Source organism: Phacochoerus africanus, chromosome 1 (assembly GCF_016906955.1).
Source record: "Phacochoerus africanus isolate WHEZ1 chromosome 1, ROS_Pafr_v1, whole genome shotgun sequence".
NCBI lineage: Eukaryota > Metazoa > Chordata > Mammalia > Artiodactyla > Suidae > Phacochoerus > Phacochoerus africanus.
The window spans coordinates 119,804,050-120,050,813 of NC_062544.1; the positions used below are offsets into that span (position 1 = coordinate 119,804,050).

Here is a 246,764-nt window from a genome sequence, read left to right on the forward strand (position 1 = left end):
TAGCTCCAATTTGACCCCTAGTCCAAAAACTTCCATATGCCTCAGGTGTAGCCCAAAAAAACAAAATAAATAAATAAAGTAGGTAATCAGTGAGGTCCTAATGCATAGAACAGGGAACCATATCTAATCTTAGGATAGACCACGGTGGAAAATAATATATGAAAAGGAATGGATAGATATATATATACACACACACATACATACATATATTTGAGTGGGTCACTTTGATATACAGCAGAAAATGGTACATTGTAAATCAACTATACTTTAATAAAAATGTAAAAAAAAGAAAGAATAGGGAATGTGAAAGTAAATGAAGACTTTTATGAGCCAAAAAAAAAAAAAGATCAAAGACCTAAACATAAGCGCTAAATCTATAAAACTCAGAAGAAAACATAGGAAAAAAGCTTCATGACATTGGATTTGGCAATATTTCTTGGCTATGACAGCAAAAACACAGGCAACAGAAGAAAAAATAGGTCAATTGCACTTTATCAAAATTAACAGTTTTTGTGCATCAAAAGATACCATTGACATAGTGAAAAGGCTTTTCACTACAGAATGGGAAAAATATTTGCAAATCATTAATCTGATAAGGGATTAATATCCAGAATATATAAAGAACTCTTACAATTTAAACAACAATTTAAAAAACCCAGTTCAAAGATGGGAATTTGGGGTTAATAGATGCAAACTCTTGCCTTTGGAATGGATAAGCAATGAGATCCTGCTGTATAGCACTGAGAACTATGTCTAGTCACTTAAGATGGAGCATGATAATGTGAGAAAAAAGAACGTATACATGTATGTATAACTGGGTCACCATGCTGTACAGTAGAAAATTGACAGAACACTGTAAACCAACTATAATGGAAAAAATAAAAATCATTATTTAAAAAAAAAAAAAAAGATGGGCATGGAGTTCCCTGGTGACCTAGTGGTTAAGGATTCAATGTTGTCACCCCTGTGGCTCAGGTTAGATCCCTGGCCCAGGAACTTCTGCTTGCCCTGGCACAGTGGTGGGGGTTGGGGGGAGGTGAAGACTTAAATAGGCATTTCTTCAAAGAAGATATACAGATGGTCACTGAGCCCATGAAAAGAGGCTCAACATTACTAATCAGTAGGGAAATACAAATCAAATCCACAATGAAAAATTGCTTCACATCCATTAGGATGGCTATTATTAAAAACAAACAAACAAACAAAAAACCCAGAAAATAACCTATATTAGTGAGGGTGTCAAGAAATTGGAATCCAGAGTTCCCGTCGTGGCTCAGTGGTTAACGAATCCAACTAGGAACCATGAGGTTGAAGGTTCTATCCCTGGCCTTGCTCAGTGGGTTAAGGATCCGGCGTTGATGTGAGCTGTGGTGTAGGTCGAAGATGTGGCTCAGATCCTGTGTTGCTGTGGCTCTGGCATAGGCCGGCGGCTACAGCTCTTATTAGACCCCTAGCTTGGGAACCTCCATATATGCTGAGGGAGCGGCCCAAGAAATACCAAAAAGACAAAAAATAAAAATAAATAAATAAATAAATTGGAATCCTTGTACATTGCCAGCAGGAGTGCAAGATGATGCAGCCACTATGGAAAAGAGTATAGAAGTTCCTCCAAAAAATTACACATAGAATTATCACATAATAGAACAATCCCATTTTTGAATTCTTTAATTCCCAAAGATTCAAAAGCAGGGCTTCAAATAAATCTTTGTACACCAGTGTTCACAGCAGCATTATTCACACTAAATATACATGAGCACTTAATATTTATGAGGTCCTAATCCTGCCACTCATTGATAATAACTGTTCTGGTCCCTGTGTTCTCTGCCCAAAATGCAAAAACTCATGTCAGTTCAGCAGGATAACTGGAAAACTATAGCTGTTGTCCAGGTATACTTTTCCCTTCATCTTTCTGGTAGGGCAAGTATATATTATTGGCCCAGAGCAACCTTCTGTCTATGGGCACTCTTGCTTGAACCTCAGCTCTGGTCCATCAGCAGAGAAGGCTGACACAGCAGAGAGATGTACTACATACAAACGTTATATAACCCAGAATTTAAATGCTGTTATCCTTCCACCTTTCTTGGAAACTTTCCTAATAGTTTGTTAACTTGCCCTGTCTCTTTCTCCTTGCTTGTGCTATTTGTTTTATTTATTTATTTATTTTGTCTTTTGTCTTTTTAGGGCCACACCCACGGCATATGGAGGTTCCCAGGCTAGGGGTCAAATTGGATCTGTACCTGCCGGCCTACACCACAGCCACAGCAACTCGGGATCTGAGCCGCATCTGCAACCTACACCACAGCTCACAGCAATGCCGGATCCTTAACCCACTGAACGAGGCCAGTGTTTGAACCTGCATCCTCATGGATACTAGTCCGATTCATTAACCACTGAGCCATGACAGGAACTCCAGTGCTATGTGTTTTAAATTGGTTTAATAAACTATGTGATTCAAGCATTCTAATTTGATTTATAAATTTCTATGCAACAGAAATCTTAAAATGGGAAAAACTAAATGTGTTCTAGAGCTGCATTGCCCAGTGCAGTAGTCATTAGCTACATTTGGTTATTTAAATTTAAATTAATTAAAATTAAATAAAATCAAAAATTCATTTGCTCTGTTGCACTAGCCATATTTCAGGTGCTCAATAGCTACAAGTGGTTGGTAGACACCAACAGATGACTGGATGGTGCAGAATAACACTTCCATTATCATAGAAAATTCTGTTGGGCAGTGAGATTTTAGAAATGCAGAGGAGGACAGTGTGAGTGGAAGGTGATACTAAGGAGATGAGTTAGAGGGGAAGTAGTTGTTGACATCATGCAGGGACTTGTGGACCATGGTAAGGTGTTTGGATTTTAGTTCAAGTACAATATACATAATTTGTCTTTTTTCTGTAATAAATCATAACCATGAGCATCATTATATATATTCTGAGTCCTGTTAAGTCTTCCTAGCAAATCATTGAACATGGGAGGTGGTCTTGGAGACCCCTGACAAAGAGGAGGAGATAACAACGAAGGGCAAAAACTATTTAAGAAGAAATTTCAATCATCCATCCAGCTGAGAGATAATAAGGACTTGGACTAGAATGATGGCAATTAAGATGGAAAGAAAGGACATAAATGGAGTTCCCGTCATGGCTCAGTAGTAACAAACCTGACCAGTATCCATGAGGACACAGGTTCGATCTCTGGCCTTGCTCAGTTGGTTAAGAATCCGGTGTTGCCGTGAGCTGTGGTGTAGGTCACAGATGCAGCTCGGATCCTGCGTTGCTGTGGCTCTGACATAGGCCAGCAGCTATAGCTCCAATTTGACCCCTAGCCTTGGAACTTCCATATGCTGCACGTGTGGCCCTAAAAAGAAAAAAATAAATAATATAATATAATATAATATATCTATCATTCATTCCTTCCTCTTCCCAGGTACTTTTGCAGTGGGATTGACTATGAAACTAGCTGTACTGATATGACATTGGTGAAGAGGAACACAGTGACATAAAAAAAAGCATCAGGGAGTTCCCTTGTGGTGCACTGGGTTAAGGATCCGATGACCTAAGTGCAGTGCAGTGGCTTGGATTGCTGCTGTAGTACAGGTTCAGTCCCTGGCTGGGGAACTTCTACATGCCACAGACGAGGCCAAAAAGAGCATCAGACATAGGAAAAATATTCTCTATTATTTTATAAGAAAATACTAAGAAGCAGAGAAATGACATTAAATTATTTGATAGAAACATTTACATTTCATTTGTATGTTAAAACCAATAACCAAGAAGAAAAGAAATTCTAGAGTGCTATTTACACAGTTTTGAAAAAGACAGCATTGCTGGGAAACCTAGACAGCTGCATGCAAAGCAATGAAACTAGAACACACCCTCACACCATGCACAAAAATAAACTCAAAATGGCTGAAAGACTTAAATATACGACAGGACACCATCAAACTCCTAGAAGAAAACATAGGCAAGACACTCTCTGACATCAACATCATGAATATTTTCTCAGGTCAGTCTCCCAAAGCAATAGAAATTAGAGCAAAAAGAAACCCATGGGACCTCATCAAACTGAAGAGCTTTTGCACAGCAAAGGAAACCCAAAAGAAACCAAAAAGACAACTTACAGAATGGGAGAAAATAGTTTCAAATGATGCAACCGACAAGGGCTTAATCTCTAGAATATATAAGCAACTTATGCAACCCAACAGCAAAAAAGCCAATCAATCAATGGGAAAATGGGCAAAAGACCTGAATAGACATTTCTCCAAAGAAGATATACAGATGGCCAACAAACACATGAAAAAATGCTCAACATCGCTGATTATAAGAGAAATGCAAATCAAAACTACCATGAGATATCACCTCACACCAGTCAGAATGGCCATCATTAATAAATCCACAAATAATAAGTGCTGGAGGGGGTGTGGAGAAAAGGGAACCCTCCTGCACTGTTGGTGGGAATGTAAACTGGTACAGCCACTGTGGAGAACAGTTTGGAGATACCTTAGAAAGCTATACATAGAACTTCCATATGACCCCGCAATCCCACTCTTGGGCATCTATCCAGACAAAACTCTACTTAAAAGAGACACATGCACCCGCATGTTCATTGCAGCACTATTCACAATAGCCAGGACGTGGAAACAACCCAAATGTCCATCGACAGATGATTGGATTCGGAAGAAGTGGTATATATACACAATGGAATACTACTCAGCCATAAAAAAGAATGACATAATGCCATTTGCAGCAACATGGATGGAACTAGAGAATCTCATACTGAGTGAAATGAGCCAGAAAGACAAAGACAAATACCATATGATATCACTTATAACTGGAATCTAATATCCAGCACAAATGAACATCTCCTCAGAAAAGAAAATCATGGACTTGGAGAAGAGACTTGTGGCTGCCTGATGGGAGGGGGAGGGAGTGGGAGCTTGGGCTTATCAGACACAACTTAGAATAGATTTACAAGAAGATCCTGCTGAATAGCATTGAGAACTTTGTCTAGATACTCATGTTGCAACAGAAGAAAGGGTGGGGGAAAAATGTAATTGTAATGTATACATGTAAGGATAACTTGATCCCCTTGCTGTACAGTGGGAAAATAAAAAAAATTATAAAAAAAAAGAAGAAAGAAAAAGAGGTATCAGGACAGCATTTGTATGAGATCTCTTGCAAAAATAGGACTTTCTAACAATAGTATCATAACTAAATTACTGTATTTCAAATAACCCAGTGCAGGATTGGATGAGGGAGTGGGGTTAAAACTAGAAAGAGAGGCATTCTCGTTGTGGCTCAGTGGTTAACAAATCCAACTAGGAACCATGAGGTTGTGGGCTTGATCCCTGGCCTTGCTCAGTGGGTTAAGGATCCGGTATTGCTGTGAGCTGTGATGTAGGTCGCAGACGAGGCTCGGATCCCGAGTTGCTGTGGCTGTGGCGTAGGCCAGCAGCTACAGCTCTGACTAGACCCCTAGCCTGGGAACCTCCATATGCCATGGGTGCGGCCCTAGAAAAGAAAGAAAGACAAGACAAAAACCAAAACAAAACAAAACTAGAAAAGGAATTCAGTACCAAAAAACGGGAGCTATTAAAATCAGAATGTGTATTTGTCTCTGCAGCCAGGAGTTCTCTGATGGTTCTTTGATTATTGGTATGTATCAGATATTAGTTAAAAAAGTGGTTATCACTGACCTTCCTCTAAAGAATCAGATTCAGTAAATGCATGTGTTATGGGGAATCTGAACTTAAAAAAATTTTTTTTTATTTTATGGCCATGCCCATGGCATATAGAAATTCCCAGGCCAGGACTGAATCCAAGACACAGCTGAGACCTTCCTGCAACTACAGCAACACCAGATCCTTTAACCCACTGTACCTCAGTAGGAACTCCTGCTTTTTTTTTTTTTTTTTGGCTATGGTTGTGGCATGCAAAAATTCCCACACCAGGGGTCTAAGTTGCACTACAACAGTGACAACACCTTAACCCTCTGGGTCCCCAGGGAACTCCAGCTTTCATTTTTAACACAATCTCCAGGTTATTCAGACACAGGTGATCTGAGGATTGTACTTTGAGAAATACTGAACATTCAGAGCAGTCGCTGTTTCAGATTTTCCTCCCCCACTTTAATTAATTAATTTATTTATTTAGCCACAGCATGCAACATCTTGATAGGGGATCTCAGTTCCCAGACCAGAGATTGAAACCTGGCTGCAGCAGTGAAAGCACCAAATCCTAACCATTAGACTACCTGGAAACACCAGAGATTTTCTATACAGAAGTTAGAGGGTGGAAAGATCTCCAGTTGGGAAAGGGTGGCTAGGGAGGCTTTTCTATAAGTTTTTTAGAAAGAAAACATTCTGTATGTTTATTTGAGGTGATGAGGGACTTCCGAGGGACACCGGTATAGCCATTGGTTAAGATTTGCTTAAGTGGAGTGCTTCTTAAAAATTAGTGTGCACGCAGATCACCAGGGATCTTGTTAAAACACAGATTCTAATTCAGAGGGGCTGGATGGGTCATGAAAATTCTGTATATCTAACAAGCTCCCAGGTGATGTCCAAGCTGCTGGTCCCAGGATCACACTTTGGGTGGCAAGATTTTAACTGAAAGCAGGTTTACATAATGGAGAGAGATATGGTCAGAAATTGCATATGAAGTGGAAAACCAAGACGTAGAGCCAAGGTCTGAAGAAGACTTATTTCAAAGGCTGAGAAAATTCAAATCATAAAAAGGGAATAGCTGACAACTCAAACTGACTAAAAGTGAATCACCAAGGCTCTGGCTCTCCTTTTCCCCCACATGGAACATGGTTGGTGTCTGCATGAAAATAAGGGGTCATAGATAAAGTCACAAGTCAGTTCCTATCACCCAAAAAAGTCCAACAGTTTCTTAAATATACTCCTTCCTCTGATTAACAAACCCACCTCCCACAAACTAGAAAATGAAACTTTGCAGCACAGGATAACTGATTATCACCAGAGAAGTTTCAAAAACCAAGATCTTCTATCTTTTTCTGCTGAAAATCCTGGGTGATTCCACACTGTTAGGGACAAACCCAAACTTCTGAGTCTTGAATTCAATTCCCTCCACATTCATCCCGACATTTCCAACCCTATCTCTTAACCAATATCTAGTTTTCTCACACATTTTTAGTGCAGGTCACACCTATCTGCAAGGTATTTCCTACTTGTAAAGCCTCTGCTCCAGTCATTTCTTTCCTGGAATGCCCTTTTTCTAATGCAGTCTTCAAAGACTAGTATAAACATAATAGTAATGATGATACTTCAACTATCTGTATTCACATTGTCCTTATTGTTTGATAGTCACTACATCATTGGAATGAATCCCCACTCTAGCTCTGAAAGATTATGATGACTATGATTGTTCATTCACTTATTCAGCAAATATTTATTGAGCCCTAATGTGTGCTAGGTACTACTCTAGGCACTAAAAACCTAAACAGATAAGGCCCTTCCTTCAATAGGCTTATATTCCAGTTTTAAGAGGTAAATAATAAATAAATAAATATACTGTATGTCAGTGATAAGTGCTGTGGAGAAAAATGAAGTAGGCTCTGGGGATAATGATAAAAGCAACTGAGCAAATACCTGGTTGCAGATAAGTGTTATCCTGAGGATAGAGACAGAGAAAACAGCTAATGTAAAAGGCATGCTTGACATTTTTTGGCAAGAGGAATGTCACCAAATGATGTCCCATCATGGCTCAGTGGTTAACAATCTGACTAGGAACAATGAGGTTGCGGGTTCAATCCCTGACCTCACTCAGTGGGTTAAGGATCTGGTGTTGCCATGAGCTATGGCATAGGTTGAAGATGTGGCTTGGATCCCATGTTGCTGTGGCTCTGGCATAGGCCAGTGGCTACAGCTCCCATTTAGACCCCTAGCCTAGGAACCTCCGTATGCCATGGGTGTGGCCCTAAAAAGGGACAAAAAGGCAAAGATAAAACAAACAAACAAACAAACTCAAAATGGATTAAAGACCTAGATATAAGACCAGATACTATAAAACTCTGACAGGAAAACATAGGCTAAACACTCTCTGACATAAAGGACAGCAATATCTTCTCAGATCTACCTCTTAGAGATGACGATAAAAACAAAAATAAAGAAATGGGGCTTAATTAAACTTAAGTTTCTGCACAGCAAAGAGAACCCTAAATAAAGTGAAAAGACAACTCACAGAAAGGGAGAAAATCTTTTCAAATGGAAGTGACTGATAAGGGAATATTCTCCCCAATTTATAAACACCTCCTACAGCTTAACACCAAAAAGACAAACAACATCATCAAAAAATTGGCAGAAGATCTAAACAGACAATTCTCCAAAAAAGACATACAGATGGCCAAAAACACATGAAAAGATGTTCAACATCACTCATTAGAGAAATACAAATCAAAATCCACTATGAGGTAACACCTTACACCAGACAGAATGGCCATCATTAAAAAGTCTACAAATAATAAGTGCTGGAGAGGGTGTGGAGAAAAAGGAACCCTAGTACACTGTTGGTGGGAATGTAAGTTAGTGTAACCACTGTGGAAAACAGTATGGAGATTCCTCATAAAACTAAAAATAGAACTCTCATTTGATCCAGCAATCCCACTCCTGGACATCTATCCAGAGAAAACCATGACTCGAAAAGACACATGTACTCCAGTGTTCATTGCAGCACTATCTACAATAGCCAAGGCATGGAAACAACCTAAATATCCATTGACGGAGGAGTGGATCAAGAAGATGTGATACATATACACAATGGAATATTACCCAGCCATTAAAAGGAAAGAAATACTGGCATTTGCAGCAACATGGATGGACCTAGAAATTATCATGCTAGGTGAAGTCAGTCAGACAATGAGACAACGACATCAAATGCTATCACTTGACATGTGCAATCTAAATAAAAAGACACAATGAATTTCTTTGCAGAACAGATACTGACTCACAGACTTTGAAAAACATGGTTTCCAAAGGAGACAGGTTGTGGGGTGGGGAATGCCCTGAAGTTTAGGATGGAAATGCTAAAAAATTTGATTGTGATGACTGTTGCACAACCATAAATGTAATAAAATTCATTAAGTAATTATAAAAAAAGAAAGAAAAAAGAAAGCCCTGTGAGCAACCCAAATGTTCAACAGAGTGGGAATGGTTGATTAAATTACAGTATTTATATAGAGGGTAATACTATGCATCTGTTTAGAAACCTGGGCCAGATCTACACTTATGGATATGGAAAGGTGTCCACAATGTGTTGTGAAATCAAAGGATCAATTTACAGAATGGTATGTAGAATATGATTCCATGTAAGTCACACCATGGGCATGCATATGTAAACACAAATATATGTATGAAGAGATAGTTGGAAGCAAGTTCACAAAATTTTAATAATGCTTATCTGTGGCTGGTGAGGTTTATGTAATTTAGTTTATTTCCTGCTTTTCTGGATTAACTGAATTTTTACAAATGAGTATGTCTCAAGTATGCAATCAAAAGAATCTTTTTCATCTTAGAAAAAAAATCTATTACCCAGGATTTTGCAGTTTTACCTTGAACTACTCTGTAAAATTGTTCTACATAAAGCTAAATTTAAAATATCCATTAGACACCTTGTGCCTTAGAAAATTTTTAAGTCTCTATTTTCATCAGTTAAACATTAAAAAATTAACTACTTTAAGTGGTGTCTCTTGACACCACCAAGCACTCAGCTCCATTTTCTTATTTTTAACATTACTTTCTTTGGTCTTTCTTTCTAACAAAAATTAAGTGGTAATTTTTTAAAAACCACAGTTATTTCCACAAATAAGATGGCCTAAATTCCATGGATATTAATTTCTATTGAGGCAGAAATAATTTTGAAATAACCAAAGGAAAAAGTACTGTTCAAAGTCTGGGATTTAGTATATTTATCACAATGATCTCTCTCTTCAACTTGATTACAAAACTATACAACCTGCAAGTTACTTTTTCTTTAATCTTTGAAAAGCTAATGCTACAGACACTGCATGAATCTATGTGATAGTTCTAAATACATAGCTCTTGGATAAGGAGATCACGTCAAATCAGGTGAACTGGTTGAATTCCAACTCTTGGAGTGTTTGGTACTAGGCCATACTTAGGCATTAGAGATGAAGATCACTGTATTAGTTGAAAAATAATTTCAAAGAATTAGATGGATATTGACAATGAAATCAAGAAAGGTACCATGCCAGTAAGATATTCAAAGAAAAATATCAAGAACTCTGCTACACCTGTTATAAAGTCAATAAAGGGAGAGGTTTCATTTTCTTCTGTTCACAAAAAGCAGGAAGAAGAGAAAGGGGAAAAACGGAGGAAGTAGAAGATTATGAAAATGGTCAAAATGATCTAAACTTACGGGAAAAGATGTGAAGAAAACAGAAGCAAAATTTAATTTAAAAAAATTTAAATCAGTGATATAGAAATGGGGCATAGATCACAAGATGTTATATGTAATGAAAAAAGTAGATCTAAAAAGGAAACTTTTGGGAGTTCCTGTCGTGGCTCAGTGGTTAACGGAGCCAACTAGTATCCGTGAGGATGTGAGTTCAATCCCTGGCCTCACTCAGTGGGTTAAGGATCTGGCGTTGCCATGAGCTGTTGTGTAAATAGTAGACATGGTTTAGCTCAGATCCCTTGTGGCTGTGGCTGTGGCTGTGGTGTAGGCCGGCAGCTGTAGCTCTGATTCAACCCTTAGCCTGGGAACCTCCATATGCCATGGGTGTGGCCCTAAAAAGACAAAGACAAAAAAAAAAGGAAAAAAGAAAAAAGAAACTGTTGAAGAGGAAAATAATAATTTCATAGACTCTTCCCTCTCCTTCAATCTCTCTGTGTCTAATTCATCTCCAGATTCTGCTGTTGGTTGAATCCCCGGCAAAACTGGAAGATACTACAAAATGGCCTTCAAGTTAGCCTCAGTACTTGTACTTGGTTCTAATTTCACTCCTCTAATCCTATCTCAGGTTCTTACTGTAAATCTTATTTCTAAATGGTTTTGCTAATCAATGAAAGATAGATCATTGTCTTTTTATTTCATTTCGCCTGTGGAATTACATTTTAATAAGGGATGCTTGCATGAAAAAGCCTTCAAAACTTGTGTCCATCTTTAGCCTGACTTTGTTCCTTCTTGGGGTCCATGCTAGACCAGTGTTTCTAGTTGCCTACTGTACATTTACCTGGATGTCCTATTCACCCCTCAAACTCACCCTTCAAAATTTGCTTCTCCTCCTGGATCCTTATGTCTTCCCTTTCCCTCATCCCTCACATTCTGAAAATTATGCCACCTAAAAGCCCTCTGACTCCATTCCCCCTCCTTTGTTCATACTGCTAAGGCCTTAATTCAGGCACTAATCATTTTTCATCTGGACTTGCAGTTAATTCTAAATGGTCTTTCTGCCTCCAAACCATCTTCTATTTGGCCATCATTCTAAAATGTATGGTTGGTCATGTCAGTAGTCTGATTACAAATTTTCATATGGCTCCTCAGTGCCTTCAGGATAAAAAACAAATACATGAACATGGCATGTAAAAGGTCCTTTGTGAGCTTGTTCCTGCCTACTCAATCTCTCTCTCCACCTTATTCTTTAAACATACTGCACCCCAGTTGTACTGAACTAACTGCTGTTTTTTCAAACAAGCCATGCCCTCTTACTTCTGCCCCTTTGGCAAGCTATTCCTTCAGCCCAAAATGAGGTCCACAGTCTAAACTTATCCTCAGAATGGTACAAACCTAGGTCTTCTGTAAACTCTACCACCACCAGACGTTCTGTGTCCTACAAAAGTCAAAGTACAACACTATCTGTCATTGGTCTAATTTCTACGGTCTGAGATTTTTCAGTATGTAAATAACACCACAGGTGGGACTCAGCAATCCATACCATGGCCTGCTGGGCCAAGCACTATCCATTTCTTGTTCACTGTCTCTCCTCCAGTACTGGCTGACGAGAATAAGCCTGTGCACTCTCCCAGCATTCCTTTCCATCCCACTTCTATGACCCTTACAAAGAATAATCCGAAGAACAGTCTTCTCAGTTCTGGCAAAGATATGCAGTAATGCATAAGCACAGGATAGTCTAAATCCACACTTAGGGAAAAGTATTTCCTTATAGAAATCATAATGTATTGACACATAAAACTACTGAGAGATATCTTGTTAACAGCCTCAAGCATCTACATTTGCTTTACCTCAATTATTTCAAGCCGTCCCCAAAACCTAGACCTGGGTGAATTGCTTTTCACTTACAGAGCCCAAGAGACCACTTCAAGGTGTTTCCCAGCACTAAAGAAGAGTTAGTACCAAGGGGAAATTGGATTCTTTGCTTTCAGAAGGTCATGTTTCCAGCTGCTTTACTCAAGGTTAAAAAATAAAATCCTGGCTTCAGCTAGCCTAGTTATATCACCTGCTGTAATTACTTTTTTGGAAAGCATGGCTCCTCTTCATTAGAGAGCCCAGAGGTCTGACAGTAAAAATAGGAGCTGAAGGGAATAAGTGGCGCCCGGAGATGGAAAATGATTGTCATGTGGATACAGTGGGCTGCTGTGAAATGAAAAGAGATTTTGGAGCTAGACAAATGTAGGTCCACATTACGGTGGATGCTTCTTTTATGGTGGGGTAACTCAGACCTAACTTCCATGAGCCTCGTAAATGATGTAAAACAATGGTAACAATCTCTACCTCACGGAGTTGAGGATTAAATGAAAAAATATATAAGCAAGCCGTGGCCGGTAGGCTGTGTTCCAGGTATGGCACTAGATGCTAGGAATGAAACATAAAAATGAGTCACTGTCTTCACTGAGATTCCAGTCCAAAAGGAAAGACAGGCATTAAACAAAGAACTATCTGGTTATAATTGCGATGACTGCTATAATGAAGAAGCATAGGGTATCATAAGAGGAGATTTGACCTAATTTAGTCTGTCAGGGAATGTGGCCTGGAGGTAGTGATGTCAGAGGTGAGGGGTCGGGGTTAGGAAGAACATGTCAGATTTCAGTCAGAACAGCTGGAAGGTGCTCAATAAGGAAGCTGCTATAATAATTATTATTATTAATACAATAAATATTTGAGTAGCTACACGTATACTGTGCTACTCTGAATTCTGAAGGTACACTAAATATGTGAATTTAAGCAAATAACTTCTTTGACCCTCATTATGTTCATCTGTAAAATGGGGATATTAATAGTACCTACCTCTTGGAGTGCTCTTGCGGATTGGCAGGTTAAGGATGGGCATTACCGATGCAGTGGCCCAGGCTGCTGCTGTGGCATAAGTTTGATCACTGGCCCAGGAACTTCTACATGCCACAGGTGCAGCCAAAAAAAAAAAGAAGTACCTACCTTTAATCTTTCTTTGAGGATTCAGTGAGATAATATATGTAAAGTGTTTAACATAATGTCTGGCAAAATGTGATAATATATGTTAGTAATATTATTGCTCATTGGTCAGGGCCAGCTACATAATTTGCAGAGTCCAGCGTAAAATGGAAGTACAGGATTTTGCTGGTGGCTCAGTGGGTTAAGGATGTGGTGTTGTCAACTACTGTGGCTCTGGTTATTGCTCTACTGCAAATTCAATTCCTGGCCTGGGAATTTCTGCATGCTACCACAGGTGTGACCAAAAAAAAAAAAAAGGATAAGAATTTCAAGTTGGGGGATGGGGGGATGTGCTTGGGTTGTGGGATGGAAATCCCGTGAAATCAGATTGTTATGATCATTATACAACTACAGATGTGATAAATTCATTTGAGTAATAAAAAATATGAAAAAAGAAAAGAATTTCAAGTCATCAACAGCAGACCATTAAACCAAGTTAAGGCCCTATGTACTGCATAATTAACACAGTCATGAAGATAGCCCTGTCTTTAATTATGTCACATACATGTATTTATATGGCTTAACCATTCAAGAAGTTTGAATTTTTTTAATTCAATCTGTTTGAACTTAGTTTATAAGGATACAATATATGCATATTTAATCTATCAATGTATCAATAGATGATTGGTGATTACTTTTTTCAACATTTTATTATAAAAAATGTTAAAGTGCAAAATTATAAGAATTTTATAATGAATGTATGTATATACATCACTTAGATTCTATAATTATTTTATTATATTTGCTTTATTATATATTTATCCATTTGTCCATTCCTCAAACCATCCATTAATTTATTTTTAGTTTATTTCAAAGTAAATTCCAGACATCAATATCATTTGCTAAAAATCAAATTTGTTTTTTTTTCTTTTGATGTAAAATTGACCTACAGAGGAATGTGCTAATCTTAAGAGTAAATTTACTGAGTTTTGTCAAATACATATACCTCTATAACCTCAATCATTAGGTTTTGTTTTTCGTTTTCTTTTTTTTTGTTTGTTTGTTTTTGTCTTTTTAGGGCTGCATCCATGGCATGTGGAGGTTTCCAGGCTAGGGGTCAAATCAGCTATAGTCACTGGCTTATGCCACAGCCACAGCAATGCCAGATCCGAGTCATGACTGCAACCTACACCGCAGCTCACTGCAATGCCGGATCCTTAACCTACTGAGCGATGCCAGGGATGTAACTTGTGTCCTCATGGTTATTAGTTAGATTCATTTCCACTGAGCCAAGATGGGAACTCCTGTTTTTTGGGGGAGTAGGGGGCCAAACCCAAGGCATATGGAAGTTCCCTGGCCAGGGAATGAATCCGAGCTGCAGCAACCTATACCACAGTTGTGGCAATGCCAGATCCTTAACCCACTATACCTGGCTGGGTGCACCTGAGCAGCAACTTGAGCTGCTGCAGAGACAGCACCTGATCCTTAACCTACTGCACCACAGAGAGAATTCCAATCACCCAAACCTTTAGAACAGTACCCATCAAACCTAAAAATTTCCTTCTCACACTTTCTCAGTTAATCTCCATCCCAGATTCCCCCACAGAAAGCTACTGTTCTGATTTTTTTTTTCCAGGAGCTTAAATTTTTCAAAAGTACTTAATAAGTCCTTAGCTTCAGAGCTTTCTCAAATGGATACATTGAAAATTCTGCAGACTGTAAAACAGGAAATATAATTCTAGAATACTGTGGTGCAATCAATAAATATTTGTTGAGATGAAGAGTAAAACTAGTGAAATCACATGAATGTCTTTTTTTTAATAGTTTCTTTTTTTTGGTTAAAGTGATAATGTATACCCCAGAAAAATGTAAATAAATATGAAAAAAATACAGAGAGGAAATTAAAAATCACCCATTAAGGAAGAATAAATATTTAAAATATTTTGACGAAGTTTCTCTCAGATATCTATACATATCTACAGACAGTGATTTGTAGATGAAATTTGATAAAAATGAGATCATAAACATGTACAATCTGTTTTTTTTTTAATGGCCATGCCCATGGTATATGGAAGTTTCTAGGCTAGGGATTGACTCTGAGTTGCAGCTATGACCTACACTGCAGCTGCAGCAAGGCTGGATCCTTTAATCCACACCTCCTCAGGGACCCAAGCCACTGCAATCAGGTTCTTACCCCAGTGAGTCACAGTGGGAACTCCTATATGATGTTTCTATAACTTAATGAAATGCTGTACAGGGTTACAACATCAACATGTTTTACATTATAATACCAAAATGCCCTCCAAAAATTAGGCATCAAATTATATCCTCTGATTGACTAAGTTTTAAATTCTTAAGAATAGAAAATAAATGTTTGTTTTCTGTTTTTTCCTTTAGGAGGGAAAAAGGAGAATACATGAAGGTCTAATAAATGGCCCTAAAAGTACAGCCAATTGATCCATTTGAACTCAATTCAACAAACAATTATTAAGCACCTACAATATTCAGAGATAAGACTAGCTTTGGGGAACAGAAAGATAAGGATTCATGAACCCAATGTTCAGAATACTCGTACCTTACTAGGACAATTTCCTTGACTACAGTGATTTATACTCACTTGAGCCTACATGATGAGAGGATCATAAGGATCTCCTCCTGAAGCAGCACTGATCCCATATTAAATTTGGTACAAAACTCTAAATATTTAAGTGAAAATCAAATCTCCCTCCTATCTTTCTTCCCTTGATTCCTATCCCCATCCATCATTCCCCTCTCCAGAGTTTACACTGTTACTGATTTTCTGTAACTCTTCCCCCAAAATGCTCTGCATATATGTATACAGGAATATGCTGAACAGGCAGAAACATTATTTCCCACTCGCTTATTCATTCAAGCAATTTTTTTTTTTTTTGGTCTTTTTTAGGGCCATGCCCATGGCATAAAGAAGTTTCCAGGCTAGGGGTTGAATCGGAGCTGTAAGCCACTGCCTATGCCACAGCCACAGCAATGCCTGATCTGAGCCTCATCTGTATCCTACACCACAGCTCATGGCAATGCCAGATCCTTTAACCCACTGAGCAGGGCCAGGGATTGAATCCGAATCCTCATGGATGCTAGTCGGGTTTGTTACTGCTGAGCTATGAAAGGACCTCCCTCAAGCAATTTTTTAATACAATAATTCGATACCCATACATAATTTTGCACATTGCTCTTTAAATTATCCCTTGGAGATTGTTCCATATTTATTCATATAGAGTTGCTTCTTTAATTTGGAGATGATTACACAGACACTTTTAAGGAGCTCTTTCATTCTTTTTACCATCTATACAATATTCCATTGCATGAATTTAACCAATATTTAACCAGTACTCTATTGATGGACCCCTAGGTTGGTTCTAATATCTTGCTAATATGATCTTGCAATGAATACCCTTCTGAATACTGAAATCAAATTGCAGTAAGAGGTAATGGTATCAAAGTAGTTATGTTTGGCTTCAAATCAAGTTAGTAAGTATTTGATAGGGACATTTGTTGGGTTATAGATAAATATTTAAAAGTACAAATTGGGAGTTCCCGTTGTGGCTCAGCAGAAACAAATCTGACTAGCATCCATGAGGACACAGGTTCAATCCCTGGTCTCACTCAGTGGGTTAAGGATCTGGTGTTGCCATGGGCTATGGTGTAGGTTACAGACACAGATTGGGTCTCCTGTTGCTGTGGCTATAGCATAGGCTGGCAGCTACAGCTCTGATTGGACCCCTAGCTTGGGAATTCCCATATGCTGCAGTTGTGGCCCTAAAAAATAAAATAAAATAAAATAAAATAAAAAGCACGAAGCATTAAATATATATGCTGTGTCGAAGTATGTTCCCCCAAACAACTGAAACAAAAGCATAAAAGCCAAGAGGAAATCTCCACCCACTTAGTCAGACTCCTCAGAAGCAGTAAATAGATAGGCCTTATCCAGTGTCTTCCAGGTTCACAGTGGAGCTTTGTTACACTAATAGTGAGAACTCATTGTAGAGTCCATTCCTTGGCACTAAGAACTTCCCCTAGAGAGTCTGGATCTAGCAATAGGGACATACAAATATTCTCTTGTCACACAAATAATTCATCAAAAGGCCTTTGGACCTGCAAGTGGAGGAGCAGATTTCCTTTTGTCCTTCCCATTGACTTTTTTTGGACTTCATTCTGAAATGATTACACTTAGAGAGAAGATTCAAGAATAGCTCAAAGAACTTGTGGAGTTCCCTTGTGTTGCAGCAGGTTAAGAATCCAGTGTTGTCACTGTAGCAGCTTGGGTCACTGCTGTGGTGAGGGTTCAAAGAACTCTTACACACTTTTTGTTATTCAAATTCACTACTTTTTAACATTGGCCACATTCTCCTTCATATATGTATACATATATACATATATATACACACACATATATATATGGTTTTTTCCTGAGTTACTTGAGAGTAGGTTATATATATAATGCCTTTTTACCCCTTAATATCTCAGTATATATTTCCTAAAAACCCAGATAGTCCACTGATTTTGAGGGGAAAGACTGACCTTGATACTTCTATCAGTCTTTTATAGAACCATGGAATTTAAGAGCTAGAAGTAACGTGAAAGTGTCTAGTTCACTTCCTAACTTTAAACACAGGGAAACCCATAATTGGCAAATGAGTCAGACAAGGTCATGTTGCCAGTATCTGGGAGGAGATCCTCTCATCTGGCTCTTTCTACTCTACAAGCCACATGGAGTCTTCTCAACTAAAAAATTCAACAGATTTTATTTATTTATTTATTTATTTGGTCTTTTTAAGACCACACCCATGGCATATGGAAATTCCTGGGCTAGGGGTCGAATCAGAGCAGCAGCTGCTGGCCTACACCACAGCCATAGCAACACCAACACCAGATCCAAGCTGCGTCTGTGACCTACACTGCAGCTCACGGCAATACTGGATTCTTTAACCCACTGAGCCAAGGCAGGGATCAAACCCACATCCTCAGGACACTAGTTGGATTTTTAACCCACCAAGCCACAAAAGGAACTACTCAATGGATTTTATAAATTCAAGAACTGTGGCCCAGAGAGGGTTTATAATTTGTCTAGGGTCACATAAGCAGTTACTTGGGAGTTCCTGTCATGGTGCAGTGGAAACGAATCCGACTAGGAACCATGAGGTTGCAGGTTCAATCCCTGGCCTTGCTCAGTGGGTTAAGGATCCGGTGTTGCCGTGAGCTGTGGTGTAGGTTGCAGATGAGGATTGGATCTGGCATTGCTGTGGTTCTGGCATAGGCCAGCAGCTACAGGGCTGATTAGACCTCTAGCCTAGGAACCTCCACACGCCACAGGTGCAGCCCTAAAAAGACAAGAACAAGACAAAAAAAAAAGAAGAAGTTACTTGACTGGATTCCATGGGTAGCTATACCTCTTTGCTATGGGACTCAAGGAGAAGACTTTTCCTGAATGTCCACTGATTGAGTAAGTTGATAAGTGGACATCTAATGCTTCTGCTTGCCCAGCAATCCCTTCCCTTCCTCCTGGCAACAGCTTTGGGAAACCATCCCTCTTTCATTGGTACAGGGTTGGTGGGACTCTCCTTCAAATTTCCCTGCCCTTCTGGCCATAAAACAGGCATATAACCCAACCTAGGTCAATCAGCTTCTCTGGGGCATTTGAATTTTGAGGAGAGAGACTCAAGGGTTGAAAAAGGGTGAGCCAGAGTTCCCATCATGGCTCAGCAGTTAACCAACCCAACTAGTATCCATGAGGACTCGGTAGGTTGAAGACATGGTTTGGATCTGGCTTTGCCATGGCTGTGGTGTAGGCCGGCCACTATAGCTCATATTCGCCCCCTAGCCTGGAAACCTACATGTGCTGTGCGCGCAGACAAAAAAAAAAAAAAAAAAAAGGAGAGAGAGAGAGAGAAATAGAGAGAAAAGAAAAAGGGTTAGCTAATTCCTAGTGCCTTGAGGAGGCTGTTTATTGGCTTTTGTTGCTCATTAGCTCTGCTTCCCATCCTTTCTGAGATCTGCTTCTTCAGCATTTATTTCCGTTCTGCAAGCTATCCCATATCTGTCCAATACCTTCCATAGGCTTAGATTTGCATAGGCAAACACAGGACTATAAACGATAAGAGGTGACTTGAAGAAAATTTTGCTTTAAGAAACACTTGCTGAAACAGAACTGTGACTATGTAGGTTGCATAGGAAAAAGTTGGACCTGGGTACATCCTTCCTCCAAGCTTAGCATGAAAGTGCTTTTCAAGCTCATTGCTCTGCTATTCATTCTAACTGATGACATTCAACTTTCACACTCCCTGAAGTAACTGTTCCTGGAAAAACAGAGCAAACTTTCTGTTAGTTGTAGCTTTAAGAAATGTCTCTAGCAAGGGGGCACTGTTTAGTTGGTGGTTATTTTAACTCTATTGCCCCCAAATTGTCCCTCTGGGTGGTTAGAGTGGTGAAATGCAATCCGACTTGAGCAAAATAGTCCAGAGTGGGCTCCCTGCCTGATTGATTTTAGGGCTTCCTGCCAGCAGGAAGTGAAGACACTGCTCATTGTCTTTCCTTACAATCTGTTCCCGACCTCCTGAGAGGACTTTTGGAAGGAACTCACACATGTGCAAGAACACACTGGCATCTCGGAATCACATTCAGACAGTGTAGTCTGAATCTGTATCCAGGAGAAAAAATATCTTCGAAGAAGTTCCCAAGCTATTATTGAAAAGAGCCTTTTCTGGGGAGTTCCCATCATGGTGCAGTGGCTAACGAATCTGACCAGGAACCATGAGGTTGCAGGTTCCATCCCTGGCCTCGCTCAGTGGGTTAAGGATCCGGCGTTGCTGTGAGCTGAGGTGTAGGTCGAAGACGCGGCTCGGATTCTGCGTTGCTGTGGTTGCGGTGTAGGCCTTCAGCTACAGCTCCCATTAGACCCCTAGCCTGGGAACCTCCATATGCCGTGGGAGCAGCCCTAGAAAAGGCAAGGAAAAAAAAAAAAAAGAGCCCTTTCTTTCTCAAAAATTAAAAAAATAATAATATAATTATATACTATATCTAATTAATATTAGATATAATTTAGTATTATCTGTTTGTTACTATTATTACATAGAGCAGTTTAGCTTCTCATTAACCACTCAAGAGCCAGATTTTTATGTAGCCAAAGATCCAATCATTCAACAAGTATTTTGGGGTCAACTATGTGCTAGGCTCAAAGCAAAAACAAACTAACAGGGTCCTTACTCCTACAGTGCTCACAGCCAGAAAAACAAATATCTGTGGGAGATTAAGAGTAAACTGGTTTCTTAAAAACAAATAGTTTCTATAATTCCAAGTGACTTTCTTAAAAAGACTAGAGGGCAATCCCTCCCCCTACCCTATGAGTCTGTAAATGGTCTGTAAGTGTACCAGCCCAGCCCTGGTCAAAATAATTATAGAAGATCTAGTCCCCTTTTCAGAGAAAAAGCTAGGAATTCAGCCTTTACTCTTTCACTGTGTTCATTATTGTTTTCAAAGCCAAATAGAAGAAAATCCTTTAGACAACATGTCCTAAAGAATAAAAGGCTACCAACATTTCAGGAGTTTCCTTATGGTGCAGCGGGTGCCTGGGAACTTCCAAATGACAAGGGTGTAGCAAGAAAAAAAAAAAAAGGCATTTCAAAGGCAAATACAAATGGGAAGGATGTATTCATTTTATCATGCTGCTGTAACAAACTACCATAAATGTAGCGGCTTAAAATAACACCAATTTAGGACTTTCCATTGTGGCTCAGCAGTAACAAACCTGACTAGTATTCACAAGGACTCAGATTTGATTCCTGGCCTCACTCAGTGGGTTAAAGGATCTGGTGTTGCCATGAGCTGTGGTGTAGGTCAGCAGCTGCAGCTCCTAGCCTGTGAGCTTCCATATGACATGGGTGCAGTCCTAAAAATACAAAAAAACCAACCAAACAAACCCCCCAAGAAAACACTAATTTATTATCTTAAAATTTTATAGGTCAAAAGTGCCTGATCTCGCTAGGCTAAAGTCAAGGCATTGGCCTTTCTGAAGGCTCTAGAAGAGTATGAGTTTCCTGGCCTTTTTCCAGCTTCAGGAGGCTTTCTTCATTCCTTGATTTGTGGCTTCCCTTCCTGTATCTTCAAAGTCAAGTTGAATCCTCATGTCACATTGTCTCTGATCTACTCACTGCCTCCCTCTTCCACTTTTAAGGACTCCAGTGATTAAAAGTAGATCCACCCAGATAATTCACGGTAATCTCCCCAGCTCAAATTCTGCATCCTTATTCATACCAGCAATGTCTTCTTTGCCTTGTAACAACACACTCAGAGAGGTTCTGAGGATTAGGATATGGACATCTTTGAGCGGCCATTATTCTGCCTACTAAAGAAAGCATGGAAAAAGTTAAGGGTGAAAAAAGTAGTAATGTTTCATTCTGTGTGGACAAGGAGGTAGAAGGTGACGCCATTTTTCCACTCATGATGGTCATCTCTGGCCAATGGAATTATGGGTAGTTTTTTCTTTTTTGGCTGACCCATGGCAGAGTTATGGGTAATGTTTTTGGGTAATGTTTCTTTATGTTTCTCTGTTTTCAAGTTTTCTACATTAAAAATTTAAAAAAATTATATTTTAGGTTTTTAGGATAATGTCTGTATTGCTGGGAAGTTCACATTGAACTATTTCAGAGTAGTGTCATGATGTCTGCAACTTACTGTCAAAAGTTCAGAAAACACACACACAGATACATAGATAGAGAAGGCAAATATGGCCAGATGGTAACTACTCTGACTCACAGAGAGGTACATATGTGCGTTCATTACAACTTTAATTTTCCTGGGTTTTTTTTTTTTTTTTGTCTTTTTGTCTTTTTCCAGGGCTACACTTGTGGCATAGGGAGGTTCCAGGCTAGGGGTCTAATCGGAGCTATAGCCGCCAGCCTATGCCAGAGCCACAGCAACGCAGGATCTGAGCCATGTCTGCAACCTACACCACAGTTCACGGCAATGCCAGATCCCTAACCCACTGAGTGATGCCAGGGATCGAACCTGCAACCTCATGGTTCCTAGTCGGATTCGTTAGCCACCGTGCCATGGTGGGAACTCCTTCACTTTTTTTTTTTTGTCTTTTTGCTATTTCTTGGACCGCTCCTGCAGCATATGGAGGTTCCCAAGCTAGGGGTCGAATCGGAGCTGCAGCCACCGGCCTACACCAGAGCCACAGCAACGCGGGATCCGAGCCGCGTCTGCAACCTACACCACAGCTCACGGCAACGCCAGGTCCCCAACCCACTGAGCAAGGCCAGGGACCGAACCCGCAACCTCATGGTTCCTAGTTGGATTCGTTAACCACTGCGCCACGACGGGAACTCCACATTTTTTTTTTTAACTTTCCTGTACATTCGAATTTGTGTGTGTGTGTGTGTGTGTATGTGTGTGATGGGCCAGGGATGGGACTCATGCCACAAAAGTGACAATTCCAGATCCTTAACTGGCTGAACCACCAGGGAACTCCTGATATTTTTCATAATAAAAAGCAAAACTTTAATGGACAGGGATTCTGTGTTGATTTCATATTATTCTGATTATCATTTTAAGGATAATTTCAGAGTCTAAGCTAGAGAGAGAAGGTAAATCACAAAATCAAGTCAAGTTTTCTCCGGCAACCATCTTTGCAACTGATACCAAGTTATGTAATTAGGTTCCAGGAAACAGGGAGATGGGCCTGACTGATTTCACTTGAAAAGTTCTCGTTTCTATGGGGATGCTTGTTTACTGTCAATAGCCCACTAATTCTCCAATAGCATTTCATGCGTTGTGCTTGTTAAGTGGTGGACTTGTACAGAGGAGACTGAGTTCTCAAAGCAGTATGCTCAGGGTGGGATCAGCTTTAGCAGAGGATGGGCCCATTACAAAGCAAAAATGAGGGAATTTTTGTTTAAGAATTTCAAGTCAACAGGGAGTTCCCATTGTGGCTCAGCGGGTTACAAACCTGACTAGTATCCATAAGGATGTGGTTGGATCATTGGCCTCACTTGGTGGGTTAAGGATCTGGCATTGCTGTGGCTATGGTGTAGGCTGGCAGCTACAGCTCTGATTCGTCCCCTAGCCTGGGAACATGTGCCACAGGTGTGGCCCTAAAAAGGAAAAAAAAAAAAAAAAAAAGGAGAATTTCAGGACAACAGAGTCCTTCCAAGCACTGGTCCCATGTAATGTCACACATTTGTGAAATTGGCCCTACTACACAAAGCCAAGCAGACTCCACAAACTATCTCCTCTCACCAAGCCTTATATGTTGAGAATGCTTGGTGGGCAGGCGAGTGGAGGAAGAGCCTACTCTAGACTCATTTTACTGTGCAGACTCTTCACTCCAATTCAACCAATCATCCCGGAGATGTTTAAGACCAAAAATCCCTGAGAAATCTATCAGTTCTCCAAAGTACAACCATTTGGTGAGATGCTGTTGGCCACTATCTTTGACAATGTTGCACAGCTGTAGGAACAATGCATTTATCTGAAACAAAAGCTCTAATGGAGTTTATTAAAAGAAATACAAATAGGAGTTCCCATAGTGGCACAGTGGAAACAATCCAACTAGGAGCTATGAAGTTGCAGGTTCGATCCCTGGCCTCGCTCAATGGGTTGGAGATCCGGAATTGCTGTGAGCTGTGGTGAAGTTGTGGACGCAGCTCCGATCCTGCATTGTTGTGATTGTGGCGTAGGCTGGCAGCTGTAGCTCCGATTAGACCCCTGCCGCGGGTGCAGCCCTAAAAAGCAAAAAAAAAAAAAAGAAAGAAAGAAAGAAAGAAAGAAAGAAAGAAAGAAAGAAAGAAAGAAAGAAAGAAAGAAAGAAATGCAAATAATTACATTAAAAAAACAATGATTTAAAATGTTGTAGTCTTCCCAGAATAAAGAATTTACTTCAACTATTTTTTCAAAAAAAATCACTGGATTGACAAAACCACCACATATAAACAGTCTCTGATATTTAATTTGGTAACTAAGTTATTTTAAAACAAACCCAGATATACCAATAAAAATTCAGAAAGAAAATGCCTCAAGTGGCTTTCTGACCCATCCCTTTAATTCTTAAGCATTTGCTGCATTCCAACTAACATTCTTAAACTGATCATAAAAAGCAAGAGAACACTTCCAGTAATTAAAAGGGGACTTACACAGGAGTGACCAAAATAAATCCTCTTCTTTCTCCTTCCAGTCCAGGCTTTTTGCTATTGAGAAAAAGTATTCATCACTTTTTTTTGGGGGGGGGTCACAGGTGGGGCATATGGAAGCTCTCAGACTAGGGGTAGCATCAGAGCTTCAGCTGCTGGCCTACACCACAGCCACAGCAAAGAGGAATCTGAGCCACGACTGCGAACTACACCACAGCTCATGGTAACACCAGATCTTTAACCCACTGAGTGAAGCCAGGGGTCAAACGCACATCCTCATGGACACTAGTAGGATTCTTTTTGGCCGTGCCACAATGGGAACTCTGGTATTTATCACTTTTAAGAATAAGGCTTATAGTGTTGATTTACCCATTTCAAATAAATAATAAGGTATTTTTAAAAGGGCATGCCTCATAATACTTAGAAAACATCTGGAAGGATGTAGCTAATAAACTGTTAGTAGTGGCTAGCCCTAGACTAGGCTATTTGATGATGATAGAGAGGGTTTATACTTCCCTTACTTTTGCTTATATGAATACATGCAATGAATATGTATTAATTTTATCAATTAAAAATTTAGTAAGATATATTTTTTGGGCTATGCTTGCAGCATATAAAAATTCCCAGGCCAGGGATGGAACCTACTCATTAGAATCTCCCTGATGAGGAGCAGCAACATGAGCCACTGTGGTGACAATGACAGATCCTTAAACTACTGCACCACAAGGGAACTCCGATAAAGATATTTTTTAAAAAGAAAAAATACCCAGCATGTAGTTTAGATCTAGCATGGCAATTTAGGATCAGTCACTTAATCTCTTTGAGGCTCAGTTTTCCTACCTATAAAACAGAGTTAATACCACACAGAGATGTCATGAGGAAAATGCCTTACCATGTGGTAAATACACATTCAGTAAATGTTCCTTCTCTGAGCCTCAGGTTCCTTGCCTGTAAAATGTGAGGATCTGGACTAGTTGTCTGTGATCCTTCTGAGTCCCTCTTTTTATATTCACAGAAAAAGATTGCTAAATAAAAAATAAATGTCTTTACTTGTCTTCAGGTAATTGTTTTTCTTTTATTTCCTGAAGAACCAGGAAGCCAAAAACTGATGAGCAGTACTTCTGGAATGTCTGGGCAACTCCACCCTGGGCACCTGGGAAATGACAGAGTATTTCCACTCATTAGAATCTCCCTGATGAGGAGAGCTTTCCTTATTGGGGAGAAGATTAAACTGGTTTCAATAAGCCAGTATATGCCATTAAAAATACTGTACACTCTCAATTTTAATCTTTGGCTACTCCGGTCTCCTCTTTAGTTAGTTTGTTTACTTCTATGTATCTGCAATCCAGATACTCTACTTAAGCAGTTATGTAAGTGTTCCATAATTTTTTATATTTTATGTCATTGGTTAAAATCCAATTAGATCATTATCACTTAGGGAGGGGTGCATATTAAGTGAGTTTACAGAGTAAACTCTATAAGTTGAATTGTCTCTTACACAACTGAAATGCTAATAATTGCCTATCTTTCATAGTACTAGGGTAATAATTTTACAATTCTTTGTTTTTCTAAAATTGAACAGTAGCATGGATCATAGCTATAGTAATAATGATCAGTTTATTAAAAAAGTAAAAATAAAAAAGAAACAGCCACCACTTGGGGAAATACTAGCATTACAAATTTCTCAAAACATAACATACTTTTTATTTTAATTAAAATATTATATGGATACAGAATCAGAGGGAGCAACACCCACATGGTTTAGAATTCAAAATATCTCATGTATGAGATATCTTAATTTAAGCCTTTTCTGTGCCTACCAAATACCAGTGGGTGAAGAACGCCTTCAATGCCATTTTAGTATTTTCAGAACCCTGCATAACTTGGTAAGATTCTTTACCCTTCCAGGTTATAGCAGTCCTAGCTTTTCCTTGGAAAAAATTTTTTAAAAACTATATTCTGTTCATTTTAACATTAATTTTAAGACAAAAAAGAGATTGTAGTGGAACTGAGCATAAAGAGACACTTTTTGTTTCCACATTTATGAACAAGTTTCTCCATATATGAATCAGAGATAATAGAACTTGCTCCTTGCTATATTCTTACAGCAGGTATTCTTACTATTAGTAATTATAATAAAAACTGAAGTTCTCTGAGTATCTACTATTTGCCAGGAATCATTATCTTATTAAAACGCTAACATTATTTTATTTAATCCTAATAAGACTCTGTGGGGATACAACCTACTTTTTTTCAAATGAGGAAACTGAAACCTAGAGAAGTTAAATAAATTATAATTTACAGCTCTGTTAAATGGTGATGCAATGTCTGATTCTGAAACTTTGATTTTCATTACTCTACTGTGACCTTCTAGGAGAAAGATGGAAGTATTGTGAAGACCACTTCACGGCCTGCAAGTCCTTTAACAATTGAAATCACTTTCCTGTGCCCTTCCTTCTTTACCACCCCTCCTCATGCTCCAGTAATACAGACTTACCTGCAATTCTCTTAAAGTCCTTTTCTTCCAAGTCTCTGGGACTCTGCTTGTAATATTTCCTTGACCTCAAATTTCATTATCCCACTACTACCAGAAGAGCTGCTTACTCCTACTCATTTTTCATCTCAATTTATACTACTCCACAGGGCTCCCATTACTCTTGATAAACTCATAGCAGCAAGAATTTTGTTGTGTTACCACCTAAATTGTGAGGGAATTTTTTTGTCTTTTTTTTTTTTTCGCAGTCCTACGCCAGAGCCACAGCAACGCGGGATCCGAGCCGCGTCTGCAACCTACACCACAGCTCACGGCAACGCCTGATCCTTCACCCACTGAGCAAGGCCAGGGACCGAACCCGCAACCTCATGGTTCCTAGTCGGATTCGTTAACCAATGCGCCACGACGGGAACTCCCGGAACTTTTTTTTTCTTCCCCTGTTGTTGTAGTTCCAGGGCTTGTCACAGTAGCTGTTTCCCACATTAAGTATTTGTAGAATGAAGGACTGAAAGAATGCATAAGTAAGTTCATGCACAAAACTTATTAGAGATTGTGGAGGGACCTACATTACTTATTCCACATGAGACTAAAAGTTACCACAAATGAAAACTTTTCAACCTCTTATATTAAGACTTTTCAATATATTCTTATTTTTGTCCAAAAATAAAGTAACTGGAACATGGTAGTAATTCCATACACATTTGCTGAAGTAGTGAGAGTGTTAGTTAGAAAGTATACAAGGCCCTTATAATATATATTCTTCTCTTGGAACTCTCTTTGTGCCACTCCTACTGTATCCCGTAATAAAGAGTATGTAATTTTCAATCATGTATCAGATATTTGAGACACTGTAATGTGCCAGGCACGTTGTTCTACCATTTTAAAAGCCTTGTTTTTTTCACTAAACCTTCCTGGAAATTTACGAAACCATTCAGCAAATACCATGTTTATCGTGGTTTTCCTACCATCCTTCTTTCAGTTCAGTTACCTCCCATAGAAGACCCCTTTAGTGGCTAGTGCTTGTTTTCATCTTAGCCCTGATTGCATCAAAGTGAAGTTATCTCTATTTGAAACCCTCCTCTCCCCATCCTTATCTCACAATACCCAGGTATACTCTTAGAGGGCAAGGATTGAGATTTGGTTCATCTATGTGTCTTCAGGACCCAGCACAGAGCTTAGAACAGGGCCAAAACCCTGTATGTAAGAATCGAATAGTATTTACTCTTTCATGAGCAGATAGATTACTCCCTTGAATTCTCACAACAGGTGCGTTAACTATTATCTCCAAGTAATAGATGACAAAACAAGGCTTGTAGAGGTTTAGAAACTTCCCCAAGGTCACAGAGTGGTGGAGCCTGTTGTCAAAGGAATCTGAAGAATGACGCCATCATTGATTCCAAAGGACCTCTCTCTGGAAAAACATGATTTTAAACTTTCAGAAGTTGCACTAATTTCGGGGTAGAGTCAGCGCTAGGGGCCTGGGGAATAAGATAGGCCCAGTGAGAAGAACTGTCATTTGAAATGGAACGCAAGGACTAAGAAAGAGTTTTTCCTCCGGGTAGGATACATAGCGAAGACTTTAAAGAGGGCGGATGAATCTTGTTACAGATGCACAAATCCTGAGACTTGTGGGAATTTAGTTGTTCACACCTAAGGCGGCTGTTGGGGTGGAGGTCGGGGGGCTGTGCTGCCCACAACTAAGATGGATGCTAATAACAGCTCCTTTGGATGGGCTTGGTCTCCTTGGGCGTTGATATTTTCAATGAGGACTCTAGTGAATAAAATTTAGTAAATGCTAGCGCCTTCTTACCAAGATAGCAAAGTAGGAAGTTGGCACGTTATGTTTAGAAAACCTTCAACAGGTCAAATTTTTTCTTGCCCATAACCAAAATGGTGGCAAAGGTGTCCCATGGTTTTGAAGCGTCCAACCCTTAACTAAGATGGCGTGCGGAGGCTTGTTAAAAAGGCTTGCCCTCTTTTCTGCCCTTGACCATCATGGCTTCCGAGGCGTCTGTCACGTGATGCCCCGACTACGGCGCGGGAGAAGGGGTAGGAGGGCCCTTGAAGGGTGCGCGTTCCCGTGGCGGTGCACCGGGTAGGTTTCAGTCAGAGTCACTATGGCGGCCGGAGCTGGCAAGGTAAGCTGAGGCGGCGGCGGCGGTAAGGGAAGCTGGACCCGTCGTGGCGTCCGGGCTCCCAGTCCCCGCGGCCCCTCAGCGGAAAGGTCGGCCGAGTCGTGGCCAGTCGCGGGGGCTGGTTGGGGTGGGCTGAGGGGGTTGAGGGCTGAGGCGGGCGGGCACCGGCGCTGACGGCCGTTTGTTTTGATGTTTTCCCCACCAGGTCGGAAAGTTTCTGTCGTCGGGCAGAGCCTGAGCTTGTCCCACCGGCTGCGAGCGGTGGAGGCTGCGGCGGACCCAACCCGGGGCCTCCAGGCCTCTCCCCCAACCTCCGGGCCAGCCTCCCTCCCCCACCTCCTCGTCCGTCGGGAGCTTCGGCTGCGGTCCCTGAGATGCGACCCTCGCGGGGGAGACTCTGAAAGGAGGTGGCCGGTGTGCTGAGCAGCAGCCAGGAGCCCAGGAGTCCAGGGACCAACTTCCTGCGGGCCGAGACCCCGGATCCTCCCCGGGGTCGCGCCTCGCTCGGTCAGCACCCGCTTGCTGAGCCGGATCCCCGCCCTGGTCGCGGGGACGCCCGCCAGGTGCCCGGAGTCCCGCCTTGGCCGCTGCCCTAGCTCCCGCCGGTCCCCGTTCCTCGTGCCAGGGACTCCAGCCACCGCCACCTCGTCTCGTGCGGGGCCGGGGACCCTGTGCCACCTCCCGGCCGGCCTTCGCGGGAGGGGCAATGCAGACTGTCCGGCTGGCCGTCTAGACCCCTGCGCTGGCCCCATCGCCTCTCGTCCCTCCAGTCCGGAGGCCCTCGAGGACGGGCGGTGGCTGCCCAGAGGTGCTCAGCTACACCTTTCTTCCGCCTGAAAGGACCTTTCTGGCCGCAACGAACCGACCCTTCCTTCATGCTGCAGTGCTGCAACATTTCCGCCACCGAGGGGGGAAAGCGGCCGCGATCCCAAACAAAACACAAGAATTGGCGTGTGACTCATCTGCTTGGATACCTCCAGTCCCCAAACTGTCTTCCAGGAGTTTTCTTGGCCGAAGCTGTCCAATGTTTGAGCCTTTTCTTCCCAGGGAAGAAGATGGACTGAAAGCTACCAGTTGGGGACTTGGTGTGATCAGGGCACTGCTGGGTTTTAAAGGAGGTGATGGGGCTTGCGCTGATTCGTCTTCCCACCCAAGTGAAGAGTTGTTGATGTTCACTGGTTATGCTTGGACAATGTGCAGTTTGTTTTAATTTAAAATTTGGTGGGGGATAGGGGTAGAGGCTTGTGAAGGGCAGTCCGGATCCGGTGGACCTCCTCTTTGTCCCTAGTAGGAGAGACACCCCCAAGTCTGTCCTCGATGCCGTCAGCCTTGGCCATCTTCACTTGCCGCCCGAACTCACACCCTTTTCAAGAGCGTCATGTCTACCTGGACGAGCCCATTAAAATCGGCCGCTCGGTGGCCCGTTGTCGACCAGCACAGAATAATGCTACCTTTGATTGCAAAGTGCTGTCAAGGAACCATGCTCTCGTCTGGTTTGATCACAAGACGGGCAAGGTAATGTCACTACGTTGTCTAACAATCTTTGTTTTTCGTTTCTCTTTGCCCTTTCTGCATAAATGTATGCAGGATCCTAGGGCTTGCACCCAGAGGACACTTTCAGCAAGGCCATGGAGAACCAACTTTTTGTGTGACTGGTTCTAGTGGAAATTTGTTTGAGGTGCTTGAATGGAAAACAGAGAAGGTATTGTAATTTAACACCCTGAGAGGGCGATGACATCTTGATAATATGGTCATTCCCAGTGAAATCCCAAACCCTAATTTGTTTTAGAAAACTAGATAGTGAAACTTGGCTTCTCGCTTTTAGTCTTTTAAGAAAGGTGAATTTGCACTTCAGTACTTGATGAAGCAAGTAGCAGTTCCCAAAGCAATGCAGGGAATCCATGGCCGGTATTACACAGGGGCTCAAGTGTCTCAATGGTGAAATGCAGTTAACACAGTGTCTTTGAGTTGAGTTCAGAGCAGGGTCTTTCTAGCAAGGACATTGTTGTGTAAATTTACATTTTTGAAAGATTTGATACATATTTACCTACAAGGGAATAATTTGCAAAGCCAATTTAATTAAGTATGAACAATTGTAACTTTATAGTTTCAGAATTTTGTTTGTAAGTTAGGTGAACATATACCAATTGCTTTTGAGGGTCACTTTTTGATGTTCCCTGCAGCATTTATTAAAAACACCTAATGCATACTTATAGAGGTGATATTTAAAAGTCAGTGTTAAAATTTATTTTTTGAAATTATATCCAGTTCTGTTGATTTTTGCATTACCTAGATGTGATAGGATAAATTTAGTGTTCTTCATTATAAGTGTGACCATTTTAGCATTTTTATGTTGGCACCCTGATTAACTATACATGGGGTGCTTATATTTTAAGGATACAAGAAAAAAGTTAACTAAGACCCTTTTGATTTTTTAAACCTATCTGTGTGTGTGGAGAGTGTACTAAAGAGCTCATCTTTGTCCTAAAACCTAACTTTAGTTAAGCTACTGAATCAGTTCCAGCTTAGAGTAAGTTATGTAAGACTAATAAGAATATCTCGGGTTTCACCTCCTGAGTTTTTGGTCCCTCTTTCTGAGTTGAATGATTAAATCCTTTTTAAGAGAAGAATTTAAGTGTTCTTTTAGAAGAGTAGTATTTTGAAATAAAACAAACAAACAAACAAAAACAACCCTGAACCTCACAGGGAAGAGAGAAAGCAATACTTCTGTTGCTACTGAATTAAGGAATTGTTATATAAATCATTTTTTTCAAAGAAAGGAGGAAAAGATTGCTCAAGTGCCATGTGCCTGTGTAATAGCTATGTCTTACTCTGTACATATGATGAGAACTGAAAAGTATGTTAAAGTATAACACGATTTGCTCATTTATCTGTGGAACATACCCCTTTTTCCTCATAGATTACCTGTAGTAATTTAAATAATTCATCTTTACATCAAATTCAAACATTAGTTAACTGCTAGTGCCTTAACTAGCTTTCATATTTTTTCATTTTATGTCCCTGGGCAAGAGTTAAGGGCCAACCTAATCAGATACTAATCAGATACTAATTTTGCTTGAAGTACATAGCAAAATACACCTTCTTGCCTTTGGTTTAATACTTAAAGGAAGCTCAGATTTTTTTCTTTTACTTATTTGAAAAATAGCGGCTACATACAGTGCTTTTCATTGTTATACTAAAACTCTCACATTTGGTTATTTTTACAGTAACTAAGAATAGATTAATAATGAGTGTTTATTGGGAATTCCAGTTGTGGCTCCGTGCCTTACTGAACCCTACTAGTATCCATGAGGATATGGGTTCCATCCCCATGCTCACTCAGTGAGTTAAGGATCTGGTATTGCTGTGAGCTGTGGTTTAGGTTGCAGATGCGGCTTAGGTCTGGAATGGCTGTGGGCTGTGGCTGTGGCGTAGGCCAGCAGCTGCAGCTCTGATTCACCTTCAAGCCTGGGTACTTCCATATGCTGCAGGTGCGGCCCTAAAAAAAAAAAAAAAAGAGTGGTTTTATTGTATAATTGAGATGACAAGTTTTGAATTGAATTTGTTGTTAGCAAACTTGATCTTTAAAAGATACACAGCTTATTTCTACCATTTGAACTTTCCCCCCTCTTGCTTTATTAGTAAAATACATTTAGGATGTAGGGGCCTTTACTTGAGGTATAGATATAATTATTGATTATTAAACCACCTAATCTACTTAAAACAAATAATCTGTCAGGTCTAGCCATGGGATTAAATTGTTTTAGGAATTAACTGTTTAAACTTTAGATTTGAACAGATGCTAGGTTTTAATTGAGCATCTGTTATGTGTCAGATAATGGTGAGGTACACAGTTACAAAGAAAATTGATAGTTTGACCAAATATCATTTATTGTTTTCTCTGTGTAAAATTTCCAGTATGAGAATTTGTTATAACAAAAGTCCCTAGGAACTAATGTATATTCATAGCAAATTCCTTTGTACAATACTAGAATCTCCTCCTATAAGCATTGCCTTAGGCAGGTTTTTGTTTTTTTTCCCCTAGACATCTTTAAACCTCAATTTTCTGGGGATGAAAATAGTATCTTTTATTGTTTCCAGGATTGAGATAATCATGTAAATCACTTAGCACCCTGTTCCCGGCCCTTATTAAGGGGTCAGTCCTTGGAGAAGAGGGTGTTTGGGGTGGGGGGAAGAGGAAACTATCTAGGGAGCTCTTTGCAGTTTTTTGTAGTGCTATGGGATGTAAGGAGGGTAATGAGACATTATTATTTTTCATGTGATGATATATGTGGAAGTTATTTTTTAAATTTAAACATGTGAAGTTGAGAACCTTGTCCACATTGGCACCTTACCTGGGAGGTGGAAAATTATGGTAATATGCCCTTTTGTTTGACCTTCAGTTTGTGAATGTTGCATTCTGCTATTAAGGGAGGACCATTAGAAGCTGGAAGAAATCACACTTAAAATTTTCTGATTATTCGTGTAATACATGTATATTATAGGAAATTTGCAAAGTGTAGGCAGGGGGAAATCGAGGTAACACTTTTTTTTTTTTTTGTCTTTTTGCCACTTCTTGGGCCGCTCCCGCGGCATATGGAGGTTCCCAGGCTAGGGGTCGAATCGGAGCTGTAGCCACCGGCCTACACCAGAGCCACAGCAACGCGGGATCCGAGCCGCATCTGCAGCCTACACCACAGCTCACGGCAACGCCAGATCCTTAACCCACTGAGCCAGGGCAGGGACCGAACGTGCAACCTCATGGTTCCTAGTCGGATTCGTTAACCACTGCGCCACAACGGGAACTCCGAGGTAATACTTTTAATGTATACTTTTTAATGAGTTCATAGTACTTAAAAATTGCATGCTGGATGTTAACAGGTTTGTTACAAAGTGGAATTTCATAAGCTTTCCCCAAATCATCCTTCACTCCTTTTTGGAGGTCAGGCTCTTCAAATCAAATGGCAGATAATAGTATGGTTATTAATCTTTCTGTTGACTCAGGGTACTACTGAACAAGCAAATCTACTCCTATGTTGGTTACATAGAAGAGATAGTAGTGGACTACCTCCTTCTGATTTGGATGGCCCTATTTGATTTGAGGCTTTGTGGAATAGTGATAGTCTAGTAGTTGACACAGTAGTCCATTTCTAGTCTCGTTGTAGTTTACTCAGTTAAGTACTAGTTGTAGTTGTCTGCTTCGACTTTTGTTTTTTTACTTAAATTCAACAGTTTTAATTTTTAGTCTTTTTTTTTTTTTTTTTTTAAGGGCTGTACCCACGATATATGAAAGTTCCCAGGCTAGGGGGTGAATCAGAGCTGTAGCTGCTGGCCTGCACCACAGCCACAGCAACGCCAGATCCGAGCCTCATCTGCATCCTATACCACAGCTCATGGCAACGCTGGATCCTTAACCCACTGAGCGAGGTCAGGGATCGAACTTGAGTCCTCATGGATGCTAGTCGGATTTGTTTCTGCAGAGCTACGATGGGAACTCCCTCAACACATGTTTTTGAGCACCTGTTCTATCATCATCTACATCAGTGGAGGGCATGGTGGTAGGTGGGAGTGGGGAAGAGAAAATGACAAGAATTGGTAAGAAATTATTACTCCTTCCTTCTAGGGGTGTGTGTGTGTGTGTGTGTGTATGTGTGTGTATGTATTTATATTTATTTTATTTTCTTTTTTGGCTGCACCTGCAGCATGCAGAAGTTCCCAGGCCAGAGATTGAACCTGTGTCACAGCAGGGACTGAGCTGCAGCTGTGACACAGCCACAAGGGAACTTCCAAGGGGCTTATATTTTGCTATTTTTTTTTCTTCTTAGGGCCTCACCTATGGCATATGAAACTTCCCAGGCTAGCTGTCGAATCAGAGCTGCAGCTGCTGGTCTATGCCCTAGCCATGCATAATCCAATCCATGTCTGCAGCCTGCACCACAGCTCGTGGCAATGCCAGATCTTTAACCCACTGAGCGAGGCCAGGGATCAACCCACATCCTCATGGATTCTAGTTGGGTTCATTACCACTGAGCCACAAGGGGGAACTCCTGGGGCTTACATTTTGGATAGAAAAAGTGACTGCACACCTTAAGAACAGTTGATTGTGATAAGATAGTATTATATAAATTCAAATGGCAAGAGTGTGATGGTGTTTGAATTAGACTTTAATATAGGAGTGGATAGGAGTGGCTAGGTATAGGTTAAGAAAAGGTGCTTTTTTGGGGGGATGTGTTTGTATATGAAGGGATGAGGGTGGAGTAAGACAAAGAAAAGCAGGTAATTTTGAATGATTTTGGCATCTTCCAAACACTGAGGAAACTAATTTTGTTGGGCCAAAGGGTGCTTTTGGAAAGTAGCTATGGGCGAACATTCATTGTGTTGGATATTGTCATGTTTGTGCCTTGCAGGAGAGGGTCTCTGCTTTTTGTGTCTATTTCCTGCTATTTCATAGATGTAGATGTTGAGTAAGTGAAGCTGAGTAGATGTTATGGTGCCACACTAAGCAAACTAAGGACGTGGATCCATGGGGTATTGAAGGCCTGAGAGAGTTCTGTGCAGAGCATTGACATACCAAAGCAATTATTTAGGAGTGATAAAACAACAATATGTGAGACCTAGAACAAGAAAAAAAATGGGTAATTGTTAGTGTAACTAAACTTACTGTAAGTTTAGTTAAGCTATTGTTCATAGCGTTACTTGAATTTAAACCAGCTCTAGATTGGAAAGGATCTAAGTCTCCTGATCTACTTCTACATTTGGGTAGCACATCCCATATTTTAGAACATAGGGGTGCCTGGCTTAAATAAAAATAGCATTTAATGTATAATCGTGTGGGAGGTTTATGGATAAGCTGTATTTCTGTCACATTGTGGCAGTATCTTCTGCTTTAATATTAAACAGCTTGTTATGTAAACATTGGAACAGAATGGCTGGCTTCAAAATGTAGTCATGTACTAATTTTATGTACACAAAAACCCCCCTAAAACTTATTGTGTACTTTGTACCATGCTCTGTTCTAAATGCTTTACATGTTAACTTAATACTTAAATGTCTATCTAGGATAGGTGGTTATTTCCTCCATATTAACATATGAGGAAATTAAGGTACACAAAGATTAGATTAGCTAATTTGCCAAAGTTCTCATAGCTAATAAATGGTAGAGCTGGGATTTGAACTGAGGTATTCTGATTCTTGAATCTAGACTCTTAACCACTCTGCTATTGCAAAGCTTTGTAACAGTTTACATTTAATGCCATTTTGTAGGAGCATGGACCAGGTTCGCAGTAGGAATAAAAATGACTAGATGCCAGAAAATGAAAAAAGACAAGTATGTTAACTTGTTTTTTGGGACTTCAGCAAAGAGAGAAGTTGTGTATGGACTGGAGATTTTATGAAAGGTTTCATGGATGAGACACAATTTGTACTAGACCTTAGGACTTCTTCCCAACCTACCACCCCTTAGAACTTTTTGAATAGGGCTGAATGTTGATAGATGGAGTCAGTCAGAAAGGAGTGAGTGGGAAAAATTGCTCAAGTAAAGGCATAGAAGCAGGAATGATGTGGCATGTTTCAAGGACATTGCAAGAAAGTCTTGGCAAAGGAGGAATCCACAGAATTTTACAACCAAGGTTGTTTCTTCCTTCTTCCTTCCATGACTGCAAAGATCCTGGCCTCAACTTTTGGGAGAGTGGCAGATCATACGTTGATTTTGTTTGTTTGTTTGTGTATTGTTTCAACAGATACCTAATTTTTTTTTGACAGAGGTTAAAAAGGTCATTAAGAGTTAGTTATTGTGAGAAAGACATATTTGTTATATTTAATGTAAACATGTTCAAAAAGCCAGATTATATATCCAAAGCATATAATCATTTCCTTGTTATGTTAGTCTTCACCATTATGGAAAATTAATGAAATATTTTAAGTGTTTATTCAAGTTGTTAAAAATATGGACCTTAAACATTTTTGTTCTATTTAATTATTTGACTTTACTCCTTGGGTTAAATTTACTCTTTACTTTCTCAAGCTCCTGTTTAGTTTTCTTAAGTGGTATTTATGTCAGAGCTTAGTATCTATTCTCTTTTGTAAATGGGGAGGAGGGTGTCTGTCATCTAGAGTTTTAAGTTAAAAGATTCTGAGATTGGTTCTTAATATATGTCAGTTACTTAAATCAAGAAAAATGATGACATTTGTTAGCTACAGTTGTAAGGACTCTTTCCTGCCCATGCTTTTCTCATTGCCACTACCACTGGATGAACAGTTTATTATCCCTTGCTCAAAATCTAGGTTTTGCCCCATTAATTTTTAAAATGACATACAAATCCTTTATTTTTAAAATTTTTTATTAATGATTTTTATTTTTATTTATTATTATTATTATTTTTGGCTTTTTGCCTTTCCTAGGGCCGCTCCTGTGGCACATGGAGGTTCCTAGGCTAGGGGTCTAATCGGAGCTGTAGCCACCGGCCTACGCCAGAGCCACAGCAATGCGGGATCTGAGCCATGTCTATGACCTACACCATAGCTCACGGCAACACCAGACCCTTAACCCGCTGAGCAAGGCCAGGGATCGAACCTACAACCTCATGGTTCCTAGTTGGATTCATTAACCACTGAGCCACAATGGGAACTCCAGATGATTTTTATTTTTTTCATCATAGTTAGTTTACAGTGTTCTGTTAATTTTCTACTGTATACCAAAGTGACCCAGTCACACGTACATATATATACATTCTTTTTCTCACATTATCCTCCACCATGCTCCATCACAAGTGATTAGATTACAGTTCCCAGTGCTGTACAGCAGGATCTCATTGCTTATCCATTTCAAAGGTAATAGTTTGCATCTGTTAACCCCAGATTCCCAGTCCATCTCATTCTCTCCCTCTCCCCCTTGGCAACCACAATTCTCTTCTCCAAGTCCATGAGTTTCTTTTCTGTGGAAAGGTTCATTTGTTCTGTATATTAGATTCCAGATATGAGGGATATCATATGGTATTTGTCTTTCTGACCTACTTCACTTAGTACGAGAGTCTCCAGTTCCATCAATGTTGCTGTAAATGGCATTATTTTGTTCTTTTTAAAAAATCTGTCTCTCATTTCCTTTTTTTCCGGCTCTTTCCTATGACTCTTTTTTTCCTTTGCTCTAAACTCTGTGCAGTAGTTACATTACACTGCCCACTGTTCCTAGAAAATGTGCCTTTTTGCTGTTTGTCTTCTAGAATGACTTTTTCCCTTCATCCCTTGAGGCCTAGTCCCAATATGAAACCTTCCCTGACTGTCACTGAGGAATTAATTGCTTCTTCCTCTATATTCCCATAGAACTTTGTATGTAATTTCATTATGAGACACAGACAACAAAATAACTATGATGCAAATGTATTATTGCCCCGCCAGACGTGAGCTCTTGAGAACGGGAATAGGCACTTACATAAATGTTTGAATGAGTGAAATGTGAACAATGAAACAGTCTGTTTCTGCAAACCCTGAGGAAGGTCAAAGGGGAGAAGGTCATTTGAGTTAATTCTCAATTTGAGATCATGGACTCAATTTCCAGTAGGTTGTCTTTGAGAAGTTACTTCTTGAGAAGTTGCAATGTTCGGGACACTCTGCTAAGTGTTTTGGGATCATAATCATGTGGTTGGTGATATTAATTTTGAGTTATTACATATATATCCATATATATCCAGCAAAATAATACTTTAAGAGTTTAATAATATTTAGAATGGTTTCTTATTTCACTTGATCTCTATAGGAGGTAGGTACAGCAACTACAGACTGGCTCCTACTTTTATGAAAAAAAGAGTTTGCCGTTCATAGGTTAGTTGTACAAGGTCTTCTCTTAGTAACTATGGAAAGTTGCAACCAGCATCTAGAGTATTTCCCTCTGAGATAAAAGCCAATTGCTAGACATTTATTCTGAACTATCTTATTATGGAATGAACAATTATTGTAATGAAAATCTGTCTTTTGCTCTCTTGAAAGGTAATCTAAGCTGTTATTTTCTGGATATATAACTAAAAAGCTTGTCATATGACAGATTTTTAAAGACTAAGAGAATCTGAGCTAATTATTTCTCTGAGTCAGCTAGCATTTTTTAAACATACCTCTACTACTCCTAGCAATAAATATATTTTTTCTTAAGTTTGCATTCAGGCAACTGATTTGGATTTGAGTGTTTTTGCAGATGAATGAAGCAGCCTTGGAAAAACTTGTTTGCCATGTAAATTTTTTATGCTTTAAAGAGAATAACTGGCAGGTGTAAAGAAAAAAGTTAGTTTATTTATTTATTTAGGGCGCTCCTGCAGCATATGGAGATTCCCAGGCTAGAGGTCTCATTGGAGCTATAGCTGCCAAACTATACTATAGCCACACCAGATGCGAGCCGAGTCTGTGACCTACACCACAGCTCACAGCAATACTGAGCGAGGCCAGGGATCGAACCTGAAACCTCATGGTTCCTAGTCAGATTTGTTTCCACTATGCCACGATGGGAACTCCTCTTTTTTTTTTTTTTTTTTTAAGGAAAAATGTTTATTTTTTTTGTCTTTTTAGGGCTGCGTATGGAGGTTCCCAGGCTAAGGGTCGAATCGGAGTTGCATCTTCTGGCCCACACCACAGCCATAGCAACTCCAGATCCAAGCTGTGTCTGTGACCTACACCATAGCTCGCAGCAATGCTGAATCCTTAACCCACTGAGTGAGATCAGGGATCCAGCCAGGTTGCTAGTCAGATTGGTTTCTGCTGAGCCATGACAGAAACTCCCAAGAAAAAGTTTATACAGGCACTTGAAAACATGGAAGCTTTTGGTGATTTTACTATATCCTTTGTCAGATATGCAATTTTAGTTAGATTTTAATTTAAAGACATAAGAAACTTTTTTTTCTATTTATCTGTATTAAGGTTTTATCAATACATTCAAGCTTATGGTTTTATCTACATTTATAGTTACTGACTCATTCTAACTGAGCCAAGTGGAAATGAATTTCCAGTATGGACTTTAAAGCTATTATTTCTTTTCTTGTTTTTTACTTAGAGAAATAACAGGAACACATTATCATAAAAGTTGAAGCAGTAGGGAAATATATGGAGTATACATATGTCTTCCTTTGCATGGGTACCTCTTATCCTCCTCCCTTCTTCTAGAAGTAACTGTTGTTATTAGTTTGGTGTGTAATTTTCAGAACTTTTTTTGTGCATTTGTCTGCTTGGGTATGTAGATAAACAGTTTTTTGTTGTTACTTTTTTCATAAATGATTGGATCATACTTTTTTTTTTGGATCATAATTTTAAATGTACTTTTTAGTTGATAATATCAAGTGAATTGTGATAAGATTATCTGAAATATATTAATATGCTCTAAGTTATGACCAGCATCCAGACTGCTGTAAAATTAATATTTTATTGAGCACTAACCAAGTGGTATGCTGAGTTTTATAGGCATTATCTCATTTAATTCTCACAACAGACTTTTGAAGTAGGTAGTATTATTGACCTTGGGGATGAGAAAGCTGAGGTTCAGAGAGGTGAAGGATTATTGTTCAGGGTAATAAAACAGGTAGTGGTGAAGTCAGGAGTCAGGATTCTGAGCCCCAGTCGTCTGATTGCAGAATGCATGCTCTCAATCACTCTATTGCTTGCTGCTTCAGTACTTAAGCACAATTAGTCATTGTTAATCTCATCACCAACCTCTTAGTGAACAGTAGATTAAGAGAAAAAAAATAACTGAAAAACCTTGTCTGTTAACTCGCATTTTTTGGTAGCAAATCAGTTTAATCAAAATTCACTTCCTCAAATAATATATATATTTTGATGGTTATTGTTTTATTTTTTTAATTACTCAGTAAGTTTTATTACATTTACAGTTGTACAGTGATCATCATGACTTGATTTTATAGCATTTCCATCCCAAACCCTCAGCCCATTTACCCACCCCTCCCAACCTGTCTCCTTTGGAACCCATAAGTTTTTCACTTCCTCAGATATTTATTAGTCACTTAAGATTTTACAATTTGATGAAAATAACTTTGCATGTAAAGATAGTGGCATATCCACTCTATCCACTCTGTGAATATCTATCCACACTGTTCAAATACTCTGATATACTAAAGAAGATACTCTTTTTTATTAGATAATTTTAAATTTATTTTTATTTAATTAAATTGAGGTATTGTTGATTTACATTATATGTTTCAGGTATACAACACAGTGGTTCACGGTTTTTTTTTTTTTGTCTTTTTGTCTTTTTGTTGCTATTTCTTGGGCCACTCCCGCGGCATATGGAGGTTCCCAGGCTAGGGGTTGAATCGGAGCTGTAGCCACCGGCCTACGCCAGAGCCACAGCAACTCGGGATCCGAGCCGCGTCTGCAACCTACACCACAGCTCACGGCAACGCCGGATCCTTAACCCACTGAGCAAGGGCAGGGACCGAACGTGCAACCTCATGGTTCCTAGTCGGATTCGTTAACCACTGCGCCACGACGGGAACTCCGGTTCACGGTTTTTAAAGATTATATTCCATTTAAAGTTCTTATAAAATATTGGCAATATTCCCTCTGCTGTACAGTATATCCTTGTAGCTTATTTATTTTATATGCAGTATTTGAACCTTTTAATCATCTACCTCTCTCTTTTCTCTCTCTCCACTGGTAACCACTAGTTCTCTATATCTGTGAGTCTGTTTCTGTTTTGTTATATTCATTAGTTGTATTTTTTTTAGTTGCCATGTATAAGTTATAACAAATGTTTGTCTCTGACTTACCTCACTAAGTATAATAGCCTATAGGTTCATCCATGTTGTTGTAAGTGGAAAAATTTAATTCATCTTTATGGCTGGGTAATATTCTGTATTACATATATGCCACATCTTCTTTATCCATTCATCTGTTGATGGACACTAAGGTTGTTTCCATTACTTGGCTGTTGTAAATAATGCTGCTATGAACATTAGGGTGTATGTATCTTTTCAGATTAGTGTTTTTGGTTTTTTTTTGGCTGTATACCCAGAAGTGGAATTGCTGGACTATATGATAGTTTTTTATTCTTTAATTATTGTTATTTTTTGGCTGTACCTGCAGCATGTGAAAGTTCCCAGGCCAGGGATTGAACCTGTGACACAGCAGCAGCCCAAGCCACTTAAATGAACACTGGATCCTTAACCCACTGAGCCACATGAGAACTCCCTGATTTTAGTTTTTTGAAGACGTTTCATACTGTTTTCTACAATGGCTACATCAATTTATAGTCCTACCAACAGGTAAGAGTTCCCTTTTCTCCATATCCTTCACTGGATAATTTCTAAGTTTAGTATGTTTGGAAATTGTATTTTAAATTAAATATATAAACCTCCCCTGTAAGTAAACCTAATCTAGAAAAAAAAGAATTTGTGTTTTAATTGCCTAGATATAAAAATATTAAATATATTATTAGACACTCTAGTTTCCCTTCACTTTTAAAAGTTCAGGGATAGAAAATAAGATCTTGTTGTATGTTACCAGTATAGCTATGATAGCTATGCTTGTAGAATAAACAAAATTTATAGTTTTGAATTTTGGGAGGAAAGTTTGCATAGTAAAAAGGAATGTTATATAGTTACCATATAAGCCAGCAGTTTTACTTCTACATATATACCCAAGAGAAGTCAAAACATATGTCCACACAAAAACTTTTGCAATATTCATAGTCAAAAAAAGTAGAAACAACTCAATGTCTATCAACTAATGAATGGATATATAAAATGTGGTATACTATATATAAAGAAATATTGTTTGGCAGTACAAAGGAATGAAGTATTGATAGATGCTACGATGCTACAACATGGATGAACCTTGAAAACAGTATGCTGAGTGAAAGAAGCCAGACACAAAAGGCCATGTAATGTTTAATTCTGTTTATATGAAGTACTGTAGTTTAGGCAGATCCATAAAGAGAAAATAGATTAGTTTTGCCAGGGGCAGGAAGTAACAGGGAGTTGATAGTTATTTTTTTTATTTTTTATTTTTATTTTTTGCTTTTTAGCGCTGTACCTGTGGCATGTGGAAATTCCCAGGCTAGGGGTCAGATCAGAGTTGCAGCTATTGGCCTATGCCACAACCACAGCAATGCCAGATCCATGCTGCGTCTGCAACCTACATCACAGCTCACAGCTACACTGGATCCTTATCCCAACTGATTGAGGCTAGGGATCAAACCCGCATCCTCATGGATACTTAGTCGGGTTTGTAACCCACTGAGCCACAACAGGAACTCCCTATAGTTTTTATATGTCAACTTGGTGAGGCCATATTGTCCAGTTTTTGGTCAGATACCAGTCTAGATGTTGCTGTGAAGGTATTTTAAAAATGTGATTAACATCCAGTAGGCTTTGAATAAAGCAGATTACCCTCCAGAATGTGAGTGAGCCTTATCCAATTAGTTGAAGGCCTTAGAGAAAAGACCGAGATTCCACCAAAGAAGGAATTCCTTCCTCAGGCAGACATTGTAATTAAGGCTGCAACAGCAGCACTTCTGTTCTCTAGCCCACTGGCCTGCCCTGCAGGTTTCAGACTTGATGGCCCCGATGATGTCACGTGAGCGAATTCCTTAAAATAAATCTCTCTCTGTATATATACACATCCTGTTGGCTCTGTTTCTCTGGAGAACCCTGACTAATACATGAAGTGGCTGTTAAATGGGTACGAGTTTCTTTTTGGGATGATCAACATGTTATAAAATTGATTGTGGTAATGGTTGCACAGCTCTGAATTGTACACTTTATTTTTTTTTATTTTTATTTTTTTCTTTTTGCCTCTTTCTAGGGCTGCACTTGTGGCATATGGAGGTTCCCAGGCTAGGGGTCTGATAAGAGCTGTAGCCGCTGGCCTATGCTAGAGCCACAGCAACATGGGATCTGAGCTGCATCTGCGACCTATACCACAGCTCACCGCAACGCTGGATCCTTGACCCACTGAGCAAGGCCAGGGATCGAACCTGTAACATCTTGGTTCCTAGTCGGATTCGTTAGTCACTGAGCCATGATGGGAACTCCTGAATTGTACACTTTAAATCGGTGAATTGTGTGGTATGTGATTGTATCTCTCTTATTTTAAAAAAAGGAATATTAGATGGAGTAATAGTTTAGAGCAGATTTGCGTGTAGGAAGTAGAAGAGTGTAGAGTTCAGTGTGGGTAGGATTACCAGAATAACTTTTAAAGTACCATGTGGCTTAATTTTTGTTATTAGTTTCTTAATGTGAATGTTTTGCTCTTGGTTAGACTTTTATTAAATTTAGTAGATGGAGAGTGAGTTTCTAAATTTAATTAAATTTGTTGAAACAGAAGTCTAACCGAGAATAATACATTCACACTAAGAAAGTAATCACAAAATTTTGGTATTATTGAGAAGTTAGTGTGCCAAAGTCTTCATGTGGGAGTTGAAAAATGGTTGGAAAGATACAATGTATAAGTCCAAATCTGAACCTGAGAAGCTTTTATGATATTAATTTTACTCACCAGTGAATCTTGCATATGCAGGCCCATAAAACATGATAAAATGTTAGAATGAATGATGCTATCTTGACTAGAAGGAACTATTCATTTGTTATAGTTGAACTTAAACTGGAACCATTACTAGTCTTTAATGGGTATGAGTGTCTCATGCATGCAGTGCAGTGTAGTGCCAGTAGGTAGTATTGAATCAAATAAGTCTAACAAAAGAGGTACTATATATCATTGTTTCCAACAAGCTAAGGGAATGATGTATTCCTTCCAGCAGGGTTGGGGGCAGAAAATATGGAAGGAATGAAGAGGGCTTCACAGAGGAAGTTGTTTTTAAGCTACTCTTTGCAGAGTGAGGGCTTTATTCTCTGGATAAGAAAGAGCAGGGCCCCCAGGCAACAGTATATGTTTAAGACAGAAAAGCCTTTATTGTGGGAGATGCAAACCCAGAAGTTAGTAGAACTGAGGAGGGGAAAAGAGAGCTGCTGTCAGATCTTTGGGGGTAGTTAAGCCCTGCTGGTAGAAGTTCTAGGGGAGGCAGTGTGTCCAAAAGCTGAAGGTTCTGAAGTTGGACTACCTGAGTTGGAATCCAGGCCCCACTGCTTCTCAGATATGTGACCTTGGGGAATCTCTGTGCCTTAGTTTTCCTCATCTGTAAAAGGAGGCTAATAGTGGGATTTACCTCTTAGGATTGTTGAAGAGATGATGAGAAGTCATGTAAAGCAGTTAGCAGAATGGTTTGGCACAGAATAAGCACAAATATTTCCTGACTTAACAATAGTTTGTTTTAGGATTTTTCAGCTCCGTGGTGGTATGAAAGTGATAGGCCTTTTTTTTTTTTTTTTTTGAGTAGAAATTGTACTTCAGATTTTTTTTTTTCTTTTTGTCTTTTTGCGTTTTCTGGGGCCGCTCCCACAGCATATGGAGGTTCCCAGGCTAGGGGTCTAATCAGAACTGTAGCCACCAGCCTATGCCACAGCCACAGCAACGCGGGATCCAAGCCTCATCTGCGACCCACACCACAGCTCACGGCAATGCCAGATCCTTAACCCACTGAGCAAGGCCAGGGATCGAACCCTCAACCCTTGGTTCCTAGTCGGATTTGTTAACCACTGCACCACGATGGGAATTCCGAAACTGTACTTCGGATTTTGAATTTTGATCTTTTCCTGCAGTATGTAGTGTGATACTCCTTTTGTGATGCTGGGCAGCAACAGTAAGCCATGGCTCCCAGTCAGCTATGCCATCACAAGAGTATACTTAGAACTGTCTCTGTCCGTACAACCATTCTGTTTTTCTTTTTTAGTATAATACTCAAAAAATTACATGAGATATTCAACACAGGCTTTGTATAAGTTGATTTTTCCCAACTGTAGGCTAAGTTGAGTACATTTAAGGTAGCTAGACTAAGCTGTGATGTTTGGTAGTTTAGGTTTATGAAATACATTTGCAATTTACTTACAATGAGTTTATTGGAGCATAAACACCTTTGTAAGACTAGGAACATCTGTACTCTTGTGGCTCTTTTAACTTTCCTTTATTACTTTTGTTGGTATGTTTGCACAGTTAGATTTGTATGCTTTTCCATAAATGGGATTTTCCTTGATAAAAGGGTTTTCTCCTTTGAATATCTGTCTTTAGAGTCTCCTAAACTAGGAGTTCCCATTGTGGCTCAGTGGTAACAAACCCAACTAGTATACATGAAATGCTTTGATCCCTAGCTTCGCTCAGTGGGTTTAGAATCCGGTCTGGTTTTGCCATAAGCTGTGGTATAGGTTGGCAGCTACAGCTCCAATTTGACCCCTAGCCTGGGAACTTCCATATGCCGTGGGTGCCACCCTAAAGAGACAAAACCAAAACAGCAGAGTCCCCTAAACTAACTAAATTTGATAGCTTTAAACTTTTTTGAATGTATTAAATAAATAATATGATATAATAAAAATATTTAATCTTTGTCCCAGGGTCCTGGCACAAAACTCCTAAAATTCTTGGAATTTCCAGAGTGTCAAGTGTCTTTTGTATGCTAATAAGATGACTTGTGGCTGGGGGCTGGTCACCTCAAAGACCAAAATGATTAGAGGGTTGGAACTTTGAGGCCTATTTACCAATCTCTGGGAAGAGGAGGGATAGCAGGATGAAGATTGAGTTCTATAAAAACTCTTCAACAGTGAGATTCAGGGAGCTTTTGTTTGGTGACCATGAGGTGCTAGAAGGGTGGTTCACCAGAGAAGACATGGAAGTTCCTAGCTCTTTCCCCCATACTTTGCCCTTTGCAACTCTTTCATTTAAGCATTCCTAAATTGTATCCTTGTTGGAAGTATCAGTGACTTTTGACTGGTATTGGAAATGGGAGCAGTCTTGTGGGATGGAGCTCTTCATTGTGTGATCTGGCATTAGCACCAGGTAGATGGTGCCAGAATTGAACTGAATAGAATTGTAGGACACTCAGCTTGTATTAGAGGGTTGGAGAAGCAGTGTTGGAAAAGACAGCCAACGCATTTGATATCAGAAATGTTGTGAATAAAAGCAGTTCAAATAGTCTTCTTGTTCATATCCATTATCTAGTACTACCAAGTTTATGTGATTTCCCTCTTAAAAGGAATAAAAATCATTAGCCTACTTGGCCATCCTTACTTAAAGAAATGGAATGAAAGGAGTTGAGTAAGGTATATGATGGGAATCTAGTTAATCAGGAAACATGTGAAAGTGTATATGCTGTGTTAGGCAACATGGGGCATAATGAAAAGATTAAGATGTAGCTTGTCTTTGAGAAACTTATAGTTTAATTGGGAAGCCAAAGCTAACCCCCATAAACTTCTAGGGAAGAAGTAAGTTCTAAATGGAATTAAGAGCTCTGTGTGGTTAAAGTAGAGAAGGCTTGAATTGGACCTTGAAGATTTAGAGTAGAAAATAACAGGTGTTCTTGGTGTATAAAGGTGTACACGAAAAGGCATAAGGCCAGCGGAGTAGCCCGGAGGAATTTGTGTGTTAAGGAGCCTTACTTCTACAGCAGCCAGGTAGTTTAGGTTAAATGACAAAGGTGAACTTGTTAGGTTCCATTTCAGGAGGGCTTTGGAGGTAGAAGGGTTGATGGGGTGGTAGGCAGGAACCTTTAGGGAACCAAGACCCAAACCCTGGGATTAAAAATCTTGGATTTCTAGTTTAGAGGGAAGCCATTGCTACCCTTAATCTAGCCGAATAACTCTAATAACTAAACTAGTGTGTTCTATAGTGGGTTATGAAACACTCGTGTGCCTTAGTATACTAACTTCATCATAAAGTGATTTGAAAATGGGGAGAATTTGATTCATAGTGAGTAGACAAAATTTGAGGGTTCCAGTGTGATTTATTTTCAAGATTTTTCTCTTTTTTTTAAAAAAGTGATTTTTTTTTTCCATTATAGCTGGTTTACAGTGTTCTGTCAATTTTCTACTGTACAGCAGGGTGACCTAGTCACACATACACATTTACATTTTTTTCTCATATCATGCTTCATTATAAGTGACTAGATATAATTTCCAGTGCTGTGTAGCAGAATCTCATTGCTTATTCATTTCAAAGGCAATAGTTTGCATCTATTAACCCCAAATTCCCAGTCCATCCCACTCTTTCCCCCACCCCCTTGGCAACCACAAGTCTATTTTCCATTCCATGATTTTCTTTTCTGTGGAAAGGTTCATTTGTGCCATATATTAGATTCCAGATATAAGTGATATCATTTGGTATTTGTCTTTCTCTTTCTGACTTCCTTCGCTTAGTATGAGAGTCTCTAGTTCCATCCATGTTGCTGCAAATGGCATTATTTTGATCTTTTTTATGGCTGAGTAGTATTCCACTGTGTATATATACCACATCTTCTTAATCCATTCATCTGTTGATGGCTATCTGGGTTGTTTCCATGTCTTGGCTGTTGTGAATAGTGCTTCAATGAACATGCGGGTGCATGTGTCTTTTTCAAGAAACGTTTTGTCTGGATATATGCTGGTTCATATGGCAGTTCTATATTTAGTTTTCTGAGTTACCTCCATACTGTTTTCCGTGGTGGTTGTACCAGTTTACATTCCCACCATTAGTGCAGAGTGTTCCCTTTTCTCCACACCCTCTCCAGCAGTTGTTATTTGTGGCCTTATTAATGATGGCCATTCTGAGTGGTGTGAGGTGGTATCTTGTGGTAGTTTTGATTTGCATTTCTCTAATAATCAGTGATGTTGAGCATTTTTTCATGTGCTTGTTGGCCATCTGTATATGTTCTTTGGAGAAATGTCTATTCAGGTCTTTTGCCCATTTTTCCATTGGGTTGTTGGCTTTTTTGCTGTTGAGTTGTGTAAGTTGTTTGTATATTCTAGAGATTAAGCCCTTGTCAGTTGAATCGTTTGAAATGATTTTCTCCTATTCTGTAAGTTGTCTTTTTGGTTTTTTTTATGGCTTCCCAAGGTTGTTTCTCTCTTGGCATACTAAAAGATTACACTTGTGTGCCTCATTTTAGGTGTTTTGTTTTGTTTTTGGTCAGTCACTTTAAATTCTGGAATATATTGTTTATATACCATTCTGATATTGTCAGAAATAATAGATTTAATATTTTGAGTGAAAATGAAAGGAGTTATAAGAATAATGAAGAGAATATTGTATGTGATGTCAAAGTCAGAGGGAGATGTTAAGTGACAGAACCTACTTCAGAATTTCAGTAGATATAGATTTGAAAGCATAAAATTTATGTTAGTAGTGCTACTCTTGCCATTTTGTTTATTTTTATTTATATTTTTATTTTTTCTGTCTTCTGTTTTATGGATTTCTGTTCTTTTTATTTTTTATTTTTATTTTTTGCTTGTTCAGGCTGCATCCGAGATATATGGAAGTTCCCAGGCCTAGGGGGTTGAATCAGAGCTACAGCTGCTGGCCTACATCACAGCCACAGCAATACCAGATCCGAGCCATGTCTGCATCCTACACCACAACTCACAGCAACGCTGGATCCTTAGCCCTCTGAGCGAGGCCAGGAATCGAACCCGTATCCTCATGGATACTAGTTGGTTTCGTTACCCCTGAGCCACAATGGGAACTCCCTATGGATTTCTGTTCTTATCTTTATTATATCCATTTTTCCACCTTCCTCAGGTTTAATTTCTTCCATTTTCTAGTTTCTTAAATTGGAAGCTTAAATCATTATTTTAAAACCTTTTCCTTTCTAATTAAAGCATGTAATGCTATAATATAACCATTTCAATAAACAATTTAACATTATCATAATGTTAAACTTGTGTATAGCTATAGTTCTTCACCTAGGTTTATACTCTAGAAAAAATTTTTTTTCTAAATTTGTGTCAGGAGACATGTTCAAGACGTTTGTAGTAGTGTTTTTCTTAATAGCAAAAATTGGACATAATCCAGATGTCCATTGACAGAAATATGTAAACATTTCTTTTAATTTACACCATGGAATACTGTGTAGGAATGAACATGAATGAATAACAGCTGTATATATCAATATAGATGAATCTCAGAAATGTTGAATGAAAAGAGCAAGTTGCGAAGGAATACTTAGACTGTGGTGCCAGTCAGTATAAAATTTTTAAATCGCAATTATTCATACATCCATTTTGCTGCACATGATAATAGAGTAATATACATATTTCCTTGTGAGAATGACAGAGAATGAATATAAAAATAGCTAAATTTTACATAATATATGCCGGAAAGTGTTTTAATACTTTACAAATATATACTAATTTAATTCTCATAATTAAATGAGTACCCGCTATGAAGCAGGCATTATTATTATTCTCATTTATAAATAAAGGAGCCTATAAATAATAGTGCAGAAAGCCTTAACTTCCCCAAATCATACAGCTAATAACTGGTAAACCTTATAATCAAACCCAGGCAATCTGGTCTACAGTTTGAACTATTAAACTCTTCAGCATACTACCTGTCCCATGGGAGGGACAAGGAGTAGGTTCTCAAGATGGGTATGGGTACATGGATATTTCTTTTATTATTCTTTCGTTCTTATTCATATGTTTATGCTTCTTAAAATATATGAACTATTTTAGAAGGAATATTACAAAGGTCAAGCTATGTGAAATAGAATGTAAAACACATATGCCCCCAAATTGTTTCCCAAATGGAAGTTTAGGAATTCAAGACTTTTAATTTTCTCTAAAATATTTCTTCTAGATCATGAAATCATCTAGATGACAGGTTATTAATATTTTACTTCCTGACTTAGGTGATACTTGCAAGAATGTTGGCAAGTGGTGATTCATTAAGCTGTACACTTCTGATTTGTTCACTTCTTTGTAGGTATTCCATACATTAATAAGTTCTTTATAATAAAAATATCATACAATTTTTATAATTCCAAAGATTTCTTACTATAGCTATATTACATATATTTTTGTTGTGATGATTACAAGGGGATTATAAGATGAGTCATAAAATAAAGAGGCTGACTTTTTGAGAGTCTGCTTCATTGTAAAGTTTATAAAAAGAATGAGGAAGCTGTGTACCTAATGATATGGAGGATTCTCTAAGATATATATTGTCAGGTAACAAAACAACATGACAAACAAGGCACAGGACAGCATATATAATAATCTACCTTTTGTGCAAAGGAGGGAAAATGAGAATCTATATTTGTTGCTTATTTTCTTACTTATAAAGAGATACAAGGATACAAGGGAATTAGTAACTGGGATTACCTGAGAGTGGGGTAAAGGTGAAGACTGAGTTGACCTAAGACAAGGTGGCAGGAAGACTTTTCCATATGTATACCTTGTCATCATCCACCTATTCTAAATAAATCAGTAGTAGTTTATTAATTTAAAAGGAAAATATGTTTAGCATGGCTCTTTTAGGTAGATTCAGATTTATGTGTGTGTGTGTTGAGACACATTTATTTATTTGTTGGCTGTAGGATATTTGTATTTCCAGGAGATTTGGTTTTATAATCTCTTGAAATAGAGAATTTTTTGGGATACTTTAGCATTATTTAATAAGGGCTTTTGTTGAAATTGGACTTTTTCGGTTAGATTTTCAATCTTTCCAGAATCTCCCCTGTTCCAGTGTTATTTTATTTCTTCCTTGATTACCTTCTGCTGCTTTTGAATATTGTATATTATAGGCAGAACTTTTCTTTTAATGAGGAGCCTTTTAAAAAGTAACACCACCTTATGCTGAAACAGTTTTATAATTTATAAACTGCTTTGGTACTATGACTGAGCATTCTGATATCATTTAACTTAAAAAACAGGAAAAATTAGTGTTTAGATGGGCGAAGTCTTCCTCTTTTTCTTTTTGAAACGTGTCTTTTTGGGGGGGTATTCTTTCTGATTTTTAATTTTTTTTTGTCTTTTTGCTATTTCTAGAGCTGCTTCTGTGGCATATGGAGGTTCCCAGGCTAGGGGTCTAATCAGAGCTATAGCCGCCGGCCTACGCCAGAGCCACAGCAAGGGGGGATCCGAGCTGCGTCTGCAACCTACACCACAGCTCACGGCAACGCCAGATCCTTAACCCACTGAGCAAGGCCAGGAATTGAACCTGCAACCTCATCGTTCCTAGTCGGATTTGTTAACCACTGAGCCACGACGGGAACTCCATGAAACGTGTCTTTTTAAGACACATTTAAAAAAAAAATTTGTTTTATTTTTTGATTTTTAGAGCCGCACCTGCGGCATATGGAGGTTCCCAGGCCAGGGGTTGAATCAGAGCTACAGCTGCTGGCCTGTGCCACAGCCATAGGAACGTAGGATCCAAGCCACATCCATGACCTGTATACCACAGCACATGGCAATGCCAGATCCTTAACCCACTGATCGAAGCCAGGGATCAAACCCACAATCTCATGGTTCCCAGTTGGATTCATTTTCGTTGCACCACAACAGGAATTCCAAGACACATTTTATAAGCATTATAAAAATTACTATTTATATCAAAATCACCAGAAGTTCAAATGGAGATTAATAATATAAATCTATATATCTCTATATATATTTTGGTCTTTTTTTTTTTTTTTTTTTTTTAAGGGTTGTACCCGCAGCATATGGAAGTTCCCAGGCTTAGGGTCGAATTGGAGCTGTAGCCGCCGGCCTACGCCACAGCCACAGCACGCCAGATCCAAGCATCGTCTGTGACCTATACCACAGCTCACTGGAATGCCATATCCTTAACCCACTGAGCAAGGCCATGGATTGAACCTGCGTCCTCACGGATATTAGTTAGATTCATTTCTGCTGAGCCATGATGGGAACTCCTAAGTCTATATTATTTTAAGGAAATATTTAAAGCTGCTCTCTTAAAAACTGTTCCAGAATTAAATTGAAAGAAAAAGTTATTCTTTTGTAGGGCCATTGAAAGAAATATAGTATACAACCTCTTCTGCATATTAGAATCATCTGGGAGTTCCCGTTGTGGCGCAGTGGTTAAGAATCCGACTAGGAACCATGAGGTTGTGGGTTCGGTCCCTGCCCTTGCTCAGTGGGTTAAGGATCTGGCGTTGCCGTGAGCTGTGGTGTAGGTTGCAGATGCGGCTCGGATCCCGCGTTGCTGTGGCTCTGGCGTAGGCTGGTGGCTACGGCTCCGATTCGACCCCTAGCCTGGGAATCTCCATATGCCGTGGGAGCGGCCTAAGATATAGCAAAAAGACAAAAAAAAAAAAAAAAGAAAAGAAAAGAATCATCTGGAACTTTTCAAACACATTGCTGTCTAGGCCCAATCCCCCAGAGATTATAATTTAATAATTATAAGTTATTCATATTTAAAAGTATCTGTACATTGCTAATATCTACAAAGATTATGACTATTTTGATGGAATACTGAGGGTTAAAATATATTAATCTAACCATACATTTCTGTAGTATGTGGAATAAGGTAACAATTTTTGTTGCAGGCTTTTATTTTCCTATTTATTTACTTCAAAAAAAAATTTTTTTTTTTCTTTTTTGGCTACCCCACAGCATATGGAGCTCCTAGGCCAGGATTCATATCTAAGCTGGAGTTGTGATCTCTTCTGCTGGATCCTTAATCCATTGTGCCAGGCCAGGGATTAAATTTGTGTCCCAGTACTGCAGAGACGCTTTAATCCTCTTGTGCCACAGGGGGAACTCCTTAAATTTTAAAAACATTTTTATTAAAATATAGTTGATTACAATGTTGTGTTTTTCTATTTAGACTGCTGATATCAGCTAAAAAAAACAAAAACCAAATCCTACCCTAAAAAAAAAAAAAATACAAGGGGAGTTCCTGCTGTGACACAACAGGATCGGTGGCATCTTGGAGCGCTGGGATGCAAGTTCAATCCCCAACCTGGCACAGTGAGTTAAGGATCTGGCATTGCCGCAGATGTGGCTTAGGTTGCAGCTGTGGCTCGGATCTCATCCCTGGCCTGAGAAATTCGTATGTTGTAGGGCGGCCAAAAAAGAAAAAAAAAATACAAGGGGGAAAAACCCCCACAAATAAAGGGAGTTCCCTGGTGGCATAGGGAGTTAAGGATCTAGCATTGTTACTGCTGTGGTACTGGTTCAGTTCCTGGCCCAGAAACTTCCATGTTCTGTAGGCACAGACCAACTACCCTCCAAAAAAAAAAAAAAACCCCAAAAAACAGAAAAAACAACCCAAAAAACCCACAGAAAATATCTTGTGTGGTTTTTTTTGGTTAGTAATGTTTGTAAACTACCCATACAAATGTTAAAGTGAAGTTTACCCATAAAGTGAATATGTAATTCATTTTGAAGTGCTGGTATAGTTCTAGGTGCTTTGGAATAAAAATAGTACCAGTGCTTAAAATCAGAAAGATTGAGACTGGTTGAGTTTTTTTTGTTTGTTTTAAATTTTTTTTCAGCCGCCTGGTGGCATATACCTGGGTATTATGTGTCACAGAGGAAAAACAACTAATTCAGGGTGTTGATTAGTTTATGCTAGTTATACTGCCGTAATAACCCCAAGACCTCAGCGCCTTATGACAGTAAAGACTTATATGTTGCTCATGTTAAATGTTTAGGTAGATGGCAGTTCCATCCACAGTCCTCCTTTCTGGAATTTAGGCTAAAGGATGTCCTCCTATCTGGGACATCCATGTTCTGGTAGTAGGAGAAGAGCTGTGCAGAGCCAAGGGATTACAGTTAAAGTTGCTGCTCAGAGTGATGCATTTCACTTTTTCTTACATTTCTTTGGCCAAATCAAGTCACATGGCCAAACATGACACAGTTGGGCAGAGAAATATAGGAAAATATTCATATTCATATAGGAAAAATCAGTGGAATAATAGAGTGCAGTCATACGTTCTGCTATACCCTGCTTCCCAACTCAGAGTGAAAATCATGTAGCTTTGGGAGCTGTCAAAGGAATGTATTTTTTTTTTCTTTCTTTTTTGTCTTTTTTGCCTTTTCTAGGGCCACTCCTGCGGCATATGGAGGTTCCCAGGCTGGGGTCTAATTGGAGCTCTAGCTGCCAAGCCTACGCCAGAGCCACAGCAATTCAGGATCTGAGCCGTGTCTGCAACCTACACCACAGCTCACGACAACGGTGGATCCTTAACCCATTGAGCAAGGATAAGGATCGAACCTTCAACCTCATGGTTCTTAGTTGGATTCTTAACCACTGCGCCACGACGGGAACTCCAAAGGAATGTATTTTACCAAAAATAATGTTTTCCGGTTGCTTATGAGTATTCTAATATCCATAAGATAAATGGTTTGTATCTCTCTCAGAGATGAGAAAGTTAAGGCATAAAGAAATTATAATTTGAAGTAGTATTCTTTTTATGAGGGATAGAATGCTATATCAGTGATACAGTACTTAGTAGCTTTTGTGAATAACTCTTTAATTGAGTTTTAGGGTTTAGTCATAAGTAAGAATTTCTTTACAAATCTATTTGGTCAACTTAATCTTGCCTATTCATCTGCCATGTCATGGGCTGAATCTCTATCAATCCTAAAATTAAACTCTGAGATGTATTAGCTCATAGAGTCAAACATTAGAATATTTGTTTATTAATTATTGAGATATAGTTGATTTACAGTATCAAAAAATACTCAAAATTCACCTTACAAGGGCTGAAAGTAGTCCTTGGATTTGGCAGATAGGGATCTTCATCAGTGGCTTCATTCATTGGCGTGGTGGGTATGGAAGTTCAATGGCAATGTGTTAAGATGGCTGCAGTTAGTGAGTGTGACAGCTTTCAAATTGTTTGAATAGATGCAGAGGGTAATTAGGGCAATCCAGTTCCTTATGAGTATTCTAATATCCATAAGATAAATGGTTTATATGAAACCATTGAAAGATATATATGTGTACACTTATGTGATAATAATTTTTTTTCCTTCCAGTTTTAATTTTTGGTACTTCCAAGGGAGGCTGTGGTGGTTTCCTGCGTACTTTGGGAGAAAAGGTGAAATGAGAAAATCCATATAGGTCAGGCATTCTATATTCAGATTAATTTTTCAGTAGATTTAAATGTAAGTTGAAATCTTACTGAGTTAAATTTAATTTGTACAAATGGGACATGAATCACAGATGTCAAAAGTGCATGGAAACGTTTAAACTTTGTAATTCACACAGATTAGAAATTAAGTATGGTGGGGGTGGTTAAATCAGTGGTGTTAAAATTCACAGAAACACATTTCTGAAATGAAAGGGAGGACAATGTACTTATATTGTAAAATGGTTTACAATAAAGTTTGACAGTTTAAAAAAAAAAGAAATTAAGTAGCCATAGATGATATTCCCTACTACTATTTTGATATTCTGAGTTTTAAAAGCTAGGAATTTATCTTTGATTTCTGTTGGTAGAAAAAAAGTACTTCTGTGCAAAGTTTGTGTATATATGTGTGTAAGTGGGTGTGGGTGTGTAGCTGGATAGCTCTTACTATGTCCATAGTATATGAATGAGAGACTGTCTGAGAACTGCTGAATATGGGGATGATTTAGAGTTATTTTACAGTTAGCCAAAATTAAATTTTTAGCATAAATTTTATAATCAACAAAAGCTTAAATGTTTTAGTATTCATCTTGACAAACATATACATGTTAAAAATTGTTATAGGAACTTATAGACCAAGGTTAAAAAAATTATATATCATGGTAAAATATGAATTTCTTGTTTTAGAGATTTGTGAATTATCTAATTCTATTAATTTTTATGTTACTTTGGTAACTTATTTTCTACTTATATAATTTTATAACTTTAAAACTAGAAAAGTTTTATATTTTATTTTTCTGGTAAATGTTGAATATGTGGCTGTTATTAAAATTCAGCATTAAGTAAAAATAAAGATAGCAAGCAATTATTAAACATGTATGACTAATCATTCTGAATTTATACTCTATAAAATGAAGTCATAGGTAGAACTGTTTTATAAACTATATCATTAGAAATTGAGTGGTTAATTTTAAATATAGAAGAAATATTTAAAATTCATTTTAAATTTAATGGAAAAACATAATTAAGTTGTTTTGGAGCAAAGGAGTCAAATGAAATATTTTCAGTTTCAGAGTGTTATGTCTGTTAATGTAAAGATAATAAAGATGTCCTGAAATGTATATTTTAAATACACTTTATGAGTCCTAGAATGGACATGTTATTTTGATCAGGAGGTAGAGAAAGAAGATGATTTTGGAGGAATGGGTTTTTAGGAATTTTGGCCCATTTTAAGTATATAGCAGCAGTCTTTGAAAAAATGTACTGTTTTATTTAGCATGTATTGCAGTTCTGAACCTTAGTACTTCTTAACTTGCACAATGTTTTCTATTGTAAAGCATGTATGTCAAAACCCAGAATCTGCACTGTCACTTCCTTAGTGTAAATCCGGCTTGGCTACCAATATGCCTGAAACAGTGTAAATCTCTCAGTCTTGAAAAACAATATGAGAACGAAAAAAAGTTAAGGTATGATTAATTTTCTAATTTATGACTCTTTAAAAGTTATTTTCAATAATTCTTTATAATTAAAAAAAAACTTAACAGGTGAGCTCATATCAGCAGAAAATGTCCAAAATTGCTTTTTTTGGCATAGCATTAAGTTTGCTCAAATTAAATACTCAAAAATTATGTTTTAGTGAGAAATATAAATCTCTCATACTTGAACCAACTTATGTTCTTTGTTAAACTTTAGAGTTTTAACTGATGCATGTAAAGACATGCCTATTTATTAATGGAAACGCAAAGCAACATTTCCTCTCAAAATTTGCTTGATGCTTTGAATTTTAGATTCAAATAAAGTTCTTAGTAGAGGTAAATCTGAAACAGTGTTCCAGTGTGAGAAATATAACAGGATGTTTTAGTGGGCTATCTTTTTAGTGTGTTCAAAGGAAATTGTGAACTTGAACTACAGCTTTAATTACATGTTTATTGCCTCCAAGTTTCTTTTGTAAAAAGAAAGGTGAGGAGTTCCTGCTGTGGTACAGTAGGTTAAGGATCTGGTGTTGCTGCAGCTGTGGTGTAGGTCACAGCTCTGGCTCGGATTCGATCCCTGGCTCCCCCTGGCCCAGGAACATACATATGCTGTGAGGGCAGTCAAAAAAGAAAAAAAAAGAAAAGAACTAGTGACATTTGTGATATTTGACCTCATTTGACATTTGTCTTCATTTTAACAATAGAGTACTTTGATGTAAAGGACAAAATTTTGCAATAATTGTGTTGATTAAATATTTGAATGCAACCTTCTTAGTGATATTTTTATATGAAAACAATTTTATTTTGTTTGTATTGATTTTACTATGTATGTGACAGATATAGAAAATTTTCGTACGTGTAGTAATGCTTTTAAAATAAGATGTCCTTTTTGGAGTTCCTGTTGTGGTGCAGTGAAAATGAATCTGACTAGTATCCATGAGGACACAGATTTGATCCCTGGCCTCGCTCAGTGGGTTAAGGATCTGGCGTTGCTGGAAGTTCTGGTGTAATTTGCAGATGTGACTTGGATCTGGTGTTGCTGTGGTGTAGGCCAATATGGTTGTGGTGTAGGCAAGTGGCTACAGCTCTGATTCGACCCTAACCTGGGAACCTCCATACGCTGCAGGTGAGGCCCTAAAAAGACTAAAATAAAATAAGATGTCTTTTTTACAGAGTTCCCGTCATGGCTCAGCGGTAATGAACCTGACTAGGATCCATGAGGACGCGGATTTGACCCTTGACCTCACTCAGTGGGTTAAGGATCTGGCGTTGCTGTGAGCAGTGGTGTAGGTCGAAGACACGGGTTGCTTGGATCCCATGTTGCTGTGGCTGTGGCATAGGCTGGCATCTATAGCTCTGATTTGACCCCTAGCCTGGGAACCTCCATATACCACAGGTGCGGCCCTGAAAAGACAAAAATAAAATAAAATAAAAAAAGTTGTCTTTTAAAAAATTGAGATAATTGGTTTATAACATGTATTTCATGTGCACAACATTAAACTTCAACTTGATGTATACACTGTGGTGTACTTACCACCAAAAATTTAGTTTCGTCCTGTCACGGTATAGTTGACCCCCTTACCAATTCCCCCTCCCAACACACGCACACCTTCCTCTCTGACGATAACTACTGTCTTCTGTATCTACATGTTTGTTTTGTCCATAGCATGTGGAAGTTCTTGGGCCAGTGATGGAACCTGCCCCACAGCAGTGACCTGAGCTGCTGCATTGACAATGCTGGATCCTTAACTCACTGTGTCACAGGGGAACTCCTCTGTGTGTTTGTTTTTGTTTGGTTTGTTCATTTATTTTGTTTTTTATATTCCATATGAGTAAAATCATACAGTAAGTATCTTTGTATCTTTATCCATCTGAAGATGTGTCTTTTTTTTTTTTTTGCTTTTTACAGCCGCATTTGTGGCATATAGAGGTTGCCAGGCTATGCCACAGCCACTCGGGATCCAAGCCGTGTCTGCTGCTTACACCAAAGCTCATGGCAATCACAGATCTTTAAGCCACTACCACTGAGTGAGGCCAGGGATCGAACCTGCTTCCTCATGGATACCGGTTGGCTTCGTAACCCACTGAGTCACAATGGGAACTCCCCAAGATGTGTCTTTTTTTGAGTCTCCATGTAAATCTATTAGTAAATTAGCTGAATCAGACATTTTTAGAAATTGTCCTTAATCTTTTTTTTTTTTTTTTTTTAATGGCCGCAATGAGCCACATGGAAGTTCCCAGACTAGGGGTTGAATCAGAGCTACAGCTGCTAGCCTCTGCCACAGCCACAGCAACTTGGGATCCGAGCCGCATCTGCAACCTGCATCACAGCTCACAGCAATACCAGATCTTTAACCCACTGAGCAAGGCCAGGGATTGAACCCACGTCCTCATGGATCCTAGTTGGATTGTTAACTGCTGAGCCATGAAGAGAACTCCAGAAATTGTCCTTAATCTTTGTTGTGATATTTATCACTGTCTAATACTAGGTTTTTTCTTATCTGTTATCCTGAATTAAATTCCTTTAAGCTGGGGTATTTTGTCTTACTTCTGTGTTCATTGTTCAAAGTTTAGTTAATATTGAATAGGTTTGTTTTTTTGTTGTTGTTGTTCATCATAACTTATTTTTTTAATGTACAGGTGTAATACTGAGGGTTAGAATTTATTTTTATTTCAATAGCATACATACATAACTCAAGTGGCAGCAAATACTTTTAATTTGTTAGAAAAGACAAAAAAAAAAAAAGAGTTCCCATTGAGGCTCAGTGGTTAACTAATCCGACTAGGAACCATGATGTTGTGGTTTGATCACTGGCCTCACTTGGTTAAGGATCTGGCGTTGCCGTGAGCTGTGGTGTAGGTCACAGACATGGCTAGGATCCTGCATTGCTGTGGCTCTGGCGTAGGCTGGCAGCTACAGCTCTGATTAGATGCCTAGCCTGGGAACCTCCACAAACCATGGGTGTGGCCCTAGAAAAGACAGAAAAAAAAAATTGTTTATTGAAGTATAGTTGTTTTACAATGTTGTGTTAATTTCTGCTGTACAGTACAGTGATTCAATTATACATATGTACGTTCTTTTTTTTTTTTTTTTTTTGGCCATGCCTGCAGCCTGGGGAAGTTCCCAGGCCAGGGATCAAACCCATGCCACAGCAGCAACCTGAGCCATGGCAATGACAATGCTGGGTCCTTAACCTGCTAGGCCACCAGGGAACTCCCACATACATTCTTTTTTTTTTTTTTGGTCTTTTTGTCTTTTCTACGGCCGCACCCTCAGCATGTGGAGGTTCCCAGGCTAGAGGTCTAATCGGAGCTGTAGCCGCCAGCCTACACCACAGCCATAGCAATGCAGGATCCGAGCCATGTCTGCGACCTACACCACAGTTCACTGCAACGCCAGATCCTTGACTCACTGAGCGAGGCCAGGGATTGAATCTGCAACCTCATGGTTCCTAGTCGGATTCATTAACCTCTGGGCCATGACAGAAACTCCTACATTCTTTTTCATGTTCTTTCTCATAATGGTTTATCACAGGATAGTTCCCTGTGCTATACAGTAAGACTTTGTTGTTTATCCTTTCTATCTGTGATTATTTGCATATGCTAATCCCCAAATGCCAGTCCACTTCCCTACCCCTCTACCTCATCAACCACAGGTCTATTTTGTAGATAGGTTCATTTGTGCCATATTTTAGCTTCCTCATGTAAGTGATATCATATGGTATTTGTCTTTATCTTTCTGAATTATTTCACTTGGTATGATAATCTCTTGGTCCATCCATGTTGCTGCAAATGGCATTATTTCATTCTTTTTTATGGCTGTGTGGTATTCTATTTTTTTTTTTGTTCAATGGACAAATGTGTTTTTGTTTTTAGTTAATGATTTTTTTTATATAATGATTTTTATTCTTTTCTATTACAGCTGGTTTACAGTATTCTGTCAATTTTCTACTGTACAGCATGGTGACCCATACATGTATAATTTCTTTTTTCTCACATTATCATGCTCCATCATAAGTGACTAGACATAGTTCCCAGTGCTACTCTATTTTATATACACACACACACACACACACACACACATTACATCTTCTTTATCTGTAGTATTGAGTAAGTTTTAACAGCTAGGTTTTATATTTTTTCCTTAGCTTTCTTAGATCCCAGTTTTGTCTATATTTCACTTAAATTGTATCTTTGCCTTTAGGGGATTTTATCTTCTGTATTGTGCGTTCCTATAACTTGTCCATGATGGATTCTAAGTGTATTTAGTTATTTATTTCCATTTAAAAAGTTAGCTCTTTTTTTTTTTTTTTTACTGCATCCTCAGCATGTGGAAGTTACTGGGCCAGACATTGAACCCATGCCATAGTTACAGCCTGTGCAACAGTTGTGGCAATGCTAATCCTTAACCCACTGCGCCATGAGAGAACTTTCTAAAAAATTAACTCTTTAGAAGTGTTGGGACTCACTTATACTTTTCATTATACTGGTAATATAAAAAATAAAGGAAATTTATGATTATGTTTATGCATTGAACAATTTGAGCAAATTACGTAGGACTCTAGTCAGTGCGGTATCTTGACGAAAATTCTTTTGTTCCCTGAAACCTAGTTTTAGAGCTCCATTATCTCTGGCTCTTTATTAAAATTCCATTTCTAGGAGTTCCCATATGGCTCAGCAGGTTAAGGATCTGACATCACTGCAGGGGCTTGGGTTGCTGCTGTGGTGAGGGTTGGATCCTTGGCCTGGGATCTCCTGCATGCCACAAGCATAGTCAAAAGAAACAAATGGGAAGTTCCCACTGTGGCTCAGCGATACCAAACCTGACGATTGTCCACAAGGATGCAGGTTCCATCCCTGGCCTTGCTCAGTGGATTAAGGGTCCAGTGTTGCCGTGGGCTGTGTTGTAAGTCGCACACGTGACTTGGATCCCGTGTTGCTGTGGCTGTGGTGTAGGCCAACAGCTACACCTCCCATTCCACCCCTAACCTGGCACCTTCCATATGTCATGGGTGTGGCCCTAAAAAGACAAAACAGACAAGCAAACAAATAAAAAACAAATAAAATTCCATTTCTAGTTGTGAAGAATGCCCTAATCTAGATGTGAATTCCTAAAACATATACAGAGTATTCTGTGGACTTCAAAGAGTTGTTGATTCATTTAGTCAGTATTATTGAGCACTTCCTATGTGCCAAGCACTGTTCTAGTTAAACAAAACACCCTGCCCCCGTGAAGCTGACATTCTAGTGCAATGTGCGGTCATCTATCTTTAATCATGTTTTTAAGGACAAAAGAGAGTGCTTCTTGTTTATAGACAAGGAGTCCAATATAGTTCAGTTCATCTTGTCCTATAAAATTGCTGTGTAAAAGCAATACTATCAGTATGTATTGAGTATTCTAGTTTCAGTTTTGCCCTCAATGACTAGTGCTGTGCATTTGGTGAAATCTTCAATTTTATAAATTTATGTCGTATAAGTATTTTCTTATCTTGTTCTTTACTAAGAATGTTTTTGATTTTTTTGATTTTTACTTTTTATTTTTAAATTTTATTGGAGTATGGTTGAAGTGTTGTATAGTTTCAGGTATACAGCAAAGTGAATTAGTTATACATATATCCATTCTTTTTTCCCATATAGGTTATTACAGAATGTTGAGTAAATTTCCTTGTGCTATATAGTAGGTTCTTCTTAGTTATCTATTTTAGATTCAGTAGCATGTACATGTTATTCCCATACCCCTAATTTATCCCTCCCCCCACAGTTTCCCCTATGGTAATTATAGGTTTGATTTTGAAATCTGTGCATTTGTTTCTGCTTTATAAATAAGTTCTTTTGTATCTTTTTCTTAGGTTTCTCATCTGAGTGATGTCATATGTTATTTGTCTTTCTCTGACTTCACTTAGTATAACCTTTCGGTTCATCCATGTTGTTGCAGATGGCATTATTTCATTCTTTTTATGGCCGAGTAATATTCCATTGTACATGTTTACCACATCTTCTTTATCCATTCCACTGTTGATGGACATTTAGGTTGCTTCTTTGTCTTGGCCCCTGCAAATAGTGCTGCAGTGAATATTGGGGCTCATGTATCTTTTTGAATTATGGTTTTCTCTGGTTAGATGCCCAGGAGTAGGATTGCTGGATCATATATGGTGGTTCTGTATTTAGTTTTTTAAGGAACCTCTATACTCTTCTCCATAGTGGTCACACCAATTTACATTCCCTTTTCTCCACATTCTCTCCAATGTTTATTGTTTGTAGACTTTTTAAAAAGTTTTTTTTTGCTTTTGCTTTTTAAGCTGCACCTGCAGCATATTGAAGTTCCCAGGCTAGGGGTCAAATTGGAGCTGAAGCTGCCAGCCTACACCACAGACACAGCAACTAGGAGCTCTGAGCTGTGTCTGAGACCTACACCACAGCTCACGGTAATGCTGGAACCTTAACTCACTGAGTGAGGCCAGGGATTGAACCTGCATCCTCATAGAACTTAGTCGGCTTTGTTAGCACTGATCCATGACGGGAACTCCCTGTTTGTAGACTTTCTGATGATGGCCATTCTAACTGATGGTACTTCGTAGTAGTTTTGATGTAGCATGTCTCTAGTAATTAGTGATGTTGAGCATCTTTTCATTTGCTTTTTGGCTGTCTGTCTTCTTTGGAGAAATATCTATTTAGATCTTCTGCCCATTTTTTGATCGAGTTGTTTGTTTTGATATAAAGCTGCATTAGATGTTTGTGTAATTTGGAGATTAATCCCCTTGTCAGTTGCTTCATTCGTAAAGGTTTTTCCCATTCTGTGGGTTGTCTTTCAGTTTTTTTGTTTTGTTTTGTTTTGTTTTTTTAATGATTTACTTTGCTATGCAAAAGCTTTTAAGTTTGATTAGGTCCCATTTGTTTATTTTTGTTTTTATTTTCAATATTCTAGGAGGTGGATCAGAAAAGATAATGCTGTAATTTGTATCAAAGTTTTCTGCCTATGTTTTCCTCTAGGAGTTTTATAGTATCTGGCTTCACATTTAGGTCTTTAATCTGTTTTGAGTTTATTTTTGTGTATGGTGTTAGTGAATGTTCTAATTTCATTCTTTTACTTGTAGCTATTCAGTAAAACTTATTGAAGAGACTATCTTTTCTCCATTGTATGGTCTTGCCTCCTTTGCCATAGATTAGTTGACCATAGGTACGTGGATTTATTTCTGGGCTTTCTATCCTGTTCCACTGATCTATATTTCTGTTTTCTAGCCAGTACTATACTGTTTGATGATTGTAGCTTTGTAGTGTAGGCTAAAGTCAGGGATCCTGATTCCTCTAGTTCCATTTTTCTTTTTCAAGATTGCTGTGGCTATTAGAGCCTTTTTGTTTCCATACAGATTTAATTTAATTTTTTTGGCCATACCTAAGTTGGATTATGACTTAATTTCCTCTCCTTTCCTACATTTAGCTAAGAAAACCATGTGAAACAATAGAATTTTTTAAAAAAGGAAAATGTTTAAGTACAGTTTTTGGTTTTTTAATTTTTTAATTTTTTTTTTTTTTTTTGGCTGTGCCCATCCATGGCATGTAGAATTTCCCGGGCCAGGGATCAAACCCATTTGCAGCAGCAACCTGGGCCACTTCAGTGACAATACTGGATCCTTAACCTGCTGTGCCACAAGAGAATTCCTGTGTATTAATTTTGTATCCTGAAAAATTAATTAATTAATTTGGGCCACTCCTGTGGCATGGGAAGGTTCCTGGGCCAGGGATTGAAAACCTTAACCTGCTGAGCCATCAGGAAACTCCTTTAGGATTTTCTATGTATAGTATCATGTCATCTGCAAACAGTGACAGTTTTACTTCTTTTCCAATTTGGATTCATTTTATTTCTTTTTCTTCTCTGATTATCGTGGTTAGGATTTCCAAAATTATTTTGAACAAGAGTGGTGAGAGTGGACATCCTTGTCTTGTTCCTGATCTTGGCCGAAATGCTTTCAGCTTTTCACCATTGAGAATGATGTTAGCTGTTGGTTTATCATATATATTTTGAGGTAGCTTCCCTCTTCGCTCACTTTCTGGGGAGTTTTTATCATAAATAACTGTTAAACTTTTTCAGAAGCTTTTTCTACATTTATTGAGGTGATCTTATGGTTTTTATTCTGTTGTTAATGTGGCATATCACATTAATTTGTGGATATTGAAGAAACCATTATTGTTTTTAAAGTCATCAGGGAACCTTTTTAGATGAGCAACTGAATGATTTTGTTTTGATGGTTATTTTTGTTTTTTCTCTACTATGAAACTAACTTTTTCATTTTCTTCAGTGTAAATTTTAATAGACCTTTTCAAACTTATGTTTGCATGACCCTGTACTTCCCTAGTTCTTAATTCTTTTTTTTTTTTTTGGTTAATTCTTTATTTGGCCTAGTTCTTAATTCTTTGACAGTTTTGACATTTCTTTGTTTCCATTTTTTTATGGTTTCCATAAAGACTTTATTGTTTAGATTCTGCATTCAAAATTCACATATGTAACGGTCTTAAATTACCACTTCTAATAATTTTGAGCATCTTTTCATGTAGTTTTTGGCCATTTGTACATTTTTCTGGAAAATGTTCAGATCCTTTCCTCATTTAAAAAATTGGATTATTTATCTTTTTATTGTTGATTTGTATATTTTGTTTTTTTAATTAATGAATTTTATTATATTTATAGGTGTACAACAATCGTCACAACCAAATTTTGCAGTATTTCCATCCCAAATCCTCAGTGCATCCTACCACCCCACAACCTGTCTCATTTGGAAGCCATAAGTTTTTCAAAGTCTGTGAGTCAGTGTCTGTCCTGCAAAGAAATTCATTGTGTCTTTTTTTTTTTTAGATTCCACATGTAAGTGATAGCATTTGATGTTGGTGTCTCATTGTCTGACTGACTTTACCTAGCATGATAATTTCTAGGTCCATCCATATTGCTGCAAATGCCTTTATTTCTTTCCTTTAATGGCCAAGTAATATTCCATTGTGTATATGTACCACATTGTCTTGATCCGCTCCTCTGTTGATGGACATTTAGGTTGATTCCGTGTCTTGGCTGTTGTAAATAGTGCTGCAATGAACACTGGAGTACGTGTGTCTTTTCGAGTCATGGTTTTCTCTAGATCAATGCCCAGGAGTGGGCTTGCTGGATTAAATGGTAGTTCTGTTTTTAGTTTTATGAGGAATCTCCATACTGTTTTCCACAGTGGTTACACTAACTTACATTCCCACCAACAGTGTAATAGGGTTCCTTTTTCTTCACACCCTCTCCAGCACTTATTGTTTGTAGACTTTTTGATGATGGCCATTCTGGCTGGTGTAAGGTGGTACCTCATAGTGGTTTTGATTTGTATTTCTGTAATAATGAGTGATGATGAACATCTTTTCATGTGTTTTTTGGCCATCTGTATGTCTTCCTTGGAGAATTGTCTGTTTAGATCTTCTGCCCATTTTTTGATGGGGTTGTTTGTTTTTTTGGTATTGAGCTGTAGAAGGTGTTTATAAATTTGGGAGATTAATCCCTTGTCAGTCAATTCATTTGCAAATCCATTCTGTGGATTGTCTTTTCATTTTGTTTAGGGTTTCCTTTGCTGTGCAGAAACTTCTAAGTTTAATTAAGTCCCATTTGTTTATTTTAGTTTTTATTGTCATTACTCTAAGAGGTGGATCTGAGAAGATGTTGCTGTCGTTGATCTGTATATTTTGGATACAATTCCTTCATCAGATGAATGATTTGCAAATATTCTACTCCATTTTGTAGATTGCCTTAGTGGTGCTTTTAATAAAATTATCAAAATACACATAAAATTTACCATTTTTACATTTTAAGTATACAAGTCAGTGGTTTTAAATACATACACAAAATTGTGCACCCATCACCTTCAGCCATTTTCAGAACTTTTCTATCATCCCAAATAGAAATGTACGTATTAACCAATGACTCCCCTCTTCTCCCCCAGCCTCTTAAAACTACTTTTTCTATTTCATGACTCCGAATTTGCCTACTCTAGGTGCCTCATATCAGTGGAAGCATATAATACTTGTTATCTTATGGTGTCTTTTATAACATAAGAATTTTTAGTTTTGAAGTTCAATTTATCCTTTATTTAAAAAATAAATTTGGGGGGGGGGCGGCTGTTGCACTTGTGGCACAAGGAAGTTCCCAGGCTAGGCATCTAACCTGTGCCACACAGTAACCTGAGCTGCAGCAGTGATAACACTGGATCCTTAACTCACTGAGTCACCAGGGATCTCCAAAAAATTATTTTATCTTATTTTTTTATGGCTGCATCTGTAGAAGATGGAAATTCCTAGGCAAGGGATTGATTCCGAGCCACAGCTACAATCTTCACAAAGCTGTGGCAATACTGGATCCTTTAACCCGCTGTACTGGGCCAGGAATCAAGCCCACACCTCCTCAGTGACTTGAGCTGCTGCAGTCAGATTCTTTTTTTTTTTTTTTTTTTTTTTTTTTTAGGGCCATACCTGTGGTATATAGAAGTTCCCAGGCTAGGGGTCTTATCCGAGCTTCAGCAACCTGCCTATGCCTCAGCCACAGCAACTCAGGATCTGAGCTGAGTCTGTGACCTACACCACAACTTACAGCAACACTAGATCCTTAACCCACTGAGCAAGGCCAGGGATGGAACCTGCATCCTTGTGGATAATCGTCAGGTTTGTTACTGCTGAGCCATAACCAGGAACTCCTTTTGGTTAGGTTTTTAATCCACTGTGCCACAGTGGGAACTCCCTAAAAAGACTTTTTAATGATCCTAAAATTTTCAGTTTATATTGTCACTTATTCTTTTATTGTCATATCTAAGAAACCATCGCCTGATCCCAGGTCATGAAGATTTATTTTAACCATTTTTGAGTGTTCTCTTACTTGGCCCTCCCATTTGTATTTGAAACATCAACCAATATAAATATCAATGGTTTTATGATAAGGGTTTATTAAGTGTTCTACTGTTTAAAATTTTTTAGATCAGGGTAGTAAGTTTCAAACTTTAAAATCTCCACAGATGCTTCCTGAAACAGGTTCCTCAGATGATTTTTGTACATTTGCAGAAAACTTCTAGAAGACCTGACATCATGTGGTTGAAAAAGTGTGGAATTAAAATAATGGAGCATAATGGAAGTCCCCACTGTAGCTCAGTGGGTTAATAATGTGGTGTTATCTCTGAGGTAGCATGGGTTCCATCCAGCCTGGTTCACTGGGTTAATGATCTGGTTTTGCTGCAGCTGTGCCGTAGGTCACAGCTGTGGCTCAGATTCAATCCCATATGCCACCAGTGTGGCAGAAAAAGAAAAGAAAAAAGAAAAAGAACATGGATCCTGGATTCTGACTAGTTGGGTATGAATCCTGACTAATTATGCCATATGATCTTAGGTCTGAGTATTCATTTCCTCTCTCTTGGATTGCTGCAAGGATTAAATAAGCTAATGTTGTGAAGCAATTAGAATATTTTGGCCATAGTAAGCACCACATATGTATTATATATTATTATACCCTTTAATTCAGTAATGTTATTTCTAGAGACTTAATCTAAGAATAATATCAGAGATGGTACATAAAGATTTATTTATAACAGTTCCATCACAGAGATTAATTGCAAGAAATCTCCCATATATAGTCAGTAGATCTGTAGTTAAATAAGTTAATGAAATTTATGAAATGTCATTTAGCCATTTCATTATATTCAAAAATAGTTAATGCTTTGGGAAAATAATGATTTAAGTGAAAAGTCATATAAATATACAATCATATAAAATAGGTCTCTAAACTTTTTTAAAAATGTGGGACAGGAAAAAAAAATGTGGGACAGGAAAGTGAACTCTTGGTCTTGCAATGCATATAAATGAATATGTTAAACTGTTGACAGTGCTTATCTTTGGAAGCTGGAAAGAGTAATTTTAATTTTCTTCTATACTTTATTGTACTTTCCTGACTTCAGTGATAAAATGATACTCAGAAAGACAAATTATTTTTTTAAAAAAACCAGAAGGGGGAGTTCCCGTCGTGGCTCAGTAGTTAATGAATGCGACTAGGAACCATGAGGTTTCAGGTTTGATTGTGCTCAGTAGGTTACGGATCTGGTGTTGCGGTGAGCTGTGGTGTAGGTTGCAGATGTGGCTCCGATCCTGCGTTGCTGTGGCTCTGGTGTAGGCTGTGGCTACAGCTCCGATTAGACCCCTAGCCTAGGAACTCCATATTCCAAAGGAGCGGCCCTAGAAAAGACAAAAAAAAAGACAAAAAAAAAGGGGGGGGGAATGCAGTGTGGAATAGGAAAAACGATAGGAAAATAGGAGGAGCCCAGTGTGAAATAGAAAGCCATGATGTGGAGTTCCCGTCGTGGCGCAGTGGTTAACAAACCCGACTAGGAACCATGAGGTTACGGGTTCGGTCCCTGCCCTTGCTCAGTGGGTTAACGAACCGGCGTTGCTGTGAGCTGTGGTGTAGGTTGCAGACGTGGCTCGGATCCTGTGTTGCTGTGGCTCTGGCGTAGGCTGGCAGCTACAGCTCCGATTGGACCCCTAGCCTGGGAACCTCCACATGCCACGGGAGCGGCCCAAAGAAATAGCAAAAAGACAAAAAAAAAAAAAAAGAAAGAAAGCCATGATGTGAATAGGAAACCTGTGTCTCAATACTAGTACTATTATTAAATGCTTTTGAACCTTGAATGAATTTTCTCTCTTCCTCAGAGGTTCAGTTTCCTTATCTGCAAAATGAGGAATTGAACTAAAATTTAAAAGGTAGTATTGTAGAGTGGTTAAGATCTGGGAGGTCAGAAATGGAGAGTTAGGGACTACAGCTGAAAAGATCCTGGTATACGTTCATATCCTACTTCTTCTTATTTACTTGGTGACTTGGTAATTTGCCAGAAACTGAGCCTCAGTTTCTTGTCTTTAACTTGGGGATAATAACAATACCTCCCAGGGGAATTGTGAGAATTAAATGAGTTAAATATATGTAAAGCACTTTTATAGAGTCTGACAGGCTATAAGAATTCAGTAAATGCTAAGTGTTTTTTACTGATATGTGGATCCTCTCTAGTGTGGTTATTTATTGCCAATAAATATTTTTGTTATCTTTAGCAAGTGAGTGGTTCTTAAATTTGTCTATCATTTGAAAGTTTAGCCACTTTTCTATTTAGATATTTTTGAGATTGTGGAGGCTATTGATTTGTGAAAGAGAGTATTTTGAAGGCCCTGCCCTCACCCCCAGCTTGCCTTATTCATTTGTGTTCTTTTGCAGTCTCCTCCTTTGGGATCCTAAATTATCTTAGCCATGAGGGTGTTTTATTGTCCTTTTTAGCAGTAAAAATCTCTTGATTTTTTAGTTTTTTCTGACTCTTTTTGTTCTGAAGCTAATGTGTCCCGCTCAGTCTATCTGTAATTAAATTGCATAGGCTGTTAGGTTGTATCTTTTCTTTTTTAACTGATGTATCATTTTAAACTTAGGAAATGACATAAAGCCCATGGGAATGTTATGGACTAGACTATTCTAGGAAAAGCTAACATTATATTGTAAAATCAGCTCGAAGTTGGTAGAGCATTACCTCTAGTATAACTCGATTGATCCATAGATGTTATTTAATCTCAGAAGAAAAGAATGTATCCAAATGCTTTGAGGTAAATCTGATTATGTGAAAATCACTTTCAGAGTCAGCAACCATATTGAAATTTCATTTTTGGAACCCTGAACAAAGACTACAAAAATAGATGACTTTTATAATATTATATCATTTTCTTTCACTGACTATATGAGATAATTAAGTCTTCAGTGAATAGTGACTCAGCTCTTCCATTGCTTGGAAATTTTTGTCTGTGAACAAGTCACTCTGTGATACTTCAGTTTATAATGGTAGTTGAATTGAAGATGAAATTTGTATTTTAATACATTTATTCCTATATCTTCAGAAGCTCGGCTCTTCTGCATGGGTAACAGCAGTAGGCAGCCCACTAAGCGAGGCCAGGGATCGAATCTGCATCCTCATGGATACTAGTCGGATTTGTTTCCGCTGCACCACAACAGGAACTCATATTTGTATTTTTTATTACTTCTTTAGGCTGAATTCTCAGAAATGAATCAAAGGCGAAGTTTTTTCAAAGTTCTCTTGCCAAGCTACTTTCCATACAAGTTGTGCCAATTTATACTCTCATGATCAGCTTGTGAAAATCTTTCTCTACGTCACTCTTAGAAGTACTGAATATTTTATTATTTAAAATGTTTCTGCTACTTTCATCACTAACAAATTGAATCCTTTAAATTGTTATATTTTAAAGTTATTTCATGTGTGTGTGTATGCATATTTTCATCCTTCTGTTCATTGGCTTTTCAAAAACAGCTTTATTGAAGTATAATTTACATTCCATAAAATTCACCCATTATTACACTCGAGTTGAGTTTACTTGAAGTTAATGGGTTTTTAGTGAATCTGTAGTTCTGTAGTCATCACCATAATCTAGCCAGTAAAACGTTTTCATCACCCCCAAAATTATCTTGTGCCCATTTGCACTCAGTCCTCAATCCCACATGCAGCTTTGACAACCACTGATCTACTTTCTGGCTCTGTAGATTTGCATATAACAGAAATTTCAAATAAACAAAGTCATACTATATGCAATCATTTGTGTCTAGCTTCTTTCATTTAGCATTATGTTTTTGAGGTTCTATTTTATCAAGTCTATTAATAGTTCATTTTATTGCTGATATATCTTATTTAGTGATTGATGGACATTTAGATTGCTTTCAACCTTTGGTTATTATGAACAATGCTGCTAGGGACATTTGTATACAATTCTTTGTGTCTTTTATTTCTCTTGGTTAGATACCTATGTGTAGAATTGCTTGGAACTCATTATATTTTATATCATTACTTAGCCACAAAAAAGTGTTTCTTTTAAAGAGTATATAATAGCACTATACTTGAGAAGAAACACAATTAAATGATCTAAAACAATTAAGCTGGAATGATTGGAGCATGGAGGTGAAAACTTCTAGGATATGCTGTATGACTGTGTAATAATGGAAACCCCTTCAGGATTTATCGGTACATGCGCAACTACTAGAGCCTAAAATCAAGTGAAGGCAAAAATAATTAATGAATATTTAAATAAATATTGAAAACTTTGGTTCCATAAAAAATGAGAAAAGTTGAAATGGAACATCATTTGTATATATAATATACAAAATGGCCTTTCCAATATAAAAAAGTTGACAAGATTATTGTAGATAAATTGGCCATAGAACCATGTAATCAGTTCATTCAAGATGAATATATGTAGTACAAAGACGTTCATCCTTGCCTGTAACAACAGAAATAAATATCTTACAAAATGATGTTATATTAAATTTGCGAAATCAAAATATCTAGTGCTAGAAATGTTGTGATAGTGATATTAGCCTTGTATGTTGGTCTAGTCCATGTGCAAAACAGTGTGGTGAAAGTTGTTAAAATCCTTTGAGTAGCAAGATTCTGAGGTACGCATTTTAGCTTCTTTGAATGTAATTAAAATGTTCTAATAGTAAATTAATAATAGAGAAAAAAAACTGAAGATAACAGCTACAGATTTTTTCCCATGTGCTAAAGTCCAGCCTGGTTGTGCTTTCTTTTCTGTTCTTGTCTCCATGACTCACCCAAACTTTTGAGGCACTAACCCAACTCAGTTTTTTTTCTTTCTGGCCTAGAGAGCTGCATATGAGCTGAATCCTGCTTTTCCAGCTTTGGCTAAATCCTAGATCCACTTGTTCTTTAGTCATATGATTCACACTTTGGGAGTTGCCCCCACCTGACTCCAAGAAAATGCTTTTAACTTTCTCATTGTGAGTACATAATTCTGTCACATCTTTTCTATGCTTTACTGATTTTGTATTAGGTGCTCCACTGAAAATATTCTTCCAGTTGATTTTTTTTTAAAGTTCTTTGCAGAGTTCTTCTGCATGGGTGGGGCCAAACACTTATGAGTCACTCCCAGTTAGTACAGTACAGTATAGCCATCCAAGAGTAAGTAATTTTTTAGTTGACAATTGACATATTGTCTGCCAAAAAGTGATAAAGTAGAGCTAGAATCAAGAAATGGAAATTGATCCTTGCTCTATTTATTTCCCCCTATATCTTTTAAGCTGTCTTTTTTCTTCCAATGTAAAAAATTATTTCCATTTCTGATAAATTTTTATTGTACTGATAATATTTTTCCCTGAGTACTAGCATTATAGATTTCTACATCATCCATGCTTATATACTTTTCCTTGTTATATTAGCTGTAAAATTTTTATATTGTTAGTTGAGTTTATATAAAGTCATAGCTGAAGTATTATGTAACAATCAAGAAATCAGGCATGATAAAAAATAAAATTTTCCTATTCATTTTATTATACTTGATAACAATTTTTGGCTTATTAAGAAATACATTACCAACTGTCTTTGTATATAGAGAGAAACTGTATATACTCTTTTACTAAAACTGTAATCTGCTATAGGCAGTGGTATAATTGTATTTAGTTCCTTTAGTCTTTTCCACTCAGATTGTCTTGACTACCTAGGGACCTCAGGGAGAAATGACCCATAGATTCTAGTAAATTGTGAAAAATTACTGCAGCAGAATTGAAAAGTCCAGCCTTTCAGTGATTTGACTTTTCTTGATCTCCTCTGATCTCTGCCAGCATATTCAGGTCACTACAGCGTCTCTTTTTATATTGGTAGAGGTATTAGTCCTTGGATATTTCCCCGGCCTCTTAGTTATTTCTTTTTCTGATTTTTTTTTTTTGTAATTACCTTTCTGACTGTTCTCCTTCAAGTATTTTCTCTACTAATTCTCCATACAGTGTTAGTATTCCTAAAAGTTCAAATCGTTGTTTTTCTTGTAAATGTTATTTTTGGACCATCTCTTGTATTTTAATTACATGTAAACACTGATGCTTCTTAGATATCTTTCTTGAGCCCTGAGGTCTGAATTTTCTACCCACTGAATGCTTACGTTTATTCACTTGGGTGCCCTGTAGAGACTCTAAAAACAATATACCCCAAACTGAAATGAATCTTTCATCACCTCCTATCCAGTATTTCCAAACACAGATAATGGCATTATCATCAGCCCAGTAACTCACACTAGAAACTGTTATTTTCAACACTGAGCACATAGGATCTGTCACTAAGACCCTTTCACTACTTCTAACAATGTCCAGTTTAGGACCTTATTATTTCTTTATTTCAGTAATCTCCTAAATAGCCTCCCTGCCTTCAGCCCTCAAGCCATTCCCTCTGAGTGAAATGTCAGTTTGATATTAGTATTTCCTTTCTTAAACCTCACAGTGGCAAGTCGCACATGATAAAGGTTGTACTACTTCATATATCTTAAAAGTCTTGGTGACTGGTTACCTCTGCAGCCTGACTTATTGTAGTCTCCGTCTTTTTTTTTTTTTTTTAATGGCCACGCCCACAGCAGGCATATGGAAGTTCCCTGAATCCAAGCTGAAGCTGTGGCAATGCTGGATCCTTTAACTCACTGCTCCAGGCCAGGTACCAAACCTACGCCTCTGCAGCAACCAGAGCTGCTGTAGTCAGACTCTTAACCCACTGTGCCACACCAGAAACTCCCTGTCATTCTTAGTCTTGTGTTTCACATGCCAGCCCTCTTTCCTACCCACCACCCCTGCCCCACACACTATGTTGTTTCTCACCTCTGTTTGTTCATGTTCTTTCAGCCTCCTCCTCTCTTATACTCATTCACTCTTACTCAGCCTTCATGACTCAGCATGGAACAGTTCCTTCAGGAAGGCTTTTCTGAACCCTCAGGATTGGGTCAGGTACCTCTCCTCTTTATTGGATTATTCTTATTAATATATGAAACAGATTTTTCTCTTATTAAACTCTTATCTTGCTCATTTCTTTGCTTCCCTTTAGAGTAAAATGTTTTAAAAGATTTGTCTGTGTGGTTTCTCATTCCTCTCCATCCATTTTTTTTGAATCGTTCTGGTGAGGCTTTCATTCTCTACCACACCCACATAGTTCTTGTCAGGGTCATCACTGGTTTTCAGGTTGCTGTTTTCATTGGTCGTTTCTTGTTCCTAATCTTCCCTGATTTTTCAGCATCATTTCACATAGGTGATCTCTTCAATACTCTTGGAAAACATCATTCACAGTGGTTTTCAGGACACACCACTTTCCCACTGTTCTCCGTTATACCTCACTGGCCATCTTTTAAGTTTTCTTTGCTTGGTCTTCATCTCTCTCACCTGTATACTTTGGACTGCTCTGTGGATCCGTCTTTGGTCATTTTGTTTATCTGTACTTGCTTTCTTAGTGATTTCATCCTCTCTCTTGCCTTTAAATTCTTTTTTTCTTTCCTTTTTCTTTTTAGGGCCGCACTCATGGTATATGGAAGTTCCCAGTTAGGGGTCGAATCAGAGCTACAGCTGCCAGCCACAGCCACAGCAACACTGGATCTGAGCCGTGTCTGCGACCTACACCACAGCTCATGGCAACACCAGATCCTTAACCCACTGAGCAAGGCCAGGGATTGAACCCGAGTCCTCATGGATACTAGTTGGGTTCGTTAACCACTGGGCCATGACAGGAACTCCTAAATTCTTTGTATATGCTGATGACAACCAAACTTTTATCTCAAGCCCAGACAGTTTCCCTGGACTCCAGGCTCAGGTACAACTGCCCTTTTTACATTTCCACCTGATTTATAACATATACCATAAATTTAATATGTCCAAAGCTGAACTCCCAATACCTCCTCAACCTCCAAGAAAAAAACCTTGCTACTTTCAGCCCTCCTGGTTCTAATAGAGACAACCACAGTTGATCCTTAAACAACATGGGTTTGAACTGCATGGGTCCACTTATATGCAAATTTTCTTTGATAGTAATTTCTAAAGTGCTACATGATCCACAGTTGGATGAATTCCTGAATATGGAACTGAGGATACAAAAGATCTGTGTATACTTAGGGCTGTGTATACTTAAGGCTGTGTATACTTAGGTTAAAAGTTATATGTGGAAGGTTGGTGCCCTTAACCCCAGTGTTGTTCAAGGGTCACCTGTACATTCTTCTGAGTTGCTCGGGTCAAAAACTTTCGTATCCTTCTTAACTCCTTTCTTCATATTTTACATCCATTCCATCAGGAAATCTTGTAATATACAATATTATCATTTTGTTTGTGTGTGTTGTGTAAAAAGTTTAATATTACGCTTTTCCAGTTTTATAGCATTGTTTTATTTTAAGGGCAGGGATCCTGAAGACCATAGTTATATCAGATCAGTTATATCAAAATAATTCATTTTTTTTGTTTTGTATTTTTTATAAAGTTTTCAATCTGTGCTGTGCAGAAGAGGCTTAGCTGCTTCTGCGCACAGGTTGTGGTTATTTATGGTAATACTCACGTGTAAGGAGGCAATGACATGCTATTTTTAACATCTGTATGTGTTAAGAGTTCAGCTGTTACTGATCTATTTATGTCTCTATCAGCTGTTTATTGTTTAAGTAATTAATTGGCAAATTATTTTTAAGAAACTTAAGAAAGGTTATAAGGAAAAGGCATAATAGAAAGTCTTGCATCAGTTCCCTAACTGAAGAAAACCAAAGTCATTACATGTTTATGCATATTCTGTGAATTTAGTAGTAATAGCTACCATTTGTTTAGCAGTTACTATGTACAAATACTGTGCTAAATGTCTTACATGCTTAACATCATTTAACCTTTACAACAAACACTCTGAGGTACATAGTGATATCATCCTCAATTTACAGATAAGTGTTTATAAATAACCTTTATAGCTAAAAGGATGCTCAGAGAGGTTAAATAATATGCTCACGGTCACAGAGTAAGTTGGAAGGTGGTAGAGCTGGAATTCAAACCTTCAATGTTTGAAATGCTGTGTTTCATAGAGCATACTATGATTTGGATGTAATACACCTTGGCCTATCCAATGGTAAATCAAAACTTTATAGCTTTCATTCTGGAGTATTTCATTTATTCATACTATATTTTAAAAAATCATTTGTTACCTATTGACAGGGCACAATGTTGTAAATTAGAAAAGAGGGCATGATAGTGCTGTTCAGAGTATGATTTGGACATAGAAGTTTGGGAGTTAGCACCTTAACTTGGAATAAAGCTTAAGTCTCTGATTTAGGTGTTTATTTAGTTAGAAATGTTATCTCAGAGAGGAACTGTATTTGTTAAGATGTTTAAACTGGGCTTCAGAAAGAAAAGGGGGGCTCTTAGGAAGTAAAGAGTGTAGATGAGTGGAAGCAAGGGCTTTTTGGGTCCAAGAATGGCATACGCAAACATCAGACCTGGGGCTGGTGTAGGGAATTGCTAGTAGGTAAGCAAGGATGGAAGAGTGGAAAATCTAGTTTGATAGGATGCTTGGGGTCATTGTGAAAGATTTTGAAAGTTGTCACAGTTTTCACATTTAAATTTGAAGGCAGCAGAGGGTCAACAGCCATTTTTTAAAGGGAAACAAAATGATCAGGTTTGTATTTTAGGAACTAAATCTAGCATCGGTTTGGAGGGTGGAGAGTGGTGAATCATAACCATCATTTTTGCAACTGTTGTGCACCCGGATTAGAGGAACGGTAATGGGAGTGAAAGGCTGTGCATAATTCAGAGATTATTCTGATTCAGAATTTGTAGGAATTGGTGACATATTGATTGCCCTATGATAGTATTTGTTATTATTACTGTTTTGCATTTGGTCTAAGTGGCTTTTGAAAATCACATTCACTCTATTATTAGTGGCTGATGGCTGAATTCCTGTGCGGAGGTGTTCAGGAAATGGTGGGTAAATGATGGAATGATTCTGGGCTATAAATATCACACTCCTGACTTATTTATTTAAAATACTTGTTCGAGGAGTTCCTGTGGTGGCTCAGTGGTTAACGAATCCAACTAGAAACCATGAGGTTGTGGGTTGGATCCCTGCCTGGCCTTGCTTGGTGGGTTAAGGATCCAGCATTGCCGTGAACTGTGGTGTAGGTTGCAGACGCGGCTTGGATCCCGTGTTGCTCTGGCTCTGGCGTAGGCCAGTGGCCGTAGCTCCGATTTGACCCCTAGCCTGGGAACCTCCATATGCCGAGGCAGCGGCCCAAGAAATGGCAAAAAGAAAAAAAGACCAAAAAAAAAAAAAAAAAAGCTTGTTTGAGGAAGCTCCCCTGTGGCACGGTGGGTTAAGGATCCAGCATTGCTGCAGCTATGGCACAGGTGGCAGCTGCAGTGCAGTTTCAATCCCTAGCCTGGGAATGTCCACAGGACCTGGGTGCAGCCAAAAAAATAAATAACATACTTTTTCAATGCCTAGGCATTCAGCAGGCATTTTGTTAAGGGCTGGGGATAACATTGAGACAAAGGGACATCACTTACCTTGATCTTCAAGGGATTTGTCATAGTCGTGAGGTGTTTAATAGACCTTATTTGCCTTTCTTACTTTCTGTTTAAACTTTGGGCATATGATTTAACTCCTTAGCTTGTCTGTTCATGTGGGCTACTACTTTTTCATAGTATTCTCAAGTTTTTTCTGAAGGTCATGTATGTAAAGTGACTAGCATTATCTCTGGCATAAGCAAATGCTTGTTGCCTTTTAATCTGCCATGGGTATGGAAGATGGGAAACTCAAATTTATTAGGATTTTGTGTCAAGTAGGTGACAGAAGGTAGTGAATACATTTCTGAAATAAATTTTTAAAAGTTTACCTTTCCTGATTATTTGGCATCATACGGCCTGACTGCTGTTTTATTATTTTACTGTGACTGTAGATAGGTTACTTGACTTGTGTGTCAGCCTCAATTTGCTGATTTGGAAAATGATCAAAATTGTTCCTATTTCACATGATGGTTGGACATCAAATGACCAGACAGACAAGAATAGCATAGCAGAATGGTTGAGATTAAAAACTTTAAAATGTACATCCTTCCCCATTATTAGCTTGGGAGGAAACCCTTTGGCACATTGCTTAACCTGTTTTAGTCTTATTATCTGTAGTATAGGGATAATAAAACATCTACTCAGGAATTCCCTGGTGGCTCAGTAGGTTAAGGATCTCCTGTTGTCACTGCTGCAGCTCAGGTCACTGCTGTGGGGGAGATTTGATCCCTGGTCTGAGAACTGATGCCTCAAGCATGGCCAAAAAAAAAAAAAAAAATCTACCTCATAGGATTGTTTTAAAGGGTAAGTGAAAAAAATGCAGGGCAATTAGGTTATCCAAGCATATGGTAAACACTCAAAAACTTTGATTATTATAAATTATGTGGTATCCTTTTGATACTACTAAACAATTAACTCTTCTTTGTATGGCTTTGCTTAGTGGTTAAATTTTCTGTATACATAGGTGAGTTCTTTATATAAGTGCTGTTGCCTTTCATGGCAGTGAAAGAAATCAACGATACTTTTAAAAGAAAACTTCACAACAGCTTCAACTGTGGCTCTTAGAGCCTTGGAAAAATGCTTAAGGCCTTTGTGTGTAAGCCATAAGTGGAGGAGGAATTTGAAAGTGATACTTTTTTGTATTATTAAATTTCAGCTCAAAATTTAAAAAAGAATTAGTGACAGAGTTCCCGTCGTGGCTCAGCGGAAACAAATCTGACTGGGAACCATGAGGTTACCGGTTCGATCCCTGACCTCGCTCAGTGGTTTCAGGACCCTGCGTTGCTGTGAGCTGTGGTGTAGTTTGCAGACCTGGCTTGGATCTGTCGTTGCTGTGGCTCCGATGTAGGCTGGTGGCTATAGCTCTGATTAGACCCCTAGCCTGGGAACCTCCATATGCCCGCGCTGGGTGGCGGGGGGGTGGGGGTGGGGGTGGGGTGGTGGTGGGGGTGGACGTAAGTGCGGCCCTAAAAGAACAAAAGACAAAAAAAAAATTAGTGACTCTTAATTGGAGGCATTACCTATTCATCCTGAGAAACACTGGATGTCCTGAAAGATGTTGGTAATAGACTATATTTGAACATCTGAATCATGTGGGGGCAGAAAAATGGGAGCCATCTGCACTATACTCAACTCTCTAAGGGGTTTATTTTCTTTGGTCCCAAGAGTAATTTCCCATCTCAGTCAAAATGATTATTTCATAAATTGCATCATTGTTATTTCTGTATATTCATGTATAGCCATCAGTGATTTTTATTATTTTGTTTTCTCCTTCAAAGTAGAACTGTTACACTTTTTAAAGAACTCAGCTTTGAATGTGTGAATGTGAAAGACTTGAGATAAATCTCTTGAAGAATTAACTGTTACTGAAAATGGGAGACATGGAGTAAAGAACAGTTTTAAACATTAACATTTTTGCCAACCCGAGTAGTTGTACTTAAAGAGTGAAAAAGGCCATCATAATTATTTTCTTTATTAAACATTTTAAAAAGCTATGAATGTTCTGTCCCCCCCCCCCCAGGTGCTATTTTGCATCTTTTAACATTTCCATTGAGTTTGTTTGCCAAATGAATTGTTCATTGTATTGGGGTTTTTTTTTTTTTTTCCTCCAAAAAATAAGATCTAGATTCCTATTTTGCCAGTGTTCAATGGAAAAAAAATCTTTTTAGTTTCTCCCTCTCCCCTACCTCTTAGTGACGGTATAAATCAATATCATCTGTCCATAGATCAAGCATATTGTGTGTATTATTAAATAGTGTATAGGGCTATAACCTTTAAACATAATGACTTGTTCTGTATTTCCCACAAGTGTGATCACAATGATTTCCTTTTGTGGCAAACAAGAATATTATTCTATGTGTTCTGTTTGTGAGGTTTTTTAGCAGAGATAAAGAGCAGTGGTGCAATTATTTTGTTATTGTTTTAGCTAACCTCAGAGTGGTTTAAGCTAACATTTTGTGAGGAAAATAATGACCTATAAAGTATTGTCAGAGTATTGTGTATTTAAAATATCAAAATATCCCTTTACCTTTAATATGCTGAAATATGTGGCATTTTAATAAATAAATATTTAGTTTAGATATTGAAATTAAAAATTTGTTGTGAGCCACACGGTAAGTCCAAGATATTGAAATTAAAAATTTAACATTGTTTGAGGCAGAGACCTCTTGGGGTCTAAAAGATTGAGTTTGGGATCAGTATCTGTTCTTTAATTATACCTAAGTAGGAGTTTCAGAAACAAAGTTGCATGCATCTTGCTGTGATTACATACCATGAGTGGAGAAAATAATCAGGATTTGCCTGTCAACCCATCAGTTTTGGGATGTAAGAAATAGGTTAATCTCCTTCAGATTGGATTTTGGTAGAGGGTTTGAGAATCCTCACCTCTCAGAACTGTAGCATTCTGATGGTATGTTTATGCTGTATCTTGCTGAAATTCAGTAATCTATTTTACTTCTCTTAAATTTTCGAGAAATTTTGAAGAATTTGTCTTCAAATTGTGAAGAATTTGTCTTCAATTGTGAAGAATTGTCACAATTTGCATGCATGTTTTAGAAGGGTGTAGTCATTCTAGCTGTGTTTTTTATATTTTGTAATGTTCTCATTGAATAAGAAAAGATTTCTCCCTCTCACCTCTCTACTTCTGTTCTTCATAATCTTATCTATTCCTATGTGGAGAGAGAGAAATACTTTTGCTTTCTCTTTCTCTTACGGGCCAGCTCCACAAAAAATAATTACTTTACATAAATGTGGAATGTCACGTGGAGAAGGAAAAAGTCCTGACAATTTCAGTAACTTTTTTTTTTTTTTTTTGGTCTTTTTGCCATTTCTTGGGCCGCTCCTGCAGCATGTGGAGATTCCCAGGCTAGGGGTCTAATTGGAGCCGTAGCCGCTGGCCTACACCAGAGCCACAGCGACACGGGATCCGAGCCGCGTCTGCAACCTACACCACAGTTCGCAGCAACGCCAGATCCTTAACCCACTGAGCAAGGCCAGGGATCGAACCCACAACCTCATGGTTCCTAGTCAGATTCGTTAACCAGTAAGCCACGACGGGAACTCCTCATAACATTTTTAAGACCTTTGAGTGTATATCGACAAGTTCATTCTAGTTTACATGTGAGATTTCATTTGGATGTGGACACATTACCACTTTTCTATGTGTTTCCGTATAGTATATCAGTAAAACTTTATATTTCCCCCTTTGGTGGCACAACTTAAAAATTCCACCCTCTGAAAAATGTGGCGTTCTGCTAGTCTGGAAACCAGAAAGCTTATATAAACAAATTCATATTGAACATGCATGTAAACCTCATTTGTGTACTCTAAGAAATAATTAAATTATTGGTGGCAAAAACATACAAGTTATGGATCTCCCTATTTCTAGTGACTCCCACTGTAGTTCATCCTACACACAGCTGCTAAATTATCAGAGCTGTTAGAATAATCTCCCTTAAACAGTATTTTCATCAAATTCTTTAGTAGGGCTTCTCTCTTAAGAAGTGGATTGCCCAGTGCCCTCATTTTGTGGCTTCACTCTGTTTTACATTTCCCCACTTCTTCCTTTGTTTGGTTTTTGTTATCTTCTTGGGTCAGGCCTTAACTATATATAAATGTACTATAATACCTGTTCCTCCTCCTTCTCCTTGCTTTTCATTCAAATCACTTCCCTTCACTCCTAAATGCCTCATTAGCAACTCACTGTGCCTAACTATATTTCTCATGAGTCTCTCAGGATTCTGGTACTTTATTCATACCAAATCTATTGTCAGTGTAGAGGTACCCTGCATTTGATTTTATGGATGTGCAATCTCTCCAGACAGGTGCTTTCCCTCCCTCCCTTCCTTCTCTTTTCACTGAGGTATACGGAACCTACACCACAGCTCATGGCAGCGCCAGATCCTGAGCCCAGTGAGTGAGGCCAGGGATCAAACCCACATCTTCATGGATTCTAGATGCGTTTGTAACGCACCAAGCCACAACAGAAACTCTCCAAAGCCTGTGTTTCTTAATCTATAAAATAGAGATAATAATAGCTACTTGGTAGGATTGTTGTAAGGATCAGATTGCAGACACTCAATAAATGGTAGCTATTATAGGAACTTGTTTGGTTTGGCCCCAGCAAAGATTTGTAGGTTGAAATATGGGTAATGGGAGTGACATCATAAGAAATGACAGAGGAGAAGCTCCAAAAATTGGTTTCTTCACCTAGATCCCTGCAAAGTTAGCATGAACTGTTTGAAACAATTATTTTGGAACTCTTGAGTCTAACACTTGCAGCATCCAGGGGAGTGCCTGATGAAGAAAGAGGCTGGTAAATTTCTGAAAATTTTACTGTTTTGCATAGTGGCTATCATTTTCCATCCATTAGCTCTGTGGCGATTAACTGTGGGTATGGTGGCCCATGATTTCTGTTGTGACTTGGCTTGTCTTTTAAAAATTGGGGTTGTGTGTTTTCATCACTGCTTTTGATTGCTGATGGCCTAGCACAGAGACTGGCAGTTGGTTGCTACCCCTCAGGCCAAAGTGGCTTCTCTGGCATCTGCCAAGGGAATTTAAAGAGGCAAAACACACTCCTTCCTCCCTCCTTTTCTTATTGGATCCTGACATTTAAGGAAATCCCTGTCAGATCATAGGATGACCATGGAGATAATAGAACAGAGACTATGTTGATAACATATGACAAGGAATATGGTCTTTGCAAAAAATAGTTTGGAAAAGTCACTAATAAACTGATGACTTCAGCTTTCATCAAGTAATAACAGCAGTCCCTAGGGTAAGGAGATTATAGTTACCACATGAGGAGATTATAGTTACCACATTACAATATTCAAAATGTCCACTTCTCAACAAAAAATTACAAAGCATATAAAGAAACAGGAAATTATGGCTCATTCACAGGGAAAAAAGAAATTGACAGACATCATCCCTGAGTCCAGACATTGGACTTATTAGACAAAGACTCTGAATTAACTGTTTTTAATATATTCAAAATGCTGAAGGAAACCATAGACAAAGAGTTTAAAGAAAATCAGGTGAACAATGTGTGAACAAGTGAGGAAAACCAGTAGAGAGATAGAAATTGTTAAAAGTACAATAGCTGAAGTAAGAATTCAAAGGAAAGTTGAGTGACAGATTTAAGCTGTCAGAAGAAGGAATAAAAAACTTAAAGATAGGGCAATTAAAATTATCCTGTCTGAGTACTAGAAGGAAAAAATGATGAAGAAAAATGATAGTACTTAAGAGACCTATGAGACACCATTAAGTGTACTTACATGCATTATGGAAATTCCAGAAGAAAGGGGCAGAAAAAAATTAATCGAAGAAATAATGACTGAGAAGAACTTTATGGGTTTTTTTAGCTCTTATATTTAGGTCTTCAGTCCATTTTGAGTCAGTTTTTTATATGGGTTGAGGTAGGGGTTCAACTTCATTCTTTTGCAAGTGGTTATCCACATGTCTCAGCATCAGTTGTTGAAGAAACCATTCTTTTCTTATTGCATGGATTTGGCATTTTTGTCAAAATTCGGTTGACGATAAATATACAGGTTTATTTCTGAATTTTTAATTCTTTTTTATTTATGTTTGTCTATCCTTATGCCAGTACCACACTGTTCTGATTACTGTAGTTTTGTATTAAGTTTTGAACTTAGAAAATAAGCTTCCTCCAACCTTTTTTTTTTTTTTTGGAGCTTGTTTTGCTTATTTAGGGTCCCTCACAATTCTGTATGAATTTGAGGATTGACTTTTCCATTTCTGCAAAAAAGAAAAAAAAAAAAAAGAGGTCATTGGAATTCTGGTAAGGATTCCATTGAATCTGTAGATCACTTCGGATAACACTTGACACCTAAGCAATAATTAAGTCTTTCAGCCCAAGATAATAGAATGTTCTTCTATTTTACAAGCATACCTCAGACTACTGCAGTAAAACAGTTATCACAAAAAACCAATCACACAAATTTTTTAGTTTCCCAGTGCATGTAAAAATTATGTTTATACAATATTGTTGTCTATTAAGTATGCAATAATAGCATTATATCTTAGAAAACAGTGTACATATCTTAATTAAAAAACATTGTTCTTGGAAAAAATGGTGCCAATAGACTTGTTTGACCCAGGGTTACCACAGACCTTCAGTTTGTATGAACAGAATATCAGCAAAGCACAGTAAAGCTAATAAGTTCAGTAGAATGACGAATGCCTGTATTTGTCTTTATTTTCTTTCAGCAATATTTTGTAGTTTTCAGTGTATAAGTTTTTTACTTCTTCGGTTAAATTTATTTCTTAGTGTTTTACTTAGATGCTATTGTAAACTGAATTGCTTTCTTAACTTCCTTTTTGGATTGTTCATTGCTTATGTCCACACACAACTGATTTTTTGTGTTTCTTTTGTAAATTGCAATGTTGCTGAATTTATTAGCATGTGTGTTCTGTGGGATTTTTCCATATATAGAATCTTATCATCTGTGAATAGTCATAGTTTACTTCTTCCTTTCTAATTTGGATGCTTTTTATTTCTTTTTCTTGGGTCTGGCTAGAACTTTAGTACAGTATTGTGGCAAAAGCAAGTTTCCTTGCCATGTTCCTGGTCTTAGGAAGAAACTTTCAGTCTTTCACTATTGAGTATTGATGTTGGATCTTGTCAAATGCCTTTTCTGCATCAATTAGAATGATTTTGTGGTTTCATTTCCCCCCCTCCTTTCTATTAATGTGGTATATTATATTGATTGACTTTCTTATGGTGAACCACTCTGGATAAATCCCACTTTTTGGATAAATCCCACTTTTTCAGCAAGCCAAGCCACTGCTTTTCCAATGTGGGTGATTTCTGTGTTAGGACTCACTTCAGTCCTTCATGTGGCCCCCAAATATGTTAGAATAGATAGAATATTTATTAGATATTAGTAGAATTTTTTTTTTTGTCTTTTTAGGGCTGCGCCCACAGCATACAGAAGTTCCCAAGCTAAGGGTCAAATCGGAGCTATAGCTGCTGGCCTAAGTCACAGCCACAGCCACGCCAGATCTGAGCCATGTCTGCGACCTACACCACAGCTCACCATAATGCCAGATCCTTAACCCACTAAGTGAGGCCAGGGATCAAACCCACATCCTCATGGATACTAGGCAGATTTGTTTCCACTGAGCCACAACAGGAACTCCCAAGTTAGAGTAATTTTCAATTTAGGTCTGCCCTGTTCTCTCTAGAACCAAGTAGCAAATTCCAGCATTTCTGGGAATGCGGGCTGAAGTCCTCAAGACTAATGTTTTCCAGGGGGGTGGGGTGGGACAAGGCTAAGGAATGCCAGAAAGATTTCCCACGAATTTTATTTTTCTTCCTTTTTTTGGCCACCCTGCAGCATATGGAGTTCCTGGGCCAGGGATCAGATCAAAACCATAGTTGGGAGCCAAGGTGCAGCTGGGGCAATGCTGGGATCCTCAACCTACTGTGCCAGGCTGGGGATCAAACCTGTGTCCTTGCGCTACCATGATGCTGCCGATCCTGTTGCACCACAGCAGGAACTCCTGATTTCCTGTGATTTTTAAGTTGCCTTTTTCTTCACTCTTCATGTCCTTGCTATAAAACTTTAACTATTTACAGAGTTCTAATAAAGTTGGTTCTGATAGTTTGTTTTTCAATGTTTATATGCGGATGGGAGCTTGGAGCTACCTACTCTGCTGTTTTGCTGATTTCACTTTCTTCATTTCTTTTTGATTCAAAAAAAACTTCCTCCTTTTTATTTAATTCTTTTAATGAATCATTTTGTTTAGTTATTCACATTCCTAGTTTTGTGTTCAGTTCTGAAATGATTTCCCTTTTCTTTCTTTTTTTTTTTTTTTGAGGTCTTTCACCTTTCCTAGAGTTTTGTGATTATAATTTATATTTCTCTTTTGTGCCTTGAATTATTTTCTTAGTATCTGTTAGCTTTTCTGGAATCGTATAATTTTGATCTATTCCCAAGGTCTGTCTGTTGCTATGTTCAGGGATGTTATTTTTCTCTTTTTTATTAAAATGACTGTATGGGATAGGACCTTGATATTTTTCTCTTGTTCATTTTTATGTGAAATTTGTTTTCCTGAACTAACAGAAGGGGTCATGATTCAGGATAACTTTTCTAATGTCACAGAGCTCCCTCTTCTGTTGTTTTTGTAAAATGTTAAAAAAAATTACGGCTTTCTTTCATTTTTCTTCTTTTATCTGGATTTTCTTCCTTGGCTCTATTTCCCCTGCCTCTCTCAATTTTGATTCCATACTCAGCAACTTTCTTGCAGTGTAAAGCCCTATCCTGGAAGGCAGCTTTAGTTGGTGTTGTGCCTGTGTCTTTGAAGGTAATTGTAATCAGTTGGTAGGTTGGTTTTAAGAATTTATGACTCAGGAGTTCCTGTCATGGTGCAGAGGAAACAAATCTGACTAGTATCTATGAGGACCCAGGTTTGATCTCTAGCCTCACTCAGTGGGTTAAGGATAAGGTGTTGCCGTGAGCTCTGTGGTGTAGGTTGCAGACACAGCTAGGATGTGGCGTGGCTGTGGCTGTGGCGTTGGCCAGCAGCTATAGCTCCGATTAGACTAGCCAGGGAACTTCCATATGCCACCAGTGTGGCCCTAAAAAAAATGGGGGGGGGAGAATTTATGACTCAGACTGTACCAGCTTTTTTTCAGAACTTATCCTACACACTCACTTATTACTGTATTGGGCTAAACCTTTCCCATTTTCAGTGTCTCTTCTCAAATTGGCTATCATATTGTCCAGTGAATATCTAGTGACTATTTTGATGTTCCTAAGTCCCTCAAATGCCCCATTGCCTCTGTATGCATCCTCCTGCACAGATGCTGATTTCATGCAGCTCTATGACTGTTGATAGTTTTCCTCACTTGTATTTTGAGGTTCATGTGGATACTTTATCACCTATTTTTGTTGTAGATGTTGTTCATGGGTTTTTGATTTTGCTGTCTTAGTCACTCTTTTTTATTTTACCTGCTGATTCAAGTAAATTAAAAATCTTTGATATAGTATCTGCCACCTAGAATCCAGAATCCATTCTGCATTCACATTTTAAAAACTCCTCTTCATGGACTTAGAATTTCTGGCCACATGTTGACTGTGTTTGTGCTTTGTTCTGAAGCTTTAGTTCAAATGTTTTTAATCTATTGTTGGTTGGATATGGCAAACAAAACCTGTGTATGTAGAAAAGGCTGGAAAGAAGTAGTTTATCATTATGGTGGAAATAAAAGCTTTTGCAGATTGTAGTAAAGTTGAAAGTCATGAAAGTATTTGTTTGTGGGATGAAACTTCGTGAAGACCAAAGAGTAAATTAAACAACCTGTGAAGTGCTGTGCCTGTGTCTTTGAACATAATTGTAATCAGCCAGAAACAAGGACAAATGACTGATGGGTCAAAGAGAGCCTTTCAGTTCAAGGATCACCATCAATGCCTGATTTTGGGGAGCTTAACATTCATTCAGGGGAAGACAAGGGGTTAATGAAGATAAAGCCTGGAAACAATGAAAGTTGAACTTTGGCCGCAAGCTACAGATGGTTTTATAAATTCAGGGCTCCTTCCACATCTGCTCAACATCAAAGTGAGTGCCCAGTGGCTAATGCAAACACTGGGGATGCTTGGGCATTCCTTAGGCTTCTAGGAAATACCGATAGTTAAAACTTCAACAAGATTATTTATTTATTTATTTATTTATTTTTGTCTTTTCTGTCCTTTCAGGGCCGCACCTGCGGCATATGGAGGTTGCCAGGCTAGGGGTCTAATTGGAGCTGTTGCCTCCGGCCTATGCCACAGCCACAACAATGCCAGATCCGAGCCGTGTCTGCAACCTACGCCACAGCTCACAGCAATGCTGGATCATTAACCCACTGAGCAAGGCCAGGGATTGAACCTGCAACCTCACGGTTCCTAGTCGGATTCGTTTCTGCTGCACCACGACAGAAACTCCTTTATTTTTTTAGAGTAGTCAAAAGTGATTTAAGTGGGAGAGGGGAAAGTTTGATAGAAAAAGATTTGTCAGCATAGAGAAGAAAGATATTTCTGGTTTGAAAGTGATAAAGGACTAACTAACATACCTACTATGGGAAATGTTTTCAGGGCCTGTAAGCACAGTCAATTCCCAGTCCCTTGCAAACAAGTTGACTTCTTTATACCTACCTTACCTAATAGTAAAGGTAGATTGAATAGTGGCAGATTGTTTCATAGGAGATGCAGAAACATTATTTTTTATATCAGTTTTTCAAAACACTGAGGGGAGGGAGAAGGTTAAATCAATGAAAATATTTCTGCAGGGAAGTAAACTCTTAAAGTCTAGCTATCCCCACGTACAGAGGCTCAGGGGCACAAGTGGAGGTCATTGTGGCTCAGAGGGATGAAGGAGGAAGATAGTGGGAGATGATGAGTTCAGAGAGTGAACCAGGAGCCAGATGATGTTGGGCTTTGTAGACTAAAATGGTCAGAACTTTGGATTTTATTCCAGGGTGTTTGGAAACCATTAGCAGGTTGAGAGCAGAGGAACAACGAGCAACTAACGTGAACAGTATGTTCAAGCTAAATGGACAAAGGTACCATAATGTGCTTTGGACAATAATATAGACATGTTAGAATGAAAAGAAACTGGGTTAATATTGATTTAAAATTTTTTTAATTTGAAAATTTATGGTTTTAGAGTTGAGATACAAATATGTGTATGTGCGTGTATACAACACACAAAAACATACATTTTTGTTTTTCAAACACAGTTTGAACCTTATTTCATGCATTCTTCTGTTCTCTTTGATTTTAAAAACAAACAAACAAAAACCACTAGGCACAGCCCCAGTAACCCACTAATGGATTAGAATTTGAAGTTTGAAAATCATTGTAAATCTAGTATAATCCCCTTTTTTGGCTTGCCAAGGCACATATAACTGAAAATGACCAAACTAGAATTTAGATATTACCACATTTTCTAAGAATGTATCTATTAAAAAACAAAAAACAAACTTCTTTATGCAATGTAATGGTAGATTCCAGTGTAGAAAAAATTGTGAGGATAAGTGTTCTTACTTGAACATATTGACTGTGCTTATCTCCTTGGTGTGAAATGTTAAGGCTTATAAATTTCAATGGAGTTGTAAAATATCAACATAATTTTCTTTATTAATGGTTTATAGACCATTTAATTACAGTTAAATATACAAACTGCTAGCCAAAATGGCAGTTGGTCCCCCCCACTTCTTTTTTTTTTCCTCAGTTGATCTCTTTCAAGTTATAAACAGAGAATAAGTCTTTTATAAACAGCCTGATGGCCTTTAAATTGTCACCTAGGAATTTTATGAAAAGAAATGTCATTTTCATATTTTCTGCAAATGGCTTTTTCTTTTGTTGTGTTTCATTTTGGAAGAGAGTTTGTGGGAGGAGTGAAGGATAAATGAAACATAAAGGTCAGTGTGAAGTAATGGGGAAAAAAATATCCCTTTTCTTATATTTTCTTATATTGCTTCTGTATTCCATAGCTTTGTGACCTTTGGAAAGAAACTTGCCCATGCCCCACTGTTCTCATTTATAAATGGAAATAATATCTGTATCATAGTTTTGATGTTAAGGTTCTATGAGGGCCAGGTGTTGCAACATATATTTTAATAAATATTAGTTTTCTTCTTTCCTTTCTTCCTTAGGAAGGAATTCATTGAAAATGTGTTGCTAGAATAAGCAGGGCTGGAGAGTGTAGAAAAATGCAAAAAGAAAGGTACATCTTTTTTTTTTATTGGCTGTTCTCTTCCTAGTAAGTCTGTCGTTTGTGATACCAGTTGTTCTTGATTTCTCTTTGGATAGGTAGGTGATAAATAGGTAGGCTTCCTGTGCCTCCTGCTATCCCTTTTGTTTTTAAATAGGGAAGATGAGGACTTCCTTGGGTGGCTCAGCAGGTTAAGGATCTGGCGTTGTCACTGCTATGGCTCTGGTCATTGCAGTGGCCTGAGTTCAATCCCTGGCCCCAGAACTTCCATATGCCACTCATCAAGTGATGATAGGTACATTTGGAAGGCCAGGAAGTGGTACTTTATTGTTTGATTCCAGTATTTGAGTTTTTAGTGTCTCCAATCTGTTTTTTTTTTTCCTTTTCTTCTTCTTTTTAGGGCCTCACCCATGGCATATGAAAGCTCCCAGGCTAGGAGTCAGATCAGAGCTGTAGCTGCTGGCCTATGCCACAGCCACAGCAACACCAGATCCAAGCTTCATCTGCAACTTACACCACAGCTCGCGGCAATGCCAGATCCTTAACCCACTGAGCGAGGCCAGGGATTGAACCCATGTCCTCATGGATACTAGTCAGGTTTGTTATCACTGAGCCACAACAGGAACTCCTCCAGTCTGTTTGTCACAAAGAATTTATTGAAAATGTGTAGGTCCAGATACTAAGTATGTTAGTTAACTGATAGCTGTTAATTATAGGTGTTGCTTCATACCAGTTGTCCTTGCCTGTAGAATAAACAACACTTCCTTTGATTTTACCCAGACATCCCAGAAGCAAAATTGCAAAGTGAGATGGAAAGAATAAAATTAGAATTTTGTGTAGCTGGCTTTAAAAAAAAAAAAAATCGCTTCTCAGCCTTTTGGCTAAGATCAAGTGTAAAAAAAAAAAAAAAGCTTTATTGAGATACAATTCATGTACCATGAAAAATTCAGTCTTTTAAAATAATTCAGTGGTTTATAGTATATTCATAGTTATGCAGCCATCACCGCTATTTAACTTTAGAACATTTTAATCACTCCCCAAAGAAACCTTAGCAGTTATTCGCCCCACCCCACTCCAACCTCTGTGCTGATACCTCAGCCCCTTGGCAACTACTAATATGCTTTTTGTCTCTATGGGTTTGCTTATTCTGGAGATTTCATATAAATAAAATTACATAATATATGTCTTTTGTGACTGTTTTTACTTAACCTAATGTATAAAAGTTCATTCAGGGAGTTCCCATCATGGTGCAGCGGAAACGAATCCGACTGGGAACCATGAGGTTTCAGGTTCCATCCCTGGCCTTGCTCAGTGGGTTAAGGATCTGGTGGCGAGCTGTGCTATAGGTCGCAGACATGGCTTGGATCCTGTGTTGTGGCTGTGGCATAGGCTGATAGCTGTAGCTTCAATTCAACCCCTGGCCTGAGAACCTCCATATGCTGTGGGCACGGCCCTAAAAAAACAAAAAAGAAAAAAAAGAAAAAAAATTCACCCATGTTATAGCATGAATCAGTATTTCATTCCTTTTTATTGCCAAATAATGTAATTCTTATGGATGAACTACATTTTGTTTCCCCATTCATCAATTGATAGGCATTTGGGTTGTATCCACCTTTTGGCCATAATGAATAATGCTGCCATGAACATTTGTGTACAAATTTTTGTGAGGACCTATGTTTTCAGTTCTCTTCAGTGTATACCTCATAGTAGAATTGCAGGGTCATATGCCAACTTTATGTTTATCATTTTGAGGACCTTATAAATTTTTTTCCAAAGTGGTACACAATTTTGTCTAGCTGGATTTTAAATCACCCTGTTTTAGAGTTCTTATTTCATATACAATAAAGGAGAACCTTAGCTGAAATAAGTGGTTGGAATTAATAGGGGGAAAAGATCCACCTGCTGTTAGTTGGCAAAGTTGGAAGTACTTTTTTAAAAAGTGGGTTTGGGATTATTACTATTAATCTTTGGCTCTTTTTTAAAATTTTATTTTTGCAGTTTTATCTCCAAGACACTAAAAGTAGTAATGGTACCTTTATAAATAGCCAGAGATTGAGTCGAGGCTCTGAAGAAAGTCCACCATGTGAAATTCTTTCCGGTGACATTATCCAGTTTGGGGTAGATGTGACGGAGAACACACGGAAAGGTACGGGTATGGATCAATTTTTCCTATTATTTGTCTTTTTAAGTTTGATTTTTTTTTATTCTGTTGTTGAATGTTACAAAACATTTCATGCTTGTAAAATCAACTTAAATACTGCATTTTAGGCAGTGAAAAGTTGAGTCTCTCACTTTCCCTATTGTTTTTCTAAAATTTTAAATTCTGAAATGTTAAATAATTTATAATCTTTATCATAGTATGAAAACGTAGGGCACTGTTGTGTCAATTTGGAAATAAATGACAGCAGTGACACTCTGCCTAACCATCAAAGAGCTTAACCATTAAAGATATTTGTTGTTAACTTATTAACAGGAAGCCTGGAGGCAGGTAGGTCTAGACTTTGTTCATATGGCTCAGTGAGGTTATCAGGAATCCGGGCCTTACTGTCTTCCCATTCTGTTATCCTTTACATGTTGGTTTCTTAAGCTTTTGCCTGTTGCTGTATGGTATGAGTAATGGCTGTGATCCCAGGCATTGTTCCTCACACCAGTGTCCTAGGCAAAAAAATGAGGTAGGGGCAAAATGCCTTCTTTTTATGTTTGAAAGAACAGTCTTTCATAAATGCTTTCTAGCATTTTCCTTCTTTTCTCATTGGCTGTATAGGTAGGCCACATCCAAAGCTTTAACTGTAGCTACAAGGTACCTGAAAAGGGAATTACCTAGCAAAGGAGAGCAGGAGATCCATGATTGGCATAGATCAGTTATGATTTATTCCTTTCAGTTATGCATTCATTATTGCCCCAAACAAAATCAGAATTGTGTAGATAGTTAATAGTACCTAGCACAGATAGAAAATTTCATGTCTCAGTTTTTGAAACTAGAAGTTCTCTAGCTAAATAAATTTAGATTATCTTTTTACAATTCTGAAGCTTCCTGACTCGGCCTAGTTTACTGTTCACTTTATGACCATGTAATTATGTGGCTTAATCATAAAATTAAATAAACAGGAACCAAAAGTAGGCAGTCTCACCATCTTATAATAATATGGACATTGGAACCAATTGACAAGTTTCTCCTTTCATTTCTCTGAGCACTCTCTGATCTGGTGATACCCTACCTAAGCCATTAGTCTCTGACATTTTACACAGTAGACATGGGGATCCAGAGGTGGTGGTAGTGGTGTGTGTGTGTACATGTGCATATGTATTTACATACTGCACCTGCAGTATTATTTTTACTGGGTTTTGTTGGCCTCCTCAAGATGTTAAGTTTTGTTATTTTAATTTTTGTGGGGCCAGTGTCTTAGGAATTTTCATCTACAATTGTAAAATAGAAAAGAAAGTTTGTATTTTGATGCAAAATATTGAGTGCTGCTTGCTAAGAGAACTCAACCTATGTGTAAACATACTGAGAACAGCTGCAGTGGACACTAATATCTACTGTGGCCACATCACACCTCCTCTGCTAACAAGTCATTCAGCAAACATCTACTGAGCTCCAGCTGTCAGTAACCCACAGAGAAGGCAGAGAATCTGATCATACTGTCTTTCTCTCTAAGAGGTGTCTGTTTTCTTGACTTACATTTCTCAAAGAGAATTAATAGGTATTTAACTGATAGATGAATGAAGGTAATCAAATATATTTAGGACATGCAAATATAACCAAAGGTCGGCAGGAATTCTCAGAGCTTTTAATGTGCTAACATATTTGCAGATCTCCAAGAGGGTGACTTTAGAATGTAGGGTAGGTAGCTCTTTCGAAACTCCTGCCCACTCTTCTTCCCTATCTAGCTGTGGGGACACTTTAGAAAATGCTTTAGAAAGCAAAGAAGACAACTCTGAGATTCCGGGTTACTATTAATATAATGTTTTGCAAACCTAGATTCTGGCAGACTTCTTTTAAAATTTAACTATCCTTTATGCCAACTTTAAGAAACTAGAGAAAAATTTCTTCATCATATAAAATGTTTCTTGGAGTTCCCATTGTGGCTCAGTGGTTAACGAATCCGTCTATGAACCATGAGGTTGCAGGTTCGATCCCTGGCCTCGCTCAGTGGCTTAAGGATCCAGCGTTGCCGTTAGCTGTGGTGTAGGTCGCAGACGCAGCTTGGATCTGGCGTGGTTGTGGCTGTGGCTGTGGCTGTGGCCGTGGCTGGCGGCAACAGCTCCGATTAGAACCCTAGCCTGGGAACCTCTATATGCCATGGGCGCGGCCCTAGAAAAGACCAAAAAAAAAAAAGTTTCTTTTGGTGTTTATTGGCCTCAAAAAGTTGACTTATGTTAGGCATGGACTCTGGGATACAGCCACAGTTGAGTACTACTATTTGAGTATATGCTTAAAAAAAAGAAAGACTTTGGGGAGTTCCTATTGTGTTGCAGCGGAAAGGAATATGACTAGAATCCTTGAGGATGAGGGTTCAGTCCCTGGACTTGCTCAGTGGGCTGGGGATGGGGATCCAGCATTGCCCTGAACTGTGGTGTAGGTCACTTGGATTCCATGGTGCTGTGGCTGTGGCTGTGGCTGCAGCTGCAGCTCTAATTCTGCCCCTAGCCTGGGAAGTTCCATATGCCTCAGGTGCTGCCCTAAAAAAAAAAAAAAAGACTTTGTTTATGCTAGCATATATTGTGGTAAGCTTTTTATCACTTGGAAAATCCTATTGAAATTATATAATACTACTGGTAACCTGTGAATCAAAGAAGAAAACAAAAGGGGAATTTCAAACTATGTGTAAAGGAAAGGAAACTTTCATATGAAAATACAGTAAATCCTTTACTCAGATAAAAGTTTATTTCCTTAAATTTTTTCAGTATTAAAAAAGAAAGACAATGAAGGAACTTGGCACTTCGAAGAAATTAGGGAAAAAAAAAACAAGAAAAAAAAAGCTGGGAAGAAGAAATAAAAAGGAGAAATTTATGAAATAAAACTCTAGAAGAGATAAACCCAAATGCTGGTTCTTTGAAAAAAATAAAATAAAATAGGTACTTCATAAGCCTTGATTTCTTTCTTAGGTTAAAAAATACTAGCAAAAATATATAAGATAAGGCATGACAAGGCCACATAAACACAGATAAGGGACATGGTAAAAAAGTTCTTAGAGACTCTTACATGCCATCCTATGGCAAAGGGGGAAAAAAAAAACTAAAGTAAATTAATGTTTTCTTAGCAAAATTACCCCAGGATGTAGAAAACTTTCAAGGTGATTTCCCTAAAAGAGACAGAAAAAGTTATTAAAGATTAATTCAGAAACAAGCATTTCACAGATGAAGTTGATGTTACTCTTAAATAACAGAAAATTCCAATGTTGTTTAAATAATCCAGCATAGGTAGAGGAGAAAACTGTAACTCATTTGTTAAAATAGATGAAAAATTCTCATTAAGATACTAGTAAACTAAATTCAGAAACGAAGCTAGAGTAAATAGTAAAGTAGGATTTACTCTAGGAATGCAGAGATGATTCAATTTGGGGGAAGTATGTCAGTATCATCCACAAACTAAAGCTGGAAAATATGTGCTGTATAACCAATAGAAGTTGAAAAGGCACTTGAGGAAGTTCCCTGGTGACCTAGTGGTTAGCACTCAGCACTTTCACTGCCGCGGCCCAGGTTTAATCCCAGGTCTGGGAACTGAGTTCCTACATTAAGCTGGTGCATGATGTATGCCAGACCCCGCCCCCCCCACCCCACCCCCCCCGCCCAGAAAAAAAAAAGGATCTTAATTTTTTTTAAAGGCATTTAATCAAACTCAAACTCAGGAGTTTGTTAGTTCGTTTGTTTGTTGCTTTTTAGTGCTGCACCTGCGGCAAATGGAAGTTCCCAGCCTAAGGGTTGGATCAGAGCTACAGCTGCTGGCCTACACTACAGCCACATCAACTCTGGATCCTACCTGCATCTGCATACTACATCACAGCTCATGGCAGCTCCAGATCCTTAACCCACTAGGGGAGGCCAGGGATTGAACCCGCAACCTCATGGTTCCTAATCAGATTTGTTTCTGCTGCGCCACAACGGGAACGCCTAAATTTTTTAAAAAAAATATTTTACAGCCTCACCTCAGCATATGGAAGATTCCAGGCCATGGCATTGCTGTGGCTGTGGCATAGGCTGGAGGCTACAGCTCCAATTCGACCCCTAGCCTGGGAACCTCCATATGCTGCAGGTGTAGTGCTAGAAAAGACAAAAAAAAAAATTAGATACTTGAAATGATAGAAACTAGTTTGTAGGGATCTATGAAATGATTTTTTTTAAAAATCAGTGTGCATAGTACAAAAAACAATGGAAAAATAATTTTTTTTTTTTTTGGTCTTTTTAGGGCTGCACATGCAGCATCTGGAAGTTCCCAGGCTAGGGGTTGAATCAGAGTTATAGCTGCTGGCCTACACTACAACCACAGCAATGCTGGATCCGAGCTGAGTCTGCGTTCTACACCACAGCTCACAGCAACATCAGATCCTTAACCTGCTGAATAAGGCCAGGGATTGAACCTGAGTCCTTATGGATACTAGTCGGATTTGTTTCCAGTGTGCCACAATGGGAACTCCATGAGGAATAATTTTTAAGTTGCCCTCATGCAGCTCTTAGAAAGAATACGTTAGGAGTATATGAATTGCAGGAATTCTATAACACGTATTAAGTGGGTAAAGAATTACTTTTAAGAAGTTCCTATTGTGGCTCGGCAGAAGCGAATCCAGCTGGTATCCATGAGGACACAAGTTTAATCCCTCAGTGGGTTAAGGATCCTGTGTTGCTGTGAGCTATGGTGTAGGTCACAGATACGGCTTGGATCCTGCCTTGCTGTCATTGTGGTGTAGGCCAGTGGCTACAGCTCCGAGTTGACCCCTAGACTGGAAACCTCCCTATGTCACAGGTGTGGCCCTAAAAAGACAAAAACAAAACAAAGAATTGCTTTTATTAATTTCATTGTTTTTAAAAAGTCACATCCCTCTAAATGTGCGTGTGTGTGTGTGTGTATCTTTGTGTGTGATTATATGACCGTGGTGGATAAACATGGAAGAATGCATAAATACTAGTCATTAATTTGAGTCATCCTGGAGTGTGGTTGGAGAGGAGGAATAAAGAAGTAGGAGGAGTTCCTGTTGTGGCTCAACAGTAACAAATCCGACTAGTATCCATGAGGATGTGGGTTCAATCCCTGGCTTCACTCAGTAGGTTAAGGATCTTGTGTTGCTGTGAGCTGTGATGTAGGTCACAGACATAGCTTGGATCCCACATTGCTGTGGCTGTGAAGTAGGCTGACAGCTGCAGCTCCGATTCGACCCCTAACCTAGGAACCGCCATTGCGGCCCTAAAAAGCAAAAAAAAAAAAAAAAGAGAGAGAGAGAGAGAGAAATGGGAGCCAAATTAAAAAGGATGAACCTAAGGAAACTGCAATAAATCCCCTCCAGAATATATGACATACATGTATTTGTAAAATAATTATGTTTTGAAAGGATATTTCAAAAAACAAATATATAACATAAATTTGTCGGGAGTTCCCGTCGTGGCGCAGTGGTTAACGAATCCGACTAGGAACCATGAGGTTGCGGGTTCGGTCCCTGCCCTTGCTCAGTGGGTTAACGATCCGGCATTGCCGTGAGCTGTGGTGTAGGTTGCAGACGAGGCTCGGATCCTGCGTTGCTGTGGCTCTGGCTTAGGCCGGTGGCTACAGCTCCAATTCGACCCCTAGCCTGGGAACCTCCATATGCTGCGGGAGCGGCCCAAGAAATAGCAACAACAACAAAAAAGACAAAAGCCAAAAAAAAAAATTTGTGTTTGTGTGTATATATATAAAATCAGGATTTTTTTTTTTTTTTGGCTTTTTGTTTGTATTTTCTAGGGCTGCACCTGCAGTATATGGAGGTTCCCAAGCTAGGGGTCTAATCAGAGCTACAGCTGCCGGCCCACGCCACAGCCACAGCAACGCGTGATCCAAGCAGTGTCTGTGACCTACACCACAGCTCACCGTAATGCCAAATCCCCAACCCACTGAGCGAGACCAGGGATCGAACCCACAACCTCATGATTCCTAGTCGGATTTGTTAACCACTGAACCATGACAAGAACTCCTAAAATCAGGATTTTTGTTTAAAATGTAATATGAATCTAAGCAGCTGAACATAATCAGTTTATATTAGGCTTTCTTCTATTGCAAGCTCTCCAAAACAAGCTGATTTTGATGTTTGGCTTTCCACCTAGTGTGACTCCAGGGAAAAGACTAAGTGATTGGCACCTAGTAATACCTTGCCCTATAGATATAAAATGTTATTGCAAACAAATAGGATGACTTTCTAATAGATAAGGGGAAAAATAAAGGAAGGGAGAAAGAGAGAAAGCCAACCTTTCAGATCCTCGTGGAATGAGAACCTTATCAACCAGACTGCTGGTTCTGGCTCTGTTCCCAAACCCTCAGACTGCTCAGATGGCATGAGTTTTCTGGGTAATACATTACAGTAATCCTCAGTTGCAAATCTTTTTTTTTTTTTTTTTCCTCCTTAGGGCTGCACCTGCAGCATATGGAAGTTCCCAGGTTAAGGGTCAAATCGGAATTGCAGATGCCAGCCTGCACCACAGCTGCAGCAACACCAGATCTGAGCTGCATCTCCATCCTACGCCACAGCTTGCAGCAATGCTGGATCCTTAACACACTGACTGGGGCCAGCTATTGAACACTCCTCCTCCGGATTCTGGTTGGGTTCTCAACCTGCTGAGCCATGATGGGAACTCCTCCCTTGCAAATCTTCAAACCATTTAGTTTAATAAACTTCATATTATAACTCCAAATAGCTCATCAGTCCAGATCCCACTTCACCAGAATCTGGTCCTTGGTTAAGCCCCTATGAACAAAGGGCTTATCACGAATAAGGTCAATGGTATCTTCCTTTTGCTTTTTGCTATAGATGCACTGAATTACTTTTACTCCCCACAACAGACCTTCCCTTTTCTGGCTTTCAAGCCCCTGCACGTAATTTTTCCTTTACCTCAGAACCTTTCTAGGCTCGACAAGATAACTGTCCATGCCCCTGTCACGCACTGTTCTCATCTCCTTTATGTGTTTGCCTCCCTCGCTAACCTGTAAACTGTGTGAAAGCAGGCAATATGTCTGTTTTCATTGTAGAACCTCCACACTTATCCTGGCACATACTGGTTGAATAAATTTTAAAATGTCTCATGAATCTTTACTATTTTACAAAAGTTCTTTTCTACCAATTTCGTCTAAGATTTTGACAGTCTTCTTCCTAATCTGGAGACTTATATGAAGATTAGGTACCAGCAACCTTCCTATTACCCACTGCCTTTTTTAATCTGCCGTGTCTCGGTTGCCTTTCCTTAACCTGTCTCAGCTCTAATTTCCTCCTCTTATGAAATGGGACTCATGATACTACTACCTCAAGATTTGTGTTACTGTATTCAAAGCTCACATTGTGACACAATGTTCAGTGTGAATATTGAAAGAGTGAATATAAAGTACTTAGCTCAGTCAGGTGCCTTTATTATTCCTTTAACCCTTGTCGGTCTTTTTTTTTTTTTTTTGGCCATGTCTGCAGCATGCAGAAGTTCTGGGGCCAGGGATTGAACCCGTGCCACAGCAGTGACAACACCATATCCTTTATCACTAGGCCACTGGGGAACTTGCCCCAGCCATTTTTAGTCTTTTTTTGTTAGCAAGTTTGTCCCTCTTTCTCAGTAGCTTCAGCCCCAGGCTTCTTTCCCTGTCTGTCCTTTGGAACCCATCATCGATCATTTCCAAGGTACTGTCACCAACTCCTAGACTACTCCTTGACTTTTGGCTATGCTGTTTTGCTCGTTTCTTTTGTCTTCTCTTTTCTTTCTTTCTTCCTTCCTTCCTTTTCTTCCTTTCTCCCTTTCTTCCTTTCCTTTCCTTTCTTTTCCTTTCCTTTCCTTCCTTCCTTCCTTTTTCTTTTTAGGCCCACCCATAGCATATGGAAGTTACCAGACCAGGGATTGAACCCTTGCCACAGCAGTGACCTAAGCTGCTGCAGTGACAACAATGAATCTTTAACCTGCTGCCCCACAAGGGAATTTCTGTTTTGCTTCTTTCTAGCTCTTGGGAACTTTCACCATTAGCTTTACATACTTCCACTTTCTAGCTACTGGGGGAGAGCACAGGGCTGATTCAGCACAGACGGTACCAAATTTGCCAGATTGACTGAGAGAATCTTTCTGATGGCATGGCAGTCTTCTTTTTTCATTAAAAAAATGGATACTCAACCCAGGATGTACACCAGAATTACCTGCAGAGCTTTGTAAAACTACAGTTGTGTGGATTCAGCTCTAAGAAGGAGACTTGTTAGGTGTGGGGCGTAGACATATTTTTAAAAAGGCTTTGGTTTTTCTTTTGGGCAACTAGGTGTAAGAACTCTGTTCTTGGGAGTTCCCATTGTGGCTCAGTAGAAACAAATCCAGTTAGTATCCATGAGGATGAGGGTTCGATCCCTGGCTTTGGCCAGTGGGTTGGGGATCCAGCGTTGCTGTGAGCTATGGTTTAGGTCGAAGATGGCGTTTGGATCCTGCATTGCTGTGGCTGTGGTGTAGGCCACTAGCTGTGGCTCTGATTCAGCTCCTAGCCTGGGAACTTCCATAGCCCCTCGGACAGCCCTAAAAGAAGCAAAAACAAAAACAAAAAAACCCTGCTCTTGGGAAGTTCCCTGGTGGTCTAGTGGTTAGGGCTTGGCATTTTCACTACTGTGGCCTGTGTTCAATCTCTGATCTGGGAACTGAGATTGCACATCAAGGCATTGCCTGCCATAGTCAAATAAATTAATTTAATTAAATAAATTGTTTACAAAAAAGAACTCTGCTCTTTTAAGTTTCTGACAACAGTTTTATATGCTTTCCCTTATTTTCAAGTCCCAAATTTCCATTCTCATGTTATCTCTTGTGAATCCATACTTGCTGGCTCTATACCTGTATTTTCAGTTGCTTGTTTGGTTGTTTCCCATTCACTGCCATTCCAAATTCCTGTGGTGTTTTGCAGCATTTGTGAATTTTTCCCCCTTTCTTGTCATGTTAGGTATTTCAAGTTCTCTCTGCAAACTAAATTGAAATCTCAATGACAGAGACCTGATTATAGTCCTCCTGATTTTTCCCATCATTCCCAGCATACTCTTTTGTAGCCAGCAAGTTCTCAAGTGAATTTTGAGCCAACAGGTAAAGCCAAAGAACCACCAAGTCCAAAGATAAGCCAGAAAGCCACTTAAGTCTGAGTATGCTAGAGAAATGAAGTAGCAAATAATCCACGTACATAGAAAAAAGATTCCTCTCATCAAATAAGTAGTTTGAAACAGGATTCCTAGGAGAAATAGCTGACTCTGAGTCTAGAACAGGAAATGTACAAATTGGATTTATAAGATGTTGTCATACCAGAAAGCAGTGAAACTATCTAAGACCGCTGAGGTTCTGTTAGAAGGACTTTGGAATTAACGTGGAGTTCTGACTGCTCCACAATTGAACAATTTGAGCATCAAACAATAATAATGGCAGTTTAGGGATTTATGTGTAAAGCCATAAACTTATAAAATAGCTTTAAAAAAAAGATTTGATCACCTTTGTAAGAACTTAGGAAAACCATTTCTCATTCTGAAAACAGATAGAAAGAAAAAATAAAACATTTATGTTCCCTTTCCTGTAAGAATTAGACCTGAAATAAACAAGTGGTTGAAGAGTTTTTTGTTTTTTTTTTTTTTAATGGTTTTTAGAGCCACACCTGCAGCATATAGAGGTTCATAGATTAGGGGTCGAATTGGGCCTACAGCTGCCAGCCTACACCACAGCCATAGCAGTATCGGTGACTTACACCACAGCTCACAGCAACACTGGATCCCCGATCCACTGAGCAAGGCCAGGGATAGAACCTGCATTCTCATGGATACTAGTTGGATTCATTTCCACTGCACCACGATGGGAACTCCCCTCCCCCCCAAATTTTTTTAAAACAGTCTCTTCAGCAAGTGATGTTGGGAAAGCTGGACAGTGTCATGGAAGCCAATGAAGTTAGAACACTTCTACACACCATACACAAAAATGAACTCAAAATGTCTTAAATACTTAAATATAAGACATGACACTGTAAAACTGGACGAGAATACAAGCAAGACATTTTCTGACAAAATCATAGCAGTGTTTTCTTAGGTAAGTTTTCTAAGGCAATAGAAATAAAATGAAAAATATATCAATGGTACCTAATCAAACTTCATTCTGCACAGCAAAGGAAACCATAAACAAAACAAAAAGGAGTTCCTTTTGTGGCTCAGGGGGGTTAAGAACCCCACAGTGTCTGTGAGGATGTGGGTTCCATCTCTGGCCTCGCTCAGTGGGTAGAGGATCCGCCATTGTCGCAAGCTGTGGCATAGGTCGCAGATGCAGCTCAAATTCAGTGTTGCCACAGCTGTGGCATAGGCCTGCAGCTATGGCTCCAATTTGACCCCTAGCCCAGAAGCTACTACATGCCACAGGTATGGCCATAAAAAGGAAAAAATTAATCTTAAAAATAAAAATTAAAAAGTCTTAGAATCAGAAGCATAATATAGTAAAAAATACAAGAATGAAAGTTTGGTAACTTTCTTCTTAGATTATAGTCAAAAGACAATTAAATGAATAATTTCCCAGCCTGGAAATGTTAACATCTCTCACTTGTCTTTTTTTTTTTTTTTTTAATGTTTCTTGGACTTTTACTTAGTTTATTGCCAGTCATTTCAAGAGGTGCTTCAGACTACTCATGTATAGTATTAACCTTCCTACTCAGTGCAGGAGAAGATACAGAACCAGACTGCAACATACCCCAGTAGTTTTAGTCTCCCAGTCTAGGGCCTTAAATAGTTTTTAATCTTATCAAAAGTGAACATTGGTCCTTTAATTGCTGTTTGTGTGAAAAGGTCATAGAAAAGACTGACTGCATATCATAAAGTGCATATATTAACTCAAAAGCAAAATAAATAAACTATATAAGATATAGAGAAAAAACTCATGCAAGTAAGTGGTGTGTGTAATCTTAATGCTAGTTTTTAATAAAGTCATGGCTACAGCAAGTAATTGCAGATTTTTCTCTGCAGATATCTTGTTTCCTCAACACATATGTCTTTCATATTTTTAACATTTCTGAAATGTGCATGTAGGTTACAAGTGTGGCAGTGTTCCTACAGCCTCCTTACCCCAGCTCAAAATTTTTTAAATTGTGTTTTACAATTAATTTTGTCTTTGAATCTTGGCAATATGTTACTAATAATGTTTCCAGGTGAATTTTGAGAGCAAAATTTGTTTTAAAAGTGCTTCACAGAATACTCTAGAGCAGTGTTTTCCAAAGTATTTTCTTCATAATCCCATGTATATTATATATGTTATACCATAAAGTCTGTTCCAATGTTCCTAAAAGTAGGGGTGGAGATGCTCAATGGTCAAATAAATTTGGGAAATATGTCTTACTTTTAGAGACTCATTAAGGACAAAAACCCATTAAGCTCTGAGAAAGCCTGTGGTTTAAAAAAAAAAAACAAAAACAACCTGGAGTCCCCATCATGGCGCAGTGGAAACTAATCCGACTGGCATGCATGAGGGTGCAGGTTCGATCCCTGGCCTCGCTCATTGGGTCGGGGATCTGGCATTGCCATGAGCTGTGGTGTAGGCTGACAGCTATGGCTCCGATTCTACCTCTAGCCTGGGAACCTCCATATGCTGCAGGTGTGGCCTCCAAAAGCAAATAAAATAAAATAAAGTAAAACCTCTTTCTTTCTCTTTTAATCAAATATTTTTGTAACCTCTTCTGACCCCAAAATCCTTTTTTAAAATACCTGCTAGCACTTCATTTTGGGAAGTGATGCTATGTAGAATTGATTAATAAATATATTAGAACATGGGGAGTTCCCGGCATGGCTCAGTGGTTAACGAATCCGACTAGGAACCATGAGGTTGTGGGTTCGGTCCCTGCCCTTGCTCAGTGGGTTAACGATCCGGCGTTGCCGTGAGCTGTGGTGTAGGTTGCAGACGTGGCTCAAATCCTGCATTGCTGTGGCTCTGGCGTAGGCTGGAGACTACAGCTCCAATTTGACCCCTAGCCTGGGAACCTCCATATGTCGCGGGAGCGGCCCAAGAAATAGCAAAAAGACAAAAAATAAATAAATAAATATATTAGAACAAAACAGTTTTTTCATGTTACTTTAAATATTGCCTGTTGCAAATCAAGAAGATAACTTTTTTTTTATTTTTTTTTATTTTTTAGGGGCACACCCACTAGCAATTGAATTGGAGCTATAGCTATTGGCCTACACCACAGCCACGGCAATGCCAGATCCTTAGCCCACTGAGCAAGGCCAGGGATCAAACCCTCAACCTCATGGTTCCCAGTCAGATTTGTTTCTGCTGTGCCATGATGGCATCTCCTGATAACTAACATTTCTATGCAACCATGTATCTAGTTGTCACAAGAACCTTTCCAAGGGCAGAGTTGGCTAAATTCAGTTGTCATCTTAGTCAGATGTGATGTTTAACTGTCTTCAAAAGTGCAACAACTTTGTGGTGCCCAACTAGGATGAGCTCTTTGTTCATCTCACAAAGTTATATATTGGTCCAGTTGCCGGGCTTCAGGGGGATACATCTGAGCAAAAGAAATCCTTAGATAACGTATCAAAGATTGTTGACTCTGGCACTATAGTTGTATTCTGTAACTCACTGCACCTTTTAAAAAACAAAAACAATTTTATTACCGATTTAAATATTTTGGTAAATTATCACTATTGCTGGGTCATCTTGTATTGTACTCCTATATTTATTGAAGGCTCTTTATAGTAAATCTCTGTGGGAGCCATAGAGCTGGATGAAATCCACTGCTTCCCTATCTTCTGCCAGGGAAAGGAGGCAGTTAGGTGGTTCTGGCAAGTGGAGATGAACACTACTGTTCAGAAATTAAGAGATATCGTTCCCCCTGAGTAGTGGAAACTATAAAATATTAGCCAGACATGTTCTCTGGTATATTCAATAACCATTTATTAAAAGCCTTATTTGTACCAGATAATTCTACTAAGTACCAGGTTTAAAAGAAGCAACAATGATTGCTGCCCTCAAAGAGTTAACTCTAATTGGTGAAAACAGCACTTGTATAAATAATATTCACAATGCAGTGTGTTTAGTGTTATAGGTAGATACAGGAGGCTCTGGGGACACCTAACTCAGGTACTGAACTTTGGTAAAGGAGGTAAAGAGACTGAGCCTTAGAGGATAAGTAGCGTATGGCTATGCAGGCAAGAGGATAAAGGACCATCACTGACAGAAAAGACAGCTTCTGTCAAAGGCGTGGGGTTGTGAAAAGAAATCTGGAGATACAGGTGGCTTGGTTTTGTATTGAGTATCTATGGTAGTAAGATGGGGGGACAAGATCCAAAAAGAAGGTCAGTGGTTCATGGCCCTAATTGCTATGTTAGGCAGAGAGTTTAGAAGATTGCCACATGAATGATTCTTGATCTGTGCCAGTACTTTTCATATAATTAGTTAATAAAATTAATACTGAGTAAACCATTTCTAAATTTCTAGATGACGGAGTAATTGTAATACTTAGGTTAATATGCCATCTTGATGACTCATGGGCCTGATCACTTAGTAAGTTATTCTCATATAAAAAAGCATTAGCTTTATGTTTTAAAATCAGTTTTATTGAGATGTGATTTACTTACAACTTACTAACTCTACATGTGTGATTCACTTAGTTTTAACAAACATATATAGTCAAATAATCACCACTTCTCTATCATAATATAGTATAATTTCATCACCATACATTAGCTTTTTTTTGTAATTTATTTAGTTTTAGTCACCGTGTGCAGTGGCTTAATTTGACATCTCAGTTCCCAGACCAGAGATTGAACTCCAGCCACAGCAATGAAAGTGCCCAGTTTTAACCACTAGACCACCAGAGAACTCGCTACATTAGCTATTAATTAAAGTTTGGTGAACTAAGTAATTAACTCTTTGAGCCCTGAAAGACATAATATCTGAAGAATAGAGAAATTAAAAACCATCAACTTTTTATTATCAACTTTTTATTATTTTTTAACTTTTTGACCACCCTACGGTATATGGAGTTACTGGGCCAGGGATCAGATCCAGGCTGGAGTTGTGACCTACACCTCTGCTGTGGCAATGCTGGATCCTTAACCCACTGTGCAGGGCCAGGGTTCAAACCTGCATTCCAGTGCTCCAGAGATACCACTGATCCTGTTGCACCACATGGGAACTCTAAAACCATCACCTTTTAAACTAGAAAAAAAAATTTTTTTTTCTGTAAAATAAAGAGAGGCTGTGTACAGATTCTGCTTTTGAGAGCGCGTCTCTTGAAATCTTCAGGAGAAGGAGAAAGTAAGAAGCAATGATAAGAAGCTGTCTACAAAGTGACTGATGTAATGTTACATAAAGATGTTTAGAGGTGAAGAAAGAAATAACCACTAAGAAAATAATACCAAAAATTTAAATACTGAACTAGAAACCTCAGACTTGAGTTCTAGCCAGCAGCCCTGATACTTAATAGCCGAGAGTTGTAGAAGCAATTTCATTTGTCTGAGGTCTTGGTTTTCTCACTCATAAAATGAGGCATGAATGACCTATTCTAAGCTGTTATTGTGCTGAACTTTAGTAGAGTTTTGTGAAGTATGGGTAGGAGTTATATGTTGAGGACAGGAGATTAAGACTAAGGAATAAATTTTAAAGGGCATATAGTTGTAGTTAGGTTTTGATGCTGGCAGATAGGGAAGAAAGTGCATCTTCCCCACTGTCCACCCCCAGCTGTACATGGAAACGTACTCAACTGACCTTTTTTGGATTGTTGATATAGCATTGGAGGTTAGGACACTTTTGAAACAATTTTATCCATGATTCCACCTTGCAACTGTGATTCATTATGCATAAGGATGAGTTTCTCCAGGGAGATGAATATTGTCATTAAACTACCAAAATGATATTCTTTCCCAGAAGTTTTTACATTTAAGAATAAAATGTATTTTTAGATATGAGAAGTATGCAGGTTTATGTTTTTAAACAATTGTTTTATCCGTCTTATTTGTTTGTTTTAACCAGTTACCCATGGGTGTATTGTTTCCACAATAAAACTTTTTCTACCAGATGGTATGGAAGCCCGGCTCCGCTCAGAGTAAGTATAATTTAGTGCTATGAAGCTTTTGTATTAATTACCTTGGTTAATATTATTCTGGATGATAGTGTACTATTAATACTTTGGGATTATTCTTATGTTAGAAAATTGATATAGCACTTTTGGGATATTATTTACTTTAGTTGCTTTTCACATTAGTTACAGTTCTAGTAAGTGATAATTTATAAGGTGGTACAGCTATTTTGTTTCCAAGATTAACTTTACAACTTATCTTTTGATAGATAGTTTTTTTCAAAATATTTGGAGTATGTAGGCTATTGATGGGTAATACTTCTATTCATCTTGATGTGCATTTCATATAGGACTTCTTAGACTGTGATTGCCTCTGAAGTTAATGGTAGTGTCACAATCTTATAGAACTGTAAAGATGTTGATACTGTTAGTGGTCTGTTTTGGTGAGAGTTTTGGAAGGATTTTCCAATGATGAATTTTTTTTAATTGACATATAATTGATTTACAATGTTGTGTTAAGTAGTTTTTCTTTTAAATGAAGCAGTGGAAAGGTCACTTAGAGGACAAATTTAAGAGGGAAAAATTACACATAAAATGTAAACGTAAGTACATTTTGATCTTGTACTTTTCACAGAGCATTATTATGAAGTGTTAGGGGGAGGTAAGCAATCTTTAAACCTTAGCATATTTTTATTTTGGGGAAACCTTGTGTATATAAGAGGCTTGTTTCTATACCCAACATAATATTTTCTGTCCTACAAAAGCAGAGACAAATATCTGAGGCTGGAAGGTTAAGAGCAACTGTAAGCTGATGGTGAAGTAAAGTAGTGAGTATGAAAGGAAGAGGGGGAAAAAAAGCAGAGAGAGGTCTTCCTATTATTGTGAGAGTGCTTTCATTGGAATTATTATATGTTATGCTTTAGTTAGAGAATACCAGTTTTCTTTTTTAGCTTTAAGGATATCCATAGAAAGCTGAAATTTTATTTTATTTTTTTAGAAATAGAAATGGTGGAGTTCCCATTGTGGCGCAGTGGTTAACAAATCCAACTAGGAACCATGAGGTTTCAGATTTGATCCCTGGCCTTGCTCAGTGGGTTGGGGATCCAGCATTGCCGTGAGCTGTGGTGTAGGTCATATACGTGGCTTGGATCCCACGTTGCTGTGGCTGTGGTGTAGGCTGGTGGCTACAGCTCCTATTAGACCCCCTAGCCTGGGAACCTCCATATGCCTCAGGAAGTGTCCCTAGAAAAGACAGAAAAAAACAAAAAAACAAAAGAAAGAAATAGAAATGGCATTTTAATTGGATTTTACAGGTAAACAAATACACAAATGCATTCTTGCCATAATATATTTAGTGATAAGCAGAATCAGTGTAGTTTCATCATACCGTCAACTTAACAAAATTTAAATATATCCACTAATTTTTTAAAAATTTAGATCAGTAATACTTTTCATTATAATGCTATTCAGTGTACTAGGCTTATGTGTAATTTTTTTCCCTTAATTTCAGGTTTTTTTGGTCAACCCACAGAATATGGAGTTTCCAGGCTAGGTTCAGTCTCCACTCTGGCACAGTTGCAGTAGTACTGAATCCTTAACCCACTATACCAGGGCGGGGATTGAACCTGCATCCCGGCACTCCAGAGATGTGCTAGTCCCACTGTGCCACAGTGGGAACTCCATGTGTTTTTTTACAGGCTAAAGAAAGCACAATATTCTTTATAAGCCATTCAATTTCAAAATATTCAGAATATGGTAAAATTTAAAGTATAGTCAAAATTTTCACTTTCTTACTATATAATAAAAGTAAGTTTTTTTTAATCGTTGAATAGAAAATATCAGGTAGCAAAACATCAAGTCCTGCTTATGATACATAGTTCACACTCAGATCATTAGTTGTACATTTTGCATTACTACTAGCACCTACTCCTAAGGACCCCTCTACATTGCAGAGAAGCCAGAAACTGTATTTCCTGGAATACCATTCTGTGTATGTTCCCAAATTAGAGTGTAACCAAAGGGGAACTCACAGAGATCTGAAAGAAATTAATGACTCTCATGAGGTCATGATCACCATTCAGTGGGGCTTTTCAGTCTTCTCCCTAATCTTGTCCTTCTCTGTTGAAGGCTGATAAAGTTCATAAAATCTTTTCCAGAATTAAAAAGCAGAAATTTTAAAACATTTTAAATGTGAAACATTAATCTGTTTTCTATTCTAAATTATAGTTTAATTAAAAATACAATTAGGAGTTCCTGTAGTGGCTCAGTGGTTAGCGAACCGGACTAGCATCCACAAGGATTCGGGTTTGATCCCTGGCCTCGCTCAGTGAGTTAAGAATTTGGCCTTGCTGTGGCTCTGGTGTAGGCCGGCAGCTGCAGCTCCAACTGGACCCCTAGCCTGAGAACCTCCATATGCCGTTGCTGCAGCCCTAAAAGACAAAAAGAACCAAAACAAAACCAAAAAAATACAATTAACTTTGGGGACACTAATGTGACTTAGCTTTTAATGTGATTTAGTCAAGAGTTAAGGTCCTTAAAAAAAGAATAACTATTAATCAACAAAGGGCAAATAGCTTCTTAAAGACTTTTATGTTTCTTTTTGATAATGAAAATTTTCTTTCATGTAGTCAAAAGCTTTGAGCAGTTTCATTAAAGGGGCATTTCTGTTCTCAGGTTCTATCCAATAAGGCATGTGATTTTTTTTCAAAGTCTACGTCAGTGAATTGTGTTCCTAATCCCTCTTGTTTCCCTAGTGCTTTTCATCTTTGTCCCTGTTTCCTTCTTTTTGTTTGGTTTTTCTTATGTGGTTAAATATTAGTTAGCATCATTTAAAATTTTGCAGCCAGTTTCATTGTACATAATCTGGCTGACTTTCTAGAGAAGGTGAATTTTGAGCAGGCAGTTCTTCAGTGGTGGATAGTCTGCCTCAAAGTCCTTTCCCACCTGTTCTGTGACTTGATAAGGCCTCCCTTTTCTCATTTGAAAATGCAGTTAATAATAATACCTATTGAGCAGAAATTTTATTAGTAGGATTAAGCAAGATTATAATTTATAGTTTAGTATAGTACCTGACATATAATAAGCACACATGGATGTTATTTCTGTTAGTGTGATACAATATTTCTTAGCAATTAGAGGCTTTTAAGTATGCCAGAATGCTTAGAGTAGAAGGTACATTGTATACATAGCATTTAGTATTTTAAGGTCTTCAGTGGGTATATTTATTTCTCTCAAAAGGCTGATTCTTTTTTTCTTCCTTGATTTTTATTCTATTGCACAGATAATTTTCAAATAATAAGAAACAGAAAACCCCTAGCTTAGGAACTTCCATATGCTATAGGTGCAGCCCTAAAAAGATAAAAGACACAAAATAAAAAATAAAAAAAGAAGAAAGAAGGAAAGAAAGAGAAATTGCTATATTGCTGTATTGCTATATTGCTATATTGCTGTAATCCCACAATTTTCCTTTTCTCCAATTCTTTGTTGTATATAAACTTCTTCCGTTATTCAAACAAAATACACTTATATCCTTGATAGTTTTTATAAAACACAAATATATATATATATATATCTTCTGGAATGTTTTGCTAAATTTTCAGCCTTTTGTCTATTAACCAGATTTTCATGAGGACAGAAAATTTTGTACTTGGGTCACTAAAAAAACCGAATTTAAAAACCTCCAGGGAGTTCCCATTATGGCTTAGCAGTAATGGGCCCAACTAGTATCTATGGGAATTCAGGTTCGATCCCTAGCCTTGCTCAGTGGGTGAAAGGATCCGCATTGTCATGAGATGTGTAGGTCACACGTTGTTGTGGCTGAGGTGTAGGCCGGCAGCTGCAGCTCCGATTTGACCCTTAGCTGGGGAACTTCTGTATGCTGCAAGTGCATCCCTAAAAAGAAAAAAAAAAAAAAAGAATCTGACTATAGCAGCTTGGGTCACTGCAGAGGTCAGGTTTGATCCCTAGCACCTCACAGTGAGTCAAAGGATCCAGCAGTTGCCACAGCTCTGGCATAGGCATCAGCTATGGCTCAGAATTAATCCCTGGCCAGGAAACTTCCGTATGCTGCAAGTGCATCCATAAAAGACAATGACAAGACCTCCATTAATCTATCTAGACTTTCTTAAGTTCTTTTCTCTGATGTGCATATCTACTGAGAAAAGGGTATATACCTAAAATGGTTATCTCTGGGTGCTGACATTGAGTAATTTTTATTTATTTTCTCATGCTTTACCTCACACATTTTCCGTAATCAATATGTATTCCTTGTATAATCAAGAAAAAGAGGAGTTCCCGTCGTGGCGCAGTGGTTAACAAATCCGACTAAGGACCATGAGGTTGCGGGTTGGATCCCTGCCCTTGCTCAGTGGGTTAAGGAGCCAGCGTTGCCATGAGCTGTGGTGTACGTCACAGAGGTGGCTCAGATCCCGCATTGCTGTGGCTCTGGTGTAGGCCGGTGGCTACAGCTCCGATTAGACCCCTAGCCTGGGAACCTCCATATGCCGCAGGAGCGGTCCAAGAAATGGCAAAAGGACAAAAAAAAGAAAAAAAGAAAGAAAAAGAAACTTGTCTATTCCATTTTTATGGGGCAGAGAAGAAAAACTAAAATTGTATGTAAATTTTTAAATCTTCATTAGGCACCAGCTTCGTTAGGGCTTTGTGTAGGTTCTGGGGAGGCAGATGTGCATTGTTCACAGTACTTTAGAATACAGACATGAAATCACAGGAGTGGAGCAGAGGGTCAATGGGAGTCTATACAAAATGTCATGGGTGCTCAGAAGAGAGGTGGATACTGGTACTTAAAATTGCATTTTATTTAGCATTTTAATGTACTTGTGACTGATTGAATTGAAACATTTTTAGGATGTTTGCGGTTACTATAATGAGATCAGAATTGTTATTCCAGAGTTCCTGTCATGGCTCAGTGGTTAAGGAAGCTGACTAGCCTCCATGAGGACACAGGTTCAATCCCTAGCCTCGCTCAGTGGATTAGAAATCTGGCATTGTTGTGAACTGTGATGTAGGTTACAGACGTGACTCAAATCCCGTGTTACTGTAGCTGCTCCATTGGCTGGCAGCTACAGCTCCGATTCTACCCTTTGCCTGGGAACCTCCAAATGCCTTGGGTGCGGCCCTTAAAAGACCCCCCCCCCCAAAAAAAAGCATTGTCATTCTAATTTTTAGGTCCTACAAGATCAGTTTCTCAGCATCTTATACGTTATTATCTAGTTGAATCTAGGAACTTTACCAGTCAACCATCAAGCTGACCATCACCAGAGTGGCCTCTAGGATTATGGAGTGGGGAGCATCTAGTAGGGAACATGGGCGGCAGCCTTGGTCTGTGTTCCCTCCGCTCCCCACCTCAACCCACATGCAGTATATTACAGGGCATGATATGATAGAGACCCTGGTTTCCTTAGCTGCTGTGTTCTTAGGGGTGTGGTGGTAGTGACTACATGCTACTACATCCTAGGTACTGTTTTAAACTCTTGATTTATATTAACACATGTAATATTCACAATAACTTAATGGGGTTAGTTTTATGATTATCCTTATTTTATGAAAGAGAAAGCTGAGACCTACATTGGTTAGGTAACTTGCCCAAGATTATTCAGCTGGTAAGTAGAGCCAGAATTTGGACCCAATCAGTATAGCTTATGAGCCTGCATGCTTAACTGCTAGCTATACTATACTTTTCTTATAGGACGTATGTAAGATACTTTATAAAGCCGAAAAGTCAGTTAGTACCAATTAAACTGTGTTTACAGTTTAGTTTTAAAGTAATATACTGGAGTTTAGTTTCATACATACATGTAAGCTTTCAGTGTTAGTGTGTGAATTGGCTGAATAGAAAAGAGTTGTACTGTTGTTTTGATTAACTTGTTTCCCATTAGAATATGTTTCCAAATTATAGCCTTCTTTACAGTAAAACTTTGCTTTTAAGACTTTCTGTATAGGAATATTTATTTAAAAAGAACTTGCTTTACACATTCCAGAATTTAAATGGATGATTTAAAGAGTGTTTCTTCTCTGTCTAGAAGTTCTTATAACCAAGCCCTCATTAATAGTTGATCTGGCAAGGACCTACATTTTAATACATTTAATATATTTTGGATTTTGAATTTTTGTTTTAGAAATACATTAATGTGTAAAAGGTTTGTATATTTATTAAAACCTTGTTTTCTAACAATTTTATACATTTATGAAGGATTAAAAAATAATTCACATGTTAATTTCATATAATTAAATATGAAAGCAAGTTATCAGCCTTGGGGTTTAAGATATTCTAGTACTGTCATACTGTTTCCTCTATTGTCAGGAAATTAGATAAAATTCTAAATTTTACTTTTCAGTGTCATCCATGCTCCATTACCAAGTCCTGTTGACAAAGTAAGTTGCTAAGGATTATTTTTTCCAAACTGAGATATATTGCCTTCAAAAATATTTGTTTTTAATATGCTTTACTTAGAAAGTTATTTCTCTTTTGTAACAAAATATGAGAGTGCATAAAGCTGTATAGTTATTCTAGTCTGATCTTCAATAGCTGGAGAATTAAGGATGGATGTTTCTTAGGAAGAAGCTTTTATTATTTCAAGTAAATGGCTAACTCTGTAGAATAGAAGTATTTGTTTTGTGCCTAGTCATAGTGTTAATTACTACTTTTTATTCTGGAATACATTTCTGTTTAGAAATATGTATTAAAGCTCTGTGTCCAGATAGTTCACTTAAAATATATGGAATACACATGGAAATAACACAGAAACATGAGCCTTTAGATCTTGCTCTTTTATTGTCCTTGAAGATAAATTTTAACTGATTTGGACAGAAACTTTGCAGTAATTGTAGAAAATATTTTTTTTTCTTTTGTTCAGAAATAATGGCATATTAAACTGTAGATAAATACATCTTTTGTATCTTTTGACATTGAAGTAGATGTTGAGTTTTCTTAATGTAAGTAACAGTTTAGTTTAATTGGGAAAAACATTTTACTTGCTTTTGGATAAAGAATAAACACCTACTTGAAACTGAAGTTCTCTGTTAGATTCCTTTTTTAGAAGTAAAGTGGTTAATCATCAACTTTAGCAATACCAAGAATCATCTCAGAAGTAAATAATGGCCTTGCTGAGTTAAGACTAACTTTGAAAAAAAATCGCTGTTTCTCTTCTTTCTAGTTAGCATATTAATAAAAAATACTTTCTGAGCTTAATAAGGAATGATGCTATTGACATTGTTCATTAATAAATGAACAATGCAAGGGTTGGGTAGTGTTGAGACTGTAATTGTTACAGCAATCTGTTAGTGCCTTTTTTTTTTTTTTAATTAATGCTATGGTTCTGTATTCTGCACCTTGGAGAAACCCTTTATAGAAATATCTTCCAATACTCTTGAATTCTAAGCACTTTGACTGTGACTTGTAATGTTTAAACACCATTATTTCTCATCTTGTTCTTGAAACCTACCTATAGTTTAAAGGGAAAAAAGAAAAAACAAACTTTTTATTATTGCTTCTGGCCACTGGACAAAGTCTTGTATTTCATGTCTTGCTTTTCCCTACACCCTCACATACAAATACTATCTGGCTACTTCTAAGTGAACTGTGACTTTTTGACATATTGAAGAACTAATTAACAATGAATTTTAAAGGGGGAAAATGTAGATCTACTAATTTAGGAGGTATTATTTCTGGATAAAGAAAAGGTTATGTTGTTTTGTGCTGCAATTTGATTTATCAAGTTTGTGACTTGGTTTGTCAAGGAATATTTGCCTGAGTAGCACTTGTTGTACTACCCTGCTTATAAATCTCAGACTAATCAGCATAATACAATACTATTTATAAATTGTAGACCTGGAATAGAAATATTCTGAAAACTAAAGGAAATGGTTAATTTGAAAAATAATTTTTATTTTGCATATTTCCATAAATAGGCATTTCAAGAACTCAGTTTAACTGTCATTTCAAGGACATCAGTATTTTGTGTGACTCTTGATGGTGTGTCATTTTGTTTCTAGGTTGCTGCTAACACTCCAAGTATGTACTCTCAGGAACTATTCCAGCTTTCTCAGTATCTTCAGGTAAAAGTAAATCTTGAGTATTCTTAGTCTTTAAGAGCAGAATGTAGATTTGATTTTGTTAGTTCACAAATATAGGCTAAGGAAATATTGGCTGGATACACATACAAAAGAAATATCTTTTCAAAGTAAAGAATTTAAAAATAGGTCTTATGAAAAAAGGATTAAAAAATCAGGATTGTTTAGAGAAGATAAGGTTCTATTCAAGAGAAATTTTTTTCTTCAAATATGAGGAAATTCAAAAATTGTTCTTTATCCAAAGATGACTTTAATAGAATTAAGCCTGGAGAGATGTTGGTTGCTATTAATAGCTAATAATAGCAAATAATATGAACTATTAAAATATTAAGTATTAACAGCAAATAATTGTATAGTACTTACTATATGACAGACTCTAGCACTTCACCTATATTAATTCATTTAATCCTAACAAAAATCCTGTAAGGTACGTATTTTATTCTCGTTTTTACAGATGGAGAACTGAGGTACAGGAAGTTTAAGTAATTTGCACAGTATCACATACCCCATATATGCCTGAGCTGGGATTTGAACCCAAACAAGTCACCTCAGAGTCTCTCCTCTTAACCACTGTCTGTGGTTATTTATAGGGCAATGCAAATCTCTCTAAAGACAACAAGTGGTTGTTATTTTTTTTTCCCCTGGATTTGCTAGATTTAGACTGGACTATGGTTCTTATTATTATGGTGAGGAAATTAAGGAAAACCCTGGATCAGAAATTTAGAGATTGAGTTTTTTATCCTGGCTCTGATACTCAATCAGTTCTCTGACCTTGGGTGAGTTATTTTACATATATAGATCTTGGGTTGCCTTTTGTTTAAAATGATGGGACCAAAGCAGTGATCCTTGGTCCCTACATTCCTTTACAGAAATCAGTCACTGAGGGCATTTCTACCTCAGGAATATACACATCTGTGAAAAATATCAGTGTATTACTCAGATCTTATCTTCCACTGAGCATAATGTAACAGTGGATTGAATAGCAGTTTTACACACTTGAAGTTTAGTAGAATATTTACAAACATAGACTCTAGCCAGAGTTCCCAGATTTGATCTGAAGCTTTAAATTCTGACCTCTTGGGAAAGTTGTTTAACTCTTTTATTCCTCATTTTCCTCATCTCTGAAGTGTATAATAATAGCACTTAACTCACAGAGTTGTAAAGAATACATGAATACATATAAAGCACTTACAACAGTGCCTGGCACATGAAATGTATGCCATAAAGGTTAGTAGTTGTTTACTGTTCAATAAGAAGTCACATTAATTGATCTAGATCCCTCTCTTATTTTTAGAGGTAGAAGAAAACTTTATTAAACTAAGATTCATTTTTCATGTGAGAAATATGGGCTCATATAGGTAAAATGGTTTCTGAAATAGATACATTTCATGTCTTAGAATTAAAAGCGCATTCCTGGAAGTGTTAGATTTCTCTTAGAATGTGGTTTGTGGAGTTATAAAACTCTAAATGGAATTGAGTAAAAAGGGTGAAATTACACCATCTAGTGGAACTAGTGGGTGTTTGGTGGTTTTGTTTTTAAGTAAAACTTTTTACAGCATTAGTGTGATTTTTAATTTCCTGGATATTAGGAATGTTTTAGAAGCTTAAGATAAACTTGGCACCTAGCCCCTTTTAAGTGTGTAAGCTGTGTTTTAATGTGGGTTCTGAGGCGATATGACTTTTATTAGATTCCTTAATCTAAAAATCAGTGCCTCTAATTAACCAGATGAAATTTTCCCTAATCGTTATTATCAAGGATATGGAGAGGAGTAAATGTATGCTTTAAACCTCAAGTACTGTGTTCGAAGCATATACTTCTCAGTTGAGGTAACTTAGAGGGAGTAGAGTAGTAAATATTCTTTGGATAATGACAGGAATAGGAGAAAGTGAAATTTAAAGATGTGCCACAACCATAGCTGAGTGCTGTGTGAGCATTTTCACCTTGACTTCCAGTGAGGGAGACCCTCTTAAAACTGCTATCAAATGTTAACAAGTGACCTAGAGATAAGGTTCTGCTTGTCAATGTCTTTTTTCAGTAAAAATACTCCTTTGGAGCCACCAAATAGTTATCCTTGACCCTATAATCACACTGAACTAGTGCTTGGTAGACTCTTAGTTATTTTTTGGCGTATTTGATTATGGCAAATTGTTAAACAGTCACAGAGAGAATCAGAACACCTGAAAATGCAGTAGACTTTATATATGTACATATATATATATATGTATGTATTTTTTCCTTTTAAAAAGGAAAATTAAGAGGTATTTTTATGTCACACTTGTGTGGCTAAGCCATTTTGAAATATCTTTGCTACTCACAAGATTAGGTTTAGTTTGGAATGAGTTTATTCTGAGTGCACTCTCTTTCTCTCCATATATATATTTATACATGTACATGTTTTTTAAATGAATGTATATGAAATTCAAGGTTAAAAAATTAGTTGGACTCTTCTACTCAAGATTTTAGTTTTTAACTCCCTATTATGAATTACAAGTAAAAAACAAAAGCAAACCAGATGGCTTATTTTCTGTTATACTGGAAGTTGTAGCTAGAGCACCCCAACAACTATACTTACAGCTTAACAAATGAGGCTAAAATGATGCGACCTAAATATATTTTACAAAGTTGACTTAACATATTTAAAAGTAAGATACACAGTAGGATGTAATATGAGAATATTTTCAGAATGTGCTAAAAAATTGATTACTCTTCAGAGGAATCTTGCTGAGTTTATTAGAATTTCTTTTGTGATTTATAATATTAGGAGGCCTTACATCGGGAACAGATGTTGGAACAGAAGTTAGCCACGCTTCAGCGGCTACTAGCCATCACCCAAGAGGCTTCAGATACCAGCTGGCAGGTATTCCAGTTACCTTTATATTCAAGAAACATTTAAGCATCGATTAATATCCTTTAAATTTTTTTTTCTGGCCTGGCCTTTAGATACTGATTAAACTAAACTAAAATTTTATATCAAACAAAGGCAAAGTTGTTTCCTAATGAACAAATATTGAAAACTTTGCATTTTAAAGTGGATGTTGGTAATCTTTATGATTTTTATGTCTTGTTTGGCAGTAGCACCTTTTTTTTTTTTTTGTCTTTTGTTGTTGTTGTTGTTGTTGTTGTTGTTGTTGCTATTTCTTGGGCCGCTCCCGCAGCATATGGAGGTTCCCAGGCTAGGGGTCCAATCGGAGCTGCAGCCACTGGCCTACACCAGAGCCACAGCAAGCGGGATCCGAGCCGCGTCTGCAACCTACACCACAGCTCACGGCAACGCCGGATCGTTAACCCACTGAGCAAGGGCAGGGACCGAACCCGCAACCTCATGGTTCCTAGTCGGATTCGTTAACCACTGCGGCACGACGGGAACTCCATTAGCACCTTTTTTGATATATGTTATTTCTTAATTACCCTGGGATTTTATTTATATTTGATTTTTCTTCAACAGGCTTTAATAGATGAAGATAGACTCTTATCACGGTTAGAAGTTATGGGAAACCAATTACAGGCATGCTCCAAAGTAAGTATTAATCTCAAGTACATAAAGAAAAATGCATTGTTTTTTACATAGCTTCATTTCTTTGTCATTTTGAATACATGCAAAAACATTATACATCTTCACCACTCTTTTTAAATCTTCTATCATTATGGGAAATTTCAAGCATACATGTAAATGTTAAACATTCTTCTAGCTCTCCCTCCCATGCAATAAATTCAGAGTTTGATCTAGAGATTTAGGTCACTTCTGATTTACGTACAATCTTTTTTTTTTTTTTTCCTCGTCAAACCTTCATGGATAGTGTTGTATACTTTCATCAGGAGGCACCATAATGAGGAGTTCCCATTATGACTCAATGGGTTAAGAACCCGACATAGTGTCCATGAGGATGTGGGCCCCGGCTACAGCTCTGATTCAACCCCTAGCCCTATGGGAACTTGAATATGCCGCAGGTGCAGTTGTTAAAAAAAAGGCACCATAAAATCTCATCTTTTTGAGATATTAGCGATCTTTGATTATCCTTTCCTAGATCCCTTCTTTTATTAAGGGTTGCAGAAATGGTGATATTGTAATTCTACCTTTCCTTCATTTATTAGCTAAATTACTTCTTTAAAGAGAAACTTCCCCTCATAAACCCTTTTGTTATCCTGAGGTAAACTTTTTTTAGGAAAAGCCAGGATAGTGATATTTTCCCTTTATTTACTGGATTTCAAAATAATGGTTTGGTTCCTTCTCATCAACCAAAGAATGACCAATGACGTATTCCCCGCCCCCAACTTAGATTTAAATATATCTCATGTGTTTAAACCTCTTCCATTGTTTTTCTTACTGAGTCCCAATGATCCCATCTTTCATCTATGGGTACTTCTTCAGGTTGGCACATGATTCCTTTTGGTAGCAGACTTTGATAGCTTCCTGCTGTCATATCAGACAAGATATTCCAGACTCATCTTGTGCATGTCCTGCCTCAGACTTGGAATCAGCTTTTTCCTCAGGATGCTCTTATTTCTTTGGGTTTAATTATTGTTTTAAAATGCCCCTTTAGAGATAAGAGGTTTTTTTTTTGTTTTTTGCCCATAAAAGTTAATAGTGTGGCTTTCAGAGAATATGGCAAATAGAAGAGTTAATTCATATTGTATGCTTGAGAGAAATTCTCAATTTATGTTGACTTTTTTTTTTCCTGTTGGAAGTATGAATTAATATGTTTGTGAAGGTAAAATTTACTAATGCAGCTTTTAAATACAGCTTCAATTTATACAGAGCCAACATAATTTGTGTTTGGAGGGACCTTGATATAGAAGTCAAAGAGAATAACAATGTTTATTTTTTCAAATTATAAGTTATTAAAACTTGGTTATAATTATAAATATTTTTTAATCCTAGAATCAAACAGAAGATAGTTTACGGAAGGAACTTATAGCATTACAGGAGGATAAACACAACTATGAGACAACAGCCAAAGAGTCCCTGAGGCGAGTTCTTCAGGAGAAAATTGACGTGGTTAGAAAACTTTCAGAAGTTGAGGTATTTAAATTTTACAAATATTCAATAGTAGTATAATTTTAAAATTTTAGCCTCAAGTTGCTAGCATTTCAGGACATTTCAAACTTGGGTATTAGCATATAGCTAGGAAATTTTTCCTGTCTATCTGGGAGGAAGGAGCAATATGCTGTTTTCATTTTCAGGAATTCTTAAGATAACCATGTAAGTTCTGGTGCTTATGGTCCCTAGTCAATAATTGAGGAAATAAAAGCCTAACCTGGGAATTTTACTGTTTACACTTAGGTTAGGACTCAACCTCTACACCATGGACCATGATGCATGCCAGGGAATTGATCTTCTTTCACGTAGTTTTGTTTCTCTTCCAGTTGAGGCTAGTCAGTGTAAGGCAGAGAGCTACTCCGCTATTCTTACTTTACCTATCCTCCAGAGAGGAAAACCACCATTTGGAGGTTTACAGGGGCAGTTATCTCTAAGACCCCTTCTAGGTCTTTTAGGAATAATCAAAATATGTTTCACATTGTTTTAAAACAAGCTAATTGATAATATGGATTATTATTCCTTTGAACTACTGGAAAATTGCCACAAAAGTTGTTATTGGACTTAAAATGTCACTGTAAACTAAGTAATAAACATATCTTAGTATAAGTCTAATTTCTATAATAGCCCTATCCCAAAGTGACTGACTCATTGTCATGTCATTAATATGACATGTGAAGAAAGAAAATTGCTATTTGTCTTCTAATTTTTATTAAATTGATTATGTGCATATTATTAAACTTGCTTTCAAGAATTGATAGGCTTAAAATATTTTCAAGGCTAAAACTTGTACCCTTGTATCATCCTCTCCTCACTCCCAATATTGTTTTTTTTTTCCAAATTCTTTGTATTTTCTGTTTTAGCATGTGCCTAACATTGAAATTATTATGTTATTTAACTCAGCCTTATATAAAGTCCAGGGCAGATAGTGATTTAGAACAGCCCATAGAGTTACACTTTTTATAAACTGAATTTAGGATGTGCATTTATTCTAAATCAGTTGCCTGTAAACTTGAATTACAGCGAAGTCTAAGTAATACTGAAGATGAATGTACCCACCTGAAAGAAATGAATGAACGGACTCAGGAAGAATTAAGAGAATTAGCCAATAAATATAATGGAGCAGTTAATGAGATTAAGGATTTATCTGATAAATTAAAGGTATGTATTTACTCAACCTAAAAGTATGTAAATTAATCATCCCTAACACAGTGGATATCTTAAGCATTTAGGTATGGCCGAATAGTTGCTGATGTAAAATTTGGTAATGGTTTTAGATATATAGTAAAAATCAGGGAGTTCCCATCTTGGCTCAGAGGGTTAAGAACCTGACATAGTGTCCATGAGGATGTGGGTTTGATCCCTGGCCTCGATGAGTGGTTAAGGATCTGGCATTGCCAGAAACTGCAGCATAGGCTGCAGATGCACCTAAGATCCAGCGGTATTGCTGTGGCTATGGTGAAGGCCTGCAGCTGCAGCTCCGATTTGACTCTTGGCCCCGGAACTTCCATAAGTGGCAAGTGTAGCCATAAAAAGAAAAAGAAAAAATCAGGTGCCATTTAGCCTAAACCCCATTACTGCAGATAATTGAAAATTTGTAAAAGTTCACGTATTTCCTTTGGATGGAAATAAACAGTCAGTACTTCATAATAGGCATTAAAAAACATAAGGCAGGATGGAGTTCCCATTGTGGTGCAGTGGAAACAAATCTGACTAGTAACCATGACATTGCAGGTTCAATCCCCAACCTTACTCAGGTTGAGGATTCGGTGTTGCCGTGGGCTGTGGTGTAGGTCGGCAGCTGTAGCTCCAATTTGACCCCTAGCCTGGGAACCTCCATATGCCGCAGGTGTGGCCCTAAAAAGCAAAAAAAAAAAAAGAAAAGAAAAAAAGAAAAAAAAATATATATATATGTAGCAGGAAATAGATGAGAAGCAGCAAAACTCAGGATATTCAGACTTTAAAAAAAAACCTGTGATCTTCTTATCTTTAGGGTGTCCCCAAAGCAGAGCCCATTTGTGTTAGTGCTGGAACAAGCCCTCAGAAAACCCTGGCATGATCCCCTCCAGGGATGCAATTGTTTCTGCTTCAGCGCCAGCTCCCTGTAGCTATCAGACATTTAGCATAAGAACACACCAGACCATAAGTAATACCAAGTTGGTCCTGTAAAATGTTGGAGCTGAGTTTATGGAGTTGCCGTTGTGACTCAGTGGAAATGAGTTTGACTAGTAACCATGAGGACACCAGTTCAATCCCTGGCCTTGATTAGTGGGTTAAGGATCGGGCATTGTCATGAGCTGTGCTGTAGGTCGCAGATATGGCTTGGATCTGGCGTTGCTGTGGCATAGGCCAGCAGCTACAGCTCCAATTCGACCCTTAGCCTGGGAACCTCCATATGCCCTAAAGAGACTAAAAAACAACTGAGTTTGTGAAGATCTCTATGTAATTCAAACCATGAATTGAGTGGCTAGAAGATACACATTTGTTAGAGTAACCCAGAGTATACCTCTCCTTTGTATAATTTCTTAACCTGTTATAGCTTTAAATATTGGTCTTGTTAAAAGAAGGTCTTGTTTAAAAAAGTGCTTGTAATCTTCATTCCTTTAGCTAAATGTAATTTTGTTTAAAATTTCAGAGTAAGTTACATTTTAGAATTTACAAATTAATTAAAACAATAGTAATTTCAGGGACAACCATATTTCCCTCTTATATAATGTTTTTCATTTTGACCCCTATAATCTCTGTGTGTATTGAGTCTGCTTGCTTGCTACATATTTTTCTCTCCCAGGTGATATGGAGACAGGCCACAGTGCATATTACTTTTAATATCAGTTTGTCATTTATAAATATTTTCTATAATATTGAGTATTTTCCTTAAAATTTTTTGTGACTAAAAGTAGTCCTGCTTTCAGCCTCTGAAAACAAAGTCAGATTGTATTAAATGAATTTTCTTTCTCTTTCTCCACAGGTAGCAGAGGGAAAACAAGAGGAAATCCAACAGAAGGGACAAGCTGAGAAGAAAGAATTACAGCATAAAATAGATGAAATGGAAGAAAAAGAACAGGAGCTCCAGGCAAAAATAGAAGCTTTGCAAGCTGATAATGACTTCACAAATGAAAGGCTAACAGCTTTACAAGGTAAATTAGCTAATCCAGAAACTGATTTGATTTGATTTTTTTTCTTTCTTTTTCTCTGTGAAATATCTTTTTCTTGGGCTTTTATTTACAGTACGGTTAGAACATCTTCAAGAGAAAACTCTTAAAGAATGCAGCAGTTTAGGTAGGTGTCACCAAATTTCTTATTTAAAGCTGAATTTTATTATTAAACTTTTGGTGTTTACTGTCTCACCTTGGGTACTTATTTTCTTTGAGAAGGATGCTTACATGTTAGATATAGAGTATGTGTACTCTTTTAGAAAATTTCCCTTAAAATTATGCTTGATTGCCACCAGTGGGCACCATTGTTTAGCCCTTGAGTGAGTGAGATATCTACATCTGATACGGTCTGTTTAGAGATATTTAAATAGAAAAACACATGGACAGCAGGATCCTTTCTTTTTTGAGGTTCATTGAAAATTTACTAAGCAGTTGTAGCTTTTTATCTGAGATGATAGAAAATGGCAAGTTGCACCCTTCTTGTAAAAATAAAGTATTCTATCAGTCTTAATGTAAGTAGGTATACAAAATGCCATGGTTACACTTGAGACCAGTTTTAAAGTAATACTTTCTTTGATCAGGCAATGATACACTGTCTTAATCCTAGGGATACAAGTTGATGACTTCTTACCTAAAATAAATGGGAGCACAGAAAAAGGTAGTGTAAAAAACTTAAATATTTTTCTGTAATGATATCCTTTTACTATTTAAGCAGGATAGAAAGGCCAGGGTTTATAGATTTTAAGTATTTGGACTAAAAAGCATGCTGTTCAGAGACCATTAAATCCTGTCTTTTAAAAATCAAGCTTGGAGTTCCCATCATGGCTCAGCAGAAACGAGTCTGACTAGTATCTATGAGGACACAGGTTTAATCCCTGGCCTTGTGCATGGGTTAAGGATCTGGTGTTGCCATGAGCTGTGTCACAGACATGGCTCGGATCTAGCGTTGTTGTGGCTGTGGTATCGGCCAATGGCTACAGCTCCAATTTGACCCCTAGCCTGGGAACCTTCATATGCTGTGGGTGCGGCCCTAAAAATAAAATAAATAAATAAATAAAAACAAAAATAAAATCCAAGCTTCCCTTGATTTTGTAATTCTTAATGCTTATGATCTGTTGTTTGATATCCCTTGTTATACGGAAATTTCAGTTATTCAGGTTAGATGAAATGATAATGTTAAATTTTAGCATTGGCTTTTATAGTATAATACACCTCCCCCCACACACACTGAATTTTCAAAGACCATACTACCATTTTCTTCTATCAAGTGCTGCTTCCTGGGGATAATTGGCCCCCATTTTTAAATGTTTCTGCCCTGCCCCCTCCTGGCCAAGAGTTTACTTTACAGCCCATTGAACCCTTGAACATAACATAGAAACTGCTTTCCTTATCCTTCTGTTTCATCAGTCAGAGAAAGCAGGGTCAGGCATTTCTGCCATCTAAAAAATTATTTGTTCTTGGTACATGATCCTTCTTTCTAGATAGCTTACGTTGTCTCTGGCCAAAAATGTATAGCCACTATTGGTTTTCCTAACTGTAACATGGGGTGCTTTTTAATCACCGGCTTCTGTAGTCTTTTAGTCATGAAGATCCCTGCTCCCCTCCCCATTCATCCAACAGTAATTGAGTACCAGCTATGTTCCAGATCCTGCATTAGATGCTTGGGGTAAAAAAATGAATAAGACAGTTTTCTGTGTTTACAAATCTATATGCCTCTCATCTCAGTTTTTGTACAAAAGTTGGTGGGAGATATCAAGGTCAATACTCAGATCTTCTTACTAGATATTATTTCCATGTATCAGGGGATATCTTTATAGTTCTTGGGCAGCAACCAAACTCTGATAAAGTTAGGAGATGCTCTCTTGGTTTGTTCTGGTTTTGTTTGGTTGGTTTGTTTTTAATCAAGAACTGGCATGATAGGCTTAGATAATCATGTGCGTGCATGTGTGTGTGTGTGTATGTATATATATAAGCTGCAGGTCAAGAGCAAATATTATATAGAATGAATCTTGAAACTAAATTTTAAAAAATTCATTAATCATTATTTGACTATTTTATATATTTTTTGTAAAATACATTGACATTTTAAAATTTCACTCTGAATTTCAGTTTGAGAATTTTTAAAGGTGTAGTTTATATTCATTGTACCAATATTACTAATTTCTGTTTATTAAGTATATTTAGCAAACATATGTAAAATGACTTAATCCTCATCTTCTAAAAGCTTCTCATCCTTAAGTGAATTTATATTTTTTGTTGTCATTATTTTTCCTTTTCTTTTTTCCTATTTCTGGTATGTACACTTCTTATTCAAATCCATCACTCTTTGACTTGAGTTTATCCTCATTGTTAATGTGAGTGTCAACTCAAGCTGGGAACATTCTCTTCTTTTAGTTAAGAGAACTTTTTATATACACTTAGCCATCTTTATACTATTTAGGGTTGTCAAATTACTGCTTTAAATTTTTTGCCAATTCCAGTTGACTTAAATGAGAATAGATATAGACAAGTCCTTGATTTAACACTGAGTAATAGAGTTTTCTTGTGGTACAATGAGTTAAGGATCTGGTGTTTTCACTGTAGTGGCTCAAGTTGCTCCCATGGCGCAGGTTTGATCCCTGGCGCAGGAACTTACACATGCCACGGCTGTGGCCAAAAAAACCCCAAAACCAAAAAAAACCCCAAAAAACAACAAAAAAAAACTGCATAAGATTTCTTTTGGATACTTTAAGGTAGTCCTTGCCATGAGTATTTTGCTTTTGCTGGTATTTGTTTTTTTAGTAGTGATAAATTGAGTAGTGTAAGAGTGACTAATAAAATATCTTTAAAGAAACTGAGTCATAAGTATCTGAATGTACACAAAAGCTTCATATACCAGATTTAGTAGTGGATTTTAGAATAAGATAGGTCTATTCTGAATCATTTATGATATAGTAAGAAACCAATGATCAAGTATTCAAATATTACCAAAGTCCATGGTTGTAATATCCTATCAGATATGATTTTAACTAAAATTACTCTTTAAATAGTAGAGATAACCAAGAATAATTGTAAGAGAATATTTCAGAAATGTCTGGAGAAGTTAAGATTAATAATACTTCTCCAGTAAACCCCATTTTTGAGATTAACAGTTTTGTACTATAACTTTTTTTTTTAATTATTTTTATTTTATTTTTTTGTCTTTTTGCCATTTCTTGGGCCGCTCCTGCAGCATATGGAGGTTCCCAGGCTAGGGGTCTAATCAGAGCTGTAGCCACCAGCCTATGCCAGAGCCATAGCAACGCGGGATCCGAGCCAAGTCTGCGACCTACACCACAGCTCATGGCAACGCCGGATCGTTAACCCACTGAGCAAGGGCAGGGACCAAACCCGCAACCTCATACCTAGTCGGATTCGTTAACCACTGTGCCACTACGGGAACTCCTGTACTATAACTTTTAAAGTCTTATCTAATAAGTGTGATTTGAATGTATCTTAGAGGGTATAGAACTATTATAAGAGCCACATACATAATTGAATATTTTTTAGAAGCCACATTAAAAATTTTTTAAAAAATGTAAATTTTAAAGGTAAATTTTTAATGATACATTTAATAATATATATACTTTAAACCACTATATCCAAAATATTATTTTAATCTATAATTAATGTTAAAAGATTATAAGTGAAGTATTTCATATTCTATTTTCCTTAACAAGTTGTGGGGTTTTTTGCTTTTTTAGCGCCACACCCTCAGCGTATGCAAGTGCCCAGGCTAGGAGTCAAATCGGAGCTACAGCTGCCGGCCTACACCACAATCTCAGCAACGCCAGATCCGAGCCATGTCTACAATCTACACCACAGCTCATGGCAATGCTGGATCCTTAACCCACTGAGCAAGGCCAGGGGTCAGACCCACGTCCTCATGGATACGAGTTGGGTTCCTAACCCACTGAGCCACAATGGAATGCCCGCTTATGTATAAATAAAATTCATTTTAAATATCTTGATTCTCTATTATGTTTCTGTATCTGTCTTTTTCTTTACATTCCTACAGCCCTGCTTAGTATCACAGGACACTTCCCCCCTTAAGTATCTGATTCTCAATTCTTGGTTTGTATTATCAGTGACATCTATAGTTTTGGCAAAGTGAATTCTCAAAGGCCTGAATTCAAGTAATAGAGTATTATATGTGTCATGATCCAAATCCTTTACATGTACTACCTGAAAGGATTTTCTTTCATGTGTCTTAGGAAATAACCTTTGCAGAAGTCATGTATGTTTATCTTTTTGTATTAATCTTCCATTTTATCTAAATTAGCATGGTAGATACTTTAATGTAGAGTCCAGATATTAAAATTGAAGTATATAAAAGTTTTGATTTCTGGCTTGGTGAGTGATGGAATATCCTGCATTAATAAATTTCACCTAAAGAGTTATAATGCTAGTCTAAAATATGTTTTATAAAATCCTTTAGTTAGGCTAAAATTTAGTTTCAGTGGGTTTTCATATTTAACAGTGATATTGTATAGTTTGAGTTCTAAAAATATTAAAATTTACATAGGATTTATGTAAAAACAGCTTTTTATGTTGGTAATTACTATTCAAACTGAGCGTTCTTGTTTTGGATTTTTTGGTTCCTTTTGGCAAATGCTCTTTATTAGGGTTTTGTTTTTTTTGGTTTTTGGGTTTTTTTAGTTTTGAATTTCTCATGCAGTTAGTCTTTTTTTTTTTCCCCCTTTTGAGGTTATACTGTAGCTCTATATAGTGTAATTTTATGTGGTTATACATAACCACATAATTTTATATAACTATATATATGTATGTACGTAGGAAGATATATCTGCACACCATGTTGCTACATGAAGGATAGTGAGAAATTTGAGTATGAAGGTAAAGAAGAAGGCTCTTGGTAAGGATGTCAAGAGAGGTTGACTAGCCATCAGAGTAGGAGATGCCAGCCTCTCAAGCAAAGTTGAGATGATGAGGGGTGAGCTGGTAGAGTTGGAGGAAAAAAGAAACTTCTACAGAGTAGTATTAACTCATCCTCTTTGACAGGTTTTTGTGCTATTTACACCTTCTAGATAGTCATCATGTTCAAATATATTTTTAACAGTTGAACTTACAATGTCTGTTTGGTAGTTTTGAAAGATACAAATATATAATTGAAGAATGTTATTGGGATTTTGAAGTTAACTCTGAATCATCATCATAAAATCAAATAAAGAGTTTAAGAAAAGAGCTGAAACTTTTATTAAACTACTTGGTTAGGTTTTTATTCTCTTTGCTTATTTAAAAAAAAAATAGTTTGACTTGAGCAAAACCATTTACCAAGCTCTTATTTTAAAATGTGCAGGCCTTGACTTTAATTATTTAGGCAGAAATAAACAATGTAATATTTCAGTAGTGTACGAAATCAGATGAAATGACTCAAGGGGGAAGACCACTTGAGAAATGAAAGTGTAAAATTAAAATATTATGTCATTTTCTTAAAAATTTTAAGGCATTATTTTATGGTATTCTTAAAATATTTATTTTTTGCCTCTTAAATAAGATGAATAGCTTTGAAGAGGGACTGTTAGAGAACAGTTATTTGAAAGTTAATTCAATAAGAACAAATATAAAATATTTTAATTATTTAAGGGTATTTGTTAAGCTCTTGTGGAAAAAGAAGTATTTTAAAAGTGGGAGAAGCGTTTTAAAGCAATATATTTCTATGTTTTCTTGAGATATTTGGATAGAAACTGCACCTTTAAAACCTAACTGTTTGGGGTTAATGATTATAGAGTTATAATTTTCAGTTCTTTAACTTTATTTAACTCCAAAATATGTCTGCTGTTAGTATTAAAATGTATTAAACTTTTGTTAATCTTATTCAGAGTTACCCATGTCAATACATTTTGCTTTTCCTACCTTTGCTGTTGGTTTTCAAAAACAGCAACAAAAACTATATCCTTAAAGGTGTTTCTTTCTTTATTAGAGCACTTGCTTTCAAAGAGTGGCGGGGACTGCACTTTTATTCATCAATTCATAGAATGCCAGAGTGAGTACAGAGTATTTTTCACATTGATTTTAATGAAGTCAGGGTCTAAATTGAAAAATGAGATGAAAAATAAAGATCTCAATGTGTTTGTTGTCGTAAAAGCACATAAAGACCATCTTCAGACAGCAGTGATTCTTTTTATACTGTTTCTGTTTCTCTCTTTTGAGAAAAATATTTCTGTTGTATTTGCCTTCACAGATGGAGGTGAGCATTTCATACTGCCCATAAAAAAGAGAAACTTCCAAGCTTTTTAATTAAAAATCATTATTGAGTAGTAAATAAAATTAGAATGTCAAGCACCTGGAGTTCCCGTCGTGGCTCAGTGGAAATGAATCTGACTAGTATTCAGAGGATGCAGGTTCAATCCCTGGCCTTAATCAGTTGTTAAGGGTTAAGGATCAATGTTGCTGTGAGCTGTGGTATAGATCAAAGATGCGGCTCAGATCGCTACGTTGCTGTGGCTGTGGTGTAGGCTGGCAGCTACAGCTCCGATTTGACCCCTAGCCTGGGAACTTACATATGCTGCTGGTGTGGCCCTAAAAAGACAAACAAACAAAAAAAAACGAATGTCAAGCACCTAAACCTAAACCTTCTGTCTGGATACTTAAGAGGTAGTAATAATATGTTAATCTGCTTCACTGAAGTTCTGGTTCTTAGGTTTCTTAAATAATTAAATGAAGCCACAAAAGTAATAATTTCAAGAGTTCCCTGGTGGCCTAGTGGTTAAGGATCCAGCATTGTCACTGCTCTGGCTCAGGTTACTGCTATGTCATGGGTTTGATCCCTGTCCCAGGAATTTCTGTGTGCTATGAGCATGATAAGAAAAAATAATAATTTCATTTGGACACTCAGATCTGAAGATAGCCTTTAGAGTAACAAGAACTTTCTAGAGAAGAAATAGTAATAAATTGTCCTGCTATGACATCAACTGCCTACCCCTGGGAAGTTGTACAAGGCTAATTTTAATAATATTTTAAAGATAGATTGGCTTTTGAGGTGGTTTAGATCTCTGCTGAATTCTAAACAGAAGAATTCTGACTTACCTCTTACTTGAAAAATCACATGACTACTTAAATCTGTAAAAATCACAAGGTTGTATTATTCTCTTAGTCTTAGTAACAACTCTGTAGTAGAGATTTATGGATGATATCTGTACTTTTCCTATCAGACATACTTTGTCAAGCGTTTTTTTCTTCCTGTTTACTCTCTTTTTTTAATGACTGGTTTTCCAAGTTTCTACGTTCATGAATTCATTTTTGTGGGTATACACACATCTGTGGTTGCCTTCCCACACTCTGCTTCCACACTCCTCAATCTAACAAGCATTTATGGATTGTAAGGGTTATTCCTGGAAATTATAGCAGGCACAAACTCAATAGATCAGATGTTACACTCTTTAGAGATGCTTTAAGGAAACCTGGAATTTCATTTAATAGTTTTAGAAGAGCTTCTGGTTTTGTCCATTTTAGAGACTATAGTGTTGAATGTAAGTTTAACATTACTTTGAGCTAAATTGTTTACTAAATATTGCACATTTCTTTGTTTTTTAATTTTTTCATAAAGCAAAGATTAGTGCATTTTTTTGTTACCTTCTGATTACTAAATCTCACTTTTACCAGAAATTGACATAGTGAATGGGGCAAAATAATTTGTACCCACTGAAATCAACTAAAAGTAGAATATATAATCTGAAATATAAATCTTCAGGAGAAAGATTTTATACTTAGTTTTATTACATGTGACCATTTTTAAGTTATTTTTATTTTGAACTTTTGGGGTTTCTATTTTGAGCCTAAAGAAATACGAACAGAAAACAATCAAAAGGATGTTGTACTGAGTTACAGTTTGCAAAAGTCATATTATTATTTTAAAATATTATTATAAAATTTATCCCTAGTTTTAACACAGAGCAGTGTTTGTTGTAAATAAAGAAAAAGATGTTTGGAGATTTTTTATTTGGTTGTAGTTATGGGGGAAAATGGACCAAATAAACATTCAGAGATTGAGTAGAAGTTATATAAATTATAGCAAATCCCCTTGGTGGGAATATTAGCCAATAAAATGATGTTTACAAGGACTTTATAGTGGCATGGTAAAATGCTAAATGCAATACATAGAGGGAAAAATGAGAATATAAAATCCTGTTTTTGTGGACAAAGAGTGAACCAAAGAACAGAAAAAATAAAATACAGGCATTCCTAGCCATCGGAATCTATTGGGTCCTTAAGTGTTAAGTTTGCATTGAAAGTTCACATAGCTAGGGATGTGGGCCATTATCTGAATCTGTTTGGTTCCTGAGTTTTGGTGGCAAGTAGTAGGAGTTTGGTTGAGGATAGCAGTTGTATCTCAAATTTGCCAAATCATTTGCCTCCTTAAGTTTGAATAGTCAGATCTGATTAGTAAGGGTTACCCCCTGTTTGAATTTACTGTCATTTTCATTATTTTATGACATTTTTATTATTTGATAACAAGTGCCACTATCAAAATTGTTGTGCTTAATAATAAGTATTATAGCAAGCCAGGCAAATTCAGCAAAAATCTTATTCAAGTGAACTTTTCAAACAGTTTTGGATTATTTTTTGACAAACACACATAAATTTTTTGCTATTGTTTTTGTTGATAGACATCTTGAAGTAATTTATGATCTTGATCATGAAGTGTATATTCTGTGAGCAATAATACTTCATATTCTTGTTTCCAGGCTTTTAAAAAGCAAATATTAAGTACTTAGCTTTCAAAAAAAAAAAACAAAAACAAAAACCCAAACCTGGCTTTCATTATTTACTGTGCTTGTATAGTATAAATTCACTTGGTGTTTTAAAAATTAGAAAGTACATAGTTCACTTCCAAAGGAGTCGTCATGCCTATTTTAAATATATTGACAGATTTTTTTTTTTTTTTCAGTTTATGTCTATGAATCCTTAGGACAGTTTGGCTATTGGCTCTCCCCATTTATAAGGTGATTTTGAGGAAGTTGAGTTGCAACACATTTCAATTTATTTTCCTTTTATGGTAAAACATACTATGTTTCTTTTAATTCCTTTAGGAGGAAAGTTTTACTCTCAGGCAAAGTGATTATATTTTTGAACAGATTTAAAGATAAACCTTTTGCGTAATCCCAAAATTGTGAAATAAATTTTCTGTATGAAAATATGAGGTCTATGGAAGGTGTTAATGAAGTATTCTTTATTCTGGAAAGAAGACCACTGAACACCAGCTTTGAAAACAATCCAAGCTGGCCTCTACCTTGATCTTTATCTGTGGCCCTATTTTTTACTCCCCAAACTATAAAACTACCTCCCAAACTCTCCTAAGGGGGGCACAGTCTTTGAGAGATTAACCTGCAGTGACCCTCCTTTGCCTGGCAAAGCAATAAAGCTATTTTTTCTCCTTCACCCCCCCCCCAAAAAAAATGAGGTCTAGAATTAACAAGTAACTTTAGTAAAACTGGCTAAAAAGTTAAAAGTTCTAGCAAATTTTCTTCCTCAGGGATTTAGGCATAAAGTTTGGTTTAAGTAGAACTCCACATTCCATGTTTCCTGCAAATCTCAGTCAGTCACAGGTACCACATAAACTTTAATGAATACTTTGAATACATAGATTTTTGTATGCTCCTAAAGGTGCTTTCTGAGTTAAAAGTTATGCATCTATCTCCCAATCTGTTTCATATATATTCTTTGAACTCTGCCACTTGATTAACTTGTATGCTGAGTGAAAGGATGAAGGGTAAAAGGTGGAGAAGCTAAGGATGTGAAGACCTATCATCACTTGATGGATATGGAGTGAAAAACAGCCCTCTCTAAACTGCTGCCTGCCCCTTTGATTTCTCTTGCAGCCATTGGTCATGGTGGCTTAGTCTGGTCTGCTTTATAGACACAAACTGCCCCCTTCCTCCAAGGGTATCTCCCTTTGGATGATGGAATTAAGAATGCCATGAAATAAACTTACGTTTTTGTATTCTAAATCCATACTTAGTATGTGACTTACTGGTTTTCTCTTAATACTTCATGTCTTGTTTTTTTTTCCTGATTAAAAATTTTTTTTCTCCCTGCCTCCCACCCCATTTTGAAATTACAGTCACTGTCTGTGTATGCTTCTCTCATTCCATCCTGCTTTCTCTTAGGGCTTTGCTCTCATATAGAAATGGCCTTATTTGGAAGTAATGCATTGAATCACTGTTGCTCGTGTGACTGTTTATTTTTCATCACTCTATGAAATCAGCCTCTCTAAACAATTTCAGGCTTATTCAGTTTACATATTGTACTTGAAACAGAGTTTTAAATTTTCATCTTTGAAACTTTTTTTTCTCTAAACCAAAGCAGTTTGTTTATAACAAAGAATAGAAAACACTTGGTGTGGTTCCCTGCTCTTAATAGTTAGTATCCCTGTTACAGGAAAACTCCTGAGTTTCAGTTAGATGTTGCTTATTTTTTTAATTTTGTTGTTGTTAGATTAATTGTCCAGTCTAAGATATATTGGAGGGTTTTTGTTGTTTATACTAGCAATTTCCCCAGTCAGCTGGCTTTACAGTATTTCTGTCAAAATATTCTCCCAGTATAACTGCACAGAAAATAGTCTTAAGTCCATGCCAATAGTGTTTTGGTAAATAAATTGTTCCTTTAAAAAAAAAAGTCTATTTCTGTATTCTTGAAATTGATGCATTTTATTTTACTTTAAATCTAACTCTTATTTTTAGAGGTAGAAGAGTGCTAATTTTTTTCCCTCTTTTATTCTCCCTTGATCTTATGTTTTAAGACATAACTTCTGGAACTGTTTTTATGGAAAGACAATCTTCTATAATAAGAATTACTTTGAGTAATTTTATTTTGCTGCGAAAACAAATAATGTTGTGAAAGTCGGTATTAAAATAAGCATCCTTTCAATCAGAGTCTCCTTTCTGAACATGGTCTTCTCACTTCCTGTGCAGTTTGAAAGCTCTCTTTCCTACTATTTGAGTTACTGTTCTCTGAAGGGATATAAATTATTGGCTTGATGTTGATGTTGATTGTTAATTTTCTTTCTTCTTTGGTCTTTTTAGAGTCACACTTGCGGCGTATGGAGGTTCCCAGGCTAGGGGTCAAATCAGAGCTCTACGAGCTGAGTCTGCAACCTGCATCACAGCTCACAGGAAGGCCAGATCCTTAACCCACTGAGTTAGGCCAAGGATCAAACCTCTGTCCTCATGGATGCTAATCAGATTTGTTTCTGGCTGAGCCATGACGGACACTCCCTGATTGTTAATTTTCACTTTGATTGTGTCTTGATGTTGATTTTAATCTCACTTTCTTAGCTATATTTCCCTTTAATGATTTTCTATGTAACTTTAGCTCATTTTCATTTGTGGTGTTTAGGATTGGATCAGAGAAACCTTGATGTGAATTCTGATTAGGTCCCTCATTGGCAGATTCTGTAGTTCTTTTTTATTCTTTTACTCATCTAAGATCTCTAGGGAATTGAAATCAGTGTATGATAGTCAGTGCTGTTTGAATTTATCTTCTGCTTTCAGTCGCTTGTATCTGTCATGTGAGGAAAGTGGCTTTTTAAGAATCTATTCTTGGAATTCCTGTCATGGTGCAGCAGAAATGAATCCGACTAGGAACCATGAGGTTGCAGGTTCAATCCCTGGCCTCGCTCAGTGGGTTAACAGTCCATCATAGACACAGCTCAGATCTGGCGTTGCTGTGGCTGTGGCATAGGCTGGCAGCTGTAACTCCGATTAGACCCCTAGCCTGGGAATCTCCATATGCCTCAGGAGCAGCCCTTAAAAAAAAAAACTATTCTAGTCTAGGCATAGCTGTGCTCTCTTTGAGCTTCTTTTGTTTGCGTTGCTCTCATTTATTTTGTGCCACATAGTAATATAGATAGTACATAATATATTTTTATCAACCAAAAGTAAAATTGGTTCTGTTCTATTCAGTCTTTGACGATATTTGACAGTTTTTGCAGTTCCACATACGTTGTCTGACTAAACAAAGTGCTCTGGTGGTGGTTCTCAAATGTTGTCAAACTTATCATACCCATCAGTTCTACTCCTTGGTAGCTTACCAAGCCTATTAAGCATCTACAGTGTACATACCAGGCATTATTTTAGTTTTGGGGGACATAGAAATGAATAAGACAAAGATACCTTTGACTTCATGGAACTTACATTCTCTTGAGGAGACAAAAACTAATAAACTGCCAGGTACTGATAAGTCTGCTGAAGAAAAATGGAAGACTCTAAGGCAGTAGGTAGTGACAAAAGTATTCTATAGGATTTGAACAGATTTGGGACTAAGCTGATTGTGTGAATTGTACATGTGTCTGGGGAAAGAACGTGTGAGATGGAGAGAATCCAAGGCAGGTATGAAATTGGAGTTTTAGAACAATAAAAATGCCTTTTAACAAAATAAATAGGGAGTTCTCATTGTGACTCAGCAGAAACAAATCTGACTAGCATCCATGTGGATGCAGGTTCGATCCCTGGCCTCCCTCAGTAGGTTAAGGATCTGGCGTTTTCGTGAGCTGTGGTGTTGCAGACGTGGCTTGGATCTGGTGTGGCTGTGTCTGCAGTGTAGGCCGACAACTACAGCTCTGATTCAACCCCTAGCCTGGGAACCTCCATATGCCGTAGGTGCGGCCCTAAAAAGACAATAAATAAATAAATACCCAGATAGTAAATATTTTAGGCCTTTCAGGTTATAAGGTCTCTGTTGTAACTACCAGACTCTGCCATTGTGGTAATAAGCAGCCATGGATGGTATGTAAATGAGTGGACCTAGCTGTGTTCCTATAAAACTTTACCTAGCAAATAGCAGGCTGGATTTGGCCCTGTGGGGATACAGTCGGCTTATAGACTGTGTAGGTCAGGGTAAGGACTTCAGATTTTGTTCTCAGGGTAAGAGGTTTTGAGTAATAAATTAATCCTAATGTGTGTTTATAATTTTCTAAAGAAGGTGATACTTTGGGGAGTTGCCATTGTGGCGTAGCAGAAACAAATCTGACTAGGAACCGTGAAGTTGCGGGTTTGATCCCTGGCCTTGCTCAGTGGGTTAAGGATCTGGTATTGCCATGAGCTGTGATGTAGGTCGCAGATGTGTCTTGAATCCTGTGTTGCTATGGCTGTGGTGTAGGCTGGCAGCTGTAGTTCTGATTAGACCCCTAGCCTGGGAACCTCCATATGCCGAGGGTGCAGCCCTAAAAACCAAAAAAAAAAAGGAAAAAGGTCATACCTTGATCTTCAACATCCCAGAAAAAGATTGGAATGGCTTTCAGAACCTGTGGTATAACATTTCATTATTTGCTCTGTTCATATAACAAGCATTTGTGGAACCTATATTAGGCGTCAGGTGTCAAGAATTAAATTATTAATTAATAAGCTACCTCCCTGCTTTCACTAGACTCTAAATTCCTAGGTTTATCATAATTGTCTTGGTAATACCATGTAAGTAAGTATTTGAAAGAATGAGTATATTCTTCAAAGAGTTTGTAGTATGTTGGGAAAGCTAAACATACGGTATAGTTAAATAAAGATACAAATGAAGAGCTGTGGAAGAGGATAGAAGAGATAGCAAATCCATCTTGGAAAAAGGAATATATAAGAGAGCTAGACAAGACATCACTACTTAGAAATGATTAAAATGTAGCAGGTAGTTAATGCTATTTTTTTTTGTCTTTTTTTTTTAGGGCCACGCCCACAGCATATGGAAGTTCCCAGGCTAGGAGTCTAATCAGAGCTGTAGCCACCGACGTATGCCACAGCCACAGCAATGCCAGATCCAAGCCACGTCTGCAACCTGCACCACAGCTCATGGCAATACCCAATCCCCAAGCCACTCAGCAAGGCCAGGGATCGAACCTGCATCCTCATGTATCCTAGTCAGGTTCGTTAACCACTGAGCCATGAAGGGAACTGCCAGTTAATGCTACTTTAAAAAAAATAATAATTTTAGGAGTTTACACTATAGCTCAGTGGGTTAAGGACCCGACGTAGTCTCCATGAGAATGCAGGTTCAATCTCTGGCCATAAAAAGAAAAAAAAATTATAAATATATGTACATTTTTAAAGAATTTTTGAGTTGTTCCCCAGTAGCACAGTGGATTAAAGATCCAGCATTGTCAGTACTGTGACTCAGGTCACTGCTATGAACAGGTTCAATCCCTGGCCCTCAATCTAACATGTGTTGTGAATGCAGCCAAAAAAAAAAAAAAAAAAAGAATCTTTGAGGTCTTAAAGAATAATGTTTTTTTTTTTTTCCTTGCTTGGTATAATTATAAAAATTTGTTTTCTACTTTCCCTCAGTACAAACAGTGCTGCATTGGAAGTATTTGTTCAAGCCTCTCTTTCCAGTGTGATATGCAGGAGGGGTTGTGGGGTCAAAGGGCATGTGCTTTTAACATTTGGAGAGCTCCTGCCAAGTTGCTCTCTAAAAAAAAAAGTGATACCAATTTATACTTCTACCAAAAGGGCTCCAGGTTACTCATTAACCCACCCCTCTCAGTGCTGAATGTTTGCCAACCTGATGGCCAAACAATGCTATGGCACTGTGTTGTGGGTAGACCATAAATTTCTCATGTTTACTGGACATTTGCATTTCTTTGCCTGTGAATTGTATGTTCCTATTCTTTGCCCTTTTTCTTCTTGTGTTTGACTTTTCTTACTCGTTTTTGGAAGGTCTCATATCTTTGTTTGCCTTCTCCCCAGCCTTTTTCCCATTCCTTGTTTTATTTTTTCTCTGCCACTCGATATACTATTTGTTTATTTTTTTATGACCTGTCCCACCCCCTACCATTAGAATGTAAGAACCAGGAGGGTATGGATTTTTGTCATTTGTTCATTCTAATGTTTCTAGCATCTAGGACAGTGTTTGGGCACATAATAGGGCCCCCTAATTAATTATTCCATAACAACTTTTTATTATGTGAATAATAATCTTTTATCTGTTATTTGTTTTTCGCATATTTTTACCATGTTCGAACTTACTCTTTAGCTTTGTTTATGGTGAATTGGATGATACAGAATTTTTAATTTATTTTGGGGGCAGTGGTTTTAGGGCCACACCTGCAGCATATGGAAGTTCCCAGCCTAAGGGTTGAATCAGAGCTACTCCTGCTGGCCAAGCAACTTGGGATCCAAGCTGCATCTGCAACGTACACCACAGCTCATGGCAACGTCAGATCCTTAACCCACTGAGCGAGGCCAGGGATCAAACCTGCCTCCTCATGGATAGTAGGCAGATTCGTTTCTGTTGCGCCACAACAGGAACTCCCAGAATGTTTTAATTTAGATGAGGTCAAATCTCTCAGTTCTTTTACACATGGTTTTTATGTTCTACATTTTGCCTATCCCCCTCTCCTTTTTTAAACCTTCTCTTCCCTTCATCCACTTCTCCCACCTCCCACTTCTCACCTCTGGCAACCACCAGTCTGCTCTTTGTATCTGTGAGCTTTTTTTGTGTGTGTATTTGTTTGTTTTAAAGATTCCACATATAAAAGAGATCATAGGTACTTATCTTACTCTGACTTAATTCGCTTAGCACAGTGCTCATAAAGTCTATCCATGTTGTCACAGATGGCAAGATTTCATTCTCTTTTATGGCTATGTAATATTCCATTGTATATACACAGCAGTTTCTTTATCCATTCATCCATCTGTGAACATTTAGGTTTTTTTTCCCCTCTCTTGGCTTTTGTAAACAATGCTTCAGTGAACATAAGTGTACATATGTCTTTCCGAGTTGGGTTTTTATTTTCTTCAGATAAATACCCAGGAATAAAATTGCTGGATCATATAATTATATTTTTAACTTTTTGAGGAACCTCCATACTGTTTTCCCTAGTGGCTGCATCAATTTATATTCCTATCAGCAATATACAAGGGTTCCCTTTTCTCCACATTCTTGTTATTTCTTGTCTCTCTCTCTCTCTCTTTTTTTTTTTTTTTGTCATAAGGAGATTCGCAGGCCAGGGGTCCAGTTGGAGCTACAGCTGCTGGGATCTGAGCCACGTCTGCACCCTACACCATAGCTCATGGCAACGCCAGATCCTTAACCCACTGAGCGGGGCCAGGGATCGAACCTGCAACCTCATGGATCCTAGTTGGATTTGTTTCCACTGTGCCACAATGGGAACTCCTCTTGTCTTTTTTATAATAGCCATTCTAACAGGTATGAAGTGATATCTCATTATGGTTTTGGTTTGCATTTCCCTGATGATTAGTGATGTTAAGCATCTTTTCATGTGCTTGTTGGCCATCCATGTCTTCTTTGGAAAAATACCTAATCAGATCTTCTGCCCATTTTCTAATAAGTTTTTTTTTTTCTGCTATTGAATTGTACACACATTTAAATCACAATCAGAAGAAGGGAAAGCCAGTGAAAGACCGAGAAGGAAGGAATGAATAAGCACAAGTAAAAGAAGTAGACATGAGTAGTATCCTAGAAGTCAAAGAAAAGGGGTTTTAAAAGGGAGGCAGTAAGCCTTTGATTAAATATGGTGAATGGATCCATTCATAGTAAAAGATTATGAAAGATATAAGACCATAAAGACAAAGAGAATGAGGGTGGAAACTAATTTTAGAAATATAAAACAGGAGTTCCCGTTGTGGCGCAGTGGTTAACGAATCCGACTAGGAACCATGAGGTTGCGGGTTGGGTCCCTGGCCTTGCTCAGTGGGTTAACGATCCGGCGTTGCCGTGAGCTGTGGTGTAGGTTGCAGACGCGGCTCGGATCCTGCGTTGCTGTGGCTCTGGCGTAGGCCGGTGGCTACAGCTCCGATTCAACCCCTAGCCTGGGAACCTCCATATGCCACGGGAGCGGCCCAAGAAATAGCAAAAAGACAAAAAAAAAAAAGAAGAAGAAATATAAAACAGACATTTGATAAGAGATTTTGGAGGATGGGAGTTTTCTTTTGGGATGATGAAAATGATGGAACTAGATGGAGTTATGCAGTTGGTGGCTGCATAATATTTTGAGTATACTAAATGCTACTGAATTGTTCACTTTTACACCAGTATATATGTGAATTTAACCTCAAAAAAGATAGCCATATGCTAACTGTATAAAATTTAAGAACACCAGGGATAAAGAGAAGATTCTGAAAATTGCTAGACAGAAACAAAGAATCTCATACTGTATTAATCATAATAAACTAAATTACTATATAGCAATAAACCCTGAAATTTTAATGACTTAATTCAATGAACATTGAGTTTTTTCATTTGTGCTACATGTCCATGGTGAGGGAGAACACCCTGGCTCCATATTAGCCAGATTAGAGTCTAGGCTAATCTGAACACATGGTTTCCAGAATTTGGTTAGAAAGAAGTGTAGAAAAAGTCCTGCTGTCTTTTAAATGCTTTGACCCTGGTTAGAATTAGGCATATGGACCTTCCTTAGTGCCAGGGACAGTTTTCTGAAGTGCCCAGAAAGGACAGGTATATTCTCTCCTGTGCATATTGAAGAACAAGAGTCAGACTGGCATTAGACTTACCTTCCAGTTTGAAGCTACAAGACAGTAGAAAAATGTTTTAAAAATTCTGAAAGAAAAGTGTATCCTGTAGAATTATGTATCTGTCAGACATGAAGGTAGAACATTGCCATTTTCAGAAGGCAGAACACTTCTTCTGTCTACCCCTTATCAGGAAATTATCAGAGAATATGTTACACTAAAATAAGGGAATAAAACAGAAAGAGGAAGATTTGGAATGTGGGGGCAAGGAATTTTGTATAGGATACAGCTCAGACTGAAGCAGGAAGATTAAAGGGCTGGGAAAAGGAGACAGGGATGAATAATGTGATAGATTTCCTGGTATGTTTGAGCATTTTATGGTTTTATAAGAACTTGGACTGTGTTTCAGATAAATTTTTTAAAATTAGCAAAGCAAATGGAAACATTATAAGTTCAAAAAACACTGAATGATGTACGAGAAGAGAATTACATATTATATTACTCAGATATAAATAATAATCATAATATAAATACCAATTACAGATGGACAAAATATAACACTTATGAGGATGATAGTAGGATATGAGAGCTTACTCATCTATGAGAGATTGTCAGTAAATAATGTCTAAAATGGAAAAATTAAGAAATAGCAATATAGGAATTCCCGTGATGGCTCAGTGATGATGAAGCTGACTAGTATCCATGAAGGTGCAGGCTCAATCTCTGGCCTCTCTGAGTGGGTTAAAAGATGTGTAGGAGTTCCTGTCATGGCTCAGTGGTTAACAAACCCAACTAGTATCCATGAGGACTCAGGTTCGATCCCTGGCCTCGCTCAGTGGGCTAAGGATCTGGTGTTGCTGTGAGCTGTGGTGTAGGTTGCAGATGCAGCTCGGATCCTACATTGCTGTGGCCGTGGCTGTGGTGTAGGCCAGCAGGTACAGCTCTGATTCGACCCCTAGCTTGGGAACCTCCAAATGCCACCAGTGTGGCCCTAAAATATATATATATTTTAAAAAGCAATATATTATTTAGAAATGTAAATGTAAAGAGCCAAAGAAATGGCTAGAGATTAAAAAGTTGTTGCTTGTAGGAAGTGATTTTCAGGAATGGAATGGAGTAGGGCAGGTTACATTATATATCTTGAAGGACTAAGGCCCTTTAAAATTATCTGAATCTATTACTTTAACTTTTTTTTTTCAAAAAGGTTTAGGCAAACGGTGCCATATCCTGCAAAAACCCTAAATGAAATGAAAATCATGAAAAGGAGCTGTGGGTATTGGCAGATAGGAGGTTATAGTGATCTTGGAGTGGTTTCAGTGGTTGAATGATGGGTATAGACCAAGTTGAAGTGGATCAAAGAGTAGAAGAACAGGGAAATTATTTCACATGCTGTAAAAGTGTAAACTGAAAGAAACCAACCGACATAGAGGATCAATTAAGTGAAATAGATATATTATCCTCCTGAGTGAAAGGCAGAATATAAAAATCCAACTTTAAATAAACTATAAAGAAGCTGCATTATACATTTGCAAAGGATCCCCCATAAAATTTTGTTTTAATTTTAGTTTCTTTAAATAATTAGCTCTTCTGAACGGATTCATTTTACTTAAACATGTCATACAGGCATCCCTCCTAAATTGTATCAAAAGAGAAAAATAAACTGTTGGTATAACATTATTTCCTTTTTTTTTTCTTTTTGTCTCTTTAGGGCCTCACCCATGGCATATGGAAGTTCTCAGGCTAGGGGTCGAATTGAAGCTATAACTGTCAGCCTCCACCACAGCTACAGCGACTTGGAATCCAAGCCACACCTGTGACCTACATCACAGCTCACTGAAACGCCAGATCCTTAATCCACTGAGCGACGCCATGGGTCAAACCTGCATCCTCATGGATGCTAGTCAGCTTCGTTACCACTGAGCCACAATGGAAACTCCTATATTATTTCTTTATCTAAATTAAATACCTTCTCAGAATTCATTTGTTTCAACTAAATATCTTGATTTAAAGGGGATTGCTTTGTTTGTTCTGAGTTCTTTTTTAAAAGTTCTAGACTTTTAAAATAAGATGAAAAATAATGAAAACTGAAGGCAAATTTTCCCTTATCCTCAGATTTCTGCATTGACCTGATTATTCTATCATAGCTCAAGTTCTCTTAGTTCCCCTTCTAGGTTTAAGTTTTTGTTCACGCCTAGTCATGGGAGTAATGTTATCATCTTTAAATTTGGTCATGGAATGTGTTGTACTGCCCCGCTCGGGGAAATGCTTGCTTCTCAGTTTGGGCTTGGATAGTAACGTTTATTTTCTTTGGCAGAGAAGCTGATCGTCGAGGGGCATCTAACCAAAGTGGTAGAAGAAACAAAGCTTTCAAAAGGTTCGTTTTCTGTGGGATTTTTTGGTGGGTTTGACAACTTTTTTGGATAATGAAGGTTAGTGTACAAGGTCATGTATTTTAACATGAATTTATTTCTTATAGCTTACAAAATGGCAATCCAATAACAGTATCAGATAATAATATAAAACAGAAATCTCTTTTAAGAAGGATGTATTCATCAGAAAGTTTCTTTTTAAATGGGAGTGAGTGTGTGTGTGTGTGTGTGTGTGTGTGTGTGTATTGTAATGCTTGGAATAGGTTTCTTTGAGTATTAAAGATTTGTTGTGATCTCTGTCTTACTTCCAGCATTATTTTCAGCTTTTATCTCAAATTTTTAATCAAATTCAATCTAAGTTTTTTTTGAAACAGGTGGAAAATGCTTGCAGTTCTATTTTTGTGGTTATTCTGCTTTAATATTCCTAATGACACTTTTTAATGTTATCTTAATTGTTAACATCTCAATTTTTTATTTAAACAAAAGTGATTATGTAAACCTTCTTATATTTTATAACGAATAGTCCTGTAATTGTCTGAAGTGATTTATTTTGTTAATTCTTTTCTGTTATAACTGTCAGAGAAGAAAAGTGAGTTTTAAAGCAACATATTGTCAAGTCACTTTTATGTACGGGGAAATCAGGCAAATAAATTTAGTAATGTATGTTCATTATCATTCTAAGACTTTCATCAGAAGAACATACCAGTTTGAAATTTAAAACTAAATTCACATTTTGGTTAGTTAAAACAATGAGTGATAAAAGTTCACAATACTTGTCTTCATTACATTCTGTTTTATGAAGGTAACTGGATCCATTTGGCTTTTAAAAACATTTAAAAGGATAGTGTTATTTCAACTATCTGGTGGCTTCCATTTGGAGTTTTGTGCACGGCAGATGCCATATTTGGAGAAAGAATGCACAAAATATGCATCACTAATATTGTTCTGGCAAACAGGCATTGAATTTCAGAACAGTGAACTATTTTTAGGACATACGGCAATTTATTTCATCTTATTAAAGTGAGATGAGAACAGATTTTAAAATAGCTTTTACTTCACCACCTAAATACCTATTAAGATTAGTTGGTTTAGTAATAGCCAACACTTTGATGTGCAAATAGAGTCTTAGAAAAAAACCAGTGCTTCTTTTAGTTAAAGAAAAGTGTCTTGCTACCTTAGAGCTTCTATTTAACTCATTCTGAATTAGAATATATTTCCTTGAAATCATTATTAAAAAAGAAAATTTTATGATTTCCTTTTGAAATCTGGCTGTAAAGTAAATACTGAAAGGTTTAAGTACATGCTTTTTGACCTAGCAATTTCACTTCTGAGTTGTTATCTTAAGGAACAAATTGGACAAATGTACAAGGGCATTTGTTTCAGTGGTTTTTTTAAAAAGAAAACAAGCATCCAATAATAAGGGTATTTATTTAATAAATTATAGCAAGTAAGTCCATGAAAGTGAATAGAATACATCCCTTATTCATGAAAACACAGATATGTTTTACATACCCAAAGATTTGTCTATCAGCAGTTAGTTAACATTTTACTGGTATTTCTCACAGTTAGCATGCAGAGGTACACTAATCCTTGTAACAAATTAGATAGCCAAAATAAGTTATATTTTAAATACTTTTGATCTGGCTATAAAGTATTTTCTTTTGGGCTTTACTGGATTTTTTTTTTTTTTTTTTGCTTTTGTTGGAGATTTTGTAATGGGATTTTCTTTTTCTTTTCTTTTCTTTTTTTTCTTTTTTTTTTTTTTGTCATTTTGCCATTTCTTGGGCTGCTCCCGCAGCATATGGAGGTTCCCAGGCTAGGGGTCGAATTGGAGCTGTAGCCGCCAGCCTGCGCCAGAGCCACAGCAACACAGGATCTGAGCCGAGTCTGCAACCTACACCACAGCTCACGGCAATACCTGATCCTTAACCCACTGAGCAAGGCCAGGGATTGAACCCACAACCTCACGGTTCCTAGTCAGATTCGCTAACCACTACTCCACGACGGGAACTCCTGCAATGGGATTTTCTACCTTGAAAATACCAGTTGTTAGAAATTGCCAATTACCAACTAGTATGAATTTTAGTAGTATTTCCTCCAGATATTTTAGCTAATGTAAAATGTAATCATAAGTTGCATAAGCTTTTTCTTCAAGCCCTAATGACTTGCAGTCATTATATGTTTACAATAGATTCAGGGATGGAAGTAGAAAGAATATGGAGTAGGTCAATAGCAGCTTACAATTCCAGGTTCTACCAGTAGCTAGCTTTGTGCCCTCAGACAATTTACTTAGCTCTTTAAACCTCAGTTTCCTCATTTGTAGAATGGGATTGACAGTATTTAACTTACAGGATGTTGTAGGAATTTAATGAAATACTACTTACAATGCAGGAAACACTATTCTGTTGTCCAAGAATTGTTAGTTCTCCCCCCACCTCCAACTGATCCTTAACATTGCTTTCTTTGCAAGTAATGGTTCCAGGGTTGTAGGAAGTAATCTAAGGCCAGATGTTTGTTTTTTCCATCCAGCATTATGTCTGCTTGAAGATATGGTGAAGATCATCACTTTATTGTAGACTTCTCAGTTTGGGAATAGTTTTGGTATTGATGTTAGTAGCTATTCTTCCATTTATTTATTTATACTGTTGGTATATATATTTATTGATTAAGTACTGCAGAAAAAAATCAACTAGTAATGACTTTTTTAAGACTGGAGAGTTGGGTGCTGCTTCAAAGCTGAAGAGTAAATATCTTGAAAAGTAGACTCTAGCACTCATTTGTTGTGTCCTTTGTTTTCATCTTGAGTAGATTTGGTTTGCCTCCATAAGGCAGAGTATTAGGACACAATGATGGACATGACATGACTTGCTAAAAATTTGCCTTCTTACTCAAAGTAGAACTGTCTTTACTAATCCTCTTTTTGGAGCACCTACTGTATATATGAAATGCAGGTATAGCAGTTAACAAAATAGACAAAAATTACTGCCCTTATGGAACGTATATTCTTCTAAGATCTTAATGAAGGATTTGGTCCCACCTTAAGACAATTTTACCTTCTTGGCTACTACTCTAAATGTGATCAAAGTTCCTTCTAAGCCTGAGAATACTTTTGAAAATACATTCCTCTTGGTTTACCTCAATATTTTTATCATAAAATTGCCAAGGATATTAAAATTAGAAACGAGTCATTTTTGTCTTTTCCTTTTTGTTCCCACAGAGCAGTTTCTGTTCTATCTACATATAGATAAGATGCATTAATCTGCCTTATTTGAGACTGTAACTTGGTGATCAAAACTAGTACATTCAGAACTGTCAGACTGTAACACACTATGAGTGCACCAGAGGTCACAAATTAGATTCCCATGGGTCTCAGTGGTCAGTGACTTCAGTTCTAATCTAAGCTCCCTGTCTCTCAGCAGTTGGCCTTAGACTAGAAATGGCAGTGAGAAAAGAAGCAAAAGGCTTCTTGTGTTCATCACTCATTTCACAAGTTAAGCCACAAATTCTAGGGTATTCTTATATGGAATAACAGTAATAAGTTATATTTTAATGTTGTATTAAATGTTTTGACAGTGATGATTTACACATGTTTCTGATTACTTTCAAAATGGCAAATATCTCTTGATTTAGTTGATTATGAAAACAGTGTATGTTCACTCTAATTTTTCAATGTTTAACTCTGTGAAGTTAGAAAATAAATGTGTACCCCTACTTCCAGAAATGGTAATTGGCATATCTATTGTAGGATCCTTCTAGACTTGAATAAAGGTATACAGTAAAAAATTCATAGCTAGGAGTTCCCATTGTAGCTCAGCAGTAATGAACCTGACTAGCATCCATGAGAACGCAGGTTCAATCCTTAGCCTCACTCAGTGGGTTAAGGATCTGGAATTGCCGTGAGCTGTGGTGTAGGTCACAGATGCAGCTTGGATCTGGCGTTGTTGTGGCTCTGGCCAGCAGTTGCAGCTCCCATTCGATCCCTAGCCTAGGAACTTTCACATGCCGCAGGTCAGCCCTTAAAAAAAAAAATCATAGCGAGATGTGTAGCTATTTTCAATCTAAATGGAAGTCATACAGTTTAACAGACTTTATTTTTACTTAATAGTAGTAAATATATCTTGACCATCCTTATGTATATATGCTATACTATATATTGCCTTATTATTTCCTTAGGAAAAATACAAGAAGTGGATATGCACATTTAATTTTTGATATGGATTACCACAAACAGCATAGTCAGGTTCATAACATTATAAAAATAATCATATGCTTAGTGCATTTATAATCTCACTAAGGAAACTAGATATATGTACACACAGAGAATGATATAAAATAAAACATGATTAATTGCAAAAAAAAAAGTCCCAAGAAGATATAATAAGGAGCAAAATGCTGGAGAAATGAAGACTTCCTTAGAGGTAATAGGACTTAGACAGTATCTTACAGAATGAATAGGCTAAGTAGAGAGAATGTCCTTGAATTCAGGGAAATAGTAACTCAAGCAAAGAGTTGCAGGCCATGATGAGCTGGAATGCCTCAGAGCTGTAAAGAGGCTGACGAGATTGAAGCAGAGCTCATGAGAGAAGTAATGCAGGGCCAGGTTATGGCTAAACTCCGAGGTGTAAAGCTTGGCTGAGGCCTTGTGATGGCCAAGGTCTTAAGGAGAATGGGGAGATGCTGGAGGACAATGGCCAGAGGAGTGACCATCTCTTTAAGTGCTGTCTTAATGCATGGCATAGTATATACAGATGTGCCATTGCAGATGAGGATCTATGGCCTGACTCTAATTAACTGCCAGTCATCTTTAATTAATTGTTAGCCTTGTATTTAGGATTTTTGAGAGCAGTTCATTGAAAGTCAGGCTTAGGATATCTTCATCGGATCAGGCGGCACACCATTTACAAATAAATAACTTCAAAACTTTATTTTGAGGTTTTCTCTTGTGGTTCAGGTACAGTTGTATTTTCTTTAGATATAAATGGCTGTAATTTTCTTGTTTTAAATGTTACTTTGATAGAAAATAATGGTGAATTTTGAAAGAGTTTTTATTATGAATGTGAATATTACTAAGGCAACCTAACTGGTGTTTTTATATAATAGAATCATTTCCTTTCATTGTTTTCATACAATGCCCACATTGTCCTGGCCATTTTACAGTATCTGTTGCAGTTCTCTGAGTACTTTAGCATAGCTTGCTTCATTTTTGTTCCCAATTGGCCAGTGGACAGTCTTGAACAAAAGCCCCACCCCTCTGCACAGGAGTCATGATCCACATTATAATTTTATGTGAGCTTCATGTAACAACCATCATTCCATTTTGGACTGGAATGGTAAAGAAGTAAGAGATTCAGTGACCTCAGTTAATTTTAAAAGTATTTTGCATAGCAGTAGATTTAGAGCACACACAGCCTAAAGCACTTTTATTGATATAAGCGATTTCAATTGTAATGAGATTCTGCTTTTATCTTTTTCCTAATTAGAAAACCAGGCAAGAGCAAAGGAATCTGATTTATCAGATACTTTGAGTCCAAGCAAGGAGAAAAGTAGTGACGACACTACGGGTGAGTTTTAACCAGATGTTTATAAATTTGCAGATATTTTTGTTACCTACAAAGCAGTTTAAATACGAAGGTTAGTGTGGGTGGAGATGTCGGTTTGTGTTTGGAGTAGAAAGGAAATCACTTCCTTGAATCTTGGATAAATTTTTAAAGTACTTTCAATGTTCCAAATTATAGCTGTATAAATTTCAGTTTTTTATTTTGATAGTGAAAACTCGTTGATACAGAGCTTACTGTTCATAATTATCTTTTCTCCCCTCCTTATAGACGCCCAAATGGATGAGCAAGATCTAAATGAACCCCTTGCTAAAGTGTCCCTATTAAAAGGTACTTTATTAACATGTTTTTATGACACTTTAAATCAGGGCATCAGATTCACTCTTTGCCACAAAATCAATTCCATGTATTATATGAAGTTTTAATCTTTAGTTAAAAGATTAAGATAGGTTCTCTAAAGTGGCAGAAACTAAAATTTAGAATGTTAATGTTGGTGCCAGTGCTTTAAAGAAAAACATTTAAATTGTAAAATAATCTGTATCAATCAAAGTTATATGAAGGGCAAAGCAATAACTGATAGAATATGAAATGCAGCTGTGTTTTTTTTTTCTGTTTACCTTGATGTCTCTGATAGAAACTTATTACCACTTTTAGTGTAAATTAGAAAGAGATAAAAATATTAACTTTCCTGAAAGAACCACCTGTTCTTTGCTCTGTTATTATACGGTAGCAGTTGTAAATTTCTTCATTTTCTGGTGCGCCTCATCCTCCAATAATATCTCCAAATTCTTAGGTCTCTTCTGGAAATTTTGACTGAGATTAAGATGAGCATATAATAAACTCTTTCACTTGTCTAATTTCTCACTAAGAAGTACATTTATTTCTTGATATTTACTTGTTTAGAATGAAAAGGGTAGGAACTAAATTAGCATTAATGCCTTGACATGGCTTATTGATGAACTTGTGATTATCAGCATTTGGTCTCTTTTATAATTACCTTATTGTACACAAGAAAAGTTTACATATAAATTCAGCTAAGTAGTTTAAGCATTTTGGTAACAGTGGACCAGTACCAGGCAACTCTCTGAAATCAGCAGTAAAAGCAGCCTTTGGAGGTTTCTTTGTATAGAAATGCCTTTACTTTTAGCTGGGCTATTCAGGGATCTCCCAACCCAGACTCTAAGTTTTGGATTACATAGGGAAGCCGTAGTTTCACGCTGCATGGCCTTGCTGCTGTCCTAGTTATATAATGATTGAGATTGGAGGTGGTTAACAAAAGATTACACAGATTCTTTTAGAGTTCCTTTGTCTGGGCATCATGGCGTTCTCTTTTCTTCCCCCTGCCTTCTGAAGCTCACATGGCTCTTTGAGCCACCTTTGATTGGATTTCCTTACCAAGGGAAACCCTGCACATTACTGGCCCAGGCAACCAATTGCCAACCTATTTTTTTTTTAATATATTTTTTTTCCTTTTTAGGGCCGCACCTGTGGCATATGGCAGTTCCCAGGCTAGGGGTTGAATTGGAGCTGCAGCTGGGGCCTATGCCACAGCCGTGGCAATGCCAGATCCCAACCACATCTGTGGCTTATGCTGTAGCTTGCAGCAATGCGGAATCCTTAACCCACTGAGCAGCGCCAGGGATCGAACCCACATCCTCACAGACTCTATGTCGGGTTCTTAACCCACTGAGCCACAATGTGAACTCCTTGCCAACCTATTTTAAGTATGACCGTAGTTTGTACCCAGTACTCTTACTGATCTGCACTCTTCTCAGGTGGACTTTGGTGTGGATGAGACATGCTTTTTTTCTAGTGTTTTAATAATAAAGATAAGTTAATGTTTGTACAGTCCAGAAATTTCATCTTGGAGCATTTCTGATTCTTCTCAGAAATGTAATACTATTAATATATAAAATGCTGTTAATGATAAAAATTTCAGAACCTTGGGCCTTTATGAAAACATAGAGAAACAAGAGGGAAGATTAATGAGTAATGAACATCTGTAATTTAAAAAGTAGCTGCTCTTACGGCTTTTTCCTATAGAAATCGCCACAAAATCTTTTTTTTTTTTTTTTTTTAAGATAGCACCCAGGACATAATGGAAGTTCCCAGGCTAGGGTTTGAATTGGAGCTGCAGCTTCCGTCTTACACCACAGCCACAGCAACGCAGGATCCAAACCACATGTGCGACCTACACCACATCCTAACCCCCTGAGCAAGGCCAGGGATTCAACGATCATCCTCGTGGATACTAGTTGGGTTTGTTACCACTGAGCCACAACGGAACTCCTTCACGAAATCTTTTCAGCAGCCAAATCCAGATTGATTTATAAGTAGTGTTTATGATTGTGTTAATTATATTCAACTATTAGAGTGCTTTTGTCATTTTCTTATGTGTCAGTCTGCTTTAGATTTTATTTTTATCCTTGCCTACCACGATGCCAGATGTTTGGTAAAACTCAGATATTAGTTGAATAACTTAATAATAGACCTCTTACATCAAATTTATAAAATCATAAGAGCATTAGGAAAGTGACACACTTTAGCCAAGAAGCTAAGAGTGAAAGAGCTCTGGGTTCAATCCCAGATCTGCCTTTTATTTGTAATAAATTCCTTGGGCAAGTTGCTTAACCCCTCTGTGCTTCTGGGTTTGTTATTGTTGTTGTTAGTTTGAGGAAAAGAGACTTCATAGGATTATTGTGAGGATTAAATGAATCAGTGCAAATAGATCACTTACTATTGTGTTGGGAACATAACATGTTAAACCCCATAATGAAGATACTAGTAATAATGATGGTGATGGTGATTGACAAAAGCAGATATCCATTAAAGGTTAACTTTTCATTAATTGAATAAGATTGTGGGATTAAAAAAAAAATTTCCTACTTTATCTTTTAAGGAAAAGCTGTTGTTGGTTGTGGATCTTTTCCAGTTAATAATGTATTTATTTGTTTGTTTGCCAGATGTCAAGACAAATTTTTTTTTTAATCCTTGAGTACAACCAGGAGAGCCTAACTTATATCTGTAAAAGTGCCCATGATGTAGGCTGGGGAATCAGACTCAAAGAAAAGGTTACAAAAGGGGAAGTTGTGGGAGAGAAAGAGATCAGAAAACACAAAGTGTGTGTGGAGGAAGGGTGGGTATACAAATGCTACTAGTAATTGCTTGGGGTGCTCTTGGTGAAAATGGGTTAGTTTCTCTAACCTTGCTTTTAGTTAACGTGACAAAAACAGAACCCCAAAACTTTGCTTACATTTCTATATGATTGCCAACTTTTGTTTGTTTGTTTTTATGTCTGTACCTGCAGCATATGGAAGTTCCCAGGCCAATGACTGAACCCTAGCTGGAGCTGCAACCTACACTGGATCTTTTTTAACCCACTGTACCAGGCCCAGGATTAAACCTGTCCCTCCTCAGCAACCTGAGCCGCTACAGTTGGATTAATCTTAACCCACTGAGCCATGGCGGAAGTTTCCTTTTTAAAAAAAAAAAAAATTAGTCTTTATTTAGAAGTATGATGTGCTACCCTTCATGTTAGTCATCTAGGATTAGGAAAATAATCTAAAGTAGATTGAACATTTACCATGATGAAATGATGTTAGCAGTAGTAATTTTTCCTGAAATATCAATTATTTTCAACCAATGTATGGCACTTTTTTTTTTTTTTTTGGCTGTGCCTATGGCACACAAAAATTCCCAGGCCAGGGATCAAACCCCTGCGCCATAGCAGTGACAACACAACACTGGGTCTTTAACAACTAGGCCACCAAGGAACTCCTGTGCCACTTTGCAAGGGAAATAAAGCTGTGGTTTGATCCACAAGTTTATTTTATATGCTTGAAATCATTTCTTAAAAAAAAAGAAAACTGGAATTCAGTCTAAGAAATATCTAAATGCAAGTTTGCTCTATTTAGGGAACTGTGCCAGAGACGCCAGTGGTTTCAAAGTCTGATAAGACTGTCCTTGGGGTGTGAGGAGTTTCTAATCAAATTGGTGATAGAAGAAACATGATAAGCTATTTTTTGGTGGTTGTTGCCATTAGGAGTTCAAGAAAAAGAATGTCCACATTTTATATTTGTTTCTTTTTGTTTATCTTAGAAGATGGGGAAGGAAGGCACTTCATGGAAGAAGTATCATTTGAGATGACCCTGGAAATGTGTATACCACATATGACTTAATCTCTGACCAGGAACTGAATCTGGTCGAGATTCTCGATCCAACTGCCAACTTACAGAATGTATAAAGAACTAGAGACATAGTCTAAATGATGTAGTAGAAAAACAATTTGATGTTTTTTGTTTTCAGGGTTTTTCCTTTTTTCTTTTTTTGGGGGGGGGGGCGGGGGGCTGTGCTTACGGCATATGGAAGTTCCCCAGCCAAGGATTGAACCTGTGCCACAGCAGCAACCTGAGCCACAGCAAGTGACAGCACCGGATCCTCAACCCACTAGGCCACCAGGGAACTCTACAATGTGATGTTTTTAGTTTGGCACTTGCTGAACAGGAAGGTTTCCGGTAGGTTCTGATTTGCCTGAAACCATTGTATTAAACCCACTGTCTCCAAATAGCTATTAGAAGTTTTTTGTTTCATGTGCAAAGGTGTCCTAGTTTTGTATTGTCACCTAAGGAACTAGCAACGCAGTTGTAAGTGTAAGACAGAAACTAGGACTAGAAAGTCATTTTCATTTGTGACATTTATTGACCCAAGAGTTGCAAAGATAAGACCCATGAGGAAGCTACATTCTTAAGGAGGAAGGAGACATGTTGCTAGTGTGTGTAATAAGTATAAATGGGTCTGATGGAAACTTTGGAGAGCACAGCTGTTTTTCTGGCCAGGGGCAGGGATGGAGTGGAGCATTAGTTAGGATGGGCTTCCCAAATAAGCTGGTTAAAGATCAGCTAGAGAACACCAAGAGGAAAAGGGGAGCCATACATTTCTTTTCTTTTTTTTTTTTTTTTTGTCTTTTTGGGCCACACCTGCGGCATATGGAGGTTCCCAGGCTAGGGGTCTAATTGGAGCTGTAGCCGCCAGCCTACGCCAGAGCCACAGCAACGCGGGATCCGAGCTGCGTCTGCAACCTACACCACAGCTCACAGCAACGCCAGATCCTTAACCCACTGAGTGAGGCCAGGGATCAAACCCGCAACCTCATGGTTCCTAGTTGGATTCGTTTCCACTGTGCCATGACAGGAACGCCCATACATTTCTTTAAAATCATACCGACGTTTACAAATAGGAATACTGTTTAAAGTTGAAATAACAGGAAGTTCCCTTGTGACACAGCGGATTAAGGATCCCACGTTGCCATAGCTGTGGCGCAGGTCACAATGCTGGTGCGGGTTTATTCTCTGGCCTAAAAATTTCCATGTGCCATGGGTGCAGCCAAAAAAAGTAGGAATAACATCTCTCAGCTGAAAAGTGTAGTGCAGCACAGTCTGTGTGGGGCAGATGTGGAGAAAGATAAGACTTGGTCAGAAAGAGGGTAATAACTAGGAATTCTCTGCAAAGGAATAGACTGTGATAGCAGGAGGTGTTGATAGAGAAAGAGAACAGTGGAAAGAACAAAGGCGCCAACTCAAGATCCAGTTGTCAAGAAGGAACCCAGCTGGTCAGATGTAATGGCAAAGGGCTGAGAATTGACAGTAAGAGGCTACTGCCAAAGTTAAATTCATAGGCTGCCACCTAGGACTATGTCATGTGACTGCACATACAACAAGAAAGTGGTTTTCCTCCATTGTGAAGGTTCTCATCAACCAAGCCTGCAACTAAACTACCAAACTTTACAAAGGAGGGGGTAGTAGTAGAGAGAGAATGGCACCCATCTGGCCAGCTGCCTCTGCCAGATCACTTCTGTCACTTGATGACATAACAGATTTTATGACTACACCAGCCTTCAACAGACATGCATGTGCAAAATAGAATTTAGGAAGAAATATTTTGATTTGGCCCTATACCAAGTAGTTTAGAGTATCTCACTCCCATTTGGTCAGAATTTAAGTTAAATCTCCAGACATACGTCTGAAGAAATGGTAGCACGAAATTGTATTTAGGGTATCATGTATTCTGTGTGCTGGGGCTGGCTCTTCAGTGAGTCTTGTGTGGTAAAGCCATCTTTATAGAAGTTAGCCTTCCTCTGAGAAAAGCTGGTCCCTGGCCTAGACTATACATGAGGCACTTCTAAAGACACCATTTGTGTGAAAGGGAAAACAGGTTCTATTAATTTTTTCACCTCATCGTAGTTCCTAAAAAACATTTATTTCCTTTTGACTTGCACACTTAAATAAAATGGGTGTTTATTTATTTAGCTCAGTAAGGCTTTCATTTACCTTCATCTAAACCCTTTCCACCAATACTCATCATGAGACTCTTCCCAAGCGTCTGAAGTAGATTGATACAAAAAGTCCCTTTTTGATTTCCTGCTCCAATCGTCCCATGTTTGAACAGTGGGAGCCGTGTATGTCTTTTTTTGTTTGTTTTGTTTTGTTTTTTTGTTTGTTTTTTCTTCCCATTTATTTATTTATTTATTTTGTCTTTTTGCCACTTCTTGGGCCGCTCCCATGGCATATGGAGGTTCCCAGGCTAGGGGTCTAATTGGAGCTGTAGCCGCCAGCCTACACCAGAGCCACAGCAACGCGGGATCCGAGCTGCATCTGCAACCTACACCACGGCTTGCGGCAACACCGGATCGTTAACCACTGAGCGAGGCCAGGGACCGAACCCGCAACCTCATCGTTCCTAGTCGGATTCGTTAACCACTGTGCCACAACGGGAACTCCCCTGTATGTCTTTTTGACATGACCCAGTCATTCTTTGAGCCCTTTCTTACTTTGTGACACAAAAGGATGTTCTACATTCATCTTGTACTCTCCTGGCTTTAGCCATGAAATCAGCCATTTCTCCACAGAGTTCTAGTTTTTTAAATGGAGAATGATATTTAGAAACCAAGATCTAAGTATATGGTGTGCTTATTGATTTTATACCCACTTAGTGAACGAAGTTAAGAAAGAAATGTATGGAGTTCCCATCGTGGCACAGCGGAAATGAATCCAACTAGGAACCATGAGGTTGGGGTTTGATCCCTGGCCTCACTCAGTGCGTTAAGGATCTGACGTTGCGTTGCCGTGAGCTGTGGTGTAAGTCGCAGATGCAGCTCGGATCTGGTGTTGCTGTGGCTGTGGTATAGGCCAGCAGCTATAGCTCCGATTAAACCCCTAGCCTGGGAACCTCCATATGCCGCAGGTGAGGCCCTAAAAAGACAAAAAAAGACCAAAAGAAAAAGTTAAAGAAATGTAAAAAAAAAAAAAGAAAGAAAGAAAGAAATGTATGTATACATGTATGTACATACCCAGCCTCACGTATCTATATTTATTTCTGTATCTATATTTTTTATACATTCAAATCTATTAGAGTTCATCCTCTAATATATACCTTATACCACAGAATTAATTCTGGCTTCCCTATTTCCATATCTATAATTCTCTTCTCTAGTAGTGAACTGGCTCCCTTTATCCACAATATATTTATTTTTTAAATCATTTTTAGAATATACAGAAAGTAGTTACATAATTACTAGCCAATGCTTCTGTGGAAAAGAAGCCTATGTAGAGATTTGTTTTCTCTTGTTTATCAGATTATTAACATGGAACAATAGTTCTCACCGTGGGGCAGTTTTACATAATATAACAGCATTTTTGGTTGTTAAAACTGAGTAACTACTATCGGCATCTAGCGAGTAGAAACCTGTGAACCTACTAAACACACCACAATCCACAGGTCAGTCCCAAATACTTAGCCCAAATTGTTACAAATGCTAAGGTTAAAACCAACCTAACATATAAGTAGGGAAATATCTACTGAAAGATTTTATGTAGATTTTTTTGCCAAGCAACTTGGAAAATAAGATAAAGGCATCATAGTACTTCCTGCTTTAATACTTTAAAAAATTAAGGACATTGTCCTACATAAAGACAAATCCAGAGCTCAGCCCATTGCAGACTGCAGTGTGTGGTGTTGAAAGAAAAGTTTTGTGCTTACTGTGACAGTACTTCTGTCGCTGGAAAATATGTGTGTGTGTGTGTGTCTGTCTGTCTGTCTCTCTCTCTGTCTCTTTCCATGCTTCACCCTTACTAAGACTGTTTCAAGGAACAATTGATAGATTGACTAAAACAGATGAACCCAGAGTCAGAATTCTTTGACAGGGAACATGAGATATAAGAATGAAAACATGTTTATAACATCTAAGACCTACTGTGATTGCATTGTGAAATGTTATTCTTAGCTCTTTTTTGATGGATTGCAGTTTTTATACCTGAGCTGTCTGTAAACCAAAGTAATAGTCAAGTAGAATGGACTAGAAGAGCATGGCCTACCTGATGATATATTTATTTTAACAATGTTAAGTAGCAGAAAGTTTTAATATAATGAAAGATGAGTAGAGTGACTAGAGAGAAAAGAGATTAGGGGAGAGGTCATATTTGAGATGTAATGCTGGCTTGGTTTTATTTTGATTAAATCACTTAGGTTAGATAATTTAATAATTTAGCAAATATTTATTTGTTATTCATGTAATGTTGAGGAAACAGTGATGACAGAGTGAGCACAGTGGAGCTTTTGGTTAGTTTTTATTTTATATTCTACAACTAGGGAAATCATGCTAAAATTTTTTTTTGAAGAAAAATTTCTGTTTTTCCATTTCCAGTTAAGCTCCAAGTGAAAATTTTCTGACTTGTTATCAAAAAATTTCAAAATTGATAAAGAAGTATAACATTAGGCCCATATAAGAGTTCCCGCTGTGACACGGTGGGTTAAGAATCTGACTGCAGCAGTTCAGATCACTCTTGAGGCGTGGGTTCAATCCCCAGCCTGGCATAGTGGGTTAAGGATCCAGCTTTGTCACAGCTGCAGCTCAGATTCAATCCCTCACTGGGGAACTTCCATATGCCACAGGTGTGGCCATCAAAATAAAACAAAACAGGAGTTCCTATTGTGGCACAGTGGTTAACAAATCCGACTAGGAACAATAAGGTTGCGGGTTCGGTCCCTGCCCTTGCTCAGTAGGTTAAGGATCTGGCGTTGCCGTGAGCTGTGGTGTGGGTCGCAATGCGGCTTGGATCCTGCGTTGCTGTGACTCTGGTGTAGGCCAGTGGCTACAGCTCCGATTGGACCCATATGCCGCGGGAACAGCCCTAGAAAAGGCAAAAAGACAAAAAAAACAAAACAAAATATTATGCCTTAAATTTCAGGCCTTGCATATTAGTCTTATATAAGTGAAAACATATAATTTAATATGTATTAATATATATTTTATAGTGCCACTGACATGAATTACTAATAATGTATTTAACTGTATTTTTTCTCTGGGGAAAAATGACTAAAATGCTTAATATAATTTACTTCTAAATTGTATTAAACTTAGTTGTGCTCTGTTGTTAACTATGCATGTCTAAACATGAAAGAGATTGCTAATCTTTGGTTGTAGAGATTTTAGTGTGATACTAACTCTTGCTTTTAAAATAAACATATTTTTGTCAGATGACTTGCAGGGTGCTCAGTCAGAAATTGAGGCAAAACAAGAAATTCAGCATCTTCGCAAGGAATTGATTGAAGCCCAGGAACTAGCTAGAGCAAGTAAACAAAAATGCTTTGAACTTCAAGGTGAGATCAAGATTACTTTGATTCTTAAGGGAATGTGGAAGCAACAAGATATAACTGAATGGCCCCAAACATGAAGTCCAGAGGCATGGTCTCTTGATCCAAATCCACAACTTTATTAGATATGTGATCTTGGGACATTACTTAACCTCTCTGAGGTTAACCTTATGCTTCAGATCAGTAAAGTGGGGAGAGTTACAGTTGCTCTACTCCTTTGTGAAGATCATGAAAGACTCATGCCAGTGAAAAGATCTTAATGGTTAATTATATATTAAGGACAACAAAAGGAAAGAAAATAATATATATAAACTTCTAAGTTTTAGTTATATCTGATATTAACTACTCAATATAAGACAAGGGAGATTTATATTCCCTGTGATTTTATAGTGTATACTTCAGTAAGTAGGAAGAACCAGGCAAGGTTAAGGTATAGAATCTTCTGATGTCCCAACCACTTTCTTTTGTAGAGGCTCGCTTATTTATAGTGCCATAGGCCAGTTAGACGCTGTGCTATTCCCTAGAGCTTACATTTCTGTATTGTTCACAGTAACTGCCTAGTTGCAGTCAATTAGTAGCTTACAAAGTCTTAGAATGAGGAGAAAGTTAATGGTGCAAGGAGTCCTCGGGTTCTCTAAAAAGGCTTTTCTGACCAGGAGGAAGATTCACATCCCATGGGGATCTGTGAGCTTCCTGGCAGTAAGTACTTACTATGTGCTTGGCAGTGAACATGAGAATTTAGGTCTGTTTTTCAAATGTAAGCTCAAAATGCTGATTAACAACTGTCAAAAATGCTTCTCAAGCAGAGAATAGCACATATTATCTTGGTGATACAAGGTCTAGAAAACTCTGCTACTCAGTTGAATACATTTATGACTTACTAGTGTTTTATGCTCCTAAAATCTTTAAACTATCCAACTGCTAATACTGATAATACTTACTGCCTAACCTTTGTTTCTTTCAATGAGCTTTAGAAGAGAATTGCTTAGAAATTTCCAGCTGCTCAATTCTGAATACTTTAATTAAATCACAAAATTAGATATACTGTGCTTTATTTTTAGCTCTTTTGGAAGAAGAAAGAAAAGCCTACCGAAATCAAGTTGAGGAATCCAATAAACAAATACAGGTTCTTCAAGGTATGGAACATTCTGAGGCTATTTGGGATTATTATTGTTTGTTTGTTTGTAATGATTCAAAAGGAATGGAAATAAAGAATGCAAAGTGTTCCCATTTTTTCTTGGCTTTGAATCTTCCCTAGAATCTGAGACTATAACTGGGTTCTTGGTGGGCTTTTTTTTTTTTTTTTTTTTAAAGGGAAGATTCCCTAGTATTCCCAGTAGTGGACGCTTGGGTGGAAAGAACAGGGGTGAAGGTACAGATTTGGTAAGAGTGTCATTTTTGGGTTATATAGTGACTTACTATAGAGGAGGCCTTCAGACAGGCAGTCAGTTTGAATAGCTCTGTGCATCTGCACTTAGCCCGTTGGTAGCATTATTTCTAATGCTCATAAACACACTTGCATTGCAACAAAAATTAATTTATCACATGGAACAGAACAATGGTCCCTGACTGCCTTCATTGGTAAAGGCTGCTCTTCATAACCACCATTTTGCTGTCTCTTTGTATGGGCTGTCATAGGGTAATTACAGAAATGACCTGAAAGACCCCTCCCTACATGTCAAGGGTTTTCTTCAAACTGGAGTTCCTCATACTTTGAGGCTCTAATTGTGAGATACTCTGGGAGAGGTCTTTCCCATGATGTTGTAAAATTCGTAAAGTAAAATTAATTTGCCTTCATGGTCACAGAAGAAACCAATGTAATTTAAAATTTTTAGTTTGAGAGGTAGGATAAGAAGAAATTAAGTAGATAGATAATCTCCGTTAAGAAAAAATGGGAAGTCATTATGTGAGGCCTATGATATTTACCCTAAAACATCCCATAGAAAAAAGTCTTTCTTTTCTTATTTTTGAGCAGGCCATTTAAGTTATTTAATTGTTTTTAATTGTATTCTGGTCAAACAAGAATTTCTGAGATAGGAAAGCTCTTTACCCTCTTATTATAGTTTAATGCCATTATCCATTATTTTATATAAATCTAGTTCGAATCTATGTTTCCATCATCTACTGTGTATGGGCAGTTATCTCTAAAGGTTCTATGACATTGTGCTTCCCCTTTGTCTTAAAGCTGTCTTACGTAGGCATCAGTGAGTGCCCCCTAGTGCCAGCATCTATATTTCAGAGTTTTATCCACAGTCATGTTATCCCTGGGCCATTGTGTCTTTTCAGATTTTTAACCAGTAAGCTCTTAATGCTTCCTACAAACTTAAAAGGTCTAATATTTTCCTTAATGTTTATGAGGCAACCCCCTCCTCTTCTAGTCTTAAATCCCCCTAATTAATTTTCTGCCTATAATTTTCTTGATTAGGCAGTATTCATTAATGTTATTAATTCATTAACTCAACGAATAGTTATTGATGATTTACTCTTCTAGTATTGAGGATAGCATGCATGAGATGCACAATCTAGTGGAAAAGGAAAAGGAAATAAATATACAATGTGACGTTCAGTAAGGACAGAATAAAGAGTTAGAAAATGACGGGGCTATTTCTAGATAAGCTATCAGAAAAGGCTTCTTGACATTTGAATAGAAAATGGAATCAAGACCATCAAAGGTTTTTCTAATGCGTACCATCTGACCAAGCAATTCCATGTCTAGGAATTCACCCTGAGGAAAAAAAAAATCACAGTTGCATTATAAGGAGTATTGTCTGTAGAAATTTAAAACAGAACAGTTTAAAATGTTTAAAATAAAGAATTAGTCAAAAAAGTTAGAGTATAACTATTTTTTGGTTACCAAAAAGTATTTATCACAAACAGGAATTAGAACACTATGTATACATTACAGTCCTTCCTTATTTTTGTTTTTATCTGTGTATAAATGCATAGAAAAAAATCTAGGAGAGTAAGTACCAAATGTTAGAAGCAATATTCTCTGTGTGAGAAAAATAAAGATCATTTTGTGTGTTTTTTTTCCTTCTCTTTGTATTTCTGTATTTTGACATTTTCTGCATTAAACATGAATTGTTTATATACAGTTTAATCAAAAGCAACAAACAGCTCTGATAGCCTGGGCTGTGCAATAACTACAATCCCATATGGGCTGTTCTTTTATTCCTAATTGCTATGGACTAAGAAAATGACAGGGAAATATACTTTTATAGCCCAACTGCAGAGGTTACACATCAATATTGAGAATCTCCGGGAGGAGAAGGACAGTGAAATTACAAGCACTCGAGATGAGTTGCTTAGTGCCCGAGATGAGATTTTACTCCTTCACCAAGCAGCAAAAAAGGCTGCCTCTGAGCGGGACACTGACATTGCTTCTTTACAAGAAGAGCTTAAGAAGGTGCGAACCGAGCTTGAGCGGTGGCGGAAAGCAGCATCTGAATATGAGAAAGAGATCACCAGTCTGCAGAATAGTTTTCAGCTTCGATGTCAACAATGTGAGGACCAACAGAGAGAAGAAGCAACTAGGCTACGAGGTGAGAAATGTATTTTACCTAAAACTCTTAACTCTTGACAATGATAACTTTATATCTTATACAAAATAACCATTCAGGCTAATTTTCTCTTTGATAACAATTGGTTGTATAAAGCAGTGTTTTTGTATTGGGGCTAGAAACATTCCTCAGGTGTATGAGCTCTACAATAAATTGAAATTTTTTCTAATTATGCCTTTTACTTAAATACTATCAAAAATTATTTGTCTTATAAAAGTGAAGTGGGTGGATGGACCTAGAGATAATCATACTAAGTGAAGAAAGAGAAAGGCAGATATCATATAGATATCGTTTATATGTGGAATCTAATAAAAAATGATACAAAAGAACTTTTTTACAAAATAAAAACAGACTCACAGATTTCAAAATCAAACTTACGGTTACCAAAGAGGAAACATGACAAGGAGGGATAAATTAGGAGTTTGAGATTAATATATATACACTACTATGTATAGAATAGATAACTAACAAGGACCTACTAGTACAGAAGAAGAAAATATACTCAATATTCTGTAATAACCTATATGAGAAAAGAATCTGAGAAAGTATAGATATATGTATTAACTGACTGACTTTGCTGTACACTGAAACTGACACAACATTGTAAGTCAACTATACTCCAATAAAAATTTTTTTTACAAAGTGAAGTGGGGGAAAAAATATTACTGAGGTTCAAGGTGTTGGGAATTTCTCTGAGGTATAACTGCAAAGTAACAGGAATTGAAAAATGGTCATATAAAATATACGTTAAGGGGGAAAAAAGTAGTTATGTTCCTGTATTAACAGATGTGTTTTGGGACTACTTTAGGTGAACTAGAGAAGTTGAGAAAGGAATGGAATGTATTGGAAACCGAATGCCGTTCTCTAAGAAAGGAAAATGTTTTGCTATCATCAGAACTACAGCGGCAAGAAAAAGAATTGCACAAGTATGCAAGAACTCTTTTTTAGTTTCAGAATATTTCTTTATCTTAAATTTTCATCTAAATTAAATTTAATTTTGATACTTAAATAGGTTTTGGAACAAAATATTTAGCCAGGCTATTTTTGGCTATTTGGCAGATTAACTATGTTAAATGACTACCTCAGCATTTTTTTCTGCCACCACCATCATCCTACATCCTTTCCTTTTGGTGTACTCATGGAATACAGATTCATTAAATGCCCCTTCTTCCACCCTAAAGCCCTAAACAGACAAACAGCAAAGATCTATATTTAGTGACTGAACTTGCCCTTTAAACTAAATAGTAATAAATTGCAAAAACTAAGTTTGTCTTTCTTTCTTGCGAATGATCCCTTCTGTTTATGAGGGTGATCAGAAGATAGCTGTAATAGGAGTTTCTGTCATGGTGCAATGGAAATGTATCCAACTAGGAACCATGAGGTTGCGGGTTCGATCCCTGGCCTTGCTTAGTGGGTTAAGGATCCAGTGTTGCCGTGAACTGTGGTGTAGGTCGCAGATGAGGCTCAGATCTGGGATCTGGCATTTCTGTGGCTGTGGTGTAGGTCGGCAGCTATAGCTCCGATTAGACCTCTACCTAGCCTGGGAACCTCCATATGCCACGGGTATTGCTCTAAAAAGACAAAAAAGAAGAAGAAGATAGCTGTGATAAAGAATTGATACTATCGAAAGATAAAATTCAGCCTTGGAATTTTTTGTTTGTTTTGGTTTTGGGGTGGTTTTTTTTTTTGGAATTTCAAACAGTTATATAAAGAGTGATAATGTATAAGATCAAAAATTCTTGAAAACCAGTTAAATATTTCCAATATCCAGTACCTTAAGGCAAACCAATGAATGCAGTAGATTTATTGCACCAAATTCAATAGAGTCCTATTTTTCATCAGCATTTGTTGTATAGTTTAAAATTTATTTCTTCCTTAAAAATTTGATCCATTACATGTTTTTTAATTTAAGCTCTATTTACATTCTAATCCAGAATATGAAAGTAGTACATGTTTATTATTGAAGCTATTTTTTTTATTCTTTTTTTTTTCATTTTTTCTTTTTTTGCTTTGCTTCTTAGAGCCGCACCCACAGCATATGGAGGTTCCCAGGCTAGGGATCTAAATGGAGCTAGTACTGCCAGCCTACAACATAGCCACAGCAACGCTGGATCTGAGCCGTGTCTGCGACCTACACTACAGCTCATGGCAACCCTGGATCCTTAACCCACTGAGTGAGGCCAGGGCTTGAACCCGCAACCTCATGGTTCCTAGTCGGATTTGTTTCTGCTGCACCACTACGGGAACTCCAATTATTGAAGCTATTCTTGATTAATTCATCTCCCCTCCCACAGTACACCAAAAATGGGGTCATTGCTCTCTTGTTAGCTTTGTGTTTATACTCCTGAAGAGCATTAAGGTTAGCAAAAACTCAGTGATCAAGGTCAGTTCCCATAGAAAACAAGCTTTAGGGAAAAAAAGGACTAGACTTATCAACATGAGTTATCAGAAAATAGTAATCTCATTATCTCATAAAAACAGGGACAACTGTAATATTAGTTATATATTTAAAAAATCAAGAACCTGGAGTTCCTGTCGTGGCGCAGTGGTTAACAAATCCGACTAAGGAACCATGAGGTTGTGGGTTTGGTCCCTGCCCTTGCTCAGTGGGTTAACGAACCAGCGTTGCTGTGAGCTGCAGTGTAGATCGCAGATGCGGCTCGGATCCCGCGTTGCTGTGGCTCTGGCATAGGCTAGTGGCTACAGCTCCGATTCGACCCCTAGCCTGGGAACCTCCATATGCCACGGGAGCGGCCCAAAGAAGTAGCAAAAAGACCAAAAAAAAAAAAAAAAAATCAAGAACCAGTTGAAGAAACAAGATGTGATGACTTATTCTCTAAAACTCCTTATTATTCCATATGTGCTCAATATCAGTATTTTTCAGGCATTTTTTTCTCTTCCAATGTCCTGTCTTTCCATAGTCTGTTCTATGTGCATTACTTTTGAATGTTTAGAGATAATTAATAATAGAGAGTAAGACAAATGCATGTTTAAAGCAATTTCAGAATATGAATAGGACAAAATAAAGACCTGAAACATAAATAAATAAGTAAATAAATAAATGTGCTCACACAGGCATACACATACACATGTATGTTCTCAAGTTCTTCATATTTGGAATTCATTTGGATCCATTTAGTTTTGTATCCTATCAAGCCAGAGATACTGATATTTGATTACTAGTATTATCTTACTTTTTTTTTTTTTTTTGTGACCACATCTACGGCATGTAGAAGTTCCCAGGCTACAGATCAAACCCAAGCCACAGTAGTGACAACATCAGGTCCTTAACCCACTCTGCCACCAGGGGACTCCTCTTAAATTATTCTTTTTTGAAATTTTTGATATTTTAGGGGTTCAGACTTCATCCCTTATTTTTGAGATATGATTAATTGGAATCTGGCGATTGTTAAATGTTATTTTTTTAATTCAAGTTTTGTTTAGTTTGTAAAATACTCCTTATGAATTTAAATCATATGGTTTAAAAATATTAGGCACCAGAAAGGTGAAATATACAGAACATTGATCAAGTTATCTATCTAAATTCACATGACTATTTAAGACATATTAATTCTGTTTTTTAAACTTTTCTGGCTTAAAAGTTCTCTAAATTTATTTGTGGAGCACCCCCAGAATATAAGTAGTATTAAGAAGCTAGTCTTCCTTTACAGGGGTCTTACATGCCATTTAGTGCCTAGCCATACTGTCCTGACATTACACTCACACCCTAGGATCTGCCTAGCATCCAGTCAACATGGGAGTTATACGCTATAGTACTTTGGTTACAATACTGAGACTGAGTCTTATGATCCATCCTAAGAGTGTAAAACTGCCATCTAGATGGGAGCCAAATTCTTCAATGTAGCTACACTATACAGGTCTTTTGTTCTTTATTGTCTATGATTTAGAAGGAAGTGAACAAAGAATTTCTGTTCATACCTCTCAAGCTGTTTTCCTAGAGTGTAAATCACATTTTTTTTTTTTTTTACATCAAGTTGTGAAAGTAATCATAGAGTTTAAGCTGGAAAAAGGAGTTCCTTTGTGGTACAGTGGGTTAAGAATCAGTGTTGTCACTGCTGTGGTTCGACTTTGATCCCTGGTCAAGAAACTTCCACATGCCGAGGGCGTGGCCAAAACAACAACAAGGAGGGAAAAAAAAAAAAAAAAAAAAGGAGTCCCCGTCACGGCTCAGTGTTTAATGAATCTGACAAGGAACCATGAGGTTGCGGGTTCGATCACTGCCCTTGCTCAGTGGGTTAACGATCCGGCGTTGCCATGAGCTGTGGTGTAGGTTGCAGACGTGGCTCGGATCTCGCTTTGCTGTGGCTCTGGCGTAGGCTGATGGCTACAGCTCCAATTAGACCCCTAGCCTGGGAACCTCCATATGCCACAGGAGTGGCCCAAGAAAATGGCAAAAAGACAAAAAAAGAAAAAAAACCATGGAAAACAGCTTGGGTTCAAACTTATTGTTTGACAGTGGAGATTACTAAGACTCTCCTTGTGTTATTTGTGCCTGCAAAATGGTATCTAGGACAGATCTAAGACCTCAGGAAATGCTTACTCAGAGAATGAAATGTGACCAGTTAGGCGACTTGCTCAACATCTCACAACTAAATAATGGCAGAGCTAGGGTCTAGAACCCAGCCTCCTGGTTCTTTGTCCCGCACTGTCCCCCCGGTTTGATGTCTTCTCACTTGAGTAGGTTTATCTTTATTAAAGTTGGAAGTGGCTCTTGAGCTTTAAGTTTCTATCCCTCATCCTATTTGTCAAATATTTAAAGAAAATAGTTGGAATATGTGCCTTCTTTTCATTTAGAAGGCTTACACTGAATCTTTTATGATACAGTTAATATACTGTAAGATAAAATATGTAATTAATCACCTTCTGCTTCTATTTTCACCTTTGTATGTATTTGATTATCCGAAATAGGATGCAGTTTTAAACTTGTATCGTTTTAGTGTTTCAGTGCTTTTTACTTATTGAAAATATCATTCACAGTTCCCTGGTGGCCTAGTGGTTAAGGATCCAGTGTTGTCACTGATGTGGCGCAGGTTTGATCCCTGGCCTGGGAACTCCCACATGTCGCAGGCATGGTCAGAAAGAAGAAAATATCATTCCTTTTTACACTTTTCTTTTGTCCTCTGAAATCCACCCTATCCCTTCTAGTGAAATGTATGAGAAATTGGACTTCCTGCTATGTCTAGTTTCTACACAAATAACTCTCAATATTTATGTTGCAGTTCTCAGAAACAGAGTTTAGAGCTTACCAGTGATCTCAGCATCCTGCAGATGACTAGGAAAGAGCTTGAGAATCAAGTGGGATCCTTGAAAGAACAGCATCTTCGGGATTCAGCTGATTTAAAAACTCTTCTCAGTAAGGCTGAAAACCAAGCAAAGGATGTACAGAAAGAGGTAAAGCGAAAAGACGTTATGAGCCCAATTATGGTTGGACTTAAAGCCAAAAGCAAATCAAATATTCATGCGAGTTAGAAATAAAGGGAAAGTCACAAAGTTGATACTGGGAACATCTCTTCCTGATTTCTAACTATGTATCATGGTCCAAATATAGAGAACTCATCAGTAAGGTTTGGTCTCAAAAATACAAATATACAAAATTACATTAAAATTTTTTCTCTGCCAACTAGTTCACCTGTATGAGAAGTCCTTTATACCAGATCACTCAGTTCATTATTTATCTTTCAAAGTCAGTATCATATTTAATTTAGAGTACTTTTGGAACGCAAGCTGGAGCCACATCATAGCGCTATCTAAACCCCTCAGTTGAAACTGGCCTAAAAAGTTGCTTATGAGAAAATTCACCTCGTACCCAGCCAGCCAAACACATTTTTTACTTTCTTTCCCCTGTCCCTTTTCCTCTTCTTCACAAATAGGCATGCTCACTTCTCATGTCATTTTGCTTATTAAAACCTTGACTTTAATGGCTTTAAAAAAATTATGTTAAAAATTGTAAGGGTTGACTTTGAAGCAGAGACCCACCCAGCCTTTTCCTAAGCAAAGCCTTGAATTTGATAATGGGGCAGTAAGAGCTTCAATCCATCCTACTAACCTTATACTCCTCCCTGCATTGACTTCTGGCCAGCTTAGGGTATGGAGAAGGCTAATGATTTTGATCTCCCCTGCAGGGTTCACCCCAGTTGTAGACCCTCTTAAATGAAAGATTCCTTAAAAACCGAAAGAAGTTGAAGACAGTTCTTTGTCTTTAGTGACAAAATTTCCCAAAATTGTTTTTAGAAGATCTGTTTAATCATTGCAGTTTTCCTTTGAACTTTTCTTTCCTTGTAGTGCCCTGAACTTGGAAATGATTATTGTTCTTCTGTCTTCATGTTTGTTCCTAAAGAAAAAAAAAACTGTAACGTTTTTTATTTACATGTGCATATTGATTTTGTAATATGTTTGTTTTTATCTTCTTGCTAAAAGATATGTGTTTGGGGAGAAATCTCATTTTATTTGGTTGGAACACAAATTTTGTGCCAAAGTAAATATCCTAGTATTTAATACTGTAAGCACTTTGTGTCCTTCCAGTCCACAGGCCATAATTCTTTCAAAATCTGGGAAGAATGCTGTGGTTGGAAGATAATTCTGTTGTATGTTACTCCGAATGCATTAGCCGTTTTGTTGCATTATTTGTTTGCCTGTTTTTGGTCACTGAGCAATCAGTGCAAAATGCTTTAACTGTTTCCACAAATGGCAGTGGCATGTTGTCACATCATCTAAATTGTTGATAGCCTTTGGTTTGCATTAAATGCAGCATATTTAAAAATATGTCTGATCTTGTCAATATGTTTCTTTTCTATTTTCTTGTTCAGTGTTTTCCATTGTGAAATGATGTGTAGTCATCATGCTCCTTTGTAATGTAAAATTGCTTCTCTTTCCGTTTGTCCTGATGTCAGCTACTGATACTAGTCTGTAACTAAAATGTTCTTAATGAGATTCTTAGTATCTGTGTAATCCACTATAAATGAATTACCACCTTTTAGTAATGCACATATATTTCCTTTCAACATTTTCCCCTTTTCTCCTTTCTCTCATGTAATCATACTTAATGTGCACAGTATCATGATTATGTATCTTCAGCACTGTCACAGGTTAAAATATTACGAACTAAGCAAGCCCCGATATGATTATTTTTATGAAGAAGAACCAAAGGTGTTGGGTAATATTGTGTGGTACTTCCCCACTCATCAAAACTGAGCTCATTTCTCACCTCTGTGTTAGAAAGCAAGATGGAGCAGAATGATATCCAAGGGAGGTGTGAAACTAAGGCTGTGAAGGTGACCTTTGTTCAGACAATTAAATTTTATATATGTGGCAGCTTTTATTTGAGCATTTAACAAAGAAAAAGAGCATGAGAAAAGTAAAGTTTAATCCTCACTATTAAGAGAAAAATAATGGTATACCCTCTTTATATTTGACTTTAGAAAGCATCTATATATTTGATTTAGTCAGAATGTCTGTAATTTAAGAATTCACAAAACATAGAGCACACAACTCCACCCTGCAAAGATTGACTTCGGGGAAAGTTGTTTGGCTTCACCATCTTGCCCTGGGGCCAGAGTCCTTCCCACCCTACTCACTAGCTGAAGGTAAACAGCAGGATCTTCTTGACTGAGCTGCCTTCCTGTCATTCTGCTCTACAACTCCTGGAACAGAGAAATGATTAAGTGCTTTGGTGTAAAGGGCAGACTGGATGTAAGAAGGGTGGTAAAGGAAAGTAAGGGAAAAATATGGTCAGAAAAGTACTTTTCACTTATTCTTTATTAGTCACTGTTAAGAATCAGATCATTGAGAATTGATTATGTTCTCAGAGACTTAGTGCAGACACTAGTCTAGGTACACTGAATTTGCTTTGGCAGCCTGCCGGTAACCTTCTGCCTTCTGGAAGGAAGTCCACAGACCCCACAAAAAAAGCTGTCAAGAAGTCCATGAATCTTACTCCTTAGTTCATTCTCTGGCATAATACCCAGACTTGTTCTGGGAACGTTGTTAGGTAGCAGGGAGTTCCTTTCATATTTTTACCTCCCTCTCTGTACTCGTGTCTTTCCTCTCACTTTCTGGTAAACTCACTGCTGACCCTAAACCTCTGCCCCCATCACTTCTGACTGACACTTTTATACATTTGCATCCTTAATATTTGTCTCTAGAATGCATAATGATGAGTGCCTGATTAATTACTCAGAGGTGTTTGCATTGTTCAAAAGCACCATGTAAATTGTGTCCTTTATTGAGAAATTTCTAGGATATAGGCAGAAAAGAACTGGGGACTTTCTAGCATAGATGGCTATATTTAGAGAAGAGGAGAAATCTTTCTGATATGCCAGACCTGTGGTATTATTATTATTATTATTATTATTATTATTATTATTATTATTATACTCATCCCTTGTCTTTCCTTCTAAAACCTTCAGATATGGCAGAGTGAGGCAATAGAGGCCAAGACAAAGGCACAGCCAGCAGCAGAACAGTCTTTGCTCTTTGAGAGCCCAGCTTGTTTGTATATGAAATATCTGGAAATGGAACCAATCTAAAATTTCTAGTTTCTGGGGCATTTAAAGTAGGGGCAAACCATACTGCATTTCATATTGCTCTCACCTGTGTTCAAGGGATAGTCTGTCTGAAAGTCAAATTAGATTCAGTGAACTGTTTTCCAGAGCAGGAAATGTCATGTTTCGCTATTGGAAAATGTCCATTGGAAACAGATTTTTTAAATTAATTTTTAATTGATGCTTATATATTTTAAGTAAAGAGAAATGTCCTTATTCCTAGTGATTGGTACCTTCAATATCTTTCTTTGCTTCCTTTTCCTAGAAATTCCTTATCTAGGACACTTTAATACCCAGTGATGCTGGGTAAAGGAAAGCTTAATGAGAGCTAACACTTTTTACTTCGAGACTCAAATAGCTTGTCTGAACATGACTTGCCAGGCTATAAACTCAGACGTCCTAAAACCTTGCCATTTAATTGGGCTATGGAATTTTTCTTCACTTGATTTTCTGTTGCTCATGTTAGAATTTTACTTTTCTCCTCTAACTCACTTAGTGGAAAAAGTGACGCCTTACATTAGAAACAGATGACACAGCAGTGACTTCTCTTATTTTTTTAACACCAGAGCCAGAAAATTCTTACATAGAATCAACTTAACATTAAAGACTTATTAGTGCAAATGATTCTTATTCTCCTTATAAAAGAAAGGCTTGACTATGGTGTTGCAGGTGACTAAATAGGGTCTGGTATATAAGCCTGACTAGAAGCATAACTTCATACCCATTTTAAGTTGAGTCTGCACACTCTTTTTTCTTTGCCTTTAGTATGAAAAGACACAGACTGTACTCTCAGAACTGAAGTTGAAGTTTGAAATGACTGAGCAGGAAAAACAATCAATCACAGATGAGCTCAAACAATGTAAAGACAACCTGAAGCTGCTCCGAGAGAAAGGAAATAATGTAAGTCTTTGCAAACTTGGCTTAGCTTTGATTGAGAGGCAGGTGAGAGCCCTGAAATTGATTTTTTTTTTCCAGAGGACTTTATTACTGATTTGACAACTAAGACCTGTAGTCTACATGAACTAGGCCTTTTATCACAAAATTCCATGATGGAATCAGTGTGCTGACAAATTTTTGAGTAAGAATTTGCGCCTTTAACCTGTACCCCTAGAAGAACCTAAGGAATACTTGGAGGAAGAGCCTTGTTTGCAAGAAAATAGTTTACCTAAGAACTGTCAGCTTCTCCCAGATGAACCTAAAGTTCTATCTCTAGGCCATCATCTAGCTTTTGTTTTTCCCCCTGCTGGGAAAAGAAGCTCTATCCCACTGGGGACCCACTGAAGAAGGAGTAATATATGTCGACTCCTTAGCATTTGGCTGTATCAAAAAATAGAAACTTAATTATGATATTCATTTTATACTACTAGTGTTCTCACTAAGACATATTCCTAAAAAGCTTATAGTGTCTTCTGGGCTTCCTGTACATATTAGGAAATATTTGATGAGTTCCTGTACAGGTTTGTGTGTGTGTATGAGAGAGAGAGGGGTGGAGGGAGAGAAAGAAATTGGAACATTTTTGTATAAATTGAGTTTAATATTCATTTGTATTTCATTTTCTAGACAGGCAGATGGTCTTTTAAAAGATGTTATACTAAGTAAATGTTGTGTTATACGTTTTAGTGATCATTGCCTTTGTGGGCCCTAACTGGTGGATGTTCAGTGTGGTTGATTGTGCTGTGACTTATTTCAAACCCTTGTCATGGCTTGGACACTGCAGTGGGCCTGAGCCACACACTTCCCATGGAGGAAGGCACTCTGCTTAACTTACAGCACAAGTACCAAAGAGAGATGTTGCATGGCCATCCAGTTACAGTCTCACTCTGAATGCTCATGCGTTGTGTCCAACTGTCCTTTGCTAAAGAAAGTCTTAGTTTAAAAAAAAGACTTGTGGCTTAGTTAGAAGCCTTTTAGAAATTGATGAATTGGGTGTGGAGACTTTATGATAAGCAAAAATGGATTGCATTTATTTTAAAAACATCAGTCACAGAACTCTTCTGAAATCAGATCATAATGGTTTGGTCACTCTCTCTTTTGTGTTAATTTATCTCTCTCTGATTTTGGAATTTCAGTCCACCTTCTATTAAATTAACCTGTGAAGACATCTAGCATAACCAGAATGGATCCCCCTGTATGATTTAGAACTTTTTTGAAAGTAACCTTGGGATTTCCCGTCATGGCGCAGCAGAAACGAATCCGACTAGGAACCATGAGGTTGTGGGTTTGATCCCTGGCCTCACTCAGTGGGTTAAGGATCCAGCATTGCTGTGAGCTGTGGTGTAGGTTGCAGATGCAGCTCGGATCTGGTGTTGCTGTGGCTCTGGTCCAGGCCGTCAGCAACAGCTCTGGTTGGACCCCTAGCCTGGGAACCTCCGTATACCTCGGGTGCGGCCCTAAAAAGACAAAGAGACAAAAAAAGAAAAGAAAAGAAAGTAACCTGCTCTTATTACTTATAGTTATACAAATAATTTACTTTGGGGTGAATTTCCTATTTTTATAATAATAGTAATAAAATATTACTCTGTAATAACAGTCATTGTAGTAATTCCCTTCCAGTTTAAAAAATTACTTATAGGAGTTCCCCTTGTGGCTAAGCAGTAATGAACCTGACTAGAATCCATGAGGACATGGGTTCAATCCCTGGCCTTGCTCAGTGGGTTAAGGATTCAGCGTTGCTGTGAACTGTGGTGTAGGTTGCAGACGCAGCTCAGAACTGGTATTGCTCTGGGTGTGATATGGGCCAGCAGCTACAGCTCCAGTTCCACCCTAGCCTGGGAACTTCTATATGCCTCAGGTGTGACCCTAAAAAAAGACCAAAAAAAATTATTTACATTCTGGTAACATAACAAAGCCCTGAGACTCAGCTGCCTATCTTTATATTACTAAATGTTTATCATACATTGTGTCAGATCTCTTCCTTGATTTAGGAGGCATGCATCACCAGACATTTATTTTTTAAGCTTGCATACAGTACTGTCTCAAGCAAAACAGTTTCGGTTTAAAAAAAAAAAGAAAAGGTTTTGATAGAGGGATAAAATAACCTTAGCCATTTCCAAAGGAGTCCATTGTCAAAGAATGGATTCCAAACGTGGAACAAAAATAATATACCATCAAGCAGAGCATCAGTTGGTGAAGTTTTAAACTGATAGTTTGCCAGCTTACACACCACAATCCATCATTCTGGATTTTATTAGATGTCTTTAAAATGTCTTTCTACCCTTCCTTCTACCCCCCTGGATTCTAAATCATCTTATCTGAATTTTTTATGGCATAAAATGATTTTAATATCCCTTCCCTTCTTTAGCCTTCCATATTACAACCCGTCCCAGCCGTATTCATCGGCCTATTCCTGGCTTTCCTGTTTTGGTGTTTCGGTCCATTGTGGTAGAGAAAGGTACAAGCACTACTGTTGAGTCCTTGTCTGTTCGTCCCCGTCACCTGTTTGTGCCATATTTGTAATATAGTGCATGGCAAAACCACACAGGTATTTTGTTACCTGAAGCAAACCCTTCATCTAGTATGCCATGTATTGTGTCATACAAATGAACTGAACAGTAGTCAACTAATCACATAACACTTTGTCTTGTTTCCTCTGTAGTAATGCTAACCATGAATTAATTCCAACCTAACCAGATGTTAATATGCTGACATTAACTGAGTCTTTGTCTTTAGCAAACTGGAGTAAACTGTGAATTGCTGCAATTTAGTATCCCCTTCCCAATTGTGTGTTTAATCAGATTTGAATGAGAAATGAAGAGTTTGCCTCTGAAGTTTTCAGCAAGCTTTCTTCCCCCTCCTGCCTTCTCTCTTCTTTTCTGTAGTGTAGAGTTTCATTGTTTCAACTTTTTGCCTATATTTATGCTGTGGCTATGAAGATGATGAAGGATGAGTGGCATAATTGGCTCACAATCTCAACCCCAACATACATTTACTTGTGAGAGTATAAACCTATCCCATACCTTTCCGAGCCCTGATCTGCAACCTCACATTTCCTTAAAAACCAGCTTTTTCAATACAACTCAGAACACTAGTGAAAATATCAAACAAAAGAAATTGGTATTATAAAGCCCTCTGATAGCAAAGAATAGCCCCATCCATGCTTGCCTCCAACAAGGATGCATGTTAGTAGAGCATATGAGACAGTTACATGACATTATTACACTGAACATGGTCTTTACCAAGTCATCAGACAAGCAGGGTCCCTAATAGCACTTTCCCATCTTGAGCCTCTTCTCATTTTGCTTAGAGGATCAAAGCTTAGACCATTTTCTTTCTATCACCTTATCCACCAGCTCCTTGTATAAAACTATGCCAACATATGAGTCTTGTTTTTATCAAGGAGTAAACATTTTAGGCAGAAACATACTCCAGGCATTTATGTACATCAGTTAGTTGTAATGTATGGATACCAGAGTAAATAAAACAGGCTGAGCCCAAAGGATTTCTTACAGAAGATACTACTTGGTTTCAAACAAAATTGAAAACTGCGCAAGACTTTTCTGAAATGTATTAGGCTTCCATACAACGGTCCTCTAAGAGTTCTGCTGTTATGGCTCTCTTCACACCTGTACTCTCACTTTTTTTTCTTTTTAAAATTTATTCTTGTGCAAAGATAAGGTTTTTCTAATATTTGTTAAGTATTCAGGACTCCCTGGAACCAAGGGGTTAATAGGTATGAAAAAAGAGGGGAGAATGTGATATTGACTCTTGGTTTCTTTCCACACAGAAACCCTGGCCCTGGATGCCCATGTTGGCTGCCCTGGTTGCAGTGACAGCCATCGTGCTGTACGTGCCAGGTCTAGCCAGAGCTTCTCCATGAGAGCGTTTCTTGAGTCTGTACACCGTCCTCCCTCTAGAAGCTGGCACCACACTCGTGCTGGGGACAAACAGAACCATTTCTTCCTTTTTACCTCTTAAAACAGCAGAAGTGCAAGAATACAGCTGTAGGGTCATTGCTTTAAATTATATAAAATGTACCTGTCTATAAAGAGGATATAAAATTGTGACTTTATTCTACTGTAAGCAATAATTTGCTTGCAATTTTTCATGTAATTTTTAACTTAGTATGTTGAAATTCTGAATATTATGGTGGCCTAAAGTAGGCTTCTTGGTACACCAAATTATTTATAACATTAAATTTATGGGTATTTTACTCTGAACTCTAATGGCCAGATAATTCATTTTTCTGATTCGATACCTACCCAAACCAAACAACTGATACATACATGGGAAGAGAGGCCCTGTGTGCTCAGTGCCTATGAGTTTGAAATATATACACATATATATATTTTTTACATATTTACGCCATTTTTACTTGTTATAAAACCACTGAGCTATTGGGAACAAGACTTAGAGACAACTATTTGCGTGGATTTTTTTTTTTTTTTAAGGAGAAATACACTTGGAAAATATTCTGTTCTAGTGATAATTTGGGGAATATGTGCACGCTTGTTCAGCCTTAATATGACTTGACGATGTGGAGGACATCAACTTTGAAAAACTTTCCATGAGAGTGTGTATTTTCTTGAGCAAACTGAAGTATTTCTGGGAGCAAAAACATAGTAATTATACAATTTCAGTGCAGTAAACCAAACTGTTGAGTCAATTGGAATGTAATTTATTAAACCTCATGTATTTAAAGAGATATTTTCTTTAAAAGCCAAGTTACTTTCTCATATACAGCATTTTAGGAAGCATGATTTTTTTTTCTATCATCTCTTCCTCCAAGCATGTTTAATTAAAGAAAGAATTAATATCTCTTTAGATAAGCTTTTACTGACTTAATTTGGTTATGATATTTCAAAGCTAATTCATGTTTGAGGTGAGCTGTTGACACCTACCAACAGATTTCCTGGTTGGGTATGCAAATGGTTATTTTCTTTTTATTGTCGTTAATTGGGATGTTCTGTTAATGAGAAGTGCTATTCCCAAGATTAATAGTGTTCCATGCACAGTGAAGCACCTAAACACTGCTTGATGTTACAAATTTAAAACACGGAAGTGAAAGTTTAGCTATGGTTTTGTGCGGCACCACAGTTATGTCAATAAAGTTTATTTAGGTCATAGACTATCCTAAAGTATCACATAGTTAAATTTTTCAGTCAATGAAGACTGGGAGGGAATGTCAGTGAATTGGCTTGAATGTTCTGTAGCAATCCACAGGCCTAGCCAAATATTGAAAGAGAAGTTTAGGATATAATTTGCCTTGTGATGTTTGGAAGTCATTGTTTATACTTTAAAGGTTACATTTTAAGCTATTGGGGGTTTGCTTTCGGGAGGATCACTAGATTTATGGAGGAATTAGTCACAAATGACTTGTAGAAATTACTGTCATGTAGTTCATTTCATCATTTTCTGTTGCAGGAAGCCACTCCACCACAGAATGCTAATATGCCAGTGGTACCCAGTACCTCTTGTATATAGGTTATTGCAAATATTGTTCTGAAATGCTTACCTTCAGAATTACATTTTTTAAAGTAAATAATTGTTTTAAATCTATTTTGTAAAGATATAAAGTACAATAGAATTTCTGGAGTACAAATTAAACTATTTGCACTAACACACATGATGTGCATGATTTAATAAAATAACTTTACTCTCCCTATGCATTTTTGAGTTGAATATCATTGAAATTCTTAGTCCTGCCTCTACTATTGTATTGTTAATAGTCTTTTCTTGAAATGACTCTTTATGCAACATAACATATGTTTGGTGTTCTTTGGGGCTCTAAAGAAAACCCTGAGCTGCTTTCTCCATGTTATTAGCTGTTTATATGACTTACTGCTCTAATTTTTTTTCCTTTTACTACTCTAGTTATTATTAAAACGTGACTCACCAGGCAAGTCTCTTTAAAATGTAAAGCCTAGTATCAATATTTACTTTATTCAAATTGAATAAATGGGTTTTTGTAGTTACTGACAGTTTTTCTTAAGAATATAAATGAGCCTATTCATAAGTAGTTTACTTTCAAGTTAAATAAAGAGTAGGATTATTCACTGGTAGTGATAGAATCATTAAGAAAATTTAATCCTAGCAGTTAAGAATTGAACAGCCCTATAATACATTTAAAAATTATGCTAAAGTGCTACATGACTAGGTCAGAAAATGAAAAGAACATGGTGTTTAAAGCTAAACAGATCTGTATTGGCATCCTGGCTCTGCCTTTTATCAGCGGTGTTACCTTGAGCAAATCATTTTTCTCCGAATCTCTACTTTCTCATTTATAAAATGGGAAGAATAACATCTATATTTTAATAATATGAAATCTTAAAAGATTACATATGTGAAGTGTCATTTAAGTGGTAAGTAAGAGTTTATTAGAATGTCATACTAGGAAAAATACTGCAGATGCTTGTTTTAGGTGAACCAGTACAGCTATTTAAAGTGAACTTATTGGAGTTCCCGTTGTGGCTCAGTGGTTAACGAATTCCACTAGAAACCATGAGGTTTTGGGTTCAATCCCTGGCCTTGCTCAAGTGGGTTAAGGATCCAGCGTTGCCGTGAGCTGTTGTGTAGGTCACAGACACAGCTCGGATCTGGAGTTGGCTGTGGCTGTGGCTTAGGCTGGCGGCTACAGCTCCGATTAGACCCCTAGCTCAGGAACCTCCATAGGCCGTGGAATCAGCCCTAGAAAAGGCAAAAAGACAAAATAAATAAATAAAATAAAGTGAGCTTATTGACTCAACTATTGAAATTTTATGTGTGGATGAGATACAACGGCAATGTAATGAGTCTTAAGAAAGCATCCACCTCAGATCATCCCTTTCACATGTCTTTAGGAAGTAGTGTGCTTGGTTTGAAAATGAGCCAATTGCCTACAACAGTTTGGAATTCCTGTTGTGACTGCCTTCAGGTAGCAATTTTGAGTCACATATGAAACCAGTCACATTACTGAGTAATCAAAGGCTTTCAACCAAAAATAGTGTTGCCTCTCTAACTTTAATCACCAGGCTTGACCCCCAGTGCTTTTGGCTACTTCCAGTGATTATATCTACTACCAGAAGGATCAACCGTATTAAAAATGCAGCCTTGCTCCCCCCACCCAAATTCATGTCTAGAAGTTTTTACTGAGGGTCTAATTGTGTGTTCAGAATTTTAACTATGAGGACATTAGTATATTTTTCTGTAACAGTGATGGGTAAACAACCTAAATACCCAACAGTGGTTCATTGGTTAAATAAATTAGTATTGCAACCCTACAGATTATTTGCTTGCAAAGTATATGAGAAAATATTCATTACTGTTTTAAGTAAGAAAAAGGTTACCAGTATAGAGTAATGTTGACTTTATAAAGAAAAAAAAAATGGCATACAGGATAAGTTTATAGCAGGAGAATCCAGGCTACTCTAGTGCTTCTATCTGTATGATTGAGGGTCAATTATTTTCCCTTTTTATGATTTCTGATTTATTTTTAATAGTAAGTATATGTTGCTTTTGTAAGTTTTTAAAAAGCTCTTTGGTTTTGCTTTTAGTTTAAAGCAAAAAAGAATTCTACAAAATTTTAAGTTGCTTTTGATAGTTGAATAAGTCACTTGTCAAAATATCAATGTTTAAACAGATTAATATTCATTTACACTTATGAATTCTGGTGTGTTCATTTAAAAATCAGTCTTATAACTTTAAACATGCTTTGTATATATGTACATAGAATTAAAATACTGGAACAGGGAATTCCCATCAGCAGCTAAATCTGACTGGCATCCATAAGGACACAGGTTTGATTCCTGACCTTGCTCAGTGGGTTAAGGATCCGGCGTTGCTGTGAGCTGTGGTGTAGGTCGAAGGTGCGGCTTGGATTTGGTGTGGCTGTGGCTGTGGCTGTGGCTAGCGGCTAGAGCTCTGATTCAACCCTTATCCTGGGAACCTCCATATTCCGCAGGTACGGCCCTAAAAAGCAAAAAAAAAAAAAAAAAAATACTGGAAGAGATCTTTGCAATCCATTCTCGCCTTTTTGCCTATCAGGGGGAAAATCCAGAGAATTTTTGATGCACAGTCAGAATTATAGTTATAATGTTGAGAATGAAGATGATGATTTACTTTTTTGCTACTCCGCATTGTGTCTCCAGGCTCTGATGATTTGACATTCATTCACTTAGCAAATACTTTGTGAGTGTGTATGTATGGAAGTACCCAGGTTAGGGGTTGAATCACAGCTGTAGCTGCCGGCCTACACCACAGCACAGCAATTCGGGATCTGAGCTGCATTTGTGACCTACACAGCTGATAGCAGGGCCAGATCCTGAGCAAGGCCAGGGATCTAACCCATGTTCTCATGGATATTAGTTGGGTTCATTACCACTGAGCCATGACAGGAACTCCTATGCAAATACCTTTTTTTGAGTGTGTGATGTGAGGCATTGTGCCAGGTTCTGGCAATACTCAGTTCCTATTACAGAGGGGAAATAAAGGCAAGAAATAGCTTGTGGCATAGAGGGGAAATAAAGGCAAGAAAGCTGGCAATTACAATATAGTATGCTAGCAGAAGACATAGGAGCCTGTGGAACCATAGAAGAGGTGTGCATTGCCTCTCACCTTCAACCACCCAGCCCTCCACTGCAGAGCTCTCTGATTCCAGAGCCAAAGGTGAGTTTCCCTTCTAGATAGTCTTCTAGATAATCTGGGAGATATGACTGGTTTCTCTCAAAGTACTTGGATTTATAATCAATCTGAGATTGATTTTATTAGAAAGCATATCAAAGGATTTATGAACTGTCCTGGAGTTTTGCCCAGCTAAATGGTTTGTACTGTACCTTGCAACTAGTGAAGGATTTTATATATGCATTATCATATATATGTCTTCTATATATATATAAACATTTCAGATACACAGTATTATAATTTAACATCGGTATACACTACAAAGTGATCACTACAAGTATGTTACCATCCTTGACCATGCAGTTGGACCTCTTTCACCCATTTTTGCCTATCCCCCAATACACTTACCCTCTGGTAAGAACAGATCTATTCTCTGTATCTATGAATTTGTTTTGTTTATTCATTTGTTTTTTTTTTTTTAAGATTCCACATATGAGTGAAATCATACTTTCTATGTCTGACTTATTTCACTTAAGCATAATACCTTCAAGATCCATCCATGGATTTTGTAGCATCCATGCCCTCCACATTGTTGCATTATTTCTTATGGCTGAATATTATTCCATTGCATATATACACCACATCTTCTTTATCCATTCACCCATTGATGGACACTTTGTTCCTATATCTTGGGTATTAAGATATGTGCATGTGTGTTCTTGAATTACTGTTTTGTGTTTTTCGGATAGATACAAAGAAATGGAAAGCTGGGTCATATGGTAGTTCTACTCAATTATTTGAAGAATCTTCATACCATTTTTTATAGTGGCTGCACCAATTTACAGTACCACCAACAATGTACAAAGGGGTCCCTTTTACCCCCATTCTCTCCAGCATTTGTTCTTTCTTCTTTTTGATAATTAGCCATTCTAACAGGAATGAGGTGGTATTTCATTGTGCTTTTGCTTTGCATAAGCCAGGGAAAAGTGCCTTAGCCAGGCGGGTTCTTTGAAAGCACTCTCCCATTAATGGGCTGGGGAATGGCTTGAATGAAGCCAGTGCTCACATGAAGGCAAATGTTCATCCTATCTTTTTGTATGTGTTTACAGTGCTGCTCATTCGGCAGATTAAGCAGCTATATATTTCTTCCTAAAGATTTCAGCCCAGATCTTGTGTGGCGTGTTACCTTGTCATGCAAGGACACTAAGATAAGGCCTGTGAAAAAGACCTGAGACTACAAGCAAAAGAGACTGGGGGTTGAGGGTTGGAGGAGTAAAGGAACTTCTGGTTATGCTCCCACTGTCCACAGTTGCTGTTCATTTCTTCTTTTCATTTTGACCTCTTGAATTAGCCAGAGTACATCTAGGTAGCCAGACTTCATTTAGCAAAGCTTCAAACTTCTATGAAATTATACCCTAAAGGGTTTTTTTCAATCCTAAATTTGTATGTATTTATATGTCCAGTTATCTTGTTCCACATAGAATTTGAGGCAGACATGTCTACTTGGACAGCATTTTTTTTCCCTTCTTAAACGGCAGGGATCCATTCCTGCCGCACCGAGAACCCTTCTTCATAGTGGACTCTTTAAGTAGATAAGGAGCACCAAAGGCACTTTAAAAGCCTCGACAATTTCCACTTCTTAAATCACAGGTTTCTGCTATAAATTACTTCGCTATTCATAAGATATTTCCATAGTTATGCCGTTCTGGTTTTGGTTGAAAACAGGCTCTGAGAAAATTAGCCCATGCTTAATAAACTTACCCCATATCTTTCACCCATATTATAGTCCATAATTTTCAAAGAGTTAAGGTGATTTGGATATTCTGAACAAAATTTTTATTTCTTCAGTGTATGTAGAACCGATCACATTTTTGTCTATAAACTAAATTTGATTTGTTACAGTTTTAAAGTTGGAGATTCTAATTTGTACTTTGTGTAGCTAATAAAATCAAACACATGTGCAAATGCCCATGAGAAGAGTTTATTTAAAAAAAAAAAAAAGCTTTGTATTTTAAATACTTAAGCCAAAAATTAGGTGGTGAATTATATATGTTCTGTGTTTACGTAAAGCTCTTTTTATGAGTATGAGGATGAGTAAGTACCGTGATAGTACCTGGAATAAATGGAACTTTTAACCTGCTCAGGTCATCTGTATTTGGATACTTAAAATATGTTTATTTTTTCTGGTCTCATTTTATAGCAAAGTCTTCAAAACTTCTTTTAGTTATCCATTTATATATAACAAATTACCCCCAGATTTATCAGCTTAAAATAGCAAATATTTATTATCTCGCACAGTTTCTGAAGATCCAGGAGCAGCTTACCTGAGTGGTTCTAGAGCAGGATCTCTCTTGAAATTGCAGTCAAGCTGTTGGTTGGGGCTAGAGGATGCAGCTCCTTCAGATGGCTATTAGCCAAAGGCTTTATTCAGTTCCTCACCAAGGCAGCCTCTCCATGGGGCTTCTCCCACAGAACAGCTGCTGCCTTCTCCCAGAGCAAATGATGCAAGAGAGAGAAGAGCCTTTGAATCTCTGAAGCGATCACTCTGCCACATCTATTGGTCACACAGATTAACCAAGGTACAATTTGGGAGGGCAAACCAAGGGCATGGATACCAAGAGGCAGCATAGATTTGGGGGAGCCAGTTTGGAGACTGGTTTCTCTCGTAACTTTCCACTGGGAAACTTCTGAGTTGTTGACAGACTTGATTTTATGAAATGTGTCAAAATGAACAAACTAAAGAGACATCTGTAAGAATTAAATTCTTTCCTTGTATAATTGAAGTTATAACAAACGAGTTATACAAGTCCAAAACAATAGAGTACTTAAGAAATGCATTTCTTTTTTTTTTTTTTTTGCTTTTTAGGGCCACACCTGAGGCATATGGGGTTCCATCGGAGCCACAGCTGCCAGCCACAGCCACAATAAAGTGGGATCCGAGCCATATTTGCAACCTACACCACAGGTCAGAGCAGCGCCAGATCCTTAACCCACTGAGCAAGGCCAGGGATTAACCCACAATCTCACGGTTCCTAATCAGATTCGTTCTGCTGCGCCATGACAAGAACTCCCAGGAAATGCGTTTATTTACATGACAAATTATCAAGCTTGTGCTTCATCAAGATAACTGTCATACCTACAATTTAAATTTAGGAGTTTTTTTTTTAATCAAGCTTCTATCGAAATAGGTTGTTCTTTTGAAACACTGTCCTTTGTCTTCCACCATTGTATGAAAAGCTAATGGACAGTTTTTGTTGGACACTCTGGACTATGCACCTCTCCTCACAGCTTACCCCTCCTTCCCTGGGCAATAATTTATAATCATCGATTCCTTCTCTGTTTTCCCCACTACTATAAGCTCCCTGGGAGCTGCAGTTGGGGCTTTACTCACCTTGGTACATCTAGAGCCTAGTACAGTACCTAGCATATATTGATACTCAATAAAAATTTGTTGGGTAAAAGAAGTCAAATCCAAGTCTTAAGATGGACTTGAATCACAGCTTTCTGGTTGGTTGTGGTAGCCACTGAGAGATGGTACAATGGTGCACCTGCTAGTCAGCAATAAAGCCAGTGAATGGCAGTGAACATTCATTTACCATGAGTGTAAGTTTGTGGGGGGGGGGGGGGGGGCTTGTTTTTTACAGAGTTCAAGCCTTATTTAAGAAACACACTTAGGAGTTCCTGCTAAGGCACAACTGGACTGGCAGCGTTGTGGGAACACTGGGATGCAGTTTCAATCCCCAGTGGGTTGAGGGTGTAACCTTGCCACAGCTGTGGCTTGGGCCACAACTATGGCTCAGATCTGATCCCTGGCCTAGTAACTTCATATGCCATGGGGTGGCCAAAAAAGCAAAAAAGAAACATGCTTAAATGAGAGTTCTCTTGCTGCGCAATGGGTTAAGAATTAGGCATTGTTACTGCAGTACTTAGATTGTTACTGTGGCATGGGTTTGATCCCTGGCCTAGGAACTTACACATGCCTTGGGTTCAGATAAATAGATAAATAGAAAAGTAAAAGATAACACAGTGAAAAGAGCTGCACCTAGTCTTTACCAATTACCAAGTAGAAAGGCACCAAATAAGCATTTATTTATGCCCTTCTCCATTTCAGTAAGGCTTTATAGTGGTCTACACAGATACTGAGAGTGTGTAATGGCATGGTTAAAATGAGCAAGGGAGGGAAGAAAGAAGAAAGTAAAACAACAGTGAGTGTACATATATATATATCTGAATCACTTTGCTATACACCTGAAACTAGCACAATGCTGTAAAGCAACTATACTTCAATTTTTTTTAAAAAAATTGTTTATGAGTTTCCTGGTGGCCTAGTGGTTAAGGTCACAGTATTGTCACTGCTGTGGCGCAGGTTGGATCCCTGGCCTAGGAACATCCACATGCTGTAGGCATAGCCCAAAAAATTGTTTAAAAAATAAAATATGGAGTTACCTGGTGGCCTAGTGGCTAAGGATCTGGCATTGTCACTGCTGTGGCTAGGGTCACTGCCATATCATGAGTTTGATTACCTGGCCTGGGAACTTTCACATGCCACAAGCATGGCCAGAAATAAAAAGAGGAGTTCCTGTTGTGGCTCAACAGAAATGAACCCGACTAGTATCCATGAGGATGCAGGTTCAATCCCTGTCCCTGCTCAGTGGGTTAAGGATCTGGCATTGCCGTGATCTGTGGTGTAGTTTGCAGACATAGTTCTGATCTGGTGTTGCTGTGGTGTAGGCTGGCAGCTGTAGCTCCGATTTGACCCCTAGCCTGGGAACTTCCATATACTGCCCCTGTGCCCCTAAAAATAAATAAAATCACTATTTCAAAAAAAATTATAGCTTTTATATTTAGATATAGATCAATGTTGTTATTTTTTTTTCTTTTTTGTCTTTTTAGGCCCACACCCACCACATATTGAGGTTCCCAGGCTAGGGGTCCAATCGGAACTGTAGCCAACACCCTGCACCAGAGCCACGGCAATGCCAGATCCGAGCCCAGTCTGTGACCTACACCACAGTTCATGGCAATGCTGGATCCTTAACCCACTGATCAAACCGCAGGCCAGGGATCAAACCGCATCCTAATGGATGCTAGTCAGATTCATTTCTGCTGAGCCAGATAACTTCTGGGATACTCCCACCTCAAAAAAAATTTTTTTTCCAGCAAGGATATAAAATTGAGCTAAGACTGAGAGGGAAAAAAATTACTCTGCCATCTGCACATAGGGCTCTGAGCTTTCTAAGGACAAAACCAAAAATCCTGGTCAGTATCCATAACATCAATAATAATGAGTGATTGAGAAGTGTGAAGACTAAAAAGGAATTCCTCTCAAGGCTTTTTAAAAATGTGTGCTGTGTTCCACTCAGTTTTGCTGTGAACCCAAAATTAGTCTAAAAATAGGTGTTGTTTTTTTCCTTATTGAATGTTGTTTGATATAGGGGGTCCTGAGTGTCTTCTTTTCAGAAATATTCCAAGTAGATGAAAAAGGTTAACATTATTTGTCAAAACTGGGAAGGATAAATGGGAATTCACTATACTATTTGATCTACTTTTATGTATGTTTGATATTTCCCACAGTAGTTTATTTAAATGTGTTTTTAAATGTATAGCAATCATCATACTTAATAGGGTAACATTAGAAGCATTTTATTAATGTCAGGAACTGGACATAACACCTGTTCTTGCCCCAAATCCTCAACATTATTGTACTAGCAAATGCTGTATGACATAAGAAATGTGATACAGGGATTGGGAGGGAATACAATTCATCATTTTCAGATCTTGTAATCTATATAGAAAACCCAAGAACATCTGTGAACTATTAGGACTCATAGGAGTTGAAAAAAAAAATTTGCTCAGGATAAGATCAACATGCAAACATTAATAGTGTTTCTAATTACCAGTGACAACTGATTTAAAAGTATAACAGAAATAAAAAGAGCTGATTATGATGGCAGCAGAAAGTATGACATAACTGAAATAAAGTTTCTAATTAAGAGAGAAATAGACTAGGGTTCCCAAGAAGATGAACCCAAACAGATCCACACTAAGACATAATAAAAATGGCAAAAGTTGGGAGTTCCCACCGTGTGCAGAGGAAACGAATCCGACTAGGAACCATGAGGCTGTGGGTTCAATCCCTGGCCTTGCTCAGTGGGTTAAGTATCCAGCGTTACCGTGAGCTGTAGTGTAGGTCATAGACCCAGCTCGGATCTGGCATTACTGTGGCTGTGGCATAGGCCGGCAGCTACAGCTCTGATTGGACCCCTAGCCTGGGAACCTCCATATGCTGTGGGTGCGTCCCTAAAAAGACCAAAAAAAAAAAAAAAAAAAGCAAAAGTTAAAGATAAGGAGAGGATTCTAAAGGCAGCAAGAGGAAAACAAGGAGTAAATTACAAGGGAACCCCATAAGGCTACTGGCCAATTTCTCTACAGAAACACTATAGGCCAGAAAGGAGTGGCAAGTTATATTCAAATTTCTAAAGGAAAAATCTGCAACCTAGAATACTCAACCCAGCGAGATTATCACATAAAATAGGAGGAGAGTTCTGTTGTGGCTCAGTGGGTTAAGAACCTGAGTAGTATCCATGAGGATGTGGGTTCAACCCCTGACCTTGCTCAGTGGGTTAAGGATCTGGCATCACCATGAACTGTGGTGCAGGCCACAGACTTGGCTTGGATGTGGCGTTGCTGTAGCTGTGGTGTAGTCTGGCAGCTGCAGCTCCAATTTGACCCCTAGCCTGGGAACTTCCATGTGCTGTGGGTGTGGCCCTAAAAAAAGACAAAAAAAAAATTTTTTTAAATAAAGAAAAAATAGAACTAATTTCTCAGACAAGCAAAAATTAAAGGAATATAGTAATACTAAACCTGTCCTAAAAGAAAGATTAAAAGTTCTCCTCTGAAGAGGAAAGAAGTAAGAAGACAGAAGATGGAGGAAATCTAAATTGGAAAGCAAACACTTAAGCCAATAAACAGATCAAAAGGAAAAAAAAAAGCAAAAAAAACCCCACCTATTTGTGAAAGCAATGACAAACACAAGAAACAGGAAAAGCATAAACATGAAGATGTATAAAAGAATACCAAAATCATAAAATGTGGGAAAGACAGTAAGGAAAACTAGACTTTGTTTATTTATTTATTCTATATTTCTGTCTTTAGGGCCACACCTGCAGCACATGGAAGTTCCCAGGCTAGGGATCTAATAGGAGCTGTTGCTGCCAGCCTATGCCAGAGTCACAGCAATGCCAGATCCAAGCTGTGTCTGTGACCTATACCACAGCTCACAGCAACACCAGATCCTTAACCCACTGAGCAAGGCCAGGGATCGAACCCACAACCTCATGGTTCCTAGTTGGATTCATTTCCACTGAACCATGATGGGAACTCCCTTATTTATTTATTTATTTATTTATTTATTTATTATTTATTTATTTATTTATTTTTAAGGCCTGCACCCACAGCATATGGAGGTCAAATCAAAGCTGTAGCTGCTGGTCCAAGCTACAGCCACAGCAGTGCCAGATCCAAGCAGCATCTGGGATCTACACTACAGCTCATGGTAATGCCAGATCCTTAACCCACTGAGTCAGGCCAGGGTTCGAACCTGCGTCCTCCTGGATACTAGTCACATTAGTTTCTGCTGGGCCATGACAGGAACTCCAGGCTTTTTTTTTTTTTAGAATGTGTTTGAGCCTATATGAATATCAGTCTAAATCAAACAGATATTGGAAGGGGTTAGTTAACATACTTGAAAAATGGGGCAATGACAAATCAAAAATAGTAGATTTACCAAAACCAAAAATAAAAGAACACAAGAATAAATAAAGGGAAATCATCCAATCATAAAAAAGAAAAAGAAAGGAACAAAGGAGAAACATAGAATCAACTGGAAAACAAGGTTTAAAATGGCAATAAATACATATCAATCAATAATTACCTTAAATGTCAATGAACTAAATGCTCCAATCAAAAGACAGAGTGGGAGTTCCCATCGTGGTGTAGCAGAAACAAATCCGACTAGGAACCAAGAGGTTGCAGGTTCAAGCCCTGGCCTCACTCAGTGGGTTAAGGATCCAGTGTTGCCATGAGCTGTGGTGTAGGTGGCAGACATGGCTCGGATCTGGCATTGCTGTGGCTGTGGCATAGGCTGGCAGCTGTAGCTCCATTTGGACCCCTAGCCTGGGAACCTCCATATGCCACAGGTGCAGCCCTAAAAAGCATTAAAAAAAAAAAAAAAAGAGTGAAGACTGGACCAAAAAACAAGAATCTACAATATGCTGCCTACAGGAAACTCATCTCTTAGGGCAAAGGACACATATAATTGAAAGTGACGTGATGGAAAAAGATTTTTTATGTGAAAGGAAATCACAAGAAAGTGGGAGAGAATGCTGAGAACTATAAAACATTAAGGAAATCAAAGAGGATTCAAAGAAATGGGAAGATATCCAGAAATGCTCCTGGATTGGAAGAATTAATATTGTTAAAATGGCCATACTACCAAAAGCAATCTACAGATTTAATATGACCCCTATCAAATTACCCATGACATTTTTCACAGAACTAGAACAAATAATTCAAAGATTTACACAGAATCATAAAAGACCCATAATTGCCAAAGCAGTCCTAAGGGAAAAAATAAAGCAGGAGGCATAATTCTCCAAGACTTAAGACAACATCACAATGCTACGATGATCAAAACAGTGTGGAACTGGTACAAATACAGACATATAGGTCAATGGAACAGAATAGAGAGCCCAGAAATAAACCCAGACACTTATGGTCAATTAATCTTCGACAAAGGAGTTAAGAATATAAAATGGAAAAAATATCCCAAGGCAACAAAAATAAAAACAAAAACAAATGGGACCTAATCAAATTTATAAGCTTTTGCACAGGAAAGGAACCATAAAAAAAAAAAAAAAAAGACAACCCACGGAATGGGACAAATTAGTTTCAAATGATGCAACTGACAAGGGCTTAATCTCTAAAATGTATAAACAACTTATACAACTCAACAGCAAAAAAAAAAAAAAAATTGAAAAATGGGCAGAAGACCTGAATAGATATTTCTCCATGGAAGATATACAGATGGCCAACAGGCACATGAAAAAATGCTCCACATCACTAATTATTAGAGAAATGCAAATCAAAACTGCAATGAAGTACCACCTCACACCAGTCAGAATGGCCATCATTAACAAGTCAACAAATAACAAACGCCGGAGAGAGTATAGAGAAAAGGGTACCCTCCTACACCATTGATGGGAATGTAACTTGGTACAACCACTATGGAAAACACTATACCTCAGAAAACTACAGAACTACCATATGACCCAGCAATCCCACTCCTGGGCATGTATCTGGACTGCACTGAAAAATATATATGCACCCCTATGTTCATAGCCGCACTATTCACAATAGCCAAGATTTGGAAACAACCTAAATCAACATGGATGGGATGTAGACTCTCAGACTAAATGAAGTAAGAAAGAGAAAGGCAAATACCGTATAATATCACTTATATCTGGAATCTGGTAACAGCACAGATGAACCTATCTACAGAAAAGAAATGAACTTGTGGACTTGGAGAACAGACTTGTGGTTTCCAACGGGGAGGGGGAGAGAGTGGGGCGGACTAGGAATTTAGGGTTAGTAGATGCAAACTATTGCATTTGGAGTAGATAAGCAATGAGATCCTGCTGTTTATCACAGGGAACTATATCTAGTCACTTATGATGGAACATGATGGAGGATAATGTGAGAAAAAGAATGTGTGTGTGTATATATGTATATATATATATACATATTCATGTATGTATGAATGACTGGGTCACTTTGCTGTACAGCAGAAATTGACATAACATTATAAATCAACTATAATAGAAAAAATTAAAATCTTATGAAAAAATAAAATGGGAAAAAGTCTCTTGAGCAAATGGTGCTGGGAAAACTGGACAGCTGCATGTAAATCAGTGAAACTAGAACAAACCCTCACACCATGCACAAAAATAAACTCAAAATGGCTTCAAGACTTAAACATAAGACATGACACCATGAAACTGCTAGAAGAGAACAGGCAGAATATACTCTGACATAAACCATACAAATGTTTTATTAGGTCAGTCTCCCAAGGCAATAGAAATAAAAGCAAAAATAGGGAGTTCCCATTGCAGTGCAACAGAAACGAATCTGACTGGGAACCATGAGATTTCGGGTTTGATCCCTGGCCTTGCTCACCGGTTAAGGATCCAGTGTTGGGTGAGCTGTGGTGTAGGTCACAGATGTGGCTTGGATCTGGTGTTGCTGTGGTTGTGGTGTAGGCCAGCTGCTACGGCTCGTTCAACCTCTAGCCTGGGAACCTCCATATGCCACAGATGCGGCCCTAAAAAGACACAAAAAATAAATAAACAAATAGGACCTAATCAAATTTATAAGCTTTTGCACAGCAAAGAAAACCATTTAAAAAAAAAAAAAAAAAGGAGTTCCCACTGTAGTGCAGTAGGTTAAGAAACTGACTGCAGAAGCTTGGGTCTCTGCCAAGGCATGGGTTCGATCCCTCACCTGGTGCAGTGAGTTGCCGCTGCAGCTCAGGTTCAGTCCCTGTTCCGGGAACTTCTGTATGCCTTGGGTGCGGCCATTAAAAAACAAACAACAGGAGTTCGCATCGTGTCGCAGTGGTTAACGAATCCGACTAGGAACCATGAGGTTGCGGGTTCAGTCCCTGCCCTTGCTCAGCGGGTTAACGATCCGGCGTTGCCGTGAGCTGTGGTGTAGGGTGCAGACGCGGCTCGGATCCCACGTTGCTGTGGCTCTGGCGTAGGCCAGTGGCTACAGCTCCGATTCGACCCCTAGCCTGGGAACCTCCATATGCCACGGGAGCGGCCCAAAGAAATAGCAAAAAGACAAAAAAAAAAACAAAAATGAAAAGCCTACAGAATGGAAGAAAATAGTTGCAAATGATGCAACCAACAAGGGCTTAAATCTCCAAAATATACAAGCAACTCATACAACTCAACAACAGAAGAACAACCCAATCCAAAGAAGACATACAAATGGCCAATGGACACATGAAAAAATGCTCAACATCACTAATTATTAGAGAAATGCAAATCAAAACTACAATGAGGTACCACCTCATACTGGTAGGAATGGCCGTCATTAGTAAGTCTACAAATAAATGTTGGAGAGGGTGTGGAGAAAAGGAACCCTCTTACACTATTGGCGGGAATGTAAATTGGTACAGTCACTGTGGCATACAGTATGGAGGTTTCTCAGGAAACTAAATATAAAACTACCATATGATCTAGCAATCCCACTCCTGGGCATATATCCAGGCAGAATTATAATTCAAAAACATATATGCACCCCTATGTTCATGGCAGCACTATTCACAATAGCCAAGACATAGAAGCAATCTAAACGTCCATCAATGGATGAATGGATTGAGAAGATTTGGTACATATATACAATGGAGTATTGCTTGGCCCTAAAAACAAATGAAATAATGCCATTTGCAACAACATGGATGTAACTAGTGATTCTCATACTAAGTGAAGTAAGTCAGAAGGACAAATACCATAAGATAGCACTTATATGTGGAATCTAAAATTGGTACAAATGAACCTATCTACAAAACAGAAACAGATTTACAGGCATGGAAAACAGGCTTACAGTTGCTGAGGGGGAGGGGAGTGGGAGTGGGATAGACTAGGAGTTTGGGGTTAATAGATATAAACCATTACATTCAGAATAGATGGACAATACTACTGTATAGCACAGGGAACTATATCCAGTCTCCTAAGACAGACCATGATGGAAAATAATATTTTAAAAATTAATGTCAATATTTTAAAAAATGTATTCACATGTATGATTGGGTTACTTTGCTGTATGGCAGAAATTGGCACAACATTAAATATCAACTATACTTTAATTAAAAAATAGAGAAATAGGAGTTCCCGTCGTGGCTCAGTGGTTAACGAACCCGACTGGTATCCATGAGGATGTGGGTTCAAGCCCTGGCATCGCTCATTGGGTTAAGGATCTGGCGTTGCCATGAGCTGTGGTGTAGGTTGCAGATGCGGCTTGAATCCCACGTTGCTGTGGCTATGGTGTAGGCCGGCAGCTACAACTACTATTCAACCCCTAGCCCAGGAACCTCCATATGTGGCAGGTGCATCCCTAAAAAGACAAAAGACTGAAAAAAAAAAAAGAAAGAAAGAAATAGAGAAATAGTGTTCATGAAGGAGATGGCTTAGTGTCATGAAGATGCCAGTTCTTTCAAAATTAATCTGTAAATTCAATTCGTATCAAAATTCCAAATATATTTTTATATTATAAAATAAATACATATTTGGAAAATATATTTTTCCCAAATATATATATATATATATATATAATCGATACAGTTTTGAAGAAATTTAGTCTTATGATAATGCTAAAATGAGAGTTCCTACTGTGGCACAACAGGATCAACAGCATCTCTGGAGCATAGGGACTCAGGTTCAATTCCCAGCCTAGTATAGTGGGTTAAGGATCCAGCATTGCCTCAACTGTGGTATAGGTCGAAACTGTGGCTGGCATCTGATCTCTGGCCCAGGAACTCCATATGCTGCAGGGCAGCCAAAAAAGAAAAAAAAGTTAAAGCAATTTAGAATATAGTATTAGGGTAGTGCTAGACACGTACATCATTGAAACCAAAGAGTTCAGAAATCAATCCAAGCATGTATGGAATCTTGGTACATTATAGTGGAGGTCATATTACATTATATTGTGATGTATTAAATTATATCATATTACATTATAAATCATGTAGAAATAATTTGGTAAACAGTTTGAAGAAAGTAGTTTTCCATATGGAAAAAATTAAAGCCACTTTATACTTTACACAAAAATAAATGCCAAGTGAATTAAAGACATGAAACTACTAGAAAAAAAAGGGGGAGGGACAAATAAACTTTATGATCTTGATGCTGGGTCAAAATAATGAAGGTAAAAATAAATTCAACTATATTCAAGTTAAAAACTTTTGCACAATGGAAAATAATAAGTTATAAGAGAGACAGGGAGGTGGTATTTGCAACATACATAACAAAGGATCAGTATCCCAAATGTATAAGTAACTACAATCTGATAAGGAAAATCCAATAGAAAAAATAATCAAAAGATAAGAACTAGCAAATCTCCAAAAAAAAGAATCCACATGGCCAATAAAATATTTTTAAAAATCAAACCAAAATCAAAACCACTGTGAGGTACCACTTTACACCAGCCAGAATGGCCATCATCAAAAAGTCTACAAACCATAAGTGATGGAGAGGGTATGGAGAAAAAGGAACCCTAGCACACTGTTGCTGGGATTGTAAATTGGTGCAACCACTGTGGAAAGCAGTATGGAGATTCCTCAGAAAACTAAACAGAACTACCATTTGATACAGCAATCCCATTCCTGGGCATCTATCCAGAGAAAACCACGACTCACAAAGACACATGTACTCCAATGTTCATTGCAGCACTATTTACAATAGCCAAAACATGGAAACAACCTAAATGTCCATCGACAGAGGAGTGGATCAAGAAGATGTGGTACATATATACAATGGAATATTACTCAGCCATTAAAAAGAACGAAATACCAGCATTTTTAGCAACATGGGTGGACCTAGAAACTATCATGCTAAGTGAAATCAGCCATACAATGAGACACCAACATCAAATGCTTTCACTGACATGTGGAATCTGAAAACAGAACAGATTGACGGAGTTCCCGTCGTGGCGCAGTGGTTAACGAATCCGACTAGGAACCATGAGGTTGCGGGTTCGGTCCCTGCCCTTGCTCAGTGGGTTAACAATCCGGCATTGCCGTGAGCTGTGGTGTAGGTTGCAGACGCGGCTTGGATCTCGCGTTGCTGTGGCTCTGGCATAGGCCGGAGACTACAGCTCCAATTGGACCCCTAGCCTGGGAACCTCCATATGCCGTGGGAGCGGCCCAAGAAATAGCAAAAAGACAAAAATAAATAAATAAATAAATAAATAAAATAAATTTAAAAAAAAAAAAAAAAGGACAGATTGAACTTCTTTGCAGAACAGATGCTGACTCATAGACATTGAAAAACTTATGGTCTCTGGAGGAGACAGTTTGGGGGGTGGGGGGATGTGCTTGGGCTGTGGGATGGAAAACCTGTGAAATCAGATTGTTATGATCATTATATAACTACAGATGGGATAAATTCATTTGAGTAATAAAAATCAGAGAAATGCAAACTAAAACATGAACGAAATTCAAAAGTCACCATCTTTATGTTACTTTTTTGTGACTTATTTTAGATTATTTTAACTGCATCTTTTTTTTTTTTTTGTCTTTTTAGGGACGCACCCGCAGCATATGGAGGTTCCAAGGCTAGGGGTCTAATCGGAGCTGTTGCTGCTGGCCTACACCAGAGCCACAGCAACACCAGATAAGAGCCGAGTCTGCAGTCTACACCACAGCTCACGGCAACACTGGACCCTTAACCCACTAAGCGAGTCCAGGGATCGAACTCACAACCTCATGGTTCCTAGTCGGATTAATTTTCACTGTGCCACAGTGGGAACTCCTATTTTAACTGTATCTTCATAATGAAAAAATTGAAGTCTAACAATGCTAAATTTTAAAAAAAGTGTAGAAAAGCAGGGATTATTAATTGAAAGTGCTATTTGTAACGATATGGCTACATGGGAGAGCAATTAAACAATGTATAAGACTTTGACCAACAACCCTCTTCTAATTATATATATTAGAAAAGCTCAGATGTACATGCACAGGCAATATATACAAGGGTCCTTGTTCATGGACACATTCTATTCAACAGCAAAAACTTAGAAACAACCTAAATGTCCCTTGATAAAGATAGAGGTGAATTGTGACTGCGATGAACTATACAATAGTTACAATTAATGAAGTGGATTTATATGTAACAGTTCTGCTAGAGATCAATGTTGAATGAAAAACACTGTTTTCTATGTAGAAAAAGTGTAATTAATGACAGTAGAAATATTAACTTTGTACTGTATTTTCTTTAGGGATGATAATGGAAGGAAAATGAGATTTAGAGAAGTGAAGGAGAAACAGAAGGGACAGCAGCTTTAACTGACATGAATTCTTTCTTTGTTTTTTTTGTTTTTTGTTTTTGTTTAATGGTCACACCTGCAACATATGGAAGTTCCCAGGCCAGGGATTAAATCTGAGCTGCAACTGTGACCCCACGACAGCTGTGGCAACACCAGATCCTTAAGCCACTGTGGCAGAATTTAACACTTGTTCATTTAGGACGATGTGTACATGGGTGTTTCCTATATTGCCTCCCATGCTTTGTATTTGAAGAAAAGTGTTCTGATTAAATAGACCATCTCAGAATTCCTGTTGTGGCTCAGTGGGTTAAGAATCTGACTGGTATCCATGAAGATGCGGCTTTGATCCCTGGCCTTGTTCAGTGGGTTAAAGGATCTGGTGTTGCCGTGAGCTGCAATGTAGGTCATGGATGCGGCTCAGATCCCACACTGCTGTAACTGTGGTGTAGGCCGGAGGCTATAGCCCTGATTCGACCCCTAGTCCCCTGGGAACTTCCATATATCGTGAGTACAGCCCTAAAAAGCAAAAAATAAAATAATAAAATAAATAAATAAATAGACCATCTCTAGGAGTTCCCATTGTTGCTCTCAGGTAACGAACCCAACTAGTATCCATGAAGATGCAGGTTCGATCCCTGCCCATGCTCAGTGGGTTAAGGATCTGGCATTGCTCTGAGCTATGGTGTAGGCCAGCAGCTGCAGCTCCGATTCAACCCCTAGTCTGGGAACTTCTATGTGCTGCACATGTGGCCCTAAAATGTAAAAATAAAAACTAAAAAAATGAAAAAATAGACCATTTCTGTAAGAGTGTCATATTTTACCTATACAAGTTCCACTATGATCAAAGTGTTGGCTCAGGTTTAATAAGTGTCAGCTGAGTAACCAGAAATCACTATCTTTATTTTGATTTGTATTGTGCCTTTTTTTTTGTCTCTTTTTTTGTTTGTTTTGTTTTGTTGTTGTTGTTGTTGTTGTTGTTGCTATTTCTTGGGCCGCTCCCGCGGCATATGGAGGTTCCCAGGCTAGGGGTTGAATCGGAGCTGTAGTCACCGGCCTATGCCAGAGCCACAGCAACGCGGGATCCGAGCCGCGTCTGCAACCTACACCACAGCTCATGGCAACGCCGGATCGTTAACCCACTGAGCAAGGGCAGGGACCGAACCCGCAACCTCATGGTTCCTAGTAGGATTCGTTAACCACGGCGCCACGACGGGAACTCCTATTGTGCCTTTTTTAAAAAGAGATATTTTAAATTCATTATACCGTCTTTTGAAATGTTGTCATTCTTGTGGTCAAAGGACCATAGTACACACAGGCTTTTAGCAGCTGGGCCTTAGGCAGGCTGACAATATTCCTGATAATTCCAGCTTTGGCAGGAGTTGCTGTGAAAGTGAGAGGAAATTCCTAATCAAGCAAGTTCTTTTGTGTCATCAGCTAAGGCACTCACTGAGTCGAGCAAGTTGCTCTTGGCCTCCTAGCCTCCTAGAACCCTCTATTCCAGGCCTTCCCTAAAGCAGCAGCCTCCTGATTTTGTGGAGGTGTTGGCTAGGGCAGTTCCTATATGTAGCTGGTCTTAATGCAGGAAAAGCCGTTTCTTCCTTCTGACCAGTGACAGTGAAGCAAACTAGGTGTTCAGTATGCAGAGAAGAGTTGGCTGGAAAGCAGAGGAGGCCACCTGCCTCCTGGCTCCAAGTGATTGTATGCTATGCAAGACTACTGTCAACATCTGAATTTTCAAGAGAAACTGGACTTGATGTTCACGTTCCAGTTTAAAGAGGAGGGGAGAATGCACTGTGTGAAGCAAACAGTGTACCTCTACAGGCTGTTTGGCCAGTGGGACTACTAGCTGGCAACCTCTGTTCTAATCAAGCCTAGATTTGTAAAGTACCAGAAGGGCTTTATGCCAGGATTGGATTTAGAACAATAAAATATTCCAGAAATTTTGAATCTAGACAAGGATCCCAACTTTTTTTTTGCCAAGCAATAATATTTTAAATTTTTATTAAAAACAAAACAAACCACAACTAGTATTTACTTTCGCCCTAAAAAATAGGATGCACCTAATAGGGGTCCATAGTTCCTTATGAAACCCTGGAAACCAGATCTGTTTTGGAACTGAAAGTTTTTACATTTTGAAAGGTAATATCCATATATTTCATAATAACATGTAAAATTTCTGCAGTGAGCCATATGAATATTCAACTAAGTGGAATAAGTGAAAGCTATAAATAACCATATGTCAGTTCAGGACAGGATTATCTGCCAAATGAGTTTTGGTGCCAAACCAAAGACTTGGTTTTCAGAGCTTTTCAGATTCTGGACTTGTATCAAAAAAGGAGCAGTCCTTTAAATGGGCTAGCTTTATGAAGCCCTCAGCAGGCTGCCCTTATTTTTCCAGGTCACCCTAGACCACTGGAGACTGCCCTGAGGGTTAGACATTTGGGAGCTTCTAATGTGGGCCAAGACAAATCTTTATATGCTTCCCCACTTTCACTTGGCTCCCTCTAGCAACAGGGAGCACACAACCGCATGAGGCAGCATTTCATAACAGAAAGTGTTCCTGGCCATTGGAGTCCCAAGTCCTTGTATCTCCTAACTGCACTGCTCTTAGTGCGAATCTCTTTGCCACCCAGAACTCAACTCCTCCTGTCATGACTATTCTTCAGCTAGAGAATGCACCTGCGCAAACCGACCTACAGCTCAATGAGCTGGCTCCTTCAGCTGCCCCTGTCATGTGACAGGGCTGCCCTCCATGCTGAGTACCTTCTGGAGCAGCAGCAGTGCTTTGTCAGGATTTTCAAAGTGACCTGCAAAGAGTGTGGTGGGATTGGTCAGTTCAAAATAACTTCCCATCCAAGCATCCTAAGGAAGTTTAAAGGTTTGAACCCATAAGTCATATGCACGCCTCTCCTTTCAGGGTCAACTGACTTCTCTGGGGAACATCTTGAGAAATAGGTTAAAGGGCAAGACTGCAGATAGGCCTTGAAGGGCAGGAAAGATTTGAGGTTATTGGGCATGTAAAAGGAAGGCATTGCAAGGAGAAAGTAGGGAAGTGTCAGATGCGTGAGTGGTTTCATGCACACTGGAGCTAGGCCTGGAGCAAGAGCTGGGTTTAGGAGGACACAGGAAGGGGGGATTTCAGGTGGAAGAAATGGTTGGGACAGAGGGACCTGGGTGTACAAAGGCTGCCCCACTGCAGGGATTCACGCTGTGGGTTGTGCAGAGCCAGAAGGCAGGCTTCATCAGAAAGGGAATTTATCATGAGGCTACATGATATGCAGGGCACGTCTCCTCTGTCTCTCCCTATATCTCCTTCAAAAATACCCCAGGCAGCCTTCCTGCCCTCAGCCGCTTGAGGACTTTTTCTGTGACCCTCTTCCTCCCCTGAGCACTTCCCACCCCAAAGGTCCCCTGTGTGTAGCTTTGGCTGCCTATTAAACTGTGAGCTCCTAATGGCGGGGTTGTGTCCCATTCATCCTTTCCGCCTGCCAGTGCCCCCACACTCCACCCTGTGAGTTTTCAGATTTTCTCCAAGCTGACCCTGCCTTGGCCTCCCCATTGGGAGGCACCAAGTTTCCCCTTCCATCTCCTGTAGTCCCTTCCAAAGATTCCGATCTCAGGCTCTGGGCATTTATTGCATTTTTATGATCAAAGCTCTTGTCCAAGCAGGATGTTTTCCATACCAGGAAGCTTACGAGGGTCCAGAGTGACTGATGAGAAGAGGAATGAGATGATTACAGTTTTCTCCAGTTCCTGAGTAAGTTTAGCACAGGAAAAGGGATTAGACCCTTAGTTCAGCTTCTCTGAACACTCAGCTGAGCACACGAATACTTCCTTTTCTTTTTAACTTTTTATTCTGATGTGATTTCAAGCTCAGAGAAACATGGCAAGAGTAGCCCAAGGAACTCACATTTACCGTTCACCCAGATTCACTGTTTACACTTAGCCCTATTTGCTTTATCACTCTCTATGTATGTGTACACACATACACACTTTTTTTTTTCCCCTGAACTGCTTGAGAATATCAGTGCTTCCCTTGTCTTCCTTCTCTTTGGTGTGTATTTCCTAAGAATGGGACATGCTCTTGGATGTTCACTTTTTACTGAAAGCACTGGTTTCTTGACCCTAGAGTAGTGACAATTGGAGGATTTAGCCACAGAGTTGTCACAGCATCCCTCTCCTCCTGACTAGACCCTATAGGGACAGAAATCCACACCCAAGTGTGGAGCTGGGTTATCTTCTTCGAAATGTTGACCTGTTGGTTCTGGGTGAAAATGCAAACCTGTCACAGTTTCAAAGGCAAGCACAATTTGGGGAAGGTGGCACAGATTAAGCTGGTATCAAACCTGGGAGCATTTTATCTGTCCATGTGCTGCCAGAATCCAAAAAGGAAAAGAAGTCACGTGGTTGCACTTGTAGAGGAAGGTTTCTCTTCCCTCTTACCCCTGCTGCTTCTGGAAATAGTTGCAATCCTCACAATAGACCTGAAGGTTGTCTTGCTGTTACCATCATCTATGCAGTGGTCCCAAGACCCTCCTGCTCTTTTTTTTTTTTTTTCTGTCTTTTTAGGGCCTCACCTGTGGCATATGGAGGTTCCCAGGCTAGGGGTTGAATCAGAGCTGAAACCGTTCACCTACACCACAGCCACAGCAGCATCAGATCAGAGCTGCGTCTGCAACCTACACCACAGCTCATGGCAACGCAGGATCCTTAACCCACTGAGAGAGGCCAGAGATTGAACCTTTGTCCTCATGGATGCTAGTCAGATTCATTTCCACTGAGCGATGACAGGCACTCCTAGCCTCCTGCTCTTAACCAGGTTCCCAGAGATTCTGGAATGCAGAGGTTCCCAGAAGAGCCATGGGCAAGCTTCCTCTTTAGGGTCCCCACCTTTGTGGTTAAGCCTAATGGATAGATGGACAACAGGTCAACCTTTTTCTTTCTCTGATTATAAAATTAATACTTGCTTACTGGGAAAAGATCATAAATTTAGAAAAATATTTAGGTGTTCCCTTGAGGCTCAGCAGATTAAGGATCCAGTGTTGTCACTGCTGCGATACTGGTTGCTGCTGTGACAGTTTCAATCCCTGGTCTGGAAATTTTTGTATGCCGTGGGCATGGCCGAAAATAAAAATAAAAATAAAATACAAAAATATAATGAAGGGACACAGATCACCTGTAAACCTACTATAGTTCTTGTGTTTATCTTTTCAGGCTCTTGGTGCATCAGGAATGAGTGTCATGTAGCTGGGAATAAACACTCTGGGGTCATCAGCACTAGACATAGTTCTGGCTTTGCCATTACTATGTGAGTAAAGAAACCAATCTTTGAAATACAGTTTTCTCATCTACAAAATGAGATAATAATAGGTCCTTGGTTAAATGAACTAATGCATGTCAAGGGCTTAGTCCAATGCCTGACATAAAGCGTTTGCCAACAAATGTCAGTTCTAGGCAACCAAAAAGGACTCATGCTATACCATTGTACGGAAGCCTGCTGTTTTCTCCTAACAGTGGGTTATTCATTTCAACAAACACTTCTTGAATGCCCATCGCATGCTGGGCATAGTGCTGAGCACTGGCACGTTAACCAAACAAAATTCTTATCTTCATAGAACTTTGATTCTAGTGGAGAGAGAGAGATAATAAACATATATATGATAAAATGTGTCATGCTCTCATAAACGATCTGCAGGAAAATTCAGCATGATATGGCAGATAGGAACACCATTGGCAGGTTGCTATTCAATGTGGTCAAAGAAGGCCTCTTGGAAGGCATTTGAGAAATCTGAAGGAAATCAGGGTGCTGTGAGAACATCTGAGGGAAAGAATATAATTTGGCAGCGGGAACTGCTTGTGCAGGAGCCCTGAGGCACGAGCATGCTTGCCATGCTGAGGGCATATGAGCAGGCCAGTGCCACGTGGGCACAGGGAGTGAGGAGGAGAGTGATGAGAGGGGAGCAACCAGAGTGGCTGTGGGACCCAAGCCCTGTAGGCCACTGAAAGGATTGCAGCTCTTCCTCTGAATGTGATGAGGACCCAGGGGAGGGTTGAGGAAGAGGAGTGGTGTCTCTGGCCCTCATTAGATCACAGTATTTGTCATTTTTTTTTTTTTTCATTTTAGTAAAAAACTGCACATTTTAGTGAAAAGCTGGACTGTTGTCAACCAATGCTTCCAACCCTGTGACCTTACCCACCTTGCCTCTCCTGGAGCATCCCTTAGTCCACAGCCCACCTCACATGCTGCTCCTCACCAGATACCACCCGCCCCCTACCGCCACATCTGGGCATGATTTGCATCCCAGAGACCTACCCAGAAGCTTCCAGGCTAGACCATACCCCTAGCCTTACAGTCAACCTCTCACTAACAGGAACAGCCAGTGACCAGCAAGCATTGATTGAGGTCTTACTATAAAGCCAGACCCCTCCCCCAGGAGCGTGTTCATTCCTCACAGCCACCCTGCCAGGCAGCCACTTCAATTCACCCTCTCGCAGCTGGCTTCACACAGCTGGCTTCACGACCCTTTAACTCCCACAAGGTCTTGAAGCCAGCAGGCATAAAACCCAGGACCCCAGCTCAGCCTGCCCAACTCCCAAAGATGGGGACAGTGATGGACTAAGCAGTGTACCCACAGTGCCTGGCGCACCACGGCCACCCAGACAGCAAGAGAAGGCTGAAGGCATCGATGATCTTTGTCCCTCCCTGAGCTCTTGCTCTGTTGAGAAAAGGCCTAAGCAAGCATTTTGCAAGTTTGTGTAAAGCGTTACACAAATATAAGTGCAATTATGAAGATGATTCGAGTCTAAAAGCCCAGGTTCTAGTTAGGCTCCTGATTTTTCTGAGAGCTGCCTCCTCCTGGGCACTGGCATCTTAACCCCAAACACCTGAACTCCCCCAAATCTCAGCATATTCCCCAGCTTCTCCTTTGCTTTGCTTGAAACAAAGCAGGTCTTTTATAAAGTGAGGTGGGGGTGGGGGTGTGGGGGCCTTGCTTTGGGGAACACGCTTTCACCTCCTTCCAGTTCATTGTTTTCATACAAAATTCCAGACGCACAGGGCAGGCAAACAGAAGTCTCATTCATGGCCAGTGGGCCCCGGGCTGATGTGTTCCTCTGCCTCCTTCCCTTTGCCTCTCATTTCAGTCTTCTGTTGAAGTCATGATCCACAGAAGGCCATGGAGGGAGATAGGGGGCAGAGCAGATTTTGTACGCAGCTGATAGCGGAGGCTGTGTGGCATGGTGGGACTGGATAGGATTCCGGTACGGTTCTGCTCATCACTAGTGAAATAACCTTAGACAAGTCACTTTCCCCTACACCTTTGAAAAATGTGGTTCCCAGAATTTTCACAGTCCAGCTCTCCTGACAACCACTACCTGTTCATAGAGTCGACACAGGCTCATTATGAAACTGTGTGCCTCCTTCTTCCAAATTTGGTTAAATGGGCACAGAGCTGAGCTTGAGGGCTCCTGGTGGTTCTGAAAAGTCATATGATGGGTTAAAAAGCCTGTCCTTGCCTACAACATGCATTTCTGATTTCCTATCACTTTCTTTCCAGAACAGGCCCCACACCTCTCTGTTTTTGTCACTCGCAACTGGTAAAACTACAAACTGCACTGCACATACATTTCTTAAAAGGCTTAAGTCATTGACTCCTCAGTCCCACACCTTCTGGTTGGCACAGGGCATTGAGCCTCAGATTCTGGGCAGCAGGGGAGGTGCCAGCCCCATAGGATGGGTGTGGGGAAGGTGTCTGATCACAAAATCCAAATATGTAACATGTTGCCCTCTTTAGGAGAGCATTAATTTGGCTCTGGTACATGGAGGAGGTGTGCATGACTGGTCTGTGGAGATTTGCTGGGCAATTAAAGAGAACAAAAATAGACCTTTCATACAAAGTGGACTGTCTTCAGGATGGCAGTGGTCTCTGAGGAAAGGAATCTGGGGAACCTTTATTATGTATGCTTCTGTGTGTCTAAACCTTATGCAATGAGCATGTATCAATTTTAGACCATATTTCATAAATCTAAGATGCCATTGCTTGAAAGACAATTATTTTATATGCTATCGTGAAGAAAAACTGCTACCAAACTACATGTCACCAGTTAGTAAGCTATCTCTGAGTTTTGAGATGTTAAAATCTGGAAGTGGGGTGCGGTGGGGAGGGAATGTGCATCTTAGAATTATGGAATGCAGTAATTTTTTTAAATTAAAAGATTTTTGCCATTTTTGGAAAAAATTGCTAAAGTTGCTTTTCCCTCCCACCCTCCTCGCTCAGAGTGATTGCTTGAGCAAAAAGCCAAGGGAGTTGTGTTTAAGGATGACTTAATTTTCTTCTTAGCATTGATGTGCCCTTTTTATGTCAGGCCCTGTGCTAGGTGCTTCCCTAGACCTGAGTCCACCAAAGCTTCCTGGGAACTAGTGGGAAAGGTGGTAATTTTCCAAATAAGAAAGTTGATGGTCAGATTCTTATTCCCCGATCATGCAGTGCATAAATGAAGGAGATGTCATTCAAACCCATCACCTGCCTCAGCCTGAAGGTGTCCTGAGACAGGAGACAGGCCTTGATCGGCCCCGGGAGGAAAGAGGAAGCACCCCGCTCCCAGGCCCACCCTGATTACCCTGCTTGTTTCTGGTTCAGGGGAGCTGGCTTCCTCTTTGCACTCTCTTCTCTGCCAGTTGCAGTGAGTCAGCCTCCAAATGATTTCACTGTCCTCAGTGGGCTGTTTGGCCGTCTGCTTTGTGTCACGGAGCACCGGCCCCCCCAGCACCTCCGGCATGGAGGTATTCTCTGCCCTGCTCCTCTGAAGTGGCTATGATTGGAAATCACTTCTCCCCCAGCTCTCCACCTTTCAGCTTTCTGTGGCCAGGCTGGCTCCACGCTCCAGCTGCTGACAAAGTCCAAGACCGAGCGGGCTGTTTTCCTGCTGCCACCATCTGGGTGGACAGTCATCCTTGGGGGAGACGGGGGTTCAGCCTGGACTCTCCCAGTACCTGGACAGAGGACTGGGCAATGGAGGCATGTTGCTTAGCAGACCGTGGGCAGAGGGAACTGAAGTCGTAGTTCCGGGTGTATGCCATGGCAAAGTGTAATTGTCAAAAAAACTATGTAGTGCATATAAGCATGTCGTGACCACATGTCAGAGACTTATTTAACTCATCAGCTGGGGAAGCCACCAAACGACAGGGCTGGTTGAAGAGCTTTGAGAAGGTGACTGTACTGGTTTGCTGGAGTTGCCATGACAAATCATCACTGGCTGGCGGGTTTAAAACAATAGAAGTTTATTCTCTCACAGTTCACAGGACCAAAAGTCTGAAATCCAGGTGTAGGCAGGGTTGATTCCTTCGGGCAGTTTTGAGGGAGGATCTGCTCCATGCCTCTCCCAGCTGCTGGTAGGTGCTGCCAGATCTTGGTATTCCTTGGTTTGTAGACACACCCCTCTGGTCGCTGCCTCTGTTCATACATGGCCTCCTCCTTGCATGTATGTGTATCTTGGGTTTCCACATCTCCCTCTCCTTATAAGGACACCAGTCATTGGATTTAGAGCCATTCTAATCCAGTATGACCTCGTTGTAACTTGATTACATGTGCAGAGGATGTATTTCCAAATAAGGTCACATTCATAGGTATCCGGCATTGCCATGAGCTGTGTAGATCACAGACGCGGCTCGGAACCCACGTCGCTGTGGCTCTGGCATAGGCCAGCGGCTACCGCTCCAATTAGACCCCTAGCCTGGGAACCTCCATATGCCTCAAGAAGCGGCCTTAGAAAAAAGGCAAAAAGACAAAGAAAAGAAAAAAAAAGTTCGCTGTTGTAGAATCCCTGTTGTGGCACAGTGGAAACAAATCCAACTAGTATCCATGAGGATGCCAGTTCAATCCCAGGCCTCGCTCGGTGGATTAAGGATCCGGCATTGTCATGAGCTGTGGTGTAGTTTGCAGATGCTGCTTGGATGCCTTATTGCTGTGGCTTTGGCTGTGTCTGTCTGGCAGCTGTAGCTCCAATTCGACCCCAGCCCTGGGACCCTCCATATGCTGTGGGTGCAACCCTAAAAAGCCAAAAAAAAAAAAAAAGAAAAGAAAAAAGTTCACTGTTGTTATTATTCTAGTCACTCCCACATCGTAGACTCACAGCTTTGCTCCTTTCGGAGTGGGAAAGGCTGTCCTCCTGAATACACTAGAAAGTTCCCCTTCCCTCCTAGGCCTGGTCATTGCAGAAAAAAAGAAATTTATAGTCTGTCTCCAGGCAGGTTCCTCATTAGGATGAAGGCAGTCTGAGTTCCACCTCCCAGGTGATTTGTGGGCAAAGGCCCAGCCCCCAGCCTTGCTCCCAAACTTGCCCTGCACTTGTGAGTGTGCTCTTCTCTGGCTGGTTGCTCTGGTTCTTGTTTGGAAGGTGCTTTTAAGTTCGTGCAGCTGGCAATTTCCTTTTCAGACGCTGGTAACCCGCGGTGAGTTTGGCAGGGCAATTTGGTTTGGGGCTCAGGGGCAAAGGTTGGAAACAAGAACCTCTCCGCCTAGAACTAGAACTGACCAGGCCTGAGAGAACAGTGAGAGGCCTCAGCTGACACCAGGCCTGGCCTCTGCTGTCCAAGCTGGATCTGCACTTAGTGAACAACCCACACCCCCTGGTCCCTGGGAAGTGAGGAACTCCTGCCTGCTGCCCCCATCCTGTCTCCTCAGGTGGTCCTAGGCCTAGCCAGCACATAGCCAGGCCAGGCCCTGAGTAGTAGCCATGGCTGCTGCCACTTTGATTATTGACAGTGAAATGAAGGTTCTTATTTAATGTCGTAGAGGTTGAGCTTCACTGCAGCAGAAGCAGAACGGAGTGTACATTGTGATTTGCTGGGTTTATGTATACCTTGAAGCTAAGTGTATATATGAGTAGTTTACCACGAGATAACACAGTGTAAACAGAGCAGGACCGCAAAAGGCCCCTCCCAACCCAGGCCTCTCTGACCCCATGTTCACCTGGGAGTTCTCTCTCTGAGTTGAAACAGAAGAGGTGAGGCCCTGCACTCTTTGGGCTGCCCTGCACATGTACTTCTTTGCCTGCAGAGTGTTCCCTCTTTCAGGCCTGGGAAAGAGCAGGGTTGTTCCTGAGCTTCTAACCTTTTTTTTTTTTTTTTAAAGAGGGTGGAGATTTCTAAAAAAGCCACTGTAGATAACAGAGACAGAAAGCAGACCAGTAATTACCTGTGGCTGGGAATGGAATTGATGGCAGATGAGCAAATAGGGTAATAGAAGTGTTTGAAAACTGGTTTGTGTTGGCCTTAGAACTGCTGTGTATATTCACTCATCAAACAGTATACTTCTTGTGGGTAAATTATATGGCATATAAATGACTCTTAATAAAGCTGTTTAAAATGTATATATGTATAAAATGAATGCCAGTTGGTGAGGGATTACCCTCTTCTAGGTAACTCTGTAGAATATCCTCAGTCAATGGCTATGAACTTGAAAACGAGGAGGGGGGCAGAATTGGAAGCCACAGTCTTTATGTGACTAGGACACAGGTCCACATTCTGTCCAGGCCTCACTCTCCCCCTCTGTGACTTCCTGCTGGAGGAGGTAAGTGGTGCCGGCTGACAGAGCCTCTGCTCTGACTCCCTTGCCCAGCTCTCTGGGTGCTACGGACCCTCCAATCATACCAGGCATCACTGTGAGCTTTGCCTTTGCCACAGAGCACTTCTGCCTTCCTGTCTTTGTGCAGAGAATTTCCTCCCTCCAGCTCTGAGGAGCAAACACACAGCCAGGAACAATTGGAAAATCTGGGTTGGCCTGGCCTCGTTTCCCCCCAAGCCTGGCCCCTTTCCCTTGACCTGAACAAGAGAAGCAACCTAGAGAAAACCCCCTCACAGACTGAATGGCTTAAACACCTACTGGGCAATAAAACACTGCAGGCTTTCCTCTCACGTGTCAGTCCTGACATATAGCCTCATAGGAGATCAGAGATAGAGAGACACTTGTCTAAGATCACACAGCTGCTAAGTGCTGAGTTTCCTGCTCTTTCCACTAGAAGACACCCCCTGGAAAGAGTCCAGGCTGCCTACTCAAGTAGAAGCTGAGTGAATTGGCATTGTCAGCTTCTATACTAATCACCTGCCTCCCTCCTCTGCCTCCTTATCCTTCTTGTCAGAATGCCAGGATGCCTAAACGCCACCTCCTCCAGGAAGCCTTCCCTCAAGCCTCTACCCGCTTGCCCCAAAAGTCATGATACCCACGTCCTCTGGGTGCTGGCAGCAAAGACCCAGAGCATGAGAAGTTCCTTTCGGGAACTGTGAGTAGCTCCACCTGGAGCATGGCAGGAATGAGGCCTGGGGAGTCAGAAGAAAACCTGGCCTCTCCCCAAAGGGCAGTGCAGAGCTCCAGCAGGGTTCAGAGCTGGGGTGGGACAAGAAGATATGCCTTAAAAGAGGGTAGTTCCAGCTGCTGAGTGGATGATAACTGATTAGAGTGGGAGTGGGTGGGAGGCTGGGGGCCACTGTGGAGGCTACAGCGTGATTCCCTCCCTGGGAGTGCTCCAACTGGGGAGTGTGGCCCCGCCCCTCCTTTGCCTTTTTCCTCTTTCTTCTCCCTGTTCTTATTCCCTGTCCTACTCCTTGTGCCCCAGAAGAGTCTGCTTATCTGATATACTCCCCAGAGCACTCCACTGCAAGGCCTGCTGCTCCTACCAGAGAATTTTTAGCTGCCTCCTTCTGGCAATGATGCCAGAGGGCTGATGGGGGTGGGGGGAAACCTGCGGGGCAGGGGACTGCAGAGGAGAGGGTGAAGCCAGAAGCCCTGAGCTCCCAGGTTGGGCTGGGAACAGGCCTGAGGCCAAGGGAGAGTCATGAAGCAGCTACTCCTGGCTGACTCAGGCCCTCCTGCCCCCTCTTATCAGTCCTGAGGAGCGATAAGGGGCCAGTTCCTGGACTATGGGTTCTAGGCCTTTGTTTGGGGCAGCCAGGAAGTGACTTGTAGGTTTTGCTGTGCCTTAAGGAGTGGGGCTGACTCACCGGGTGGGAGTCAGGGTGTGTCGGGTCCATTGGGGCACGGGGTGGGGCGGGTGGGGGGAGGTGAGGGGTGCTGCACCGCCAGCTACCAACTGGCCTGGGAAGGGAGGTCCTGGGTGGGAGTGGGCCCGGGCTCCACACCCACCTCCTGACAGCTGACCATAGACAGGAGGAGCCCTTGCCCTGCTAGCTTTGGATGGGAACGGTGGCCCAGGGCGTCTCCTTTATTTTTCAAACAGAAAATATTTCCAGAATATTATTATTCCCCCAAAGTGTTGACTATTTGCTAAGTGCCAGACACTAGACCGAGGGCTTTGCCTGGACTGTTTCCTTTCATCTTTACTCCAGTAACAACCCTGGGAGGTTGGTGTTATCACTTTGCAGATGAGAAAACTGAGGCTCAGAGAGAGGAAGTGAATTGCTCAGATTTATGCAGCTGGGAAGCAGTAGATTTAGGATTTGAGCCCAGTCCAAAACTCATAGACTATGCTCTTAAAAAAGCAAAATAGGCAAGGCAGGGAGTTCCCATTGTGGCTCAGTGGAAACGAACCCAACTAGTATCCATGAGAATGTGGGTTCGATCCCTGGCCTCACTCAGTGGTCTAAGGATCCAGTGCTGCCATGAGCTGTGATGTAGTTTGCAGAAATGGCTTGGATCCCGCACTGCTGTGGCTGGGGTATAGGCTGGTAGCTGCAGCTCCAATTTGACCCCTAGCCTGGGAAATTCCATATGTTGTGGGTGCGGCCCTAGAAAGAAAAAACAAAAAAGCCCAAAATAGGCAGAGCAGGGGTTGGGCAGCAGGCGTTTTGTGAACCCAGGAGCCATCCATATCTTACATCCTGTCCTCAACAGGGCCACAAAGACCACTGCCCCAGGGGATCCTAGCATGGTAGATAAGGGTTCTTTGCCAACCCAGTCTTCTCATTTGTGTGCTGGGCTGAGACTGGCTCAGGTGTTCTCCACAGGCTAGACAGGAGGTGAGCAACCAACCGCAGGCTGTGAAGGAGCAGCTGGGTGACTGTGCTGTGGGCAGGCTCCTCCTCCAGGCTCTTAGGAGGGGGAGGAGGTGGGGTGCTTGCAGATGAGATAAAAAACAGGAAATTCCCAACCCAGTGGGAGAGACTAGGCCCTATTAGTCAAGACAGAAAAGCAGTTCCAAAAAAGGGAATGTTCTGATGGGCGTCACTGAACCATCTATTTGTCATCAGGCCTCTGCCCCCTCGGCATTTCTGTCAGATCTGACTTTGATCTCTACTTGCCTCTAGATGCCCCAGGCTCCTGTCCTGCCAGCTTGCAGGCCCTATGGAAGGACAGTTTCTGGCAGAAAAGTCCCAGAGCAAATTCTGACTGGCTTATCTTGAGTCATAAGCCTCCCTGAATAAATCCCCTGTGGTCTGGGGAAGGGGTTTACTGATTGGCCGAGTCTTGTCTCACACGCCCACCCTTGCCCTGGATCTTGTTGTGGGGCCAGGACAGCAGCAGAACCACATGGAATAGGTGGGGAGTAGAAGGGGAAGAGATGGAGGCAGGCAAAGCCTCGGGACCCCAGGGGCTAGCTCCCCACCCGTGTAGCCTTTCCACACCTCAGCTCTGCTGGGCCGTGCCTGGCCAGCCATGGGGGCTAGAGGATTTTCCCAAGAGAGAGGTCACACATTGCCTTAGTTTCATCAGAGGTGTTCAACCTCAGCACTGTTGTTGACCTTGGGGGCAAGACAATTCTTTGTTGTTGGGGACAGCTCTGTGTGTTGCTGGATGTTCACCAGCATCTCTGGCCTCTACCTTCTAGAAGCCAGTAGCATCTTTCCCCTCTGCCATTTACACAATCAGAAATGTCTCCTGACCTTGCTGAATGTCCCTGGGGGCAAAACCGCCCCTGATTGAAAACTGCTGGTTTAGAAGATCCCAGAAGGAGATCTTGAGGGGAGGATCTCAGGTAGCAGGAATGTGGACAGGAAGGAAAAGACACTGATACTGAATGTAATGAGAAGATTATCACTGTAGGCAATGGGCACAGGAACTCTGTTTTAGGGGCCTGGGTTTTAGGTCACAGCTGCAGCTTGGATTCGATCCCTGGCCTGGGGAACTTCCATATGCAGCCATAAAGTTTAAAAAAGAAAAGTGGGAGTTCCCGTCGTGGCATAGCAGAAACGAATCCAACTAGGAACCATGAGGTTGCAGGTTCGATCCCTGGCCTCGCTCAGTGGGTTAAGGATCTGGCTTTGCTGTGAGCTGTGGTGTAGGTGGCAGACATGGCTCAGATCCTGTGTTGCTGTTGTAGTGGTATAGGCCAACAGCTGTAGCTCCAATTGGACCCCTAGCCTGGGACCCTCTATATGCCGTGGGAGTGGCCCTAAAAAAAAAAAAAAAGAAAAGGGAAAAGTGATGGTAGGAGTTTGCTTGTGGCACAGCAGGTTAAGAATCCAGTGTTGTCACTTGGGTCACTGCTGGAACTTCCACATGCCACAATGCAGCCAAAAAGAAAAAGAAAGAGTAATGCTAGCTTAAACAATAGTTCAGTGGTAAAACAGAGTCCTAGGAGTTCCCCTTGTGGCTCAGTGGAAACGAATCTGACTAGCATCCATGAGGATGCAGGTTTGATCCCTGGCCTTGCTCAGTGGGTTAAGGATCTGGCAATGCCATGAGCTGTAGTGTAGGTCGCAGATGCACCTCGGATCTGATGTTGCTGTGGCTGTGGCGTAGGCCAGTGGTTACAGTTCCAATTCAACCCCTAGCCTGGAACCTCCATATGCCATGGGTGTGGCCCTAAAAAAGAAAAAAAAAGAGTCCTAGTTCCTCCTCAAGGGATGTGCATAACAATCTAATATGAATCTGAGCTGTTCTACAGAAAGTAATATCCCTCCCACCCCTGACCCAGGTGGAGGATGGCCACTATAGCTGAGCACAAGCACTAGACCCCAGACTGGTTGGATCCAGAAGCTTGATGATTGAGATCACCCTGTTATCCTGTTACCCTGAAACATCACCCGGTTACCTCACCACCAACCAATCAGAATTAAGTCCATGAGTTGATAACACACCAGTGATAACTTCACCCCAATGATGCCTTTAAAAAAATCTCCTTGGGAGAGTTTCCACTGTGATACAGTGGGTTAAGAATCCAAATGCAGCAGTTTGGATCACTGCAGAGCTGTGGGTTTGATCCCTGGCCTGGTGCAGTGGGTTAAGGGATCTTGTGTTGCTGCAGCTGTGGCATGACTTGCAGGTGTGGCTCAGATTCAATCCCTGGCCCTTCAGTCCCTCCCTGTCCTGGGGAACTTCCCTATGCCATGGGTGTGGCCATAAAATTAAAAAAAAAAAAAGCAAACAAAAAAACCCTCCCTGAGCATTCTTTTGTGGTGCAGTGGATCCAGCGTTGTTACTGCAGCAGCTTAGGTTGCTGCTGTGGCTTGGGTTCGATCCCTGGCCTTGGAATTTTTGGGTGTCATGGGCATAGCCAAAAAATAAAATATAAAACACTTTCCTGGAGTTCCCTGGTGGCCTAGTAGTTAAGGATTCGGTGTTGTCACTGCTGTGGCTCAGGTTTGATCCCTGGCCCGGGAACTTCCGCATGTATCTGCAAGTTCAGGTTTTTTGAGTTTGAGCTGCCTGTTCTCCTTGCTTAGCCCTGCAGTTAACACTATACTTTCCTTCACCACAACCTGGTGTCAGTAAATCAGCTTTTCATGTCAGGTGAGCAGACCTGAATTTGTTTTGGTAACAGTCCCACAGGGGAATCCTGGGAAATGGTATGGAACAGATGGACTTGGGAACAGGATGCTGAAATATTTATGTGCCATCTCCCGACAGTCCCCCTAAGGGCACTGGGACAGAGGGGTGTTAATTCCAGGGCACATCAGGGCCTGATGTGTGGCACAGGGTAGGCCCTAGTAACTCTGAGAAAGCAGGTGCTGGCAGCTGAAAGTTGGGCAGTGGTTAGGGACAAGTGGACAGGGGAGCACACTCAATAACCCCCAGTAGAGTTTCCTGTTCCTTCTTCCCCTGTTTTTTCCCCCTCTTGCTGATGTAATTGTGCCAGGATCTGCTTCTGAGAAAGGTCTGGGGCTGGCCATGCCTTCAGACCTTTCTGAGGGCTTCTTTACTCCCAGGTCTCCATGTTTAGTATCATCTTTCCTACGACTCCAGCCCCATCAGTCCTGTAGGATCCTGACCCTGCTATGTGCAAGTTGTGTGACTTCAGGCAGATTCCCTAACCTTTCTGGGTTTGGATTTCTCCCATAGAAAAGGGAGCTAATACAATTTTTTTAAAAAAAACTTAATACGGGAATTCCCATCGTGGCTCAGTGGTTAACAAATCCGACTAGGAACCATGAGGTTGCGGGTTCGATCCCTGGCCTCGCTCAGTGGGTTAAGGATCCGGCGTTGCCATGAGCTGTGGTGTAGGTCACAGATGCAGCTCGGATCTGGCATTGCTGTGGCCGTGGTGTAGGCCGGCAGCAGCAGCTCTGATTAGACCCCTAGCCTGGGAACCTCCATATGCTGTGGGTGCAGCCCTAAAAAGACCAAAAAAAAAAACCAAAAAAAAACAAAAAACAAAAAACTTAATACATGCTTTCAGGATTATGAGGCTGAAAAGAAATGATGTGGTAGACACACAACTAGCTTTACCATCCCTCCTCCCATTAGATATCTGGGGGTTGGAGTTCCCACTGTGGCTTGCAGGTTACTAATCTGACTATTGTCCATGAGGATGTGGGTTCGATCCCTGGCCTCACTCAGTGGATTAAGGATCTGTTGTTGCCATGAGCTTCGATGTAGGTGGCAGAGGCAGCTTGGATCCTGTGTTGCTATGGCTGTGGCATAGGCTGGCAGCTGCAGCTCCAATTTGACCCCAGCCTGGGAACTTGCATATGCTGCGAGTTCAGCCCTAAAAAGAAAAAAAAAAAAGAAAGAAATCTGGGGACAGTATTCCCCCTAGGTACTCTGGGTGAGGTGGCCATACAGAGGAAGCCTGAGTCAGCAGATATGCTAGACAGGGAGTCAGGAGTCCTGCTGTTGGCTGATGATAGCACCTGAGGCAACACCCACTGATTCTTCATCAGAGCCTCAGGAAGGAGCTGGTGGTACAGCCTGAGGGCTGTCAGCACCTTCCCACTGTATGACTTGGGGCAAATCCTCTACCTCTCTGTGCTTCTTCATTTCTGAAAAATGCCAGAGCTCAACAAGATCATCACAAAATCTGACATTTCTTTTTTTTTTTTTTGTCTTTTTGCCATTTCTTGGGCCGCTCCCGCGGCATATGGAGGTTCCCAGGCTAGGGGTCGAATCGGAGCTATAGCCGCTGGCCCACGCCAGAGCCACAGCAATGCAGGATCCGAGCCACGTCTGCAACCTACACCACAGCTCCCGGCAACGCCGGATCGTCAACCCACTGAGCAAGGGCAGGGACCGAACCTGCAACCTCACGGTTCCTAGTCGGATTCGTTAACCACTGCACCACTACGGGAACTCCTGACGTTTCTTAAGTACCTGCTGTATGCATGTTTATGTTACTGAATCCTGAATCTCTTATCCCCATTCTACAGAGGCCTCAACTGAGGCTCAGAGAACGGAAACTGTCCAGCTCCCCCCAGACACCTTAGAGTCAAATCCCTGGCCCCTGAGGCATCTCCCACCCTGCCCAGCACCAGAGCAGTGCCTGGTCCCATCTGCCAGCTCCTATTCCCAGGTGCTCATGAGCTGTCAGGTGCAGTGCTGAGCATGAGGCTCACAGGCCTTGTCTCTGAATCCTCCCAGAAATATTGCAGAGTCAGTACTGTTAACTTCTATTCTAGAAAAGAGGAAACCAACACTCTGCAGAGTGAGCCAACATCATGCTTGTAAATGACAGATTTGGGCCTTGAACTCAGTGCTACACAAGTAATCAGGAAACATGAACAGACAAGTCCTAGATCCAGATTAGACAAGGAGGAGCCAGTGGCCTCAGCATAAAGAAGCCGTCCTCTCTCAGGATCTGAGACTTGGTGCCTGTCCCTGCCCAGATAGTACACAGCGGCTGGGCTGGGTGTCTGCACCCCAGGAGGTGTGTTCTCCGAACTTACAGCCTGCAGGGTTCAGGAGAGGGGCCAGGGCCAAGGTCTGGGCTAAAGTGCCAGCTGGAACTGCCAGGAAGGGGCAAAGGAAATTGCGGGCAAGGGCATAACCTCCCTGAAAAATCTACTTCCTGTTGTCTCAGGAAGGCAGCTGAACTGTTAGATCCTGGTTGAAGCCCTGGAAGTGGTTTATGGGTTTAAGTTACCACCCCCATGAAGCCCTACTGGATTGCCCCACGGGCTTAGCCCCTCCATTCTGCGCCTACTCTAGCTTGCACTGAAGTCATCTATGGCCATTATGTGGATTTTTAAGTTAGTATAGTGGGAGAAAGTTCTGCACACCTGGAAAGGCCTGGGGGGTTTTCATTGGGATTCTCCATGGCCCCCAGCACAGGGCTCGCTCAGCACACAGTAAGTGCTCAGTAGACATTGGTGGACTGAAATATCACCCCACCAGGTGTTTAAAATGGACATGATAACCAGTGCTGCTCTTTGGTCACGGAGTGGGAGGCAGGATGGGCCAGTGGTTAGTACTTGTGTGAAATTGTTGCTGATCAGGTCTTGTCTCTTGTTTCTCACAAGGCTGGGTGACCTTGAGGAAGTTACTTAATTTTTTCTGTCCTTCAGTCTCCCCATTGGTGAAATGGAAATAATAATAATATCTAGGGAGTAACTAACTATCTAGATTATTAGGTAGTACCTGTAAAGCCTGGAAAGAGCCTGGTGCTGGTTAGCTGTTCTCATTTTTGGTAGCCAGAGGCTCATAACATAATTGTTTTTATTATGACTCCAAGATGTTATGTATCATAAGAACATGCCATTAGTTCATGTGTCACTAAGAAAGAACCAACTCTGCCAATTAAACGGAAAGCTATTTTATCACTTAGGGTATTTGTGGGTTTTGTTTGTTTGTTTGCTTGCTTTTTAGGGCCCCACCCACAGCATATGGACGTTCCCTGGCTAGGGGTCTAATCGGAGTTGCAGCTGCTGGCCTACCCTACAACCACAGCAATGTGGGATCCGAGCTGCATCTGCGACCTACACCACAGCTCACAGCAATGCTGGATCCCCAACCCACTGAGTGAGGCCAGGGATCAAATCCACATCCTCATGGATACTAGTCAGATTTGTTTCTGCTGAGCCACAATGGAAACTCCTATTTGTGGGTTTTTAGCATTGGAAAATTTCCTTTATCATATAATGTATTTTAAAAGAAAAATGGAGTTGAAAGAGTAAATCAAGTTTTTTGGGTTTTGTTTTGTTGTTGTGGGTTTTTTTTTTTTTTTGTCTTCTTAGGGCCACACCTGTGGCATTGGAAGTTCCCAGGCTAGGGGTCCAACTGTAGCTGTAACCACTGCCTATGCCACAGCCACAGCAACATGGGATCAAAGCCACGTCTGTGACCTACACCACAGCTCACAGCAATGCCAGATCCCTGACCCACTTAGAGAGGCCAAGGATAGAACCCACATCCACATGGATACTAGTTGGATTGGTTTCCGCTGTGCCCCTCAAGATATTTTTTAAGCAATGGCAACTTTATCATGACTGCTACCCTGCAGCAGCAATTGTGAGATTTATTGAGTCAATTTACCACAGAGGCAGTAAGATATGGAAAATATGCTTCTTATATTTGAAGTGTAAAATACAGTAATATAAGAGAAAAAGGCAGAATAATGTGAGAAAAGGCTATACCTTTTCCTTCTTTTGTTCATTCACTCATCTATTTGACAGATACTTACTGAGCACACACTCTGTACCAAGAATCGCCCTGGAGGAGACCTAGGAGTGAGGTGGGAGGGGTGTGTCAGTCCAGAACATGGGGCCCTGTTTCCTTGACCCCACACCAATGTATCTCCCAGTCATTGATACCTCTTAGATGCTGGAGAGAAAAAAGATGCTCTAGGTAAGACCTGGATGGGTCCCATCCCCTCAGCCCAAAGTTCTCCATTATTCTTAGAGGCTGGAAAGTCTAATGCCTACTCGTGTCTTTCTGGCTCTTAAGCCCAGCTCCCAGCTCCAGGGAGGCAGCAGAGTCCATGGAGTATGTAAATGTTTAGCCTCAGACACATGGGAGCTCAAGTCTCAGCTCTGCCTGTTTCCAGTTACCTGACCGTAAGCAAGTGATGCCTCCTCCCTGCATGCCTCAGTTTTCCCATTTGAGAAATGGGGATAATAAGCATATGTAGGTATGGTTGTGAGGATACAACCTAAAGGAGACAACCCAGTAAAAAGCTGGGAACACAGTAAATGCCTACTACACGTGAGCCCTCATTATATTTCTACCCCTGGGTCTCACCAACTTCCACTCTCTACCCCTAATCTTTTCTGCCTCCAGTGCATCCATGGTCCTCTGGCTGATTTAAGGTGATGTTCAGGGTCTGTTTGGGCCTGCTTCAGTTCCCAGGGTGTTGGGGAAGGCACTGTTCTCTCCCAAAAGGAGACAGAGCTGGATGGTTTTCAGGCTCCCCTCAAAGCCCTGGGCAGACTGGACACGATGAACCCCTCGTGTGAAATCCACTGTTTGGGCTGCAGTTAGATGCAGCTCTTTTTAGGGCCGCACCTGCAGCGTACAGAGGTTCCCAGGGTAAGGGTTGAATCAGAGCTACAGCTGTTGGCCTACACCACAGCCACAGCAACGCAGGATCTGAGCCGTGTCTGCAACCTATGCCACAGCTCATGGCAATGCCGGATCCTTAACCCACTGAGCAAGGCCAGGGATTGACCCTGCATCCTTGTGGTTCGTTACCATTGAGCCACAGCAGGAAGTCCAGATGTAGCTTCTTGCTCATAGTAGATGCTGAGGCTGTACCTTCAACCCACCTGTTTCCTGGGTGCAGGGAACTAAGCTGGGCCTTGGAAAAGGAAAGCGTATGGACCATCTGACGCAGCCACTCAGTCAGAGGACTACCACCTGCTCACTTATAGCCTCCAAGTCTTCAGGTAAATGGGTAGCTCTTGGTCACACAGGCATGGGTTTAGGGCCTATCTCCTCCACTGATTAGCCTTGGAACCTTAGGCCTTAGTTCTTCATCTGTAAAGAGATGATTAAAATGGTAATAATGTGGCAAAGACTCGAGGTGTTCCTCATATCCATATTCTCTTCTTCTTTGTGGGCACCAGTCAGAATGCATTTCCCAGACCCCCCAGCTGTGTAAAGTGACCTGTGACTCACATGGCCAGCTTTCCGCAAAGGTCAGAAGTGCCGCTTCCAGGCCTGGCCCTGATAAGCCTCCCATACAGGAAACATGCCATCTTCCCTCTCCTGCTGACTCAGCTGAGAGGATCTATGAGGGGAGCCACAAGGTGGAAGGGGCCCCGGGCCCCTTAATGACTCCGTGGGCAGATCCCTGGCCCAGCCTCTGTGACCAGCACCAGACCCTGATGTGAGCCTGATGTAAACTTTTATGATGATAAGTCATGGAGATTTGGGGCTGTTATCCTTAGTAATACAAGTAGTGAGAATTATACTTAACTGAACTTTGCCTATATGCCCGGCCCTGTGTCACATGGTGTAGAAGTAACTTACTCAGTTCTCATGGCAGGCCTTTTTCTGCAGACGAGGAAACTCGAGCACAGAGAGGCATCTATGGCACAGGTTTACGATGAGGATTCAGTGAGATAAGACAGGCGAGGCCCCAGCATAAGTCAAACCCCACAGAAAGTGCTTCATACATGTTTGCAGCTAGTGCAAGTGATTACTATGGTTAAAGTGACCCCAATGAGACCAGTCACATTTGGGTTTGAGCTCCCCTCCACTCTCTAGATGTGGGACTTTAGACAAGCATCCTTTCTTGTCTGTGCCTCAGCTCCCTTCTGTGAAAATTTCATGTGCTCCAGCTCACCTACCTTTAGATGTACGGATATATAGAATTCTCTGGCATTCTGGTATGTTGAGCAGAGGCACATTTGCTGAGTTTTGGGTGTTTTACTGGTTGTAGATGGAAGGGGAGAAACATAGGAAGCATCTCATTTGCCATGATGCTGATGCCACTCACCAAAAGGGGTTCATAATGGTACCTACCTCACAGGGGTGTGGTGAGGATTAAAAGAGTGAATACATGTAAAGCAGGTATGTATATAGGACACAGAAGAACTCACTATGATGTATTGTTACTCTATCCTTATTGCTGTTATTACTGTACTCTCATTACATTATTACTCTTATTACTTTTGTTAGTACTGTCATTACTTGCTGCTGTTAGACTTGGGGCAACTCAGTTGACTTCTCTGACCTCATGCTCCTCATCTGTAAAACTGGGTATGGGGGAGTGGAGAGGTTAGCAGTAGTAGCAACGTGGTACCAGGCACATGGTAGACACTTGCTAAGTCCCACTGGTCTCCTGTGGGCAAAGTCATCCTTCAGCTTGTCTTCCAGACCTAAGCCCAGCAGGTCAGGAAGGAGTTAACCAGAATTCTGAACATGGGTCCTGTGCTGCATTCCGCATGGCCTCCCTGCTGGTAACAAAAATCTCTTGGGTGGGTGAGAGACTAAAATGGCTTAGGGAGGAAGGAAGGGGGTTAAGTTGGCCTCTAGATTAATTGTGCTCATCCAGAGGAATCTGGAAGAGCAATCCCCCACACTTCCTGTGGCTGCCCAGTTCCAATTTTCTGGAACTCTTCTGATTTCAAATAGTTTCTTTTTTTACCCACATAAATCTTGGAAATGCTCCAGAAATTCCAGCACTTTCATATCCAGAAGTAGGTGTTCTGATTACCTTTTTCACCCAGATGTGGCACCCAACACACTCCTGAAACCTTACTTTGGATACTTAGATTGGGAAACATGGCAGCCATCAGGGAGACCTCTCCTTGGTTCCTGATAAGAATGGAACCAAGGGTGTGAGAAGTGGTAGTTACAGGTGAGGGGAGGAGGTGCTTTCAGGGCCAGGAGGGCAAAGGACCAGCCAGGTACTGGAGATCCATCCAGGACATGTCTACTTGGCCTCACCCCTGCCACATACACACACACACTCTCACACTGTTCACTTTGACAGATACCATCACTCAGTTCAGGACATTAAGGAAATAACTTTATGAAACTTACAGCTGTGGTACTCTAAGAGGAAACCACTCTTAATTGTGATGGCAAAAGTGTCCCTGAGTCTTCATTTAGGGAAAAAGCAAATTTAAATTTAGCCTTTGCTGTCTAAGAATTCATTTCCTGAAGTTCTCTTGTGGCAGCAGGTTAAGGATCTGGCATTGTCACTGCAGCAGCCTGGGTCACTTCTGTGGTACAGGTTTGATCCCTCATTGGGAACACCCATGCACTGTGGGCACAGCCAAAAAAAAAAAAAAAAAAAGAAAAGCTCAGAGCCAAACTGGTGACCTATCTCTAGTATAGTAAGTAAGGGGATCTCATAGGTTGTTCTATATTCAGACTCACTCCTGGCCTCTTCTAACTCTTACTTTTGTGTCATCTCTTTCAGCCTTTTTAAAAATTTATTTATTTATTTATTTATTTATTTATTTATTTATTTATTTATTTATCTTTTTAAGGCTGCACCCGTGACATATGGAAGTTCCCGGGCTAGGGGTAGAATTAGAACTGCAGCTGCCAGCCTATACTACAGTCACAGCAACACCAGATCCAAGCTGCATCTGTGACGTAGGCCACAGCTTGGGCAACATTGAATCCTTAACCCACATCCTCATGGATACTAGTCAGGTTCTTAACCCCCTGAGCCACAACAGGAACTCCTATCCTATTTATTTTTAATTTATTTTATCTTGTCATTCTGCATTCATATATCTTTTCAAATTATCCTATGTTATTCATAAATTCATTGACTAGACAAAGATTTATCAAGCCATCTAACATATGCCAGGCACTGTTCTAGGCTTAGAGAATACATCAGTGACAATACAAAGATTACCGCCTTTGTAGAGTTTCTAGTCTAATGAGGGCAGACAGAAGATAAGCAATAATCATAATAAAGAAGTTACACAGTACAGCAGAAAGTAAAAGAGCAGGGTATGATTGTGATTGCAAGGGTATGATTGTAATTTTTAAATCCTCTAAGGAGGGTATTATTTGAATCAGTTCATTGTATTAGGTATGATAATAGAATTGAGTTTACTTGTTAAGATGTTCACATTTTTAAAGAGATGAATACTGACGTAGGAGTGAAATGGCATAATGGCTGGGATTTCTTTTAAAATACTTAAAATAAAATAAAATACTTAAAAAAAAAAGAAAGAAAGGAAAAAGAAAACAAGGATAGGAGTTCCTGTTGTGGCTCAGTGGTAATGAACCCAACTAGAATCCATGAGGACACAGGTTTGATCCTTGGCCCTGCTCAGTGGGTTAAGGATCAGGCATTGCTGTGAGTTCTGACATAAGCTGATAGCTGTAGCTCTGATTTGACCCCTAGCTTGGGAACTTCCACATGTTGCAGGTGTAGCACTAAAGAGACAAAAAAGAAAAAAAGAAAAGAAAACAAGGATAGATGAAGCAAGTATGGCAGAAATCTTGATGCTTGAATCTAGGCATCTGAAAATTCATTGAACACTTTTTTGGTTATTGTATAAATTTACAAATATTCATAATACATTTTTCTTTTTTGTCTTTTTAAAAATTGTAGTAAAATACACATAACAAAATTTACCAATTTGACCCTTTCTGAGTATAGTTCAGTGTCTTTAAGTACATTCACATTGTCTTGTAACCATTACCACTATCCATCTCTAGAGGTTTTCTGGTCTTTTTCAATGACAAAACCAATCAAACAAAGTTGTGTCTAGAACAGTGTCCAGCTCGGATGATTTCGGGCATGGACAGAAGTGAGCAGAATAGCCATGTAAATCTAGAAAACCCCCTAAACTGGGGAGAGAGGAAGCCCTAAGCTTTGATGGGATGCTCCCCCACTCCATGGCTACAGCCACCCTCCAATCTCTGTTGGGTCTTAGGCCATTAATATGTCCAGGACTGGAGGGGATGATCCCTTGAAGTCATCTCATCCAGCCCAGTGACTCCAGGCAGGACAACACCTGTGCATGTCCAGGCTGACTCACCCTAAGCTATTCGCTGGAAAGTTAAGCTGCTCCCTCCTCATCCTGCCTTCCAGGAAAACCAGGCTTGAACCTGAGTTCAAGTCCCCTCTTTGCCACATTCTCCTGTGTGACCCTGAGCAAGTTATCTAAGCTATCTGCGCTCAGCTGCCACCTATGAAATGGAGATAACGGGAGTTCCCATCATGGCTCAGCAGAAACGAATCCAATTAGTACCATGAGGATGTGGGTTCAATCCCTGGCCTCGTTTAGTGGGTCAGGGATCCAGCATTGCCCTGAGATGTGGTGTAGGTCACAGACACAGCTTGGATCTATGCTGTGGCTGTGGCTGTGGTGGGCAGCAGTAGCTCTGATTTGGCCCCAGGCACAGTGCAAAAAGCAAAAAGAAAAAGAGAGAGAAATGGAGATGACAATTACACCAAACTCCTAGGGTTGCTTTGAAGATTAAGTGAGATACCTTAATCTTTTGCATAGTTCCTGGGGCATTCTTTTTGCTCAGTAAATATTAGCTACCTGGAAAGCTAAAGTATTTAAAGACAAGGGGCCTTTTCCTTAGGCAGTGGGGGGATCCCAGGCCAGGTCAGAAGAGGCTGGTGGTGGCCCAGTCCATGCTCTGGGGACAGAGGGCAGGGTGGTGTTGGCTGAGGGTGGAGCTGGTGGCTGAGGGTACAGGCTTTGTCACCTGACTGGATTCAAATTCCACCTCCACCTGTTACTAACTGTAATGGTGAGCAAACCACTTAACAACATTCTGTGGGTCTCAGTTTCCCCCTCTGTAAAATGGGAGAAGTAATAATACTGGCTTCATAGGTTATCCTAAGAATTAAATGACTCCTACCTAAAGCACTTAGAACACTGCCTGAAACATGTTTAGTCTGTCTGGCTATTATTGTATTATTTAAGTCTTTTTCAGAGTCCTCCTCATTCATCTTATAATAATATCAACAATAATAACATCAATAGCTGCAGTTAGCTGCCCTCTCACTTAGACATTCTCTCAACAAATCCATGACATTCTCCTTATCATATAAGGGGGGAAACTGAGGCTCAGGAAGGCTGGATAAGCTGCCCAAGATCACACTAGAAGAGACAGGATTTGAACTCAGGTCTCTGACTCCAGAGTTCCCACACCTGGCCATTTACTAAGCTTCACTTTTCTGGGGACTGCATGGAAGGTGGACACCAATACGTAAACCCTGGTAAGATAAACAGACCTTGAGACAGTGGCCCTGCAAGCAGACTGTACCATAGCCAGCTGCTGTGAGTGTTCAGAGAGAGGATGTGGATGGAGCCTGAGAAGCTGGAAGGGCCTTATGGAGGACGAGGTGGCTCGCCTTTGGCCCTGGGACTAGGTAGAGTTTGAGCTGGAGCAATGAGAGAGCTGTGGCTTCAGGTGGGGGCAAAGGTGTGGAGGAGGGGCTGGGCTGGGCCCAGGTGCGGCCACAGTGAGAGGCATGGCTTGGCATAAAGTCAGGCACAGGGAGCGGGGGCTGGCCAGCCTCCAAGTGGAATTCAGGCACAAAGCAAAAGGCTGAAGCTCAGGGCAGGACTGCACTCCCTTCTTTTCCTGTTCACCACCTTTCTCGACCTTGGGGACCCATGGCACCTGAGCCACAACTAAAAACTACTGTCCCTGCCCCTCAAAAATCCTAGAATCAGAGACCCAGGACCATAACAGATCACCTGATTGGACCCAGCCGAGAACAGGGATCAGGGAGAGTGGCTGGGGCCCCTGAGCTCAGCTTTATTGTTCTATTCTTTCAGGGTACACACACCCTTCATGGCAGCTGGCATCCAGGGTACACCGCCTCCCGCCCTTCCTCATGGGCAGGAGGCAGAGTGGGACCTAGTCCTGACACAGACCCACTTGGCTTCCAAAACCAAATCCAACCGACCATCAACAATGAAAATTTTATTTGTGTTTTTTGTGAGAAATTTAAAGGGCAGTTTTCCTAGGAGAGCAAGACTTCCTGAAAATCCTACAGCCCATTCCAACTCTTCCTCTAGAAGCAGTTTCCTGAGGCCACAGCTTCAGGCCTTCTTACCAACTCTAGCCACTGCTCTCCTTGCCCTCAAGATCCTAGGCAGCCTGCAGCCCTCAAACACAGACACTTGGAGCACCATTAGCAGGAAAGGCTACATAGTTTGCAGGGCTTTTACTTTTTAAAATAAAAATGTAGGGGCCCTGTTTCAAAGAGTGTGGAGGACTTCAGGATGGTGACAACAGAGCATTAAATGAAGTGCAGAGCCCTTCCAGGCACAGAGCCCTGTCACCTGCACAGCAGCATGTCCTGGCTCTTAGTGCACACCCTGCATGGACTAAGAACACCGAGTTTTCATGAATTTTAAAGCTAAAATCTGAGATCCCCTCTCCCCACTTGCCAAAAAGTGTATTTTGAAGGTGGGTTCCCTGGGCTATACCCATCCCCGCCCTCAATTCCAACTGCCCACTTTCCATGCTGCCCTTAGTCCCACAATAGAAAAAGCTTAAGGTCTCATATTGGAACTAATTATACCTTTTTTTTTCTCTCTCTTTTTAGAGCTATACCTGCCACATATGGAAGTTCCTGGGCTAAGGGTGGAATTGGAGTTGCAACTGCTGGCCTACGCCACAGCCACAGCAACACCAGATCCGAGCCAAGTCTGCAACCTACACCACAGCTCACTGCAACACCGCAACCTTAACCCACTGAGCAAGGCCAGGGATTGAACCCGCATCCTCACGGACACTATGTTGAGTTCTTAACCCACGGAACCACAATGGGAACTCCTGATCATACCTTTTGCAAAGTGCTTTTACATATTCTTTACAAGAGAGAAGTTATACCGTTTTATAGCTAAACAAGCTGAGATTCAGAAACTCCCCACCTGAGCTGGCACATTGCTGGCTGGTAGCATATGTGGCACCCAAAGTCTGGCTTCCAGACCCCTCTGCTTGAAGCCATTTCCACCAAAGAAGACACCTGGATGCCATCTAAAGTGAATGAACAAATGCAAATCTCAAACTGGGGGAATTCATTTTATTCACATTGTAACAGCAATTTCTCATGTGGAGACAGCCTCACCCAATCCCAGACAAACAGCAGACCTGAATCAGATGTCCATCGGCAGAACTGCTGATGGAAATGCGGGAACTGTCCCCATCCTTCCCCAGCTCATCTCACCCGGTGCTCCTGCGACTGCAGACCAAAGAAGAAACAAGGGGACCCAAACCTCTACTCCAAAAGGTTCATAGTAGGGCTAGTTGTTTTCTCTTATTCCTCATTAAAACTTGGGAAACCCTTATTTTTTTGAAGTGAAATTTTTACTTTGGAATCATTTTAGATTTACAGAAAGGGTGTAAGGATAATAGAGTTCCCTTATCTAGTCTCCCCCCTTTTTTTCTTTTTATGGCCACACCCTTTGCATAGTTCCCAGGCTAGGGGTTGAATTGGAGATACAGCTGTCGGCCTACAGCACAGCCACAGCAACACCAGATCCTCAACCCACTGAGCGAGCTCAGGGATCAAACCCGCATCCTCATGGATCCTAGTCGGGTTCCTTAACCGCTGAGCCACAAAGGGAACTCCTTCCCCCATTATTAACTTTTCTATTACCATAGTGTATTATTTGTCACAGTCAAGAAACTGGCACTGAAACATGGCTATTAACTAAACTCCAGGCTTGGTTTGGGTTTCACCTGGGTTTTTCCAGTAATGTCTTGGTGTTCCATGACTCAATCCAGGGAAGCACATGACATTTACTTGACACATGTTCCCCCCTTGTCTGTGACTGTTTCTCCTTGTTTTTCAAGACTTGGACAATCTTGAGGAGGACTGGCAGTTATCCTATAGGGCACCTACCTATCTGCATGCTTTTGTCCCCCTTAGACCGGAGTTATTGGATTTTAGAGAGAACACCACAGGGGTGAAGTGCCCTTCGCATCACATGCTATCAGGCATCTGTGGCACCTGATAGCACCTGGGGATTCACCTTGAACTTGTCATTAAGGTAGTATCTGTTAGACTTTTCCACTGTGAAGTTACTGTTTTTCACTTTCCAAACTCTACTCTTGGAAGTGAATGCCTAAGTCTAAGCCACCCTCAAGTGGAAGAGGGTAGGAAACCTTGATTTTTTAAATGTTAGTTTAGGAGTTCCTGTCATGGCGCAGTGGAAACGAATCTGACTAGGAACCATGAGGTTGCAGGTTTGATCCCTGGCCTTGCTCAGTGGGTTAAGGATCTGGCGTTGCTGTGAGCTGTGGTGTAGGTCGAAGACGTGGCTCGGATCCTGTGTTGCTGTGGCTGTCTTGTGGGCCGGCAGCTGTAGCTCCAATTTGACCCCTAGCCTGGGAACCTCCATATGCCGCAGGTGCAGCCCTAAAAAGCAAAATAAATAAATAAATGCTAGTTTAGTTGTTATCTTTTTTTTTTAAAGTCTTGTTTCAAGTGCAGAAGATACCAAACGCTACAAAGCAAAAATGTTATCCCCATCTCTTTCCCTGATATTAACAATGTTACCATTTTCTTATGAATCATTCCAGAGGTATTTTGTGCACAGGCAGGTAAATATATGTGCATTGCTCCACCTTTTTTACACAAAGGTAGTGCACTGGCCACACTGCTTGACACCCAACCATAGTGAGACCCTATAAACCACACAAGTTGTCTGACATGATGGATGATTAAGTAAATGACATTACTGTATAGTAAGGGCCTGGCCACAGCCACCAGCAGTTGCACAAGTAAATAGTATCTGGTATCAGGAAAAGGTAGTATGTCAAATGAAAATAAAATGGAGTGCAGAGTACATATGATTTCTATCGGTGGACGATACCTTTCAGGAGGATAAAGTTCAGTAGAGGTCACAGGAAATTGTAAATGCCTGACATAAAATGGGAGACTGTAACATTTTGCTACATATAAAGGGAAAATAAAAAGATAGGGCCATAAACTTTGGGGGATGCAAACTCCAGGATCCTGAAGCTAGCCACTGGTGGATGGCAAGACCCTGTCACCCTTTTCCTAGTCAGGAAGGGAAGGGGTGTTTGACTTTCTAGAATCTGTCTCCCTGAATGGAGGGTGTTTGCACTTAGCTGCATTGTGGAAATAGAGTAGTGCAAATACCCCACCCAGGGCAGGGACAGGATGTAGATTCCTCAGGCCTGAACTGTCAGGCTCGAGGCCACACATTTGTGGATGTTCCACCCCCAGCACTACCCACAGCCTGAAGGACAGCATGCTGCCTGTCAAACCAGCACCTCTTAACCCATCCATCCATTCATTCATCCATTCATCCATTTACCCTTTCATCTATTCATCTATCATCTATTCATCTATCCATCCACCCATCCATCCACTTATTCATTCACCCTTTCCCTCCAACCATCCATCCACCTATCCATTCCTTTATCCATCCATTTTTGCATTCATCCGTCCCGCCACCTATCCATCCAACTATCCATTCATGCATCCAACTGTTTTTCCATTCAATACTTGCCTTTTCCATTCATTTGTTTCCTTTATTCACTCAGCATTTATTATGTGGCTGGTCCTGTGCCACACAGAGGGATACAGTTGTGGCTGAGAAGGAGCCAAGCCCCTCCTCATGGAGGGGAGATTCTGGTACAGAAATAGCTCAATGTAGGGAGCACATCACAATCTTGGGCATTTCAAGAGCACAGCAGAGGGGATAAGCCAGCCAGGGGAGCAAGGCTGCTTCGTGAAGGAGGTGACAACCAAGCCCAGTGGGAATTAGCCAGCTTAAGGAGACTGAAGGGAGAAAAGGGACATTTCAGGTGAAAGGGACAAGAAAAGATCTACAGACCAGTACTAATCCCCAGTAATAACAAAGCCATTGTGCCAGCCTAGGCCCTGTGCCAGGCTCTTGGCAGTCAAAAGCTCATTTGACCCCACAGGGGCTCTATGAGGGAGGTAATATGATCTCCGTTTTTTCCCCCAGCTTTATCGAGGTATTATTGACATATAATTTTAAGGTATACAGTATGATGATTTAATACACGTTTACATTGTGAAAAGATTACTATAATAAGGTTAGTCAACACTTCTACCCTCTCACATAATTACCATTCTCTTGCAGTTAAAACTTTAAGATCTTCTCTCTTTAACTTTCAAGTATCTAATACAATATTGTTAATGACAGCCACCATGCTATACCTTAGATGCCCAGAACATGTTCATCATATGACTGCAAGTGTGCATCCTTTGGTCCACATCTCCCCACTTCCCCCTATCCCCAGTCCAGCAACTACCAGTGCACTTTCTATTTCTATGAGTTCAGCATTTTTACATTCCACATATAAATGAGAACATACGGTATTTGTCTTTGACTTATTTCACTTAATATAATGCCTTCAAGATTCATCTATATTGTTGCAAAAGGCAGGATTTTCTTCTCTTTTACAGCTGAATAATACCTTTATCCAGTTACCCCTTGATGCCACTTAGGTTGTTTCCAAGTCTTGATTATTGTGAATAATGCTGCAGTGAACATGTGAGTACAGATTTCATTTCCAGCTACATTTTATTTCCTTAGGAGATATACTCAGAAGTGGGATTGCTGGATCATATGGTAGTTCTATTTTTAGTTTTTTGAGGAACCTCCATACTGTTTTCCACAGTGGCGTCACCAAATTACATTTCCACCAGCAGTGCACAGGGGCTCCCTGTCCCCTGCATCTTTGCCAACACTTGTTATTTCTTGTCTTTTTGATGATAGTCTTTCTAATAGGTGTGAGGGGATAGCTCATTGTGGTTTTGATTTGTGTTTCCCTGATAGTTAGTGATATTGAGCATTTTTCATGTACCTGTTGGCCATTTGGATATCTTTTTTTGAAAAACGTATGTTCTTTTTTTCTTCTTTTTCTTAGGGCCGCACCCATGGCCTATGGAAGTTCCCAAGCTAGGGCTCAAATCAGACCTATAGCCATTAGCCTACACCACAGCCACAACAACATGGGATCCCAGCCATACCTGTGACTTACACTGCAGCTCATGGCAATGCCGGTACCTTAACCCACAGAGTGAGACCAGGGGTCGAATCCCATCCTCATGCATACTAGTCAGATTTCTTTCCACTGAGCCATGACAGGAACTCCCTCTGCTTTTCTATTTGAAGATGAAGATTCTGAAGAATTGAGCTGAAGCTTACCTACTTTTCTGTGTTTCTCCCTGGTGCCCAGCCCAAGGCCTGGCATGCAAAATATGCTGAAGAATCACAGATGGAGGAGTTCCTGTTGTGGCTCAGCAGGTTAAGAACTCAGACTAGCAACCATGAAGATGCAGGTTTGATCCCTGGCCTCACTCAGTGGGTAAGGATCCAGCGTTGCTACAAGCTGTGGCGTAGGTCACAGATGCGGCTCAGATCTATTTCAGATCCTGCATTGCTGTGGCTATGGTGTAGGCCGCAGCTGCACCTCTGATTAGACCCTTAGCCCAGGAACTTCCATGTGCTGCAGGTGTGGTCCTAGAAAGAAAGAAAGAAAAAAAATATTGCAGATGGAACAGAATGGCATGAGCTGGACTCTGTGTACTGGTTGCCTCCATTGCTATGGAACCATGAATATGTCCCCATAGCTTCTGGTCTGTAAAGCAGGGATACTTTCAAAATCAACATTTTTAGAGCACTTATGTACTCTGCTGGGAAAAGCAGCAAACAGTGCAGCGTTCCTGGCTCAGGGAACTTCTAGGGAAGAATCTGAAGAGTTAGCAGGAAGTTATAATCCACCACAGAAGATGATTTGCACTGAGGGGGGCAGAAGGAACACTTCATGACCACAGCTTTGGTGGCCATCAGAATTAATGAGATAATGCACACTGGTTAGAGAAGCCAATAGTTTCCTCTGTGCAAAGTACTGTGCTGAGTGTTTTACATGAACTAACTTGTGTGGATTTTGGTATTGTTTCTTTGGTTTGGGGTTTTTGTGGGGGGTTTTTTGGCTGCGGCCATGGCATGCAGAAGTTCCTGAATCAGGCATTGAACTTGATCCACAATAGTGACCTGAGCCACTGCAGTGACAATGCTGTATCTTTAACCACTAGGCCACCAGGGAACTCCTGAACTAACTTATGTAATGATCACAGTTCTACCAGATGGGTACAGTTATGATCAAATGATCAACCCATGTACTGAGAGGAAGGTAGTGGAGGCTGAGAGAGTTTAGGTAACTTGCTAGCTCTGGCGAATGGCAGAGCTAGAATCAGAACCTAGGCTGTTTGGTCCTTGACAGCAGGATCTCCTGGATCAGGGAGATTAACAGCTGACATTGAATATTCTTCTTCTGCCTCTCAGAAGACAGATGAGGTCATATTGACAGATCATGGAGCCAGGGGAATCCCAGGCTGGAGCAGTACTTCAAAAAATGCCTCCTTTTGGAAACTCACATGAGGTCAAGGCCTGTCCTGAATCCCAGGTTCTGAGCAGCTGGCCACATTCTGTCTGCTGGACCTCTCCAGATTTTAGAGCAGAGAGGACTGGGAAGATATTGGGGTACAGGGTCCCAGAGCTCTGGCTTGATGTCCAAACCAAACTTGTTCCTTGGGCCTCAATCCTGAAATTGGAAACAAGCTTGGTCCTTCACCGCTGCAGGAGCATGCCTTTGAGGCCTCAAGCTGCAGTGACTGCAGAGTAGCTGGCCTTTCCCCATCTCATAGGACTTCTCCCCACTTTCCTTTCTGCATCCACCCCTGCAATCCCAGCGTTATTCATGCCTGAAATATCTCAGAAAGCCACAACAGCCCTGCCCTCCTCTCAAAACCACACAGTCTATGCTCTTTAAAAGTTCACCTTCCTCCCTGCCCTTACTGATGGACCCCTCACCCCTGGACATGCCACAGTCCCCTACATGACTGGCATTCTGGCTCCTAGGCCCCCACCAGGAATTTGCCCACAGACACCACCTTCCTCTCGACCTCTGGGGCCCTGGGCTGCCCAGCTGGGCTTTCAGGCACCTGCAGTCAAGGCCTGTGGGGATCCCACAGGCTGGATACTCCCACTTTAGCCTGTCCTGGACAACACATACATTTTGGAGAAAAGTAAATGACATTGCATAAGAGCCTCTCCCAGAGCCGCAGTCTTTGAGGGGTGCCACTGTGTGTGTGATCCCCAGGGTCAAGGCACCAGGCAGGGATGACCTCTGTGATGACAGGAGCACACGCTCCATGCACACGCGGACCTCATGAGTCTCTGTCATTTAGTTCCAACTGTTGGCTGCCCAGTCCATCTTCCCAGTGACTTTCTGGCCATCTGCTCATTAAGGTGAGTGCCTTTCATAAATTCATTTTAGTCATCATAAGTCTCCATTCTGCCTGCACCTGTTAGCCCAGAAGGGGTTGAACAGCCCCTCCTCTGCAAGGAGCCCTCAACCAGTAACAGGTGGTACTCCCCCCTCCCTCCCCCTTCCCCCTTTCATGGCTCAGGAGCAGCCCCCTGATTTCCAGGCTTCCTTTCTTACCTCACCTCCTGCCTCCCCTGCCAGTACTTCCTGGGAGCCCTTTCAAATAAATATCTTACATTTGAATCCCAGGCTTGGGTCTGCTTGCGAGGAAACCCAAACTAAGAAAACATCTAGTTTCCAACATTTCTCCAGCGCTTTGTGCCAAGCACCATTCTCAGGACGTCACAGTCTTGACTCATTTAATCCTGTGACCGCCAGGGCTCTGAGGTAGGGACCGTTACCATCTCTGTTTTGCAGATGCAGAAACTGACTCAGAGCTGGGGCTTGAAGCCAAGAGACTCCTCCCATGACCCAGTCCTCTAGCCAGCCTGATTGCTTTCAGTTCCTCAAACTGCTCTGCTCACTCACCTCCTGCCCTCTGCCCTCTGAGACCCAGGGAGGTTAAATCACTTGGTCACACAGCAAGTTAGAGGCTGAACCACGTTCAAGAGCAGAACACCAGGGTGGGAGCCCTCACGATTCACCACTGTGGTCAAGGAACGCAGTGCCTTGAGAAGACCATGTCCGGGACCTGTGACTTACCTTCTATGGCAAAAGAAAAGATGTGATTAAGTGAAGGATCTCGAGATGCGCAGATGATCCTGGATCATCCAAGTGGGCTTGATGTCATAACAACAGTACTTATAACAGGATCTGTCTGTCTCTTTCAGACAGAAGATTATGTGATGACAAAGCAGAGGAACAGAGAGAAAGAAATGTGAAGCTGTTAAACTGCCGGCTTTGAAGATAGAAGAGTCATGAGCCAAGAGATGCAGACGGCCTCTGGACGCTGGAAAAGGCAAGGCAACCGATTCTCCCCTGGAGCCTCCAAAAGGAACCAGGGAATAAGTGAAACTGACTTTAGACTTCTGGGCACCGTAACTGAAAGAGAATATATTTGTGTTGATTTAAGCACCTACATTTATGGTGATTTTTCACAGCAGCCACAGTAAATGAATGCAGATACCGAACTCAGCTGCAGCATGGTTCCTATAAGAGCTGGCACTTGGAGGTACATCATTAAGCAGCGGGCACCTGCACCCCGTTGCAAGGGATGCTGGGACCAGGGATGCAGAGAAGGGTCCACCTGGTCTGAAGGGTCAGGGAAGAACTTGCTTCAGCCTAGGAAAGGGAAAGGGAGGATGCTGAACAGAGGGGCACTGAGTGCAAAGGCTGGGGGGTGAGAGAAAGCTCAGTCATTTAAGGGACTGAAGTGATTCAGTGTGGCAGAATTTGAAGGGAAAATGGTAGAAGCCATGTAGTACAGTGGATAGGAGGGCAGGCCCTGTGAGTGCTTGGATGTGAGGCCTGACCTTGCTGTCTCCCAGCTGTGTGACTTGGGGTAAGTAACTTGATCTCTCTGTGCCCTGTTTCCTCACCTGCTTGATGTTTTTTGTTTTTGTTTTTATGGCTGCACCTGCACCATCTGGAAGTTCCCAGGCTAGGGGTTGAAACGGAGCTGCAGCCCCTGGCCTACCCCAGAGCCACAGCAATGCCAGATCCGAGCTTCATCTGCAACCTACACCACAGCTCACAGCAGTGCTCGATCCTTAACCCACTGAGCAAGGCTCGGGATCAAACCTGCATCCTCATGGATGCTACTCAGATTCGTTTCTGCTGAGCCATGACAGGAACAAACTCTCTCTTTTTTTTTTTTTTTTTTTTTGGCCATGCCTGTGACACATAGAAGTTCCCAGAACCCACACCATAGCAGAGACCCAAACTGCTGCAGTGAAAACGCTGGATCCTTAACTCACTGCACTGCAAGAGAACTCCATGTCTGATGGTATTTTGTGTGTATGTTCCTTTTTTCTTTATTTTTAAAAATTTTTACATAAATTTTCAAGATTACTTTCCATTTGTAGTTAGTACAAAATATTGGCTCTACCTCCCCCTGTTGTACAATACATCCTTGAACCTGCTTTATAAGCAGTAGTTGGCACCTCCTGTCCTCTAACCTCTATGTTGCCCCACCCTCCCCTTGCCTGATGGTATTTACCTCACAGGGTTCTGTGAGGTTTAAATACCTCTACAGCACTTGGAATGGTGTCTGGCACAGAGTAAGGGCTCAGTAAATCTGTCATCGATGCCTCTCCATATCAACAGCAAGGTGGCTGGCTGTACCCTTCGGGTGGGGTGAGTGTACAGTCTAGGGCCACCCAAGGGGAGGCCCACATCCTCTGACTGGGGGAGCAGATCAGGGTCACCAGAGCAACAGTCCTGCAGTTTTGCTAGAAGTTCTGGGAAAGAGGAGCTCTTTCCCAGGTGGGACAGCCGAGGAGGACTGCCTGGAGCAGCTGGAGGGCATCTTTATGACCACGTGGGGAGAGCCTGCCTGAGAAGGAAGCCAGTAGGATGGGAAGTGGGGGAGGCAGAGCCCTGGAGGCAATGAGGCAGGTCTAGAAGGTGTTACCTAGGCCTCTGGATCCAGACATGCCTCAGTCACCCCCTTGGACTATCGGACTATCTGGTTACAGGGCAAATCATTTGCTTTCAGAGTTTCAGCTGGGTTTTGGGCACCAGCAACCAGGAGAGTCCTGATAGATAGCTATGTGCTCAGTAAACATGCATGGACTGGAGTTCCCTTATAGCGCAGTGGGTTAAGTATCCGGCATTGTCATTGCAGTGGCTTGGGTCCAATCCCTGGCCTGAGAACTTCCACATGCTGCAAGTGTGGCAAAAATAAAAAAAAAAAAAAAAACCATGCATGGACTGAGGGACTGAGTGAACCCTTTTAGTTTTGGGGGGTTTCCTAGGAAGGGCCTCACTGCCCCATGAGACCAAGAGGACTTGCAGAGATTCTGCACTTGGCCTGGGAAGGCACCTTCTCCATTCTCCCCTTTGCAGGGCCTGGCATCCGGATCTAGGTTCTTTCCAAAAGAAGATGAGGCTTGACTCAGGACAGGTGTGCAGGTGGCTGAAACTTTGCTTTCCTCTCCCTGAACCAAACCTTCCCCAACAGGCGAGGTCTCAGGTTCTGCTTGGAGCCAGGAAAATGAGAAAAGAGGCTGAGGACTAAAGACCTAGGAACAGCCCCAAGGGTGACACAAATGCCTTTATCAGTCCCGTTTTACAAATGAAGACACTGAGGCCGAGAGGTAAAGTTACCTGTCCTCAAAGCTGGGGCCCATCAAACGGAACTCAGAACTTGTTTCTTGCCCCCAAATATTGCTTCCTTTTCCTTAGCCATTTTCTTTCTGGTATCTGCAAATTTTGTCTGGCTTCTTGCCCTCTCAAGTGTGGATACTCTGATTCCTTTTTTTTTTTTTTGTCTTTTTGGGGCTACACCAGTGGCATATGGAAGTTACCAGGCTAGGGGTTGAATCAAAGCTGCAGCTGCTGGCCTGCACCAACAGCAACATAGAATCTGAGCTGCATCTGCAACCTATACCACAGCTCACAGCAACACCTGATCCTTCACCCACTGAGCGAGGCCAGGGATCAGACATACATCCTCATAGATTCTAGTCAGATTTGTTTCCACTGAGCCACGATGGGAACTCTCTCTGATTCCTTTTAATTACTCACTCACTCATTGCTCTTAGGTCACAAAGAATGTCTGAGCAGACCTTGGCCTGCATCTCTGCTCCACGTGTACAGCTGTGTGTATCTTTGGGTCAGTGTCTTCACCTCTCTGGGCCTTGGTTCCTCCAGTTATGGCAGTGGAGATGGCAAAACCTGCTCTCAGCCTTTTTATGAGGACTATGTGAATTAATACATGTAAAATGCTTAAAACTGTAAGTCCTTTTGAAGTGTTCAATAGGTGGCAGCTTTTATCATTCATTTCTTTCAGAAACTGTATTGTGTCCTATTTCTTGGAATGAAGTAGAGGAAAATGGGTCCCCAAATAAGCCATTAACACTACTTGGGGAGTTCCCGTCATGGTACAGTGGAAACAAACCCAACTAGGAACCATGAGGTTGCGGGTTCAATCCCTGGCCTCGCTCAGTAGGTTAAGGATCTGGTGTTGCCGTTAGCTGTGGTGTAGGTCGCAGACACGGCTCGGATCCTGTGTTGCTGTGGCTGTGGTGTAGGCCGGTGGCTACAGCTCTGATTAGACCCCTGGTTTGAGCACCTCAAAAGGCAAAAAGACAACAACAAAACAAAACAAAACAAACACTACTTGGGAAACAGCAATGTAACCTCTCTTTTCTCCTTTTGTTAATTTTTTTTTCTTTTTCTTTTTTTTTTCTTTTAGAGCCACACCTGTGACAAATGGAGGTTCCCAGGCTAGGGGTCAAAGGAATCCAAGGTACAGCTGCCAGCCTATGCCACAGTCACAGCAACACAGGATCTGAGCCATGTCTGCAACCTACACCACAGCTCACAGCAACGCCGGATCCTCAACCCACTGAGCGAGGCCAGGGATCGAACCTGCAACTTCATCGTTCCTAGTCAGATTTGTTTCCACTGTACCATGACAGGAACTCCACTGCTTTTTCATTTTGAAGTCTTTATCTATGTTGGCAGATGAGCAGTAGCAAGACGGTGGGGTATGGGGGACAGCTGGTGCTTCTTGCTTGCTAGGATGGGGTCACCCCTCCCGTCTTTCCCCCTCATAGAGTGTACTGACTGGGGCAGCTGAGAGGCTGAGAAGCTGGCAGAACTTTGGTGTCTCAAGGTCTGGGGGAACCAAAATTGGAGTGAGGGTTCACCCAGGGTGGGAGTTCCTTGATAAAAACCCTGGGCTTGAGGTGGAACTCCAATAACTGTGATTGATGCATTTGGGAAATCAGGTGAGAATTTTAGCAGAAAACTAGAAACTATAAAAATAATTAAATGGAAGTCCCAGAACTGGAAAACACGATATTGGCAGTAAGAATTGTAGCTATTAGATCACAGGCTCTGAGCCACTGCCCAGGTTTAGGTCCCAGTCCCAGCCTCTACTATTTATAATGTCAGTCCCTGTTTCTCTTTTATTGAGGTGAAATTCACACAACATACGAGACAATTTAAAGCTCACAATTCAGTGGTATTCAGTGTCTTTACAATATTCTACAAACCCCAGCTCTCTAGTTTTAAATATTTTCATCACATCTCAAAACACCCCATAGCCATTAAGTAGTCACTCCCCATCTTCTTCGACCCTCCCCTGATAATCTCTAATCCACCTTCTGTCTCTATGGACTTCGCTGTTACGGTTGTATCATATAAAATAAAACACAGGGTATGGAATTTCTGGTTTCTTTCACTTTACATGTTTTCAAGATTCATCCAAGTTGTAGCATGCATCAGTATTTCGTTCCTTTTTATGGCCAAATAATATTCTGTTTTTTTTTTTTTTTTGTCTTTTTTGGGCCACATTCACAGCATATGGAAATTCCCATGCTAGGGGTCAAATCAGAGCTGTAGCCAAAGACCTACAACATAGCCACAGCAAGGCCAGATCTGAGCCACCTCTTTGACCTATACCACAGCTCATGGCAATGCCAGATTCTTAACCCACTGAGAGAGGCCAGGAATCGATCCTTCGTCCTCATGGATACTAGTCAGATTCGTTTCCGCTGAGCCATGATGGGAACTCCCCAAATAATATTCTATTGCATAGCTGTACCACATTTTGTTTATCCATCAATGGACATTTGAGTTGTTTCTGTCTTTGACTAGTATGAATAATGTTGCATAAATACTTGTGTACAAGTTTCTGTGTGCATGGATATTTTCATTTCTCTTGGGTATATACTTTGGTCTTGAATGAGTCCTTGTTCTTTAACTTCTTGCTGCAGTTTCCTTGTCTGTAAAATGGAGCTGGTGATGGTACTTAATGGGTAATGTTACATGAGACAATTAATGCAAAGTAGTTGCTATAGATCAGAGCTGTGGCCCAATTAGGAAAGTAGGTGTTGACATGTCTTTTTGTCCAGTGAGGTCACAGACTCCTGGAAGGCAGGGTCTGCTTGATGTGTGTCTGCACCCCCAGTGCCTGGCATTCAGCTGGCATGAAGCAGATACTGAATAACTGTTTCTGGAGTATTTGGAAGTGATTCTTTCTCATGCATGGCCTTGCTCTTCCCTTAGGCTCCGCCAGCACCACAAGGAGCATGGAAATTACTAGGCTTTTTCAAGTACTAAGAGACATGAAGCTCCTGGAAGTTGAATAACTTAATTAATGGTATGACTAAAGAGGAGCAGAAATTAAATTTCAATCTAGCATCTCAAGCAAGGGTTTATTCATTTATTCAGACATCAAATATTGACTGAGCCCCTGCTCTACACCAGGCATGTTCTAGGCAGTGGTATCTTCCTGAATTATTTGAGAAGACAATATAAACAATATAAATATGTTATATAGTGTATCTAGGTGATACACTATCCACTCAAAGATGGTATGTGCCAAAGAGACAAGGCAGGAAAGGAGGACAAGGAGTCACAAGGGAGGGGTGATGACTTATTCAGGGTGGCCAGTGTAGACCTCACAGCCAACAGGACTTTTGAGTATAGATATCAGGGAGTGAACCATGTGCTTGTCTCTAACTGTAACTCAGGATCCAGTTAGAAGCAGCTTTGGGAGTTCCCGTCGTGGCGCAGTGGTTAACGAATCCAACTAGGAACCATGAGGTTGTGGGTTCGATCCCTGGCCTTGCTCAGTGGGTTGGGGACCTGGCGTTGCTGTGAGCTGTGGTGTAGGTCGCAGACTCAGCTCGGATCCCGAGTTGCTGTGGCTCTGGAGTAGGCCAATGGCTACAGCTCTGATTAGACCCCTAGCCTGGGAACCTCCATATGCTGCGGGAGCGGCCCAAGAAATGGCAAAAAGACAAAAAAAAAAAAAAAAAAGCAGCAGCTTTGGAGGAAGACCTTCTGGACACTGATGATGATGACAACAATGATAGCTCCCACTTTCTGATCCTCCGCTGTGTCAGCCCTCATTCCCTACGTGATTTCACAGAGTGAGGTAGGTATTACCATTTTTCCTACATGACTCATCAATGCAGAACAAGGATTCGAACCTGGATCTGAATCCAGAATCTCTGCCAGGCCTGGCCTTCCCATGGTTTCCTGGGAAGCAGTATGGCACTGTGGCTCAGAGGGTGGGGTCTGGAGTCAGACCTATTAACAAGATCCTTGGTTAATGTCGCCGGGCCTCAGTTCCTAACTCATGGAGTTGTGTGAGGATTAAATGTGGCAACAGAGGTGTGCTTAGCACATGGGTAGCTGTCACGATTATCGTGGTGGTTGCTAAAGAAGGTCTGCATTCTAGAAAGCAATCTGGTCCAAAGGATTCTCTCTAGTCCTAACCAACTTGGGATCACATCTAGGCCAACAGAGGAACAAACCTCTCATGCTTAGAGAATGGGGGAGTCTCAGAGACCTGGTTAAATTTGGCCAACCATGTTCTGATTGCTCACTGGTTACTTATCAGTGAGTTTCTGTAGCCAACAACTTTCCCAGTTAGGCTCCAGGGATACTAAGGAGAATGCTCTGGTTCCCACCTTCCCCTCCCCTTACTATTAAAGATCTGCACGGAGCTTTTGGAGAAGACCCACCTCCAGCTATTTGGGAAGGCTCTATCTTCTATCTGGGCTGATTCTGGTCTGAACTGAGAGTATATTTACTGGCCCAAGCCTGCTCCAAAGTAAACATGTCATCACATTCCTCGCAGCCTGTAACCTCCATGGGGAGAAGCTGGGGCCATCGTGGAGCGAGGAAACCTTATCTGACTCCATTTCAGCAGGGTTCCACTTAACTTGCCCTTGGTGGGGGACACAGGGGAGAGAAAGGAATGAGCTGAATGCACGAGCACATATGATGCATTCTCTGCCGTGCTAGGTGGAGGAGACTAGGAGATTTAGAAGTGAAAGAGCACACACTTTAATGTGGGTGTGCCCTTGAATTTATCCTTATTGCTTTTTTCCGCCCATAAACATAGAACAGGTTTGTTTTCTTTTCTTTCCTGTCTTCCTTCCTTCCTCCATTCTTCCCTCTCTCCCTCCCTGTCCTTCCTCCCTTCCTCTCTTTTCTCTCTCTTCGTCATTATGACATATTTACAGTAAACTGCACATATTTAAAGTATATAATTTAATGTTTTTACACACCCACCCAAACACACACATACACACATTCATGAAACCATTACTACAGTCAATCAAAAAGGGGAACATATCCATCACTCCAAAAAGCTTCCACATATTTTTTGTGATCTCTCCCTCCCATCTCTCCCCACTTACCCCCTACATCCCCAGGCACACACTGATCTGCTTTCTGTCACTAGAAATAGCTTGCATTTTCTAGAGTTTCATATACATGAAATCACAGTGTATATATTTTGTTTTTCCAGTGAGCATAATTATTTTGAGATCCATCTGTATTATCTGTGTGTCAGCAGGTCCTTGCTTTTTATTGCTGAGTCCTAACTAGTTCATTGCACGGATGCACCACAACGTGTTCATCCATTCACCTGCGAATGGACCTTCAGTTTGCTTCCAGTTTGGGGCAATTACAAATAAAGCTGGTACAAGTACAAGTCTTTTTATAGACACATGCTTTTATTTCCCTTGGGTAATTACCTAGAAGGGGACTGGCTGGATCATATGTTTAACTTTTTAAGAAATCGCTTTCTCAAATGAGTTTACCATTTTACATTCCCACCAACAGTGCATGTTTCAAAACATGAGAGAAACATTAAAGGTAGAAAGAAAGTCCTTAAGGTAAAAAATAAAACTTATAATTCCACCTCCTACTGCTTGGGCTGCTTAACTGTTTGCTATAAATCCTTCCAAGATTTCTTTGTTTTTTTTTTTTTTAAATGCACAGATAGAACTAGAATGAGACGCAGACTAATTTAGCATTCCCTCAACTTGATATTTTAAAAACAGTTGTTCATAATGTACTTAGGCAGCATGGAGAAAATGATTTTCTGTTAATAAAATAGATTGTTCCTCTTTCTTTTCAAAACAAAGAATTTATTACATACACAGAATGAAATCTGACCTTTTAACTTATTTGGAATTGTCCTGGAATTGTATTTGTCCAAGCAGTCAGTTTCTTGGGGCTTTTCTTAAAGGGCATACAGTTCGGGTGATGCTCTAACAAATCACCAGGTCTTGGGCCAGCACCCAGCTCTGACCAAGGACTAAGCTGACAGACCAAGGACCTGAGAGAATATTAGCATTATTTTTATTTTAAAAATGTGTCCACAATTGGATCATACAAATTCATATTGATTTGTAACTTGCTTTTCTCCTCCCCCACCTAACAATACATTCTGAGATCTTTTCACCTCAGCCTGTGTAGATCCATCACATTCTTTTTATAAAAAGTGCCAAGGTGATCTACCAGCTGGGTGCACTGCAATGTGGAACTTACCAAATTTCATGACCACGTGAATTGCCCCAGGGATCACATTCAACTGAAGCTTCCAATTCAGGAGGGCCAGGGCAGCACCTGAGAATCTGCACACTCACAGCTGTTCCCCGAGCGTCTGGGACCACACCCTGAGAAGCAAGGCTACAGGGCATGTGAAGGGCCCACTGGCGAGGGGCACTTGGCTGTTAGAAATAGCCAAATAAATATCCTTAAATATCCAGAAGAGCACTAGGGAGTTCCCTGGTGGCCCAGAGGTTAAGAACTCAGCATTGCCACTGCCATGGCTGGGGTTCAGTCCCTGCCCTGGGAACTTCCATATGCCTTAAACCAACCAATCAACCAACAAACAAAAAGCAAAAACCAATAGAAGCACTAGAGAACAGACTTTAGAGTCAGAAGACACACCTTTGAGCTCTGACCCTGACACTAACCATGTGACCTTGAGCAGGTCATGACCTTTCTGAGCTGCCATTGAGTCCTTCCTCCCCAGCAATTCAGTGAGTGGTCCCAAACACCTCCATGCTTAGGCCCTAGGGATAGTGATAAATAACCCTGTCCTTGAGCGCTCTGAGAGTAATACTACTAATCCTGGCTAGCAGAGCACTGGAGGAGGAGGGATAGATGAGATAAGGATGGAAAAGGGCTTTGTCAGCTGGACTGCCCTCTACAAAGGGGCAGCTCTGTTCCAGTTGGAAGGCAGACCGGCTTTGCCAGGTGAGCAGTGGCTAGACAGGCTTTTCTTTAGCAGAAAAGTGTACTGTGGCATTTGTCTGCACTTTGAAAAGACAAACCAGACTCACACATAAATCTTCCCAAGAAGCCAAAGCCAGACTGGGTGGAGGAAGAAGGCCCAATTATTTGTACACTTTTTTTTTTTTTGGTGATTCCAGCAAGACTGGGGTGGGGTGTGGGGCAGGGAGTTCCATCTTGGGCTGGAAAGGGAAAGCCCTCAGAAGACCCTGTCTCCTGTCCCTGCTGAATGAACTACACATAGAGGAGTTAGTTGCCTCTGCCTTCATTGCTTTGCCATCGCTGGGCAGATGGTGCTTCTGGCAGTCAGGGTCTGACAAGCTTAGAACCTTAGAACTGGCTTCTGGAATTGGTTAGACCAGGGTTTGAATCCAGACTCTGACACCTAATACCAAGGGGACTCTGAGCAAATGACCTAATTTTTTTATAGCCTCAGTTTCCCTTCTTGTAATATGGGGATAATAATAATAATAGCATCAAGCTCACAGTGTCCTTGAAAATATTTTTTTTTTTTTGGCTGCCCCCATGGCATATGGAAATTCCCGTGGCTGGGGATTGAACCGGCACCTCAACACAGACAAGCTGGGTCATTAACCCACTATACACCACAGCACAACTCCTCTTGAGAAGATTATAAAAGATACTACATAGATATGATGCTCAGTACCTGGCACTAGGAAGTGGCCAATTACTACAGTTGTAGGATCAAAGGAGAAAACAGAAACTTACAATCAGGTAGCCTGCTGTGTCAATGGTATTCATGCACACTGCTCTGCCCATTCTGATCTCCACCTTAGCCAGTGGGTGAGTGGGAGAGTTGGGGTGAAGGTCTATGACTTCTCCTAGCAGCCTGCTTACCAGTTGCCCCACCTTAACTCAGGGCAGGGCTGGCAGGTGGAGCCTCTGGGCCTGCAAAATGCCACTACCTTTTGCCACCCCTTTTGGGGAAGGCCAGTTCTCCTAGCACCCCTTCCCCCTCTCCCTGCCAGAGAGACCTGGGACCTGTGCAGTCAGGGTTGGCGGTGGAGAGAGAACCCTCCTGCTTCTCCAGGCAGCTGCTGAGAGAACAAGCTCCTTTTCCTCTACAGGGTGGAGACAGAGCAAATTGTCTCTTTATATTTTGCTTCTCTTTCTTGCTGGCAGGGTATGACATTGGTGTAAAATTACAACTGAGAAGGCCTCAACCCTGGGGGAAAGGACATAAATGCATCTGGGGAGGACATAAATTCATTTTGCAAGTCCTGGTTCTTCCTCTCTGTTCCCTTTGGAAAGTGGGCTTCTAAACCTGGAATTTCCAGTCTTCGCTCTTTGTTGTCTACTCACGTCATCATCACAATAACCACAGCAGCATCAGCTCTCTTGGCAGAAAGGTACATGCTAAGTGCTCTACACATAGCTTCTCATTTGTCAAAACTCCTAAGAGGTATATTGTTGATGTAGGTTTCAAGTAAGGAATCAAAGTCAGGGGCAGCCCCAGGCCCTGCACTTAATCATGACTATTGTCTTTCTTAGCCCTTCCTTAGTATCCAGTGTTTCTCACTCTGTGATCTTAGGTCTTTGACTACTCTTCTCCACCTCAGTTTTGTTACCTGTAAAATGGAGATAATAATAACACCTCCTGGATTTGTTGTGATGATTAGAGAAGAATGACAGTACTCTAGAGGCAGAAGCTTCTATTATTATTACTTCTACTATTTTTACTGTTATGAATATCTTGACATGCTACCCTAGCTATGGACTCCAAGATGTTCAGAAACCTCAGAAAGCAGGTTCACCTGGAACCCCTCTCACAGGGCTGGGGTTCCTAAAGTGTGGAGGAAGGTTTCATAAGGTCAGGATCCTGGGGAGAGCATTATGGGTTTCCAGCTCATTAACTGGTTGATTTCTATATCAAGCATATCTCTACGCCTGCACTGTCTGGTATGACTGCCACCAGCAGCCAAAGGCAGCTCCTGAGCTTGGGCAATGCGCCAGGTCTGATTTAAGATATACTTTAAGTATAAAATTCACATCAGATTTTGAAGACAGTACCCCCCAAAAGGAAATACATAAAAACATTTAAAAATAGGGATGGTAGGTTGAAAGGATAACCTTTTGAATATATTAGGGAGGCTAATCAACTTGTTCTGGTTTGCCAGAGGCTTTCCTACTTTTAGCAATGAAAGGCCTGCATATTAGGAAATTCTTTAATCTTGGGCAAACCAGGATAGTTGGTCAGTCTAACTTTGGTTAAAATTTATAATTAGTTTCACCTGTTTCCTTTTCCTCGCCAACCCCCCACCCCCGCTCTTTTTTTGGCCATGCCCATGGCATGTGGAAGTTCCACAGACCAGGGATCAAACCTGTGCCACAGCAGTGATAATACCGGATCCTCAACCCACTGAACCACCAGGGACCTCCAAGATTTTGTATTTTTTTTTTTATGATTTTAAGATTTTTATTTTTTCCATTATAATTGATTTAAAATGTTCTGTCAACTTCTGCTGTACAGCAAAGTGACCCAGTTTTATATATATATATATATATATTCTTTTTTCTCACATTATCCTCCATCCTGTTCCATCACAAGTGATTAGATATAGTTCCCTGTGCTATACAGCAGGATCTCATTGCTTATCCACTCCAAATGCAATAGTTTGCATCTATTAACCCTAAACTCCCAGTCCATCCCACTCCCTCCTCCTCCCCCTTGGCAACCACAAGTCTGATCTCTAAGTACATGAATTTCTTTTCTGTGGAAAGGTTCATTTGTGCCCTATATTAAATTCCAGATATAAATGATATCATATGGTATTTGTCTTTCTGACTTCACTTCGTATGAGAGTCTCTAGCTCCATCCATGTTGCTGCAAATGGCATTATTTTGTTCTTTTTATGGCTGAGTAGTATTTCATTGTGTATACATACCGCATCTTCTTAATCCATTCATCTGTCAATTGACATTTAGGTTGTTTCCATGTCTTGGCTATTGTGAAGATTTGGTATTTATTGTCTTTGTCAGGCAAACCTGTAGAATGCAGTTAAAATGCTCCCTGCAAAAATGCATGCCTTGAGGTGTTTGGCCCTCATCTTTTATCAAATATTGATAAAGGGCCACTTAAAGACCTTGTCACTAAGGCTACCCTCCTCCATCATGCTCCATCATGGTTGCTGAGTCCTGGTCACTCCACATAAATTGCTTTCTAGTGAACTCTTAAGTGTCTTCTAATTGGATGGAGAGTTTCACCAGGCACATCCTAAGACAAGGATGTCTTGCTCAGAGTGAAGTGGACTGGATATTTATTTACATGCAGAACTTAAATTTAGTTATTTGTGTCAAGGTCTGGTGAAAACAGAAATATCTCATAAGAAAGGAGAACTTTAGGAGTTCCCATCATGGCTCAGCAGTTAACAAATCCCACTAGCATCCATGAGGATTTGGGTTTGATCCCTGGCCTTGCTCAGTGAGTTAAGGATCTGGCATTACCGTAAGTTGTGGTGTAGGTCACAGACGTGGCTCGGAGCGGAGGTGCTGTGGCTCTGGCATAGGCTGGCAGCTATAGCTCCAATTAGACCCCTAGCCTGGGAACCTCCATATGCTGCGGGTGTGCCCCCCCCCAAAAAAGAACTTTGGTGCATTATCAGCTGCTGAGTGAGCTGAAGTGTTCGCATTAGTCCCAGTCTCACCTAATAGCAGAGAGGATGTCCCTTTGGGAATGAGGCCCTGGCTGATACATTTTGATGAGTGCCTTTGGGTGGAAGAAAGCATGAGGAACAAGAACCCTTGGGCACGGGGTAGGTAACATTACCAACACTGCCTACTGGTGAATCTGCTACTCACAAAGGCAAGGCCCAAGCTGGGAAGAGCATGGGGGCTTTTAGGTGTAGTACATACTTTGGAGTTAGACCTAGGTTCAAGTTCAGCTTTATCCAGTCCTTACCAACTGACCTCCAGCAAATCTCTTCACTTAATCACTCAAGAGGGGAATGAGCCTTCAAAAAACTATTGATCTCAACAATGGGCTAGGGTCAGGGCCAGGTAATAATACCTTCTCTCCTTCAAGGCTGTTTTGAGCATTTCCAGTGAGTGAGGCAATCTGTCAGAAGAAAGCACTTTACCTTGTTTACAAATGACCTGTTATAGAGCATCCCAACCACAGATCTGCTGGCTTCTTCCACAGCTGGAAGCCCTTGACATTCATTCTGCCCAATGCCTCTTCCCAGATGGATCCTTAAGATAATTAGAGGAAGATGTGACTATGGAGAATGGGAGAGATAACAGTGTAGAAAAACTCAGCCTGATGTGGCTGGTTTTGAAGATGGAGGAAAAGGACATAGCCAAGAAATTCAGGAAGCTTCCAGAAGTTGGAAAGGGCAAGGGAATGGATTCTTCCCTTGAGCCTCCAGAAAGAAATGCATCCTGCCAATACCTGGATTTTAGCTCAGTGAGACAGGTGAGGGACTCTAAACTAAAAAAAAGCAAGATAACAATGTGTGTTTTTGTTTTTTAAAAACAGAGCTTTGGTAATTTGTTACAGGAGCATTAGGAAACTAATACACACAGTAAATTATCATTCATTTGTATCACTGCCATTAAGCTTTTTGTGATGGTTTTATATTTTTCTCATATATTAGTCTATGAAGTCTAGGTTAAGTTATAAGTTTGTCTTATCATTGGTTGGCAAGCTCTAGGAAGGTTAGCACACAGTAGGCACTCAATAAATACTGTGACTGATAATATAATTCATACGAGTTTAATTAATATGAAAAGTAAAATGTCCATTACTTTCACGATGTCCTCCAGGACCTAACATAGTGCCTGGCACAGCAGGAACTCAATAAAAATCCTTATGGAATCTTATTGAACCTAGATG

The 246,764-nt window shown here is 39.6% G+C and overlaps 1 protein-coding gene across 30 annotated transcripts; it reads left to right on the forward strand.

The window, feature by feature from the left end:
- Window positions 1-29,064: 29,064 nt before the first annotated feature.
- Window positions 29,065-178,332, forward strand: SLMAP (sarcolemma associated protein). Of its 30 annotated transcripts, none has more exons than XM_047777595.1 (25): window positions 29,065-29,143; window positions 29,346-30,655; window positions 93,090-93,243; window positions 108,264-108,336; window positions 114,663-114,699; window positions 116,320-116,382; window positions 119,160-119,255; window positions 119,844-119,915; window positions 121,278-121,418; window positions 122,457-122,594; window positions 124,402-124,570; window positions 124,662-124,712; window positions 125,196-125,246; window positions 130,548-130,610; window positions 144,353-144,412; window positions 149,888-149,968; window positions 150,233-150,292; window positions 159,494-159,616; window positions 160,672-160,746; window positions 162,832-163,152; window positions 163,979-164,096; window positions 168,411-168,582; window positions 172,497-172,631; window positions 175,033-175,122; window positions 176,455-178,332. In XM_047777595.1, the coding sequence occupies exons 2-24, from the start codon at window positions 30,458-30,460 to the stop codon at window positions 175,114-175,116; spliced, it is 2,535 nt and encodes an 844-aa protein (XP_047633551.1). In that variant the 5' UTR covers window positions 29,065-29,143; window positions 29,346-30,457; the 3' UTR covers window positions 175,117-175,122; window positions 176,455-178,332. The 30 variants fall into 30 exon arrangements, with proteins under 30 accessions (XP_047633551.1, XP_047633560.1, XP_047633523.1 ...); XM_047777604.1 differs by having other exon boundaries at window positions 93,090-93,237; XM_047777567.1 differs by lacking the exon at window positions 175,033-175,122.
- Window positions 178,333-246,764: the final 68,432 nt, after the last annotated feature.

Excerpts from the sequence above, each read along its gene's own strand:
- SLMAP (XM_047777567.1), top strand. The coding sequence starts at position 30,458 with ATGCCGTCAGCCTTGGCCATCTTCACTTGCCGCCCGAACTCACACCCT. Across the intron at positions 93,244-108,263 it reads GAACACACGGAAAGGTACGG|TTACCCATGGGTGTATTGTT; the intron begins GTATGGATCAAT and ends TGTTTTAACCAG. Across the intron at positions 125,247-130,547 it reads AAATGGGAGCACAGAAAAAG|AGCACTTGCTTTCAAAGAGT; the intron begins GTAGTGTAAAAA and ends TTTCTTTATTAG.